The sequence below is a fragment of the Dendrobates tinctorius genome, unplaced genomic scaffold, assembly GCF_039654945.1.
Source record: "Dendrobates tinctorius isolate UK_male_01 unplaced genomic scaffold, ASM3965494v1 ptg000090l, whole genome shotgun sequence".
NCBI classification, from domain to species: domain Eukaryota; kingdom Metazoa; phylum Chordata; class Amphibia; order Anura; family Dendrobatidae; genus Dendrobates; species Dendrobates tinctorius.
Genome location: NW_027361758.1, coordinates 2,881,958 through 3,142,179, shown reverse-complemented (window position 1 = coordinate 3,142,179; position 260,222 = coordinate 2,881,958). Strand labels below are relative to the sequence as shown.

General features: G+C 45.9%; 2 protein-coding genes across 3 annotated transcripts; both read right to left on the bottom strand.

Moving 5' to 3' along the window:
- Positions 1-38,625: 38,625 nt before the first annotated feature.
- Positions 38,626-167,583, bottom strand: CFAP251 (cilia and flagella associated protein 251). Its single transcript, XM_073585997.1, has 23 exons — positions 167,458-167,583; positions 166,590-166,785; positions 158,321-158,609; positions 156,434-156,709; positions 155,348-155,488; positions 133,081-133,190; positions 130,514-130,622; positions 130,348-130,428; positions 129,759-129,836; positions 127,625-127,669; positions 125,578-125,795; positions 118,929-119,123; positions 111,690-111,940; positions 103,218-103,369; positions 96,644-96,823; positions 96,374-96,558; positions 84,102-84,213; positions 81,787-81,950; positions 76,594-76,684; positions 57,202-57,345; positions 52,331-52,559; positions 41,435-41,536; positions 38,626-39,315 (listed from the first exon to the last, which is right to left on the bottom strand). The coding sequence occupies exons 3-23, from the start codon at positions 158,579-158,581 to the stop codon at positions 39,176-39,178; spliced, it is 3,264 nt and encodes a 1,087-aa protein (XP_073442098.1). The 5' UTR covers positions 158,582-158,609; positions 166,590-166,785; positions 167,458-167,583; the 3' UTR covers positions 38,626-39,175.
- Positions 167,584-171,571: 3,988 nt separating this feature from the next.
- On the bottom strand, positions 171,572-200,793 carry PSMD9 (proteasome 26S subunit, non-ATPase 9). Of its 2 annotated transcripts, XM_073586001.1 has the most exons (6): positions 200,525-200,788; positions 190,414-190,516; positions 188,636-188,829; positions 184,377-184,478; positions 176,329-176,417; positions 171,572-173,828 (listed from the first exon to the last, which is right to left on the bottom strand). In XM_073586001.1, exons 1-6 carry the CDS (start codon positions 200,636-200,638, stop codon positions 173,801-173,803), a joined length of 630 nt encoding a protein of 209 aa, XP_073442102.1. In that variant the 5' UTR covers positions 200,639-200,788; the 3' UTR covers positions 171,572-173,800. The 2 variants fall into 2 exon arrangements, with proteins under 2 accessions (XP_073442102.1, XP_073442103.1); XM_073586002.1 differs by lacking the exons at positions 171,572-173,828; positions 176,329-176,417 and adding an exon at positions 176,782-176,880 and having other exon boundaries at positions 200,525-200,793.
- Positions 200,794-260,222: the final 59,429 nt, after the last annotated feature.

The following is a 260,222-nucleotide window of genomic DNA, read 5'->3' as shown; positions in this document are numbered from 1 at the left end:
CAATCAAATCCACAGTCCATCTGATAGACAAGAATGCCCTGATGGGTACCCTAGACCTGAAAAGTGCCTATCAGGTACCAATTCACCCAACATCACAGAGATTTCTGAGGTTTGCAGTAAGACTTCAGAATCGGACCTGCCACTTTCAATTCCAGTGTCTTCCGTTTGGCCTGGCCTCGAGTCTTTACAAAGCTAATCGCGGAAGTGGTAGCTTTCCGAAAAATTGGGGAATAATCATCATTCCATATCTGGACGACTTCCTCCTGGTGGCAAGATCAACAGAGGAACTGCAGCGGCACAAGGAGAAGACAATAGAGGTTTTAGAGTTCCTGGGCTGGATCGTAAACAAAAAAAAAAAAAAAATCAGACTTGGTGCCAGAAAAAAGAAAAAAAATTTTGGGAGTACTACTGGACTCCAGAAGCAGAACTTCCTTCTTACCACCAGAGAAACAGGAAAACACGAGACAGCATGAAGGAACTTCAAAAAGATCGCGTTTCCATCAAAGTAGCAATGTGCGGTCTGGGCCTCATGACATCCTGCATCCCTTGTGTCCGATAGGCTCACTTCCATTCAAGAACCCTTCAAAAAGAAGTACTTGCCACCTGGGATCGTCACCAGGCCTCCCTAGACAGGAAAATATCCTTGTCTCCGGCAGTAAGAAGATCCCTGGAGTGGTGGATGCAGTAGAAAAACCTGAGGAAGGGTGTCCCCTGGATCACCTCCCCATGTGTTGTCATCACAGACTCCAGCAAATGGGGCAGGGGAGCACATTTAGAAGGCAGCATTCTTCAAGGGGAATGGCCGGCAAACATGCGGTCCACTTCCTCCAACTGCAAGGAACTTTACGCCACATGGGAGGCCCTAAGAAGAAATCAAGCCCGACTGAAAAACCAACACGTCAAGATTCTATCAGACAATGTGACGGCGGTGTCCTTCCTGCGGCATCAAGGGGGAACCGGGCATTGGAGACTCCAGGACCTTTCAAAGAAGATTTTTTTCCTGGGCAGAAAAAACAGTTCTATCAGTAACAACTGTCCATCTCGAAGGATCCCAGAATACAGTGGCAGACTATTTAAACAGGCGGAAGATCTGTCCCACGGAGTGGGAGCTGAACAGAGATCTTCCAGAACCTATGTCAGCGCTGGGGGAAGACCGCACATAGATCTCTTCGCAACTAGGAAAAATACCAAGATGGACAGTTTTTTTTTATTTAGTTTTTTTTTTCCTTCTCTGAATCCATTGGACAATCCAGAAGGGGTAGACGCCCTAAGCCAGAAGTGGGGGCAAGCTCTCTCCTACGCATTTCCTCCGATAGCTCTCATTCCAGCCATCCTCAGGAAGATACAGGAGGATCAGGCAAGAGTGCTACTATTAGCACCTTATTGGCCGAAAAGGAGCTGGTTTCCGCTTCTGGGGATTATGGCAGAGGATCAACCAATCCGGCTTCCACAGAGGGAAGACATCCACCAGGGGCCGGTCTTTCACCAAGACCCAGGAAGACTTCACCTATCAGCCTGGATCCTGAACGGCAGATCTTGAAGGCTTGAGGTCTGTCAGACCAGGTCATATCCACTATCCAGGCCAGCAGAAAGCCCTTAACTTCTGCTATATACCACAAGATCTTGAAAAGATTCTGTCTGGATTGTGGCAGGTCCGACTCAGTGGAAGGAAAACCAGACATCCCTAAAATACTAGATTTCCTTCAGGCAGGCTTTAATAAAGGACTTAGGCCTAGCACGCTGAAGGTCCAGATCTCAGCAGTAAGCTCCTTTCTTGATTACCCCCTGGCTTCCCATCCCTGGGTAATAAGATTTATCAGGGCAGTTCAGAGGTTACTCCCACAATCAGGACGTCAGTCCCCCGCATAGGATCTTAGTCTTGTCCTTCAGTCTCTTTGCTCAGATCCCTTTATTTAGAACCAGGAGTTGCCCATTTCACATCGAACCATGAAGGTAGGGCGATCACTACAGCAAAACGTATAAGCGAGATACAGGCGCTTTCCATCCGAGATCCATATCTCCGAATCTGGGAGGATTGAATAATCATGAGACTAGATCCCACCTTTTTGCCCAAGATTGCGTCAGTCTAAAACTTAAACGAAGGGATAATCTTGCCCTCCTTTTGTGAGAACCCCTCAAATGATAAAGAAAGGGCCCTGCACGAATTAGATGTAGACCAGGCAGTTATTGATTACATCAAGGCCACGCAGGGTTGGAGACGGGACCATAACCTATTTGTACTCTGGAGGAAAAAAATAAAGGTAAGAAGGCCTCAAAATCCTCCATCGCGAGATGGATAACATCACTACTCAGTTTGGCCTACGTCTCTCAGGGGGTCCCCCCCCCAGAAGGGTTAAAAGCTCACGCAACACAAGCATTATCAGTTTCCTGGGCAGAAAGGGCAGGGGCTTCAGTAAACCAAATCTGTAAGGCCGCAACCTGGTCCAGGTTGGACACATTCTGTAAACATTACAAATTGGATGTGTTGTATAACCAGGAGACTGCTTTCGGGAGATTGGTTCTCCAGGCAGTCATCCCACTCTAAAGCGATACTTTGGTATTTTCCCTGGTGCTGTCAGGAGGGACGTCCTGGAAAATAGGCATTAGACCTACCGGTAATTATGTTTCCAGGAGTCCATCCTTACAGCACGGATAGTTCCCTTCCCGAATTATGTCATATGTCGTAATATGATTCTGTGAATAAAGTGTTCAGTTGCATCTGCCATGGTGTGGTACTTGGAAAAACACTGAGGGAATGTGGGTGGAGACTGTTTTTAACCTTGTGTGCTCTTCCTGTTGCTGCAAGGAGGCGAAGGACGTCCTCCCTGGTGCTCAGAGCCAGCATTTGGGACAGGCAGATGCCTTGGGGCCCCACCTACAAAGGGGGCCCCCTGCATCTGCAGCCCATTTATCAAGTGCCCAGAGGGTGTACAGCAGTGAATAATGCTGTGCATTGCTCTGAAGTCTTGGAGTGTTGCTCACAAAGCCCCTTGAGCCCCCCTGTCTCTTTCTCCCTGCAGTCAGGTTAAAAGTTGAGGGGGAGGGGCTGATTACAGCACAGTGACAGCCAGGAAGGTGCCTGAAGCTCTGTATGTCTCCTCCTGAGTCCTGATCATGGCTGCTCCTAGCACTGTCCTGAGAATGGATGTGCCTAAGTGAAGCTACAGAACCTGGTAAGAGCAGCAATAACAGGTCAGAGTGCAGTGATTTACTCACTATGGTCCCAGAGCTCTGTGCTGATTGCTGTTGGATCAAGATTCACAGCCACATACAGCAGCAATCAGCATCAGCTCTGACCACAGTCACTAATCACTGCTTGTAATGTGACATGGTGACCTCCTGTCACTACTGTCTGGATGACACAAGAGAATCAGGGGATTTATGATATAGAAATAAATGAATTCCCATGTGAAATAATAAGGGTAAATCATACATGTATATAGTACAGGTGCGCATTTGAATCAGCGGTTTTGATGCATTTTTTATTTTTTACCTGCTGCCAAAGCCTGCTCTCTTGGCAGTAAACACACTGCTTTCAAAACACCCATTTTTTAGGGTATGTGCAGACGATCCGGAAATGGCAGCACTTTGGACGCAGCGGACATATGCTCCGTCTAAAGTGCTGCCATCTTACGCAGGTGATTCTGCATGTGTTCATCCCATCAACTATGCTGTAACATCTGGCCGCTGCGGGTTGGATGCTGCGGATGTACACAGCATCCAGAGTTTACTGATTATGGACACATACCCTTAGAGCTTTTGCTGTTTTTTTTGTATAGTATTCATTTTGTCTACAGTACATGTTTAATAAAGTTCGTTTTATTCACCAAAAACACAGTGAAAAACAACATTGCGACATTTGCAGCTTTTCTAAAACTTTTTCATTGCTTTCTACGGGTGAAAAAAAAATTGCTGAAAGAAGGGACACGCTGCAGATTTAAAAACCGCTGCAGTTGTGAAATTCAGTCAGGAGAAAATAAAAGAGTGTGCAGGAGATTTCTGAAAATCTGTTTTTGCTTGTGCTGTAGAATGCTGTAAACTTCTTATTTGCAGAAGAAAAAGCTGCAAAAATTCTGAATATGAACGTGGCCAAAAGCTGCTTTTTAAAGTGCCAGCAAAACATATGAGATTTCTGAAATCTCCTGCAAGCGCTTGTTTTTTTCTGACTGAATTTCAGAACTGCAGCGCTTTTTAAAGCTGCAGCGTGTCGCTTCTTTCAGTGTGTTTTCACCTGTAGAAAGCAATGAAAGAATATAAAAAAGAAAGCTGCAGATATTGCAATGGCATTTTTCGCTGCAATTTTTTAAGTGGTTTTGGTGAATTAAACTATTAAGTCTCGTTTTACATGTTCAGTATTTGGTCAGCATTTCACATCAGTATTTGTAATGCAGAAACAGCAGTGGAACAATCGGAGGAAAAGTATAGTAGAAACACGTCATCACTTCTGGATTTCTCACCCTCCTGGTTTTGACTTGCACATACTGATGTGAAATACTTACCGAATACTCAACGTGTGAACGTGGCCTTAAACATACTGTAGACAAAGCAAACATCCTCACTTTAAAAAAGCTGAAAAAAACTGTAAAGAACACCAGAAAACAAGCTGAAAAAACAGGTGTTTTGAACGCAACATTTTTACTGCCAATAGAACAGGTTTTGGCTACTGAAAAAAATGCATGTGAACGTAGCCATGGCGTTTCAGAGTAAGACTATCTGTGGTGTTACATAGGACTGCAGGTGACATCTACTATATTATCTGTTCTCAGAGTTATCACTGCTATATCTGGTGTTACATAGGATGAGGTCAGTCATGTGACTGGTCACGTGAGCCGGCGAGGGCTTCTGTTCTGGAGTGTGCTGTGCATAGAGGAAATTGTATGGCGATCGGTACCCAGTCCCTTCTGAAATGACAGGTGGGCATGGCGGCTGATTTGCAGTGCGGGAAAACAATCCCGCAGGTGGGAGTGTCAAAATCGGGACTGTCCCGCTTGATCCAGGTCGGTTGGGAGCCCTGCTGTGTTATCTGCAGTGTTAAAAAAAAAAAAATTAAGAGGGGGTTGGGGACAACTTTGTCTATGGGGCTTGGGCCACCCAATCTTTTCTGACCCTAGCAACGCTCCTGTGTAATGCTAATGGTGGCAGACCCGTCGGCCGATATAAGGCCCTTGAATATGGGGGCCACAGTGCCAGCACTGGCTCCAGGCCCCTCTGCCAACTGTTCATGTAATGTAACCCAGGGTTCCCCAACTCCAGTCCTCAAGGCCCACCAACAGATATGTTTTCAGGATTTCCTCTGTATTGCACAGGTGATGCAATTATCACCTGAGCAATACTAAGGAAATCCTGAAAATATGATATGTTAGTGGGCCTTGAGGACTGTAGTTGGGGAACCCTGATGTAACCTAAATGTATGATTTTACAATGTTAGCATTTGGGGCCCCACTTTAATCTTTTGCCTAGGGCCCCACTTTGTCTAAAACCGGCCCTGCTGGTGCTGTCAGGATGGACTCCTGGAAATAGAATTACCGGTAGGTCTAATACCTATTTTTCGTCAAACTGACTTACAAAAAAATGAATTAAAAAGTCATATAAAAAAAGCTGTAAATGAAAACGCTAAACCATCCTGCAAAAAACACGCCCTAATATGGCTCATTTGGCAAAAAAGTTACAGCTCTCAGAATCTGACGATAAAAAAAATTCTTTTTTTGTAAAATTGCTTTTACACCATGTTCCAAATTATTATGCAACTGATTTTTCTCTGATTTTCCTAAATGGTCGGTGAAAATGACAGTCGGTCTAATAAAAGTCATCACCCGTTAGAGTATACTCTCAAATTTTATTGAAGCAACCTCCCAATGATAACAGTATAATCTCCAAAATGAATAAAAACTCAAAATGCACTGTTCCAAATTATTAGGCACAGTAGAATTTTTAAACACTTGATATGTTTTAAAGAACTGAAAATGCTCATTTGTGGAATTTGCAGCATTAGGAGGTCACATTCACTGAACAAAAAAGCTATTTAACTCCAAAACATCCTAACAGGAACCCTTCTTTGATATTGACTTCACAATTCTTGCATCCATTGAACTTGTGAGTTTTTGGAGCGTGTCAGCTTGTATTTCTTTGCATGAAGTCAGAATAGCCTCCCAGAGCTGCTGTTTTGATGTGAACTGCCTCCCACCCTCATAGATCTTTTTCTTGATGATACTCCAAAGGTTCTCTATAGGATTGAGGTCAGGGGAAGATGGTGGCCACACCATGAGTTTATCTCCTTTTATGTCCATAGCAGCCAAAGACTCAGAGGTATTCTTTGCAGCATGAGATGGTGCATTGTCATGCATGAAGATGATTTTGCTCCTGAAGGCACGTTTCTGCTTTTTATACAATGGAAGAAAGTAGTCAGTCAGAAACTCTATATACTTTGCAGAGGTCATTTTCACACCTTCAGGAACCTTAAAGGGCCCTACCAGCTGTTTCTCCATGATTCCTGCCCAAAACATGACTCCTCCACTTCCTTGCTGACGTCGCAGCCTTGTTGGGACATAAATAAATAATCTTTATTTCTCCTACGCCTCATTGGGGGACACAGGACCATGGGGTGTTATGCTGCTTGCCACTAGGAGGACACTAAGTGAACACAGAAAAGTTAACTCCTCGTCTGCAGTATACACCCTCTGGCTGGCTGATATTTCCACAGTTCTTGCATAATGTCTGTAGGAGGTGCTTGGGTCTGGCTTGAGACCCCACTGTTTTTATTTATTTATTTATTTTTTTAGTTTTTCTGTAAATTTTTTAATGGAGTGAAGGGGGCGACGGTTCCTTTCAAGGGTCTGCTCTCCCCCGAACCAACAGGCGAGAACGTGTATACCTCCCTGTACCATCTCCTGCGACGACTGGGGCAAACCTGATTTTTTTAGGGCGACTGTTCCTTCACAGTCCCTATCTCCCCGCACGGATAAGAGGGCCAGCGCACAGAGTGCAAGGAGAAGACTAAGGAGCGCGTTGGATGCCCTGAATCAGCCCCATAGCCTCTCCATCCCCCTGCCCATAGGGATGATCGATTGAGGTATACCCCTTTAAGAACTCTGGCTCTGCTGCATCACCTGGGAGAATGAGATCTGCAGCCCCGGACAGCGCGGCCTGTGTGAGCACCGGATTGGAGGTATGGGGTCGGGTCCTGGTCCCTAGGAGAAGCGCTGACCTAGAGTCAGCGGCGGTACATCGGCGCCACGTCGCGGCCCCGTTTTTTTCCTTCATCCGGCGCTTGGCGCTGGAAGGCCCAGAAATTTAGTCCCCGGCTTTTCGGCCGGACTAGGCCGCAATTTACATAGTGCCGCCCACCGTTAGCGCTGCCGCCCACGTCCTTGGCGCTTCTCGCTCTACGAGAAGCGCCCTGTCAGTCTCGGAAGGCCATGCTTTTTTCCTCAGCCTGCTCTGTGACAGCTGCGGGGGGCGCGCACTGACTGTCATCACCTGGTGACGTTGCAGGACCACCGCTATTCCTCCTGGGGACACAGCATTAGGACCGTGGGTAAGCTGCATCTGCCCTCAGAGGAAAGCTTAACCCCTTCTCTGCACATTCCCTTCAGCTGCAGCCCAGGCTCTGCCTGTAACCCTTTCAGGTGCACTATGTCTCAATCTAAGAAAGTCAAAAGGGCTACTATGAAGCACACTGTGTTCTTTACCTCTTGTGCCACTGCCTTGCCCAGTGTCCAAACTAATCCATTATGCACAGATTGTGACCTGGCTTGTGCTCAAACGCCATCCGCTGCCACCAGGCCCTCTGTATTTAGTCCCCCTGAGTGGGCTGCGTCCCTGTCATGGTCCATGGAGTCACTGACCAAGGCTATAGACTCCCTCCGGGACTCCTCTTTAAGTCAAAACGCACCTTCGCCAACCGAGGAGGGCTCTGGCGTCGGACGATAACCGTCCACCAGCAGGGGCCGTACTCGTTCAAGGGATAGTCAGGCCTCTAGAAAGCATTCCCCAGTCACGCTCGCACTTCAGCATCTGCAAACTCTGTCTCGCTCTCCCTCTCCCAATGTTCGCAGCAAACAGGAGTCTGAATAAGAGTCTGACACGTCAGTACCCCAGAATCTCCCAAATAACCAAGAATCACTTGATTCTCTTATAGTCAGTCAACAGGATTCTGAAGTTGGACGAGGATAATATTCCTGCCCCGGAACACGTATCTTTTAAAAAGACTAAATGTGTGCATAGGGTATTTGCCATCCATCCATAGTTTAACGACATTGTCCAGAGACATAGGGACCGACCACATAAACGGTTTTCAGGTCAAAAGCCTATTGAGGCTAAATACCCTTTTGCTCCAGATCTAATGAAGGATTGGTTACAGTCCCCTTCTGTGGATCCTCCTATATCGCTTTCTTTCTTCCAAAACTCTCCTTTCTCTTTCTGAAGGTTCTTCAGTCAAAAACCCTTCTGATCATCAGATTGATTGACTATCTCGCTCGCACAGTTTTTTAAGCTTCAGGAGCTGCACTCTTTCCATCTTTCGCGACGACTTGGGTGGCTAAGGCTATGGCTGCCTGGGCAGAAGTGTTAGTTACTGCCATCCAGGATAGCAATCTTCCCCTGGTGGCAGCCAGCATCACCAGTCAGTTAGCGCAGGACTTTTTAGTGGACACTTCTTTAGATGCTGCCAATTGCGCTGCACAGGCAGCCGCAATCAGTCTCCATTAGAAGGGCCCTATGGCTCCGCGACTGGCGGGTGGATTTCACTTCCAAAAGATCGTTGACTTCTCTGCCTTATCAAACCAGTCATCTATTTGGAGAGAAACTGGATCAACTCATTTCTGACACTACTGGGGGGAAGAGTAAATTCCTTCTCCAACAAAGGTCTGTGCAGCCGTTTCAGAATCCAACAGCCAACTCGTTTTCAGCCTTTTTGCAACAATTCAAGTTGGTCCTCCACAACCTTATCTTCTGGATCAGGTCGGTCCCCGCGTGGAGACAGTGGTTCCCAGGTCTTATACAGACCTAACCGCTCTTGGAAACCCAGGCCAAGGGCATCTGGATCTAGGGGAGCCAGACCCCATAGATCCTCTGCACAATCACTTGTTGCGGTATCCGGTGGACACCGACAAAGTAGGCGGTTATCTACTTTCATTCAGTCAGACCTGGATCGCGGTCATCGACACGTTTTTTTCTGGTCCTCACCTCCTAAGACAAAGACAACAGCCTTCCTTCGGGCCACTCATGCGCTGCAAAGGGACGGAGTCATCATTCCGATTCCTCAAGACGAAAGGTTCAAGGGTTTTTAGTCAAACCTTTTTGTGGTTACAAAGGAGGATGGAATGATGCGGCCCATACTGGACCTCAAGCTGTTAAATCAGTTTGTCAAGGTTACGGTGATTCCGAATGGAATCTCTCCGGTCAGTCGTCACCTCCACGGAAAGAGGAGAGTTCCTAGCATCCATCGATATCAAGGATGCTTACCTTCACATCCCCATTTGTCCGTCCCACCAGCAGTTCCTGCGCTTCGCAATTCGCGATGAACACTTCCAGTTTGTTGCTTTGCCTTTCGGACTCACCACCACCCCCAGAGTCTTTACCAAGGTCAAGGCGGCTGTCATGGCCATTCTTCACGCTCGGGGAGTGGTGGTACTTCTGTATCTGGACGACCTACTGATCAAGGGTCCGTCCCTTCCAGCCTGCGAGGAATCTGTAGATATCACAGTGAATACACTTTCTCGCCTGGGTTGGAAGATAAACTTCTTCCCCAACACCGACTCAGGAGGTTTCCTTTTTGGCAATGATCTTGGACACTTCCTGCGGGTTGGTTATTCTCCCTCCAGACAAGACACAAGCCTTTGAACAGGGAGCGTGGACTCCTTCCCGACCAGTTTCTCACTCCATACGTTTCAGCATGAGGGTTCTCGGAAAGATGGTAGCAGCTATAGAAGCAGTCCCATTCGCAGTTTCATCTCCGCGCTTTACAACATGAGTTGCTGTTGACTTGGGACGAGAACCCGTTCTCCTTGGACCATCGGTTCCTTCTGTCCCTGCGGGTCAGACAAACCCTCAGGTGGACACTGAAATCCTCCCTGTATCAAGGGAAATCCCTTCTCACAGTACGATGGTTGGTGGTGACCACCGACGCAAGTCTTTTTGGCTTGGGGGCGGTTTTTCACCACCACATGGCACAGGGTCGTTGGTCAATTTGAAAATCACCTCTCCTCATCAACATCTTGGAGATACGAGCGATCAGACTAGCCTTACTGAGTTTCAACCATCTCCTCGCAGGTCACCCCATCAGGATCCAATCCGACAATGCCACGGCTGTGGCGTATATCAACCGTCAGTGGGGCACTCGGAGCAGGATGGCCATGCCATTCACCCATCTCGGCAATCCACATCCCGGGGGTAGAAAATTGGGCGGCGGATTTTCTCAGTCGCCAGGGCCTTGTCTCAGGAGAGTGGTCTCTCCATCCGGAAGTTTTTCAGCAGATTTGCAGTCGCTGGGGGGCTCCGGATATGGATTTCATGGCCTCAAGACCAAACAAAGTTCCTCGATTCAATGCCTGATCCATGCACCATTGGAGCAGACGCCCTAGTTCTGCCGTGGCACTGGTTTCGGCTCCCATACGTTTTTACTTTTTTTTTTTTTCCCCTCTTCCCTTGTTTCCAAGGGTCAAGAAAATGAGAGCAGAGGGGGGTACCAGTGATCCTAGTCGCGCCAGATTGGCCGGGCATGGTACGCATAACTAGTAAAACTTATCACCGACATTCCCTGGTGACTTCCAGATCGAATGGATCTAATCTCACAGGGCCTGATTTACCACTAGAACTCCGGGGCCCTGTCTTTGATGGCGTGGCCGTTGAATCCTGGATTTTAGCACAACCTGGTTTCTCTAACGAGGTGATCTCCACCATGATTAGTGCTAGGAAGCCCGTGTCCATGCGTATCTATCACCACACCTGGGAGATCTTTTTCTCGTTGTGCAAGGACCATGGTCGATCCCCTCTAGTGTTCTCCATCCCTTCCATATTGGAATTTCTACAGTCCAGACTAGACTCAGGCCTCGCGCTTAGCTCGCTCAAGGGCCAAATTTCAGCTTTGTGAGTTTTATTCCAATGCAAAATTGCCACCAAATTGCAGGTGAAGACGTTCATTCAGGGAGTTTCCCATGTGGCGCCTCCCTATAGAAGGCCGTTGGAATCATGGGACCTTAACTTGGTTCTCGGAGCCTTACAGGAAGCCCCTTTCGAACCACTGCAGGAAGTGCCACTAACTGTTCTCTCTTGGAATGTGTTTTTTCTAGTGGCAATTACATCAATCAAACGAGTTTCGGAATTGGCGGCCCTGTCCTACGTTCCTGAAGTTTCATCAGGATAAGGCAGATCTAAGGACGTCCCCGTCTTTCCTGCCCAAAGTCGTGTCTTCCTTTCATCTCAATGAGGAAATTGTTTTGCCTTCCTTCTGTCCAGCACCAGTCCGTCGCATTGAGAAGGCCCTCCACACCCTGGATGTGGTTAGGGCTCTTAGATGGTACATCTCGCGGACGACTCCATTCCGCAAGTCAGATGCCCTGTTCGTACTTCCAAAGGGGCATAGGAAGGGTCTAGCTGCTTCAAAAGCCACGCTAGCCAGGTGGATTCGCTTGGCTATTCATGAATCCTACCGTGTTAGGGGCACACCTATCCCAGCAGGGATTAAGGCGCATTCTACCCGATCAGTGGGTGCCTCTTGGACCATTCGGCACCAGGTGTCGGCAGAACAGGTCTGCAAGGCTGCGACTTGGTCCAGTCTGCATACTTTTAGAAGACATTACCAAATTCACTCTCAGGCCTCTGCAGATGCAGCTCTTGGCAGACGCATTCTGCAATCGGCAGTCCCACAGCATTAAGACAGTGGTACGTGGGGTAATAGCAGTTGTACGTTCCCCACCCAGGGACTGCTTTAGGACGTCCCATGGTCCCCCAATGAAGCGTAGGAGAAATGGGGATTTTTGTGTACTCACCGTAAAATCCTTTTCTCCGAGCCAATCATTGGGGGACACAGCACCCACCCTGTTTGGCCTATTGGCTTATTGTATTGTTCTTAGGTTTTGGCATAGTTGTTATGATTGGGTCACCAAGGAGGAGAGGAAGCCCAATCTAAGCCACAGAAAACCAGAGAGGTTGGAACTAAGCGGATTGCAGACCCCTGATCCTATCCACACAACTAGCAGTAGCCGTGGAGCGTGCCAACGATGATCCTAGATGCCTCGGCACAGCCGGAGAGCTAACTAAGTCTAAAGCAAGAAAGGGGAAATCTAAACTGCCCCAGAGCAGACCCCAAAGGAATAGATAGCCCCCAAACATATATTGTCAGTGAGACAAGATGAAAACACAAACGCAGGTAGGAAAATAGACTGAGCAAACGATGGGGCCCACACTGACTAGACAGGAAAGGGAAGACGCTGTCTGCAATCATGCAAAAACCCTGCAAAAAGGTCCAACACGTTTGATGCAAAAATACTGAAGTCGCACGACTTCGCCCACTATATCAGCGCTCTGGCCTCTTTTTGCTCTGCTTTCAGAATATACCAATCTAATAAGGGACAAAAACAAACTGGCACAAGCAGTAACATATGGATGGTGATTCAGCACAGCCCCAGCCGGAGCTGGCTGACCCACACAAAACTGAAATAGACAAAACCAGATCAAATGTGAACAGAATAGCAAAAGAGCACTTGGCTGAGCATGCAGGGACTGAGCTGGAAACTAAGACCTCAGGAGGCAGGAAAAAATCACCAGCAGGGATAGAGGGAGTCGGCTGTCTTAAATCCAGTCTGAAACCCCAGATCTCCAATCGTCGTCCTCATTATCAGGTGGCAAGCCTCTGTTAATCAGATCAGCTCCATTGCCTCCAGTAACCACCAGAGGGAGCCCAGAAAGAACTCGCAACCCCTCCGTCAACCTGACCAGCTCCTCCACCTTCAGCAGTAACCAGAGGTAGGCCAGAAAGCGAATTCACAGCAGTTATTCTTTGTTTAATGCTCCTCCTGCTTTTTCACCGAACGGGAAATCTCAGCCAGCCAGAGGGTGTATACTGCAGAGGAGGAGTTAACTTTTCTATGTTCACTTAGTGTCCTCCTAGTGGCAAGCAGCATAACACCCCATGGTCCTGTGTCCCCCAATGATTGGCTCGGAGAAAAGGATTTTATGGTGAGTACACACAAAAATCCCTATTTTTATATAGCGCTAACATATTCCGCAGTGCTTTACAGTTTGCACACATTATCTTTAAGGTGGCTATCAACCAACCATCCACTACTCCATCCATCTGGACCATCCAGGGTTGCTCGACACTCATCAGTAAAAAAAGACTGTTTGAAAAGTAGTCTTCATGTATGTCTGGGCCCACTGCAACTGTTTCTGCTTGTGAGCACTGTTTAGCGGTGGCTGAATAGTAGGTTTATGCCCCACAGCAAGCCTTTGAAGGATCCTACTCCTTGAGGTTTGAGGGACTCCAGAGGCACCAGCAGCTTCAAATATCTGTTTACTGGTTTGTAATGGCTTTTTAGCAGCTGCTCTCTTAATCCGATGAACTTGCCTGGCAGAAACCTTCCTTCTGCAAAGAAATACAAGCAGAAACTCTCCAAAAACTCACAAGTTAAACGGATGCAAGAATTGTGAAGGTTATATCAGAGAAGGGTTCCTATGTTAACATGTAACTTGGCCTGTTAGGATGTTTTGGAGTTAAATAGCTTTTTTGTTCAGTGAATGTGACCTCCTAATGCTGCAAATTCCACAAACGAGCATTTTCAGTTCTTTAAAACATATCAAATGTTTAGAAATTCTACTGTGCCTAATAATTTGGAACAGTGCATTTTGAGTTTTTATTCATTTTGGAAATTATACTGTTATCATTGGGAGGTTGCTTCAATAAAATTTGATGTATACTCTAACGGGTGATGACTTTTATTAGACTGACTGTCATTTGCACCGACCATTTAGGAAAATCAGAGAAAAATATTATTTGCATAATAATTTGGAACATGGTTTAGTCTATAAAAAGAACAAAGTATAAAAACAATATAAATCTGGTATCGCTGTAATAGTACCGACCTGATGAACAAATCGGTCTTATTACTTATCACATGGTGAACAGCGAAAAAAAAATGAAACAACTGAATTGCTGGGTTTTGTTCATTCTGTTACTCACTTTATGGACAATATTTGATTAACTGGCACTTAATACAGTAATATGCAAACAAGTTTTTAGAGAACTGTCTAGAGAAGAATACTACATCTACTGTATATAAGGTGTGTATAGTAATGGAGTTGAAGTTTAAGTAAAGATGTAAAAGTGACAAGTGCATGATAAAGTGCCCTATTAAACAAATTCATATCTATTAAGCATTGAAAAAAATAAAACATAAACAAAATTGAAATAATTATGAAGTGCTATCAGCTAAAGATAAAAATTCATATGGAATACCGACTTGCTTGAAAAATTAAAGAGTCCACAGAGCAGATAATCAAAGAGAAACTTCAAGTTTACCATGCATGAAAAATGTACCATGAGTCACATTGACAGTCCAGGTGTATAAAGCCATTAGACTGGATAGTGTAATAATAACATATCCGTTCAAGGTTAGTGGGAGTCCACAATCTGGCCATGCTGTGTATAAATAAGTCCACAATAAAGAACTGACATACATCTATGGCTAAAGCAAAGATGTTGTATAAGATCCCTTATCGAAAGAGGTCCTGCTCCATGCATGATACGTTTCCGGCGCAAAACAGGAGGACTAGCACCCACCGCCGGAATGAAGATAGAAAACAAACAGTCCAATAGATGGTGAACAATATAGATGAGAAAAAAACAGTTAAAAAACGAAGAATATGATTTAAGAAAATAACTCCCGAGAGAGAATCTCACCCCTTACCCTAAACAAGATGCCTGAGTAAGATGAAAGGAGTAAAAGGATGGAGAAGTTGTAGAAATGTGTCGAATCACAGGTTCTCATTGGGATCCTGTGGAATCATGGTACCTAGGCAGTAAATCCATTTACTTTCTATGTGGGCCACGATTTTGCCCAGATCTCCACCACGTGACCCCAAGATGACCTGATTGATGTCATTGATACCTCTTAAGATGCCTTGGTAATGTTTTCAAAAGGGAATCATCCTCCACTCTTTGGGCCTTTTTGATGTCTCTAACATGCTCCCTGGTTCTAATTATTAATTATTTTGTTAGGACATCATATATCTTTCCACAGGGGCAACGGGCATAATAGATGACACCAAGAGAGGAGCAGTTCAGGTTTCTTCTAATCTCAAATGTTCTGGTGCCACTGAAGTTTGTAAAGGTGGAGGACATGACCAAATTAAGACATCCATTACAAAAAACATGGAAAGAAACCCTTGGGGCCAGCTGGTGTCCCACCTGAAGTCTTGGGTTTTCATGGATTCATAATGGCTACGCACCAGAATGTCCTTTGAGTAAGGGGGAAGCACCATCTATCCGCACGCTGTGCTCCAGCTCCACAGTTAAGTATTGTAACCTGTTATTCTTCTACTTATTAATATATTGTTCCATCAGACACTCCTCTCTGATCTTTCATGGGTACTTGTGTCACTGCCGTAGATACACTAGTAAGCTATATATGGTCTATATATTCCTATACTCTACATGTATTTTACATTTGATATATTTTGGATTTGGTTATTCATTTTGGCCTTCTAGTGATATGCATTTTTATAGACCACAAATATTTTACAGGCAGGCACCCCTTTATTGTAATTTGTATAAGCTGGATTTATATTTTGCTTGGCAAGAGCAATAATATAGCATTAATATATATGTACCATACAGGATAGCATGCCTTTCCCCCTTCTGGGCACTCTGCTTTTGATATTCTTTTTATGTGTTATTTTAAATCTGATTAATAAAATTTGGTTTTATATTTAATTTCCTGGTTATCTTTCTTGGCTATTGTTACGTTAGTCAAAACTTGTTTGCACATTTGTTCATTCTGTGTCTGAAAAATCTGAATAAAAAGCGAACAAAAATATCATGTACCTCAAAATGGTGCCAAAAACATCTGCAACTCGTCCTGCAAAAAAATAAGCCTTCATACAGCTCTGCTCACCAAAAAAATAAGTTAGAGAATATGCTTAGTATATGGTGAAATAAAACCCTACTGTTTATAAACAAGCATTTTGCTGTGTGATAGCAACAAAACCTAAAAAAAATACATAAATCTGGTATCGTTGTAATCGCACCGACTTGAAGAATAAATCCCCCTTTTTACCCTTCGCCACGACAGCACCCACTGGAGGTATCGGATCCGCCCCATTTGGAACAGGAAACCCTACAGAAAGATAAAAGGGGGCGGTCCGCCTTTCCTCCTTAGTTTTGTTTCCTGTTCCCAGGGAACCTCAGGATATCCTTCAGGAAGACATACCTGAGCCAAATGCACGCCGCCTGTGCGGTATGCATGAGAACGGCAGGGGCTGCGGTCCAGAGGCAGCGTCGGGGGGAGATTCCGTTAGACGGCTCCCCCCTCGTCTGACGGATGGGGGGTGATGAAAAATGAGGATGAATGAACTCATGGAGATCAACATCCAACACTGCGGAGACACCATCACATGTTTCTCAACGCAGTGATTCTAGAGCATTGCCCCTTATGGGAAATATGTTAAAATATGCTAAACACTAGCCGCGGAGACACCATCACATGTTTCTCAATGCAAGCAATGACTAGCCAGGTCTTTCCCCGGGAAGGAACATCCACGGGAAGGGCAGTCTCCAATGAAGGAAACCACCTATGTCAAAACATGGTATCCATCCACAGACAGCTGTTTCGGGGTATTGCCCCTCATCAGTGTGGAGTAGGAAAGTGGGGTGATGACCGGGTCTGGGAAGGGCTGCCCGGTCTCACCTAGGAGCGCGCCAAGTAGCGCCAAGCTCGCAGGGGCTGCCGCTGCAGGAGCGGTAAGTGCGCCAGTGGCGCGAAGGAAAAAAAAAAAGAGAAGAGAGAGCGGCAGCGGTGGCGGCAGCGTGGGGAGGCGCAGGCCGCACACAAAGGCACGGTAGCCGGCCGGCGCGGATGCTCCAAAGCCCCGGAAGTAATGGGTGAACTTCTGGGGCACGATGGCTGAGAAGCGCGACTGCGCATGCACGAGTGAACCCGGGGAGGAGGAGCGACTTCCGGAAGAAAAAAAAAAAGAGACAGGAAGAACTATTTAAATAAGCACCGTGGGTTAGCGGCAAAGAGCCATGTCGTCTCCAGGAGTACACGCTCCAGCAGGAGACTCTGCGGGGGCAGATCCTCCAGGGACCGCGCTACCAGGACAGACACCGCTCTCAGGAGCGAGGTGGGAGAGTCAAGACCGAGGACGGGGTCTCAGCCATCTGATCCGGTAATAAAGGCTTCACTGGATGAGTGTGCAATATATATACTCTACCTATTAAGCTGACCTCTCCTCCCCCCCTCCCTCTCTCCTTTGGCCATGTCTCCCCTCTTCCAGGCAAAGAAAAAAAAAGAGAAATCCAAACATAAAGAATGCGCTTTATGCGCTCAGCCTCTCCCTGACTCCTACCCTAAAAAAGCTCTGTAAGCAATGCACCAGAGAAACTAGACAAGGGTCGGCAGTGTCATCAAAGGACATTCGGGCCATAATTAGCGAGGAGATATAGGCTATCACCCGTGCCAGTACTCCCTCAGAGACTAGGAGCAAAAAGCAAGTGACCCTCAGAGTCAGAGGAAGAACAGGGGATAATCTCTGATTCCTCACTCACATCATCATCATCATCAGACATTGAGGGACGTTCATGTTTTCCCCTAGATAGTGTGGATAACCTAGTCAAATCCGTGAGGAACACTATGGGGTGTGAGGAGACAAAGGGCGTCCAAACCGCACAAGAAATAATGTTTGCGCGGTTGGCGGAAAAGAAAAGGAGCGTTTCCAGTAATACCGGCAGTTAAGGCCCTAATAAAGAGAGAATGGGAAAAACACGATCAAAGAAGTTTTCTCCCATCGGCCTCAAAGAGGAAATATCCATTTAGCGATGACGAGCTATTAAAATGGACCAAAGTTCCAAAGGTTGATGCCGTTGTAGCCTCTACCTCGAAGCAGTCTACTATTCCGGTAGAGGACGCAGGCTTATTGGCAGACCCGCTAGACCGTAAAGCGGAGTCATCATTAAAAAGGTCTTGGGAGTCTACCACAGGCATTTTTAAGCCAGCAGTAGCCAGCACATGCACCGCCAGGTCTATGCTCGTGTGGTTGGACCAATTAGATCAGCAAATCGAGCAGAAGGTGTCTAGGGAAAAACTACGGGCCGCTATTCCATTAATTAGAGGGGCGGCAGCCTTCATGGCCGATGCATCGGCAGACACTTTGCGGCTGGCAGCAAGATCGGCTGGTCTTAACGCCAGGAGGGCACTATGGATGAAGAGCTGGAAGGAGGATGCGCAATCAAAATATAAGATTTGCGCAACCCCGTGCGAGGGTGAGTTTCTCTTTGGGAAAGCCCTAGACATACTCGCCAAAGCGAAAGAAAGGAAGAAGGTCTTCCCTGATTCTTCTATCCCTTTCTACAGGAGAGCCTTTAAAAGGCAGCCGTTTGGGAGAAGGAGACAAGTGGACAAATCAACTAGATGACCCACAAAGGAAGAGAAGCAAAAGGGTAGCATGTTTAGAGGTGCAACATTCCGAAAGGAAAATAAATACTGAAAAATCAGTCCACCCAGTAGGGGGTAGACTAAAGTTTTTTTCTTCAAAATGGGAACGAATAACTTCAAGTCCATGGATTCTAAGTATAATTAAAGAAGGAATGAAAATAGAATTTCTTCAAATCCCTTACGATTTCTTTATCATGACCGGTCTTAACTCTATAGTACAACAAAAGGCCCTCGAAGTAGAAATTCGGAGCCTACTATACAAGGGGGTTTTAGTCGAAGTCCCAGAGGGACAAGAGGGTAGAGGTTTCTACTCTCCTTTATTTTTAATTTCCAAACCAGATGGTACATTTAGGACGATCATAAATTTGAGGAAGCTTAATACATTTATAAAAAATTATAAGTTTAAAATGGAATCAATCAGATCCACCATAAAACTTCTCTTTCCAAACTGTGTGATGGCAGGGATTGACTTAAAAGATGCTTACTATCATCTTCCTATTCATAATAGATACCAAAGGTACCTAAGGGTCGCGGTAGTATTCGAAGGCAAGAACCGTCATTTTCAATATGCAGCCATGCCTTTCGGCCTCTCTACAGCACCAAGGATCTTCACCAAAGTGATGGCAGAGGTGATGGCCTATCTTCATCAGAAAGACACTCTAGTCGTGCCTTACCTAGATGACTTCCTAATTATCGGGAACTCGATCACCCAGTGTAACAGATGTGTGGCTAACGCGGTCTCATCTTTGCAGGATCTAGGCTGGATCATCAACTTCCAGAAGTCCAGACTTGTTCTGCATTCCCTTCAGATGTTCTTAGGATTCCAGTTAGACTCCACAACCCAGAGATGTCTACTCCCTCAGGTAAAGATTACGCTCACAAAAGGAAAGGTGGAGGCAGCCATAAATAGACCACGTATGTCTCTCTGAGAGGGGCAATGTTGCTATTGGGGTCGCTCTCCTGTGCCCCGGCAGTCCAGTGGGCCCATTATCACATCTGCACACTGCAGCATCAGATCCTCCAAGAGGACAGGCGACATAGTGGTCACCTCGAGAGCAAGATAACCTTATCACAGGATGTCCTGGCTTCTCTAGAATGGTGGCTAGAGGATAACCATCTGTCCACAGGAGTCCCATGGGTTATAGTACCATCTTGTATCCTGACCACCGACGCTAGCCCCACGGCTGGGGAGCCCATATGGGGAATAGCTTTTGTCAAGGAAGGTGGATTAGAGATGAACGGGGCTACTCGTCTAATTTAAAAGAACTGACGGCGGTATATTATGCTCTACACCATTTTCTTCCACAGCTCCAACAGAGGCATGTCATGATCCTATCGGACAACACCACCACAGTGGCCTACATAAACAGACAGGGAGGTACTCGATCAGAGACTCTGATGTCTTCTGCAGGAAGAATCTTAAACTTAGCCGAAAGTTATTTGTTGTCCCTCTCGGCCCTCCATATCAGGGGAGAGAACAACCAAGAGGCAGACTTAAGCCGACACACACACTTCGGCAAGGGGAGTGGTGCCTCAATCGCCGAATCTTCAAGGACATAGTAGCTCTATTGGGGCAACCTCAGGTGGACCTCTTTGCCACGAAAGAGAACAGACAGATAAAAGCATTTGCCTCCCTGTCCCCGTCAGATCATCCAGACATACTGTATGCCCTCCAGGCCTCATGGAAATTCAACCTGGCATATGCCTTCCCTCCGATAATCCTCCTACCACAGGTCATTCGGAAGATCAGAGAGGACAAGGCGAGAGTAAATTTGATAGCACCATTCTGGCCCAAGAGACCGTGGTTCTCATGGCTACGAACCATGTCGGTGTCAGATCCTTGGGTTCTCCCTTCGATTCCCAACCTACTCTCGCAAGGCCCGTTTTTCCACCCCCAAGTGGACAATTTACACTTGACGGCATGGAATTTGAAAGGCAGCTACTAAGATCAAGAGGATTTTCTGAGACACTGATTGCCATGCTCCTACAGAGCAGGAAGAAGTGCACTACCCAGATTTATGCAAGAATATGGAAAAAATTCCTGCAGTTTCATACAGCTCCTCATGCCACAGAAATTCCGATAGTTCCTATCTTGGAATTTCTACAGAAAGGGAAGGACTTGGGCCTGGTGGTAAACACGCTAAAAGTCCAAGTGTCCACATTAGGGGCACTGTATGGCCACAATATAGTGGGAAATAAGTGGATATCATGATTTATTACAGCTTGGGAACGAATTACTCCGGTTCGCATACCTGCAATCCCTGCATGGGACTTAAATCTGGTCTTAGACGCCCTTATGGAAGAGCCCTTCGAACCAATAGACACGATATCCCTGAAATGCTTGTCACTCAAGACGGCCCTCTTAGTAGCACTAACATCTGCTAGGAGAGTGAGTGATATCCAAGCTCTATCCATAGACCCACCCTTTTTTCAGATATACCAGGATAGGTGAATATTAAAACCAGACCCCCTCATACCTGCCTAAGGTATCAACAAAATTCCATAGATCTCAAGAAATACTCCTCCCGACGTTCTTTGGAGATCCCTCCACTCCGGAGGAGCAGAAATTCCACACCTTGGATGTTAGAAGAACTGTCCTAAAATATATTGAGCGGTCCAGGAGCTGGAGGCAGTGTAGGGCTCTGTTCATATCTTTTCAGGGCTGTAAAAAGGGATACGGAGTCACGAAGAGCACCATATCCCGATGTATCAGGGATGCCATTCGCTTAGCCTACTCCGCGAAAAATGAAGATCCTCCGGAGAACATCAGAGCACATTCCACCAGAGCAGTGGGAGCCTCCTGGGCCGAGAGGGGAGACGTTCCAATCGAAGCCATATGTAAGGCGGCAATTTGATCAACCCCTTCTACCTTCTATAATCACTATAGACTTGACCTTTCATCTACTTCAGACCTAAGCTTTGGCAGGACTGTCCTTGGCACGGTGATCCCACCCAGGTGATGGTCTCTGGAATCTCTCCAGTGGGTGCTGTCGTGGCGAAGGGTAAAAAGCCGGATTACCTACCGGTAATGCTCTTTTAATGAGTCCACGACAGCACCCGCTCACTTCCCTCCCTACTAAGATATCAATAGTAAAAGTGTATCTGCTAAAGATGAATAAGTAAAATTTAGAAGTACAAAGACATTGCCTAACCCTTGGCGGTCCTCCTGGTACTCTGAAATACAACTGAGGAAAGGCGGACCGCCCCCTTTTATCTTTCTGTAGGGTCTCCTGTTCCAAATGGGGCGGATCCGATACCTCCAGTGGGTGCTGTTGTGGACTCATTAAAAGAGCATTACCGGTAAGTAATCCAGCTTATCACTTATACCGCACGGTGAACAGTGCAAAAATAAAAATAAGAACTGTTGTATTGTCTATTTGTACACTGTACCTCCAAGAAATTGGAATAAGGCTTGACCTACATTTATCCTGCACTCTCCACTGAGCACTTATGTCGGGATTTCCGTGTAAATTCCCTAAAACCTAGATTCAGACAAAACCACTCACTTGAGGCAGATGGAGTCACTTTGAACTGGTCTGTGTTCCAGCAGTGTCCCATCATTTTAGATGTGTTTTTAGTGCTCAAGTGTGGACTACCACAGATCTGGGCACGTCTAAAAAGATGGCGACCACTGGAGTAAATGCCAATCGGAGTACGAAGGGTCTCCATCTGCCTCATGATTTGTGGTTCCGTTGGGGTTTTCATCTGAATCGCAGCGTAGAACATAAGAATGGGATCCAGCCTTATAATGGAAGCGATTGAAAAATATAATATACCCCAAAATGTTACCAATAAAAACCCTAATTTATCCCATACAAAACAAGCACACACTCAGGTCTGTCATCTGTTGCTGGAACTATAGGGGGTTCCCACATTACTGGTAGAACAAAGACTCTGGAAAGCGACATGGCTTCCGCCCCCTCAAATAAAATACTGTGAATGCTGCACTCCCAAATCCAAATGCCCCCTCCTGAGCCGCACTGTGCCTAAACCACAGTAAGCGGCCACATGATTGTCATTATTGTAATGGAGTTCTAGAAGACACTTAATTTACAGGTGCGTATTGCCAGAAGCACAAGCTGGGCACAATGTATGGGGGCATTACAGAATATGGGGGCTCTAGACTGTATGGGGACACAATGCATGGGTACAAAACTGGCAGATTTGCACGTCTCCAGAAAATGTGAATGTTATAAAATAGTCACTGCAGCTGTAGATGAAATCATTGAGAGGTGCAGTTTCTGAAATTGGGTCACTTTTTGGGGTTTTCTGCTGTTCTGGCACCTTTGGAGCTCCGCAAATGTCGCCCTCAAACTATTCTAGCAAAATCTGTGCTTCAGAAGCCAAATAGCGCTCTTTCCGTCTAAGCCCTGACGTCCGGCCTAAGGCCGGGGTCAGACTTGTAAGAAACTCGGACGAGTATCGCACGTCAATACCCGGCACTCGGATTGGAGCGTTAACATCTAGATACAATCCTTAAGGGGTCTAGTTTCCAACATGGGGTCATTTGTGGGGGGGCTTAGGTACATCAGTGGCTCTACAAATGCAACATGTTGTCCTCATTATTCCAGCAAATTTTATATTCAAAAAGTCAAATGGCGCTAATTCACTTCTGAGATCTACCGTGCGCCCAAAGAGTGGATTTCCCCCACATATAGGGTATCGGCATGCTCAGGAGAAATTGCACAACAAATTTTAGGGTTCATTTTCTTATGTTTCCCTTGTGAAAATAACATTAGAATCTAAAGTGAAATTTTTGTGAAAAAAAGTTAAAGTGAAGACGCCGGGACCACGTATCTTGCCTTAGCTCCTGAATCCAACCTCAGTCTGTACCCTTCCCACACCCAGGAAAGGGCGGAGTAGTAGTGGGAATCTGATGGCTGATCGGCCGCCCTCATCATCTGCTCCCTCTCCCCTTCCCTCCGCTCCCCCACCTTCTGATCACCCTCCACATTGCCTCTGATGTCCCTCTCGCTGTCCTGGATCATGGGAGCCGCCATATTGGAAAATGGTGGGCGCATGCGCAGTGCGCCCGCCGGAATCTGCAAAGCTGCAGACTCATTCATTTATTTTGATCACTGTGATAAACTCTCACAGTGATCAAAATAAAAAAGTAAATAACCGCCCCCCTTATCACCCCCATAGGCAGGCACAAATAATAAAATAAAGAAAATATTTTTATTTCATTAGGGTTAGAATTAGGTTTAGGGTTGAAATTAGGGTTAAGGTTGGAATTAGGGTTGAGGTTAGGGTTGTAATTAGGGGTGGGTTAGGGTTAGGCTTGTGGTTAGGGTTAGAGTTGGGATTAGGGGTGTGTTGGGGTTAGGGTTGGAGTTACAATTGAGGGGTTTCCACTGTTTAGGCACATCACGGGGTTTCCAAACACGACATGGATCCACCATTTATTCCAGCCAATTTTGCGTTCAAAAAGTCAAACAGTGCTCCCTCCATTCCGAGCCCCGATGTGTGCCCAAACAGTGGTTTACCCCCACATATGGGGTATCAGCGTACTCAGGAAAAATTGGACAACAACTTTGGGGGTCTAATTTCTCCTGTTACCCTTGGGAAAATAAATGGGGGCTAAGAAAATTACTTTTGTGGAAAAATTTTTTATTTTCACGGCTCTGCCTTATAAGCTTCTGTGAGGTACTTTGGGGTTCAAAGTGCCCACCACACATCTAGATAAGTTCCTTGGGTGGTGTAGTTTCCAAAATGGGGTCACTTGTGGGGGGTTTCCACTGTTTAGGAACATCAGGGGCTCTGTAAACGTAACATGACGCCCGCAGACCATTCCATCAAGTTGGCATTTCAAAACATCACTACTTCCCTTCCGAGCCCCGATGTGTGCAGAAACAGTGGTTCTCCCACATTTGGAGTACCAGCATACTCAGGACAAACTGGAAAACAATTTTTGGGGTCCAATTTCTCCTGCTACCATTGTGAAAATAAAAAATAGCGGGCTAAAAAAATAATTGAGGGGAAAAATTTTTTTTTTTATTTTCACGGCTCTGTGTTATAAACTTCTGTGAAGCACCTGGGGGTTCAAAGTGCTCACTATGCATCTAGATAAGTTCCTTAGGGGGTCTAATTTCCAAAATGGGGTCATTTGTGGGGGAGCTCCAAAGTTTAGGCACACAGGGGCTCTCCAAACACGACATGGTGTCCGCTAACGATTGGAGCTAATTTTCCATTCAAAAAGTCAAATGGCGCTCCTTCCCTTCTGAGCCCTGCTGTGCGCCGTGTGGGGAATTTCTACTGTTTAGGCATATCAAGGACTCTGCAAACGCAACATGATGCCCACAGAACATTCCATCAAAGTCTGCATTCCAAAATGGCGCTGCTTCCCTTCTGAGCTCTCCCATGCGCCCAAACAGTGGTTCCCCCCACATATGGGGTATCGTTGTACTCAGGACAAATTGCACAACAACTTTTGTGCTCCAATTTCTCCTGTTAGCCTTGTGAAAACAAAAATAGCGGGCTGAAAAATCATTTTTTTTCACTGCTCTGCGTTATAAACTTCTGTGAAGCACTTGGGGGGTTCAAAGTGCTCACCACACATCTAGATTAGTTCCTTGGGGGGGCCTAGTTTCCAAAATGGGGTCACATGTGGGGGAGCTCCAATGTTTAGGCACACAGGGTCTCTCCAAACGTGACATGGTGTCCACTAACGATTGGAGCTAATTTTCCATTCAAAAAGTCAAATGGTGCTCCTTCCCTTCTGGGCCCTGCCGTGTGTCCAAACAGTGGTTTATGACCACATATGAGGTATTGGTGTACTTAGGAGAAATTGCCCAACAAATGTTAGGATCCATTTTATCCTGTTGCCTATGTTAAAATAAAAAAACTGAGGCTAAAAGAAAATGTTTATGACAAAAAAGTAATTTTTTTATTTACGGATCAATTTGTGACGCACCTGGGGGTTCAAAGTGCTCACTATGCATCTAGATAAGTTCCTTGGGGGGGTCTAGTTTCCAAAATGGGGTCACTTGTGGGGGAGCTCCAATGTTTAGGCACACAGGGGCTCTCCAAACGCAACATGGCAACCGCTAAATATTCCAGCATATTTTCCATTCAAAAAGTCAAATGGCGCTCCTTCTCTTCTGAGCCCTGCCGTGCGCCCAAATCGTAGTTTATGACCACATATGAGTTATCGGTGTACTCAGGAGAAATTGCCCAACAAATTTTAGAATCCATTTTATCCTGTTGCCCATGTGAAAATGAAAAAATTGATGCTAAAAGAAAAATTTTGTTGGAAAAATTAAAATGTCCATATTTTCCTTCCACGTTGCTTTAGTTCCTGTGAAGCACCTGAAGGGTTACTAAACTTCTTGAATGTGGTTTTGAGTAGCTTGAGTGGTGCAGTTTTTAGAATGGTGCCACTTTTGGGTATTTTCTGCCATATAGACCCCTCAAAGTGACTTCAAATGTGAGGTAAAAATGAGAAATCACTGGTCAACTTTTAACCTTTATAACTTCCTAACAAAAAATTTTCTTTCCAAAATTGTGTTGATGTAATGTAGACATGTGGGAAATGTTATTTATTAACTATTTTGTGTCACATAACTCTCTGGTTTAACAGAATAAAAATTTTAAAATTGCAAAATTTTCTAAATTTTTGCCAAATTTCCGGGTTTTTTTCACAAATAAACTCAAGGTATCGACCTAAATTTACCACTAACAAGAAGCCCAATATGTCCCAAAAAACAATCTCAGAATCGCTAGGATCCGTTGAAGCGTTCCTGAGTTATTATCTCATAAAGGGACACTGGTCAGAATTGCAAAAAAATGGCCAGGTCATTAACCCCTTCACGACCTATGACGCCTACGTAGGCGTCATGAAAAGCAGTGCCCAAACGACCTATGACGCCTACGTAGGCGTCATGCTATAAATAGCCCCCCTGCGGGTCGGGTGACCGGGGTCACTGAAAGGTCACCCGACCCGCACACAAAGGACCCTTCAGAGTTAACACCTGGGGGTGTGGCTTAGCCCCCACGTGCCTACGATCGTTCTGATTGGCTGTTAAAAGTGAAACTGCCAATCAGAGCGATTGTAATATTTCACCAATGAAAATTGGTGAAATATTACAATCCAGCCATGGCCGATGCTGAAATAGCATCGGACATGGCTGGACACCGAGACCCGACCCCCCCCACACCGACTGACGGCACCGATCGGCTGCCGCCACCTTCTGACGGCACAGATCGGCAGCCGCCGTCATGATCTGCCCCCCCGCCTTCCCTCCGCCCCCCCAGCCCTCCGATCATCCCCTCTCACCCTCCGATCACCCCCTCACCCTCCTTTGTGCCTCCGATCTCCCGCTATCCGTCCCGGTGTCCTGCCGTCCAGCGTCATGGGCGCCGCCATCTTGCAAGATGGCGGGCGCATGCGCAGTGCGCCGAATCGAATCTGCAACGCTGCAGATTCATTCATTTATTTTGATCACTATGATAAACTTTCATAGTGATCAAAATAAATAAAAAGTAAATCACCGCCCCCCTTATCACCCCCATAGGTAGGGACAAATAACAATTTTTATTTTTTTTTTTCCATTAGGGTTAGGTCCAGGGCTAGGTCCAGGGCTAGGGTTAGGGCTAGGGTTAGGGTTGGACTAGGGGTTAGGGTTGGACTAGGGGTTAGGGTTGGACTAGGGGTTAGGGTTGGACTAGGGGTTAGGGTTGGACTAAGGGTTAGGGTTGCACTAAGGGTTAGGGTTGAATTTAGGGTTAGGGTTGGAATTGGGATTAGGGTTGGGGTTGGGATTACGGTTAGGCTTGTGGTTAGGGTTAGAGTTGGGATTTCGTTAGGGGTGTGTTGGGATTAGGGTTGTGGTTAGGGTTATGATTAGGGTTAGGGATGTGTTGGCGTTAGGGTTGGAGATAGAATTGAGGGGTTTCCACTGTTTAGGCACATCAGGGGCTCTCCAAACGCGACATGGAGCCACCATTTATTCCAGCCAATTTTGCATTCAAAAAGTCAAACGGTGCTCCCTCCATTTCGAGCCCCGACGTGTGCACAAACAGTGGTGTACCCCCACTTATGGGGTATCAGGGTACTCAGGAAAAATTGCACAACAACTTTGGGGGTCTAATTTCTCCTGTTACCCTTGGGAAAATAAAAAAATGGGGGCTAAAATAATTATTTTTGTGGAAAAAAAAGATTTTTTATTTTCACGGTTCTGCGTTATAAACTACTGTGAAGCACTTGGGGGTTCAACGTGCTCACCACACATCTAGATAAGTTCCTTGGGGGGTCTAGTTTCCAAAATGGGGTCACTTGTGGGGGGTTTCCACTGTTTAGGTACATCAGGGGCTCTGCAAACGTAACATGACGCCCACAGACCATTCCATCAAGTCGGCATTTCAAAACGTCACTACTTCCATTCCGAGCCCCAACGTGTCCCCGAACAGTGGTCCCCCCCATATATGGGGTACCAGCGTACTCAGGACAAACTGGACAACAACTTTTGGGGTCCAATTTATCCTGTTACCCTTGTGAAAATAAAAAATAGTGGGCTAAAAATCACTTTTTGAGGAAAAAAAAATATTTTTTTATTTTCACAGCTCTGCGTTATAAACTTCTGTGAAGCACTTGGGGGTTCAACGTGCTCACCACACATCTAGATAAGTTCCTTGGGGGGTCTAGTTTCCAAAATGGGGTCACTTGTGGGGGGTTTCCACTGTTTAGGTACATCAGGGGCTCTGCAAACGTAACATGACGCCCACAGACCATTCCATCAAGTCGGCATTTCAAAGCGTCACTACTTCCCTTCCGAGCCCCAACGTGTGCCCAAACAGTGGTCCCCCCATATATGGGGTACCAGCGTACTCAGGACAAACTGGACAACAACTTTTGGGGTCCAATTTATCCTGTTACCCTTGTGAAAATAAAAAATAGTGGACTAAAAATAATTTTTTGAGGAAAAAAAAATATTTTTTTATTTTCACGGCTCTGCGTTATAAACTTCTGTGAAGCACTTGGGGGTTCAAAGTGCTCACCACACATCTATATTAGTTTCTTGGGTGATCTAGTTTCCAAAATGGGGTCATTTGTGGGGGGTTTCCACTGTTTAGGTACATCAGGGGCTCTGCAAACATAACATGACGCCCACAGACCATTCCATCAAGTCGGCATTTCAAAACGTCACTACTTCCCTTCTGAGCCCCAACGTGTGCCCAAACAGTGGTCCCCCCCACATATGTGGTACCAGCGTACTCAGGACAAGCTGGACAACAACTTTTGGGGTCCAATTTATCCTGTTACCTTTGTGAAAATAAAAAATAGCAGGCTAAAAATTTATTTTTTGAGGGAAAAAAATATTTTTATTTTAACGGCTCTGCGTTATAAACTTCTGTGTAGCACCTGGGGGTTCAAAGTGCTCACTATGCATCTAGATAAGTTCCTTAAGGGGTCTGGTTTCCAAAATGGGGTCATTTGTGGGGGAGCTCCAAAGTTTACGCACACAGGGGCTCTGCAAACACAACATGGTGTCCGCTAACGATTGGAGCTAATTTTCCATTCAAAAAGTCAAATGACGCTCCTTCCCTTCTGAGTCATGCCGTGCACTCAAACAGTGGTTTTCCCCCACATATGGGGTACCAGTGTACTCAGGACAAACTGGACAACAACTTTTGGGGTCCAATTTATCCTGTTACCCTTGGGAAAATAAAAAATAGCGGGCTAAAAAATCATTTTTGAGGAAAAAAAAATATTTTTTTATTTTCACTGTTCTGCGTTATAAACTTCTGTGAAGCACTTGGGGGTTCAAAGTGCTCACCACACATCTAGATAAGTTCCTTCGGGGGTCTAGTTTCCAAAATGGGGTCACTTGTGGGGGAGCTCCAATGTTTAGGCACACAGGGGCTCTCCAAATGCGACATGGTGTCCGCTAACGATTGGAGCTAATTTTCCAATCAAAAAGTCACATGGCGTTCCTTCCCTTCCGGGCCTTGCGGTGCGCCCAAACAGTGGTTTATGACCACATATGAGATATTGATGTACTCAGGAGAAATTGCCCAACAAATTTTAGGATCCATTTTATCCTGTTGCCCATGTGAAAATGAAAAAACTGAGGCCAAATAAAATTTTTGTGAAAAAAAAAGTACTTTTTTTTTTTTACAGATCAATTTGTGAAGCACCTGGGGGTTCAAAGTGCATACTATGCATCTAGATAAGTTCCTTGGAGGGTCTAGTTTCCAAAATGGGCTCACTTGTGGGGGAGCTCCAATGTTTAGGCACACAGGTACTCTTAAAACAAGACATGGCAACCGCTAAACATTCAAGCATATTTTACATTCAAAAAGTAAAATGGCGCTCCTTGCTTTCTGAGCCCTGCCGTGCGCCCAAACAGTGGTTTATGACCACATATGAGGTATCAGTGTACTCAGGAGACATTGCCCAACAAATTTTAGGATACATTTTATCCTGTTACCCATGTGAAAATGAAAAAACTGATGCTAAAATAAAATTTTGGTTGGAAAAATTAAAATGTCCATTTTTTCATTCCATGTTGCTTTAGTTCCTGTGAAGCACCTGAAGGGTTAATAATCTTCTTGAATGTAGTTTTGAGTAGCTTGAGGGGTGCAGTTTTTAGAATGGTGACACTTTTGGGTATTTTCTGCCATATAGACCCCTCAAAGTGACTTCAAATGTGAGGTGGTCCCTAAAAAAAATGGTTTTGTAAATTTTGTTGTAAAAATGAGAAATTGCTGGTCAACTTTTAACCCTTATAACTTCCTAAAGAAAAAAAATGTTGTTTCCAAAATTGTGCTGATGTAAAGTAGACATGTGGGAAATGTTATTTATTAACTATTTTGTGTCACATAACTCTCTGGTTTAACAGAATAAAAATTCAAAATTTGAAAATTGCAAAATTTTCAAAATTTTCGCCAAATTTCCATTTTTTTCACAAATAAACGCAAAAATTATCGACCTAAATATACCACTATCATGAAGCCCAATATGTCACGAAAAAACAATCTCGGAATCGCTAGGATGCGTTGAAGCGTTCGTGAGTTATTACCTCATAAAGGGACATTGGTCAGAATTGCAAAAAATGGCCAGGTCATTAAGGTCAAAATAGGCTGGGTCATGAAGGGGTTAAGGTCAAAATAGGCTGGGTCATGAAGGGGTTAAAGGAAATCTGTCTGCACGTTGGTGCTATGTATTCTGACAGCAGCATGAGGTAGGGACAAAGACTCTTTATTCCAGCAATGTATAACTTAGTTTACTGAGTGCAGACTTTATGATAACAGTTTCTCTGTTGCAGATGTTGAACTGTGTATAACCCTGTCCAAACCACTGAAAATCAGATTACTCTGTACAATGTATATTGACAGAATCAGTATACATTAATTAGTAATTGGGCTGGGTTGGACTAGCAGGCATGAGGCTAGTTGTCATGTACTGATAATCATAATCACCTGCTGTCAAAACACTGATTGCATTAAAACAAAACACAGCCTAGCAAGTGACACATCACTGTAATTAGGTTCTGTTCACCTACATCATGGTGCCATCAGATTACATAGCAAAAACCTGGTGACAGATACTCTTTAACTGTAGAACAGCAAATACAATTATTGATCGTCCTGAAGTACACTTGCTGGAATTTTCATCACTCATAGGCAGCACAGGAGACAGCAGCTGACAGAACACTGAGAAGTGTCAATGTCCTTGAGCACACAGGAACCAGCTGACAGGGCAGGAGAAGTGCCAATGTTACTGCGCTCCTTCTGCCCTGTCAGCCGATTGTGCTTTGTGTCTTTGTGCTATACACTGAGAAGTGCCGATGTTACTGAGCACACAGGACGTTCAGCTGACAGAAGTGCCGATGTTACTGATCACACAGGACAATCATGTGAAGGCAGAAGAAGTGGTGTGCCGACCACCAACAGCTGACAAAGCTGTAGCACTGTGCTAAAGACGGAGATAAACTGCAGCTGCACTGACAAACTGCATCAGACCCAGCCAGGAGCGCGCACGCTGTTTAGGCTCCGCCTCCACCCACAGAATGCCTTATTCCGTATTTTTGGAATTGAATACGGATTTTATTTGAGAACAATTAAACTGTCTTGTTCATAAACAGCATACGGGTACATCTTCTAGAAGGTTTTTGAAAAGTTTTCATTTGGATTTAATTTATAAAAGCATATTTGAAAGTTTACTAATCGCTTGCTCTGCATTATTAAAAAAGATTAAAAGGACAGTTACACTTTAGTGTAAAAGTTTTGATAACTGGGTGGAAAACGCGCCACAGATATTAACTCTTTCTGTCCTCCTACTGGACTGTGTGATCACTGCCCAGCTTCAACTTTTATTTTAAAGGGATTCTTCAGTTCAAAACGATAGATCTGCAGTTATTCTGTGTGACTGCAGACTTATGAATCCCCCCAGCACATGCACTGTGCGCTTTGAGGAATCGCCGTTGTCTGAGCGGCGACCGGGGGGCATGTATGCGTTGTACATACTCTCGCTTCCATACACTTGTATGGATTGAGGCAGCGCCCTCTAGCTGGCCAAGCCCACCGTACGGTCGCGTCACGGTCTTGTTCTATACAAATGTATACATTTATATAAATGTATATCATTAATGTATTAATATTTGTATTAAATGTATACAATATACATACGGCCTTGCTCTATACAAATGTGTGGAAAAAGGCCGCATCCACTGGCCGGGAATATATATAACGCCTACATACCCTCCGGTACCAACTCAGAAACTGGCGAATCCTTGCAGCGCATGTGCTAGGGGGATTTATCATCTTGGACCAGACAACCACTTTAATATTTGCAAATGACATCTTTCTGACTAGCCAGTGGCACGGTTGGTCAGCAGATTAATTGCAGGATGGGTTTAGCAGCCAATGAGAACACACACTGCCCTATATAACATTCCAGTGCCTACTTGTCATTGCCAGCTATAGGTTTTCATACTGACCCTGGTGCTTTATTACTTATAAAACAAGGAAAAAAGGGGAGAAATAGCCTGCTCACCAGTAACCAACGCAGAACCTTGGAACTCCGTATAGACAGACGTCAGGATTGCTCATGGAAAAAGAAACTTTAAGTTCCAGCTGCGTAAAAAAGTTTTGTCTTCTTTATTGAATCAAATTAAAATAGACGTGTCACATTGCTCTCCATAAAATTGCCTTAAACACAGAATAGGCTACGTGTTTCGATCTGAATGATCTTTGTCCAAGCCATGCTAGTATCTATGTTGGGAATTCTCCAATGATAATGCATTTCAAAGTCACATGACATATTGCAAAGAAAAGAAAAAAAATTCCTGAACAATTAAAAACATCAGAGATTATATATACAAGACCACACAAAGGGAAAAACATCCATATTAACAATAATGTAACATTAGGTCATTGCGCTTGTTTAAGCCACCAGGGTATCTGGTATGTAAATGATATATCCAAAAGGCTTCTCGGGTGAGAAGACGCCGCCTGGCATCTCCTCCCAGAAATGGCATGGTAACATGTTCAGTTCCTTGCACCTGAAAATGTATTGTGCTCCTGGCATGATGAACAATAAAATGTTTTGAGGCTGCGGATACATTTCTATCTGGATTATTAGTATTGGTAATGTCATACCGATGCTCTCTAATACGTGCTTTTAATTTTCTGGACGTGCATCCGACATGAGAGTTCACAAGCTTTACAATTTATTTTATATACTATGTTTGTGGAATTACAGTTTATATAACTTTTAATATTAAAATTGGTTTCATTATTTGTGCTAGAGAAATCTTTTGAGACATGCGCATATTTACAGGTTTTACAGCTATTGGAGCCGCACTTGAAAAATCCCACACAATTAAGCCAGTTTTTCTATTACTTAGAAAAGACATTCTAGGTGACAAGTTGTTCCCAAGGGTAGGCGCCCGTCTAAATGCCACATTCACACGCAAATTCAAAATTCCAGCCAGTTTTTCGTCCTCATGCAATATCGGTAAATACTTATCCACAATTTTTTTAATTTGTGTGAATTGCGGGCTATACTGGAAGCAAATACACGGATTGTTAATCAAATTCTGCTTTTGATTTTTATTATTTGTACATGGCATAATTAATTCAGTGCAGCTGTTTTTCTCCACAATTTTTTGCGCTCTGTTTAATGTCCAGTGGGGATAATTGTGGTGTTTTAATTTTTCCGAAATATGTTTGAATTCATTTCTTAAGTCTATATCCTGGCTACAGTTACGTTTTATTCTTGTGAATTCTCCCACTGGAATTGATTTGATGGTATGTTTACTATGGCTGCTGGTAGCCTGCAAAATAGTATTGCCACTAAGTGGCTTATGGTGGGTTTTAGTTTAAATAATTTGATTACCTATCCCTGTTAATTCTAAATCCAAAAAAAGATATTTTTGCAGAATCCTATTAATATGTAAATTTGATATTGTAATCATTGAAATTTAAATACTGAACAAAGTTCGGCATGGCAGATACATCTCCACCCCAGCAAATGAGCACCTTTTGTCAGTGGGTTGACTCATTGTTGCAACCGCTTGTCAAAAGAATTCCCGGATACATCAGAGATTCAAAACAAATTCTCGAAATTTTTTCGGAAAAAACTTGGTCACCTACATATACAGTGGGGCAAAAAAGTATTTAGTCAGTCAGCAATAGTGCAAGTTCCACCACTTAAAAAGATGAGAGGCGTCTGTAATTTACATCATAGGTAGACCTCAACTATGGGAGACAAACTGAGAAAAAAAAATCCAGAAAATCACATTGTCTGTTTTTTTTTCATTTTATTTGCATATTATGGTGGAAAATAAGTATTTGGTCAGAAACAAGCAATCAAGATTTCTGGCTCTCACAGACCTGTAACTTCTTCTTTAAGAGGCTCCTCTTTCCTCCACTCATTACCTGTAGTAATGGCACCTGTTTAAACTTGTTATCAGTATAAAAAGACACCTGTGCACACCCTCAAACAGTCTGACTCCAAACTCCACTATGGTGAAGACCAAAGAGCTGTCAAAGGACACCAGAAACAAACTTGTATCCCTGCACCAGGCTGGGAAGACTGAATCTGCAATAGCCAACCAGCTTGGAGTGAAGAAATCAACTGTGGGAGCAATAATTAGAAAATGGAAGACATACAAGACCACTGATAATCTCCCTCGATCTGGTGCTCCACGCAAAATCCCACCCCGTGGGGTCAGAATGATCACAAGAACGGTGAGCAAAAATCCCAGAACCACGCGGGGGGACCTAGTGAATGAACTGCAGAGAGCTGGGACCAATGTAACAAGGCCTACCATAAGTAACACACTACGCCACCATGGACTCAGATCCTGCAGTGCCAGACGTGTCCCACTGCTTAAGCCTGTACATGTCCGGGCCCGTCTGAAGTTTGCTAGAGAGCATTTGGATGATCCAGAGGAGTTTTGGGAGAATGTCCTATGGTCTGATGAAACCAAACTGGAACTGTTTGGTAAAAAACACAACTTGTCGTGTTTGGAGGAAAAAAGAATACTGAGTTGCATCCATCAAACACCATACCTACTGTAAAGCATGGTGGTGGAAACATCATGCTTTGGGGCTGTTTCTCTGCAAAGGGGCCAGGACGACTGATCCGGGTACATGAAAGAATGAATGGGGCCATGTATCGTGAGATTTTGAGTGCAAACCTCCTTCCATCAGCAAGGGCATTGATGATGAAACGTGGCTGGGTCTTTCAACATGACAATGATCCAAAGCACACCGCCAGGGCAACGAAGGAGTGGCTTCGTAAGAAGCATTTCAAGGTCCTGGAGTGGCCTAGCCAGTCTCCAGATCTCAACCCTATAGAAAACCTTTGGAGGGAGTTGAAAGTCCGTGTTGCCAAGCGAAAAGCCAAAAACATCACTGCTCTAGAGGAGATCTGCATAGAGGAATGGGCCAACATACCAACAACAGTGTGTGGCAACCTTGTGAAGACTTACAGAAAACGTTTGACCTCTGTCATTGCCAACAAAGGATATATCACAAAGTATTGAGATGAAATTTTGTTTCTGACCAAATACTTATTTTCCACCATAATATGCAAATAAAATGAAAAAAAAACAGACAATGTGATTTTCTGGATTTTTTTTTCTCAGTTTGTCTCCCATAGTTGAGGTCTACCTATGATGTAAATTACAGACGCCTCTCATCTTTTTAAGTGGTGGAACTTGCACTATTGCTGACTGACTAAATACTTTTTTGCCCCACTGTACCTGTCTATGCTGTTACGTAGTATCTTTGTATACTTGTATTCCCCACAATCTGGCAATTGTAGCATTACATTTTCATCTAGAAAGATTCAGCAATTACTCTGATAATTTGAAAATTTATATTATACAAGTGGTGCGTTTTTTGTTGTCACACAATTTTTTTGCATTTAGTGGTGAATATTTTTTACAAAAAACGGGTGTGGTGATGGGGGCCAAATTTTCACCCTCTCTCGCTAACCTAGTCATGTCTTTTTGGGAATCAAAATATGTTTTTTCAGCATCAAATCCTTTTCTAGAACAGATAGTTTGGTATGGCAGATACATTGATGATACCCTCATCATGTGGGGTGGAGATGCATCTGCCATACCGATCTTTGTTCAGTATTTAAATTTCAATGATTACAATATCAAATTTACGTATAAATAGGATTCTACAAAAATATATTTTTTGGATTTAGAATTAACAGGGATAGGTAATCAAATTATTTCAACTAAAGCCAACCATAAGCCACTTAGTGGCAATACTATTTTGCAGGCTACCAGCAGCCATAGTAAACATACCATCAAATCAATTCCGGTGGGAGAATTCACAAGAATAAAACGTAACTGTAGCCAGGATATAGACTTAAGAAATGAATTCAAACATGTTTCGGAAAAATTAAAACACCGCAATTATCCCCACTGGACATTAAACTGAGCGCAAAAAATTGTGCAGAAAAAAAGCCGCACTGAATTAATTATGCCATGTACAAATAATAAAAATCAAAAGCAGGATTTGATTAACAAATCATGTATTTGCTTTTTCAAGTGCGGCTCCAATAGATGTAAAACCTGTAAATATGCGCATGTCTCAAAAGATTTCTCTAGCACAAATAATTAAACCAATTTTAATATTAAAAGTTATATAAACTGTAATTCCACAAACAGTATATAAAATAAATTGTAAAACTTGTGAACTCTCATATGTCGGATGCACATCCAGAAAATTAAAAGCACGTATTAGATAGCATCTGTATGACATTACCAATACTAATAATCCAGATAGAAATGTATCAGTAGCCTCAAAACATTTTATTGTTCATCATGCCAAGAGCACAATACATTTTCAGGTGCAAGGAATTGAACATGTTACCATGCCATTTCAGGGAGGAGATGCCAAACGGCGTCTTCTCACCCGAGAAGCCTTTTGGATATATCATTTACATCAGGGCTGTGGAGTCGGTAAGCCAAACCTGCGACTCCGACTCCTCAATTTCCCTTACACCGACTCCGACTCCAACTCCGACTCCCACACATATTGCTTATATTTAAAAGAAAAATTTATTGTAGTACAATGTGAACCTCAGACATTTAATCATTTTTATGATCCAATAATCAAGATATTTAGATAGAACAGAATATATATTGGTGTACTACCCGGTTTTCATTCTTTTTGGTACAGATAGGATATGGACAGACAGATATGGATAAATGGATATATAGATAGAGCAGATTTCTAATCTGCTTTTGCTATTGAAAACATTATCTATGAGCTCAAAAACCTTTCAGGTGATGCAGTTTTTTAAAAAGATGATCAGCTTTTGCAGCTGAAAAACGTATCCTCAAAAAACACAGGAAAAACGCTGTGTGTGAATGTAGCCTTAGATCAGGAATATAACAGCCATTTATAGGACATTTCATAACTTTCCCAAACTCCTATGAAAAAATATTCAGCACATCCTGCATTGAATTACTGTACCCAATTTATTATATATTTTAGGAGTCGGAGTCGGTCCATTTTATACCGACTCCAACTCCGACTCCGACTCCACCAAAATGAGCACCGACTCCGACTCCACGACTCCGACTCCACAGCCCTGATTTACATACCAGATAACCTGGTGGCTTAAACAAGCGCAATGACCTAATGTTACATTATTGTTAATATGGATGTTTTTCCCTTTGTGTGGTCTTGTATATATAATGTCTGATGTTTTTAATTGTTTAGGATTTTTTTTTCTCCTTTTTTTTTTTTTCGTTTCTTTGCAATATGTCGTGACTTTGAAATGCATTATCATTGGAGAATTCCCAACATAGATACTAGCATGGCTTGGACAAAGATCATTCAGATTGAAATGCGTAGCCTATTCTGTGTTTAAGGCAATTTTCTGGAGAGCAATGTGACACGTCTATTTTAATTTGATTCAATACAAAGACGGCAAAACTTTTTTACGCAGCTGGAACATAAAAGATTCTTTTTCCATGAGCTTTATTACTTATACCTAATTCTGATACCTGAGCCAGTCTGTTGTCGCCACCTCTCCTATCTGACCTTTGAATTAATACTTGTGCAGACCCTGGAACTAATTTAATCCTCCATTTCTATGGTGTATTTGTTTGTTATTCTGCTCTCCTAGCTATAATCTCAGATATTCTCCTGACCATGTCCTCAACCACTACTTTTTCCATTTGACATGGCTTCACCGCAATTCTACTGCCAGCTCACTCTATGAACCAGCAGGAACTTCATGGACGCAACCCAAGGGCCTTCACTGTGAAGGCCAGATTCCTGTACATGTGTGAAAGAGTGAAGACTGAATCATTCCCTCCAAACTACTAAGTGAAATAGTTAGTGCCAATACTGTCTTTGAAAGTTCTACTAAGAATTGCCAGAGCACCACAAACAGTTGCCCCACAACACGACAGTATGTTTGCAGATTATTAGAGTTGCTTCATAGTTTCATTATACTACCTTAAAAAAAATAATAATAAAAAGGTGACAGATGTAATGCTTTTAACGTATATTTAATACATTTGCATCAGGTATGCCACTCATGACCTATCAGCATTTAGTTACTTGTCAATGATGCATCACAAATAACAAAGGCGCATGACCATGGTGACAAATCACTGCCACAAACCAAGATCTCTTGAATGTATGTTTATCCTCATGAGAGCTAATTTTAATACTTGGAAAGCAGAAAAGTTTAAAAAGCAACCAGTAGTTTCATTGTTTTAAACGCTGCTGAGAGTTTAAATAAGGTGTGGAGCCGTGCAAGGCTCGCTGCAGAGAGACGACCCGGTGCCACCTAGCGATAGAGGCACTTCAAAAATGATATATGAAAGAAATGACAAAATAAAAAAAAATCCGGTTTGATTTTTCGAATGAAAGAATAGTAACAAAATATTCAACAATAATAGGAACAGAAGAAACAAGAATTAGTCTGGTTTTATGTATCGCTAATCTAATTTACCGGTAAATTATTATGATACATTGTACAAATACTTTAAGTTATGGTTGTGTGCCACTGATATGACAGAGACGTCACCACATAATAGCTAACAAAATGCAATCTCTGGGTTTTGTGTTTCTTCCTTACGATCTTCAGAATCATTAACTGGAAAACCAAGAATATCTCTTGCAAACATAACTGTTGTGATTTCCTCTGGAATTTCCTGTTCGAGTCGTTCTGCTGTACCTGTAATATATGCAATATCAGATAAAGCTACGCAATATCATCTAAATAGTAATTATTAAATAATATACGGTGATATTAAAATGTACTGTTACCAAGTTGTGTACAATGTGTGTCATATATGGCACGTGAGCAACCGCAAAGGCTCACTCAGCTCCGAGCTTAGAACTCCATTAGACTTCAACTACATGGCCATATCAAGTCTGTAGGTGCCCAATTTGGAGTACTGGTGGGTCAGAGGTCACTTGTTCTCTCAATAGGGGAGAGAGTGTACCTTCACCCATCACTTGTTTTCGGCATATCCCATGGATATGCCATAAATGTCTGAGAGCAGAATACCTCTTTATTTGTGGTGGTCACCCAAAAACAAAGAGGTATTCCACTCTCGGACATTTATGGCATATCTACGGGCTATGCAGAAATTGTTTGCTGCTTGAAATTAAATTAAAACAAATGAATTGAAATATTGGTTCAACACATTCAAGTGGCATTACATTTTCTTTCCAGGTCTACGGGGTAATTTTCTCCTTGTGGAGAGTGACATTCCTGGGTCTGGCATGCCATGGTAAGGTGGCTTATTGGCCATACAATGCTACTCTGAGAAATTAAATTTGCAAATTACCTCTGCAGAGAGGAAGAGGACTAGAACTCTATAGCTCCACCTGTTGGAAGCAGTTATCCTACAAGTTTCTACTATTATTCTTTAGAACCGCCTTACAACTTGTAATAAAAGTCAAACTATTGTTTGCCTTGTTAAACTATCTGGGAAGTAGAGATGCAAATGCTTTCAGTACTTTACATATTTAGCATTGCATACAAATGCATATGGAGGGGGGGCTATTTGTAACACCCTCATAAGTTTTGCTGTAACTTTACTTTTTACCATTTTCTTTCTCTAACAAGTCGATATAAATTACCTATAGTATAGTACATAATTAATTGTATTTGGCATATTTTTGGTTATTCTGGGAAACAGCCATATTATTTACTACTCCTGTAACTATTTATTATAAAATTCCAGTGGAAATGTTTGAAGTCTACCAGATTAGTATTATATTGTTCCATTATTTTATGCTTTGTTTGTGATTTGCATTTCATTAGGTAAAGAATCTGATGTACTACTTGTTTATATAGGACATATTTATTGTATACATAATGTACAGTTATACGCAGGCTCTTAAGTCACCACAGGTCCCACAACTATAGTATGCCACTAATCAACTGATGTGGCAAGGATCAATAATGACTTTTAGGACTGCTATTCCCAAGAAGTGGCACTACAGTTCAAGTCCTCTTCCTCACTGAAGAGGCAATTGGCACATTTAAATTTCCCAGAGGAGAATTGCATGGCTTAAAAGGAATCTGTCACACCATTTTTTGGCGGTGCCAGCAGCTGATACTCCAAAAATGGGGTGACTGATTCCCTTTAAAGAGTGAGAGCCCTGTTCACAAGCTTAAAATCTATGAGGAAATAGGGGGGCACAAAAGGTAAGTATAAGGTGCTTGTTGTGCCTCCACCACCCAAGCCTATAATGGCCAGAGCGTCTATGGCTACGGTGACCACCACAGAGTCCATGCATTTTGAACTGTAAGCACATGGACTATTTTCGGTGTAAGGCTAGTTCCAGGCAGAACTCACAGAACAGCTTCAGAGACATCTATAAAGATTGCATTGAGTCATTAGACTCATGGTTTTGGCAGCAATTGAGCCTGTAATATGGATGTACACATTTCCCATCTGAAACTAGCCTAAGTCCTGTAAAACTTCTTTAAAGAAAAAAAAAACACCTATGCAATCAGCAAGTCAATATAGGTCTAGCCTATGAAATCTACAGTAATCATCTGTCATTCTTCTTGTAAACTGTGGAAAACCCATGACTATGCTACGTTTTCAATAAATGGGTGATCATGTTGTAATTGGCTGCACCAAATTCCCTAAAGCAGGAGCCACTCTTTTCTGACGCTCTGCACTCTGGCTACCGTAATATATATGTAATAGGTGTTAAAATTCAACATCCAACTTAAAAACATCATACGTATAAAAGGATAAGAATCCACTAAAATAATTATAAAATAAGCGTAAATGCAGCAGATATATTATGCAGCAGATATTTTTTCCTACCTGTTACACTTGAGGTGCCTAATTCAGAACTTCCTCCTTCTGGGTTCATCCCTAACAAGGTACTGAGATAATCTGCAAGTTCTTCTTCGGTCATATGTTCTCCTTTATGAAAAATGTGAATATTAACATATGTAAAACATACTAAAAACATAAAATACTGGCAGTGTAATCACTCATAACTATAGACAAGTGAACTCTTCTATGGCCAAAAATGGTCTGAAGGGTCGGCACATAGGGCCTCAGCGGAACAACTGACCTGGAGTCTTAGAATCAGTCCTAACAGTAAAGGCAAATCATAGACTTGACTTGTTTGCAATATATACCATATTGCTGCTCGGATAAGATGTGTATGGCCTCCATACCAGTTGTGTGTTTGACTTGGATAAAAATTTAAGGAATTTTCCACTTTATATATAAACTTGCTCATAGCCATCAATAGTGATTAAACCCCCTCCTCATCAACATGTATATTCACCAATTTAATCCACGTCATTTCAATGCCTGGTCCTTCCCAACAGTCTTCTGTTTACCTGGCTGCAGTTATGACATACAATATACCCCATGTGACCCCTGCAGATAGTCACTGGCTTGAGCGGTCACATGCCAAGTAATGCTGAAGCTCGTTATTGGCTGCTGCCATCACATGAGATATACAGCATGTCACTGCTTCCACCAGAGGATCAGAGCTGGATCAGCATGGATTATATAAGTGAGTTTACATTTTGTCATGGTTAGGACATGGTTAATGTCCTGTTCTCACAGGGTTAACTTTTGCCGGCCTCTCTTTGGATCTGGGAGGGGTATTTATACTCACTCCAAACTAGCATTCTCTGTCAGTTATACTGCTGTTCTGGTGTCTGACCCCTGGTGTGCGTGTACTCTGCGTTGTTTGCTTCCCGTGTATGACCCGGCTTGTTCCTTCACTCTGTACTCCGTCTCTTGCTTTGGTACCATTGTCTTTTCTGGTTCTGACCTCCTGGCTTGGCTATCGTTACTCTGTTACAGTTTACCCCTATTGTACCGTCTAATGCCCGTTCTGGTTTTCTGATCTATTGCTACGTCCTATCCATTCTGTCTAATCCTTTGGTACTGTATTGCTATCTCGTGCTTTGACCTCGGCTTGATCTGGTTTCTGTTTCTGTCTATGCCACTTGGCAACATTGTCCTGTAGTTACCTTTCTAGGAGTTTCCCTGCAGCTCCTAGATCCATGGAGCTTAGGCCATGCCCCCAGCAGTCATGTGATTCAGGCCCTGGAGCATGCATTGTCACCACTGCTGCCCGCTCTGCAGGTATCTTTGTGCACAGTCTTTGTACTCAGGACACGCGCTCTGGCTCAGTGAGCAAGTGCAGTGCGGTGTTCCTGACACATTTTTTGTTATATTATCCCTGTTGGTGGCAAGTGGCAATTTTTTTTTTTAATCTCCGTAGACTTGCCTATTGTAAAAATAACATAATGAACTTTACTCACCCATCACTGCTGTAGGCTCTCTCTCTATTGTTGCATGTGGTCGTAATTTACAGATTGCAGCAATGAACCATTGTAGTTGACAGACATCAGCTTGTGACCCCTGCGGCCAGTCACTGGGTTCAGTGGTCTAGATCAAGATAACCAATACACCCATTGATTGGCTGCAGTGGTAACATGCTGTAGCCATGTTGTCACTGCTGCAGTCTGTTAACAAAAACCGAGGGCAGTGGTGGGTGAGTAAATCTCATTTTGTTATTTCAACACTGGAAAAGCATATGAAGTAAAACAGTTAATACTGGAAAACCATATTAATGTAAGAGAAGGTTTTTTAATTACTTCAATTCACTTATTTCCCATTTTTTATAAAGCAAATTGCTCTACTGTGCAGCCTAATCACTCACATTAGTCCTTTTATCCACTATATAGATAAAAGTTATTAAAGGAAAATCATAAAACTAATTCTTTGTATAATGAAACTATGCATAATTATTCAAAAACACTTTATCTATTCCTAAAAAGAAAATCAACAATATTTCGACTTGCATTTATTGTTTACTTGCAGGAAATGAAAATCTGTCATGGTCATGCGAGGATGCACCTGGGTGTTACATGGCAAAGACCTGAAAGTGGCACCAATCGCTTCTAGTATAGGGGCGGAATGGCGAGCAGGAGACTGTCCTGATGAGTCAAGATTTATCCATCTTTTTAAAATTCTAGTAAAAAATGAAAAATGGACCTCATCATATGTCTAATCCATATTTATGCCTAACATACGTTGGGTGTTCATTAAAGATTTCCCCTGACCCACTTCTATTTATCACAGGACGCTGAAACTGCACGTGTAATAATATGTCTCTATAGGTTACGCGGCAATTTGCAACTCAGAACTGGTGACGGTCTTAATTTTACAGGTGCTGAAGTGGTGTGAGGTTTGATAATGGACCCAGTGGAATAGAGAGCAGTCATCAAGTTCCTTTACTTGAAAGGCTGCACACAAAAGGAGACGTTTGACGAGATGAAAAAGGTTTATGGTGATTATTCCCCATCATATGATGTAGTCAAGAACTGCGTCATCAATTCAAATGTGGTCATACTTCGGTGCAAAGCGCTCCAATCGCAGGGCAATCCCACTCTGCTATTGATGAACACATCATCCAGCAAGTGGGGGGGGGGTTCGCCAGTTTCGAAAATCTCTGTGCAACCATTCCCCGCCTAGCCCAAAATGTCAAGATTAGTGTGGGGTCCGTGGAAAAAAAATCATCCAAGACCATCTTCACATGCATAAGGTATCCGCTTGTTGCATTCCCCGGCTTCTCACACCTTTCCAGAAGCAGGAACGAGTCGAATGCTCTCAGGCTCTATTGACGATGTGTCATGGAAACCAGGAGGATTTTTTCAACGGACTGGTCACACAGGATGAAAGCTGGGTCCATTATTATGATCCTGAGACTAAAGTCCAATCGATGCAATGAAAGCATCATGACTCACTGCCTCCAAAGAAGGCATGTGCCCAACCCGCGGCAGGCAAGGTCATGCTCACAGTATTTTGCAACCAGCACAGAGTAGTATTGATGGATTTCCTAGCAAAGGGTACCATGATCACTAGGGCATACTATGCTTCACTGCTGAGGAAATTGCGGGAGGCCATCAAAACCATGAGACGTGGCATGCTCACCAAAGGTTTCCGCCCTCTGCAAGACAATGCACCAGTTTACAACTCACATGTTGCCCAAATGGAAACATGCTACTTTGGCTTTGAAATGCTACCGCAACCCCCTTATTAACCCGACTTCGCCCCATAGGACGTCCAACTCTTTCCAACAACTAAGTTATTTTTGAAGGGCAAGCATTTTCCAGATGATGACTCTGATTTCCGAAGTCTTCTACAAGTGAGGTGTTTACAGTTGCTTAAAGAGATGGGAAAAGTGTGTGCCCCTAGGTGGCACCTATGTAGACAAGGACTAATAACTGTGCCAAGTTTCACTGCTCTCAGTCCACAGGAAGTGGGTCAAGGGAAATCTTTAATGAACGCTGTTTGTATGCAGAGAGAACTTTGGGGTGCCAAGTAACGTGGTATGAAGTTATATACAAACTGGCTGTTCTTTCCTGCCTAGTAAAAAAATCTTGACTTGGTGAGCATGGGCTCATTTAGATGTCAGTTATTTATGTACAAGTTCTATCCATATTTAGCAAGTATAAAACTCATACCTATTATATTCTATGGCATGAAGAAAAATTCCAAGTGTTGGCAGATAGATGGCAGATGGGATAGAGCTCAGACGTGTTAAAGGCCTGAAACGCGTCTGAGCACTATCCCATCTGCCATCATGAATTTTAACTACATGTCTTGAAAATTTTATCTATCTGCTGACGCTTAGATTTTTATTCATGTTGTATGGTGGGTCAGCGGTTCTCCTTGGTGTGGCTACACTTTATTGTGAACGTTTGCTTTTTTTAATAGATACAAACACAGTGAGGCTTTAAACTCTTTCTATGCATCAGCTTATACAGTTGTGGCCAAAAGTATTGACACCCCTGCAATTTTGTCAGATAATACTCAGTTTCTTCCTGAAAATGATTGCAAACACAAATTCTTTGGTATTATCATCATTTAATTTGTCTTAAATGAAAAAAACACAAAAGAGAATGAAGCAAAAAGCAAAACATTGATCATTTCACACAAAACACCAAAAATGGGCCATACAAAAGTATTGGCACCCTCAGCCTAATACTTGGTGGCACAACCTTTAGCCAAAATAACTGCGACCAACCGCTTCCGGTAACCATCAATGAGTTTCTTACAATGCTCTGCTGGAATTTTAGACCATTCTTCTTTGGCAAACTGCTCCAGGTCCCTGATATTAGAAGGGGGCCTTCTCCAAACTGCCATTTTTAGATCTCTCCACAGGTGTTCTATGGGATTCAGGTCTGGACTCATTGCTTGCCACCTTAGAAGTCTCCAGTGCTTTCTCTCAAACCATTTTCTAGTGCTTTTTGAAGTGTGTTTTGGGTCATTGTCCTGCTGGAAGACCCATGACCTCTGAGGGAGACCCAGTTTTCTCACACTAGGCCCTACATTATGCTGCAAAATTTGTTGGTAGTCTTCTGACTTCATAATGCCATGCACACGGTCAAGCAGTCCAGTGCCAGAGGCAGCAAAGCAACCCCAAAACATCAGGGAACCTCCGCCATGTTTGACTGTAGGGACCGTGTTCTTTTTCTTTGAATGCCTCTTTCTTTCTCCTGTAAACTCTATGTTGATGCCTTTGCCCAAAAAGCTCTACTTTTGTCTCATCTGACCAGAGAACATCCTTCCAAAACGTTTTAGGCTTTTTCAGGTATGTTTTGGCAAACTCCAGCCTGGCTTTTTTATGTCTCGGGGTAAGAAGTGGGGTCTTCCTGGGTCTCCTCCCATACAGTCCCTTTTCATTCGGACGCCGATGGATAGTACGGGTTGACACTGTTGCACCCTCGGACTGCAGGGCAGCTTGAACTTGTTTGGATGTTAGTCGAGGTTCTTTATCCAACAACCGCACAATCTTGCGTTGAAATCTCTTGTCAATTTTTCTTTTCCGTCCACATCTAGGGAGGTTAGCCACAGTGCCATGGGCTTTAAACTTCTTGATGACACTGCGCACGGTAGACACAGGAACATTCACGTCTTTGGAGATGGACTTGTAGCCTTGAGATTGCTCATGCTTCCTCACAATTTGGTTTCTCAAGTCCTCAGACAGTTCTTTGGTCTTCTTTCTTTTCTCCATGCTCAATGTGGTACACACAAGGACACAGGACAGAGGTTGAGTCAACTTTAATCCATGTCAACTGGCTGCAAGTGTGATTTAGTTATTGCCAACACCTGTTAGGTGCCACAGGTAAGTTACAGTTGCTGTTAATTACACAAATTAGAGAAGCATCACATGATTTTTCGAACAGTGCCAATACTTTTGTCCACCCTCTTTTTCATGTTTGGTGTGGCATTATATCCAATTTGGCTTTAGGACAATTCTTTTTGTGTTTTTTCATTTAAGACAAATTAAATGAAGATAATAATACCAAAGAATTTGTGTTTGCAATCATTTTCAGGAAGAAACTGAGTATTATCTGACAAAATTGCAGGGGTGTCAATACTTTTGGCCACAACTGTAGTTTATGGCGCTGTTCACATGCCCATGTATTTTTGCGGAGCAAATGGTCCACATCAAAACATGATGAGTGTGACGAGTTAGCTTCAGCTGTGTCGACTTTTCTTTAGAGTGAACCCTCTGGGTCGTGGCACCCACCCACCGTAGGCGAGCTAACCTTGTGAGGAACCACCCCCTATACAGGGAGTGACAGGGACAAGACCAAGGGGGTGAGCCACCACGACTGCTGGGACCAGACGGCCAGCTCAAGGAAGACACAATGTGAGTGTCTGATGACCAGGGACGTGCAGGAAACAAGACAAGACATAAGTTCAAGGTATCTTCATTAAGGAACACTTCAGGGTAACATCAGGTGGAAGACGTGATAACACAGGGAAAACACAGCAAGGTGCGTGTGAGTGCACGCCAAGGTCCATGAGATGGTACGCGCTAGATGGCATGCCTGGATACAGGCAAAGGCACGATGACGTCGGACTCAGGATAGCAGGCAACGATCAACAGGGTCATCAGGTTCCGGAGCTCTGATGGCGATCAGCAGGATCCGGGCATCCGGCAAGCAAACCAGGGTTCAGGCAAGGAGGCACGACAATGTTCAAGACATGGTGCGTGTTAGGGAACACGCCAGGGTCCAAGGCTAAGTTCAAGGCAGGGAGCGTGCTAGGGGCACACCAGGGTCCAGGGCAAGGTGCAAGGTAGAGTTCAACACACTAGGCAAGGCACGTGTATAGGAGACACGCCAGGGTTCAAGTTCCTGGGCGCGCTAAGGAAGCCGCCAGGATTCAAAATTCAAGGTCCTGCGTGTGCTAGAGGCACGCCAGGGGCACGGTACAAAGAATGGTCCTGGCCGTGCTAGGAGGCACGCCAGGGTACATGGTTAGCGGCAGGTCCCACACGTGCTAGAGACACATTGGGCTTTGAAGTTCAGGACAGATGTCCTGCGCGTGCAGAGGGGCACGCCAGGGTCAGGGTTCAAGACAAAGGAGCAGAGCACAGAGCAAGGTACAAGCAAGACAAAGATTCAAGTCAGGTCATGGAACTCAGAACTCGACAGAGAGACAAGGTTCAGGACAGAGGAAGGATAGCAAAAGACTTGTGCAAGAGTAGCACAAAAACGCACAGTGCGAGAAACAGCGTGAGTGCAAGGGAGCACGGAAAATACGACTGGGGCACCGACAGGCGGTACCGGCTGGAGACACAGGCAGGCGGGCACGACTAGAGGCGGCACGGCTGAGGCACAGACAGGCGGAAACCACAATAGCACTGGACGGCGAGCACGGCTGAGGCACAAACAGGCGGGCACGGGACGACCAGGCGCGTGCAAGAGGGCACGCAGCCACAAGGCAGGGCTAGGCAAAGGTACAGGACAGAGACCCGTGCGAGACGGCATGGCAAAGCCTAGTACGAGAGGTGCAAGAGCGCACGAAAAAACGGAGACTAGACACAGAGTTCAAGGCAAGGTCCTGCGCGTGCAGAGGGCACGCCAGGGGCAGAGTTCAAGGCAAGGTCCTGCACGTGCAGAGGGCACGCCAGGGGCAGAGGTCAGGCCAGAGAGCGGAACGTAGGCAGTAGCACAGAGCCGGGTACAAGAGAAGGAAAGCAGAACGTATGCTAGAGCCCAGAGCCGGGTACAGAGACATAGAACTAGCAGCGGAGCGTAGGCCGAAGCCCAGAGCCGGGTCAAGGCAGAGCCTTGAGACTAGTCAGGGAGTGTGCTAGAGAGCACCATAGCAGAGACATAAAACAGAGTACAGAGCTAGCAGCGGAACATAGGCCGAAGCCCAGAGCCGGGTAAAGGCAGAACCTTGAGACTAGACACGGAACATAGGACGAACAACAAGGCAAAGCAAGACAGAGACAAAACATGGCACAGAGGACAACACAAGACATGGCACAGGACAATATGAAGAATACAAGCACAGAACATGTGCAGAGAGGCACAACAGGGCAGAGTGCAGGGGCACAGAATACAGGGAGCGACCGAGCAGACCAAGCAGCCATGCAAGGAAGCAACACGATATTCAGGCCCCGACCATAGGAAGGGGCGGTCTGATATAGGGCAATAGCACCTGCACTTCCGGGTCAGGACCAGGGGAGAACTACCGGTTCAGATCCTCCAGGATCATAGAGAGGATAGCTGGGCCAGACTGGCCTGGACCATAGAGAAGGTCACATGATCAGGGAGTCCAGGAACACAGACAGGATTGCTGTAGGCAGAGCAGAGACGGCTGGTCACACAGCAACGGCGTGTAGCCATGAGGTAAAACGCACCTGCGCACTGGCAATGGCAGGCAGCCATGAGATGAGGCGCGCATGCACACTGCTCCAGGCATCTTGCTGCACAACAGACACGAGGTGCGTGTACACACTCCGGTCTTGCTACATAAGACATAACGGGCATGATAGTTCAGTGCACGTGCACACTGCTCCAGGAGTCATGCGGCATACCAGACATGGCAGGCATGATAGTTCGGTGCGCGTGCACACTGCTCCGGGCATCTTGCAGCACGACAGTCACGAGATGCGTGTGCACACTGTTCCAGAGATCTTGCAGCATAACAGTCATGAGGTGCGAGGGCACACTGCGAGACCCGTGGGGCGCCTGCAGGGACCCGGACCTGGGGACAATGAGGCATGACAGGCATGACAATAGGGATCATGCATCGCAAGCAGCATGGCCAGTATGACAATGACATGTCGATTTTGATGTTAATCATTGATCAAATTTGCCAATATAAGTCTATGGGTCCTTGAAACAAAAAAAACAAAAAACAAAAAAAGTCAGACAGCACCTCTTCCCTTCCCGCTGCTTCCTGAACTTGTCTTCCCATGTGAAAAAGCAGCTCAAGTCTGTATTGCTCAGAGGAGACAACTGCAGGTGCCATGTGACACAGTCATTATCCTCTATGGAGAATAAAGAGGGGAGGAGAAATGAAGGGAACAAACAGACCGGCAGAAAAACACCATGCAGAGCTCTGTAACAAGACTTGTACCTCACATCAAAGCTTCATTCAGATCAACATAGCTGAGCTCTGCCTTAAAATGTCCTCAATGTTTCTGCAGCTTGTCTCTGAGCTAAAAAATGCCTTCATTCATTCCCCGCTCTGTACTGTGCAGCTAAGAAATCACTGCAGCTCATCTCTACCCCCATCCCCTGATACTATTAGATTGCAACTTACTGATGCAGGATGTACCGGTATTTCATATCATGGTGAGAAATGGTGTTATTCCTCATGTACACCTTATTCTAAATAGTTAATTAAATGCAGTTACCCTTTAAAAAAATATTAATATTTCTGAGGGCAATTAAAGAGAATCTGTCAGTAGGATCAACCCTCCTAAGCCGTCTATATGGGTATGTAGAAATATGCAAAACACAAGCCGCAGAGACACCATCACGTTTCTCAACGCAAGCAATGACTACCCAGGACTTTCCCCCGGGAAGGAATAACCACGGAAGGGCAGTCTCCAATGAAGGAAACCACCTTATGCCAAAACATGGTATCCATCCACAGACAGCTGTTTCGGGGTATTGCCCCTCATCAGTGTGGAGTAGGAAATTGGCCAGTAGGAGCAATGCCTAGTAAAAGACTGAAAAATGAGGATGAATGAACTCATGGAGATCAACATCCAACACTGCGGAGACACCATCACATGTAGGGCATGTAGGTCACAGGAAGCTGAATAAAACGATACCTTGATATCTGCAATCTGATGTTTTATTACAGAGGAATCCACATTTTTCTTATGTGAAAATGAGATGTTAAGAATTATGGGCCAAACATTAATCTCCTTGAGAATCTGCATCCAGAACATATTTTAGATTAAAGGAGGCATTACCACTGTGAGACGCAATTACTGACAGTGTCTTCTCACAATCACACACAGATCTGTAGTGAGATCAGAACCAACACTGTACAGCAGAAGTGAAGTTTGTCCCATTGCAAAAACTTTTTTCTGCTGCATTTGTTCTCTCATACTGCTTCAGCTTCCATCTCAAAAAGCAGCCAGTCTGGGGAAGGGCAGTACAGCAGAGCTGACACCTCTGAGAAGGCAACTGCCAATGTGCTTGTTGTGTTTTTAATGAGACAAGGTTCAACTCTGCTGTACTGAATTGGTTATAATTAGGCACAGCTCTGCAGCATAGCGGACAGCTCTATGAGAGGACAAGTCGTGCTGCAAAATGTTTGTAATGAGACAAGGTTCAGTTCTGCTGCACAGTGCAGAGCTATGTATGATTATGAGAGCAAAGTGTTACATGCCTCTTTTATTTAAAATAGTCTCTGGATGCAGATTCTCATACAGATCAGTGTCCAGCCCATAGTCCTGGACAGCTCATTTACATAAGAAAAATGTGGATTTCTCTGGAATAAGACATCGGATCACCGATATCAAGGTATCATTTTATCTAACGTTCTAGGACCTGCATGTTAAGGTAGACGCCTTAGGAAGGATCAACCTACTGACAGTTTCCTGCTCTCATGAACGCCCCCATCCTTCTTTTAACACCCCCGGCCCTCACTGGAACACCCACTTTTGAGGGGGCTTATATAAACCACGCCCCCACGTCTTGCCTGGAGCTAAAGGACCCTTGACCGTGTTTTACACACAAGTAAAAAATGAAGTCCCTAATACATGTCTGCAAGCAGAGATCTTGAATTCTGTGATGCATTCATACAGAGAGTGTGCTGGGAAATTCCAACCTTTATATATACAATGAATTATATGAATTTATTTTACTTAAATAACCAATTAAGTTTAGATTTTTTATCTTTGTTCGATATCCACTAATTATAGATAGAACACTCCTAACATTTTAATAGTATGTTGGTGACCGTGCCGTTAGGTAAGACATTTACAAAGAAAAAACATACAGGGTCCAAGTATAAAACATGGCTCCCAGGAACAATTGCTTATTGCAAGCGATCATATTTTTCATTTTGTTAGCACTGGGGAAAGCTGGAATCTGATATTATCAGCGGCGGCTCCATCTTATGTCTGCACTCACTTTTATAGAAGGTCCTCTCTATATATTGTACTTGAAAAAGTGAAAGAGAAAACTGTGTAAAGCCGGTTTCAGAGGTCCATGAAACACGGACCGGGTTCAGATTGCAACACTGGGACGAACGCTGGGTCTCCTGACCTGAGCTATACTTAAGTGAGGGAGTCAAGCTTAGATCAGGGAACCCAGTGGTCAGACCAGGTATTGCAATCTAAGCGCAGTTCCTGTCTCAAGGCCATGAAACCGGTCTAACATGCATGCGGGTAAACCATATTTAGTTACTCACCCTTTGTCTGCAGCAGCTGCAATAATTGTCCTCTGTTTATAGTCTGCTCCCCATTCTCACTACTGAAACCAAGAACCTGAAAAGCCTGTTGTAGCTCCTTCAAACATACTCCGAAGGCAGGTCTGTGATTTATGTAAAGTTTTATGAAGTCGCCCAGGTTGATGTGAGTAACTTGCTGTCCGGTGTTGACGTATTCACTAAATTTCACTTCATTCAGCATATTTTCCACCTTAAAAAAAACAAGACAGTGCAGGATCTCAGCCATTGGCTAATAGTTATTCTGCACCAATGTGTTGATACTTCTCCAGTATTATTATAAAGTATATTGGTTTATTTAGTCACTTTTTTTTCCCAATTTCTTTTCCCACCTTCAGAGCACTCCCTCCACAAAATATAGAACAGGTAACATCTACATCACCCCTGAGCTAATGACAGCACCCTGCAATGTTTGGCATGCCATACAGGTTTGTAGGCAGTATAGTGGGTTTTCTGCCTGCCTGTGTTCTGCCTGCTTCATAGGATCCTATATAAGAAAGAGAATGATGAAAAGGGATGTTAATGATTGAAGCAGAGTGGTAAGAGTGCAATTAAGCTGGAATTTCAGGATAAGGGACCGCTCACACCGCCATATACACTGGACAGATGCTATTTGACCTTTTTATTGGATAGCACTCGGACCAATATTATTCAATGGGGCCATACTAATTACCGTTTTTTTCACTGACAAAATATATCAGCATACTGTGTTCACTCTGAAATCAGAAGACACTCGCCCATTCAAGATTATGGGTGCGTGTAAAACACCAGACTGCAGTTGGATGACATCTGAGTGCATTTCGATTTCCACGGACTCATACCATGGATACAATGGAGAAATTTTGTTCTCAATCTTCTCACAGTGTGCTCCGATTCTTTCATCCGAGAGAATTAGATCACACTCAGGCCATTATCACACGTTCAGTATTTGGTCAGTATGTTACCTACGTATATGTAAGCCAGCACCAGGGGTGGGTGAAAAATGCAGAAGAGGTGACGTGTTTCTGTTATTTTCCCACTCCTGATTTTGGCTTACAAATACTGATGTAAAATACTGACCAAATACTGAACATGCCCTAAAGCCGACAATCTGATCAGAGGTTGATCGGAGTGTCATTAGCATAGCCGTCCCAATTCCCTCTGATGTGAGAATCTACGGTTGAGTGACCCTGCTCTAACTTACATTTCTGCAGACATGGAGGTTGGGAACTTTAAAGGGAATCTGTCACCTCATTTTTGCCCTATGAGGTGCAGCCACCGCCATCAGGGGCTTATCTACAGCATTCTGTAATGCTGTAGATAAGCCCCCAATGTAACCTGAATGATGAGAAAAACAAGTTAGATTATACTCACCCAGGGGTCCGGTCCGATGGGTGTCATGGTCCGGCGCCTCCTCCCATCTTCTAGCGATGATGTCCACCTTCTTATTTCTGCCGCGGCTCCTGTGCAGCCGTACTTTATCTGCCCTGTTGAGGGCAGAGTAAAGTACTGCAGTGCGCAGGCGCCGGGAAAGGTCATAGAGGCCCGGCGCCTGCGTACTGCATTACTTTACTCTTTTACTCTGCCCTCAACAGGGCAGATAAAGTAAGCCTGCGCAGGAGCTGTGACAGAAGTAAGGAGGATGTTCCGTCCTTACTAATGAACTTCGATTCATATAGCTTATATGGGCAGTTAAACCGCTATACCGTGGGTCCAATAAGAAGACTGTAGGTTGAATCTGTGCTTTATTGCATGTGACGGTATATTGGGGCATGGTGAAACTACAAGCAAAACATACAATACAATCAATCAGTATAGGTACATAAAAATACATAATATACATTATGCAGATTACCTGCGCTAATAGCTAAGCAGGGGGAAGCTAAGAAAGGTGATCTAGGACAGGGATAGATGTGGGGAGTGTGATTACTCAGTTAACATAGAAAAAATTCAAAAAAACTCAAACAAGATATGACCTTACCAGAACCTTATCTGATGACAAATGCACATATAGCAGGATGCATCAGGCCTCCACTAATAGAGGCAAGGGGCAGCTCAGGTGCAAACTACTGATAAACACAGCCACCCCACACCTTACAAACCATGGTGAGGTTGGCTGCCTTGTAGGAAAAATGCACATAGATAAGGCTGCATAGGACGTCAGTCACACATATATAAGTGTGATGCAAAGTGTCTGGCTTGCAACCTATTAATGACGCCCATAGTATTAGCAGGCGGGCTGCTACAGCACTAAAATATGCAACACACAGTGACAGACGCCCCAATAGACCAAGCCAACAAAAAGAGGCCAGACTACATCCTGCAAAAAATAATGTAAGTGCAAAAAAATTAATGCATACAATGAGTACATTAAATGAGGCATTGGTTAATATTTTGGCCAAAATAGATATAGCCTGCAAGCGACGTCAAGGCTCCTCATGATATTGCAGGTCCCTAACACTAATATCAAAACAGCTAACATAGAAAAAATTCAAAAAAACTTGTGTGAGTGTGATTACTCGCTGACGCAGGTGGAGAAGAGGGATGAGGGTGCTTCCAGTATGCAAACCTGATAGAAAATGGCAGACTGGGCAGAAAAAGGGGGCTGGAATGGACCATGATGCCTTGTAAACTTACCCAGGATACATTGCAGATTGGAGGGAAATACAGAAGCGAAAATGAAACTAAGACAGAATTACACTGCATTTATTATTTTTGGCCACTAGATGGAGCCAAAATGGAGAACATCAAAATCTATGAAAACTGAGCATTATCACTGAATTTATGTTATCAAAATAGACAGTTAAGAGTCATTAATTATGTCGGAGACAGAACAGAGGAGGACGTCATCGCTAGAAGATGGGAGGCGCCGGACCGGACCATGACACCTACCGGACCGGACCACGACACCTACCGGACCGCGCCCCTCAATCAGTATAATCTAACTCGTTTTTCTTCTCTTTCAGGTTACATCGGGGGCTTATCTACAGCATTACAGAATGCTGTAGATAAGCCCCTGATGGCGGTGGACGCATCTTATAGGCCAAAAATGAGGTGACAGATTCCCTTTAAGGGAGATTTTGAAAATCTGGCAGAAAAAAAATTGCAAATTTTGGGGCACATGTTTTGTACGAAAAATACAATTATTTTGCTTTCAAACCACTCTTGAAATGAAATAAAAATAAGCTGTACTTAGTGGGAAAGTCATTTCCACAGCTCAACAAATTTACTGTCACTTATGCCATAAATTGGTGTAAAATATACACAACTATACAACCCATACCATAACCAATCTATGTATTAGATAGCTATTTGTTGGGTATGTTCACACTGTATTATCGATCATGGAGATTGAAGTGGATCCGCTTTAAATTCATGTAGAAAGAACTCTGAGAATACATGCATCTGAGGTCTTTTTCAAGGAGATTCCTCTCCGAAAACTAAATGCTCAAAAGATGGGTCATATGTATGTCTATGGAAAAATGACTTGCTGTAGATCTGTTCCGTCTTTTGAGCGTCTTTAACAGCTACATGTTTAAAAAAAAGCCAAACGGTTAAATGAAGTGAGTGAATCATTCTTCGGGCGTTTATCGCTCTTAAGACGCTCTATACTTTATAACATAAGTCAATGGAAGGGCTCAAAAGGTTCCTGGGAGTCTTTTTGAGCATTTTGACAGCGCATTTGCTTCAAACAACGCTAGCAGCTTCTTCATTGCCCAGTGTTCAAATAACATCTGGAAAAAGCCAATAAAAAAAGATGCAGACAAAACGATATAAAAAAAAAAAAATCAAATGTCGAAAAAGCAGCAATGAAAAGACAAAAAAAAAAACTGACAAGGACGCTTCAGGAGTAAAAATGCGTTTCCTGATTAGTCTTCCTCTGGAAAAATTCAGCAAATTCGCTAGTCTGAAAAAAAAGACATCGTATGCACATACTCTAAAGCTGGACCCAAGACTGGACTGGCTGTAATATATTACTTAACATTTTGTTATTACATAAGGCCACTATCATACATCAGTATTTGTGAGCCAAAACCAGAAATGGGTTCCCAACACAGAACAGTTGTGAATCTTTCAATTACTCGTTCTTTCTTTCTTTGTGTAGGTTGTGTAGTGATCATGCTGTGGCTTTTAATTGCAGCAACCATGTGCCACTGCATTTTTTCCACTGTTTCCCTGCAGAATCACTTAAAGAGGTGGTCCACTACTCGGACAACCCCTTTTCAATCCTTATATTTCCCCCTAGTAAAATAAAACCAATACCCACCTCCTTATTAGACAATCCCTACATCTGTTGAGGCTGTTGAACAGCCGCGAGACATGCAGCCGCAGGGACTCAAACATATTTTTCGAGCACACCGAAGGCACTTGGTTAGCACACGAGCATTGCGGATAACACCTTATATGAGCATGTTCACTCATCACCAATTATGAACATTTGCCTAATACAGTATATATCATGAACACATGGAGGTCCCAGTAAGGCCATGTTCACACAGTCAGTATTTGGTCAGTATTTATTAGCCAAAACCAGGAGTTGAACAATCAGAGGAAAAGTAGAATAAAAACACGTCACCACTTCTGGATTTATCACCCACTCCTGGTTTTGGCTTACAAATACAGAGGTAAAATCCTGACCAAATACTGAACGTGTGACCGTGGCCTAATGCTCCTTTCAGTACACACTTGGGTTGCCATAATGTCATTAGATAATAAAAAAAATCTGAAAGACAGAAATCACTTCGCTAAGTTTTGCTATTACTTTCTTCAAAATAACATTTTGTCATTTCAATAAATTATTAATACTGGCAATAAAATAATCTCTACAGATCTAGAGTTTTGGTAAATGTAATGACCTCTTGCTCTGTTGGGTAATATCCCAATGCTCGCATGATGAAAGGAACTTCTTTCAAGGGAATACGAGTTGAAACTTGTCTGGTCTCCATTGTATCTATGTTCTGGTTACGCAGTTGTGCGTAGTAAAAGTAATCTTCCAGCTCCTAAAAGAGAAAGAAGCCACTAGTAAGTATCTGCAGTACAGAGGACATATGTAGCTATATATGTACTCATATAATAAGTTGTACTAATGAAACATAAGCTTTCTAATTGAACATAGTATATTACATGTGAATATCAATTACGCTTAAGCAGAAGTGCACGTTGTGATCTAGCAAAGACCCTCTGGCATGCTAACATTAAAAAGAACCCTTTCCCTGTATATATTGTAATATTTTTAAACTATTTTCTTGACAACTAAGGCTACTTTCACACATCAGGTTTTCGCCGTCAGGCGCGTTCCGGCGTCGTGCCGGAGCGCCAGATCCGGCAAATGTTTTGTAAAACCGGATGTGACGGATCTGCGCATGACAGCCAAAACCGGATCCGTCTCATCCGGTTCATCCAGTTTTCGATTCGTTTTTCGACGGATTACGCCGAATCCAGTTTTTAAAAACGCCCCTTGTGGCCTTCCAAACGGGATTGGCTACTGAAAAACTATATATACCGTGTTCCTACAGCCCTTCTTTGACAGGTTGTAGAGGAGAAAGAGCAGGTTGGAGAGAAGAGCAAGTGACTGGCGAAGATGGATGTTGTGATTGGAAATATTTTGAAGAATTTGGCGGATTTTACAGCGGAGGCGAATCGTTTGAGGGTGATTGTTCTGGAGAAGGAGAGAGCGAGACAGCAGCGCATCAGGCATCGTAGACGACATTTGTGGATCCACCCCATCACAGCCAAGAGAATGACGCGTGGGGTCTATTCTACACTCTGCATGGACCTTAGACGAAACCCGGAGAAATTTTTTGGATATGTTAGGATGAAAATGGAGAATTTTGATTACTTGGTGGAGCGCATTGCACACCTCATAAGAAAATCGGACACCTATTGCCGCTTCTCTGTTTCACCCGCAGAGCGTCTGATGGTGACTTTAAGGTAAGCCACATTTATTGGATATGCTCGCATCAGAGCACACTTTCACTGCAATCTTGTTGGTGGTAGTTTGTATCTCCAAGTGTTATAGCTGAGTTTTGGTATGTAATGCTGCTATTTTAAACTAATTGAATGTTTTTTAATTCCCCACAGATTTCTTGCAACTGGAGAATCCCTTTCGTCACTGCATTTCCAGTACAGACTCGGGATTTCCACCATATCTGGAATAGTGAAGTACACATGCCGTGCACTGTGGGACTCCTTAGCTGAAGAGTTTTTACCAGAGCCCACAACAGAGAGGTGGATTGAAATTTCTGAAAAGTTTCAACAGATATGTCAGTTTCCGAACTGCTTGGGCGCTGTGGACGGGAAACATATCCGCATTGTAAAGCCAGCCGGATCGGGATCGGAATATTTCAATTACAAGAAATATTTTTCAATTGTCCTCATTGCCATCGCTGACGCGGAATACAAATTTATTGCTGTTGATATTGGGGCCTATGGTCGCTCAAATGACTCTCAAGTTTTCAAACTGTCTGCCATGGGGCGTAAACTGTATGGAAACACCTTCCAGTTCCCATCCCCTAGACCACTGCTGCAAACATCTGGTCCACCTATGCCATTTGTCTGTGTAGGGGATGAAGCCTTCCAGCTGTCAGAACACTTTTTGAAACCGTACAGTAGCAGAGGATTGTCAAGAACAAAACGTATTTTTAATTACCGCCTCACAAGACCAAGAAGAATGGTTGAATGTACCTTTGGTATTCTGACAGCCAAATGGCGGGTCCTATTGACTGCGATCAACCTCAAGACAGAAACTGTGGACGAGGTGATCAAAGCTTGCGTGGTACTCCACAATTTTGTTATCTGCAAGGAACCCATTTCCATTGAGGACACTTCTGAAGAAACCACCTTGCAAGATTACCAGAACATTACCACTAGAAGTTCTGTGACGGTTTCAGTAATGAGGGACAATTTTGCACTATACTTTATGTCACCTCATGGCAGAGTACACTGGCAGGATGACAGAGTGTGAAAGATTTGTGCCCTTAACCAAACTTGTGTACCTTCTGTACCAACAGTATATACCTTTGCCAACCAAAGTTGGCTATCTTGTCATGGTCTTACTATTTTTACCTTTAGGCCACAGGTGTGTACCTGGTTGTGTTTTATGCAAAGTATTTCACCTTTTAACAAAAGTTGTGTACATTGTTAGGAAATCACCAACAATAAACACAACTTTTTAGGTGAAATACTTTGCTTCAAACACAACCAGGAACACAACTGTGGCAAAAAGCTAAAATTTACCCACAGTTATATACCTGGTTTTGAATACCTTTTTACCTTTTAAATACCCTGTATTTAACCTTTTTTTTTAACATATTTCGCCGCAGAAAGAAATGACAGACAACCAGTGTAAACAATAATTTAACTTTTATTTAAATTTTTTTTTTTTTGTAAACTGTTTTTAAAGTTAAAAAAACTTTTTTAATAAAGGTTTGAAACCATAAAACTGGTCATTTTTATTAAAATACACACATTATAAATTTGTGTAGTGTGGGGTGGAAATACTGCTGGAGGGGCTGCGGGACACTTCGACACTGGGTGTGTGGAGAGAGGACTGGGATCGTGGTGGGGAAGGAACAGTTAGAGGTGAAGGTGTGGAAAAAGCTAGAGAATGGGTGGACATGTGGGAGGCAGAAGAGGTGGTGGGTGGTGGAGTGGAGGGTTGGGCAGGGACTGCAGGAGCAGATGATGTTGATGGAAAGTTGTATGGGGAAGGAGTTTGGTACGGGGCAGGTTGCTGGAAGTGGGGAGATGTCTGGTACTGGGGAGGTTGCTGGTACTGGGGAGGTTGCTGGTACTGGGGAGGTGGCTGGTATGTAATAGGAGGGGGAGGATGGAAAGTGGCTGGAGGGGGTGCAGATGTAATAGGAGGGGGAGGATGGAAAGTGGCTGGAGGGGGTGCAGGTGGAGGAACTACTGGGGTGAGAGGAGGAGGAGGTTGGGAGGTAACGTGCTGGAGAGCACCGTGGCACGAATGCATTACATGCATCTGCTGGCTAGGAGAGAGCGTTTCCATGCGCTCCACAACAGACCTGAAAAAGGTGTGGTTTGGCGAAGATCTTGCTTCTGAATGCATGGTTTGCAGAAGTGTCTTCACCTCCAGAATGCTGGAGTTGATCTGCTGAAAGCCTGCGGAGATTTGCTCTGACAAGACTTTTAGACAGTTCTGGAAAGATACATTCAGATGCAATAACTCTGGCGCATAAGTCTTTTCCTGACCCCTCTGCCGCTGCCGCCCAGTACCCGCAGGTGTACTAGAGGTGGCAGGGGCAGAAGGGTGGGGTAAAGGGAAAGCGATCTCCTCACCAGCAGCTTCATGTAATGTTGTCGGCCACGATGCTCCTGCGCTGGTGGATGGGACAGATGGCTGTAATGTGTGGGAAGGTGCAGATGTACCGGGGCAGTTGAAGTGTCCCTCGGTGCCAGTCTCCTCAGGGATCGCCTCAGAAGGGTCCAATCGTGCAGGCTCCCGAGTGCTGCTCACCGTGCTGTGGAATAAAGAGAAAAAAAAACAATTAAAATAGTGACATGGCATGGCCCTGGCTGAAAAAATTTTTTTACATCTAAACATTTTTTTTTTACATGTGGTGTGTAATATTTACCTTCTGGTGACCATTGTATCCCGGAGGAACGACAGGGCTCGTGCGTACTTGTACTTGCTCCTGCGTCCTCCAGATCCACTCGGGGCCGGCATCTCTTTATTGAACTCCTTCTTGAAACGATCCCTCACAGACCGCCACCGCTTCACAATTCTGTCCCCTGAAACGAGAAAGGACAAAGTGGTTAGTATACAACATCAGTGTTTCCCAAACTCCAGTCCTCATGGTCCCTAGGGGTCATGTTTTCAGGATTTCCATAGTAAATAGAAATCCTGAACACATGATCCGTGGGGACCACGAGGACTGGAGTTCGGGAAACACTGGTTTACATCAAGCAACCGGTACTGTATATACTTACGCTCTTTAATCTGGGCCCGAGCATCGAGGTCCTCCCAGCGGTCCACAAGGAGCGAACAGATTTCCTCCCAGAGCCGTCGGGTAACTATCAGGTCAGCATGGCGGCGGTCAGCCATATTCCATAGCGGCTCCCTTTCTCTGATGAGATCGATGAGGTGGTCCACATCTATTCCTCCATCCTCACCGTCAGAGTCGGGAGCACGCTGTGAAGGCTGTTAAAGTAAAAGAGAAAAATAGCAAAATTAGTCACCACACTTTAAGACATGAAATAAAAAGTGTACCAAAATTTAACTTAAATATTATACTTACACGCTGGTGACCGCCGCGTTGCTGTCGCCGACGACCCTGGGAGGCACTGCGAGGACCTCTTGGCCGAGCACCAGATTGGGAAGACTAGAGAAGAAAAGAAAAAAATGTATGTGTTTGGATGTTGTCATATTTGTTTGCTGTGTGATGTCTGCGGTACATTGTTTTCTACACTCACTGGCCACTTTATTAGGTACACCTGTCCAACTGTGTGTTAAGACTTAATTTCTAATCAGCCAATCACATGGCGGCAACTCAGTGCATTTAGGCATGTAGACATGGTCAAGACAATCTCCTGCAGTTCAAACCGAGCATCAGTATGGGGAAGAAAGGTGATTTGAGTGCCTTTGAACGTGTCATGATTGTTGGTGCCAGAAGGGCTGGTCTGAGTATTTCAGAAACTGCTGATCTACTGGGATTTTCACGCACAACCATCTCTAGGGTTTACAGAGAATGGTCCGAAAAAGAAAAAAAATCCAGTGAGCGGCAGTTCTGTGGCCGGAAATGCCTTGTTGATGCCAGAGGTCAGAGGAGAATGGGCAGACTGGTTCGAGCTGATAGAAAGGCAACAGTGACTCAAATTGCCACCCGTTACAACCAAGGTAGGCAGAAGAGCATCTCTGAACGCACAGTGCGTCGAACTTTGAGGCAGATGGGCTACAGCAGCAGAAGACCACACTGGGTACCACTCCTCTCAGCTAAGAACAGGAAACTGAGGCTACAATTTGCACAAGCTCATCGAAATTGGACAGTAGAAGATTGGAAAAACGTTGCCTGGTCTGATGAGTCTCGATTTCTGCTGCGACATTCGGATGGTAGGGTCAGAATTTGGCGTAAACAACATGAAAGCATGGATCCATCCTGCCTTGTATCAACGGTTCAGGCTGGTGGTGGTGGTGTCATGGTGTGGGGAATTTTTTCTTGGCACTCTTTGGGCCCCTTGGTACCAATTGAGCATCGTTGCAACGCCACAGCCTACCTGAGTATTGTTGCTGACCATGTCCATCCCTTTATGACCACAATGTACCCAACATCTCATGGCTACTTTCAGCAGGATAATGCGCCATGTCATAAAGCTCGAATCATCTCAGATTGGTTTCTTGAACATGACAATGAGTTCACTGTACTCAAATAGCCTCCTCAGTCACCAGATCTCAATCCAAAAGAGCATCTTTGGGATGTGGTGGAACGGGAGATTCGCATCAGGGATGTGCAGCCGACAAATCTGCGCCAACTGTGTGATGCCATCATGTCAATATGGTCCAAAATCTCTGAGGAATGCTTCCAGCACCTTGTTGAATCTCTGCCACGAAGAATTGAGGCAGTTCTGAAGGCAAAAGGGGGTCCAACCCCTTACTAGCATGGTGTACCTAATAAAGTGGCCAGTGAGTGTATATGTTGTGTGTAGTGTGATGTTGTGTTTCTGCGTTTGATGAAAAAAACTTACCAATTGTGAGCCCACTCCAGGTGTCTGTCCACCCCTTCCTTCTTCTTCTGGGAGCTCCTCTTCAGCTTGTGATTCCTGTTTTGAAATAAAAGGCAATGAATAGACATATATTACAGAGATGATGGATTTTGGAAATAAAAACTTACCATCAAACGCTGACGATGCGAGGGAGGGCTCCTAGAAGAAGATGTGGTGTCCTCTTGCTGGCCAGACTCCATGGCTGTGGGTGGTGCTGCTGCTGCCAGTGCTGCTGCTGCATCTCTTGGGCGGCTGTTGAGTAAAGAGAAACAAAGGGCCAATGAATATCTTGATATTCCAAGGCCCTAGTTTTGAGGAATGGGGGATTTGATGATTACCGTCTCTCATCTGCTGGTGGACTCCCCTCCCGTTGTTCAGCATGTTCCCTTTGCTGCTCCATTTGGGGTGGTGGTGGTGCTGATGGTGCTGCAGTGGTCTTCTGCCTTCTCCTGCGCCTGGTTCCTGTCTTGGGTGGCATGTTGGGAGTGACTGAGGGTCCCACTGTCATGCTTTTATATATGTGTGCTGTGGGCAGAGCTACTGAGCATGCTCAGACCCAAAAACCGGATCCGGCGCATTGCGGCGCTCATAGACTTTCATTGTGTGAAAAAGCCGGAAGCGCCGGATCCGGCGGGTCAGGCTTTTTCGCCGGAGACAAAAAATGTTACAGTTGCCGTTTTTTCCAGACGCCGGATTGCGACACATTGCCGGATCCGGCACAAATGCAAATCAATGGGGGGGAACCGGATCCGGCATTGCATTTCGCCAGATCCGGTTTTTGTCAAAAGAGCCGGATCAAGCCTGACGGCGAAAACCTGATGTGTGAAAGAGGCCTAAAGGTTTTTTTCTTCCAATGGAGAAAGTTATCACCAATCCACAGGGTAAGTGATAAGTTGTTGATCGCTAGGAATCCCACCCACTGGTACCCCCTCTTTAATCACTCCATCAAATCAAGTAGCTGTTGAGCATGTATACCTTAACCCCTTCACCCCCAAGGGTGGTTTGCACGTTAACTCCCGGGCCAATTTTTACAATTCTGACCACTGTCCCTTTATGAGGTTATAACTCTGAAACGCTTCCATGGATCCCGGTGATTCTGACACTGTTTTCTCGCAACATATTGTACTTCATGTTAGTGGTAAAATTTCATTCATATAACTTACGTTTATTTGTGAAAAAAACGGAAATTTGGCAAAAAGTTTGAAAATTTCGCAATTTTCCAACTTTTAATTTTTATGCCCTTAAATCACAGAGATACAGCACATAAAAAACTTAATAAGTAACATTTCCCACATGTTTACTTTACATCAGCACAATTTTGGAACCAAAATTTTTTTTTTGTTTGGAAGTTATAAGGGTTAAAAGTTGACCAGCGATTTCTCATTTTTACAACACCATTTTATTTTTACGGACCACATCACATTTGAAGCCACTTTGAGGGGTCTATATGATAGAAAATACCCAAAAGTGACACCATTCTAAAAACTGCACCCCTCAAGGTGCTCAAAACCACATTCAAGAAGTTTATTAACCCTTCAGGTGCTTCACAGGAATTTTTTGAATATTTAAAAAAAAAAATGAAAATGTAACTTTTTTTCACAAAAAAAATAATTCAGGTTCAATTTTTTTTATTTTACCAGGGGTAAAAGGAGAAATTAGACTGGAAAAGTTATTGTGCAATTTGTCCTGAGTACGCTGATACCTGATATGTGGGTGGGAACCACTGTTTCGGTGTATGGCAGAGCTCAGAAGGGAAGGAGCGCCGTTTGACTTTTTCAATGCAAAATTGGCTGGAATTCTGATCGGACGCCATGTCACGTTTGGAGAGCCCCTGATGTACCTAAACAGTGGAAACCCCCCACAACTGACCCCATTTTGGAAACTAGACCCCCCCAAGGAACTTATCTAGATATGTGGTGAGAACTTTGAACCCACAAGGGCTTCACAGAAGTTTATAACGTACAGCGGTACAATTAAAAAGTCATATTTTTTCCACAAAAATGATCTTTTCACCCCCAATTATTATTTTCCCAAGGGTAACAGGACCCTAAAAGTTATTGTGCAATTTGTCTTGAGTACGCTGATACCCCATATGTGGGTGTAAACGACTATTTGTGCGCATGGCAGAGCTCGAAAGGGAAGCAGCGCCATTTGACTTTTTTGGCTGGAATTGAGATCGAACACTATGTTGCGTTTGGAAAGCCCCTGATGTACCAAAACAGTGGAAACCCCCCACAAATGACACCATTTTGGAAACTAGACCCCCCAAGGAACATATCTAGATGTTTGGTGAGAACTTTGAACCCCCAAGGGCTTCACAGAAGTCTATAAAGTACAGCCGTACAATTATAAAATCATATTTTTTCTACAAAAATGATGTTTTCACCCTAAATTCTTACTTTCCCAAGGGTAACAGGACCCTAAAAGTTATTGTGCAATTTGTCCTGAGTAAGCTGATACCCCATATGTGGGGGTAAACTACTATTTGGGCGCATGGCTGAGCTCGGAAGGGAAACAGCGCCATTTGACTTGTTTGGCTGGAATTGAGATCGGACACCATGTCGCGTTTGAAAAGCCCCTGATGTACCTAAACAGTGGAATCCCCCCACAAGTGACCCCATTTTGGAAACTAGACCCCCCCAAGGAACTTATCTAGATATGTGGTGAGAACTTTGAACCCACAAGGGCTTCACAGAAGTTTTTAACGTACAGCGGTACAATTAAAAAATCATATTTTTTCCACAAAAATTATCTTTTCACCCCCAATTTTTATTTTCCCAAGTGTAACAGGACCCTAAAAGTTATTGTGCAATTTGTCCTGAGTACGCTGATACCCCACATGTGGGGGTAAACCACTATTTGGGGGCATGGCAGAGCTTGGAAGAGAAACAGCGCCATTTGACTTTTTTGGCTGGAATTGAGATCGGACACCATGTCGCGTTTGGAAAGCCCCTGATGTACCTAAACAGTGGAATCCCCCCACAAGTGACCCCATTTTGGAAACTAGACCCCCTAAGGAACTTATCTAGACGTGTGGTGAGCACTTTGAACTCCCCCAGTGCTTCACAGAAGTTTATAATGCCCGGGCGTGAAAATGAAAAAATCGTATTTTTTCCACAAACATGATCATTTAGTCCCCATTTTGTTTATTTTCCCAAGGGTACCAGGAGAAAATGGACCCCAAAAGTTGTTGTCCAATTTGTCTTGAGTACCCTGATACCCCATATGTGGGAGAAAACTACTGTATGGGCCCACGTCAGGGCTCAGAAGGGAAGTAGTGACGTTTTGGAATGCAGACTTTGATGGAATGCTCTGCGGGTGTCATGTTGCCTTTGGAGAGCCCCTAATGTACCTAAACAGTGGAAACTCCCCACAAGTGACCCCATTTTGGAAACTAGACCCCCCACAGAACTTATCTAGATGTGTGGTGAGCACTTTGAACCCCCAAGGGCTTCACAGAAGTTTATAACGCCCAGGCGTGAAAATAAAAAAATCATATTTTTTTCCCACAAAAATGATTTTGCCCCCAATTTTTTATTTTCCTAAGGGCAACAGGAGAAATAGGACCCCAAAAGTTGTTTTGCAATTTGTCCTGAGTAGGCTGATACCCCATATGTGGGGGTAAAACACTGTTTGGGCGCATGGCAGAGCTTGGAAGGGAAGGAGCACCATTTGACTTTTTCAACGCAGAATTGGCTGGAATTGAGATCAGACGCCATGTTGCGTTTGGAGAGCACCTGATGTGCCCAAACAGTGGAAACCCCCCAATTCTAACTCCAACCCTAACCCACCCCTAACCCTAATCTCAATCCTAACCCTAGCCCTAACCCTAGCCCCAACCCTAGCCCTAACCCTAATGGGAAAATGGAAATAAATACATTTTTTTTATTTTATTATTTTTCCCTGACTAAGGGGGTGATAACGGGGGGTTTGATTTACTATTTATGGCGGTTTTTATTTTTGGCAGCTGTCACACGCTAAAAGACGCTTTTTATTGTAAAAATAGTTTTTGCATCACCACATATTGAGAGCCATAATTTTTCCGTATTTTGACCCACTGAGTCATGTGAGGTCTTATTTTTTGCGGGACGAGTTGCCATTTTTATTGGTGTCATGTTCGGGCACGTGACATTTTTTGATCGCTTTTTATTCCGATTTTTGGGAATGAACAAAAACCAGCGTTTCATGAATTTATTTTGGGGGGGTGCGTTTACACCGTTCCGCGTGCGGTAAAATTGATAAAGCGGTTTTATTCTTCGGGTCAGTACGGTTACAGCGATACCTCATTTATGTCATTTTTTTATGTTTTGGCGCTTTTATGCAATAAAAACAATTTTATATAAAAAATTATTATTTTTGCATCGCTTTATTCTGCGAGCTATAACTTTTTTATTTTTTCTCTGATGATGCTGTTTGGCAGCTCGTTTTTTGCGGGACAAGATGACATTTTCAGCGGTACCATGGATATTTATATGCGTCTTTTTGATCGCGTGTTATTGCACTTTTTGTTCGGCGGTATGATAATAAATCATTATTTTTTGCTTCGTTTTTTATTTTTTAAGGGGTTCGCTAAATGGGTTAACTAATGGGACAATTTTATAGGGCAGGTCGTTACGGACGTGGCGATACCAAATATGTGTACTTTTATTGTTTTTTTTATTTCCAAAAAATAATTTTTTTAGGGAATATTTTTCTTTTTTTAATTTATTTAGCGATTTTCTTAAAATTATTTTTACACTTTTTTTTTTTTTTTTTTTTAAACTTTATTAGGTAGTCCCAGGGGGGACATCACTGTCCTGTGACAGATCACTGATCTGTCACATCACAGATCACTGTGACAGATCAGCAATCTGTCACAGGCAGTGCAGAAGGCTTCCTCATGCCTGCGCTTTGCAGGCATGAGGAAGTCAGCTCCCTGCAGGCCCCCGAAGGTCCCCGTCGCCATATTGGATCTGGGGGCCTGCAGGGAAAGAGCCCCCCGCAGCAGCGCTGTACATTGCGCTGCTGTGGGGGGCTCAGGGAAGCACGGAGGGAGCCCCCTCCCTGCCGATGCTTCCCTTTAACCCCCAGTACACCGTGATCGTGTTTAGCCAGCCTCAGGCCCCTGTGTCCTCTGTGCGTTCCTTCTGTCCTGTCTGCGCTGCCTCTGGTAGCCCCCCTTCTCCGTGTCCTCCTCCTGCCTAGCCCTGTGTCTCAGCCTTGTCCTATCTGCCTCTCTGGTCCGTCACCCTCTGCTATCTGTCTGGTCGCTGTTTTTTGTCCGTACTGTGCTCATCTTTCTCTCTCGCCTGCAGCCACCAGCCTCCGTCAATCTCCAGTGCCAACGGTCCCGCTTGCCTCTATTTTTCCTTGGTTCCTGAAGTCCTCCGTACATCTGGGCTCCGTATTTCCTCGTCACTGACTCTTATTTCTAGCCCTGGTCGCCCCTTTGGCTCCGGCTGTTGTGGTTCCATCCCTCGAGGGCCTGCCCCTAACGCTCCTTGTATAGGGGGGGTGGTTCCACCTGGTCAGCTCACCCTCGGGGGCTCTTGAGCCCTGACCCAGAGGGTCCACTTCCAGGTTTCTCCGTTTTCCCACACCGTAACAACCGGTCATGCTGAAGGATGTTGCAGGCAGCAGTTAGCTCTTCACGGCGTCTCCAGACTCTGTCACGTCTGTCACGTGCTCAGTGTGAACCTGCTTTCATCTGTAAAGAGCACAGAGCGCCAGTGGCGAATTTGACAATCCTGGTGTTCTGTGGCAAATGCCAAGCATCCTGCACAGTGTTGGGCTGTGAGCACAACCCCATCTGTGGACGTCGGGCACTCAGACCATCCTTAAGGAGTCGGTTTCTAACCGTTTGTGCAGACACATGCACATTTGTGGCCTGCTGGAGGTCATTTTGGCACTGCTCCTCCTTGCACAAAGGCTGAGGTAGCGGTCCTGCTGCTGGGTTGTTGCCCTCCTACGGCCCCCTCCACATCTCCTGGTGTACTGGCCTGTCTCCTGGTAGCGTCTCCAGCCTCTGGACAATACGCTCACAGACACAGCAAACCTTCTTGCCACAGTTCGCATTGATGTGCCATCCTGGATGAGCTGCACTACCCTAGCCACTTGTGTGGGTGTCACGGGGGCTTAGTTCAACTAAGGCTGAAATACCCGGGGCCCCTGTGGTGTCCCTTTACTAGGGGAAACCCTGTCTGACCCTCAACCCAGGGTTTTTGCTGAAGGTGCAAATGCCTGAGCCTCCGACCTTTCCTTATCTCCTGCTCAGCCCTGCACTTAACCCTCCACCCTCCACCCAGTGAGAAGTCACCACCAAAGCTCCCACACAAATAATGACAGACAGGGAGAACTTAAACTGCACTGCGCCGCACACACACAGGAATAAACAGTAATGTGAACAGGGCACAACTAAACACAAATATGGGAAGGAGAAAGGATAACGACGGATCATACGACACCAGATATGAATCTCTCTCTCTTGAACACCTCCACTCCAGACCGGAACCACTTGGTATGAAACACAAGCTATAATTGGCGACGCCCATAGGCCAGCATGACTATTTAAAGACCGTGGGCGTGACTAACCATCCAACCTGGTCTCCAGCAGGATTAACCCCCGAGAGCCTGAAGATCAGGCCGGCGCCACTGAGGCTATAGTGGCTGGAGGTGGAACTACCTCTGCCTGCCGGATGCTGTGGTGTGAACAGCGTCCGACATGACAGTACCCCGTCTTCTACGAGGGACCCCAGGGCCCTCAAGACTCATAGGACCCGGCTTGTCCGGATGACGACGGTGAAAAGAACTGACCAGCCGATCCGCATGTATGTCTGAGGCTGGAACCCAAGACCTCTCCTCTGGACCATACCCCCGCCAGTGCACCAAATACTGAAGAGTACGGCGTACTACTCGAGAGTCCACTACCTTGGCGACCTCGAACTCTAACTCGCCATCCACCATGACTGGAGGTGGCATCGGCGTCGTGTCCACCAAGCCTACCACCTTTTTCAATAAAGCCCTGTGAAACACGTTGTGTATCTTGTACACCGCGGGAAGTTCCAACCGATAAGCTACTGGGTTAATGATGGCAGAAATCCTAAAAGGCCCAATAAACCTTGGACCCAGTTTTAAAGAAGGGATTTTGAGTTTTATGTTCTTCGTAGCTAACCACACCCATTCACCCACACACAGGTCCGGACCTGGCACGCGTCTACTGTCAGCCACCCGTTTGTACCTGGCACTCATGCTCAACAAACGCTGTTTCACCCGCCTCCAGACTGATGACAATTGGGCTCCTAGCTGATCCTCCTCCGGGACACCCCCGGAGTCACCCTGACGTAAGGTACAAAACTGAGGATGTTGACCGTACACACAAAAGAATGGAGACTCTCCTGATGACTCTTGGCGGTGATTATTTAATGCGAATTCGGCCAGAGGAAGGAAAGTAGACCACTCCTCCTGGTTGTCGGACACAAAGCATCGTAAATACTGTTCTAGATTTTGGTTCATGCGCTCAGTTTGTCCATTAGACTGTGGATGAAACGCCGATGAATGTGACAACTTGATCCCCAACCTTGAGCAAAAAGCTTTCCAAAACCTCGCCACAAATTGCGTACCCCTATCAGATACTATGTCAGACGGTACTCCGTGGAGTCTGACCACCTCCTTTACAAATACCTGAGCCAACGTCTTAGCATTGGGCAAAGAGGACAACGCCACAAAATGCGCCATCTTTGAAAAACGGTCAACCACCACCAGGATGACCGTGTTCCCTGCCGAGGCTGGCAAGTCAGTGATAAAATCCATGGAGATTTCTGTCCATGGCCTATTGGGTACCCCCAGAGGCTGTAGCGTGCCAGCAGGACGGGTTCGGGGTGACTTAGCCCTAGCGCACGTGATGCAAGCTGCCACGTACGAGACCACGTCCTGCCGGATTTTGGGCCACCAGAAACGACGCGATACCAGCTCTAAGGTGCCCTTCACCCCTGGGTGACCAGCCAGTACCGAATCGTGGTGTTCCTTCAACACCTTAGGCCGAAGATGCAGGGGTACAAATGATTTGTTGGCGGGAAGTCCTGGTGGTACCTCCTCTTGGGCCTCGGCAATCTCCGCCTCTACCTCAGTCGTGAGAGCCGAGACCACTACCCCTTTCTGGAGGATGGGTACCGGCTCTTCCCGAGGTTCTCCCCCCGGAAAACACCTAGACAAAGCATCCGCCTTGGTGTTTTTAGCCCCGGGACGATACGTCACAAGAAAATTGAAACGAGTAAAAAACAATGCCCAGCGAGCCTGCCTAGGAGACAGACGCTTGGCCGACTCCAGGTAGAGCAGATTCTTATGGTCGGTGATAACTGTGACCTGGTGAGCCGCCCCCTCCAAGAAGTGTCGCCATTCCTCAAAAGCCAGTTTGATGGCCAACAACTCCCTGTTGCCGATATCATAATTCCGTTCGGCCGGCGACAACTTCTTGGAGAAGTAGGCGCATGGATGCATCTCGCTCAAGGACGAGCCTTGAGACAGTACTGCCCCCACTCCCACCTCCGACGCATCAACCTCTACCACAAAAGGTTTAGACACGTCTGGTTGCACCAGAATGGGGGCTGAAGCAAAACTATTCTTCAGACGCTCAAATGCACGTATAGCCACCTCAGGCCAGTTCGCCAGATCGGCACCCTTTTTTGTCATGTCCGTGAGCGGTTTGGCGACAGTCGAAAAGTGTTTTATAAATTTCCTATAATAATTCGCAAACCCAAGGAACCGCTGGAGTGCTTTCAGACTCTCCGGCCTCTCCCATTGCAACACCGCTTGCACCTTAGCGGTGTCCATTTTAAAACCAGCTGCGGACACAATATATCCCAAAAAGGGCAACTCCTGGACAAAAAATAAACATTTTTCCAGCTTAGCATAGAGCTGGTTCTCCCGGAGCAACTGTAACACCTGCCTGACATGCTCCAAATGAGTGTCCCGATCGCTAGAATAAATGAGGATATCATCCAGGTATACAATCACAAATCTCCCCAGGACATGAGCAAAGACATCATTAATAAAATGTTGGAAAACGGCAGGCGCGGTGGTCAACCCAAACGGCATAACCAGACTCTCAAAATGACCCTCAGGAGTGTTAAACGCCGTCTTCCACTCATCCCCCTGACGGACCCTTATGAGGTTATACGCCCCCCTGAGGTCCAGCTTGGAAAACCATTTTGCCCCCGCTACCTGGTTGAACAAATCCGGGATCAACGGCATTGGGTAGGGATCACGGATAGTAATCTGGTTTAACTCTCGGAAATCCAGACACGGGCGTAACCCCCCATCTTTCTTCTTAATGAAGAAAAACCCCGCGGCTACAGGCGAGGACGAAGGCCGGATGTGACCTTTGCTCAGACTCTCCGCGATGTAGTCTTTCAGAGCTTGTCTCTCAGGACCAGAAATATTAAACATCCTGGCCTTAGGTAATTTGGCCCCGGGTTTTAGCCTAATAGCACAGTCATAGGCTCTATGTGGAGGCAGTTCTGAGCAACCCTTCTCAGAGAAAACATCCGCGAAATCCTGCAAAGCCTCCGGCAGGCTGGGCGTCACGGCGGACACACATGTGGCCAAGCAATTGTCTTGGCAGAAACCACTCCATTGTACTATGTCCTGAGTTTTCCAATCAATTACCGGGTTGTGCCTGGACAGCCATGGAAAACCCAGGACCATTTGAGCTGGGAGATTACGGAGGACCCTACATGTAACCGACTCAGAATGTAGGACCCCAATGTGGAGTTTCACCTCTGCCACAAACTCAGTAATCTCCCCTTGAGGGAGGGGAACAGCATTAATGGTCACCACCTGTATGGGGTGAGGAAGTTTTTCAATCTTAAACCCGGCGGTGTGTGCAAACTCCTCATCTATGAGATTGGTGGCGGAACCGCTATCCACAAACACTGATATAGGTAGCTCTCTGCCGGCGACAATAACCTTGGCAGGGAGCATACATTGAGATACCATCATGGAGGATATGCATACGCTCAGTTGGGTCTCCTCCATACCCTCTGAGCTTAACAGTTTTCCGCCGGTGTGACCCTCTTAGGTAGTACCGGGCAAACGTTAACATAATGACCTCCTTTACCACAGTAGAAACATGCTCCGGACTTCCGGACTCCCGGAGCGCGAGGCTGAACCTGTGCCACGCCAGCAATCTGCATAGGTTCAGGGGACTCATCTACTTCAACCACACCTGCACCTCTGTTTTCCCCCAGAGGTAGCGTCTCCTGTGCCCCCTGATGAAAACGGCGATCAATACGTATCACCAAACTCATGGCAGACTCCAATGATGCCGGAGTCTCATACATCAGGAGGGCTTGTTTCACCCTCCCTGATACCCCATGAATAAACTGGCTCCGCAGTGCTGGGACATTCCACTGTGTGTCTACAGCCCAGCGGCGAAATTCCGAACAATAGTCTTCTGCCAAGCGCTCCCCCTGGCGGAGGGCGCGGATTTTAGATTCCGCTAGAGCCAGTCGGTCAGGGTCATCGTAAATGAGCCCGAGGGCAGAAAAAACATTATTGACCGAATGAAATGTAGCAGAGTCAGGTGGTAAGGAAAATGCCCATGCTTGGGGGTCACCACTCAGTAATGACAACACCAGCCCTACTCGCTGGGCCTCATTACCTGAGGATATTGGCCGCATGCGGAAGTATAATTTGCAGGCCTCCCGAAATACGACAAATTTGCTGCGATCGCCTGAAAATCGTTCTGGCAGCGGAAACTTCGGCTCTGCACCGATACCTGCAGATGCCGTTTGCACCTTTGCTACTACCAGGCCCTGCTGCTGAACTGCCCCATTCAACTCGGAGACCTGTATGGACAGCGCCGCCAACTGGCGGGTTATGGAATCTAATGGATCCATGGACTCCTGAAAAAATGTGGGCCGATTATAATGTCACGGGGGCTTAGTTCAACTAAGGCTGAAATACCCGGGGCCCCTGTGGTGTCCCTTTACTAGGGGAAACCCTGTCTGACCCTCAACCCAGGGTTTTTGCTGAAGGTGCAAATGCCTGAGCCTCCGACCTTTCCTTATCTCCTGCTCAGCCCTGCACTTAACCCTCCACCCTCCACCCAGTGAGAAGTCACCACCAAAGCTCCCACACAAATAATGACAGACAGGGAGAACTTAAACTGCACTGCGCCGCACACACACAGGAATAAACAGTAATGTGAACAGGGCACAACTAAACACAAATATGGGAAGGAGAAAGGATAACGACGGATCATACGACACCAGATATGAATCTCTCTCTCTTGAACACCTCCACTCCAGACCGGAACCACTTGGTATGAAACACAAGCTATAATCGGCGACGCCCATAGGCCAGCATGACTATTTAAAGACCGTGGGCGTGACTAACCATCCAACCTGGTCTCCAGCAGGATTAACCCCCGAGAGCCTGAAGATCAGGCCGGCGCCACTGAGGCTATAGTGGCTGGAGGTGGAACTACCTCTGCCTGCCGGATGCTGTGGTGTGAACAGCGTCCGACATGACAGTGGGTTGTAGAGTCCGTCTCATGCAACGAGTGTGAAAGCACAACCAACATTCAAAAGTGACCAAAACATCAGCCAGAAGCATTGGTACTGAGATGTGGTCTGTGGTCTGCAGAACCACTCCTTTATTGAAGATGTCTTGATAATTGCCAATAATTTCCATCTGTTGTCTATTCCATTTGCACAACAGCATGTGAAATTGTCAAACAGTGTTGCTTCCTAAGTGGACAGTTTGATTTCACAGAAGTTTGATTTACTTGGAGTTATATTCTGTTGTTTAAGTGTTCCCTTTATTTTTTTGGGCAGTGTATATTAGACCTGACATCAGGTTTTTCCATGTGGCGACAACCCGCAGCTACAGAAGTTGGGTTCGGTGTAGTGTGAATGGATGAAACTGAAAAATACTATTAGTAGTTATAGTAATATGGTTGGGATACATTTTACTTATGAAAACAGTTGAGGAATTCTAGCAAGACTGGATATTTTGGAGAGAATTTAGAAGCATGCATCGATTGCTGCGGTCATCCAAAAAATACCTTCCAAGCCATAATAGACATGAAATGTTTTTTAACCTTCAGTCAGTCGAGCCAAAATACTTACTTTATTAGTTGGGTGGGATCCATGGGACCCCAGTTTTCATATAGAAAAATAAACAACAAAATTAAAGAAGAATTTTTACTTTATTTAGTAACTTGAGGTACAACATCTTAGCTATATGATATTATAATATAACATTTTTAGTAATCATCAAAATTGACTAGTTAAAGGTTAATATCTACAGCATGCACTGAATTCTGCATTGATTTTTCCAGATGTGTGAACAGGTTTTGAAAACACATGTAATGAAATGTAATTTGCTTTGGATGTTTGTGAGGAATACTAATATGTTATGGATGCTATGACATTTTTGTGACCAGGACAAGAGTCATTAATATAATGGGGTAGTGTTGACAGCAGAAGAGTTGGCAATGATGCCACTGCTGGGTGGTGCACTTGCTGCCCAGCTCTTTCTTAATATTTCTGTTAGGGAGGTGATCTCCCCTTCTGCTGGTGAGTCTGGACACCACCCAACCAAGCTCCCTGAATAATCTGGGGGGACGATTAGCGGAGCAATGGCAGGGCTTGGGGACCAATAGAAGCACACTATTTAAGTGCCAAGTGACAGTCATTGCTTCTGAAGCGCTACATAGTGGATTAAATGTCTGTATTCTAATCTGGATCAGGAATTCACTACTATCTACAGATCAATCCTTTGGATTTCACTCTGGGACTGCTTGATAACTCTTTTGCCTCATATCTCAGCTTGACTCCACGGACTTGACCCAGCAATTACCCTGACCACGTCTCTGGCACCTGATTCTGTCATTGTCCCTACGTCTGTGGTGTTGACCTGTACTGCTGAGCATTTTATTATCAGCTCGCTCCGCCAACAGTTAAGGGGGTTTTACACAGCGATAACGCTAGCAATATCGCTAAAACGTCACTGATTTTGTGACGTTATAGCGATATCGCTAGCGATATCGGTATGTGTGATACTTACCTCCGACCGGCTCCCCCGCTGGCTGTCGCTGATCGCGCGAGATCTCGTCGTCTGCTTCCTGCTGGGCTTCCTGCTGTGTGCGACGAGCGATGCGTGGAGGCGGGCTGTGTGTGAAAGGTAAGTATCGTCCGCTGCTGCATCGCTGTGAGATCTTCCTGTATGGAAGCTCACTAGCGATCATTTAGCGATGCACCAGCGATCCTGACCGGGTCATATCGCTGGTCGGATCACTGGTGCATCGCTAAATGTAAAAGGGCCTTTACTCAAGGGATGAAACCCAGGGACCTCTGCAGCAAAGGCCTTTTTTTGGCTAGACCTAAAAATTCACAGGGCATCTGGGACCTGTTAAGCATAATAGCTTTCAGCAAGTTTTAGAGTGGAAGTCCTTTAAAGAGTATTTGGAACTAGTAAAACAATTTTCCCAATTATACAAGGTTCAAACTCTGTGTCCAAGAACTTTCCACTGGCTGGTCACCAACCTTGAATAATGCCCCATCTCTTCCTCCTGGCAACATTCCATAGAATGGAATCAGATCTTCTCCACCAAGGGAAGCAATGGCCTCCAAACATCTGCAATACAAAAAGAAACACCAGCAACAGCCGGATATGTAAAGATTTGTATTTTCACTCAGTAAATTTAATTTAATTCTTTACTGTGATTGGATCTTTCACTCGTCCACCTAAATGCACCATAAGAGTAAATAAAATCCACTGTTACCATAGGGACTCTGTGTTCCCCAATCACCAGCCACACAATATTCACTAATATACAGCTCTGGCAAAAATTAAGAGACCACTGCACTTTTTTATATAAATCAGCTTCTCTACATGTCTGACAGCCATTCCATTCCAGTGTCAGTTGAATTCCAATCAGAATACACCTCATTCTACGTAATGTGCTTCTGATTAGGTGATCACCTGCACCAAATCTTATTTAACGAAGGAAAGTATAAAAACCGTGCTGTGGTGTTCACAATCCTCTTGCAATAGGACAAGCTGAATGGCAAAACAAGTGCTAGTAATATCGCAAAAGTAATAGGAATGAAAAAATAACTTTTATCCATGCCAAAGGAATTGAAAGGAAAAGTCTTGAGTGAGGAAAAGAAGGGCTCAATTCTGGCTTTACTAGCAGAGGGATACAGTGAGCGTCATGTTGATTCCATCCTTAAAATTTCTAAGACAGCAGTCCATTACAACAAGGTCAAGTAGCAGACATTGAGGACAACAAAGCTACAGACCGGCAGAGGGTGAAAATGAATCTCCACTGATCGGGATGACCGTCATCTTATTCGAATGTCACTCAGCAACCGCAAGATGACATCAAGTAACCTACAAAAGGAATGGCAAATGGCAGCTGGGGTGAAGTGCACAGCAAAAACAGTTCATAACAGGCTCCTAGAGGCAGGGCTCATGTCATGTAAAGCAAGAAAAAAGCCTTTCATCAATGAGAAGCAAAGGAGAGCCAGGCTGAAGTTTGCCAAAGACCATAAGGATTGGACCATAGAGGACTGGAGTAAGGTAATCTTCTCTGATGAGTCTAATTTTCATCTGTGCCCAACATCTGGTCGTCTAATGGTTAGACGAAGACCTGGAGAGGCGTACAAGCCACAGTGTCTTGCAACCACTGTGAAATTTGGAGGAGGATCGGTGATAATCTGGAGATGCTTCAGCAAGGCCGGAATTGGGCAGGTTAATCTTTGCGAAGGACGTATGAATCAAGCCGCATACAAGGTTATCCTGGAAAAACAGTTGATTCCTTCTGCACAGGCAATGTTCCCCAACTCTGAGGACTGTTTTTCCCAGCAGGACAATGCACAATGCCACACAGCTAGGTCAATCAATGTGTGGATGAAGGAACACCACATCAAATCCCTGTCAGGGCCAGCCAAATCTCCAGACCTGAATCCCATTCAAAACCTCTGGAATGTAATCAAGAGGAAGATGGATAGTCACACGCCATCAAACAATGTAGAACTGCTTAAATTGTTGTACCAGGAGTGGCATAAGGTCACCCAAAAGCAGTGTGAAAGAATGGTGGAAAGCATGCCAAGACGCATGAAAGCTGTGATTAAAAATCAGGGTTATTCCACAAAATATTGATTTCTGAACTCTTCCTGAGTTAAAAACATTAGTGTTGTTGTTTCTAAATGATTATGAACTTGTTTTCCTTGCATTAATTGAGGTCTGCAAGTACTGTATTTTTTTGTTATTTTGACCATTTCTCATTTTCTGAATATAAATACAAAATTTAGTGCTTGTAAATTCGAAGACATGTTGTCGGTGGTTTATAGAATAAAAGAGCAATTTACATTTTACTCAAAAATATACCTGAAAAATTAGACAAACTGAAAATTTTGCAGTGGTCTCTTTATTTTTTGCCAGAGCTGTATGTATACAAATACCACTAGGACAAAGAGTCAGAATGTGATCATTGATGTCATTCAATGATGTTTATGATCCTCAAAATTCCCTGTGACACTAATGCACTTGTCAAATTACTGTAATGAGGCGATTTAGAACCACAATGAAAAAAAGACAACATTTCTTTGAAGCAAATATGACAGCAGGATCAGACTACGCTGAGTTTATTTGTAGTCTGTTTCCATGAAAATGCACTGATTTGCATAACAGCTGTAGACACAACCAGTAATTATTTTTCATATTAGATAGACTGGAGCTATAAAACAATGATTGGAAACAGCCTATAACATAAAGTGATTATATTTCAGAATTATATTTCTTTTTGATTGCCCCCCTTTAAGGAATTCTACCTTAATCAAGAATATAAAAGTAATTTCTAAGAGTGAAAACTGGTAAGTGGTTATTTTTACTGAACTTATAAGTCTAATTATCAGGCCAGGACACAGTTGCAACCTTAATAAAGCAGGCCATACACATGAGATAGCATTAACTGACCGCGATCTCTCCTAAATTTCACATACACATGGCTGGAGAAAGCCATGACTTACAGTCATATGTAAAAGTTTGGGCACCCCTATTAATGTTAACCTTTTTTCTTTATAACAATTTTGGTTTTTGCAACAGCTATTTCAGTTTCATATATCTAATAACTGATGGACTCAGTTATATTTCTGGATTCAAATGAGGTTTATTGTACTAACAGAAAATGTGCAATCTGCATTTAAACAAAATTTGACCGGTGTAAAAGTATGGGCACCCTTATCATTTTCTTGATTTGAACACTCCTAACTACTTTTTACTGACTTCCTGAAGCACTAAATTGGTTTTGTAACCTCATTGAGCTTTGAACTTCATAGCCAGGTGTATCAAATCATGAGAAAAGGTATTTAAGGTGGCCACTTGCAAGTAGTTCTCCTATTTGATTCTCCTATGAAGAGTGGCATCATGGGCTCCTCAAAACAACTCTCAAATGATCTGAAAACAAAGATTATTCAACATAGCTTTTCAGGGGAAGGATACAAAAAGTTGTCTCAGAGATTTAACCAGTCAGTTTCCACTGTGAGGAACATAGTAAGGAAATGGAAGAACATAGGTACAGTTCTTGTTAAGCCCAGAAGTGGCAGGCCAAGAAAAATATCAGAAAGGCAGAGAAGAAGAATGGTGAGAACAGTCAAGGACAATTCACAGACCACCTCCAAAGACCTGCAGCATCATCTTGCTGCAGATGGTGTCACTGTGCATCGGTCAACAATACAGCGCATGCATAACGCCTTTTTGTATGACCAAACAACTCAATCTTTGTTTCATCAGTTCACAGGACCTTCTTCCAAAATGTAACTGGCTTGTTCTAATGTGCTTTTGCATACCTCAGGCGACTCTGTTTGTGGCGTGCTTGCAGAAAAGGCTTCTTTCGCATCACTCTCCCATACAGCTTCTCCTTGTGCAAAGTGCGCTGTATTGTTGACCGATGCACAGTGACACCATCTGCAGTGAGATGAGGCTGCAGGTCTTTGGAGGTGGTCTGTGGATTGTCCTTGACTGTTCTCACCATTCTTCTTCTCTGCCTTTCTGATATTTTTCTTGGCCTGCCACTTCTGGGCTTAACAAGAACTGTACCTGTGTTCTTTCATTTCCTTACTATGTTCCTCACAGTGGAAACTGACTGGTTAAATCTCTGAGACAACTTTTTGTATCCTTCCCCTGAAAAGCTATGTTGAATAATCTTTGTTTTCAGATCATTTGAGAGTTGTTTTGAGGAGCCCATGATGCCACTCTTCATAGGAGAATCAAATAGGAGAACTACTTGCAAGTGGCCACTTTAAATACCTTTTCTCATGATTTGATACACCTGGCTATGAAGTTCAAAGCTCAATGAGGTTACAAAACCAATTTAGTGCTTCAGGAAGTCAGTAAAAAGTAGTTAGGAGTGTTCAAATCAAGAAAATGATAAGGGTGCCCATACTTTTGCACCGGTCAAATTTTGTTTAAATGCAGATTGCACATTTTCTGTTAGTACAATAAACCTCATTTGAATCCAGAAATATAACTGAGTCCATCAGTTATTAGATATATGAAACTGAAATAGCTGTTGCAAAAACCAAAATTGCTATTAAGAAAAAAGGTTAACATTAATAGAGGTGCCCAAACTTTTACATATGACTGTATCTCCTAGAAAACAAAAGGTTCGGGCAATTAAATTCAAGCTTCCCAACCCTAATCTCCTCCAATATCATCTGTTCAAAGAGTGTTGGAACCTGAGGAGGTGTGTTATCACAGGGCCATAGCTTTATTTTTGTCCATGTTCTTACACTGCTTCTACATTAAAGAATACAGTGAAGCAGTGGTGAGGGCCCAGATTATCCTTTTTGCTGTTGAACCATATATTTTGGACTTTATATTTATCAGGGAGCACCACCATATGCTTAGAAGCAGAGTCCATAGGGGTAAATGTATATGAATCATGCAGTGCTTGGGAAACCAGCAGTGCCATTGTTTGCTTTTCCAGGCTGTATACATCACACACATTACACTGCCAGCCAATCCAGTAGATAATGGCAACTTTGGACAACTTTTATATAATGTGTATGATGCCTTGATCTATTTGCACTACATTTGAACATACTTGTAATATGACTTAAAGAAGCACTCCCATTAATATTTTTTTTCACTAAATATGTGTATGTAGTGTAGCGTAATTGTGCTAATATACTCAGCTTCCGCTGCTTTCTCCAGAATCCAGCACTGTTCCGCTCTACTTCTCAGTGATGCCATCGCAAGTCAAACTCTCCGGCTCACTCTACGCGCAAGCCAGAAGTCTCTAAGAAGCGGAACAGGATGGCGCTGGATCCCGGAGAGAGTGGCAGTAGGAGAGTATATTACTATACTCACACTATATTGCACTCTATGCTCTACGTGTAAGCCAGAAGTTTATTTTACAATATAGACCTTTGAAGCCTTGGTCTAACACTCCATAGACTTACATTGTAAAAGCCACTTCTGGGTCACACAAAGCGTAGCGTGACCTGGAGAGTCTGCAGTGTTGCTACCATCAGTGAGAAGCGGAGCAGGATGGAGCTGGATCCCAGAGAGAGAGGCAGTATGTGAGCATATTAATACTGTATACTCACATAAAATTGCATACATATACCATATATATATATACACACACACACACACACACACATTTACTTAAGAAAATAAAATAATGGGAGTGCTTCTTTAAGCAGGTTACCATTTAGGTCTGTACTTACTGTAAGTTTGTTTTCCACATCATTACTGTACAGTCTTTTCCTCCAGCTGTAAACACGTATTGACCGTCACCTGAGCAGACAATATTGGCTACCCCATCCGGATGACAAATGAGAGCCATTGTCTTGTGTGGATTTCCATCAACTGGTAGAATCTGAAGTCCAACCTAAGCAGAGATATTGAATAAAACTGACATTGCAGTGACATTTCTAAAATACTCTGTAAATCAGATACCTACTAAGAGTTACATTGATTGGGTATGTCATTGATTGGATCTGTCATGATATTAAGAAGGAGTGTCAGTTTGCGTTTCTAGAGGAAAAATAGCTAAACATGAGCATTCAAGTTTGCCCTTTAAATAAATGACAATTAAAGAAACCGAAATCAAAGCATTAGGGGACAGGGGTCCAATTAATCTCAACATTATTGGGTCTCAGCACATTGATTAAATGACTTACTCAAGTGTTTCAAGGTCTGGTGTGAAGCTAGTCACTACTCACAATCTATATGTGAGGCAGAATGGTCAAGAGGTCCAAGGTCAAAAGCCAGGAGGGTACATCAAACAGAAGGAACAGACAAAGGCTTAGTCAGGTAATGTTCCAATGTCAAAATACTAGCAGGATAGCGGATCAGAGCAGAAGGGGTAAAACAGACGGATGATAAGAGCATGGTCTAAGGTCAGGAAAAGAAAGATATACCAACAGAACATAAGGCACATAGAGACAAACCACACAGTAGCTGAATGTATGTCTTGGGGTAACAGCCAAGTTAAGTAGCCTGGCAGTCACCTGGGAAAATAAACACCTGGAGACAGCCAGAACCTCCCAATCTTAGATTTGACGACCGAGCTGTCAATCAACACACTGACATCTGAGTATGCCCCTGAACCAGACTTGACGACTGAGCTGTCAATCAAAGTACTGACAGCTTCAGCACGCCCTTGTGCCAGATTGGACGGCTGAGCTGTCAGTAACTGCATCCCAGGCACACTGCACACTGAGGAGTAGAACCGTGGCACTGGTAATTCCTTTATGAGATGTGACTGTTGCTGCTTTCATTGTACCCACACACAGCCCTAGCCAAGCAAGTCACTGCCCTATTTAGACTGTGAAAAATGAGGATGAATGAACTCATTAATTCAGAGACTGCCCTTCCCGAGGTTGTTCCTTCCCGGGGAAAGACCTGGCTAGTCATTGTTTGCGTTGAGAAACATGTGATGGTGTCTCCGCGGCTTGTGTTTTGCATGTTTTTACATATTTCCCATAAGGGATGGGGGGCATTGCTCTAGAATCACTGCGTTGAGAAACATGTGATGGTGTCTCCGCAGTGTTGGATGTTGATCTCCATGAGTTCATTCATCCTCATTTTTCACAGTCTTCAACTAGGCATTGCTCCTACTGGCCAGTTTCCTACTCCACACTGATGAGGGGCAATACCCCGAAACAGCTGTCTGTGGATGGATACCATGTTTTGGCATAGGTGGTTTCCTTCATTGGAGACTGCCCTTCCCGTGGTTGTTCCTTCCCGGGGAAAGACCTGGCTAGTCATTGCTTGCGTTGAGAAACATGTGATGGTGTCTCTGCGGCTTGTGTTTTGCACTGCCCTATTTAGAGACTGCTTATATTTTAATATACTTTTCTACTTGTTAGGTAAAATACATTGTTGGGCACCCATTGTTTATTTCACTTCATCACAAAAAAACAGAATGAATTAACTTTTTTATATATGTACATTTATTTGAAAAAGTGATCTGTACTGACCCAAAATGTGTAATATAAACTACCTAGAAGCTGGTCCACCAGGCGCACCATTAACCAACTCTAGGGCCCACTTTTCAACTACATGCAAATGTGGCAGCATCCTCTATCCCAAATTAATATAATAATTAACTATATAGATTGCTAAATTAATAAGATACTGCCTTTGTCTGTACATAGTGATTGAAGTATATTGTGCCAAATACTGCTCATATAAGATGGTGGTGGCCCACTCTTGCACAGGGGCCCACTGGAGGATACTCCTGCTCTCCTGTTGGCCAGTCCATGCCTGCCAGAAACACATTTCTTTGTGTGGAACCACTATTTCTACTAAGCAGTATGATCATTTAAACTTCAACTTCTTTAATACTTTTCAACTTTACATGCAGAAGAGGGAGATCGTCTATCCACAGATATGATTGCAGCAGCTTATTTTCCTTTTGTTTTTTATTCGGGTTGTGCCATACACAACCTAATCAGGTGAGCATTTTCCTCACCCCCTGCCCCCTTATATGTTATCACCCTATGTGCGCTTGTTTTTTTTTCTTCACCCAACATACCTTGTCATCTATAATATATGCCAAGTAGCCTTTTCCTGAATCCTGACTATAGGAAGGAAATACTTCCATTTTCCTTATAGGAGAGCCAAATGTTGGCCCTAAGAGGGTCTTTCTGAAGATGAGAAACAGAAAAACACATTACAGTATATTATACAATATAATGTTATTTAGAATGTCATGAATTAACAATTGAGTAGCGATAGGTTTACACAATCTATGTGCTGTATATTCTAAGGTCTTTATCAAGCTTGATATTGTACGTGGAAAATAATTTATTTCTATTTTTCTATGAATTCCAGTTATTGCTGTCACTTTTTTCTCTACTTTCAAGCACATGGACCAAGTCACATCTACAATTTGTGGACATGACTCGTCTACAGGGTTTAGCGCTGCTTTTAGCTCAGCCTAAGGCGTCATTCACACATTCAGTATTTGGTCAGTATTTTACATCAGTATTTGCAAACCAAAAACTGAAGTGGAACAGTCAGAGGAAAAGCATAATAGAAACACGTCACCACTTCTGCATTTTTCACCCACTCCTGGTTTTCGCTTACAAATACTGAGGTAAAAAACTGAATGTGTGAACATGACTTGACTCAGTTAAAAATAATTTAAATATTATATTATATACTTTATGTTCATGAGATGTTTTTGCATGTCTGAATTTTAGGCATTTCTTAGTTACATTAATTTTTTGGAAAGAAAAGTTTAGGGTGCGTAAAAAAATAAACAAAAATGGCATTAGTTTTTCAAACACTTATGCTAATTCTGCCCAGAGCTAGTTACAGGGATTTGATTATTAAGTGAATTTTTCTCTCTTTTGGAGTAATAAATAAAAGTTCTTGCTGTGCTCTTTCCCTAGAACTGATAATTGCAGGAGCAGAAGTAAGGCCGGGGTCACACTAGAGAGGAATATGGACGAGTGAGAGGCGTTAAAAACACGCATTACACAGGGACAATTGATTCTCTGTGGGGCAGCTCCCAACAGCCGTATATTTCTCATCCGTATTCTACGGTCCGTGCCAATCGCAGAATGCTGCAATTGTCAGCGCACTACGACCGTAGTACACCAATGCAAGTCTATGGGTGCGCTAAAAATACGCATTACACACGGACCACACGTGTGACTTGCGAGAAATACGCAGGACTTTGGCTGGTGATAGGAAATTTACTAAGCAATTATCAGGAAGCTTAGACATGCTAATTAGCTCAAAAAGCGCTCCAGACATCCAGGAAGTACGCCTCTACGGAGTACAGCATCATGGCACCCTACCTGAATCTGAATGTGGAGATGCTAATTGTTCTTGTGAAGGATCTCCCGGAATTATGGGACAAACGGGATGCACATTATGCCGACCGGGCAAGAAAGGAGGCTGCATGGAGGCGCATATGTCGCCAAATGTTCCCTGATTTTGGTGATCGGCCACGTGAGGAGCAGCAGCACATAAGTAAGTGCCCATAAATTATGTATGTTAAATTACCTGCCATCAAAAAATTATTTTACAAGTAGGCCCCTCACATCCTGTGCTTGTGATATTGGGCTCTTGTGGCTTGTATATTATTTTTGGACCCACTGTTTGACCCTGAGAGAATTTTACCGTCCCCAAGCTCCTCATAATGCCTAGCAAAAACAGTTTAAAGAGTTGCTACTTGCCACATGAGCTACTGTGACTCTGTGCATCTGGTGTGGTTGCGCCAATGCTAGATGCCACCCTGGGTAGAACTCACACCCTAGTAGGCCACATGACTTTGATACTACAGTAGTTCAAAAACTTGTTTTAGGTAAATTGTAATTTTTCATTGTTTTATGTCACATTGCAGTCGAAGATGTGATGAGACGCTGGCGCAGCATCCGTGACCAGTATCGCCGTGAGCGCCAGCAGCGGGCAAGAAGTGGTTTGTGGCCCCCACAAAGAGGAAATATGTTTATTTCGACCGCCTCTCATTCCTCGCTCCAATTATGGATCTCAGACCGTAAGTATACCAAAAACACCACATGACACAAATGCTTTATAGGGCCCAATCCATATTTTCCTTTTTCTCCATTTTATATTTAATTACAGAACTCAGTCTAACCTCACTGAAAGGGAGACAGGGTCTGATTCAGAGGCCATCCTCAATCCTGTAGGTGGAGGGGTTGAGGTGTCTGGCCCATCTTGTGACCTTCCAAGGAGCCAGGACCAAGTGACTTCTCCTGCTCGACCTGAGCCTGCCCTAGAACCTGGCCCGCCACCAGAAACACCACCACCAGGAACAGAGCCACTACAAGAACCGTCAGCTGCAGCACCACCCGACATCCAGGATGAACAGGGCAACAGCAGCAGCCCAACTGTTCGGCTATAGGGCTTCCCCCATCCTGCTGTGCCATCCCGGCGAGGTAGACGAAGGCGCCATATCCCTGCCACGGATACCAGGACCAATGTGGATACAGGGGACCAAAATTATCTTTCCAGAGTTGCCACTGATGATGGGGAGGAGGCGTACTCACGCAGCCTTGCCCGTTATCTTCGTTCCCTTCCCCATGAGGTGCGGCTACGTGTGCGAGGAGCCATTCAGATCTTAATTGACGCAAGCACACCCCCCAATACCCTTTATGAGGTGTTTGAGTTTCTGGAGAGGTGGCAGCTGTCACCCAGGAATCTCATGCGTCTTAACTCCCATCCCCAAGTGCTTGCTCAATCAGGGTCTGAGGATCCTCCTACATGTGGGCCTATACCTCACCCCCACCCAACATTGGCAACATCATTCCCAAATGTCAGGGTATAACCCAGCACACCAATATGGCCACTTGTTCCCAGCCAATGTTGGAGGCTGGTCCCAATCTGGTTGGGGACGACATGGCCATTTTGGTGGTTTAGACTCACGGCCCTACCAGCCCCAACAGGAGAGTCGTCTCCAATATCATAGTGCCCAGTATCCACCTCAAGCCCATGAGCCGGCCCACGACCTCCATCATGGGCAAGAGTATGCCCCCACACAGGCCGAGGGACAAGTTGGCCAAACTAGCCATCAGGCAACACAGGCTGGGCTGCCGCCTTCTCCCCCCCCACGTACTACAATTTATAAGTTAGTGTGTTTTTTTGTGGTTAATGCTGTATTGTAACATTTTTACTTTTTTTGTGTTTTAAGGCCAATTATGGCCATTTTGCTAAATACCATATGGCTCCAATATGGTTTCACAAGGCCTTGAAAAAAAGGATACATAAAAAGTTTAAAAACTTTCAATTGTTGTTGTCTTTATCAATGATGCACTTGCATCACGACATGCTGCCATATGCTTACACAGTGATTTAGAAACAGAGAAAAGACATAAGGGGTTGCAATATATATATTTTCCCAAAGGCCAAAAAGAAAAATTTACAACATAGACACAGCATGCTCTTGCCATGAAGTTTCCCCCTCAGGTGACATAAAATAATTTGTGTAAATATCACGCACTTTGATACCAGAGAGTGGACGACAGGTAGGGTTGACATGTGGTCTCGCCCTGCGCACATTGTCCATCACATGCACCACAACATCAAAGGCAGAGCAATCATGAATCCTGGTGAAATTATGTAGGACCACACATACTTTGATTACCTCATTGACATTTTTTTCACTCAGCTGAATGGCTGACTGGAGAACACGCCATTTGGCACAAAGAATGCCAAAGGCGCACTCCACCAGTCGCCGGGCACGTGATAGGCGGAAGTTAAATATCCTGCGCTGGTGGTCCAGGTTGCGCCGGGATATGGCCTCATTACATGGCGCGTTAATTGAAAGGCCTCATCGGCAACAAGGCCATAAGGGACAGATTGTTGATTTGAGCCAGGTAGCTGCCGTGGTGGGAGTAGATCCAAATGGTTGGTGCGTAGCCGCCGACCCATAATGGAAGTATTGAAGACTCTAGAGTCTCCCGTCCTTCCATAGGCCCCAATGTCTACAATAATAAACTTGTATTCAATGTCGGCCAGAGCCAACAAAACAACAGAAAAGTATTGCTTATAATTGAAGAATTGTGAGCCTGAGTTGGGCGGCTTACGCACCCGGATATGTTTCCCATCCAGGGCCCCAATACAATTTGGAAACTGGCATTGCTCCTCAAAGTCCCTTGAGATCCTCAACCAGTCTTCCATCCTAGGCTCGGGCATGACGACTTGATGGAGTCTTGACCATATTTCACCACATGCAGACCTCACTATGCCCGAAATGGTTGATCTTCCAATGAGAAACTCATGATGGAGTGCGGCATACGACAGGCCAGTGGACAGGAAGCTGGATAACCACAAAAGGTGAAAAACTGTATTAAGAAAATTGATAAATAAGAGCTATATCAATAGAACACAGTATCACTTTAAATCTGTTAAAACACACACCTTTTTCAAATAATAAGGCCTATTTGCTAGACATTTAATACTACACATATTAATCGGGTATGAAATGTCCATGATATCTGGCCAAAGATGAGGGCAACAAATGTAAAACAAAGAAGAAACGAAACATACTTTGAGCTATACATCATGAACATAGAGAATGTGGTTGAGGAATACATACCGTAATGTGAGTAGAAGTCTCTCCTTTGCAGATATAGCTTTGCGCATCCTTGTGTCCTGAAATGTTATCCCAGGACGCACTGTCTCCAACAATAGATCAAAGGTGTCCAGGCTCATGCGAGAATATTGGAAGAATTTTTCTGGATGAGTCCACAGAGAAGAACAGAGGCCGTGAAAATGACCTCTTGCGAGTCGTTGTCTCAAAAGTGGATGGACCCACATGCTTCTCCTCCTCCGCGGATCCACTATCACTGGGTATGGGTGACCAAAGCGGCGTGACAAAAGCCAGTTGAAGAGAACCTGCTCAGTTGTGTTGAAACTCAGACTGTTTGCCATGTTGCACATACAACAAACACACCTAGTCGAGACAAGGTCACAAATGGACAGAATGGAGGCAGCCACCTGTTCCAGAGCCAATAAATAGGGTGTAGGCTGCTGATTTAAATAGTTAGCAGGCATCAAAACCGTTAAATGTCCATTTTGCAAGCCTGCGAGAAAATCTCGCCATACGGATGCCATACGGATTACATACGGATGCTAAAATGAAAACCTGGCACTCAACTTAATGCTTGGTGAGGCAGTTTATTGTAGTACCAGAAAACGTTTCGGTCAATATAGACCTTCATCAGTTATGTGCTAGTATGTTTGAAAGTAGCTTGAAGGAGGGCGCTTTTTATGTTACGAGGGGCGCCCACCCATGAAATCTTTTTTGCATGGTCTTGTTTTGCAAAGCAATACATTATTTAGTTAGTTGAATGGTCTCATGAGCAATCTGGATTTATTTTGATTTTTTTTGTTTCCGTTACAGCATTTTAAAGTTGGGTCGCAAGGCTGAAATATGGAAATGGAGAAGTTGGCAAAGTTCACACATCGGCTGTTGCAATGGCTGCAATTTTACCTTCCACCAAGGTTCTTTTTCATCTGTGGGAATAGGTGATAGTCCGAGGGAGCCAAATCAGGGGAATAGGGTGGGTGCTGAAGCAGCTGGAAACCACAGGAGTGAATTGCAGCAGCCGATGTGTGAACTTTGCCAACTTCTCCATTTCCATATTTCAGCCTTGCAACCCAACTTTAAAATGCTGTAACGGAACAAAAAAAATCAAAATAAACCCAGATTGCTCATGAGACCATTCAACTAACTAAATAACATATTGCATTGCAAAACAAGACCATGCAAAAAAGATTTCATGGGTGGGCCTCGAAGTTTTCAGGCGCCCCGCGTATTCACTGATAACCCCAGTAATCAAATGGTCAGAATGCTGCTGTAACGCAGGATAATCTTAATAGTTGAAAATATCAGAGCAGCCTGGTCCTCCTGGACGTGGGTAAACACCACTTGACTGACAAGTGGTGTTTACCCATGTCCAGGAGGACCAGGCTGCGCTGATATTTTCAACTATTAAGATTATCCTGCGTTACAGCAGCATTCTGACCATTTGATTACTGGTCTTATCAGTGAATAACATAAAAAGCGTCCTCCTTCAAGCTACTTTCAAACATACTAGCATGTAACTGATGAAGGTCTATATTGACCGAAACGTTTTCTGGTACTACAATAAACTGCCTCACCAAGCATTAAGTTGAGTGCCAGGTTTTCATTTTATCATATATGGTTTGGGAACCTAACTTGGCACCACTACAGTAGTGCACACGGTGTTTTCTACTATACATACGGATGCTGACATGCGCAAAATACGCGACCACACCTTGCTTACGGATGACATACGGAGCACTATTTAGGGGTCATTCATCCGTATTACGCATGTAAAATACGGACCGTATTTTGCGTCGGTTAGTGTGACCCCAGCCTAATAATGGATTCAGGAGTCATATCACTTCAGATGTTTCCTGCAGAGAAAACAATATTACAATACAATATTTTAGGAGATGATCTTTTTAGTAAACATCAGAATATTTGGCAAATTAATTATTTCAAGCGGCTGTAGAAATCGTTGAGGTTTCCTAAATGCCCTTCCCGCATTTGTAAATGCATGCGGTAGCTGGGTGAATTCATTAGTATTCTGCTCCATCAGCATCCGTGACAATACTTCCTACTAAACATTTATCTGGAACGAAGGAAGCTGTTTTCTATAATAAGGAGGACGTCTATAATAAACATTCCACAAGCTCAGTATAAATATGAAAAGATATGGGCAGAATGTTTTGCATGCGCTGGATTACTCATCCTCCTACTCACTAACAAGTGTAACATTAAAGAGCAGCCAAAACCCAAGCGCTAGATACGTCTGCAGTTATTTACTGTGATGGACTAATGAAGCGTAATGAATCATTGCTCCCTTGAGTGGCAAAGGAAATCAATGCCCAGTCATAATAATTTAACTGATTGTGTGCTAAATGAGACACTTTTTTTTAACTTTAAAGTTTACCTAGACATTGTCTGGAACAACCTGCAGCTGGCAATAATAAAGAGCAGGGTACATGCACACTAGGGTGACCGGATCTCATAGGGGGGGAAAAAATGTCAGAATCTTGTTCGTCTGGACCCCACAAAACGATTCCCCTTTCCAGATATTGAGAGAGCCAAAATTTGAGCTCGATCAAACGACGTTAACCCGTGCCGCTCGTCGCTCAAAGTTTGAAAAAATCCAAATTGAGGTATTTTAAGATTTAGGTATTTTGCATAGTCTGTTAGACTATAAAGAATGTGACAACAACATTGCAGAAATAGCCCTGACCAAATTTTCGAACCATTTGTGGTATTTGAATGCAGAGTTGGTGGGATTATCGTTTTTTGATCCCACCATTACAGACAATGAAAAGTTGTTAATGGCTAATAAATTGCTCAGTAGCACAGATGAACCATCAGAGCACGCTAACCTACAGGAGTTGATAATTTTACATAGTTATCTAATCTATTCTAGAGCTTTTGTTAAAGTAGTTTTTGAAATGTCAGAATATAATGCTCGGCATTTGCTTACAACTTGCAGGACATATTGCTTTTGTTCTTCATCTTTTGTCAGAAGGTCGTTAAAGTCGGTTACTTCCTACCTCTTAATTTTTCTTTCCTAACTTTTGGATTTACAACCCTAGCGTGCTCTGATGGTTCATCTGTGCTACTGAGCAATTTATTAGCCATTAACAACTTTTCATTGTCTGTAATGGTGGGATCAAAAAACGATAATCCCACCAACTCTGCATTCAAATACCACAAATGGTTCGAAAATTTGGTCAGGGCTATTTCTGCAATGTTGTTGTCACATTCTTTATAGTCTAACAGACTATGCAAAATACCTAAATCTTAAAATACCTCAATTTGGATTTTTTCAAACTTTGAGCGACGAGCGGCACGGGTTAACGTCGTTTGATCGAGCTCAAATTTTGGCTATCTCAATATCTGGAAAGGGGAATCGTTTTGTGGGGTCCAGACGGACAAAATTCCGACATCGATTTTTTGCGGTCACCCTAATGCACACCAACTTGGCTTGGATAGGAACTGGTTTTCTAAAATGGACAATCCATATTACTTAAAAAAATTTGCCGGGCCATGGTACGCCGGCCATGTTGGTTGTCCATGGCTGCCAGACCAGATCCCTGCAAACCTCCTCCAACCCTTAAAAGTTTCTTCATCTCGGCATGTCAGGCTTGACATGTCGCTCTCTGCAAGGAGAAATGTTACCCCTTGGATCCTCCTCCTATCCAAAGGCTTCCCCGGCACCTCTTCTGATAAGTATGCCCAGCGTGACATCATGCTTGTGTGGTACTCGCAGGTACGCAGGATGCAGTGACGAGACGGAGCAAGCTTAAATTCAACCTTTATATATGGGTTGTATGGATAACTGGTAAGCTGACAATAGTTTTCCATGCAGGGAGTCAGAAAATAATTCACACAAATAACCCGATCTAAACTATCCGGCCAGTGCCGGCAACTATATGGCCGCGGTATGGCCAACTACGAGTCTTGGAATTATAATTAACTACCAACGGAGTGTCACTTAGCCTTCTCTGACGTCCTGCAGAGTTGTTGTCCGGGAGATGTCCGTTCGGCGTCTCAGCCGCTGGGCCCAGCCGAGGAGGCGTTGTCGCAGGCTTCGGGTGTTCCTACGCCCAGGTGTAGAAGGGGCACAACAGGCCTCAAGAGAGTTCCTCAGCGTTGGGGCCCCTCTCGGAGGCGTAGTGGTGGCAGCCGGAGGCCTTGACGTATAGGCCGCAGCCGCGAGATGGAGCGGGGCAGTGGCGGCCGCAGGGTGCAGCAACTGGGCTGCAGCCGTGGTGTGGATCAGGACAGTGGTGGCTGCGGGTGGTAGCGTATGGGCCGCGGGACGGAGCGAAGCAGTGGTGGCTGCGGGTGGCGGTGCACAGGCCGCAACTGTGGGATGGAGCGGGGCAGCGGCGGCTGCGGGTCTCAGGTCTGCGTCTCTTCTTTGCGTCGCTCCGTGCCGTCATCTGCTTGGATCAGGTGAGCCCCCGTCCTGTCTCTCTGGAAGGCGCTGACTCACTCCTGCTCTCCAGCGCCACCTAGGCTCCTGCTTCCTGCTCCTTGCCTCTCTCCCTGTCGAGTGCCCCCTGCTGGTTTCCTGTGCTTTTATAACCGCTCCACCCCCACACTTTCTAGAATCGTCTTTGGCCCATCCTGTAATTACTTCCCCCGGAAACAGATCCCCTGGGAACCTTATTGACAGTCCCCTTAGTTCCGGCCCGGTTACACTGGGGGGGGCTCTCTCTCCTACACTTGCATCACACCACAACGATGACATCATGTATGGACTACTAATCAGAAAAGGTGCCAGTGATGGTGACAGGTGGGAGGAGGGAGGAGGTTTGTAGGGCCCTGTTTCGGACTAGTGAAGTGGCAACCGACCGAACCAGGGTTCTGCAAATCTTTTTGCTCAACTCTACTACCAGGATTGTGGACACTGTCTATATGCTACAGAAATAATCTGCAAAGCAAATTGCAGTGATGGGTATTTGACATTCGTATGCAATGCAAAGAGTAAAATCTGAGATAAATCCACAGTGGATCAGCACCAAAGACATTGTGGAAACTCTATAATAGATATAGTATGACGAGCGTCAGCTTACGCTGAGTAATTTTCCTTTTTTAGAGTGGACCCTCTGGGCCGTGGCACCCACCCACCTAGGGTGAGCTGACCTAGTGAGAACCCACCCCCTATACAGGGAGTGTCAGGGGCAAGACCAAGGGGGTGAGCCTCCACAGCAGCTGGACCAGACGGCCAGCTCAGGGAGACACTATTGAGTGTCTGGCAACAGGACGGACAGGATACGAAACACAAAGCGAAGTCACAGGGTTTCTTCAGCAAACGTGGTTACACACTTTATTCAGGTGCAAGGCATAAACAGGGAATCAGGTGCAGGGCACAAACAGTGAAACACGGAAAGGTGCGTGCAAGGGCACGCCAAATGTTCCAGGCATAACACGTGCTAGAAAACATACCAGGGTCCAAGGCAGGGTACGTGTTAGGGATCACACCAGAGTTCCTGGGAGGGATGCGTGCTAGGACACGCCAGAGTCCAAGATAGGGTGCGTGCTAGGAGACACGCCAGAGTCCAAGGCAGGGTGCGTGCTTAGGAGGCACGCCAGGGTGCGAGGCACGCCAGGGTCCAAGGCAAGGTGCGTGCGTAGAAGACACGCCAGGGTCCAAGACATGGTATGTACAAGATGGTAGGCAAAGGCATGCTGGCATCGGACTCCGGACATCTGGCAACGATCGACATGATCAGGGCATCAGGCTGCGGACATCAGGCCGCAGTCATCAGGCTTACGATCTCTGGCAGCGATCGGCAGGTTCCGGGCATCCGGCAGGCAAACCAGGGTTCAATGCAAGGAGACAAGACAGGTTAGCAACACGATGCGTGTTAAGGAACACGCCAGGGTCAGACTCAAGGACGGAGGCCTGCGCGTGCAGAGGGACACACCAGGGTCAGGCAAAACAGAGTCCTGCGCGTGCAGAGAGGCACGCCAGGGTCAGGCAAGGCAGAGTCCTGTGCGTGCAGAGAGGCACGCCAGGGTCAGGCGAGGCAGAGTCCTGCGCGTGCAGAGAGGCACGTCAGGGTCACTCGAGGCAGAGTCCTGCGCATGCAGAGAGGCACGCCAGGGTCAGGCGAGGCAGAGTCCTGCACGTGCAGAGAGGCACGCCAGGGTTAGGGTTCAAGGACAGGGTTAGGGCCTGTGCGTGCAAGAGGGCACGACAGGGGACATGGCAAAGCCTGCGCGCACTTTTACAGAAGCACGGGGAGGTATGCCATGGGCAGGCGAGGCCTGCGCGTGCTATAGAGAGCACGTAGAGCACAGTGCAGAAACAGCGTGAGGTGCAAGGGAGCACGGATGGGGCACTGGCTAGCTGATCGGGCTGCGGCACTGACAGACGGGTAAGACTCCAGCGAACCCGGCTGAGGCATGGCAGGCGACAAGCTGTCACTGACCAACGAGCACGGATGAGGCACAAGCAGACGGGCATGGCTAGGGTGGGCACGGCTGAGGCACAAACAGAAGGCTAGGAAGGCCAGGCACATGCAAAGGGCACACGGAGCAGCAAAGCAAGGCAAGACGAGAAACAGGGCAGAGCATAGGAAGAATACGGAACCAGGAACGGAAACATAGGCAGAAACACGGAGTCAGGTCAGAGCAAGGAACAGAGCTAGCAACGGAGCGTAGGCCGAAGCCCAGAGCCGGGCCAAGGTAAAGCCTTGGGACTAGCCAGGGAACGTGCTAGAGAGCACCATAGAACAGAGAGCAGGAGTAACAGGCAGAGACAGAGAACAGAGCAGAAAACACAAGGCAGAGCATAGCGAAGACAAGACATGGCAGAAACAGGCAAGGCAGAGAATAACAGAAGGACTACAAGTCCAAGCAGGACAAGGACGAACATGGCACAACGGACAAACATAAGACAAGGCACGGGACAAGAGACGGAGTACGAGCACGGAGCGTGTGCAGAGACGCTCGACAGAGCAAAGTGCAAGGGCACAGAATAGCGGGAGCGACCCGGCAGACCAAGCAGCCATGCAGGGAAGCAACACAATACTCAGGCCCTGAGCATAGGAAGGGGCGGTCTGATATAGGGCATTAGCACCTCCACTTCCGGGTCAGGACCAGGGGAGAACTTCCAGTTCAGATCCTCCAGGATCACAGGGAGCAGTCACATGATCAGGATTCCAGAGATGAAATGATGATTGCAGAACCAGTGCTGAAACCTAGGCAGGTCACATGATCAGAGTTCCAGACATGCAGAGATGAATGCAGAACCAGCCTCTGCTGGAACATAGGAAGGACACATGATCAGGGGTTCTAGACATGACGAGACGATCACAGAAGGCAGAGCAGAAACGCAGGCATCCCGCAGCTCAACAGTCATGAGGTGAGTGTGCACCCTGCTCTAGGGAACATGCAGGACAGCAGACATGATATGTGCAAGCTCATCGCTCCAGGGGTTCCTGAGGCAAAATAGACATGGCGGACATGACAGACATGGCGGACATGACATATAGCCTATGTGGGAGTAACATAATGTATCACATCAAGCAAAAGGTTAAAGAGCAGCTATGAAACGCACCTTACGAAAACACATGGATAGTGAAGGATGGCTTACTTGTAGCTACTTGGTTACTCCAGGTTTACAACACTTATTTTTGGTGATTTATTTCTTGACAAAATTAGAAGTGAATCACATCAAAGTAGAGTAGGAAATTCTTTCCACGTTCTTGCATGACAAATATGATTACTTAACATTAGACAGGGAGAGAATTTTCACTACTTACCTGCACATTTTAGTCGTTGCATTGTAAAGTTTCAATTTGTACTCATCATTGGCTACAAGAATAAAGCTTTCCTTAGTGAAAGGAGGATACCATACTACACACTGGGGGATGGCACTCTGGTCTATACGGTCATTGCTCTGAATTATAATATGGTCTTTACTGCTGTTTGTAAGATCATACTCCACCTGTAGGAAAAATGTAACAGAAGCTTTAGATGGATCATTAGTTAGATGGATAATGTCTAAAGGAAGATACATCAATTCTACTAACCAACATCCGATCCATGCCAAGTGATAGGAGCCTTGGTTCATAGCTATCCAGATGTATGCCGAAAAGTAAATTCTGAATAGGCTTATAGTGGCTTCGATATCTGGCAAAGTATTCCCAGGATGCACTTCCTCCACCAGTTGGTTTCATTTGCTGTAATAGTGTCACTGTGAAGTCTTGATCCTAGAAGATTATGTATTGGAGTTTGTTTCCATACAATTCGTATGAGTTTGCCTATCCTTAGAGTCTGCACATGAGGCATGTGACAGACATATATGACCTACAGGAACACTAGTGGCATGAGACTGTAATATTGCAATGTGTGGCTTACCATCGGAGTCCGCAGTGTTTTGTCTAGATAAAGAAATGAGGACTAAAATACAATTGTAACTAACAATTTTCAACACCTGTAGTAAATTAGGACAGAATATTTTAGTTTTAGTTTATTAACAATATTTATAGACTTCCTGATGTTTGCAATAAACCAAATAACCAAGAAGAGCCTCAACACATCTAATATAACAAGCGGTTTCTCCAAATTCAACACAAATTGCCACTTTTACCTAATACTGCAGTCTCCGTACTAATCAATCCCTAAATCACAAACATTTTTTAAAAATTAGCAGAGCCTCTCAGGCTGCTATGATCTACTGAAAATGATTCCTGAGGAATCTTAGCCAATTTCTCATGATAAATGCCCTCCAAGTCACTAATTTTCTTGGGATTGTGTTGTGCAACCACCTTCAACTCTAATCAGAGATTTTCTAAGGGGGCTCAAGTCAGTCAACTATGATGACCACTCCAGCACTTCCAGAGCTTCTGATGCATGTCTTGATGAACTCTGAGATATTCTTGGAATCACTGTCTTGATGAAAGGTAAATTGACGCCCAAGCTTTCTCACAGAAGTTTTCTCCTAGAATTCCCTGATAATTGGTTGAATCCATCTTGCTCTCCCCATGCTGCAGGATTCCAGTGAGAGAGAACACTAAGCAGCCCTAGAGCATCACAGAGCCACCATCATGCTTCACTGTAGGTAAGATGTTCTTTTCAGCAACAGGAGTAATCCAAAGGCAGTCCAGACGTCATCACAACCTTCACATATTTTTATTCTGTCCCCTATGAGACAACAGGAGACAGGTCCCATCAGCCAACATATTTAGTATGCAACTGATTCTTTAGACAAGCCAATTTCTGTTTCTGTTCGACTACCTGTTGGGCTGAGATGCACCCTACACACTCAGATGAACCATGAGGATTTCAATTCAAACGGAGATATCAACATAGGGTAAGCTGTGGAACAATCTGACTTGTTTTTTTTTAGCGCATACTTCATACTTCTTCCTCCAGACATACCACTGATCCATAGTTACAAATTGAAATATTTTATCTCTACATAGAAAAGAATCCCAGAACTTCTGTGGCTAATTTATATTGTATTGAGCATATTGTAGCCAACTGATCAAACAAATGCCAGTGCCTTTTGTCACCAAATGTCATGATCCAGGTTGGATTATGACAGATAAATGCACAAGTAACCTTTTTTTTTTCCTTAAGTTTTGTGCTTAGTTAGTTTTGTCCCCGGTGGCCATTAGGGTCATTGCACTGTGGTGGTTTCAGTTCTAGTTTTGCCCCCGGTGGCCATTAGGGTCATTGCATTCTGGTTACTTTAGTTTAGTGCACGTGATTATAAAGCCGGTGTGATTGCTCTGGCTCTGACCTGTAAAAGAGTGTCAGGTGTTGCAATCACTGTTGGTGATATTGCTCATTTCCAACCAAGTCTGGTGGAGGAAGGAACTACTGAGAGGAGTTCCTGGCAGCTCAGGGGAGCTCTGGTGTTATAGCTTCAGGAGGAAAGCTGCATTCTGGTGCTGGACTCTGTTGCTGGGAGCAAGAGCGACAGAGCAAAGCTAAGTGGTGTTATCCTGTTTGTACCTTTCCTTTTGTGTGTGTTGTGTGTGTTCACTAGAAAGGGCTAGGGTTTTTAGGTATCCTGCTCGTCGCCAGGTGTGGAACCTGCAAAGGGACTGTCAGGAGTGTAGAGACACTGACTCAGGGGAGTGCAGGAGGTCTCCACATCCCCGTTCCCTATCGCAGGGCCCTCCATTGTATCGGTTTCCCTGGTGTTTCCCTTTATTATTTAAATTCGCCCTGCTGGAGGCGGTGTATCCAGATACACGTGTAATTCTGAAATTCGCCTGCTGAAGGCGGTGTATCTGGCTGCACGTTATATTAATTAAATTCGCCCTACTGGAGGCGGTGTATCCAGGGTCACATGTATCAGAGAAATTCGCCCTGCAGGAGGCAGTGTGTCCAGTCACACGTAACCATCACACCAAATCTCGCAGCAGATCTTTTTTGCAGTCTTTTGCAATCACTCATGGGCTTTTTTACAACTGCTGCCTCAGGAATATGGTGGCAGGCGGTGACAGCTTCTTCTTTTCTGCCATGCCCAGATAGTTGTGATAGTGTTTCTTTAATGCCGATTTATCCTTTTCCTTGTTTGTGTAAGGGTATGTTTCCACGTTCAGTATTTGTTGCGGATTGGACCCTGCGTATAGCCACAGCGTCCAATCCACAGCATCCACATATTACAGCATAGTGGGTGGGATTTTATGAAATCCCATCTCCACTATGCATTCTAAGATACAGGTGGCAGCCCTGCGTAACCGGACATGTGGCGCGTCTTTATAGACTGCAGCAGGTCTATTTATCTTGCGGAGACACTCAGTCTCTGCAAGATAAATAACACAGTCTAATGTATAGGATGCAGTGATTCCGCATGTGTTCAATGAACACATGCGGAATCACTGCGCGTGAAAAGCCGGCAGCGCTTCGGACGGAGCGGTAACGTGCCGCGTCCAAAGCGCTGCCGGAAAAAGCCTGTGGAAACATACCCTAAGGCAATGATCTCTTCTCTTAACTTTTTGCTCAATTTCTTGACAACCCAATAATACTTGTCAACTAGTGGTCATTACCCATAGCTAAGATTCCTCAGGAACATTACCAGAAGCTGGCGACTGGTTATGCATCACGCTTGCAGCAGTTCATAATAGCCAAAAGCACTAAATAAAGACTTGTCAGGAAGGGATAGAATAATTTTTAGTCTGCAGTGGCATTTTGTGTACACTTTGGAGAAACCACTTGTTGCATTAGTTGGGTTGAGCTTGTTCTTGTTTGATTGATTCTTTGCAAACAACCAAACATTTATATATTTTGACATGAACCTAATTTGTAGTGGGGGTTGAATTTTTAATGCGTCTGTAAGGCTGCATTTAGACAGCCCAATTGCAGCCGTTAAATGACCACCTACTGGCTACATGTAAGCCAGTCATTTAATAGCCTGTTTAAACGGACTGCCGCACTTCCATACACATAGAACATTGCTAATACGATCATTCCTTGCAGATAAAAAAAAATCATGTCCTTGGCAGTGTATGTCCTGAATACACAGGTTATCATCCACTCCTGGTATGTAGCCATGGTTAATCTCAGATTAGATAAAATCATGTTCTGGGTTTGGCTTTTACTTCTGATGTTTTTACCATTGATTATAATTGCTCATGCAGGCGTCCATCGATCTCAGTCTGATCTCGGACCGCAATGCACGGATTGGCTGCAGGTCTCCCCGACTCAAGCATGACAGCCTAATAGAAATACACGAAGCTGCCATACGCCGGTCAGGAGACAGAGGGATCGGACACAAGACCAATGGACATCTGAAAAATTCCACTAAACATATATATAGAAACCTTATAAGGTTACATTTAGAAAAATACTGGCGTTTTTAAATTTTACATTTCATGCAGCCTAAAGCATCACTCTTTTTTATTTTATCAAATGAGTGGTGTCACTTATACAAGTTCCCGGCACCTAGTAGAATATTGCATTTTTCGGATTACATGATGCACTTTCCCCCCCAAAAAAATTATAATCCAAAAATGTAGCTTACCGGCTGCAGTGGAGGAGGGTCCCAGGGGCGCTACTGCAGGAAGCTTCTGGCGGCGGCAGGAGAGGGGTGATGCTGCGGGTCCCAAGCTGGTAGGAGGTGTTTGGCATTGCGGGGGCTCCACTAACATTTTGTGAAAGCCCAGAATCCCCTGCGCTTTCATTGTCGTGGACTCTGGGAAAATGGCTGCCGAAGGCGGATCATGCGCAGATTGAAATATCGGCACCAAAATCTTGTCTCCAGAGATCTCAATGGCGCATGTGCCACCTCCGGTGGCCATTTTCCCGGAGTCCATCGCACTGAAAAGTATGGAACGTGCAGGGGCTCCAGGCTTTCACAAAATGTCAGCGGAGCCCCGCACTGCAGAACACCACCTCCTACCAGCTTGGAGACCACAGAATTGTCCCACTCCTACCTTCGCCGAACACCTCTTACCAGCCTGGGGCCCACAGTATCACCCCACTCCTACCACCACCAAACACCACCTCCAACCAGGCTCGGACCTGCAGCATCTCCTGCCTCCACCTGGGACCCAACGCCACTCCCAAAGTAAGCTATCGTAAAAACGGATTATCAGATGCACCAACATTTTATTAAAAACATTTTATTCCTATTTTCCTCCCCAAAATTTGGGGTGTGTCTTATAATCCGCAAAATATGGTACTTGCTAGCTGCGGTCTTCATCTGTTATCGCCGTTGCTCCTATTGTCTTCTGCAGGTGGTGATCTGCTGGATCGCGCCAGTGTTTGCTGGGCAATTTGGAAGTCACAACTCAATGTAAGTCTATGAGAACCAAAATGAGGCCAGAAGGAGTCTCTCATAGACTTACATTGAGAGCTGGTGACCGTCACCTCTAACTTTCAGTCAGTCAGAAGCTGTGGCTCAAGAGATGTTAGAGCGGTACTGGAGCAGAAGAAGATGGCTGGTAAGTATAATACTAGGGGAAGGGAACATGGATTAGTCCACTCCAGCACTGAAATAAACAATCGCTGGATGGGTGCTATAAACAACCAAATATAAAAACAATGAAAAAAATGAACACACCAGCGCCTAATCCATTAACAGCTTAGTTTAAAGCAGCTGGCAAACAGGCAGATGAATTGTGCTGCTCTGCCACACAAACAAACCAATAATGATTTAAGAATTGCCGCGCTGAAAACGCTGTACAGCCTGGGTTATAATAAAACTGACGCACAGTATGTGAAAAATCCACAAATCGGAGTACTCACTGATTTGTGTGCTGTGTACTCTCTGTAATCCGTCTCTCCATAGAGGCAAGTAGATGATAGCAGACTGTGCTCAATGCAGGGAGCATCCTCCCCTTTGCCTAAATTACCCCCTGAGCGGGGAGCTGCAGTACATGGCGGTCAGCCTCTGCCGATGGCGCCGCCATGCAGTAGCGTGGCGAGTGGGGGGCGTGGTATAGTGGTGACGTCACCGGTCTGCAATGGCGGACATGTGCAGGGGCCAATTCCGACGCGTTTCGGGGGAATCTTCCCCCTTTCTCAAGGTCTGGTTGCTGCACTGCCGCTACCTCCTTATAACCCCCCCGTATCACCACGCTATGCTGGCAACAGAGTGCACATGCTTGAAAGCCTATTAATATAAAAAAGATCCCTTACTGAATACCTATTGTAAAATACATAATAATGTACACCATGTGGGAAAAAAAAAATAATAATTTTTTGGTTGTGTATATAAAATAAAAATGAAAAATAAAAATGAAAAACTTTATTATGATATTTAATATTAAAACTCGCTTAAAAAACATGCTTGAAAAAAAACAACCTTTTTTTAAAAAAGATTTGCTTACTCCAATAAAATGAATTATTTATTTATTGTAAAAACAATATCAATAAATAATGTATATAAAATATTATATATAAAACCTTTTTGTACCCAATACTGTTTAATTAAGATTATGCAAACGGGAGGACGCTCCCTGCATTGAGCACAGTCTGCTATCATCTACTGGCCTCTATGGAGAGACGGATTACAGAGAGTACACAGCACACAAATCAGTGAGTACTCCGACTTGTGGATTTTTCACATACTGTGCGTCAGTTTTATTACAACCCAGGCTGTACAGCGTTTTCAGCGCAGCAATTCTTATTATCATTACAGATATAAAAACACTATGTGAAAGAGCCCTAAATTAATGTTTTTCTCGTAGTTGTATCAGTTGTGTAAAACAATAGAAATGTCTTACATGGGTTAGCTATTGTGAAACACATTACAATTGTAAAAAATGTGAATACTGGTGGCAACATACCAGGATCGGCACAAGGATATGTCTTGGGGCAGAACCTTCCATCTTTTGCTATTTTCTAGAAAAATGTGCAGTCAAGAAAGAAAGGTTTGCTAACAATGGGCTGCGGTTTCACATAGTGAGAAAAGTGCACAGAGACTCTAATATGTTGTATATATTCATGTTTTCCCACACGGTTATTAAATTCTACATAATACAGGCCCTCTCTTAACTACACTTATGAAAGGTATATAATATGGAACAGAATATAATGGTACCTTGATAAAAACAGAAACAATTCTTTGAAAAACAAAGAAAAGTTTTGGTTTGAAACATTGAGTATGTAACCTAAATATGTATATATGGCTCCTCAGATACTTACTGCTGTAGCAAGGTATTGTGAATTATGTGAGAAAGTGACATGGGTGATTGGTCCTTTTGAGTACTTGAACTGTTCTTTGGTTTCATCTTCCAATGTCACAGCATCCAAGATATGTACACTTCCATCTGTAAAGCCAGCTGCCAAAAAGAAACCTGAAATTCAAGAATGAGATCCATAAGTGTCCCACAGAGGGAATGGGAAAGACCATGAAAAGACCGAGGTAGAAAGGAAAAAAAAAGTGAGACTATGATGCATAAAGGCACAGGGTCATAAACTCTACAACCACAGAAATGATCTAATGACCATAGACACAAAGCAACACTGGCGGACTAAAATCACTCACATCATGCACAACATTTACGCCACATCACATGGTCACCAATTTCACGACAAGTCCTGTGGTCAAGGTCATTAGTGCTAAACCCGAGAATAAATCCCTGGATCCTTGGGTGGCAATCTGCGGTAGCTGCACTTCTGTCACTTACACAAGGTATCAGTCTCTTACGGACAAGGAGCCCCTGGATGTCCACCCAGACTAAGGCTAGTAGAATAGGGATCCATTTATAAAGACAGATAAACTGCCTGTAACAAGCACTTGTTGATGATATTGCAAGTCAATCGGTGATTATTCACTTGTAGAACGTGTTAATAATGATGATTTTTTCCTTAACTACCATGGTTTTCCTCCTCCCCATATAGTTTCAATAATCCCAATTACAAGTGACATGTCTCTTTGCACAAGATGTGTTGACAATAAACAATTTTTATGCCAGCATACATGATGCAATCAACAACAAAGGTGAAAATGATCACTTGTTGTTTGATCGCTGGACATGACAATGACTGTGAATGATCGTTTAGACCAGAGATGTCAAACTCAAATACACAGAGGCCCAAAATTAAAAGCTTAGACAAAGTCGGGGGCCAATCTTGATATTTATGAAGAAAATGTCTATAATCGAGGAAGTTTTTCCTTATAAACAAATATAACGATGAACCTTTTCATATGGAAACAAACTTAAAGGGGTTGTCCCTCAAACAACCCTCCACACACGGTATGTACACCTCAACACAGTATAATTCCCCAACTGTAATCCCCACACAGCCCTCCAGACAGTATAAAGACACGCAAATAGTGCCCCATAGAGTATAATGGCCCTCACATAGTTCTCCATACAGTATAATGGCCCCCACAAAGTGCTCCATACAGTATAGTGGCCCCCATATAATGATCCATATAGTATTCTGGGCACCCCATAGCGCTCCATACAGTATAATGGGCACCAGATGGTGCTCCATACAGTATAATAACCCCACAGAGTGCTCCATTCAGTATAATCGGCCCCACATAAAAAAAATAAATAAATACTCATCTCTCCTTGCTTCAGTCTCTGCAGTGCATCCTCTGACCCTTTAAACGGCTCGGTACAGTGGACGCGTTGTAATGACGTCATCTATCCCACTGCACTGAGACGTCTGATGCAGTGGGAGAATGATGGCGGAGGGAGCGGGCTAAATATACTCAGCCTGTTGGCCAGATTTGCCCAGGCCAGAGTTTACCATATGTTGTTTAGACCATTATCAGGAAGTTATCAAGAGCCCCTTGACAAGGCTGACAGAAAAAGCAACCTAGCGATAAGTGCAAAAAAAAAATAATGGTGTACATTGCCAAATAGTAGGATTAGTGTGTCCATGAAGTTTCTCCTTAAAGTGAGCATAAACATATCAGCATGATGGTGGTAAAAATGATCATAAATTGGTACACAATAAATAGGACAATAATTATCGTGAATATTTGTTTAGAAATATAATGAATGATTGGTCCATAATAATAATAATAATAAATTATATACAATACAGACCAAAAGTTTGGACACACCTTCTCATTCAAAGAGTTTTCTTTATTTTCATGACTATGAAAATTGTAGATTCACTCTGAAGGCATCAAAACTATGAATTAACACATGTGGAATTATATAATTAACAAAAAAGTGTGAAACAACTGAAAATATATCTTATATTCTAGGTTCTTCAAAGTTGCCACCTTTTGCTTTGATTACTGCTTTGCACACTCTTGGCATTCTCTTGATGAGCTTCAAGAGGTAGTCACCGGAAATGGTCTTCCAACCGTCTTGAAGGAGTTCCCAGAGATGCTTAGCACTTGTTGGCCCTTTTGCCTTCACTTTGCGGTCCAGCTCACCCAAAACCATCTCGATTGGGTTCAGGTCTGGTGACTGTGGAGGCCAGGTCATCTGGCATAGCACCCCATCATTCTCCTTCTTGGTCAAATAGCCCTTACACAGCCTGGAGGTGTGTTTGGAGTCATTGTCCTGTTGAAAAATAAATGATGGTCCAACTAAACGCAAACCGGATGGAATAGTATGCCGCTGCAAGATGCTGTGGTAGCCATGCTGGTTCAGTATGCCTTCAATTTTGAATAAGTCCCCAACAGTGTCACCAGCAAAGCACCCCCACACCATCTCACCTCCTCCTCCATGCTTCACGGTGGGAACCAGGCATGTAGAGTCCATCCGTTCACCTTTTCTCCGTCGCACAAAGACACGGTGGTTGGAACCAAAGATCTCAGATTTGGACTCATTAGACCAAAGCACAAATTTCCACTGGTCTAATGTCCATTCCTTGTGTTCTTTAGCCCAAACAAGTCTCTTCTGCTTGTTGCCTGTCCTTAGCAGTGGTTTCCTAGCAGCTATTTTACCATGAAGGCCTGCTGCACAAAGTCTCCTCTTAACAGTTGTTGTAGAGATGTGTCTGCTGCTAGAACTCTGTGTGGCATTGACCTGGTCTCTAATCTGAGCTGCTGTTAACCTGCAATTTCTGAGGCTGGTGACTCGGATGAACTTATCCTCCGCAGCAGAGGTGACTCTTGGTTTTCCTTTCCTGGGGCGGTCCTCATGTGAGCCAGTTTCTTTGTAGTGCTTGATGGTTTTTGCCAATGCACTTGGGGACACTTTCAAAGTTTTCCCAATTTTTCGGACTGACTGACCCTAATTTCTGCTTTTTTCTTGCCATAATACAAATTCTAACAGTCTATTCAGTAGGACTATCAGCTGTGTATCCACCAGACTTATTCACACAACACAACTGATGGTCGCAACCCCATTTATAAGGCAAGAAATCCCACTTATTAAACCTGACAGGGCACACCTGTGAAGTGGAAACCATTTCCGGTGACTACCTCTTGAAGCTCATCAACAGAATGCCAAGAGTGTGCAAAGCAGTAATCAAAGCAAAAGGTGGCTACTTTGAACCTAGTATATAAGACATACAGTATTTTCAGTTGTTTCACACTTGTTTGTTAATTATATAATTCCACATGTGTAAATTCATAGTTTTGATGCCTTCAAAGTGAATTTATAATTTTCATAGTCATGAAAATAAAGAAAACTCTTTGAAAAGTGTGTTTAAACTTTCGGTCTGTACTGTACACACACCTCAACATTGAAAATAAGGTTCTTAATGGTTGTTTGAAGTATGTTCTACTGCACTGAATACAACTGGGTGCACACATCATCAAAATCAACTGCTGGCAGCTCCCATTGCAATAGAAGTCCCAGACATGCTCATTGGGAGACACGTCTGGAGATGCTGCAGGAAATGGTAGCACGTTTAGTTCATGGAGCCTGCTTATACATGGCTATACACTCACTGGCCACTTTATTAGGTACACCTGTCCAACTGTGTGTTAAGACTTAATTTCTAATCAGCCAATCACATGGCGGCAACTCAGTGCATTTAGGCATGTAGACATGGTCAAGACAATCTCCTGCAGTTCAAACCGAGCATCAGTATGGGGAAGAAAGGTGATTTGAGTGCCTTTGAACGTGGCATGATTGTTGGTGCCAGAAGGGCTGGTCTGAGTATTTCAGAAACTGCTGATCTACTGGGATTTTCACGCACAACCATCTCTAGGGTTTACAGAGAATGGTCCGAAAAAGAAAAAAAATCCAGTGAGCGGCAGTTCTGTGGCCGGAAATGCCTTGTTGATGCCAGAGGTCAGAGGAGAATGGGCATACTGCTTCGAGCTGATAGAAAGGCAACAGTGACTCAAATTGCCACCCGTTACAACCAAGGTAGGCAGAAGAGCATCTCTGAACGCACAGTGCGTCGAACTTTGAGGCAGATGGGCTACAGCAGCAGAAGACCACACTGGGTACCACTCCTCTCAGCTAAGAACAGGAAACTGAGGCTACAATTTGCACAAGCTCATCGAAATTGGACAGTAGAAGATTGGAAAAACCTTGCCTGGTCTGATGAGTCTCGATTTCTGCTGCGACATTCGGATGGTAGGGTCAGAATTTGGCGTAAACAACATGAAAGCATGGATCCATCCAGCCTTGTATCAATGGTTCAGGCTGGTGGTGGTGGTGTCATGGTGTGGGGAATTTTTTCTTGGCACTCTTTGGGCCCCTTGGTACCAATTGAGCATCGTTGCAACGCCACAGCCTACCTGAGTATTGTTGCTGACCATGTCCATCCCTTTATGACCACAATGTACCCAACATCTGATGGCTACTTTCAGCAGGATAATGCGCCATGTCATAAAGCTCGAATCATCTCAGATTGGTTTCTTGAACATGACAATGAGTTCACTGTACTCAAATGGCCTCCTCAGTCACCAGATCTCAATCCAATAGAGCATCTTTGGGATGTGGTGGAACGGGAGATTCGCATCAGGGATGTGCAGCCGACAAATCTGCGCCAACTGTGTGATGCCATCATGTCAATATGGTCCAAAATCTCTGAGGAATGCTTCCAGCACCTTGTTGAATCTCTGCCACGAAGAATTGAGGCAGTTCTGAAGGCAAAAGGGGGTCCAACCCGTTACTAGCATGGTGTACCTAATAAAGTGGCCAGTGAGTGTATATCTATATATAATGTGGGGATCCACGCTCTCGGGTAGGCATTCGGTAGTGTTCACACAGGCAATGTCGTTTTGTCCAAACATATGCAGTTTGCTTTCATAAAACTGCAAGGAATTCAAAAAACAAAAACAGAGTCTTCAGGGCACAAAAGATATAACAGAAAATAAACAGTTAATTTAGCAGGGCACATATGTCAGTTTGGGCTCACCAGAGCAGATTACAGTCCTTTCTCCCACCTTCACCCTAAGCTGCAGCACATTCCAGAGGCAAACAGAAGTATTCAACTCCGTGTACAGTTCACACTAAACAGGCTCTGGCTTCCACATGGTTCTCTTCAGCTCTAACACACAGACTGCTCAGGTTTCCTAGCTGTCCCATGCAGTCTCCATTCAGAGATGGACCCTAGCACGTCATTTTGTAGCTGATCACTCACCAGCAGCAAACTCCAATCTGCTCAACATCCAGCAGACTGATACACCAAGTATACACAAGCCCTGCAGTGCTACGCGACTTTGCTACATAGCCCCCCTGCCCAAAACTGGGGGGCTGGGTACCATCTACATCTACCAATACACACAGCAAACAGGGCCTTAAATTTACCAGAGCACGAGGTAGGCCAAAGTACACATGCTCTGCTGCCTGTATATTACAATGACACTCACTGCCTATAACCTGTATTCTCTGCTACACATGCACTGATACTGATCTGTGCTTAGTACCAGGGGCGGGACTACCGCGGTCGCAGGGGTTGCAGCTGAGACGGGGCCCTGAGTGTTTAGGGGCCCGATCGCAGAGCTGCAGCCGCTCATTGGCTGTGCAGCTCCTTGCTGTGAGTGGCGCGATGGCTGCACACAGGACCTGTGATGAGGTCACAGGAGGGGAGGAGTCAGGGGGTCACGTGATCAGGAGCCTCGTGTATGCAGGACTCTGCCGACCTGGTTGTCATGGTGCACTGCTAGATGAGGGTAAGTTTATGCGTGGGGTCAGGACTCAGGAAGGGTTTACAGGGTGGATGTAGCACAGCTGTGTGTGTATGGGGTGTACTGAGCGGAGCCGTGTGTGTACGAGGTGTACGGAGCAGAGTCATGTGTATATGAGGTGAGCGGAGCCATGTGTGTACGAGGTGAGCAGAGCAGTGTGTGTATGTGGTGAGCGAAGCCGTGTGTGTACGAGGTGGGCGGAGCTGTGTGTGTACGAGGTGGGCGGAGCCGTATGTGTATGAGGTGAGCAGAGCCGTGTGTGTGTGTACAAGGTGTACTGAGCGGAGCCATGGGTGTACGTAGTGGAGCCATGTGTGTACAAGGTGTACGGAGCCGCGTGTGTATGAGGTGAGCGGAGCCGCGTGTGTATGAGGTGAGCGGAGCCGTGTGTGTACGAGGTGTGCGGAGCGGAGCCGTGTGTGTACGGAGCGGAGCCGTGTGTGTACGAGTTGTACGGAGCGGAGCCGCGTGTGTATGAAGTGAGCGGAGCTGTGTGTGTACTGAGCGGAGCCGTGTGTGTATGAGGTGAGCGGAGCCGTGTGTGTACGAGGTGGACGGAGCAGAGTCGTGTGTGTACGGAGCGGAGCCGCGTGTGTATGAGGTGAGCGGAGCTGTGTGTGTACGAGGTGTACGGAGCGGAGCCGTGTGTGTACGAGGTGTACGGAGCGGAGCCGCATGTGTACGAGGTGAGCGGAGCCGTGCGTGTACGAGGTGTACGGAGCGGAGATGTGCGTGTATTTTGGCATAGGGGGGTCCATTTCAAAGTTCGCACCGGGGCCCATAACTTTGTAGTTACGCCACTGCTTAGTACACTACATCCTCCTCTCTAGCCAGTACAATGAAAGCAAATTCACCATTTACATCATGTGTCCCCTTGTTACCACAGCCAATTCCTGGCAGCATACCGAACTACTGATTGCTACAGCTTTAGCTCGTAAGCCCCAGTACCAGGGAAAATCTCGACAAATAATAATAGCATGTAACTAGTCCTTGACCACTTCCAGTTTGTGGGGCACAAAACCACAGTCTGTACGTATGTCGACCTGGTCCATTGGATAGTTCTTGGCATTGTAAGGTGGCTGCCAGACACATAGTGGATGGGAGATATGCATCACAGAGATGGAAGACCTCTGTGATGTTGACCTGGAGTAATGCTCTAGTACACATAGTACTAAAATTGGTGAATTGGCCATGACAGGGCCAGGTTTGATGTGAGCAGCTGAGGAGTTGGGAGGCACAGCTGCTCACCATATCTTTGCCCCTGGGTGTGGTTCACATTGTAAAATGGTTTGTCTCACACATGGTCTGTATGTGGAGGTGTGGACACCTCCAGGATTGTGTGCCATTACTAATGGCCTTAGAAATTGGACTATAACCCAATCGAGCTTAGCTTTATGTTTCATATTATGCCGGACAAAGGCTGTATTTAAGTTTTCCTGTGGTGCGGTTTATGAGGCATTAGATAAACCAGTTGGTCTTTTACATAGAAACGGTTCCTGTGATACCTCATTGCGCTTCTGAGTCTGAGTAGCATTGTTACAGTGTTTACATGGCTACACCTTACCCCCAACCACTTTAGCACATGCGGAAGTGCGGCCCCTACCAGAGTCAACAAAATAACCAAGTCACGAAATTCTGTCACTTGGACACCGTTCACAGTCACCTATCATGCCTGAGGCCCCTTGCCAGATTGAGGAACAGTACTCAAGGCAGAGTAAGCAAAGAAGCAGTTTCGATGGACAATGCTGCAGTCCATTGGTTCTGGGATTTGGTCAACTCCATCTCTCCATACCGAGGTGCTATGGGAAGCTCGCTCCTGACATTGGAGAACCCGGTTCTCTTCCACACAACTCTATTACACAGACGGCTGACAGTTCTCACGGCTCCCCTCAGCCACACCAGTAACACCTGACACTGCAACAATGTCACCTTCTGGCCTGACAGCTCATCCGTGCTTTCAGACTGTGCTTGCAATGATGTGGCTGCCCTTACCCATGACATTAAATTTTTACAGTTTACAACCACCTGTGCTCTTTGGGACTTTTCGCCTGCATCCAAAACACCAATTGTAGGGATCCATGGTATTAGTTACGCATTGGGTAGCATTCACACAGGCAATGTGGTTTGGGCCAAACGTGCAGTTTATTGCTTTCATAAAAGTCCAATGAATTCAAAAAACAAAAACAGCCTCTTCCGGACACAGAGGTATAACAGCAGATAAACAGTTCATTTAGCAGGGCAGATATATTTCAGTGCGGACTCACCAAAACAGAATACAGTCCTTTCTCTACAGGCTGCAGCTTTCACACAGTTCTCTGGAGCGCCAACACGCAGAATGCTCAGGTTTCTTAGCTGACCCATGCAGTCTCCATTCAGAGACCCTAGCATTTCTTTCTTTCAGCTACAGCTCACATTTTGGCTGGTCACTCACCAGCAACACACTCCACTCTGTTTAACATCCAACAGACTGACACACCTAGTGAACACAAGCCCTGGTTCTTAGTCAAAGCCATCCAAGTGCATGTAATTAAGACCTGTGGTGCTGGAATTTAACCCAGTCATATGTGGCTTTGCAGATAGATAGATAGATAGATAGATAGATAGATCACCTGAAGGGTCATATGCAAGGCAATGTAAGGATTTATCCTTTCCAAAGATCCGGCTGATGAAGCTTTTATGATCTTTGTAATCCCAAACCTTCAAGATTCCATTATAACTTCCAAGAGCAATCTGCGTCTTGTTTGGGTGACAGGCGAGTGCGTGAACAGCATCAGTGGGTTCTTGTAACTCCTTCTTCAGCATTGTACCATCAGTAAACACATGCAGAACCATACCATCTGATGTGGATACAATGAAATTACTGAGACAAAAAGGAGAGATTAACATTATTCTGTTTACTCATTCTCATAAGAAAGGTGATATACTTCACAATTACCTATAACGGAGAGTTCTTCTTTACTTTGATAATGTTTTAATCCATACAACCATTGGTTCACAGCACTGATTGCAAGTTTCAGAGAAAAATATTGCATTGCTGTAACTTCAATGTTTCTCTTTAGGAATAAAGTGGTTGGGTGTGTATCGTTAATATTGGTGTTGCAATTCTGCAATATTTATATCACCTACACAGTAAGTGTAAGCAATGTGACATCTATTAAAAATTAAAAACCTTTGTAACTTTTTTTTATTTTACAACCATTTAAATTGCAAGCTGGTCAGTGGTGATCCGAGTGCCGAGACCCCACTAATTGCTTCAAACCCTCCTCCCACCCCCTCCTGAGAGGTGCACAGGTCAGGAGACAAGAACGAAAAGCTTCTGCGTGAAGGAAAGGAGGAGAATGGATACAATAGAATGAATTTTCTACAATGCCTACGCTTTATAATGAATCTGTGCCACACTCAGACAGGAGCTATTCTCTCCTGTCACCTGAGCTGCACACTTCTCAGGAAGCTTTAGAGCAACTGGTTGAGTCTTAAAACCAGATCACCACTGATCTGCTAGTAATTAAAATGGTATGTATATTTAAATTTTTTGGAAAAAGATTTAGTTGTTCTGTAATGATGTCACAGTGTAACCTTAGCTTATCCTATGTTATGAAATCAGCCTATATTGAACCTTACAGTTTCTTACGAAAGTCAAATATCACCAATGCAATATTGAGGCTCATGCACACAGCTGTAATATGGCTCTGTACAAGCTCTGAATAGAAGTCTAAGGGCAGAGTCACACTGGTGTATTTCTCCTGCGATAATCGCATCGCACTGAACAGACTGGCCGGCACCTCTCCTGACCTGAGCATGAGAGCATAATGGATTACTATGCAGCTGTCAAGCTCAGGTCAGGAGAGCAGACAGCCAGTGCGAGTTTTACAATCCGATTCTCGGACGAAAAATACGGCAGTGTGACTCTGCCCTAAGAGGCAATGCTGGACAACCAAATGCAGTTTTTTTCTGTTAAAAATTAAAGAAAAATCCTATAAAAAAATAATAGGTATTAGACCTACCGGTAATGATGTTTCCAGGAGTCCATCCTGACAGCATCAAGGAGGACGTCCTCCTCCTCCTTACAGGGACAGGAAAAGCACACGAGAGGTTAAAAGGTTCCGTCCCACCCAATCGCCCTCAATGATTTGACAAGTACCACAGTGTGGCTAATGCACGTAAAATTTTAATGATACAATCATATTACAGCATATGACATGACATAACAAAGCCTAGCATAACAGGGAGGGAACTACCCGTGCTGTCAGGATGGACTCCTGGAAACATCATTACCGGTAGGTCTAATACCTATTTTCCAGGACGTCCCCCAGACAGCACCATGGAGAGTACCAAAGCACCTCCCCTAGGGTGGGACTACCGCCTGGAGAACCTTTCTCCCAAATTTGGTCTGCTGGCTAGCCAGCACATCAAGCTTGTAGTGCTTGTAGAAAGTATTAAGTCTGGCCCAGGTTGCTGCTGTACAGATCTGATCAACCGAGGCGCCCGCCCGTTCGGCCCATGAGGCCGATACTGCCCTTGTAGAGTGGGCCCTTATTCTATCCGGCGGGTTCGCGCCTTCCGTCTGATAGGCGTCTGAGATTACTGATGTAATCCATCTGGCGATGGTTGCCTTAGAGGCTTTTTTCCCCCTATTTTTACCCGAAAAGAGGACGAATAGATTTGGGTCAATACGCCAACTATTTGTGGCTTCTAAATAGTTAATAACCGCGCGTCTCACGTCCAGTGAGTGAAGACGCTGCTCTTTCTCATTACGAGGCTTGTCACAGAAGGATGGCAACACTATCTCCTGGTTTATGTTTTGACAAGAGGCTACTTTTGGGATAAATGCTGGGTTTAATCTCAAGATTATACGGTCTTCTCTGATCTGGAGATATGGGTCTCTGGTGGACAAGGCCTGGATTTCCCCTATTCTCTTGGCCGCGGTAATGGCTACTAGGAAGGCTGTTCTGCGAGTGAGAGTCGAGATGGTCATTTCCTCACTTGGGATGTGGGGATCCCTACATAGGAATCTGAGCACCAGGCCAAGGTCCCAAGGCGGGGTGAGCTGCCTAATCATGGGGCGAAGACGCTGCGTGGCCTTTACGAATCTTACTACCCAGGGATGAGAAGCTAATGGGTAATCAAAGTAGGAGCTTAAGGCCGAAATCTGGACTTTTAAAGTGCTGGGCTTAAGACCTTTATTAAACACTGACTGTAGGAAGTTTAAGATACTAGGGAGGTCAGGGGTACCCACCACGAGGTCAGACCTGCCACCGTCCAGACAAAATCTCTTCCAAATCTTCCGGTATATTGCGGATGTAACCGGTTTCTTGCTGGCCTGTAGGGTAGATATGACTTGATCTGATAAGCCCTTTGCCTTTAAGATGTTCCTTTCAGGATCCAAGCCGAGAGGTGAAGCCTTGCTGGATTCGGGTGGCAGATCGGGCCCTGGTGAATGAGGTCTTTTTCCTCAGAGGTAGTTCGACCGGGCTTCCCACTGCCATATCTCCCAGTAGGGGAAACCAGCTTCGCTTTGGCCAGTATGGAACCACCACTATTACTTCTGCGCTGTCCTTGCGGATCTTCCTTAACACCGCCGGTATGAGCGTTAGTGGCGGAAAAACGTAAGAGAGGGGTTCTTCCCAGGTCTGGCTCAGGGCGTCTACGCCTTCCGGGTGGTCCGCCGGGTTCAGGTAAAAAAATCTGGGGACCTTTGAGTTCCTTCGATTTGCGAACAGGTCTATACTGGGGTCCCCCAACGTTGACACAGTTGATGAAAAATTTCTTCGTTCACCTCCCACTCTGTCGTGTAGACCTGTTGTCTGCTTAGGTAATCTGCTACCACATTCTGGGAACCCTCTAGGTGGACTGCTGTTACCGAGAGGACAGTTCTTTCTGCCCAGGAGAATATTCTTCCTGCTAGTGCCTTGAGCAGTTGGTGCCTGGGCCCTCCTTGGTGCTTCAAGAATGACACTGCTGTTATGTGGTCGGATAGTACCCGGACGTGTCGATTCTTTAGGATCGGTCGGTTCCGCCACAGGCCTTCCCAGACCGGGTAGAGCTCCCTGTAGTTGGAGGATCTGTTTCCGATTTCTGCCAGCCATCTTCCCTGGAAGATTTTCCCTTCTACGTGGGGTCCCCATCCCCACGTACTGGCGTCTGTGGTGAGTACCACGTATGGAGAGGTTGTCCATAATACGCCCACCTGGAGATTTCTGGTTCGTGTCCACCATCGTAGTGATTCCCTCACTAGTCCTGACAGCCTTATGGGTCTGTCGAGTGAAACCTGACTTCCATTCCATACTGCGAGAATCTGCTTTTGTAACAGTCTCGAGTGGGACTGGGCCCATCTGACACAGCAGGCCGTCATTAAGCCCAGAACTTCCATTGCCTCTCTTAAGGCCCTTTTACATTTAGCGATGTACCAGCGATCCGACCAGCGATCCGACCCGGTCAGGAACGCTGGTGCATCGCTAAATGATCGCTAGTGAGCTTCCACACAGGAAGATCTCACAGCGATGCAGCAGCGATGCAGCGCACGATACTCACCTTTCAGATGAGGCGATTCTGACGTCCTCCCGCCCGCCTCCACGCGTCGCTCGTCTCACACAGCAGGAAGCCCAGCAGGAAGCAGACGACGAGAAATGGAGCCGCCCGATCTCGCGCGAAGAGAGACAGACAGCGGGGTAGCCAGTCGGAGGTAAGTATCACACATAGCGATATCGCTAGCAATATCGCTATAACGTCACAAAATCGGTGACGTTTTAGCGATATTGCTAGCGATATCGCTATGTGTAAAACCCCCTTTATGGAGGAGCGATGCGATAAGAGGTCCCTGGCTCTGTCCAGAATGGACTTCTGCCTGCGCTTTGGTAGCAGGGATATCCTGTCTTGTGAGTCTAAGATAACTCCAAGGAAGATCTTCCTGCACTCTGGTATGAGGTCTGATTTTTTCACCCAGCCGAGGAACTCCATTAGAGTTGTTGCTCGGTCCCTGTCTCGGATGAGCGCTTCTTCGGATACTGCCACCAGGAGGAAGTCGTCTAGGTACGGGATGATGACGATACCCTGACTTCTCAGGAAGGCCACTACCAGCTTTGTGAAGATTCGGGGGGCCGAAGCCAGCCCGAATGGAAGGCATTGGAACTGGAAGTGGCAGGTCCCGGTTGGTAATTTGACTGCGAATCTTAGTAGATTCTGGGATGAGGGATGGATAGGGACCTGATAGTGCGCACTCTTCAGGTCGAGGGTGCACATGACAGCGTCCCTGTCTATTAACTGAATTGCGGATCAAATAGATTCCATGCGGAACCTCTTGTACCTTACCCAGGTATTTAGGGGCTTTAAATTTATAATAGTCCGGACCTCGCCGGATGGCTTTGCAATGGAGAACAGGGAGGAGTAGTGTCCCTTTCTCCTTTCTGTCAGTGGAACTGGTACTATAACCTCCGATCTGATCATGTCCTGTATGACTGCCCACATTGCTGAGTCTGCCAGGACTACGGTGGGGGTAATATATCTGTCGGGGGGAGGTGAATAGAGCTCTATACTGTAGTGCTCCGTGATGGTTCTGAGGACCCACTGATTCTGGGTAATTCGGGACCAATTTGTTGCGAAGTGGCGAAGTCTTCCCCCAATACCTATGGCGTCATTGTCTCCTAGACCTGGAGGTTGACGGAAAAAGGGGGGCTTTGCTTCTCCCACCTTGGCCCTAGGAGCTTCTGTATGAGCCTCTATTGGACCTGACCTGGGCTCTAGAGTCAGTCTGTCTCCTATAGATGGGGCCTCTCCGAAAAGGCTGGGGTCGCTTAGGTTTTTCTTCTGGGAACCCTTTATTATCTAGGGCTGGTCAGAATACTCTAAAACCTGAGAAGGGAAGGGAGCAGAGCTTCGCTTTAGAAGCGTTATCTCCTGACCAAGATTTAAGTCAGACTGCTCTTCGGGCTGCATTAGAAAGGGAGCTGTTTCTGGCAGCGAATCTTACTGATTCGGCCGACGTATCCGATAGGAACGCCGTGGCTGACTTCATGAGGGGAAGGGAAGCTAGGATCTCGGACCTAGGAGTCTTATTGGTCAGGTGTTCCTCCAACTGCCCCAACCACAAAAACATAGATCTGGCCACCGAGGTGGCTGCTATGTTAGCCCTGATAAGGGCCGCCGAGGTCTCCCAAGTTCTTTTTAATAAAACGTCCGCCTTCCTGTCCATTGGGTCCCGGAGACTTGATGAATCCTTGAACGGAATGGCGGTCTTTTTGGTGACCTTGGCTACGGGAACGTCGATCTTCGGTACTTCCTCCCATGATCGTGTTTTCTCGGGATCGAATGGCAGTCGACCTTTAAAGTCCCGGGATAGCACCAGTTGTCTCTCCGCCTCCTTCCACTCCTCGCGGACCATCGTCTTGATGCATTCACTTACGGGGAACACTATCTGTGTTGGAGACACGAGTCCTCCAAACATCAGGTCTTGTCTTGATTGTGGTTTAGGAACTTCCTCCATCTGCATGGTGTTCCTCACCGCCTGGACCAAATCGTCCGTGTCCTCTAGTCTGAACAGGTATTTCCTGCCCTGATCTTGCTTGTCCGCCGGGATCTCTCCTTCCTCCTCTGGATCCAAGTCCCGGAAGCCTGACCCCTCCTCGGAGCTTGGTTCGGATAACTCAGCCTCCCACCTTGGACGCTTTTGGCTTGGCCCTGGACTGGGGGACCGCCGCTGCGCAAGGCTGACTCTGGAGACCTGGACTTCCTCCCGTATCAGAGATCTCATCTCGGATAGGAGGGACGGCTGCTCATCTACTATCACCCTTGACATAGGTGTCTGGCAGCTTTACCCTGCATACTGGGCATCTGACCAACTTAGATGTGGCCTTGGCCGGGTGTTTGGCAGCTGACGGGGGGGCTGCTGGGGTTCCCTTATCCTATGATAGAGGATAGGGTAGTCAGGCCCTTGCCCTGGGCTGCGGAGGGTGGTATGGGGAGGGTGATTTGCGCTCAGCGCACTTACCCCTCCATTCGTCTGATCGGCATCCATGCTGTCGCGCTTCCAGAGAGACGCCGGGCTCCTGGAGCGCGTGCCAAGATTCAAACTCGGCGCGAGACGTCACCGAAAGTGACGCGCATCCTCACGCGATAGGCCGGGAATCACTCTCCGGCCACTTCCTCCTATCCAGACACATCCCCGCCTCTTCCTGATGCCGGCGCCCGCCCGACCAGCTGCCTGCGGGGGACCGGCCTTCGCCACCAGGGCGGCCACGCTTGGATCCAAGAGCCTCCCACCGGGAGGAGCGGCTCCCACCAGGAGCGACGTCCTGCTCCTGGCCTTTGGAGCAGAGGGACTCCCCACCGGAGAGTATCGGCCCTGGGCGTCTTCACAGGGGGAAGGATTGGACTAGCCGCCCGATCCCCCTGAGCCCGGTAAGCACTGCTGCACTTCCTCTCGCGTGTCCCTCCATGCAGGGACAGGAAAAACACTGAGGGAGATGGGGTGGGACGGAACCTTTTAACCTCTCGTGTGCTTTTCCTGTCCCTATAAGGAGGAGGAGGACGTCCTCCATGGTGCTGTCAGAGGGACGTCTTGGAAAATTGTGGTGCTTTTGATTGGAGATCATATTACAGAGGTATTGTATGAAGGCACATTGACAGATAAACTATGGCTCTGTAGTATGGAGATGTAGATGACTGTGTAACATTGTAAGGCTCTGTGTACACTGCTCTACATGAAGAAGAAAGCCTGCCCGGAGCTTGTGATAATACAGCATATTATAGTTATATCATGCACCTGAGTCACAGGACAGATTCTCGTCATCTGGAAGAAAAAAATATACAAATAGTCTATACACATGTAACAAAAAAAACAAACAATTATACACCTGATGGCAAACTGGTCTCCCTTGATAGAACAATCTTCAGGGTATCTGGTCTTCTCACTTGCTGCCATAGGGGGACATTTTGAGAAGGACATGGAATGTATAGGTGTCAGATTAAGGTGGCTGTACCAATTTACAAGCTGGAGTTGTTGGTCGTAGAATTTCACATGTCCTCGAGTATCACCAGTGACAAAATACCTGGAGAAAGTAGTGGAGAAACGTGGAAGGTACAACTTATGGTACTACACAAAAACAATTACAATTTTATTTTAATGCAATACCTAAAGACTGTACATTAAAATATATTTTACCCGATAACAAAAGGTGCAAAATTATCAGACATTTTGGATAATGGGACCGTAATAGAAAAGTATATAAAACACACTAAAGATAAAAAAATATAACATGGGGCTTTAAGGAGGTTTTCCTAGAATCAACAATTGGCACCTATGCACAAGATATGTCATATCACTGTGGGCTCCAGCAATCACAGGAATGGGAGATCCGTGTACCCGGTTAGGATTTACACTGAGTAATAAGAATAATAAACCTACAGATTATAAACAGAGTGGCAGTGCACATGGTGAACCAGCAGAGGCTATAAAGGCCCCGTTACACGCAGCGATATCGCAGGCGAGATAGCTGATTTTGTGACACATCAGCGATCTCTCCAGCGATATAGCTGTATGTGACATCCAGCAGCGACCGGCCCCCCCGCCGGGTATCGCTGATCGTGCTGGATCGTCCTGGGCTGTTTTTTTCCATCGCTGGTCTCCCGCTGGCTAGCGCGCATCACTGCGTGTGGCAGCGGGAGCCAGCGATCAGCAACGCTGCACGCTGGTATCCAACGTAAACATCGGGTTTCTAAGAGCCGCGCGGCTCTTAGAAACCCGATGTTTACGTTGGATACCAGCTTGCTCGCTGGTCCTGATCGCTGGAGGGGCTGTCTATGTGGCAGCTCACCAGCGTCAGCCTAACATGTCCCAGCGATCCCATCCATGTCAGATTGTTGGTGGGATCGCTGGGACATCGTTATGTGTAACAGGGCCTTAAGATAGGCTAGGCCATCAATGTATAATCAGCGGGCGTCCAACCCCCGGGTCTCCCACCGATTAGAAGAATGTGGAATACCGTAGCCTCTTTATTAATCCAGACTTCTATACATGTGTGGTAGGGTCTGGCACTGAAGCTCAGGCACTCATGTGAATGGGTTGAGTGGAGCTAAGCTGCAATGCCAGCCATAATCACATATTAACAAGATCATTACTCCCCATACTAACCAAGGATATTTTCAGGTCTTTTTTTTTTCTTTCACAGCACATGGGGCTTAATTTTTATATTCCTTTTCTCTCTCACTTCATTGGGGGACACAGGAAACCAGGGGTGTATGCTGCTGCCACTAGAAGGTTGACACTATGCAAAAAAAGAGTTTGCTCCTCCCAATTAGTATATACCCACCAACTGACAGAAAGCTAATCAGTTTTAGCTAGGTGTCAGTAGGAGGTGGACACAGGGCTGCTCTCAGCCCCATTTCTACCTTTAGGTTTTGTTGTGTTTTATTAATGATTTCTATTTTGCAGATTCAGCTTGTGATTCTGGGCGACGGAGACCGGGAGCACAGTGTGGGATTGCGTCACTACTGTACCCTCTCATGTCTACCAGGCAGGACCCCATGCCTCCTAACACATCAAGAGTGCTTGGGGCATCTGCACGGGAGAAGATGCGGACTGATCTTTCTTTGCCATAGATAGATAGATAGATAGATAGATAGATAGATAGATACTGTATATATAGATATATATATCTCTATCTTCAAGGATAGGTTTATACCAGGTTAATAATTACATGCGTTCTGGTCTTAATCACGGCTCCCTAGGCGGCCTGCGACATCTACCATCCCTCTCACCCCTGTGGCTCCCTGGCTCAAATTTATCCCCGCCTCCGACTTGGGCCTACCATAGGGCTAGGCCACACCCCCAACAGGCCACCCAATCAAGCCCCGCCCACTCCCGCCGACCTAACAGAATGGCCCTCTCTCCCGGGACTCGGGAAAGCTGTGTGCCCTTTTCTCTGGCTCAACTCCCTCCCTGCCTCACCGAGCAGGAAATCTGCACATGTCCTCAGTCTCCACCCACGGTCCGGCGCTGTCTTCACGCTAACTGAAGTCTCAACCTCGCGGCCCACGGTTTCCAGTCCAGTACCCCTGGGGCTCTGCCTGCCAATCTTCAGCCAAGAACCAGGTTCTGTAAGCTCAGTCACTGGGGGGGTCAGCTCTTATCCCCAGCAGCTCTCCCTGGCACATATTCTCTCTCTCTATTTTATCCCTATCCATGTCTAACTCTAGGGAGTCTCAATCCCATCGTTTTACACTTTACATGTTAATCCTGTAACAAGAAGCTACCCTCTAATCAGACCTCATCCCTCTGCCAAAATTGCAACCCATCCAATATGTCTTCCCAGAAGCCCCCCACTGCACGCAATGAGAGTGTGCCACCCCCCTAGTGGGTGACATCTCTATCTCAGTCCGCAGCTGACCTAACCAAAGTATCTCACACTTTGGTCTCAGTTTTGGAGTGGCTTCCTAATCCTGCCCCTGGCCAGCAGGTCCCAATTACCCCTCCGGGTGCGTCGAATGTTACCCCCTCGCATACCCAAAAGGATTCCCCTCGCAGGAAGTCCAGAAGTTCTAAAAAGCGCGCCCGTATTAGTTCACCGTTTACCTCATCCTCGAGGATTCCATCTCTATCTCCCTCCTCCGATGCTTCAGCAGCGCTAGAGTCAGACCCACGTTCTGAATCAGATTATGATCTGGACTCCGAACAAATCTCCCAACTGCGTGACACGGTGGATAGTCTAATCGTTGCCGTTAATGAGACTCTTAACATAAAGGACTCAGATCTCTACCTCTGAGCAGACTGTGTCTTTCAGGAAATCTAAGCGCCCTCCCCGTGCCTTTGCCTTTGGTATTTCCTGATGAAGGGGGCATGAGACCCCTGAAATGCGTTGAATAAAACCACTGTGAATCTACAACATTCTCCTGGAATTTATCCCAGCGGCAGCGCGGAATTTTAATTACGAATTCCCATTGAATACATGACTTGTTGAAGACCTGTGGATCTGCAGCAGCCGCTATCAATATGCTCTTATCTCATCCTAACCAGGTGAGCAAATTTTGTGGTATATTCTATCCTTTGTAAAGTGGATAAGACCCTATTGCGCTTTTTGTCTCCCCACTCTTTTGCAATAGTCTCTCAATTTAACGGCATGGCTATTGAAGCTGCAGTTCTGAAGTTGGCTGGTTTCTCTGATCAAGTCGTCCAGACGATGATTAAAGCAAGGAAGCCTTTTTCTTCTCGCATCTACCACTGTGTATGGAAAGCCTTTTTTCACTGGTGTGAAACTCATCGGATCGCTCCAATGGTTTTTCACCTGCCATCCATTTTGTCTTTTCTGCAGTCGGGTCTGGAGACCAGACTGTCCCTTAGACAAGTTTTTGCCCTTTCCATTCTTTACCAAAGGAATCTGGCCATTCGCCGACAGCTCAAAACATTAATTTAAGGAGTTGCTCACTCCATTCCTCCCAACCGGCCTCCAGTGGACCCCTGGGATCTTACCGTAATTAAGTTCTTGATGTTCTACAGGAGTCTCCGTTTGAACCACTGCGTAAGATCTCTTCCACATTTCTTTCTTGGAAGGTCGCTTTCCTGGTCGCCATTACTTCAATTAGACGATTTTTAGAGCTCACAGCGCTATCTTGTCCTTCTCCTTATTTTGTTTTTCACCAAGACAAGGTGGTCTTACGTCCTGTTCCATCCTTTCTTCCGAAGGTGGTTTCCATTTTTCATCTAAATGAAGACATCATACTTCCTTCTTTTTGTCCATCTCCCTCTCACCCCCGAGAGCGGTCACTAGCAAACTGGAACTGGTAAGAGCACTCTGGGTTTACCTGTCCAGGACTGAACCTTTCAGGTGCTCAGATTTTCTGTTCATCATCCCAGAAGGTCCATGAAAAGGTCTCCCTGCATCCAGGTCTACCATTGCTCGATGGATCCGTTCTACCGTTCTGGAAGCTTACGGTCATGATCCATGCCAGGTTTTTTGTCTTGATCTGGTCATGTCAGGGGTTAATTTCCCCTACCTCGTTCCTGTGTCCAGGCTGCTAAAGCTCTGTGCTGCAACCTGTGTGCAGTGCCAGTTATATTGCTTACCTTCGGTGTCTAGCTGGCTCTGGTGAGTTCCTGATCAGTCCTGCTGCGTTCATCTGACTCTACCCGTGTCTGTTGACCTTTGGACAGTGTTCAGACTACTTGCTTGTCTTTGCCCCTTTGCATCTGATATTCTGTTGATGACTTTTGGATTGTGTTCAGACTACCCATTTGTTATTGCCCCTTTGCTTACCCGCTGTTCTCTGGCATTCTGACTCTGGCTTGTGACCTGACTTGCGACTTTGAATTTCTCCTTGGTACTGTGCTACTATCTGGTATAGATTCGGCTCTCTGACTATTCTGCTGCCACCTAGTGGTTGCTTCTCTGCATTACTGCTGGTCATTGCTTCATTGCAGGATTTTCAGCTCATTCTCCACTCTGCTGCCATCTAGTGGAGTTTGTGTTACTCTGCGTTAACCCGCAGTACTACAGCGTGACACTTACCGACTAAAAGGTAGAGTGCGCCCACTGAGGATCACGGCACACGCCACTCTTTTGGTGGGGGCTTCCTGGGCAGTTGGTCACCAGGCATCAGCCTCACAGCTCTGCAAAGCTGCTATATGGGCTTCCATTCATACATATATAAGTTTTACAGGATTCACACTCATGCTTCATCGGATACGAACCTTGGTAGATAGGTCCTACAAGCCAAAGTGGCCTGAGCTCTGACTTTAGGACACTATACTTTTTCCCACCCTTGGGACTGCTTTTGGACGTCCCATGGTTTCCTGTGTCCCCCATTGAAGCAAGAGAGAAAGGAGGATTTTGGGTACTCACCGTAAAATACGTTTCTCGGAGCCCTCATTGGGGGACACAGCACCTGCCCTTGTTTATTGTTGTATCAGGTTCTGTTGTTATCTGTTACATCCGTTCAGTTATGTTCTCTGCTTCTCCTACTGCTTTCTCACTGACTGATTAGCTTTCTGCCAGTTGGTGTGTATATACTGCTGGGGAGGAGCTAACCCTTTTTTTTGCATAGTGTCAACCTCCTAGTGGCAGCAGCATACACCCATGGTTTCCTGTGTCCCCCAATGAAGGCTTTGAGAAAGATTTTACGGTGTAGAAATTATTTTTGTATATTGTACATATTTTTTTCAATGGGATAGCTAGAAACTATGTTTTTTTTCTACTTTATTTTTTATATTTTTATGTGTTTATTTTATACACTGTGCCCCATAGAAGACCTTTGTGTGGGAAACAAATGGGGATTTTCAATACATTTTTTTTGTGGGGTTCCCTTGTAACTAGGGCTGGTATGTAAGCCCCAGATACAAGGGAATTTCAGCCTGCAGGCTACATGGCAGAGCTGTCTGGGTCTCCTAGGACATAGAAGCTCCTGTTAAACCCTACATCCATTAATCACATGTTCACTGTGTCCGGAGGAGGAAGCAGGGTAAGTTCTTCCTAATCTGTATACGTAAGGGCTAGTTCAGTGCTGCGGATACAGAGATAGAGAAAGTAAAAATAGTAATAAACCATGTTTATCTTTTATGTAGGAACTCTAGCTGTGTCTAAGGCCCGCGCGGCGCTTAGAAACCCACTGTTTACCTTTGTTACCAGCGCACTGGTATCTAAGGTACACAGCGGGTAACTAAGTGACGCCCACGCTTAGTAACCTGCGGTTTACCTTGGATACCAGCTCCAGCTCGCTGATCGCTGGTCTCCCGCCTGCCACACGCAGCGATGCGTGATGGCCAGCGGGAGACCAACGATCAAAAAAATGTCCAGGGCTTTCAAGCACGATCAGGGATAACCGGCAGGGGGGCTGGTCGCTGATACCTGTCACACACAGCGAGATCGCTGGTGAGATCTCTGTTGCGTCACAAAACTTGTGACTCAGAAGCGATCTCGTTGTGTGTGACGGGGGCTTAATTGTTGGATTCCCTTCCCCACAACTACATGATCTTGTGAAAGCTGCTTAGATTGCAATGTTGTTTTAGAATGTCAATGCAGATATAAGAGTGGACTGCCTGTATATTTATAATCTATGGGCAGTCCTGAAGTAGTTAATGTCACTTTGCCTGGATAAACCAAAATGGCCCTTGCACTCTAAGGGTTTGCAAGTGACACGGTCCTTTCATTCTGTTCATCAGTGAAGGTCCTAAGGCCTGGGCATCAAAATCATGCACTGATGGATCAATGATCAATAGAGAAATCCAGAAATATTCCTGAATATAAACTATGCTACTATCACTATGTGGTCTTCCATTTCTAATCGTGTTAAAATGCCATATTATATTGCAGTTTTGTATTAGATACTAATGCCAGATTATCAGACAGTCTGGATTATTAGAAACTCTCTCTAGTTTTAGCTTACAGAATGCAAAATATTTTTAATTAAAATTACTCTGCAGAAGCTGAACGTAAAAAGCTGAACGTCAGGGCGTCTGTTATGGTGACTGAATGTCGGCAGTTACTAGCGTGCGTTAGTAAATTAATTCATTACCTGTCATGGGTAGTGAGCACAGTAATGGCATCTTTCTGCAGATGCATCAACTTTAAAGCTTTCTTATTATGTGGCTTTATGGGTGACTTTGTTCTGATCAATGGGGGATTGGTGGTCTCCCAGACAACCAGTTTCCCTGCAGATGTAGCTGTCAAAGATCTTACTTTGCGGAAATCAAAAACCGATTGGCTGAAAGCTCCCACGGCTTTGTTAAAAGTCTGCAAAAAAGAAAAAATGGATTTTAGTGTTGAAATAACAGTTGCCAGTGTGAGAGAACATAGCAGGTTAACTGCATGGGGAGGAAGCAGTGAATGGTGGGGAGATTCAGAAGCGGATCACGACAACGTAGAACAGGGTGGAACAGACAATAAAAAGGAATTACAGGAAAAAGCCGTCAGAAAGTGTTCACAACTCACTGTAATGCCACTCAAGCTTCAAGCACCTTCTCTAAAGCCCCATGTAAACAGATGGGTTATGGGCACTGCTAATAGCAGAGCTGCTTATTTTCACATGTTTGGAACATATTGGGAACAAGAGTTGTGGTAGTAACCCGAGTGGGCTAGCACAGACAAACACCAGGGGGGATACAAGACGGGCCATTCGTTGTCAGTCGTGATGAGGAGGGCGTTTTGGAGCAGATGCTCCGGATTCATTATTGCCTCCTAATGAATCAGGCAAGACGCCGTTGTGCCATACACCGCTGTGTGCGCCTCGCCACAAATCTTACTCTAGCCCCTGCTGAAGAAAGTTTTGTGGTGTAGTGAACGCAGCCGCTAGTCCAGAGTTTGACGAGTGGAGGTCGTTATGCCCCTGTCCCGACCCAGCTCTGATGACAGTTTGAGCTGGGGCGAGAATGACATGAACACAAACTCGTAGTTGCGCAACAAATACGACTTTTCAAAGCTTTTTTCACCAGAAATCTGGTGGAAGAGGTTTCACGATTCTAGCATTCCCAAACAGACACCTATATGTATAAAGTGTCTGTTTTTTGCTTTGTCTTTCTTTAGTAGAAACAAAATAGACAATATTTACCAGACGTGCCAAATTCAAGAAATTTTTACATGCCTGATGCAATTTTAACATATAAGGGAATGCGCCCCTATTGCTCTGGACTGAAAAGGACAGGATAACATATTCACAAAGAGCTCCATACTGTGCCCATACACTTTTAATAGATTTCACATGAATGCTTGGTAGGCAACAGTTATTCCTCCTGATATCCCCCATAACGATGCATGCTCAGTTCAGCCGGGCATCCATGTGTTCTGAATGGGGAGAGAGGAGTAGCTGCTGTCAGAGGCCAGGGCCGGATGCTTATCTTCCCTGTCGCCAAAAAAATCAGGTGTTAATCCTTCTTTATAACAGCATCATCTTTCAAGGGGTCATGAGCCCCCCTCCATACCCATATAGTCAGACAGTTCTGCCAAAATCAGCATGTTTGGCCGACTCCGTCTTTGATCTAATGTGTAAAGGTACTTTTAAAAGGAAACTGTCACCAGATTTTTGCTACCCAATCTGAGAGCAGCATGATATTGGCGCAGAGACCCTGATTCCAGCCATGTATCCCTTACTGGGCTGAATGCTGAGATAGATTTTGGTGAAATCACTGTTTTGTGTGCAGCAGATCTACCAGTTTTCTGAATGCGGAGCTCGATATAACCCACCCACATTACTGATTGGCAGCTTTCTTTGTACTCTGTGGATAGGCTGAAAGCGACCAATCAGTGGTGGGCACAGGGTTATAAAGAGTTCATGAATATGGAGGACTACATGGCAGTGTTAATCTCCTGCTGTTACAACAGTGATTTCATGAAAACTACAGCAAGCAGCTCAGTAAGTGACACATTTCTGGAATCAAGGTCTCTTCCTCTCCATCAAGCTTCTCTCAGATTAAGTGGCAAACACTTTGTGACAGATTATCTGTTTCATTAGGTACCTGTAAGTATAAGCTTTAGAAGAACTGACCCCTACATCACTTGAACAGTGACTGGGCTCCATTTCCAGGCATTTAAATTAACCATTAAACATTTAAAGAAAATCAACTCACCTTGTCATTCAGCGGAGGAGCAACATACTCCAGGTTACAATTATCCTGTTAAGAAAAGAAAACTGGACAGATCATATTAAATTGTTCCTTTTACATAGAACAAATTCATTACAGTGACCAGTAATTAATCACAATTATAACAAAGGATACAAAATCCAGCTGATTGTAGCAACCAGAACCATTACAGTTTTTAGATGCCTTTTGAAAACAGCAATCTCAATGGTTGTTACAGGCATCTCCACTTTGATGTGTCTCTCGGCCCATGTACAGTACAGAAAAAAAGTTTGGACACACCTTCTCATTCAAAGAGTTTTCTTTATTTTCATGACGATGAAAATTGTAGACTCACTCTGAAGGCATCAAAACTATGAATTAACACATGTGGAATTATATAATTAACAAACAAGTGTGAAACAACTGAAAATATGTCTTATATTCTAGGTTCTTCAAAGGAGCCACCTTTTGCTTTGATTACTGCTTTGCACACTCTTGGCATTCTCTTGATGAGCTTCAAGAGGTAGTCACCGGAAATGGTTTTCACTTCATAGGTGTGCCCTGTCAGGTTTAATAAGTGGGATTTCTTGCCTTATAAATGGGGTTGGGACCATCAGTTATGTGGTGCAGAAGTCTGATGGATACACAGGTGATAGTCCTACTGAATAGACTGTTAGAATTTGTATTATGGCAAGAAAAAAGCAGCTAAGTAAAGAAAAACGAGTGGCCATCATTACTTTAAGAAATGAAGTCCAGTCAGTCCGAAAAATTGGGAAAACTTTGAAAGTGTCCCCAAGTGCAGTGGCAAAAACCATCAAGCGCTACAAAGAATCTGGCTCACATGAGGACCGCCCCAGGAAAGGAAGACCAAGAGTCACTTCTGCTGCGGAGGATAAGTTCATCCGAGTCACCAGCCTCAGAAATCGCAGGTTAACAGCAGCTCAGATTAGAGACCAGGTCAATGCCACACAGAGTTCTAAGCAGCAGACACATCGCTACAACAACTGTTAAGAGGAGACTTTGTGCAGCAGGCCTTCATGGTAAAATAGCTGCTAGGAATCCACTGCTAAGGACAGGCAACAAGCAGAAGAGACTTGTTTGGGCTAAAGAACACAAGGAATGGACATTAGACCAGTGGAAATCAGTGCTTTGGTCTGATGAGTCCAAATTTGAGATCTTTGGTTCCAACCACCGTGTCCAGAAAAGGTGAACTGATGGACTCTACATGCCTGGTTCCCACCGTGAAGCATGGAGGAGGAGGTGAGATGGTGTGGGGGTGCTTTACTGGTGACACTGTTGGGGATTTATTCAAAATTGAAGGCATACTGAACCAGCATGGCTACCACAGCATCTTGCAGCGGCATGCTATTCCATCCAGTTTGAGTTTAGTTGGACCATCATATATTTTTCAACAGGACAATGACACCAAACACATCTCCAGGCTGTGTACGGGCTATTTGACCAAGAATGAGAGTGATGGGGTGCTATGCCAGATGACCTGGCCTCCACAGTCACCAGACCTGAACCCAATCGAGATGGTTTGGGGTGAGCTGGACCGCAGAGTGAAGGCAAAAGGGCCAACAAGTGCTAAGCATCTCTGGGAACTCCTTCAAGACTGTTGGAAGACCATTTCCGGGGACTACCTCTTGAAGCTCATCAAGAGAATGCCAAGAGTGTGCAAAGCAGTAATCAAAGCAAAAGGTGGCTACTTTGAAGAACCTAGAATATAAGACATATTTTCAGTTGTTTCACACTTTTTTGTTAATTACATAATTCCACATGTGTTAATTCATAGTTTTGATGCCTTCAGAGTGAATCTACAATTTTCATAGTCATGAAAACAAAGAAAACTCTTTGAATGAGAAGGTGTGTCCAAACTTTTGGTCTGTACTGTATGTCGACTTCAGGGTCTGTAGACCCCAAACTATATCATTGTTGAGTTGTGGTAAAATTGGGCTTTACTGTAACTCATGTCAGACAGATGTGATTTTCTATGAAGGAAAAAGTTACCAAAAGTTTTCCCCATACCAAAGCTGAGTATCCCATTGTTTTACTAGGACTCCGGGGCGACCAAATGCTACCATAAAGCCCTAGGCTAAGTGATCGTACAGACATACTGGACACATAAAATCTTACTTACCCAGGAATAAAATATGACTTGTGTGTCACTGTTGGTGATCAGCTGCGTCTCATCTTCGGGATTAAATAGAATGTATTTCTGAAAAGAGAGAAAATAGTTTTAAGATTGTAAATATCCATATTTTATATAGTTCTAATTTTCGGGGGGGAACAGACTTTTTGTTTCATTTACAAAGTGTTGACCACAGTAATAAAAGGGTTCAAGAGCCAAGATTGGAGTGTACTCTGATCCAGGTAACAGTCAGGAAGCTGCTGTAGGAACAGGGGCAATGCCTCTCCCCAGGGTCAGCGTCAGCACCCGAGCAAGTACCGGGGCCCTGGACAAAGAGGGGGCACACTCGCCGTCGCGGCCCAGGCCTCTCCCCCAGCAGCTGTGGTTTGCAGGGCTGCCGACGCTGTTTGAGCCATCACTTCAACAGATATGGCCGCGTGCAGTGCACTGTGCGGCTGTATCTGCTAGTAATGATGTGGCCGGACCGACACACAAGCAAAATAAAAGGCACTGTGCCATCTTCAGAGTCTGCACCACCCTGCCAAAAGACAATGGGCCGTCATTAAAAATAAAATGCAATATCAGGTGTATATCTTACCTGAAGGCCAAACTGTGCGGTCAGCTCGGTAGTACAAATGGGAGTTTCAGATCCTGTTGTCCAAGCCCATATACAGACTTTCTAAGAATGAAAAAGCAGAATGAGCAAAAGAATGTATGAATCGAGGATGGCTTACTGACACTACAACAAAATAATGAATAGCTACCTGAACAGTACCCCCTCCTACAGTGGCCAAGTACTTGGCGTTCTGCGACATAGCAATGGCGAATACTCCCTGATGAGGATGACTTTGAAATATGGTGTGAACAGGAATTCTGGAAATGAATACGATTAACATTTGGTATTACTAGGTGGGAAAAGTATACAATCATGAACTGATCTTGTTAATATCATTAAATGTTTATAACATTAGTACACCGATAGTATCACTATTGTCAGTATCACTAAATGTGTTATATTGTATACTAATACATAAATATTATGTATAATAACAAATATAACAAAAATTGCACTCTGTAGTGATAAGGCATGTCAATATGAAATATATGAAATATGAATTGCATTACTGCTCTAGATAATAAGAAAAATAGAGACACTTGGCACATAATTTGGCCAATTCACGCAAGCCCAGCAGCCAACGACAAAGCGATCTACAGTTTTGCTGAGAACCTATCAAGTATGAACACCTCTTATGCTAAAGCCTGAATTTTTGAGTAGGTAGGATCCTGCTGCAATTATAATCACCACAGGCTGGAGGATGAAGGACTCGGTCAGAGCACTCAAGCTGCTGGGCTTGCATGAATTGGCGAAAGGGATTTTTGCGGGATTTTCATCCAAACTTCCTTGGAAAATTCTTCCAGTTCTGTGAGATTCCTGAATCATCTTATATGCCCTGCTATTTTGAGGTCTAGCCACACATTTTAAATTATGTTCAGCTCAGGGGACTGTGAGGGCCATTGTAAAGCCTTCAGGATTTTGACGAGAGTTTAAGATCATTCTTCATTTGCAGAAGCTATCTTCTTTTCAACTTCAGCTTTTTTACAGATGGAGTTATGTTTGCATCAAGAATTTGTTGAAATTTAGTTGAATCCATTCTTACATCTACCCTTGAAAAGTTCCCAATGCCATTGGCTGCAACATATCAGCAAAGCACGATTGATCCACCCTCATGCGTAATGGTTTGCGAGATATTCTTTTCCTGAAATTCTCTGCCCTTTTATCTCCACACATACCTTCAATCATTGTAGCCAAAGATTTCTATTTTAACCTCATTGGTCCATAGGACTGGTTTCCAAAATGCATCAGGCTTGTTTAGATCTTCTTTTGCATACTTCTGACGCTGAATTTTATGGTGAGGACGCATCAGAGGCTTTCTTCTGATGACTCTTCCATGAAGGCCATATTTGTGCAGCTGTATCTGAGCAGTAGAACAATATACCACAACTCCAGAGTCTGCTAAGTCTTTCTGAAGGTCTTTTGCAGTCAAGCGGGAATCCTAATTTGCCTCTCTAGCAATCCTACGAGCAGCTCTCACTGAAATTTTGCTTGGCCTTCCAGACCTTATCTTGTCCTCCACTGTTCCTGCTAACTGTCATTTCTTAATTACATTTAGAACTGAGAGGAAAGTGCAACATGAAAACGCTTTCCAATCTTCTTATAGCCTTCTCCTGCTTTGTGGTCCTCCACCATTTCCATTTTCAGAGTGCTAGGCAGCTGCTTAGAGGAACCCATGGCTGCTATTTTTGTCACAAGGTTAGAGGAGGCTGGCTTTTTATAAAGTTGTGAAATTTGCACCACGTGGCCTTTCCTAACGATGATAGTGAACAAGCCATAACTCTAACAGGCTAATGGTCTTAAACTTTGGTTAAAGTTATCCGAGCACACAAATCTCTAAGGGTGCTCAGAAATTGCATTGGACCATTTTCCCTTTTGTAATTTTTTAAATGTAAAAAATGACGATATATATATTTTTTTTGCCTAAAATACAAAGGAAACGTGTCATCTTTAACTTTAGGCCTTTTAGAGATCTTTTCATCTTCAACTTGCTTACGGTAACTGTTCACAATAACAGTAATTTTGACCAAGAGTGCCCAAACTTATACATGCCACTGTAGAATAGTTTTTCTGATTTGCTATGTCTCTTTTCTCGTGTAGGTATTGCAGAATCCATATTTACGACCACTAGCAACTAGCTAACTGTCACTATATCAGTGGTCGTAACCATGAATACCTAGGGTCCTACAATGCCTGCATATGAGGAAAGAGACATAGCAAATCAGGAAAAATATACTACATTTCTAATTGGAGGTATTTTTAATATTACTATGAAACCGACTACATCTTGGGATAGGATTCTGGAGATGAGGATACCCATTTAACCATCATAAAAGAAAGTGTTTTAAAATTTAGAATATACTTTCTGCTCATTGTAGCTCAATATCAACTATTGTGTTTACTTGCGGGAATGAAAATCTGTTCTGGTCACACAGGTGCGTGGCTCGTTACAGTCCCAGAACTCTCGTGTAACGAGCCGTGCACCTGTGTGACCAGGAAGTAGGGTCCAAAAAAAAGATTCCCACTGCATGACAACGAGCAGCTGCCTTGAAAACTGTGAGGAATTAATACCCAAAGCATATTAACAATCATTGTACATGTAAAATAATGTCTTACAAAATCAGGGAAAAAATAAGAAATTTTACAAATGCGCTGCATGAATTGAGTTATTATAATATTTCATAACAATCAGGATGTATTCAAAACAGCTTCACTTACCCGGAAAATGAATCCCACACAATGATGAGACTTTCTGGCCCTTGATCGCCTGTAACAATCCATCGGCGGTCCTCACTAACACACAAGCAGGAAATACAGCTACAGTGACCCTAGAGGGAACAACGGATAAGAATACCATTGCCATACATCCAGTATCGTCTGTATTCTTGTATTCTATAGACTGGCTGGAAACAAACACAGACTTTATTCCATCATTCAATACTAGGAAAGCATTCCTTAAAAAAATAATATAGGAAAGATTTTTCTAATCTGACATTATGAGAAATGACCTTATTTTTGCCATATGGCTGTGTTCGCAGGGTGCAGTCTTGCATTCCTTTGCGAATGCGGAGTCAGGATTTCAGTTATGTGGCGGGTAAGTAAACAAATATGGAGCTTTTTCCACGCAAAAAACCCCTACCTGTCTGAAAATTAGTGCAGTTGTAGTTAATCAACATGGATAACAGAGAATACAGACTCTGGGAATGACCCCTTTTTTGCCATAGGCTTTTAAATCCAATACATTTTTTATAGCCTTAACCCCTTCATGACCCAGCCTAATTTGACCTTAATGACCTGGCCATTTTTAGCAATTCTGACCAGTGTCCCTTTATGAGGTAATAACTCAGGAACGCTTCAACGGATCCTAGCGATTCTGAGTTTGTTTTTTCGTGACATATTGGGCATCATGTTAGTGGTAAATTTAGGTCAACCATTTTTGCGTTTATTTGTGAAAAAAGCGGAAATTTGGTGAAAATTTTGCAATTTTCAAAATTTGAATTTTTATTCTGTTAAACCAGAGAGTTATTTGAAACAAAATAGTTACTAAATAACATTTCCCACGTCTACTTTACATCAGCACAATTTTGGAATCAAAATTTTTTTTTGTTAGGAAGTTATAAGGGTTAAAAGTTGACCAGCGATTTCTCACTTTTACAACAAAATTTACAAAACCATTTTTTTAGGGACCACCTCACATTTGAAGTCATTTTGAGGGGTCTATATGGCAGAAAATACCCAAAAGTGACACCATTCTAAAAACTGCACCCCTCAAGGTACTCAAAACCACATTCAAGAAGTTTATTAACCCTTCAGGTGCTTCACAGGAACTAAAGCAACATGGAAGAAAAAAATTGACAGTTTAATTTTTCCAACAAAAATTTTGTTTTATCATCAATATTTTCATTTTCACAAACCACTGTTTGGGTGCACAGCAGGGCTCAGAAGGGAAGGAGCGCCATTTGACTTTTTGAATGGAAAATATGCTGGAATATTTAGCGGTTGCCATGTCGCGTTTGGAGAGCCCCTGTGTGCCTACACATTGGAGCACCCCCACAAGTGACCCCATTTTGGAAACTAGACCCCCCAAGGAACTTATCTAAATGCATAGTGAGCACTTCGAACCCCCAGGTGCTTGACAAATTGCGCCGTAAATATGAAAAAGTACTTTTTTTTTCACAAAAATTTTCTTTTAGCCTCAATTTTTTCATTTTCACATAGGCAACAGGATAAAATGGATCCTAAAATTTGTTGGGAAATTTCTCCTGAGTACACCGATACCTCATATGTGGGGGGGAACCACTGTTTGGGCGCACGGCAGGGCTCAGAAGGGAAGGAGCGCCATTTGACTTTTTGAATGGAAAATTAGCTCCAATCGTTAGCGGACACCATGTCGCTTATGGAAAGTATGTAGTGTATGTCAGGTTGGTGTGTGGTGTAGTATACACCACCCACACACACAACAACAATATGATGTACACTATATTACACCACACACCAACCTGACGTACACTACGCCACACACACCAACCTGACACTACGTCAGGTTGGTGTGTGTGGTGTAGTGTACGTCTGGTTGGTGTGTGGTGTAGTGTACGTCAGGTTGGTGTGTGTGGTGTAGTGTACACCACACATACACACCAACCTGACTTACACTAGGCCACACACAACATCCTGATGTACACTACACCACACACACCAACCTGACATACTACGTCATGATGGTGTGTGTGGTGTAGTGTACATCAGGTTGGTGTGTGGTGTAGTGTACGTCAGGTTGGTGTGTGTGGTGTAGTGTACAGCACACATACTCACCAACCTGACGTACACTAGGCCACACACACCAACCTGATGTACACTACACCACACACACCAACCTGACACACTACGTCAGGTTGGTGTGTGTGGTGTAGTGTACGTCAGATTGGTGTGTGGTGTAGTGTACGTCAGGTTGGTATGTGGTGTAGTGTACACGACACATACACACCAACCTGACTTACACTACGCCACACACACCAACCTGATGTACACTACACCACACACACCAACCTGACACACTATGTCAGGTTGGTGTGTGTGGTTTAGTGTATGTCAGGTTGGCGTGTGGTGTAGTATAGTGTACGACAGGTTGGTGTGTGTGGTGTAGTATACGTCAGGTTGGTGTGTGTGGTGTAGTGTACGTCAGGTTGGTGTGTGTGGTGTTGTGTATGTCAGCCTAGTGTGGGTGAGTTCTGTCGTGGAATGTCTGGATGTGTTTAGTCCATGGACGTGTGATGAATTCTGAAGCATTCATTCAAACACAGTCCAGGTCTGTCAGGACACGTTTCACATTGGAAACGAGTCGTTTTTCTTGTCCCCCTTTTATAGCACACCCGGCACCTTTTTCTTGTTATCCCCTCACTGGGAAAATGTTGCCCTGGTAACATACGGGAAACTTGAGTTCCAGGGGTGCTGGGGCGCGCTCCGTCCTCCTCTCCAAAAATCATGGCCTTTATCACCGCCTCCTGGAACTCAAGGAAGGAGTGGTTCTGGCCTGCACATCGTGATAGCACGCATGCGTTATACAGTGCACAGCCAGTTTTTTGTACCACACCTTCGCCTTCCGCATGGCCAGCGTCGGACTGGCCCACCGGAGAACCGGTGGATTCTCCGGTGGGCCCTGGCATCTGGTGGGCCCTGGCACCTGCTGGCATACAGGGCCAGCAGTTGCCTAGGGCCCCCGCTGCTCCAGGGGCCCCCAGCCAGTGGTGTGTCGCACACTATGCAGCTGCTATGGGGGCCCCTGCCAGCGGAGTAGCAGCGGGTGTCAGGAGGCAGGAGCCCCTGTCCCCGCTGCTAAAGAGAAATGAATATTCACTGCGAAGCAGTGAATATCATTTCAGGTCTCCACACCCCCAGAGGCCCCGCCCCCCGCCCAGTAAGCCGCTCTGCATCAGGGCCGGCGCCGCCCTCAGTCCTCTCTGCTCCTGGCTCACAGCCAGTGCGCGATGACGTCACTACATCGCGCACCCGCTGTGTGTCTGGCAGAGGGGGCAGCTCCTGACACTGAAGCCGGCTGCCGGAATCAGCGTGGGAGCGAGGAGGAGAGGTGAGTATTGTGTTTTGTTTTGTTTTTTATATCTCTCTCGCTCTCTCTATCTGTTTCTCTCTATCTATCTGTAAGCATCGTTCCTATTCTGCTGTGTTCCGGACTTTGCCCTTACTGTTGCCCTTAAGCCTGGCTTCATTCGGCCATACTGGTTCCTGTGACATCACCGCCTGTTGGTCCCGCCCGCCGGGTTTAAATAGCTTTCCTGGACGTGACTACCTTGCTTGTATATCTCGTCCTGTACCTGATCTGCTAGCTGGGAGTTGCACGCTGTGCTACCTCCTTCCTTCCTTCTGAATCCACCTGGATTACCTGCTGCCTAACCGCCGCCGCCTGGACCTTCTGACGGTGTCTGCCTGAAGGCTCCTTCCAGCTCTGCCTCCACCGCTCACCGCTCCTACAGCACTCACGGTATGCACTGAAGATCTTGACTGCTGTGTGCGTTTCACCTGAGAGACTTATCCCTGCTACCTTTACACATTCAGTATCAATTACCTAGTGACTTTCTCTGCCACTGCACTGTGCTCGAAGATTCCCCTCCCGCAAGGGAGAGGGCTAAGTGACTGTCCTTGCCTGCATTCTTAAGACTGTGTCTGCTTACATCTACATAGTGCTGGTGTGCAACTTGCTATCTACTGGACTGAGTTCTGCTGCTGTTACCACTGCTGTCATTGTCTGGCTCCGCCAGCACCTGTGCTGTTCTGTGCTGCTTGTTTAATACAAACTACTTTCACGTATACCTGTGTCTGTGACTCTATCATCTAGCCACTGTCTTCATAGAAACCTACTATACATCATTACAGGATATACAAGCCCCCAATATGGAGACCGCAGGTGTAGAGTCCCTGGAGAAACGTGTAAGCAAGCAGCTTGCTTTGATACGGCAGGATGTGGCAGGCATTAGGACCCAGTTGGACACGCTGGAGCAACGTATTGAACACAACGCCGGGGCAGCAGAGGCACAGTTGCAACGACTGGCAAATCGGATTACGGCGCTGGAACAAGCAGCTCCTCTTCAGGGTGATCGTGTTCTGGCGTTGGAGCAAGCGATTCCTATGCAGCTCGATCGGATTGCTGCTCTGGAACAGGCCCCAGCCGCGCAGGTAGCAGGTGCTGCCCGGGATACTACACCGACCTTCCCGAAGCTTCCACCCTTCCGGTTCGCTGGTGAGAGGGATAAATTCCGAGGATTTTTGAACCAGTGCCGGATCTTCTTTGCTGCTCATGCCCCACAGTTCACTACTGAACGCTCCAAAGTTCTGACTATAGTCATGCTGCTCTCTGGTAAGGCGCTCGCATGGGCCAACCCTTTGATTGAGACCGACGACCCCCTGCTTAACTCTATGGACAATTTCATTGCTGCAATGACGCAGATGTTTGATGACCCGAACCGAGCTAATACTGCTGAGACGACGCTGCTGACCCTTCGGCAGGGGAAGCGTTCGGTGCTGGAGTATGCATTGGACTTCCGTAGATGGGCTTTAGACACCACCTGGAACGGGGCAGCCAAGCAGGCCATCTTCCGCAGGGGATTGTCTACGGCAGTTAAGGATGAACTGGCACGCGGGGACTCGCCCGTGCTTCTTGGGGACTTCATCAATCACTGCATCCGCATTGACAATCGACTCTCCGAGCGCAGACAGGAGCGCTGGTCTGAGCTACGGTTTAATAACACTGTTCCGTTCTCTTCTCCCTCCAGAGATGTCACCAGCAGGAGGAATCCCGAGCCCGAGCCCGAACCGATGCAGGTGGATGCCGTACGTAGAAATCCTCCTGATGCCCGCAAGGAGCATCGCTTTAAGGAAAACCTGTGCTTCTACTGCGGGGGGACCGGTCACTTCATCTCCGAGTGTCCAGTCAGGAGACGTAAGACGGCTGCAGCTATCATTGATTGTAACTCCGAGGCGGGGGAGTCCTGCGTCCTAGATCTGAACAATTCGGGGGGCAGAGACAATCAGAGAGACCTGGACTTTGCCGATATGAATTCGCTGGCATCTCTTCCATTGAACGCAGTGGTGATCTCGATGACATCCGTCGTTTCCTCCTACTCCGCTACTAAGAAGAATTCCCACTATTACCTATCCTTGAGGGTCTGCTTCCGGGGTCGGTGTGTCGAGAGCGCCGCCATGTTGGACTCCGGGGCCAGTGGGAACTTCATGGATATCGCGTTTGCAAGGAAGCATGGAATCAGGGCAGTGAAGAGGGAGTCGTCAGTCTTGATGGAGACAGTAGACGGGTCGCCACTTACATCTGGACCGGTAACCATGGAGACTGAGTCGGTGAAGGTATGCATTGGAGAGGAACATGTGGAACATTTGTCCTTTTTACTAATATCTTCTCCTCACTTCCCTATTATCCTGGGGTTACCTTGGCTCCAGGTTCAGAATCCTCGCATCAACTGGGAGACCAGGGAAGTGCAGTTCCCTCCAAGTTCTAACAGCAACCCCGCTATTCCTAAGGTCGCTGCTATCCCCAAGGTAGTAGCTACGACTGAGGGACAATTACCACCGGAGTATCAGGATCTGGCAGAGGTATGTGACAAGAAGAGGGCAGATATGTTACCTCCCCACCGGCCTTATGATTGCCCGATAGAACTGGTATCTGGGGCGGAGATCCCATTCGGGCGTATTTACCCTTTGTCTGGTCCTGAATTAAAGGCCTTGAAGGACTTCATCGACGAGAATCTCGCCAAGGGCTTCATCCGACCGTCTACTTCTCCTGCAGGTGCACCAATCTTCTTCGTGAAGAAAAAGGACGGGGGTCTGCGTCCTTGCATGGACTACCGTGATTTAAACAAGGTAACGGTCATGAATCGGCACCCGCTACCCTTAATCTCTGAACTACTGGAGAGGGTGAAGCAGGCTAAGATATTCACCAAACTGGATCTTCGGGGAGCCTACAATCTCGTGAGAATTCGGTCTGGAGATGAGTGGAAGACGGCCTTCCGCTGTCGTTATGGACACTTCGAGTCACAGGTCATGCCGTTCGGACTACGAAATGCTCCTGCAACCTTTCAGCATTTTGTTAATGACATTTTCCGAGATGTGCTTGATGTATTTATGGTTGTGTATCTCGATGACATTTTAATCTTTTCCAGTGATCTCGAGGAACATCGGCTCCACGTGAGGACAGTGCTGCAACGCCTGCTGCATAACCATCTTTACATCAAATTGGAGAAATGCGAGTTCCACAGGGCAACAGTGCAGTTCCTCGGTTATGTCATCTCTCCACAGGGTCTCCAGATGGACGATCAAAAGACCAGAGCGATCCAGGAGTGGCCAGCGCCAGGATCGGTGAAAGAAGTTCAGAGGTTTGTGGGATTCGCCAACTTCTATAGGCGCTTCATCCGTAACTTCTCTGAGATTGTGGCACCCATCACCCAACTGACTAAGAAGGGGGTACCGTTCCGGTGGACTCCGCAAGCCCAGGAGGCGTTCACACGGCTGAAGGACAAATTTGTGTCGGCTCCCATCTTAAGACATCCAGACCCAGACCTGAGCTTTACTCTTGAGGTGGACGCATCGGATGTCGCCATCGGCGCAGTGTTGTCACAGAGAGGAGGTGAGAAGGCAGTTCTTCATCCTTGTGCCTTTCTTTCTCAGAAGCTATCCCCGACGCAGAAGAACTATGACGTAGGGAACAAGGAGTTACTGGCGATTGTGACAGCATTCAAGGAGTGGAGACACTTGCTGCTGGGGTCCTCAACTCCGATTACAGTTCTTACCGACCACCGAAACTTGGAATTCATGCAGTCCGTAAGATGTTTGAACCCACGTCAGGCACGTTGGAGCTTGTTTCTAAACCAATTCAACTTCATCATCTCCTACAGGTCGGGGGCACGGAATGGTAAGGCAGATGCGCTATCTAGGATTGCTGCTCCTGAGGAAGTGATTGAGTCGTCTCCTAGTACTGTTGTGTCTCCCGCTCATTTCATCTCTGCAATCCATCATCAGGATCTTCTGTCTGAGATCAAAGCAGCATACGCAGCAGATCCGTTGCTAAGGCAACCTACCCCCGAAGTAAGCCTAAATTTCAGTGGAGGAGTGTGGTTACAGGAGAATCGGCTGTATGTACCAGAAGTGACAAGACTTGAAGTCCTCCGACTGATCCATGATTCTAAGATTGGGGGACATCGTGGAATAACGAAGACCCAAGAGTTCCTGGCTCGGTACTTCTGGTGGCCTTCGTACCGGAAGGACGTGGAGGGATACGTGTCATCCTGCGAGGTATGTGCTCGGTTCAAGACGCCTCGTGCGTCACCTTCCGGGTTGTTACAACCCTTGCCTATACCATCTCGTCCCTGGAGATCCATCTCAATGGACTTTATTGTTGAACTACCGGTCTCCAAGGGTAAGAACACCATTCTAGTGGTTGTGGACCGCCTCACTAAGGCAGCACACTTTATCCCTTGCGCTGGATTACCCACAGCAAGACAGACTGCAGACTTGTTGATTCAAGAGGTGGTCCGTCTGCACGGGGTCCCGGATGAGGTGATCTCGGATCGTGGGGTGCAGTTCACGTCTAGGTTCTGGAGGTGTTTCTGCGCGGCTCTGGATATTAGAGTAAGTCTGTCTTCGGCTTACCATCCACAGACCAATGGACAGACGGAACGTACGAATCAGACCCTGGAGCAGTACCTCCGTTGCTACTTAAGTCATCTGCAGGACGATTGGGTAGATCTGCTTCCCCTGGCAGAGTTCACATATAACAACTCGCAGCACTCCTCGACTAAGCAGTCACCGTTCTTTGCTAATCAGGGTTACCACCCAAGCATCTTGCCGCAGTTCCCCAAGGAGGCTGCAGTGCCTGCTGTGTCTGACCATCTTTCCTTCTTACAGCAGAATTTGGAAGCTCTAAAGACCACCTTGACGACAGCACAGGAGAGGTATAAGAGAGCAGCAGATCGTACCAGGAGGCCGGCTCCGGTGTATAGGGTGGGAGATACGGTCTGGTTGTCTACCAAGAATCTGAGCGTGAGGGCACCGACTGTCAAGCTTGGACAGAAGTTTGTAGGGCCATACAAGATCGTGGCTCTAGTGAATTCGGTAGCGGTGCGTCTGAAATTGCCCCCTGCCTGGAAGGTTCACCCGGTGTTCCATGTTTCCCTACTAAAGCCAGTTGTACCAAATTCCTTCCCAGGGCGTACTTCCTCTCCTCCAGCTCCAGTGCTCGTTGATGGACATGAACAATATGTCGTGGAGAAGATTCTGGATTCACGGATCTTCAGAAGGAAGCTGCAATACCTGGTCAAGTGGCAAGGATACTCTGTCGAGGAGAATTCCTGGGAACCGGTGGAGAATATCTGTGCTCCGCGGCTGCTGGAGCAGTTTCATCTAAGGTACCCGGACAAGCCTGGTCGAAGATTGTCCGGAGGACATTCTTTAAGGGGGGAATAATGTAAGCATCGTTCCTATTCTGCTGTGTTCCGGACTTTGCCCTTACTGTTGCCCTTAAGCCTGGCTTCATTCGGCCATACTGGTTCCTGTGACATCACCGCCTGTTGGTCCCGCCCGCCGGGTTTAAATAGCTTTCCTGGACGTGACTACCTTGCTTGTATATCTCGTCCTGTACCTGATCTGCTAGCTGGGAGTTGCACGCTGTGCTACCTCCTTCCTTCCTTCTGAATCCACCTGGATTACCTGCTGCCTAACCGCCGCCGCCTGGACCTTCTGACGGTGTCTGCCTGAAGGCTCCTTCCAGCTCTGCCTCCACCGCTCACCGCTCCTACAGCACTCACGGTATGCACTGAAGATCTTGACTGCTGTGTGCGTTTCACCTGAGAGACTTATCCCTGCTACCTTTACACATTCAGTATCAATTACCTAGTGACTTTCTCTGCCACTGCACTGTGCTCGAAGATTCCCCTCCCGCAAGGGAGAGGGCTAAGTGACTGTCCTTGCCTGCATTCTTAAGACTGTGTCTGCTTACATCTACATAGTGCTGGTGTGCAACTTGCTATCTACTGGACTGAGTTCTGCTGCTGTTACCACTGCTGTCATTGTCTGGCTCCGCCAGCACCTGTGCTGTTCTGTGCTGCTTGTTTAATACAAACTACTTTCACGTATACCTGTGTCTGTGACTCTATCATCTAGCCACTGTCTTCATAGAAACCTACTATACATCATTACACTATCTCTATATCTCTCTATCTCTCTTATATCTATCTATCTATCTATCTTTCTATCTCTATCTATTATCTATATCTATCTATCTCTATCTCTATATCTATCTATTTCTATATCTATCTCTATATCTATCTATCTATCTCTATATCTATCTATCTCTATATCTTTCTATATATATCTCTATATCTATTATGTCTATCTCTATATCTATTATTTCTATATTTATTATCTATCTAGCTACCATCTATATCTATCTATCTTTATCTATATATATCTCTATCTAATATCTATATCTATCTATCTCTATACCTATCTATCTATCCATCCGTTATCTATCTCTATATCTTTTCTCTGTATCTATCTATCTCTATATCTATATCTCTCGCTATCTATCGCTCTATCTCTATATCTATCTCTATATCTATCTTTATATCTATATCTATATATCTATTTCTATCTATCTCTATATCTATATATATTTCTCTCTATATCTATCTCTATCTCTCTCTATAGCTATCTATCTATATATCTCTATCTATCTCTATATCTCTCTGTATATCTATCTATCGCTCTATCTCTATATCTATCTTTCTATCTATATATCTATCTATCTTTCTCTATCTATTTATCTCTATATCTTTTCTCTGTATCTATCTCTCTCTATATCTATCTCTATATATATCTATTATCTCTATATCTATTTCTCTATATCTCTCTCTATATCTATCTATCTATCTATCTATTTATCTCTATCTCTATATCTATCTCTCTGTATATCTATCTTTCTTTCTATCTTTATATCTATCTATCTTTCTCTATCTATCTATCTATTTATCTCTATTATCTATATCTATCTCTATCTATCTATCGCTATATCTATCTTTCTATCTCTACATCTATCTTTCTATCTATCTATTATGTCTATCTATCTAGCTATCTCTATTATCTATATCTACCTATCTCTATATCTTTCTATCTTACTCTCTCTATATCTATCTGTTATCTCTATATTTATTATCTATCTCTATTATCTATATCTATATCTATCTATCTATTTATCGATCTCTGTATCTATCTCTCTCTATCTATCTCTCTCTCTATCTACCGCTCTCTCTATCTCTATCTATCTTTATATCTATATCTATCTATCTCTATATCTATCTATTATCTCTATATCTATCTACCTATCTCTATATCTATATCTGTTTCTCTCTATATCTCTCTCTCTATAGCTATCTCTATATCTATCTATCTATCTATATATTATCTCTATATCTATCTATCTATCTCTATCTATCTCTATATCTATCTGTTATCTCTATATCCATATCTATCTCTATATCTATCTATCTCTATATCTATCTTTCTATCTAACACTATATCTCTATATCTATCTCTATATCTCATTATCTATCTATCTCTATCTCTCTCTTTATCTATCTATTGATCTATCCATCTATCTCTATATCTATCTATTATATCTATCTATTATATCTATTATCTCTATTATTTATATCTATCTATCTAGCTATCTCTATCTATCTCTCTCTATATCTATCTATCTATCTATCTTTCTAACTCTATATCTATCTATCTCTATACATATCTCTATATCTAGATATTATCTCTATATCTATCTCTATATCTATCTTTCTATAGCTATCTGTCTCTATATCTATTATCTCTATATCTATTATCTCTATATCTATTATCTCTATATATCTCTATATCTATTTTTATTTATAGCCATCTATCTATATATATTTATCTCTATATCTATCTATATATGTCTATATTATTATTATTATTATTATATCTGTATATCTCTATCTATTATCTATCTCTATCTATATATCTATCTATCTCTATATCTTTCTATCTATAGCTATCTATCTCTATATCTATCTATCTATTATCTATTTTCTATCTATCTCTATATCTATCTACCTATCGATCTATCCATCTATCTATATTTCTTTCTATATCTATCTATCTCTATCTCTATGAATCTTTCTATCTATATCTATCCATTATCTACTTTCTATCCATTATCTACTATCTATTTCTACATCTATCTTTCTATCTATATCTATCTAACTCTATATCTATATATCTATATAGCATTATACCCTATGAGGGGGGCAGTATTATACCCTATGAGGGGGCAGCATTATACCCTATGAGGGGGCAGCATTATACCCTATGAGGGGGCAGCATTATACCCTATGAGGGGGCAGCATTATACCCTATGAGGAGGCAGCATTATACCCTATGAGGGGGGCAGTATTATACCCTATGAGGGGGGAAGCATTATACCCTATGAGGGGGCAGCATTATACCCTATGAGGGGGCAGCATTATACCCTATGAGGAGGCAGCATTATACCCTATGAGGAGGCAGCATTATACCCTATGAGGAGGGCAGCATTATACCCTATGAGGAGGCAGCATTATACCCTATGAGGAGGCAGCATTATATCCTAAGAGGAGGGCAGCATTATTCCCTATGAGGAGGCAGCATTATACCCTATGAGGAGGCAGCATTATACCCTATGAGGCAGCATTATACCCTATGAGGAGGGCAGCATTATACCCTATGAGGAGGCAGCATTATACCCTATGAGGAGGCAGCATTATACCCTAAGAGGAGGGCAGCATTATACCCTATGAGGAGGCAGCATTATACCCTATGAGGAGGCAGCATTATACCCTATGAGGAGGGCAGCATTATTCCCTATGAGGAGGCAGCATTATACCCTATGAGGAGGCAGCATTATACCCTATGAGGCAGCATTATACCCTATGAGGAGGGCAGCATTATACCCTATGAGGAGGGCAGCATTATACCCTATGAGGAGGCAGCATTATACCCTATGAGGAGGGCAGCATTATTCCCTATGAGGGGGTGCATTATTCCCTATGAGGGGGGCAGTATTATACCCTATGAGGGGGGCAGTATTATACCCTATGAGGGGGCAGCATTATACCCTATGAGGGGGTGCATTATTCCCTATGAGGGGGTGCATTATACCCTATGAGGGGGTGCATTATACCCTATGAGGGGGGCAGTATTATACCCTATGAGGGGGGGCAGTATTATACCCTATGAGGGGGGCAGTATTATATTCTATGAGATGGCTGCATTATATTCTATCAGATGGCTTCATTATACTATGTGAGGGGGCTGCTTTATATTATATGAGGGGGCTACCCCAACTCCTGCTACATAATTAAGACATGTACAACCTTATATTATACCCGGATATTAGCGTGTTTTACCGCATAATTGGTGGTCTGGTATTTAACTCTATGCAGCTACGTAGTGGGCCCCAAGAATGATTTTCTCTGGTGGGCCCAAGGTATTCCAGTCCGACGCTGCGCATGGCACTAAAGGGCTGGAGGACTTGATCAGAAAGATCAACTCCCCCCATGTGATGGTTGTACGCCAGGACATAGTCCGGTTTGTGGACCGGTGCTGGGGTACCTCGAACGGTGGTGGCCGTGGTGTCGGGACCATGGATTGTGGTCAAGACAAAGACGTCTCTTTTGTCTTTGAACTTGACCACAAGCATGTTGCCGCTACATTGGGCTCGACTCTCACCCTTTCGGAGAGGCTGCTCAATTAGTGGCAAAGGGAGACCCCTCTGGTTTCTGTGCACGGTACCGCAAGCGACGGTAGCTCTGGCAGAGAGGGATTGAAATAGTGTGATGCTTGTATAAAAGTTATCAACGTACAGATGGCAACCTTTATCAAGCATTGGGTGGACCAAATTCCACACTATTTTCCCACTCACTCCTAAAGCAAGTGAACATTCTGGGGGCTGGATCCTACTGTCCTTTCCTTGGTAAACTCTAAAGCTGAGAGTGTACCCTGAGGTACTCTCACACAGCTTGTAGAGTTTTATCCCGTACCTCGCCCTTTTGCTGGGCAGGTACTGACGGAACTGAAGCCTCCCTTTGAAGTGGATGAGGGATTCATACACACAAATTTCCCTTTCGGGAATGTACACTTCAGCAAACTTGTTGCTGAAGTGTTCGATGAGCGGCCGAATTTTGAACAGTCTATCAAAATTCGGGTCATCGCGGGGAAGGCTTTCAGTGTTGTCCCTGAAATGGAGAAATTTATGAATCGCCTCAAAACGTTTGCAAAACATAACCATGCCAAATACTGGAGTTTGATATAAAATATCAGTACTCCAGTATTGGCGAATTTCTGGTTTCTTCACAATCCTCATGTGAAGGACCAGTCCCCAATATTTAATCATCTCTACAGAGTCCACGGGACTCCAAGTAGAGAATGAAGAAATTGGGTGTTCGGCCAAAAATTGCTGGGTATACAAGTTTGTTTGCTTCACCATGAGACTGACGAGTGAGTCCGAGAAAAAGACTTTGAAAAAGTCTATTTCCCTGAAGTTGGCAGTCTCAAACTGGATTCCTGATTGGGGAATGAAATCAGGAATCCGTGGAGCAAAATTTTCAGGGACGGGGGTCCAGGAGGAAGCACTAGTGCTAGGTTGGGCGTGACTAGCACTAGGTTGGGGGAAACTCACACTTGACTGTGGGACTTCGTCCAAGGTACCCGACTCTTCTTCTAAGACCTCTGACTCTTCCTCCCTGGGCTCCGGACGATTTCTCGCCCTGCGACATCTTGGTGGTGGCAAGTCTGTGTCGCTAGAAGAGGAAGAGTGGGAGGAATAGAGCAAGGTGGGGTCGTCCTCCTCACTATCAGTTTCGGAGGCAATAATTTCATATGCCTCCTCAACTGAGTAGACCCTTTGTGACTGGAATGACTGGGATGAGCGGGAGAATGTGTGTGTGGTGTGTGTGCGTGTGTAAAAAAGCTTTATTATAGTGTGCGTGGGCGTGTGTATGTGCGAGTGTTTGGTGAAAAACTTTCTACTGCAGGACGGGGCTGTCACGTGTGGGCGGGGGGCTGTCAGTCGTGGGCTGTCAGGTGTTGTGGGCGGGGCAGGAAGGGGCTGAGAAGATGCAGCAGCAGATGGAGATGGAGCCGGCAGTAGCAGGTGATCAGGGGGTGATCAGCGGGGCAGGGGGTGATTGGAGTGATCACCAGGGGAAGATGGGGCTATCAGCCGCGGGGGGGGGGCAGAAGGGGAGCCGAGGACCAGCTAAGATGGAGCCGGCAGCAGCAGGTGATCAGGGGGGCACGGGGTGATCAGTGGGGCATGGGGTGATCAGGGGGGCACGGGGTGGTTGGGGTGATCACCAGGGGAGGATGGCGCTGTCAGGCGCTGGGGGGGGCAGGAGGGGAGCAGAGGACGAACTGTTTATGGAGCTGGCAGCAGCAGCAGGTGATCAGGGGGTGATCAGGGAGTGATCAGGGGGGCACGGGGTGATCAGGGGGGCACGGGGAGATTGGGGTGATCACTGGGGGGGTGATCACCAGAGGAGGATGGGGCTGTCAGGTGCGGGGGGGCAGAAGGGTAGCAGAGGACCAGCTGTAGATGAAGCCGGCAGCAGGTGATCAGGGGGGCAGGGGGTGATCAGGGGGGCAGGAGGTGGGCAGGGGGTGATTGGAGTGATCACCAGGGGAGGATGGGGCTGTCGGGTGCAGTTGGGGGCAGGAGGGGAGCAGAGGACCAGCAGAAGATGCAGATGGCAGCAGGTGATTAGGGGGGGCAGGGGGTGATTAGGGGGTGATCACTGGGGGGGGGTGATCACCCGGGGAGGAAGAGAGAAAATGGAGCTGTCAGGCGCAGGGGGGTAGAAGGGGAGCAAATGGAGGCTGCAGGAGGAGGTGAGCAAATGCAGCAGGTGATTAGGGGGGCAGAGGGTGATCACCCGTTCAGGTGGTGATTAGGGGGGGCAGGGGGGAGGAAGCAGAGGCGGGGGGAGTGGAGGACAGGAGGGGGGTGCTAGCAGCGGCAACGGCGGGCGGCGGAGGCAGCGGCGCGATCGCGGGCTCTGTGGGGCAGGTCAGCGGTCAGGCACCTCGCTCCTCGGCTTCCACAGATGGGATGAAGCTGAGGAGCGAGGCAGACATTGTTTTCCTCCGCCCCTCCACATCTGATTGGAAGGCTAGCGTCACATGGACGCTCCAATCAGATCTGAGGGGGGTGACATAAAGGTCACCAGGAGTGATTGTAGACCCGGGGGGGCTAAGCCACCCCCCCGGGGTCAAGTATAGGTCCCCCTGTACCTGCGGGCTGGGTGACCTTTCATTCACCCCCGTCACCCGGCCCGCAGGAGGGCGATCATTCTGTGACACAGGGTATGCGTCACAGGTCGGATTGGCACTGACTTTCATGACGCATACGCTGTGTCACAGGTCGAGAAGGGGTTAAAGGGAACCTATCATTTGAAAAACACTATTAACCTGCAGATATGGGTTCAATGTGCAGATTAAAGTCGTGCAGACGTTGCACTGAAAGCCCAGCTACTGGGAGGAAATGAACTTTATTCCTCCTAGCAGACTCCAGTTTTCAGTCATTGAGGCAAGGCTTCAGTCACCGCTCAGTATGTAGTGAGCAGCGGCTGTAACCACACCCCAGCAATGACAGCCAGCCAGCTCTACAGTGCATCAGTACAGAGCCAGCTGTCAGTCAGTGTCAGGGTGTGGTTACAGCCTTCTGCTCACTGTGTACTGAGTGGTGACCAAAGTCGAGCATCCATGACTGAAAGCCGGAGGCTGCTAGGAGGAATAAAGTTCAGTTCGTCCTGGTAGTGGGCCTTTAATGCGACAGCTACATGGCTTTAAAACGCTATTGACCAGCAGATTAGCCATACTTTATATTGGCAGGTTAACGTTTTTTCACATGACATTATCTTGTTGTTTTTTTTTCACACAGCCAATAGGCCCATACAGTTATCATCATCTATACACACATCCGTTTTAAAAATGGATCCATGAGTTCAGTACCTGAGACTCAGAGCATGTCCTATTCACAACTATTTTGCGAATCAGAATTGACCATCAGAGTCTATGGGAATATGTATAAAATGGATGAAATGGAGGAGGAATATAGAAGGGTGATTTCTAACTTTGCGGAGTGGTGCCAGACTAACTGTCTAGAACTAAATGTGAAGAAAGCCAAGAAAATGGTGAGTTATAGAAGGAAAAAGGTGTTAGGGACGGCGGAACGCACTAAATAAATAAATAATAAAGTGCGTTCGCCGCTCAGGGTCCACCGTGCAGAAGATGTTAACACTGCTGCTAATTAATGGTAGACGCGCTATATGGCGGTATAACGCGCACGGGTTCAACGTCACCCGATGTGTGCAGAGCGGACTCTGTTAGCTCACAGAGGCGCTGTAACATAAACATAAACGCAGAGCCTGTTAGACTCACAGGTCTCAGCGAAATTGCACGCACGATATCCGGTCACAAGACACGGGCCCAAGACTGGGGTCGATGTCCGTCTAGACCTACCGTGCGTGCGGCGTCGCTACTGCGGACGCCGGTAAGTGCTGCCGAATGCTGCGCGGCGGTAGACACAGCTGCTATGCGATAGTGCCAAGACATGACACCACCGGACGCTAGTGTAGAGGTGCGTTGTGCACAGTGGCCTATGGCTTGCCACTGACTGGCGCTGACTCTTTCCCTAGTTCCCTATCCACATGCATAATATCAGAGGGAGGGGAATCTTAATAAGTCAGTCACCAGAGTCATACATCCATCACCATTCACACATCTAGCAAGAAGAGTCTATACTAGCGCATGGCCGAGCGGCCATGCGGGCCTTTCATAGCCGCGCGCTGCCGGGACCTTCCAGATCTCTGAGATGGATCAATCAGATCTGGAGAAGGACCTGAGCACGTGACTCCCGACCTCCAGTGGGAGATTGTCTCGTGAGCATGCTCAGTAGAGCGGCAGAGGGACTTAGCCTCAGGAATGGCTTGCTGCAGAGCAGCATGTGAGGCCCTGGATTCCTGTTGTGTCGCTGCAGGAATCCGACGCCTAACATTACCCCCCCCTTCTAGGGCCCCCTCCCTCCTGAGCCTTCCAATCCAGCAAATAAAGTTTTTTACCACGTACCACCTTGTGTCCCACAGAGGCATAGACCTCAGGCTCGTCCGAAGACAAGTCTTATGCCCCGGCAGATGACTTGGAAAACCGGGACATGTGAACAGGTTTGAGAAGGGACACGTGGAAGGCGTCAGGGATGGCGAAGTCGGCAGGAGCAGAAGTTGGAGCGGGGCGTCGACGTGTGTCGGCGAGCGTCTTCATTCTCATTTTAGAGATTTGAGTGACATGCGGGGTGCGACCCAGACTGTCGCGGATCTCCATTGCCCGGTCTGCCACCGGCAAGGGATACAGTAACCCAGCCGGCCTCTGTTTAGAGGAGCTACTCCGAACACAAGAGGCGCATGCCTGAATGTATTTTTTTGTGTCCCGAGCCCTGTGCGGCCACCAGTAAGAGCTAGGCAGGAGTTTTGTGGTCCCCTTGTAACCAAAGTGACCACCCACCCTGGACGCGTATACCCACGCGAGAACCTTGGACCGCAGGTGAGGCGGGACAAAGGTCTTGCCTGGCGGCACTGGCTCAGGGACGATCGGAACCATGGACCTCAGATTCCCAGTGAGAGGCGCGGAATGATCCGTGGGCACCTCCGCATGCCCCCCATGCACCTTCCCACACAGTCCTTGCTCCAGCCCAGTATACTCCCCGAAGCACCTGGTCGATGCCCTTTGGCATAATGAGCAGGGACGTCTCGCGATGAGACGGGGAGATTGAGAACCCCAGGGGTGCTGTCTGGTGGGTAATCTGAGATGGTAAGGTAGATCCATTGACCACCCTGACGGTCACGGGGTGAGGAAGTGGCACCTGTGGAATAGCGTGCTTTTGGGCGAAGGCTGAAGACATAAAATTTCCTTCTGCCCCAGAGTCCACTGTGACAGTGGAAGCTCCACTGTCTATCGTCCCTCGGAATACCGGTTTGTTGGAGAAAGTTTTCATATTAGGTAGATCCCCACCAACTACTACTGGAGGTGAACGTTTTTTCGACCACTGCGGACACCTGTTAGCCAGGTGGCCAGACTGTCGACATAGGTAGCAGCATGTGGAGCCCTGTGCTGGACGTGGTTTAGGACCAGTACGAGACACATCCATGGGCTCAGGAGGTAAAACTTCTAGATCAGGGGGTTCAAGAAATTCAGAGAAGTCAGGTGCCAACCTAAACTTCTGTCTGGATTGAGTACGCTCCAGCCCGCGCGCCGTAAAACGGAGGTCAATACGGGTGGAGATTGCAATCAACTCCTCCAGACTTATGGGGATCTCTCTGGTAGATAAAGCATCTTTGACATGCTCAGCCAACCCTCTCCAGAACACAGGGATGAGTGCCTTATCAGGCCACTCCAGCTCGGAAGCCAGTGTCCGGAAACGGACGGCGTACTGACTGACCGACAGGGGTCCCTGCGTTATCGCAAGTAACTGGAGAGAGGTGTCGTGAGTGACCCGGGACCCCAAAAAGACCTGCTTTAGTGATTTTAGAAACTGAGCAGCGCTGAGTACCACAGGGTCATCACGCTCCCATAGTGGCGTAGCCCATTCCAACGCCCTGCCAGACAGGAGGGAGATGATAAACCCCACCTTAGCCCGCTCTGTAGGGAATCGCGTGGCCAGTAACTCGAGCTGGATAGAGCACTGGCTCACGAAACCCCTATAGGTGGCGCTGTCACCAGAAAATTTATCGGGCAACGGGAGGCGGGAAGCTGTCTGCATGGGCGAGGACATGGACGCCCGGGAGACAGCCTCTGCAATTGTCTGGGCAGCGACTGCAGCAGCATCCGCAGCCGAGGTGGAACTCTCGACGGCTGCCACCCTGCCCTCCAGCTGCCGAATGTACCACTGTAGCTGCTGCTGGTCCGCCATTATTAGCCAGACCCTGGCGCTAGTATAATGTTAGGAACGGCGGAACGCACTAAATAAATAAATAATAATGTGCGTTCGCCGCTCGGGGTCCACCGTGCAGAAGATGTTAACACTGCTGCTAATTAATGGCAGACGCGCTATATGGCGGTATAACGCGCACGGGTTCAACGTCACCCGATGTGCGCAGAGCGGACTCTGTTAGCTCACAGAGGCGCTGTAACATAAACATAAACGCCGAGCCTGTTAGACTCACAGGTCTCAGCGAAATTGCACGCACAATATCCGGTCACAGGACACGGGCCCAAGACTGGGGTCGATGTCCGTCTAGAACTACCGTGCATGCGGCGTCGCTACTGCGGACGCCGGTAAGTGCTGCCGAATGCTGCACGGTGGCAGACACAGCCGCTATGCGATAGTTCCGAGACATGACACCACCGGACGCTAGTGTAGAGGTGCGTTGTGCACAGTGGCCTATGGCTTGCCACTGACTGGCGCTGACTCTTTCCCTAGTTCCCTATCCACATGCGTAATATCAGAGGGAGGGGAATCTTAATAAGTCAGTCACCAGAGTCATACATCCATCACCATTCACACATCTAGCAAGAAGAGTCTATACTAGCTCATGGCTAAGCGGCCATGTGGGCCTTTTATAACCGTGCGCTGCCGGGACCTTCCAGATCTCTGAGATGGACCAATCAGATCTGGAGAAGGACCTGAGCACGTGACTCCCAACCTCCAATGGGAGATTGTCTCGTGAGCATGCCCAGTAGAGCGGCAGAGGGACTTGGCCTCAGGAATGGCTTGCTGCAGAGCAGCATGTGAGGCTCTGGATTCCTGTTGTGTCGCTGCAGGAATCCGACGCCTAACAAAAGGATGATTACTTACTGATCACTATTGCTGACCAGGAGGTAGAGATGGTTGAGAGCTACAAATATTTGGGGGTTCACCTTGACAGCAAACTCGATTTGAGGTGTCATATGGAGAAGGTTTACAAGAAGGGAATGAGCAGACTGTACTTTCTACAGAAGCTCAGGTCGTTCAATGTGTGCAGTAAAATGCTCAAAATTGCCAGTCCATTGTGGCAAGCGCCATCTTTTTTGCTCTCATTTGCTGGGGCAGTAGTGTGCAAGTAGCTGATGCTAATAAGCTCAACAAACTTATCAAGAAGGCAAGCGTGGCTGTTGGCCTCCATTTTGAGGAGGTAGTGGAAGATAGGTTTCAGAAGCAGTGTAGGGCTATAATGAACAATAATACACACCCACTATACGGGCTGATCTTGAATCAGAAAAGCACATTCAGCAGCCGACTAATCCTACTAAGGTGCAAGAATGAGAAATTCAGGAAATCGTTTGTGCCTACTGCTATGGGGATATATAACTATTTCCTAAGGGTGAAAGACAACAATGACCTATGGCTGGTGCACTAATAGCAATGATCAGAGATTTAAGATTTATAGTACCTGCATTTACACAAATTTGTTTGTTACGTAATGTGGTTAGTTATGTGCAAGATCTGTGTCTAGGAATTACTTTATGTAATGCTGTTTGTAATGATGTAATGTTTGGAATGCTGTTTGTAACGCTGCAGTAATACCATAAATTCCCCCGGGATCAATAAAGTGTATATTATCGTCTGGTAAACATAAAAGTCAGACTTTGTCCTTAAATGTTTCTTCCAGGTTTCATTTGTTTTCAACTGATACATTAAGACTCAATAGATAGACGGCAAGACAGTTTTTAAAAATACGGATGCAAGACACAGTGGATAAAAAACGATCCGTCTGTCATGGATTTAAAAATTGACACAGACGTGGTGAGCATGTAGTCTTAGGGTATAATCAAATGTTGTGGTTTGGCAGTGAAAAAAAAAACATACCAAAGAGGAGAAAGACCAATATAGAAAATTGGTGTGCACCAAATGATTGGATGATTGTTGTGTTTGGTTTACATACTTTTAAATGTTTTTACGGGTTTTGTATGTCTATGGTTATGAATAAAGCTTTGTGTTTTTGATTGTTTATAAGGTGTGCGCGCCAATTTTTGGTATTGGCCTTTCTCTTTCCCTTTGGTATGCAATTACAAGGTGTAGCACCCTGATTAGCGTATGCTCATTCCTCATTTTTTTTGCACTATAGGTGCACTCTAGTGCTTTATACTTAAAAAAAAAAAAATATTCGCAGTTGATTTTTCTGCTGCAAATACTGAACGTCTGCACATAATCTTAGGGTATGGTCCCACAATGCATTTCACAGTAAAATCTGCAGTGGTGTATGTCCAAAAAAATACGGACAAAAAAAAATCTGTTGCGTTCACTATTCGCCCTCAAAACAATGAAAAGAAATGGGTAAAGAAACCCTAAAACTGAGAGTATAACAAAAATAAAACAATAAACATAAAATATGATATAGGAAAGGATAGGAAAACATCAGGAATTGTCAAGCCACATTCTAAATAATTTAGTCAATTACCCGAATTTCTAACATGTAGTAAAGGGTCAGAGCGTTTGTCTGCAGCTGGTTTACAAAATAGCAATAAAATATTTATAAGCTGATGTAGCGTCCATATTTGGATGATGGGAAAATATCAGATGTTCTGGCTTCACAGCAATTCTCATTTCCATAACTGAGTTTACAAACTGCAATATTTTATTACAAATCCTCAGTCCGCACAGTAGGCACCAAGCATATGGTAGAATTGTCAGAGCATATGGTAAAAGCAAGGAGCAGGCATGAGCTGATTATTAGAGATAAATGCCCTATTAGTTGGGGAAGCAGAAGACAAACATGAAGAAAATATTATTATATTCAGAGTTGGAACGAAATGCTCAGCTTTCAGCAATATTAATATACAAATGGATCATTTAGATGACAAGACTACAGATACAGAAATTAGGTTTTTCATTCCAATCGTCCATAAAATATTGCATAAAACATCCTTCTCGTACCTGAAGGTGGCGCTGAAGGTTCAACGTGAAGTCATGGATTACAGCGGTGTGAGCGCACACGTACACTGCCACTTGGTGCTCTTCATCATGAAGATTGTAAATTGGGATCTTGCTATTCATCCCGAAACACCATGCTAAATTCTGCACAAAGCAAAGCAGCCGTTAGTGCACGTATGCCCCCAGTAAGTTGCAAGATTTGGAGACTACTCAGGTCTCTTCATCAGGCATAGACTAATACAAAATCTGAAGATTAAGTAAAGATTATTATATAAAAATAAAGATTATTATTTTTATTAATAAGAGTCACATATTTATACACAACACAGCACAGAAATAATGCAATAGATAAGACAAGTGACGTGAAGCAGAACTAGCATTATGGGAGAGGGATAAACAGTTGTGGCCAATAATACAGTTAATAGATAAGGAGTCTGAATGTTTTATTGTCCTCTGATTGGGGTCTGGTTCTGTGTTCTGATCCCCACACAAGGTCTGAGGAGCAAATTCCTTAATTGATGTAAAAAGACATAAATCCATGCGACACATTCATTCCTGCACTGAGTGTGTCAAAGGTCGTCATGAGTTTATACTCCCAGACCCTTCTGTCTCTCTGAGATTTGAAGTTACCTTTTAATACAAGTAATTTGTAATAAGCATTAAGTAATTGTACAATTAATGATAGTTCCGCTTCACGTCACTTGTCTTATCTATTGCATTATTTCTGTGTTGTGTTGTGCATAAATATGTGACTCTTCAGATTTTGTATTAGTCTATATGCCTGATAAAGAGACCTGAGAAATCTTGAAAGCTTGCAATTTGTTACCTTTTAATGGCTAACTGAAAAGATGGTATCAACCACTGAGGACTCTCAATTCTAAATATTTTTCTATCTACTGGCTAACACGGTACAAAGATATATATCTTTCCTGTATGCATCCAATAACTAAAGCGGATAGCAAATCTAAAAACATACTGTACAGCTTATGGTGCAGATGAAGGGAATCATGGATAATCCATCACCAATCTCACCCTAACAATAGCCATACAGGGGTATTAACAAGAAAATCTGTCATTATCATCACTCACAAGAGGTTTATCTGCAGAGACTGAGTTTTCATCTTCAAAGGCGGTCCTTGGCGTGGAGGTGTAGACTAGCGAGTCTTCTGCGGCTGGGACCTCTACGGCGGCTTTATCTTCTTTATCATTCATATCATCAAATACTGAGACACGATTATTTCCTTCACTTGACCATTGGCTCTCTGTGATATTAGGGTCCGATATTGCACACGATTCCTGCGCGGGACTTTTATCATCTGATGCATCTTTTTCTTTTTGAGAAGTCTCCTCATCTGTAACATCCGGCTATCAAAATTTAGCAAAGAAACAATGACAACAGTAAGAAAAAAAAAAAAAATACAGGCTGATCTCTGTTCAATGTCCCTTATGTGCCTAGTAAAATAAAGGCTCAATCACACATCTGTTTTTCAAGTAGGAGTGTTATCTGTCGGATGAAACTCAGCAATAAAAGTCCATGGGTCTGTGAAAAAAAATCAGATGGCACTCAGCTGCCATTCATATGGGGCCCATGTTTTTCACTGACTGATTTGGGAAGGTAGAGACATTTTTTTCTTTCAATGAAAAAAAACTGATGAAACTCTGTCCGTTTTTCTTGTACATAAAAAGAAAATGACATCTGAATGAGGCCTAATAAAAAAAAAAAAAAAAAAAAAAAAATCGCCGCTTATCTTATACATTATTAAAGGATAAGAAAGAAAGCGAGCAGGTTGTAATATGATCACTAACAAGATCACTTTGATTTTATCATTCAGTCATACAGGATATAACACAAATTAATTGAAATGGCCTCTGGTACTAAACCAATATTTAACTTTACAGAACCATTTCCAAAGCATCTCAGCAGTATCTCCAAGGACAGTGAGTACGGAGAGGACAGCGAGTACGGAGAGGACAGCAAGTACGGAGAGGACAGACAGAACAGCGAGTACGAAGAAGACAGCGAGTACGGAGAGTACAGACAGGACAGCAAGTACGAAGAGGACTGAGAGGACAGCGAGTACGAAGAGGACAGCAAGTACGGAGAGTACAGACAGGACAGTGAGTATGGAGAGGACAGGGAGTACGGAGAGGACAGAGAGTACGGAAAGGACAGGGAGTACGGATAGGACAGCGAGTACGGAGAGTACAGACAGGACAGCGAGTACGAAGAAGACAGCGAGTACGAAGAGGACAGCGAGTACGGAGAGTACAGACAGGACAGTGAGTACAGAGAGGACAGAGAGGACAGCGAGTACGGAGAGGACAGCGAGTACGGAGAGGACAGCGAATACAGAGAGGACAGCGAGTACAGAGAGGACAGAGAGTACAGAGAGGACAGAGAGTACAGAGAGGACAGAGAGTACGGAGAGGACAGAGAGTACGGAGAGGACAGAGAGTACGGAGAGGACAGGGAGTACGGAGAGGACAGGGAGTACGGAGAGGACAGAGAGTACGGAGAGGACAGAGAGTACAGAGAGGACAGACAGTACGGAGAGGACAGAGAGTACGGAGAGGACAGGGAGTACGGAGAGGACAGGGAGTACGGAGAGGACAGGGAGTACGGAGAGGACAGAGAGTAAGGAGAGGACAGAGAGTACGGAGAGGACAGGGAGTACGCAGAGGACAGGGAGTACGCAGAGGACAGGGAGTACGGAGAGGACAGAGAGTACGGAGAGGACAGAGAATACGGAGAGGACACAGAGTACGGAGAGGACACAGAGTACGGAGAGGACACAGAGTACGGAGAGGACAGAGAGCACGGAGAGGACAGCAAGTATGGAGAGGACAGCGAGTATTATTATTTCTTATTTTAGCACCTTTTATTCCATGGCACTATACATGTGAGTATAGCAAGTATGGAGAGTATAGCAAGTATGAAGAGTACAAAGAGTATGAAAATATTTGTGTTAATTCTACCTCAATGGCTTCCTTCTTTCCTACATCATGAAACATTTCTCCATGTGACACATTAGGAGAACCCTGTTCTTCAGTTTCTGGTTCATTTACTTGCTCCTCGAAACCTCCATCATTGGCGTCAGGGGGCTGCTCTTGAGAAGACTCAGGGGTTGGAGATATTTTTTGATCTTCACTACACACTTCCATTTCCTTCTCAGACACATCTTGGTCAACTGCATTAGAGGACATTTCTTCTTGTAGTTCAAAATCACCTTCAGACATCTTCCTCTACATATAAATATAGTGTAGCCTGTATGTACAGTAATATTAAACACGTCATATAATATTTTGATTACACAAATCCAATGAAGAACTACAAATCTTCGTTTTGGGTAGCTTTCCATTATAAACAAGATTTTCCTAGGTGAAACTGCTGCAATCTTTTTCCCTAAGCAGTTTCTCTGTTGGTTTTTGCATCGCGTTTTTGCAGCAACGCTGCCACCAGCTTCATATATCTACAGTTGAAACTAAAAGTTTACATACACTATATAAAAAGACACATATGCATGTTTTTCTCAACATATAACATGAAATCAGAATAAACCTTTCCCATTTTAGGTCAATTAGGATTACCATAAGGTATATATGATGGATAGATAGATAGATAGATAGATAGATAGATAGATAGATAGATAGATAGATAGATAGATAGATAGATGTGTGCAGCTTACTGTACATGTATTTAATAAAAGATTATTTTTCTGAAAAAAATGGCGTGGGTTCCCGCGTAATTTTCTTAACCAGCAGAGGGAAAGCTGACAGCTGGGGGCTGACGTTTATAGCCTGGGAAGGGAGTAATACTCATGGAACTTGCCAGGCTATTAATATCAGCGCACAACTGTATACTTAGCCTTTACTTCTAATAAAATGGGTGACCCTAAAAAAATGCCATAGGGTCCCCTTATAATTAATAACCAGCAAAGGCTATGCAGACAGCTGATATTAATAGCCTAGGAAGGGGCCATGGATACTGCCCCCCCCGGCTAAAAACATCAACTCTCAGCCACCCCAGAAAAGGCGCATCTCTAAGATGCACCAATTCTGGCACTTAGTCTCGCTCTTCCCACTTGCCCTGTAGTGGTGTCAAAGCTAGTAATGGAGAGGCGTTAATAAGACGCCCCCCTTACTAATCCCATAGTCACATTGTATGAAAACACAGACTAAAGTCCTTTAATTGAAAGAATGACACAGACTCCTATAACCCCTTAATGACCGGAGCATTTTATCGATTTTGCGTTTTCATTTTTCGCTCCCCTTCTTCTCAAAGCCATAACTTTTTTATTTTTCCATTAATATGGCCATGTGAGGGCTTATTTTTTTACAGGACGAGTTGTACTTTTGAATGATGTCATTAATTTTAGCATGTCGTGTACTCAAAAATGGGAAAAAAAATTCCAAGTGCTGTGAAATTGCAAAAAAAGTGCATTCCCACACTTGTTTTTTGTTTGGCGCTTTTTTGCTAGGTTCACTAAATGCTCAAACTGACCTGGCAATATGATTCTCAAGGTCATTACGAGTTCATAGACACCAAACATGTCTAGGTTCTTTTTATCTAAGTGGTGAAAAAAAAATTCCAAAGTTTGCTTTAAAAAAAAAAAAAAAATTGTGCCATTTTCCGATACTCGTAGTCTCCATTTTTCGTGATCTGGGGTGGGGTGAGGGCTTATTTTTTGCTCGCTGAGCTGATGTTTTTAAGGATACCATTTATGTGCAGATACGATCTATTGCATTTTAATACAATGTCGCGGCGACCAAAAGACCGTAATTCTGGCATTTCAATTTTTTTACCGCTACGCCGTTTTGCAATCGGGTTAATTCTTTTTGTTTACAGATAGATCGGGCGATTCTGAAGGCGGCGATACCTAATATGTGTATGTTTTTAAATTTTTTTTTCATTGTTTTATTTTGAATGGGGCGAAAGGGGGGGGATTTAACTCCTTAGTGACAGAGCCAGTTTGCAGCTTAATGACCAGGCCAATTTTTACAATTCTGACCACTGTCACTTTATGAGGTTATAACTCTCGAACGCTTTAACGGATCCCGCTGATTCTGAGATTTTTTTTTATGACATATTGTACTTCATGTTAGTGGTAAAATTTCTTCGATATGTCTTGTGTTTATTTATGAAAAAAACGGATTTATGGCGAAAATTTTGAAAATTTTGCAATTTTAAAACTTTAAATTTTTATGCCCTTAAATCAGAGAGATGTGTCACACAAATGTCTTAATAAATAACATTTCCCACATGTCTACTTTACATCAACACAATTTTGGAAACAAAATTTTTTTTTGTTAGGAAGTTATAAGGGTTAAAAGTTGACTAGTGATTTCTCATTTTCACAACAAAATTTACAAAACCATTTTTTTTTAGGGACCACATCATATTTAAAGTCATTTTGAGGGATGTACATGACAGAAAATACCCAAAAGTGACACTATTCTAAAAACTAGACCCCTCAAGGTGCTCAAAACCACATTCAAGAAGTTTATTAACACTTTACATGCTTTACAGGAACTAAAGCAATGTGGAAGGAAAGAATTAACATTTAACTTTTTTTCCAAAAAATTTACTTCAGAACCATTTTTTTTATTTTCACACGTGTTAAAAGAGAAAATGAACCACAAAATTTGTTGTGCAATTTCTCCTGAATACGCTGATACCCAAAATGTGGGGGTAAACCACTTTTTCAGCGCACGGCAGAGCTCGCAAGGGAGGGAGCACCGTTTGACTTTTTCAACGCCGGATTGGCTGGAATTGATATCGGATGCCATATGGCGTTCGGAGAGCCCCTGATGTTCCTAAACAGTGGAAACCCCCCACAAGTGACCCCATTTTGGAAACTAGACCCCCAAAGGAGCTTATCTAGATGTGTGGTGAGCACTTTGAACCCCCAAGTGCTTCACAGAAGTTTATAAACGCAGAGCCGTGAAAATAAAAAATCTTTTTTTTTCCTCAAAAATGATTTTTTTAGCCCGCTCATTTTTATTTTCCAAAAGGTAACAGGAGAAATTGGACCACAAAAGTTGTTGTGCAATTTGTCCTGAGTACGCTGATACCCTATATGTGGGGGGAACCACTGTTTGGGCGCATGGGAGAGCTCGGAAGAGAAGGAGCGCCATTTTGGAATACAGACTTTGATGGAATGGTCTGCGGGCGTCATGTTGCGTTTGCAGAACCCCTGATGTGCTTAAACAGTATAAACCCCCCACAAGTGACCCCATTTTGGAAAAGAGACCCCCCATGGAGCTTATCTAGATGTGTGGTGAGCACTTTGAACCCCCAAGTGCTTCACAGAAGTTTATGACGCAGAACCGTGAAAATAAAAAAGTCTTTTTGCTTTCCACAAAAGTGATTTTTTTTAACCCTCAATTTTTTTATTTTCCCAAGGGTAACAGGAGAAATTAGACCCTCAAAGTTGGTCAATAGTGGAAACCCCTCAATTCTTGCTCCAACCCTAATCCCAACACACCCCTAACCCTAATTCCAACCCTAATCCTAATTCTAACCCTAATTCGCCCTAACCCCAATTCTAACCCTAACCCTAATTCTAACCCTAACTCCAACCCTAACCCTAATTCCAACCCTAACCCTAGCCCTAACCCTAATGGTAAAATGAAAAAAAAATATATTTTCTATATTTCATTATGTTTGACTAACTAAGGGAGTGATAAACAGGGGGGGGGGGGGGGTTATTATTTTTTATTTTGATCACTATGATAGTTTATCATAGTGATCAAAATGGATCTGCCAGCCGGCAGATTTGCGGCGGGCGCACTGCAAAAACATAAGCACTCATACAACTCTCTATGGAAATGTTATTGCGTCATTACTGTATGAAGCCCACAACAGGTGGGGAACCTAATTAGTTTATAAGGCCATAATGAGAGACATTAGGCTGTGTGCACACGCTGCGGATTTTGCTGCGGTTCCGCAGCGGTTTTGGCCGCTGCGGACCCGCAGCAGTTTCTGCTGCGGTGTACAGTACCTTGATTCCCTATGGGAATCAAAAACCGCAGTGCAGACGGTGCGGAATTTTCCGCGCGGATTATCTGCGGTTTTCAATCCGCAGAAAGAATTGACATGTCAATTCTTTCTGCGGATTCTCCTGCGGTTTGCCATCTCCTCCATTGAGGAGATGAAAAACCGCAGGGCAAAACCGCAGAGCAATCCGCAGGTAAAACCGCAGGTCTTTTGACCTGCGGTTTCACCTGCGGATTTTACAAAATCCGCGCGGATGAATCCGCACCTAATCCGCAGCGTGTGCACACATTAGTACATGATAGCCACAATGGGGCCTTATTAATGTATGGGGTCACAGTAGAGCACATTATTAGTGCACAGTGGCTGCAGTGGGGGACATTATTAATGTGTGGGCCACAATGGGGGGACGTTATTAGTGAATGGGGCCAAAATGAGGAAAATTATTAGTGCATGGTGTCACCGTTGGAGGCAATATTAGTGTATTTGAGGAAACATTGATCGCGCTGGAAGTGCGTCTCCAATCCTGCCCATCAGCGACCGTGTCATATGACCGCGGGTCACCGATGGGTTCGGAATGACAACCCGGGGTCTGCAGGAGAACACTGTGGTTGTCATTGCAGGATTCCTATGTGCGCTGCCCAGCAGTCGGCACTTGTAGCAAGTGAGCATTTCTGCTACACACAGGCGATCTGATCATCGCAGCTTCTGGAGACTATTGAAACAAGTGAAAAGAAAAAAAAAAAGTTTTTTAAAAATATACAAACGTTCAAATCACCGCACATTCACCCCATTCAAAATAAAACAATTGAAAAAAATTTTTAAATACACATATTTGGTATTGCCGCGTCCAGAATCGCCCGATCTATCAAGGTATGAAAAGAATTAATCCGATCTGTAGCAAAAAAAAAGTCAAAATGCCAGAATTTTGGGGGTTTTTTAGTCGCAGCAACATTGCATTAAAAGGCAATAATGGGCAATCAAAAGGTAATATCCACACCAAATCATTAAAAACATCAGCTCGGCACGGAAAAAATAAGCCCTCACCTAGCCCCAGATCGTGAAAAATGGAGACGCTACGGGTCTCTGAAAATGGCGCAATAATTGTTTTTTGTTTTAACAAACTTTAGATTTTTCATCACCACTTAAATAAAAAGCAGCCTAGACATGTTTAGTATCTACGAACTCATAATGACCTGGAGAACCATAATGGCAGGTCAGTTTAGCATTTGGTGAACATGGTAAAAAAAAAAAATCCAAAAAAACCATTGTGGAATTGTACTTTTTTTTTTTTAAATTTCAGCACACTTGGAAATTTTTCCCCACCTTCAAGTACACGATATGGTAAAACAAATGGTGTCGTTCAAAAGTACAACTCGTCCTGCAAAAAACAAGCCCTCACACGGCCATATTGACGGAAAAATATAAAAAAGTTATGGCTCTGGGAAGAAGGGGCGTGAAAAAAGAAAACGCAAAAATGAAAAAAGGCCGCGGCATGAAAGTGGATAATTTTGTACGGCCCCAGAGTGATGGCATAAATATCCAAAATGTCCCCCGACAAAAAATAGGTTCCCCATCCCTGCCCTAGACCATGCTTAGTTTTTGACTTGGCTGACAGCATATGTGTACCCCTGAAGCTAGGGATGTCAGGGTGTTCATTAGGGGGCTCCCCACCCTGGCTATAGGCAATCAGTGTATAGCACCAGACAATGCACTGATGATGCAGAATAAAACTTCTAAACTCTGCATCAAAACCACTGCTGGTGTTATAGAATCAAACACTTCTCCGCACCCTCCGGCCACCACGTCCTGTATCTGTAAGGGGTGTACCAGGACTGATGTGTACCCCACCCCTCTGTATTAATGTGTAATGTATATAACTGTAGTGTTCTATACTGCATTGCCATAAGATGTACATTATGCTGTAGCTTAGGGAAAGTGCAGTTAGTAGTTAGGACACTAGATGGGGCACAATAGTGTATATAGTTAACTAATAGGAGGAGTCAACTGTGGGTAAGCCCGGAGCATTTCCTGAGTATAGTCAATAGGGCCGGGGAGCCCAAAGAGTCCTGAAGGGCAGTAGTGCCCGGGACAGCACAGTGACCCCGCAACATTCGAGTCAAGAGCCTAGTTTGTCCAGGGCCTGATAGTGGCCGAAGGTTACAGCAGGAAGAAGATGCAGGGCAGCACCAAGATGTGGCAGCTTACTACATGGGCAGATGCCCTTATATCTGGGGCGAAACGGACAGGGGAACTCCTAAAGTTAGTGAAGCTGTACAAGAGTGATGCTGCGGTACCGAACGGGTCCGTACGTCCCAGGGACTACCTGGAAGGAGTGAGGGAAGACACAGGGAAAGTGAAGGATGCATACTGTGTGGAACCTTATGACATGAATGTAATTGAAATGGATATACTGTGTACTGAAGCACGTCAATTCACTATTGTTGAGTTGGAACTGGACTCTGCCTCTTTTTGTATAACAACGCCTGCAGCAGAACGTCAGCAGACCAGATGGGACCCTGATGGTGCAGAAGGTGTAGCAGAAGGTATGCTGCAAAGGGGACATTGTATGCATGTGTTGGGAGACCAGGGCGTAATTGAGCTATCTTTGTCAGCCACGACTATGGCCCTGGCTCCCCTCACATATCAACCACAACAAGAAAAAGAATTCAAAATAAGACCATATTAATTCCCCAGATCCTACCACAGTTCTGCTATTTTGTGTATTCAATATTATAGTCCAGAAAATAGCAGAAAATATTCAGAATAATCTGCTTACTGGGAAATCATTCAATTCACAAACACAATGTCAACGTATAGAATAGAGATCATAAATGACAAATAAAGCACCGAACAGCAGACACGGCCCAAATATCCAGTGCCCAGAACAGAAGCTTCACTGCCATGGATGTGAAATGGTAAGCTCCCCCCGACTGCTACTGAGGGACAGGAGATCATGAGGACAGGAAAACTGCAGCCGCCACATAATCCGCAACCTGCAGGGGACAGGGCAGGAGGCAGGGCAGGACACAGGTAGGCAGGACACAGGTAGGCAGGACACAGGTAGGCAGGACACAGCGTAGGACACAGGCAGGCAGGACACAGGTAGGCAAGTCACAGGCAGACAGGACGCAAGTAGGCACAATACAGGCAGGCAGAACACAGTATTGGTCACAGGAAGGCAGGACACAGGCAGGCAGGACGAAGGTAGGCACAACATAGGCAGGCAGGATGCAGCGTGGGACACAGGCAGGCAGAACGCAGCGTAGGTCACAGGTAGGCAGGACACAGGTAAGCAGAATGCAGCGTAGGTCACAGGCAGACAGGACACAGGCAGGCAGAACACGGGTAGCCAGGAAGCAGCGTGGGACACAGGCAGGCAGAACGCAGCGTAGGTCACAGGCAGGCAGAATACAGGTAGGCAGGAAGCAGCGTGGGACACAGGCAGGCAGAACACAGGCAGGACGCAGCGTGGGACACAGGCAGGCAGAACGCAGCGTAGGTCACAGGCAGGCAGGACACAGGTAGGCAGAATGCAGCGTAGGTCACAGGCAGACAGGACACAGGCAGGCAGAACACGGGTAGCCAGGAAGCAGCGTGGGACACAGGCAGGCAGAACGCAGCGTAGGTCACAGGCAGGCAGAACACAGGTAGGCAGGAAGCAGCGTGGGACACAGGCAGGCAGGACGCAGCGTGGGACACAGGCAGGCAGAACGCAGCGTAGGTCACAGGCAGGCAGAACACAGGTAGGCACAACACAGGTAGGCAGGACGCAGTGTGGGACACAGGCAGGCAGAACACAGGTAGGCAGGAAGCAGCGTGGGACACAGGCAGGCAGAACACAGGCAGGACGCAGCGTGGGACACAGGCAGGCAGAACGCAGCGTAGGTCACAGGCAGGCAGGACACAGGTAGGCACAACACAGGTAGGCAGGCAGAACACAGGTAGGCAGGACACAGCGTAGGTCACAGGCAGGCAGGACGCAAGTAGGCACAACACAGGCATGACACAGGCAGGCAGAACGAAGTGTAGGTCACAGGCAGGACGCAGGTAGGCACGACACAGATAGGCAGGACACAGGCAGGCAGAACACAGTGTATGTCACAGGAAGGCAGGACACAGCTAGGCACAACACAGGCAGGCAGGACGCAACGTAGGACACAGGTAGCCTGGACACGGCACAGGCAGGACACGGCGCACACCGGCCCGGTACTGAGGGAGTATCAGCACAGACCGCCATATCCGTCCTACCTGCAGAGCAGCGCAGCCCGCACGCAGCCTGAGCCTCCAGTGCCTAGCAACCGAGAAGTAAACCACGCCGGGTTCCCATGGCGACACGGAAGTCACCAGTAGGCCATGTAGTAATTCCTGCTCTGCTTCGCACAGGATTGTGGGAGAGCTGTCGTTGCCGGTGATTTGTTATTTTCGGTATTGTGCCTGCGGGGAGCTGTAGAGAAAATGATCCGGCTCAATAAGTGCCCGCCTCTCACAGCATGAACTGTATGCCCCGCAAGAGCAGAAACCAAAGGACTGCTGGGAAGTGTAGTTCTACAACCAGCTGGAGACAGATCACTGCTGTATTGGGCTATTTTGGGTATATAAACAGTCATCTGATCTCCATTCTGATGGGTGACAGGTAGTTTGCACATATTCACTGAATGGGCCGCGTTCCTTGTGGGACAAGATGACGTTTTCAGGGATACCATTTTTTTTTTCCTTAGTCTATCTTGGGCTTTTATTTGCCTGATCACTGATCTAATGTTCTGCAATTCTTCTGTGCTGCAAGCTATCAGATCTGTCAGTTTTGCATGGACACATATCCCGTTAGACCCGGCTTACAGGCCACCACAGCGGACTAACCTGAAGGCCATGACTTGGCCTCGGATTGCCATGGCGACTACTGGAACCACACAGGGTGCCCATAGGCTTAGAGAGGGAGAGAGGGAATCCTCCTCTTACAATAACCATCTAGATATTGCAGTTACTATTGACAGCAGTATCCAAGGGGTTAAACGGCCACAAATGGTGCCAATACTGATCATGGCCATCATCATCCTGTACCCTTGTCCACTAGTCGGACATCCCTCACTTGGCCCTGATAAAACAAAAAAGCTTATACTCCCGTGACGGCGCCGCTCCAGCGGTGTCAGCACTCGCGTTCCTGGGACTCCTGTGCTGTTATGACACATGACCCTGGTGCCCAATCAGTGCTGGCGTCTCTGTCCCCGCCTTTGGACAAATCGATCATCAAGAGGAAGTGAGAGCAGCCCTGGCTTCCTCCTGATGTTAGATTTGACCGGAGGTGGAGACAATGACTCCAGTGCTGATTGGGTGTTGGTGTCACGTGTCACAACAACCGCACAAGAGTCCCAGGAACGTTAGTGCTAACACCGCTGGAACGGCACAGGAGGGGAGTATACGCTTTTTAATTTTATCGAGAGATCCAGAGATTTAGATCAAGATGGAGTTGTCCAAGTCGTAGACGACCTCTTTAAGGTGTTTTCTGAGAAGTGACCTCCCGATGTGCTGTCAATATAAGATGGATGTCAGGAAGGGGTTAAAACCTCATATTAACCTACCACCGGCTAACCATCAGCCTCCACTCTGACACACTGTGCTCCGGCCTGATGCCAAAGCGTGCCGGTGGGGCCCTTCCTCCCGCTAGCCGTCCAAAGGGTGAATGGGAAGCACTGCCCCATGCCAGTCTCAGGAGTCACATGCATCTTTGGGACCCCCCTGGTGGGAGACCACAGCTTTAGAGTCTGTGGAGGGCATTTATCTTTCCTCTTGTATTTTGCCATATTTGTGCCATTTTCTGGAGTGCCTTAGCATCTATTGTGTCCATCTTGCTTTTCTGCTTCTGCGCCACGATCACTTTGAATCCTTATCATGCAAAATCGGTATAGCTTATAAGAAGAAACTCATTTATTAAATCTGACTTTTTGAAAGCTGGCACATTTTTGGGCAATGCCAGTCTACTTCACAAGTATTACACTTTTTCTTTATGTTAAAGTAAAACAATCATGACTCAGTGAGAGAGGGGGTAGAGATTGCGTTACATCTGCCCTCCGTACTATGGGGTCATTAATAAGAACAAATGGGACATTTTATATCCTGGAGGTCTAGAGGTATACAGCCGGTATATGTAATTTAGCCGCACATAGTCACAATATGATGGATTTGTTACAAAGCCGTTAAAATGAAAGGTGATTGAGCTGCAGATTCTTGGGTGGTTTACTAACAATACATGACCCTTTACAGAATTTATAGCTTTTTACACGCTCAAACATCATTGGGCAACTGACTGAAATACGGTTTCATAGAACGGTGTAGCCGGACCCCATTATTTCATGTCAAATGAAAGCAATAGAGGTTAATAAGGGTTTAATTAGATAACTGGTCCAAAGAGGGGTCACTGCAGGTGAAGGCTTCTTTAGGTCTGATACAGATGTCCATTTTTTTTCTTGTACGTGAAAAACGGACCAATTTTTCACCAGTGTGCTGGCTCACACTTTAATCGGTGATTTTCTTGTGTACCCGACAAATAATTTCAAAGCTTTTGCTACCTAATTCATTTATAACAGGGAAAACACATGGATGGCATTCGTATCCCATTGTTTTCAGACCTATTGACTTGAATGGGTGAATTTAAAGTGACTTAGATCAAAATTGGACATGTCTCCATAACATAGTCCACAAGAAGACACAGACTCCTAAACACCCGAATAGACTATAATAGGTACTTGTACATGTTCAATCACTGAGTCAACAAAAAACAAAACCTGGCCATGTGAACAGCCCACGAGATTAGAATTAGAGATGAGCAAAGCTGAACTGTAAAGTGCGGGGTTCGCAGCAGACACCTAGGATTTGTGGATAGATTTCTCTCCCACTTCCATGTTTGGAGTTTTGCAGCCCCCCAGCCCTTACATTTTACAGCACCAAAGTTTGGATCCCCATTGACTTCAATGGGGTTCAGGTTCCTGAACCAAATTTTGGGTTAAAGTTCACTCGAACCTGAGTGAACCTGTCCGCTCAACCCTAATTATAATGGGTACATGTTCTATTTGTGAATCTACAATTTTGGTATATACTTAAAGGAAATCTGTCACCAGGTTTTTGCCACCTAATCTTAGAGCGCCATGGTGTAGAGATAGTGTCCCTGATTCCAGCAGTGTCACTTATTCGGCTGCTTAGTGTAGTTTTGATAAAATGACTTATCAACACAAGATATTCATTAGAGGACTAGTAAACTCCCTGCCAGGTAGTCAAGCATATTCATTAGCTCTGTATAATCCCACCCACACCAAAGATTGTTTTCTGTACACATTGTTCAACCAATCAGTGGTGTGGGAGGAGTTATACAGAGCTCAGGATTCAGAGAACTGCAATATTACAGCAGATAAAACAGTAATTTTATCAAAATGACAGCAAGCAGCTCAGAAAGTAATACATTCCTAGAATCAGGGTCCCTTCCTCTACACTATGCTGCGCTCAGATGGAGAAGGAAAAACCTGGTTACAGTTTCCCTTTAAAAAGGATGCCCTGGTGAGCTCAGCAGCACTAAAGGGTTCACAAGAGCATCAAAAATAAAGTGGATGATCGCAAAATTCTTTGACAAAGAGAAACCCCTTTGCCAATGTCTAATCTAGAGATGATTTTATGAAAGGAAAAACAGACAAGATAAAGCTAAAAACAGAAACGCAAACAAACATCGACTGGAAAGCTGAGTAAGAGCCTGGTAAACCATGCTAAAGGGTAAACTGCACATTTTGTGCAAACACCTTTCAAATAAAGTTAAAAGTCCACACTTCCATAACATCTCAATGGTTTGGAGTTTTTTCCCCACTGTACTGGTGCACAGGGAATAATTATGACCATTATTTTGTCCTAATACTTGTGTTCCCTCCTGTATAGCCATGGGGCAAGAGAGAAGACAAGGAAGCAATGTTCAGCACCCCGAGAGCTCTAGTGTTAGCATACATATCCAAACTCGGAGTCTTGTTGTGGCACACAGGTAGCAAGCATTCAGAATCAGCAAGCATGTCCATGTAATAGGGCATGACACATATTGCAATGTTACAATGTTTCTGGCAGCGCTCGGATTCTGTATTTTCAGCTAAACCTCCATACTGGGACATTTTATTAATATGCCCAATAGTCACTTGACTATAGCCCAGGAAAAATACATTGATTGTACTATAAGAAGCAGCCTTGATGCCAACAGGAAGGCTTTGTTTTATGGAACTCTATTTTTAAATGCATATTATGGTTGTTCTGCAGAACAATTATAGAAAATGCCTTTAAAATCCACGTGTATGTGGACACTATGAAAAGTTCTGTTACTGCAACTTATTGCATCATTCAGTGTGCGCATGCGTCCATTCTGCGCCTCTTGCTCTTCCAGATGTGCCGAGTCAGGTGACCCACCTGTGTGTCGCCGTGTACTGATCCGGAAGTCTCCCATTGCCATGAGGCATGCAGGAAGTCCATCATGCGCCGGTAACGAACTTACCTGATTCGTCCCCCTCACGCCATCACATAGACATCTCTCACTCCCGGCCTCTGCCCTGTTAACCGCACATATTGGACCGAGTATACAATATAATATTAAATCCCCCTGCCTTTAGACACACCACCAGAAAAAGCGTTATGCGAAACGTCGTAGGGGTCGGGGAAGTGTGGCTGAATTTCTTGTATATCTGGTCTCCATTGCTCTAAGCACCCAGGTGAAGTACTCCTTACTTATAGTTTACTTTGTATAATGTCTACATATTATTCAAAATATCTGTTACTTTGTACATTATAGAAACATTGCTTCACAGGCAGATCTACGATTGAGCATTTAGGTTGCTCTCATTATTTATAGTGCTTGTGATCTAATGCTGCGTTACGTCAAAGCTTCATATGCTATCCTGCAGAAATGTTTGTCGTCAGGTACCATGACTTTTTGTGAGTTCATGCCATATTAAATTGTGAACACTTTCTGTGGCGCATACAGGATTGATTTCCTTTATCATTGAAGGAGTACATATATACAGCTTATTTGCACTTCCCCTAGGAGGTTTTCCCCACCCTGTTTATTAAATGTATGAATTGATTTTATACATTTTTATACAAATTTTTATATTTGCAAGAATCTCTTTTGCTGGCAATATTTATAATTTATTAATTTGATAAATTTTACTTATTGCATCAGTATAATAGAAATGAATACTAGCAGATGCATAAGAAAAAAAGAAAACTTACAAACTTCTTTTATTTTATATTCCACTTTATACTTTTATTTTCCTGCATTACATAAGAAATAGAAGGCAATAACCAGAGCTCGCATATCACTGTTTGGCTCAATATTATGTATATACTGTAACACTAAGCGTTATTACATTTTTTTTGTAAGAATTCAAAATTAAGTGTTCCAAATGTTCCCATTATTTATTTATTTTTATAGAAAGTGGTCATAGACATTAGACAAACGTTGGTGGAGCCTAGCACCCAACATCTAAGGATGAATACATACTGCATTTGTGTGCTTTGCTAAAAGTATATACCTGAAAAATATTCCATTACACTGGTATTCAATAGATGGGAGGGTAACAGTATGTTCTTCTGGCCGGTACACCTGCATAAAGGTGACAAATGCTCTTGGTCAAGCAAGCGGTTAACAGCTAACTAAGATGTATGTTCATCGGGCAAACAAAGCCGGAAGTAGTCTAGGAGAAGGAAGTGTTGGGCAACTACAGCATGTGAATGCCTTTATTCAATGCAGACAAAGCAAGTTCACTTAAAGGGTTGTTTGGTCTTAAACTACAAGTCTGCAGTCATACTATTTAGCTACAGACTTATGAATCCTCTCAACATGCACACTGCATGCTATGAGGATTCACCAGTGTGGGGAAAGGCGGTCATGTGACGAAAAGTATGAGATCTGTGTACTCTCGGCCACATTCCAACTTGACTCTTTCCAGCCTCACTTAATACACTTGCACTGAGTGAGGCCGCGCCACGTCTAGTCGGAATGTGACCAGAAGTATGCATATCACAACTTGCAGTCACACGACTGTCACTGGCACCGGAGAATCCTTGCAGTGTGTGATGTGAAGATTCACAAGTCACAAAATGACTGCAGACTTGTAGCTTAAGATCGGACAACCCCTTCAGTCTGATATTTTATGACTATTTTTCAGCCGCCAATATGTATTTTCACTGAAGATGACATATTAAAATATAAAAAAAAGCAAATAGTTTTAATGATAGTTTTACTGAGATCATCAAAATAAGCCAAACACTTAAGTCCAAATCTGGGAATGAATAAGCAATCTGAGCAGGCAGTATCAAGATTGTGAGAACAGAATCAGTATAACTACTAAATGATTCAATTTCCTCCTTATTAGGGCTTATGTGTCCTGTGTGCAGTCTTAGGCCGCAATGCTGTACTAATGCTGCGTTTTTTTCCGTAGCGGAATCGCTTCGTGGTAAAAAACGCAGAATGCTCATTAATTTAGCGGAATCGCAGCGATTCCACCCACATAGGAATGTATTGTTCTGCTTACTTTCCGCATGTGGCTGTGCCCACCATGCGAAAAGTAAGCAGAACATTTGCGGATGGTACCCACGGTTCGGAGGAAAGGAGTCTGTCCTCCGGGCTGTGGATACCATATCCCTGTAAAAAATAGAATTAAAATACAAAAGTTTTGTTATTCTCACCTTCCAGCGTCCCGCGCAGCCTTCCCGCCTCTCTCCACGCTCCCGGCAATCCTTTGCGATAATGACCGCGATGACTTCGCGATCTCGCAGAAGCACGACGTCTCGCGATCATTTGCGCAAAGGATTACTGGGACCGGAAGATGTTGGGAGCGTGGAGGCGGGAAGGCTGCGCGGGACGCCGGAAGGTGAGAATAACAATATTTTTTATTTTTTTTATTATTTTTTACATCCTATGTTTTACTACTGATGCTGCATAGGCAGCATCAGTAGTAAAAAGTTGGTCAAACTTGTCAAAAACTTTGTTTGACGAGTGTGACCAACCTGTCAATCAGTTCTCCAAGCGATGCTCCAGATCGCTTGGAAAACGCTAGCATTCTGCAAGCTAATTACACTTGCAAATCGATAGTTTTTCCATGGGAAAATCGCGGGAATTTAAAATGCGATTTTCCCGCGGAATGGAATTCCGGAGTTCTCACGGTAATTTCCGCGAGAGTTCCGCTACGTGTGAACCCAGCCTTAGCCATTGATTGACAACAATCTTTGCATGTTCATAGAAAGCTGTCTATCAGTGGTTAAGACTATCCCAGGAAAGAAATGAGTAATTACTGATTTTTTCCCCACAAACTCTGCTTCACAATGTGATGATGGCACATCAGACGGCAGCTTCAACATGACAGCTATTCTTCTAAGATCAGTCCATATTCCAAAATGTAAACCAGGGATAGCACAACTTTAAACTTAAACACATAGAATCTTCATCTTTTTATTGGAATGATATTACACCTGAAATATAGAAGAATAGGCATAATATAAGATGTAGATTCATGTACAAGGAAATAGGCAGACACACTGACACCGTGTTTTCGTTGTGGAATAAAAATGCTATTGAGCGAGTTAATAATATTAAAGTAGTGACTAATATGATTTTTCTCTTTCTTTAAATAAATGTTCCCCTGAAGCCACCCTTTAAAAGTGTTATTCCCAGAATTGCATTATTTTTTACAAAGTACAATGAATAATAAGATAAAATATAGATTATTAATAATAATAATAATTTTTATTCATATAGCGCCAACATATTCCGCAGCACTTTACAATTAAGCGGGGACATGTACAGACAATAAATTCAATACAAGTTAAGACAATTTAAACAGTGACATTAGGAGTGAGGTCCCTGCTCGCAAGCTTACAATCTACAAGGAAATGGGGGGACACAGTAGGTGAAAGTGCTTGTTATTTCAGGTCTGGCAATTATAATAAATAGGGATTTTCATATAAAGCTGCATGATCCGGTCATCAGCCCGTGTGTTTAAGTGCAATAGTCAAGTATCAAGTGCAGTTATCGTCTGCATGGAGGGTGTGGAGACAGATGAATAGTAGGGTGCAGATTCAGAATAATATTTGGAAGGAGGGAACAGGGCAAAGTTAGTTTACTGAGTAGTTGATGTGGTAGGCTCAACTTATTGTTAACATACAGATTAAGCCTAACAATGTTTCTGGCACTTTCGTGTCTTTTTCATCTCTACTTAGCCTTCAGATTATCAAGTGTCAAATAGCAAAATAGGCAGTCCAATTCTTATCAGCTAAATCTACATTCTCAGTGGTGTAGAACTCTCCCTCCTTTCCTGTGTACTCTTAACAAACCCAAATCTGAGCTAACATCAAACTAATCTAAGTGTAGACTTCACCTATGTTTGTTGCCTGCTGCTGACAAGATTAGTGATGTGAAACTGCAAATGCTGCTCTGTTGATGCATAGGGCAGAAGATAATCCTGTCATATGCATCAATTTGCAGTATCAAATCACTGATCTCTCAGTAGCAGGCACAAACACAGCTCATCTAATCTCTATCCCATTTATACAGCTCCCAATCCTGCAGTGTAACAATTCTTTCAGCACCTCAATACAGAGCCCCATCCTGGAATATCCCTCTACTTTGGCTTCTCTATACAGAGCCCCATCCTGCAATATAGCTTATCCTCACAAGTAAAGCGACATGAAATAAATGGCGCTATAATAAATAATAATCCTTTCGAACCCTCTATACAAAGCCCCATTCTGCAGTATATCATTCCTCTGAGCACCTGTATGTGCAGTCCCTTCCTGCAGTACATCGCTCCTTATAGTCACAAGCACACCCACTACTCCCTGATAACAGCTCTCCGCAGTTCAATATGAGGTAGGCTCTGATACTTTTCGTGTCAACTGGAGGGTGAATAGAGCCTGGAGTGGGTGTTACTGCAGCACCCAGGGCTGGGACTAGTTCAGAGAACAGACGTCTAGTCAGGCTAGTGCTGACTAGCCTATCATGAGTAGCGAAACAAGCTCATAGCATTATTTTTGCGTTTTGGGACAAAGTATAGCTTTATCTCAAAACACACTTAAAAGGTGCTCTCTTTCATAGGCGGAGGTTAAAAAAACAAAACAAAATACTATTACTTACCCCATTCAAATCCAGCGTCCGCTGTCCACAGCTGTCATGGTCTCAGCTGCTTGTCCACAGTGCTAACATCACATTAACAGGACAGCAGCCAGTGAGCTTAATAGTGTAGATGGCACAAGCTCATTGATTATTATTATTATTATTTATTGTTATAGCGCCATTTATTCCATGGCGCTTTACATGTAGCGAGGGGTATACATAAAAACCAAGTACAATAATGTTGAACAATACAAGTCATAACTGGTACAGGAGGAGAGAGGACTGCAGTGCTGTCAATGTGATGTTGGGCAATGCAGACAAACAACAAACACCAGGCAGGTGGGAAAAGCCCTTTAAATGTTACCAGTAGTTAAATGGTCAGAGCCCCCCGAGGAAGCCCACGCGAAACACGCGTCGTGGCTGCTGCTGGGCACATACACTGACAGCCACTAATGGGTAAGACTCGCACCTCCTTACTTATGACTTTCCATGTTTGGTATACATGACTATTGTTTGGTGTTAACCTTTTAAAATGTGTGGAGTCCAGGTTACAATGTATTGCACTTTATATGCACTTGGCACTTTTTTTCTAGCCTTTTTTGGGTATAGATATATACTATCAGTATTCTTTGTGCAATTTTCTATTGAGGATTATGAGCTTTGCCCATGCTGTTATTGCAGTGTTTTGTGTGTCCTCACACATGAGCTTTGGGATACTCTTTGTTTTATGAGCTTGTATAATATATGTTTTATGTGACCAATAAAATTTATGTGATATTTTTTCATACATATCTAGTTGGACTTTTTTACTCCGGTGTTTTTGCTTGTAGGAACAGCAGTTACAGTATAGAGCAAACTTACCCTAAAAGCCCTTTTCCATTCCATCGCTGAGGTGTAAGTCCCAAATGAACGGACTTTCCATCTCGAATAACAGTCACGCTTAATGGTTTCTGAAATTAACAAAAAAAAAATTTCAAATGCATTAACACAACAGATGGAAAACAGACCTGGCAGCTCGAACTGCTATGAAAGAGGAGGATTTGTTACCCACATTCTAGTTTATGCTTATCCTTTTCTACTAAGGGGGCATTCAAAGAATGCTTGTGTCCCGATAATCGTGTAGTGTTAACAGCATGCGGATCACACAACAAGCAAGTAAAACACTTGCACATCGGGTGAAGCTTTTTCACTTCTTTAACAAAACCACCACTCTCAGCAGCACATCATCCAGTGTAACCAGGACATGTGCTGCCGAGAACAATGACAGATTATGTGCACTTATTACTGATGGTTCTGTGTGCATCAGAAACATGGATTTTTGTGAAAAACTCACCGTAAAATCCTTTTCTCCGAGACGCTCATTGGAGGACACAGGACTGTGGAGTGTATGCTACTGCCGCTTGGAGGCTGACACTAAGTGAATGAAAAAAAGGTTAGCTCCTCCTCCACAGTATACACCCTCACCTCGGTTGCAGGCGAAACCAGTTCAGTGCAAAAGCAGTAGGAGATCACAAAAGACAAAATCAACCTTAATGCAGGTGACAACATGTCTAGAAAAAAACCCACCTAGTATTATAAATACATATTAATAAACAAAGTAAACAAAGAGCCAACTGGTTATTAGGGTGGGTGCTGTGTCCCCCAATGAGCGTCTCGGAGAAAAGGATTTTGCGGTGAGTTTATCACAAAAATCCATGTTTCTCCTTCGCCTCATTGGGGGACACAGGACTGTGGGACATCCTAAAGCAGCCCCTGGGTGGGAATACGACGCACTGATCCAAGCTACATGCACCTCCTGTCTTAGAGGTGCTCCACCGCCGCTTGGAGAATCCTTCTACCCAGGCTCGCATCTACCGAAGTCTGAGTATGGATATTGAATCACAAAATAGGTTCCTAAAAACTAAGCAACACTAAGGGATGCTGATAAAAAAATATTTTAAAACAATGAAAACGAAATGGTACTGAATTTACAAAAAAATCAGAGACATCATGCCATAGAGTACCAACAGTGCAAAAATGAGGCTGTAAACACAGCAATATCGCAGGATAAGAAAATGATTGAACCCGCTACAGAAATGGCCCAATTCATGTGTAGTAAACAAAAGATCAATGAACCCAACACTACAGATATGGGGTTATGCAAACATATGCCCCTATCGCTAGACTAAAGTGCGAAGGTGCTCACCTAAAAAGTAAATATAGCTATGACGCTTAACATGAAGAAATGTGCTTATGAAAAGGCTAAATTAATCCCTATATAAAGTGCATGGCAGTATAATCATTCACAAAACGTATAAAAAGGCTAAAAGCCATTACCAGTGTAATGCACGTGGAGATCCTGGCGTCCCTGCTGCCCTGCTGCACGTTTCGATATCCTTCGGGAGTCGTGTGGGAGATCACAAAAGACAAAATCAACCTTAATGCAGGTGGCAACATGTCTAGAAAAAACCCCCACCTAGTATTATAAATACATATTAATAAACAAAGAGCCAACTGGTTATCAGGGTGGGTGCTGTGTCCCCCAATGAGCGTCTCGGAGAAAAGGATTTTATGGTGAGTTTATCACAAAAAATCCATGTTTCTCCTTCGCCTCATTGGGGGACACAGGGCTGTGGGACGTCCTAAAGCAGTCCCTGGGTGGGAATACGACTCACCGATCCAAGCTGCAAGCACCTCCTGTCTTAGAGGTGCTCCACCGCCGCTTGGAGAATCCTTCTACCCAGGCTCGCATCTGCCGAAGCCCGAGTATGGATATTGTAGTGCTTTGCAAATGTGGGCAAGCTGGACCAGGTTGCAGCCTTGCAAACCTGTTCCGCCGATGCCTGGTGCCGAAGAGCCCAAGAGGCGCCCACTGCCCGAGTAGAGTGCGCTCTGATCCTGTTGGAGTTGGTGTGCCTCTGATGCGGTAAGACTCCTGAATAGCCAAACAAATCCACCTGGCTATGGTCGATTTTGAGGCAGCAAGTCCCTTCCTGCTCCCCTCGGGAAGCACGAACAGCGTGTCTGTCTGACGATGGGTGCCGTCCGTGACACGTACCTCCCGAGAGCTCTCACCAGGTCCAAGGTATGAAAAGCCTCTTCTACACGATGTACCGGTGCTGGACAAAAAGAGGGAAAGACAATATCCTCATTAACGTGAAACGAGGAAACGACCTTCGGCAGAAAGGGAGGAGCTGGCCTGAGAACCACCTTATCCTTGTGGAAGACCAGAAACGGGACTCAGCAGGATAGAGCTGCCAGATCCGAGACCCGTCTGATCGATGTTATAATAATAATAATAATTTTTATTTCTATAGCGCCAACATATTCGTTATCACACAAACAAAGCACAGAATGAAAAATGTGCAAAAATACCTTGCAGTACGACATATAATAGTAGTCAGCAAGTACTGATAAAAAGATGACAACAAATACAGGGTATTTAGTCGATCCGTTTTTTTGCAAAAAAATGTATGCCAAGCTGCTCCACCACGTCAAGGTAACCTCTATTGAAGCAGTCCCTATCTAATATATTTAAAACCTGAACATGTGAACAGTGTCTAAATGAGCAGGATTAAGACAGGCGCTTACCTGTATGGGCTCGATGTTATCGCCACAAGAAACACTACCTTCCAGGAAAGGTAAGATAAAGAGACATCCTGTAACGGTTCCAACGGAGCTTCCTGCAGAACACTAAGGTCCAGGTTAAGGTCCCAGGCGTCCAGGGGCGCCTTATAGGGAGGTACCAAGTGGGAGACTCCCTGAATGAGAGTCTTTACCTGCAGATTGGCAGCAATCCTGCACTGGAACAGCACAGATAAGGCCGATATTTGTCTCCTGAGGGAACTTGGGGCCAAGCCTGAGTCTAGGCCAGACTGGAGAAAAACCAAGATGTTGGAAAACCTCAGTGGAGAACAACCATGGTCCCGGATGTGAAGAAAACCTTCCAGGTGTGGTGATAAATACCTGCCGAGGCAGGCTTCCGGGCGCTAAACATTGTAGCAAGCACATCGTGGCCGAACCCAGCCTGGGTTAGAATCCAAGATTCAACAGCCAAGCCGTCAAACACAGGGCCCCTGAGTTTGGGTGGTAGATCGGGCCCTGGGAAAGTAGGTCTGGGCGCTCAGGCAGGCGCCAAGGAACGTCAGCGAGCAGCTGGACCAGGTCTGCGTACCACAGCCGCCGAGGCCAGTCTGGGGCCAGCAGAATCACTGGAACCCCTTCTGCCTTGATCTTCGTTGACTCTCGGAAGTAGTGGCAGCGGGGGAAATAGGTATGGGACGCAAAACTGGTTCCATGGCATAACCAACGCATCCACGGCAATTGCCTGCGGGTCCTGGGACAGAGCGACAAACGCTGGCACCTTGGCGTTCACTTTGGAGGCCATCAGGTCCACATCCGGCATTCCCCATCGCTGGGGTGTATCATTCATTCCCCGGATGCGAGACCCTGCCGGCTGAGGAAGTCTGCCGCCCAGTTCTCTACGCCCGGGATGTGGACTGCTGATATCGCCGAGTGGTTTCTCTCGGCCCAGTGAAGAACATGCCCTACCTCGCGCAAGGCTGCCCTGCTGCGGGTGCCCCCCTGACGATTTATGTAATCCACAGCCATGGCGTTGTCTGATTGAATCCGAACTGGGCGGTCTGCTAGAAGGTGATGAAACTGCCGCAGAGCTAGCCGGATCGCCCGTATTTCTAACAAGTTGATCGGGAGGCGTGCCTCTTGCGGTGACCAACGCCCCTGGGTCGTGTGGTGGCGAAAAATCGCTCCCCAGACGAGGAGGCTGGCGTCGGTTGTGACCACCAGCCAATGGTCTGGGAGGGAAAAGGCCTGCCCTGGAGAAGTGAGGACCTGGTTGTCCACCACCCAAGTGCCTGTCTGACCCGTGCGGACAACTGGCACCGGCGGTCGAGAGAGAATGGGCTTTTGTCCCAGGCTGACCAGAGGGCGTGCTGCAGGGGGCGAAGATGGAGCTGGGCAAACGAAATTGCTTCCATTGCTGCCACCATTTTTCCTAGGATCCTCATGCAGAAACGGATGGTATGAGGGACTGGTTGGCGAAGTTTCCGGACTCCCTGTCGGAGAGCTAGGGCCTTGTCCCGAGGGAGAATTACCAACCCTCGGGAAGTGTCGAATATCATTCCTAAGAAGGAAATCCTCTGAGCTGGAACAGGGGAAGACTTTTTCAGATTGACCAACCATCTTAAGCGGGAAAGAGTATCTACCGTGATGCTGACACTCTCCTCGCATGCCCGCAATGAAGGGCCCTTGACCAAGAGGTCGTCTAAATAAGGAAAGACGACTATGCCTCGGGAGTGCAGGGTGGCCATGACCTTTGTAAATACTCTGGGAGCAGTGGCCAACCCGAAGGGCAGTGCTGCAAACTGGAAATGTAGGCCGTTGATAGCGAAGCACAGAAACCTTTGGTGTGGGGGAAAAACGGGGATGTGTAAGTAGGTGTCTTGGATGTCGATAGACGCCAAGTATTCTTCCCGCTACATGGCAGATATGACTGAACGGAGAGACTCCATCTGGAAATGTCTGATCCTGATAAACTTGTTCAGGAGCTTTAGGTCCAGAATGGGCATGACGGCCCCATCCTTTTTGGGTACCGTGAACAGGTTGGAGTAGAACCCCTGAAATTTTTCGTTCTCTGGTACGGGAACAATGACTCCGTTGTACTGGAGCAATTTGATGGCCTTGAGTAAAGCCCTAGCCCGGGCAATTACTTTGGGAGGACGGGAAAGAAAAAAACCATCTTGGGAAGTATTTGATGAATTCTATCTTGTACCCCGAGGACACCAGTTCTCTTACCCATGTGTCGTGTGTCACAGAGAGCCAGGCGCGGCGAAACCAAAGCAGGCGGCCGCCTACCTTGCCGGTGTCGCCTTGAAATTGCCTCGAGTCATTTGGCTGAAGATCTTTGGGACCTAGGTCTCTTGATCTGGGCTAGTGGGTACGCATTCTCCTTGGTTCTATATGAAACCTGCCGATCTCTCTCCTGGCTGGGACGACCTGAAGCGGCGAGAATGGTCGCTGCAGCCCACCCGGGGTTGCGAAAGGACCGAAACCATGTCTGAAGTTGGTGACAAAACTGCTGTTTGACCCTTTGCTGAGGAAGAAAACTGCTCTTTCCACCCGTGGAGTCAGAGATGAGCTGATCTAACTTCTCTCCGAATAGGTGACCGCTCTGGCAAGGAAGTCAGGGATTTCTTGGAGGTTGAGTCTGCTCGCCATGTCCTCAACCATAAAGCCCTCCTAATGTAGATCGCATTTGCCGCATCCAAAGATGCATTGATTAGGTAGTCTCCGGCCAAAGTGATTTGATATCTCTGATACCTCTGCTGGTACGTCCATACCCTGCAAGGCTCTGTTCAATGATTCTGACCAAGCAATCATGGCCTTTGCTACCCAAGTTGCCGCAAATGAGGGGGACAGTGCTGATCCTGATGCCTCAAATACTGAGCGAGCCAAGCTCTCTATGAGACGGTCAGTTGGATCCTTGATAGAGAATCCACTAGGTATGGATAACAGGATTTTGAAGGCCAAGCGTGACACGGGGTTATCTACCACTGGGGACTCTGCCCATTTCTTACAGAGATCAGGGGTGAACGGGTACCTCGCCTTGAGCGCCTTTTGGCCTGAGAAACGCTTGTCGGGCCCGCTCCCTGTATTGTTGCACTATGTCCTGAAACTCGGGGTGAGAGCTAAATACTCTATGCGGCCGCTTTACTCGCTTAAATGACACCTTGTGACCTGAGGCCAAAGTGGAATCATCTTCAATCCAGAGAGTCTGGTTGACGGCCTCGATGAGACCATCAACTATTTCCCGGTACTCTGGAGTACCTGAATCAAACGGCTCATCAGAGTCGTAATCTGAGTTTTGCTCGTTAACGACCACTGGTGAAGGCGAGCGAGAGGCAGAGCTTATGGATGCCGAAGCACCAGATGGCCCGGCAGACGCTGTGTGGGTTCGTTTCCCCCACGTCTGCCTAGAGTGAGAGGCCCCTGCAGGCCGGAGGCTCCTGTGAGGTGGAGGACCCCTCTAAAGGTTCCTTTACATTTAGCGATGCACCAGCGATCCTGACAACGATACGACCCGGTCAGGATCGCTGGTGCATTGCTAAATGGTCGCTAGTGAGCTGCCACACAGGCAGATCTCACAGCGATGCAGCAGCGATACAGCAGTCGTTACTTACCTTTCAGACGCGGCGATCCTGATGTCCTCCCGCCCGCGTCCATGCGTCGCTCGCCAGCAGGAAGCGCCTGACGAGAAATGGAGCTGCGCGATCAACGACAGACAGCGGTGGAGCCGGTCGGAGGTAAATATCACACATAGCGATATCACCGCTGCGTCACCAAATCGGTGATGCTTCAGCGATATTGCTAGCGATATCGCTATGTGTAAAACCCCCTTAAGACAGGCGAGCCGCTATCCCTGCCCCTATCTGGGGCTTGAAGGGACTCTATTGCCCTCTTAAGTGATGCCATGGACTGCGACAGAGATAGAGCCCATTCCGGGGGACTAGGTACACTGGGCTCCGTCGCAGGGGAGGGTTCCTGGGCACGTTCGGAATCGCAAGCTTCACAAATCTGCTTACTTTGCGCATGTGGGAAGGCGGACTGACAGAAGGTGCATGCAACGTACAGGAACGTGTGTGCCTTAGCTTTTCTGGACATAGTGGCCCTGCAAAGTGATATGCCGGGGGAAAAAAACTGCTTAGCCTCTGGTAACAGAGGGTGGCCTTCCTCCTCCAGGGGTAGCACTTACCCCAGTCCTGGATCCCCTTAGGCGTCCAGCCTGACAACCAGCTGCTCCTTTTATAAACAAGGTGCGCCTCGGCGTGTGGGCGGGCCTTCGGAAGAAGAGGTGACCGCCAGGACGTCATGCGGCGGATCCTCTGTCCGCGGCCTAGCTCCGGCAGAAGCCGATGACTAAAGTGTCGGCGTCCGCCCGAGGCCACGGGGGCGGGTCCATCGCGGGGGGGGACTTCCTCCCGCTGCCTAGCTCCGGCAGAAGCCGGGGACTAAATTTGCCGCGTGTGCCCGGACCCGGGGCGGAACCGCCGGAAGCAGGGGTCTGGGCAGGAAAAAAATGTGCCGCCTGCCACGCTGTGTGGTGCACCTGCGGAAGCCCGAGGATGTGGCCAGAAAACGAAGCCACCAGGAATGCCGACCCCGGGGATCTACAGGAGCCCTCCCAGCCCACCTCCTTCCACGCCTCACCCCTAGACGTCCAGTTGATCCTCAGGTTAGGGGGGAGGGGGGCTGCAAAAAAAAACTTAAGGACGGTGCAGGCACCCTAACTCCATCTTCCCTATAGGGGATGAGGAGAGGGACCGTCCGTCACCTTCCATCACCGTAGTCTGGCATTGAAGATGCAGTGGGGGCCGCACGGACTATTCGTAGGCCTCTGTATAGCCTAGGGTTTCACTACCTTAGGGTGGTCAGGGCTCAGTCCGGCATCATGTCCCATGTTGCGGGAGAGGATACGTGGAGGCGGCACTCGCACGTGCTCGCCCGTTGTTGGTTTGGGGAGATCGGATCCTTTCAATAGGGTCCGTCGCCCCTGTCTCATCTTCATGGAAAAAAATGACAGAGTCTGGAAAAAAAGACCAGACGTGTGCCTCCAACGGACACTAAGCAAGAACTGGTTTCGCCTGCAACTGAGGGTGTATACTGCGGAGGTGGAGCTAACCTTTTTTTCATTCACTTAGTGTCAGCATCCAGGCAGCAGTAGCATACACCCCACAGTCCTGTGTCCCCCAATGAGGCGAAGGAGAAAAGCAGTCTGCCTGCCTAAACATGCTATTAAATAACCGCTAATTCACATATATGTAGCTGATCACCGGTGGTATATTAGCCATTGGTCGTTCACTATTAACCCACCCAGAAAAGTCATATCTTATGATCTATACATGCACGCTTACCCCCTCACTGTGCTGCACTACAGTGGCAATATTCTGCAGGATCTGGAAGTTGTTTGTATTTACTGAACCAAATGCAATTATTTCATCTCCAACCTGCAATCCCTAAAAGACAAAGAAAAATATTAAGACTTGCAAGTAACTAAACTGTAGCAATACCACATACAGATCCTCAACCGTGGGACGTTGTCTCGCCAAAGCAGCAGAGCCTAAAATGCCACACATTCAGTAATGGACACAGAGAATGTGATACCAGTAGAGACTGTGATACTGGTACATAATCGATGGATGCACAATTTGGGTGGTTCTTAATTCTGCTTCTTATTTAGGACCTAGTAAGGGAAGGTATAGCATTAGTTAGCACCACTGAGCTGCATGAGGTTGCTCTGTACGTGCTACAGCCCCATTGTCTTATTGTGCTCCTTTTATCCTAAAGAGATGCAGATGCATCTGTAAAGCAGATTTCCTTTTTTGGAAAAAAAAATTGCCATCAAGTAATTTGAAAAATGTGATAATAGTAGGAGAGCAGTTATCAGCCGGCACGTAATACAGAACCATCATTCTTAGCTTCTTCATACATGGCCTCCACTTACCATTCTAAACAATGGCTGGATTTTCATTGTGTCAGATAATAGAATTAGGCCGGGATCACACATGCGAGAAACTCGTACGAGTCTCGCATCTTAATACCCGGCACTGCCTCCGGCACTCGGATCGTAGCGTGTGGCTGCATGCATTTCTATGCGGCCGTATGCTCCGCTCCCAAGTGCCGGCGCCAGTGCCGGGTATTGAGATGCGAGAATCGTCCGAGTTTCTCGCATTGTGCATTTCTCTTATTTTAAGACTAAGGCTACTTTCACACATCAGTTTTTTGCCGTCAGGCATGATCCGGCTTTTTTTTAGAAAAAACGGATCCGGCATAAATTTTGGAGAACTGTAGAAACGGATCCGTTTTTTTGCTGGATCCGTCTCTGTTCCTGGCGGCTGGCCAATTGGATCTGAGCATGCGCAGACTTAAAAAAACCGGATCCGGTTGCTGGATCCGTCTTTTTCTGGATCCGGCGCATTCCGGCGCCCATAGACTTTCATTGTAGCAAAAAGCTGGAAGCGCCGGATCCGGCGCTTCCGGCTTTTTCGCCGGAGACAAAAAACGTTACAGTAGACGTTTTTTCAAGACGCCGGAATGAGACAAGTTGCCGGATCCGGCAAAAAACAGATGAAACGCAATGCCATCCGGCACGATCCGGCGCTAATGCAAGTCAATGGGGAAAAAACGGATCCGGCATTGCATTTTGCCGGATCCGTTTTTTTCCAAAAAAAGCCGGATCGCGCCTGAAGGCAAAAAACTGATGTGTGAAAGAGGCCTAACCTGTGCCGGAGTAACCAATGACTGTCCAACAATAGAGGTCAATAAAGAAGTGATATAGAGTAGGTGGGCAGCCTGACTCAGCATTATGCTGGTCAAATCCTACAACAGACGGCATCGGGATAAGTAGTTTCAATGAAGACCAGAGGGTGAAATGTGTGCTTTACAAAAAACTGCTGCATATAGTTACTCCACAGAATCACTAACATCTCCCCAGAATATGAAAAGCAGCATGCAGATCTAATCCCTACCAATGTATCATGGACTAGAAATAGATGGTTAAATATTCACCTGCAATAACTGCAGATTAGGAAAACTAAGAAATCAGTGCATTATCTTCATGTAATATTACTCCAGTGGGTCAGTAAATACTATTAGCTTTCATACAAAGACTAGAAGTTGCACAAACCTTTGTAAAATGCGCTTATTATATGAATTGTGACTCCTATCGTATACAGTATTGTATCCTAAATATCCCTGTCATTACGAGATCTGAATCTGAGCTCGCGCGGCTCCGGCAGCCATTTTCCCGGAGGCCACCGCATCGTAGCAATGGAGCTGCCTGGGCCTCCGGGCTATGGGGAAATGCCGGAGGAGCCCCGACGCTGGACAGAGAGACGCCGCAGCCGCCCCCCAGCACAGCGCCCACACACTTGGACTAACAGGAGCTGCCGCCGCCGACCCCCAGCACAGAGCCGCCACACTGCTGAAGGAGGAGCCGCCGCACCGCTGCCACCAATGAGGTAAAAGGGGATGATAACACCACCTACACCCTCCCTTCTTCATCGGGACCACTCCCCCGCCATATGCACTCGGCGTATAAGACGACACCCGGCGTACAAGACGACCCCCGACATTTAAGCAGATTTTCAGGGGTTAAAAAGTCTTATACGCCGTAAAATACGGTAATCAAAACAATCTCTTTCAACATTGAAGCAAGTCTGGTGATCAGCAGTTTGTTGCAGCTACAGCTTTTAAAATCTCCAGGAATCGAGCAGTTAACATCTGGGTAAGTTGCACTAGTCCCCAGGGCCAGGACGAGGGGTAGTTGCACTTTGGGGGAAAATACCATCTGGCATTGCTGAAAGCCTGCGACCTCCCAGCGCTTTCCCCCAGCTGCAGGTATACAGCAGTGGCAGGCACTTAGGGGAGCAGTGTCAGTCACTGACACCACTCACTGCTTGTTCTGCCTGTGCCCCCCAGCCATCGCTCCCTGCCCACACTCAATTGTAGACGTTTGGGGTTTCCGTGTAAATCTCTGAAATACGTGATTCAGATGGAACCCTGGCACTGTAGACACCATAGGACCTGTGATCCGGCGGTGTCCGTCTTTTTAGGATTGCATAAAAGCACGGTCCGCCACAGTTTTGTGCACTCCTGAAAAGAAGAACACCGCTGGACAGAGGCCAGACAGACTTCTGTGAAGCACCTTGGCGTTCAAGGTGCTCTCCACACATCTAGATAAGTTACCCGAAGGGTCTAATTTCAAAAATGGTGATACCTATGGGGGGGGGTTTCCACTGTTTAGGCACATCAGGGACTCTCGAAACGGGACATGGTGTCCACTAATTATGCCAGCAAATTTTACATTCAAATAGTCAAATGGCGCTCCTTCCCTTCCAAGTGCCCAAACAGTCGTTTTCCATATATGGGGTATTGGCATACTCAGGAGAAATTGCACAAAAAATTTGGGGGTCCATTTTCTCCTGTTACCCTTGTGAAGTTTTTGTGAAAAAAAAAAAATACTGGAGTGGTGCTTTCAAATAAAAGATCTACTCAGTATTTAGCAGTGTTGCATTGCAGCGCTGGGTCCTGGGTTCAAATCTCACCAAGTACATCTACATGGGAGTTTGTATATTCTCCCTGTGTTTGCGTTGGTTTCCTCTGGGCGCTCCAATTTCCTCTCATGCTCCAAATACATACTGATACAGAACTTAGATTGTGAACTTCGATAGGGACAATAATGTCTGAAAAGCGCTGTAGAATAGGATGGTACTATATAAGTAAATACATTTCCCACTGCCTTACTAATCAAAATAAGCTCTTCCTTAAGTAATGGATTCATTTTAAGGGAAAATCCCTTTACAGTGAATATGTCTCCATAATTTTGCTGCCCCATCTGAGAGCAGCATGATGTAGGATCATATTTACTGATTTCAACTATGTATCACTTACTGGGCTGCATGGTATCATTTTGATAAAAATCAGTTTTATTTTCTGCAGATTCACAGATTCTCTGAATGCTGAGCCATGGATAACCCTGATACCACCTCTGAATGGCAGCTTTAGCTGTACACTGTGCAAAGGCAGAGAGCTGCTAATCACTGGTGGGGGCACAGTTATACAGAGATCATGAATATAGAGGACTACGTCAGCAGGTTTACTAGTCCCCTAATGATAATATCCTACTGATAAAACAGTGATTTTATTAAAACTACAGCAAGCAGCCCAGTAAGTGGAATCTCTATATTATGCTGCTCTTAGAATAAGTGGCCAAACCTGCTAACAGATTCCCTTTAAATCTTATATTTTAGAATAGAATGAGCAGAGACTTCAGTAATCCATGGAGTACAATTAAAGGTGCAAATATATTTATTTGCCACAAAGCAAAAGACAAACCATTACCTGCAGATGTCAGTGGTATAAACCTTTCATGTACAGTGTCTCCTGCACAGGTCAAGGGGACGGAAAACGTGTTGAAAACATTTAATAATGTTAAGTAACAAGGTTTCTGCACCCGCCTCTTTAATATATGCAGTGAATGCCCATAATGGCCAGCTTTTGCATTACTTTTCTTTACACTGCAAAGTACAGGAGCCATTAGAGCCTGCAATATCATGCCAGCAGAGACAATAATAGGGCAGGAGCGCAACCAACAAGGCATTCATTCACTTACACACATACTGGCTGGAGATCCTGGGGTGACTGCATCAACTTTGGCAAAGGCATTGGGTAAAGTTTGGTTGTGCTGTTGTGCTTCAGCCTTGGCCTCTGCCTCATCTTTCTTTCTCTTTTCTTTTTCTCGGGCATGTAAGTTGTGCAAGGCCTCTTCAATTTCTTTCATGATGGTTTGATGATCATTTTGCAAACCTAAAAATGTGATTAACAAAACTACAAACATTGCGTATAATGTCCCATGCACAAATTAGAATAAACTGTAGATAATCAAACTAATAACTAAAATGATCAGCCTGGTAAAATTAGGCTAGCTATAGATGTTACGATTATTGTGATCAAGGCAAAGGATTTTACTAAATCTTTGTACACGTTATCAAATATGACTGGTTCCAAGCAATGCATATCTGCTCCATATCTACTCTTCTCATCCATTCTTTAAATCTGGCAAAATAGTATAAAATCCAAAGCATAAGGCAATAACAGTAAAACATCAAAATAGCATGAAACTTGCAGGAACCTAGAAGACTAACAAGAAGCTACATTGCCAATTCTTTAAAAGGTCTAAACCCATGTGGCCACTGCACTGAAAGCCTGGCTACCGGAAGGCAATTAACTGTACTCCTCCCGGCAGCTTCCAACCTGCATTAATAGAGGCGTAGCTTCATCACCGCGCCCCAGTGCTGACTGACAGCTGACTCCATAGTGCATCAGTGCAGAGCTGGCTGTCAGTCAGTGCCGGGGGGGGGTTACAGCAGTGACTAAAGCCACACCGGCCACAGCTAATAATGAATAAAGTAAATTTCCTCCTGGTGGATGGTCTTTTAGTGAAGTGGCATTATGGCTTTAAAACGCCACTGACCTGCAGAGTGTTCCCGTATAGATTTTACCATGACAGGTTCACTTTAATTTTGTTTTTATCTTTTTAAACAGCATGTTAAAAGGGTTGTCCAGTACTCAGCCAAGCCCTTCTCAATCCCCATATTCCTCCACATAAAACAAAAACCTGTACTCACCTTGTATGTCTGCACCATTCCAGCGATGTCAGTGCCAGATCTCCTGGGACTTGAATGATGTTATCATCTCACATGAGCCTTAGCTTGAAAATTACATCCAGAAAAAATGTATGCTATTAGGCTATGTGCCCATGTTAGCGTTTTTAAATGCTCAGGAAACGGATCTCCTTCCCAGAAAACGCACGGAAAAGAAGCGCGTTTTTGATGCGTTTTTTCCGCATGTCTTCTGGACTATAGGAAATAGCCAAAAACGCGGACCTAAGCGGAAATTAATGAACATGCTCCGTTTACCGCTAAGCGTTTCCTTAGCGGTAAAAAATGCATCCATTGGCACAAAAAGGCCAAAATGCATTAAAATGAATGGGATGCTTCTTTTAAGCATTTTTGATGCGGTTTGACCCCGAAAAATGCATCAAAAATGCTTAAAAAACGCAAAGTGGGCACACAGCCTTACTGTTCTCTGGCCTCCTCCATAAGTCAGTTACATCTGAAGGAATCAAAGAGTGAAGAGGCCCATTAGTGGCCATTGATTGGCTGCAGGGATCGCGTGATGTTACGCAAGCCCAGACGTCAGTGCCGCTGTCACCAGAGGCGACTACAGACTGCTAATATTTTATGTGGGGGAATATGGTGTCTGAGAAGAGGTTGTAGGAAAGAAAACATCTGACTGGAAGCAGCCACTTGCGGACAATGCGGTGGCATAATTTGAAAACCCTGTTAAAACGTATACAACATGAACTTGCTGCAGAGAAGTAACACTCACAGATGATGTTGTGCCGCGCAGTCCGCACTTGATAAATATCAATGTCCGCTCTTGGGTATCCCTCTCTGTCAACCAGGGGCCCTTCCATTCCAATGTTCTTTTGCTGCAAGATTTAAAAAAAAAAAAAAAACCAATCATATAAATGTATAACAAATATAACTTTTCATTAAAAAAATAAAAGCCATACATTTTGCTTCACTTGAGTAACAAAAAAACCCTACTGTCCTAAAGAAAAAAAAGGAAACAGAACAAAACTAAAAATGCCAATATAATTATAAAGAAACATAACTGCTGCCCAGAATACTGATAGACTGACAGGTGGACACTTTTATTTTTTGATTGAAAACCATGCACAGCTCATTTACTGTGAAGAACGTATGTCATGGTCATAGTTTTTAACTGTGTACGTGAAGAGAATATGAAAGCAAGAGTGACAAAAACGACACTCTTTTGATCCCTCTCTGGTAAGTGGAAACTTCTGGAAATGCTCAAGTATGTGCCTAGTACTATTCCTGGCATATATCGTATTTTTATGGACTATAAGACGCACTGGACCATAAGACGCACCTAGGTTTTTTATAGGAGGAAAATAGGAAAAAAAATTTAAGGAAAAAATATTTAAAAACGTCTACTGAGCTGACACTTATGGGGGAGATCTGCTGTTGATGAACTATTATGGAGGAGATCTGCTGACACTTATGGTGGAGATCTGCTACTGGAGGGTCACAGGTTATGCAAAACTTGTATGGAGACTTGTACAGCTCTGCAGCTGTTGTCAAACTATAGTGCCCGTCATCCCAACTTATCCAAGCATGATGGGAGTTGCAGGTTTCCAACAGCTGCAGGGCCATTTTGACAGGTGGCCCTGCAAAGGAAATTGTTTATGTTAAAGAGAACCTGTAATCACAATTTAATCTGTTAGGCTGGGTCACACTTGCGAGTGGGATGCGAGAAACTCGTGCGAGTCTCTCGCATCAATACCTGGCGCTGCCGCCGGGACTCGGGACCGGAGTGTGCGGTTACATTTATTTCTATGCAGCTGAACACTCCAGTCCCGAGTGCCGGCGGCAGCACTGGGTATTGATGCGCGAGTTTCTCGCATCACACTTGCAAGTGTGACCCCGGCCTTAAAGTAAAAGTATGGCCATAATGGCCCTGTTATACTGATTTAATGGATACTTGTAGTGAAAAAAAATCTGTTGCCTGGCTCTTAATTCATTTTAGAACTTGTAGAGCAATATCCTATTCGTGCATCGGGGCGGGACTGTGAATAGGGTCCTCAGCCCATCCGCATTTGCATGAGCCCTTTTAATTTTCGCGGCAGAGCTGCCCTTGTCTTGGGCGGTACTTGCACACATTCATATCCCGGCACTCCTCAGCAAAATTGCATTGTGCGGTGCATGCTCAGATTGACCTCCAGCAATATGGCACGGTGGCTGTGCATGTGCAGATTGGGATCTTGGCTCAATGACAAGCCCAGATCTAGAGCTACAGTGCCTACAAGTAGTATTCAACCCCCTGCAGATTTAGCAGGTTTGATAAGATGCAAATAAGTTAGAGCCTTCAAACTTCACACAACAGCAGGATTTATTAACAGATGCATAAATCTTACAAACCAAAAAGTTATGTTGCTCAGTTAAATTTTAATAAATTTTAAACATAAAAGTGTGGGTCAATTATTATTGAACCCCTAGGTTTAATATTTTGTGGAATAACCCTTGTTTGTAATTACAGCTAATAATCGTCTTTTATAAGACCTGATCAGGCTGGCACAGGTCTCTGGAGTTATCTTGGCCCACTCCTCCATGCAGATCTTCTCCAAGTTATCTAGGTTCTTTGGGTGTCTCATGTGGACTTTAATCTTGAGCTCCTTCCACAAGTTTTCAATTGGGTTAAGGTCAGGAGACTGACTAGGCCACTCCAACACCTTGATTTTTTGCCTCTTGAACCAGGCCTTGGTTTTCTTGGCTGTGTGCTTTGGGTCGTTGTCTTGTTGGAAGATGAAATGACGACCCATCTTAAGATCCTTGATGGAGGAGCGGAGGTTCTTGGCCAAAATCTCCAGGTAGGCCGTGCTATCCATCTTCCCATGGATGCGGACCAGATGGCCAGGCCCCTTGGCTGAGAAACAGCCCCACAGCATGATGCTGCCACCACCATGCTTGACTGTAGGGATGGTATTCTTGGGGTCGTATGCAGTGCCATCCAGTCTCCAAACGTCACGTGTGTGGTTGGCACCAAAGATCTCGATCTTGGTCTCATCAGACCAGAGAACCTTGAACCAGTCTGTCTCAGAGTCCTCCAAGTGATCATGAGCAAACTGTAGACGAGCCTTGACATGACGCTTTGAAAGTAAAGGTACCTTACGGGCTCGTCTGGAACGGAGACCATTGCGGTGGAGTACGTTACTTATGGTATTGACTGAAACCAATGTCCCCACTGCCATGAGATCTTCCCGGAGCTCCTTCCTTGTTGTCCTTGGGTTAGCCTTGACTCTTCGGACAAGCCTGGCCTCGGCACGGGAGGAAACTTTCAAAGGCGGTCCAGGCCGTGGAAGGCTAACAGTAGTTCCATAAGCCTTCCACTTCCGGATGATGCTCCCAACAGTGGAGACAGGTAGGCCCAACTCCTTGGAAAGGGTTTTGTACCCCTTGCCAGCCTTGTGACCCTCCACGATCTTGTCTCTGATGGCCTTGGAATGCTCCTTTGTCTTTCCCATGTTGACCATGTATGAGTGCTGTTCACAAGTTTGGGGAGGGTCTTAAATAGTCAGAAAAGGCTGGAAAAAGAGATAATTAATCCAAACATGTGAAGCTCATTGTTCTTTGTGCCTGAAATACTTATTAATACTTTAGGGGAACCAAACAGAATTCTGGTGGTTTGAGGGGTTGAATAATAAATGACCCTCTGAATAAACTTTTCACAATTTAAAAAAAAATTAAACAAAGAAATAACATTCTTTTTTGCTGCAGTGCATTTCACACTTCCAGGCTGATCTACAGTCCAAATGTCACAATGCCAAGTTAATTCCGAATGTGTAAACCTGCTAAATCTGCAGGGGGTTGAATACTACTTGTAGGCACTGTATGTATCAGCGCCATTTTGATGGAGACTGCTGAAGCAGGAGAAGGAACTTGCTCCTGAGACCTCTCCACCACTGCTCCCCCCCACAGAGAGACTGGTAAGCTACATTCGTACTATAGAATGCACCCAGATTTCCCTCCCAAATTTTGGAGAAAAAAAAAAAAAATAGAATTAGACTTACCGGTAATTCGGTTTCTATAAACCTTCCACAACAGCATAGGAGGAGGTCGTCTCCACACCCTAATGGGGGACAGGAAGCACGAGAGGTTAAAAAGTCCCTCCCACCTCCCTCTCACCAGTGACTTATAACTGATTGCCATAGCACCGGTTCCCTTAAGATTCTCAGAATTTGTCCAAGAATACAGGGAGGGAAATAGTGGTGTCGTGGAAGGTTTCTAGAAACGGAATTACCGGTAAGTCTAATTCTATTTTCTCTAGCAACCTTCCACGACAGCATAGGAGGCATAACAACCTATACTGCACTAGGGGGGGGGGGGGGGACAATGGCCTGAAGAACTTTTCGGCCAAAGACTAGATCCCTGTTAGATACAAGGTCTAATCTGTAATGTTTGGTAAAGGTATGTAGGGAGGACCAAGTTGCTGCCCTACAAATCTGCTCTGAAGATGCGCCTGCCCTCTCAGCCCATGAAGTAGAGGTAGACCGCGTTGAATGCGCCTTGATCCCTGCAGGGGGAGTGATGTTTTGCGCCAGGTAAGCCTCAGAGATAGCTCTTCTAATCCAGTTGGCATTGGTGTTATTTGCCACCTTTTTTCCCCTTGTTTGGGCCAGAGGTATGGATAAATAGGTTGTGATCGACTCTATAGAGTTTGGTACACTCCAAGTAGTGGAGAACTATACGTCTTGCATCTAGCGTGTGAAACACCTCCTTTTTAGGGTTTGCTGGGTTCTGGCAGAATGAAGGAAGGATTATATTCTGTGACCTGTGGAAGTCAGACACAACCTTCGGTAGAAAGAATGGATCAAGAGAAAGCACTATGGAGTCATCTCTAACAGTTAGGTAGGGTTCCCTAACCGAGAGCTTGGAGCTCTCCCACTCGCCTTGCTGAAGTTATTGCTATAAGGAAGGCCACCTTACAGGTGAGGAGCTGAGAAGTACAGGATGACAAGGGCTCAAACGGAGATTGAGTGAGTCCCGTAAGTACCACATTCAAGTCCCATGTTGGGACAGCTATTAGTTTCTTTGGATGAAGTCTAGTGGCCGATGTCATGAATCTTCTTATCCACCTGTGGTTGGCCAAGTCACAGTCGAACATAGAACTTAATGCTGACACCTGTACTTTCAATGTGCTAGGTTTTACACCTAGTTCCAGCCCCCTCTGCAGGAAGTCCAGGATATGGGAAATGTTGGGCCTTTCTGGGTCAGGCCAGTCTGGTAGATGCCATGAAGAGAACTTCTTCCATATTTTATTATATATAGCGATAGTGACTGGTTTCCGATACTTCTGGAGAGTCTTTATTACCGCTTCCGATAGACCCCTGGCCCTCAGGATCTGGGCTTCAGTAGCCAGGCCGCCAACCTCATTCTCCGGAGGTTCGGGTGATGTAGAGGGCCCTGCAAGAGAAGGTCGTCTTGCGTGGGTAGGGTGAATGGCCCCTCCACCCGCAGTTCCGTTATCAGGGAGTACCAGCTTCTCTTTGGCCACAGCGGAGCTACTATGATGGTTGATCCTCCCGAATCTTCCTCTGGGTTGCGGCAAGGATTGGAACTGGCGGGAAGGCGTATGCTAGATGGAACCTCCACCTGTGGGCAAAGGCATCCACTCCCAGGGACCTGTCCCTAGGGTTTAGTGAGAAGTAGTTTTCCACGTGAGCATTCTCTCCTGAAGCTAATAAATCCACCTCGGGGAGGTCCCACCTGTCGACTAGTTTATGGAAGATTATTTTGTTCAGGGTCCATTCACTAGACTGGATGCTTTTTCTGCTTAGGAAATCTGCTTGAAGATTGGCGGTACCCTTCAGGTGAATTACCGTCAAAGAACGGAGGTGCTTTTCGGCGCAGGAAAATATTCGGTTTGAAAGGCCCTCCAGGCTGCTGGATCTCGTACACCCTTGGTGTTTGAGATGGGCTACTGTTGTTACATTGCCCGAGTAGACCCTGATATGCTGGCCCTGGACCAGGTGCTTTGCAGCCAGCAGAGCCTCCTCCACAGCCTTAAGCTCCCTGAAGTTTGAGGATCTTGCACTCACTTCCTGGCTCCACAAATCCTGGAATGGGTGTCGAGACACTACAGCTCCCCAGCCTTTTTTGCTGGCGTCTGTCGTTACTGTGACTAATGGGGTCTGAGACCAGCTGATTCCCTTGCACAATTTTTCATGGTCTAACCACCATGCCAGCGAAGCTCTCACTACCCCTGGGGTCTGGACTTTCCTGTTCAGGCAGGTGTGATCCCGGTTCCAGTTTTTTAGAATGTGGGACTGGAGCGTAATGGAGTGAGCCTGTGCCCAAGGCACCGATTGGATACAGGAGGTCATATACCCTAGTATGGACATAGCTGACCTGAGGGTCGGGGATCTCTGTTCCCTGAACTTTGAGATCCTTGATATTATGGATCTCCGGTGTTCCTCCGGGAGGAAGGACATTTGATTTTTTGAATCCAGTCGGATTCCTAAGAATTTCACCTTCTGGGAAGGTTGGATTTGCGACTTCTTTATGTTCGGGATCCATCCTAACGAGTGGAGAATGTCCAGAGTCTGAGTCACCTGTAGCTCCAGGAGCACAGTAGGAGGCTGCTATTATTAGTAGGTCGTCCAGGTAGGGTACAATACATATGCCCTGGCTTCTGATGTGGGACACAGCCTCTGTCATGATCCTGGAGAATACTCGAGGAGCAGATGATATCCCAAATGGAAGCACGTTGTACTGGAAGTGTTTTATTTCTGGATGGATCGCGAACATCAGATACTTCCTGTGGGATGGATGGATGGGGATGTGGAAATAGGCATCCTTCAGATCTATAGTAGCCATAAAGTAATCCTGCCCTATCAGAGGAATGGCAGTCCTTACCGACTCCATCTTGAATTTGTGGTATGCAATGTGTCGGTTGAGGCCCTTTAGATTTATTATTATCCTTGACTCTCCTGTGGTTTTTTTTTACTAGGAACAATCTGGAATAATGCCCTCTTCCTTGTTCCTCCACAGGGACCTGAGAGATGGCCTTTGACAGTAGAAGCTGCTGAATGCCGGAGTTTAGAGCTGGGATCTCCCAAGATGATAGGGAGGTGACTCTTATACCCCGCGGGGGATAGGATTCGGGCTCCAGCAGTAGGCACTCTCTGATCACACTGAGGACCCAGGGGCTGTTGGAAATCAACTGCTAGGCAAGAAAGAATCTCGAAAGCCTTCCCCCCACCGGGATAGTGTCATTGTTTTTCTTGGGGCTGCTGTTGTTGCTGCTGGGGGACCAGGATGTTCCTGCCTCTCCCTTTAGCGTAGCTACATCTTCCAGTCTTTCCCTTCCCTCGTGGTTGGGATGACTGATTCTGGGGAGCTCGAAAAAGACGTTTCCTTGTGGTTCTCTGCTCGGGAAGCACCTTCTTTTTGTCTGTGGCTTTTTCCAGAATTTTGTCCAAGGTAGGGCCGAAGACATGTTCACCTTTAAAGGGTAAAGCACATAGTTTAACCTTGGATGTAATGTCTCCGCTCCACGTCTTAAGCCAGAGGGCTCGTCTGACAGAGTTTGATTGCACCATGGCTCTGGCAGAAGTACGGATCATCTCCATTGATGCATCTGCCAGGAAGCCCGTAGCTCTCTGCAAGATAGGGAGTGAGTTAAGGAGGTCACCCCTTGGGGTACCATGCGAAATTTGGATCCCTAGTTCCTCAATCCATTGAAAGAGGGACCTAGAGACACAAGTGGATGCAATTCCTGATTTCAAGGTGGCCGCAGGGGTTTCCCATTTTTTCCTCAGGAGGCTTTCAGCTTTACGGTCCATCGGGTCTCTAAGCTCAGGCGCATCATCAAATGGTAGAACCGTCTTCTTTACCACCCTTGCCACCTGGACATCAACCTTCGGGATGTCCCATTTAAACCCCTATCCTTCCAGAGGAAATCTATGACGGAGCTCTGAAGGGGCTGAGTAGCGTTTCTCAGGGTATTCCCATTCCTGGGAGATCATGTCTGCTATGCTTTTATGAACTGGAAAGCCTGCTCGTTTAGGTCCTTCATATCCCCCAAACATGCGATCCTGTGCTGTTTGCGTGACAGGTTCCTCTTCTAGGCCCATAGTGGCGCGTACTGCGCTAATCAACTCCTCCACGTATTCTGTGGAAAGGAGATACCTTCTAACGTCAGGTACCCTAGAGGTCCCTGGTTGCTCCCAATTTACGGAGCTCGAGTTGAATGATCTCTCCGACTCAGATTCTGAATCCTCCACCTGAATCCTCCGCTTTTTTCAAGGTGGTGAGACCATAATTGGAGGGGGTGGAGGTAGCGGCTAAAGAGGTCTGAACCTGATGGGTGACCAAGCTGCGGATCTCGTCAATTAATGACGGGTGCTCAGCCCTGACTTTTTCCGTGCATGCCTGACATAACTTTTTCTCCCAATTAGAGGGAAGCTTCGTACTGCATATGGCACACTTTGCCAATTTGCTGGAGGTATTGGTGCTTTTATGGGCAGACTTTTCTCCCTATAAAAAGAGAGGGGGAGAAGTATTTTGAGGACCTCTATCCCGGATCGCACCACTAGGACCCACCCCAGATAACACTCACTGTGGCTGGGGCAGCGCTGGGCTCTGCAGATGCAGGGCAGGAAGAACCTCCATGACAGCAGGGGATTTGCTTACCTGTCGGCGTCTTCCGGCGGGTTAATAACGGGTTAACTCCGCCCTCAGCGCGTCAGTTTGATTCCTCCTCCTCCTCCCTGGGTCCTGGAGCTGGCACAGCAGGCGCCGGCGAGCTCTGCGCGCTGGCAGCAGGATGGGGGCCGCCATGACAGCTCCACATACCCCGGAAGTGACCCGTTCGCATGACGTCACCTCTGGGTCTCGCCAGCACGCAGGGGAGGAGGAGATACCGGAGAGCTGCGGGAGGCCTCCGGTGGGGATCACTGGCCCGCTTTACTCCCCAAAGGGGAGCGCGGGAGGGCCAGGAACGGTCCCGGATTCAATAGAAGGTGGGAGCAAAACGGAGGAGGGAAGGCTGCGCCACCGACCACCACTGCCCGGCTCTGAAACTTTTCCTCAGGTATGCTATAGCAGCCGGCCAGACAGCACACCAGACCTCTCCATGCCCCATGGGGGACAGGAAAGACACTGGTGAGAGGGAGGTGGGAGGGACCTTTTAACCTCTCATGCTTCCTGTCCCCCATTAGGGTGTGGAGACGACCTCTTCCTATGCTGTTGTGGAAGGTCGCTAGAGAAAAAAGTGCATCTTATAGTACTCATTACAGTCTATAGGCCTGCTCTCTTGTCCATATATTTGTGCAGACTGTCTGAATTAAAAAGAAAAAAAAAAAAAGACATGTCCATTATAGATCAGAGGATCAAACTTACATTCAAATAAATGGGTTAATATTATATAACAGACAGCAAATGGATGCAATCTGAGTGCAGTCTATTTTTACTGTTTAAATACCGTCAGACTTTCCATAGATGTCCGGGTTCTACACTGCAGCGACATTGTGCAGCTGCGGGAGCAGGGAGCCGACTGTCAACTCAGAAGGACATCCCATTAAAAAAAGGTAGAGATGGTTTGTTTATGGGTTTGGCTTCCGGACCGCTGTATACACATAGCTGAACAAGTGCTCTGTATACAGTAATAAAAAGCGCTAGTGGAACGTCCTCCTCTGACCCAGTGCTAATATCATCACTGGATTGAGGGACGGTACAGGAGCCGCTGGGTCCTCAGAGATCCAGTCAGCTCTGAGGCTGAAGTTTCACGTGTAACGTGGGTCACTATACCTGCCCCAGTTACAAGGGAAATAAAGTTAAAATGTCCCTCAAAAAGTCTTTTGTGACCTTATGAGGTACACCTTGGATGAAATAAAATAGCAGGAAAAAAAATGCTTTCAATCCACATTGCTGTAACTAGCCCTTCCTATGTTGAAAAAAAAATGTCTGCGTTCAAAATATAAAGATAATTATTACAAAGAGTGGGACAAATTTTAAAATGTACATCAGTGGTCTTTTGTGGTCACAAATTAAAAACATCTGGAAAACGGTAATTTTTTCCCACAAAAGCTGTTAAAAAAAAAAATGCTTATTCTGGAACTGGGAACATTGCCCGATCTTGTACTGGTAAATGGGTAAGACCCTTGAAAAAGTTGTATTTTTTTCCGGCATATTGGGACCAAAAACTAATGAAAACCTGATTTTGCACATGGATGTAGAAAAACAAAGCAGACGGTTTACTGAGGCCTAATGTTTGTAGCAGTGTGAACAGGAGCCGGGCGCAGGCTGTCCCTACACATCACAAGGCAGTTTCAGAATAATAGAACCTGAAAGTTCTGCTTTCCTTTTTTACCAGAAACAATGCCACTTCCGCATCATGACAGCGTATCCCCATTCATTTCAACGTAAAGCTACACAAAGCTTCGTCGTCACACGGACTAATGTGCTGCTCTTTCTGGAAAAAAGGAAAAAGCCTTCATGAAAACTCTGTCATGCACATAGCAGCCAATCACAGCACAGCTTTCATGTTTTAAGTGCATTATTACAATGAAAGGGTCACTGTGACTGGTCACTTTGGGAGACTAGGTCAGGTCTGCTGACTTTCCTTTTTTTTTTTTTAATATTGGAGAAATCCTTCGATTGAAAATATTACAGCAAAATAACCTCAAAAAATATTTATGTCTACTAATAAGAGCTCATATATAGTTATGCTGCTTTAATAAACTTCCAGGCAGCACATGGCCAGTTCAGGCCACAGTCTAGGCAGACCCTTTATACCTCACACATAACATACACGATATATAAAGCGCCAGATATAGTGTGGTCATGGATGTGCGCTGCGCAGCCAGGACCGAGGACGCCAGCACCAGCCACTTAATGGCGAGGTCACAACTCACATCCTCCAGGACATCGTAGTAAGCCTTTATCTGCGCCTCGATCTCGTCCTTCTTAGCGATAAGTTGTTGCACATCCCGCATGGAAACGGCTGTTGGGGTCCCAGCTTCAGACATATCGCACCGTGCACCGGAGTGACCGGACTACAACTACGGCTACAGAAGGGACTACTAATCCGGAAGCCTCGGAGGAACAAAAAGCTTCTAGCGCGCAAGAGAAAAACAAGCTGACGTCATATCACTAGTTGTCATGCGCAGTAACTGGATTACCCTGACAATGAAGCTGCTAAACCTAGCAACATATGTGCAACACAAACCACTGGCATTGGCGGGACCCTGAGATTGTACATCTGGGAGTTGGAATAACAGCAGGTTATGAGGAGAAACTGGGACAGAAAATAACGCGAGGCGTGTAACCAATCGGATTCCAGTATTTATTTACACTCCATGTTACTAAAATGAAAAAAGCTCTTTGATTGGTTGCCCTAGGGAGCTAGAGTGAGACAAAGACTTCCACACGCTTTCACACTTTCGTCAATGCTACTGGTCTGTCACCCTAAGGGTATGTTCACACTGGGCGTTTGTTGTTTTTTATTTCTGCAACAAAACCTGATGTTCTTGGCAGGAAAGAAGCTGCTGCAAAAATGCAGGTTAGGTGCGTTTTTGGTGCGTTTTTTGTGTCTGTCCATGCTAATGTCCACGACTTTTCTGCTGAAAAAGCGCTGCAAATAATGATACCTGCGTTTTTCAACACCCATTCAAGTCAATGGATGAAAAACGCTGCAAAACCGCTGAAAAATGTGACATGCTGCAAGTCCAAAAAACAGCAAAGCACAAAATCCTGATGACATAAAAACCAATGTGTGTCCATGAGATTTCAGAAATCTCATAAGCTTTGCTGGTAATGTAAAAATTAGCATAAAAACAAACGCAGCAAAAACGCCCAGTGTGAACATACCCTAAGGGAGTGCTCACAAGTGAGTCTTTTTGCTTTATTTTTTAAGTGGAAACTCCCAAGTTTTTGAGGCGTTTTGCGTTTTTAAAGTAAACCTGGCAGCATGTATGAGGCCCTGGCCGGTATGCTTGACTATACACTAATCAGTCAGGTTGATCCCTGCGGCTTCTTCCCACCCGCTGCCATGGATTGGCAGGTGTCTACCTACATGTGTCAGGGACCTGCCTGTACGACTAGTCTATAGGCTGAGTCAGGCGGTCGTATAACTTGTGTGAGAATCGCATCGCACTGCAGGGACTGGCCCGACACCTCTCCTGACCCAAGCATGACTGCGTGATATATTACTATGCAGCTGTCATGTTCAGGTCAGGAGAGACGACAGCCAGGAGACAAGGTTCACGATGTGATTCTCGCATGAGAAATACGGCAGTACGTCTCTGCCCTAAAGTGCTCAGTGGCAGCTTTTACAGTATGTTTTTCTCTGAAACACCACAGCATTTCAGAGTCACACATACCTGGCCGAGTGTATACAGCCAGAGTCTGATACATGGTGCACACGGATCGGGCAGCATGTATCAGCTGACAGCTGTACTATAAAGGCCTCGCTCACATGGGCATATAAATCGGATAAGCAGAATGAGAGAAAACACATTGCACCCTGACCAATGGTAGTAAATGAGTCAGGGCTCATCTGCCAGTTTTTCCTCAGCTCCAATCCGACTGAGAAAAAAATCACAGTATGCTGCGAGTGGATGCGAGAATGGGATCGTGCTTGTTAATGCAAGTCAATAGGTGCAAGAAAAAAATCACATGGCACATTATGATTTTTTTCACGCACATCTCAAAAGAAACACGACATTTCATCAGCCAAGTACAATAAATTCACACCACGAACCGTCAGAATAGAATAGCTAGATACAGTTGTGCTCAAAAGTTTACATACCCCGGCAGAATTTTTGCTTTCTTGGCCTTTCTTCAGAGAATATGAATGATAACACCAAAACTTTTTCTCAACTCATGGTTAGTGATTGGGTGAAGCCATTTATTGTCAAACTACTGTGTTTTAAATCATAATGACAACCCAAAACATCCAAATGACCCTGATCAAAAGTTTACATACCCTAGTGATTATGGCCTGATAACATGCACAGAAGTTGACACAAATGGGTTTGAATGGCTACTAAACGTAACATCCTCACCTGTGACCAGTTTGCTTGTAATCAGTGTGTGTGCATAAAAGCTGAGTGAGTTTCTGGGATCCACAAAGACTCTTGCATCTTTCATCCAGCCACTGACGTTTCTGGATTCTGAATCATGGGGAAAGCAAAAGAATTGTCAACGGATCTGAGGGAAAAGGTAGTTGAATTGCATAAAACAGTAAAGGGATACAAAAGGATATTCAAGGAATTGATAATGCCAGTCAGCAGCGTTCAAACTGTGATTAACAAATGGAAAATCAGGGGCTCTGTAAAAACAAAACCACAGTCAGGTAGACCAACAAAAATTTAATCCACAACTGCCAGGAAAATTGTTCGAGATGCAAAGAAAAACCCACAAATAACATCAGGTGAAATACTGGACTCTATGAAAACTATCTGTCACGCCGTCTCTGTATACTCACCTGGCCACCGCTCCCACACCGCAGCCCCCCGCCCCCCGACATCCACGGAGGTCACCTCTGACAGGCTCGCGGCCAGCGGCGTCTCTGCATGCAATGGGCATGCGCCATAGGCCGCGGCCGCGCCTCCCTCCTTCTTGTGCTCCGGCTATGCCCTGACCCGGAAGCACCCCCCTGACCAATGGCAGACCAGACAGGGGCGTATCAGGCCGCTTCCCCCTGAGATAGGCGCCTGATCGTTGTATTTCCTAGCACACTGGGCCTCGCTTCATTGTGTGCTGTCTGCAGTCCCGTTCTCGTCTGCTCCCTGCAGCAACCTCTCAGTCCTGCTATCCGTGTTCCCTGCTGTATTCCGCAGTCCTGCCTCTGGTGCTCCCTCCGTCCTACTCCAGTCCTGCCTCCTGTGTTCCTGTTCCATCCTGCTCCAGTCCCTCCGTCCTACTCTAGTCCTGCCTCTGGTGTTCCTGTTCCATCCTGCTCCAGTCCTTCCGTCCTACTCCAGTCCTGCCTGCGGTGTTCCAGTTCCATCCTGCTCCAGTCCTTCCGTCCTACTCCAGTCCTGCCTCCGGTGTTCCTGTTCCATCCTGCTCCAGTCCTTCCGTCCTACTGCAGTCCTGCCTGTGGTGTTCCTGTTCCATCCTACTCCAGTCCTTCCGTCCTACTCCAGTTCTGCCTCCGGTGTTCCTGTTACATCCTGCTCCAGTCCTTCCGTCCTACTCCAGTCCTGCCTCCGGTGTTCCTGTTCCAACCTGCTCCAGACCTTCCGTCCTACTCCTGTCCTGTCTCCTGTGTTCCAGCCATCTCCCCACATTCCAGTCTATAACCTTACTCCTCCTGTCTCCTGTGTTCCTGCTCTGTCCTGTCATCTACACTTCAGTCCTACACTTCTACTCCACTCCATCCTGAGCCGCCCCTCTCGGTTCCGGCTACCGTTGTACTTGAACCCCTGGGCCTGCTCCTAACGGTCCCTGTATAGGGGTCGGTTCCACCTGGCAGCTCGCCTGGGGCCCCTCGGTGCCACGGTCCAGAGGGTCCACTCCTGGAGATTCCGGCTCCTGACCAGCCACGCTAATGTGGCGCCCCTGAGGCTTCATTCGCCACAGAGGTACTGCACCTTCTCCTAAGGTGTAGTGCCCCACCATCCAGGTAAGGTGGGAACTCCTGACCACGCTCCACACCTGCATTCCACACACAGGATAGTTCAGTGGGGCCACCTATCAGCTTCAGGCTGGGGTTAGCAGAGCACCCCTCGTGGAACCCTGCTTCGTAACACGAGATGTGCTGGGAGGCGGGTGGAGTGAGATGATATAAAAGAGCGGGAAGAGTGAGAGTTACAGGAGAGTTAGTTAGAGAAGAGAGAAGATGGGTGTCTGAGGGACGTGCTGCAGCAGGTCCCAGTGATCTGGGCTGCTGGCACGAGAAAGACCAGAGAAAGAGACTGATAAGATTGATAACCTAACCTTCCATAAGAGAGATAGAACAGATCGGAACGAAGGAGAATAGAAGGACGGTGGGAAGCTGGTTGAAGAAAGATAGAGAACCCTTCCAGTCCAGAGAGCGCAAAGGCCGGGGCCCGGTCCCCGAGGTTGATTGGATCTTTATGTCCGGCAACAGACACCGGAGGAGTAGTGAGCCGCTAACGCCTTGCTCTCATCATATACTTGGGACACAACAGCAACTGAATAGAGAGGCGGGACGCAGTGAGGAGTCCCCGAAGCAGGCTACAGCTGTGTGACATCGGCGGTCGTGCCCGCCGATGCCCCTTTAGCGGCGGTGCCCGCCGCAGCTTCCTCTCACCTGCGCCCCCCGGTTCGCGCGTTCCTCCGCGCTGCTTGCCGCTCTGCTGCGGGTAACCGCGACGGCCTTAGGCCGCGCACGCGCGTTCCCCCGGCCTCTTCCGTTGGCAGGGGGCGTCGCTAGGGGAGGGTCTGTAGGGCGCACTTCCGGTCTCCGCATATATCAGGCGTCCGCTCTATTCTGAGGGCGCCTGATGATTGTTTGTGACTTGCAGCACCCATCGGCCCTACCTTCTTCTGTGTACCCTGCCTATCCTTACTGTTCCTTTGTCTGCCCTGTTCCTGCTCCGTGTCTGTCTGCCTGTCTCCTTCCTGTGGTCCTCGCTGTACCTTTCCTGTAGGCTTCCAGCCATTTCCTTCTGCCCTCCACCTCGCTACTCCTGCTCTGTCTGCCAGTCCTCCGAGTCGTCCCTGCTGGCTCCGGCTGTCGCGGTTCCGCCCCCTGCGGTCCTGCCCCTAACGATCCCTGTACAGGGGTCGGTCTTCACCAGGTGTGCTCGGCCCAGGGGCTCCGGATCCGCGATCCAGAGGGTCCACTCTTGGACGTATTAGCCAGAGGCGTCACAGTATCATCAGGCCATGGATCCCGCCGGTGCCGCAGCCGCCACACAAAAGGAATTGCTTTTCCTTCGTGAAAATCAGAACCGGATAATGTCCTTTATGAAGTCTATGGACACCCGGTTGTCCGCCCTGCAGACCTCTGACCCCGGGCACGCTCCTCTCTTAGTCAGCCTTCAACAGGAGCTCGCGCAGCAGCGCGACGCCCAATCCCACATCTTGGGTTACATGGCATCCGTGGATGACCGATTGCTGGCCCTGCAATCCTCTGCTGCCGCTGCAACTTCCTCCCCGGATGTAGCCTCTACTCCGGCTCCCCGTCTGGGTAAACCCCCCAGGTACAGCGGAGATCCCAAGTTATGCCGGGGTTTTTTAAATCAATGCAGGCTACATTTTGAGCTTGCCCCCCTTCAGTACCCTACTGACCGCGCCAAGGTGGCGTTCGTTGTGTCCCATCTTGAGGGTGAGGCCCTGTCCTGGGTGAACCCCTTGTGGGAGAGAGATGACCCCGTAGTGCTAAATTTACAGACCTTCTTAGAAACCTTTCGCAAGGTATTCGATGAACCGGGTCGCTTAGCATCCTCCACTGAGGCCCTTTTTAACCTCCGCCAGGGTTCCCTCACAGTGGGGCAATACGCCATCCGCTTCCGGACCCTCTCTTCTGAGTTAGGGTGGAACAATGAGGCTCTTGTGGGAGCCTTTTGGAGAGGCCTCTCCAGTAAGATCAAGGATGAGCTTGCCGGGCGAGACACCCCCACCACTCTGGAGGACCTTATTTCGCTGGCCACTCGCATAGACCTACGCTTTCAGGAGCGCGCTCGAGAGGCAGTCGGAGAGAGAAGGTCCTTTAGGCTGTATCAGGCTCCTGTCCCCCGTTTCCCTGTATCTCCTGTTAGCGCCGCTCCTGAGCCTATGCAGGTTGATCGTGTCAGACTGTCCGAGCAACGCCGCAGGGAGAGGATGACCAAGGGCCTCTGCCTGTACTGTGGAGGGGCCAACCATTTTGTGCGTTCCTGTCCTGAGAAGCCAGAGAGGTCGGGAAATGCCTCCACCTAGGTCAGGTAAGAGAGGACCCCCTAGGTGATCAAAATTCCTCTCTTCCCCTTACTCTTTCAGCTTTGCTAATTACAGGTCGGGGGCGTGGGTCTGTGGAGGCGTATGTGGACTCGGGTGCTGCCGGTAATTTCATCCGCCAGGAGGAGGTTGACAAACTCCAGATTCCGGTGTTGGTATTGAAGAACCCTCGCGCTATTTCCTCCGTTGATGGTAAACCTTTACCCGGACTCATCACCATGATTACCGTCGAAGTAGATCTTCAAATCGGAGCTCTCCACCTCGAAAAGATAGCCTTTTATGTCCTGCCACAACTAGCCCATGCTGTTCTCCTAGGACTGCCCTGGCTCAGACGGCACGAGCCTGTGATTGACTGGCGCTCTGGGGAAGTTCTCCGTTGGGGGCACTCCTGCCAGGAGCACTGCCTACGGGCCCTCACGCGTCCTCGTCCATGCTTGAAGCCTGCCGACCTCCCGGGCTTACCCGCACCCTATCACACGTTTGCCGACGTGTTCAGCAAGAAGGAGGCGGATTCCTTACCCCCTCATCGCTCCTATGACTGCCCTATCGACCTAGTTCCTGGTGCCACTCCTCCCAGAGGGAGAACTTATCCTTTGTCCCCAGCAGAGACCTCGGCTATGTCGGAATATATACAGGAAAATCTGGCCAAGGGGTTCATCCGGAAGTCCTCGTCCCCTGCGGGCGCAGGTTTCTTCTTCGTCCGGAAGAAAGATGGGTCCCTGCGACCCTGTATTGACTACCGGGGCCTGAACAACATCACGGTTAAAAACCGGTACCCGCTCCCGCTGATTCCTGAACTCTTCGACCGGCTGAGGGGGGCCAGAATCTTCACGAAGTTGGATCTGCGGGGAGCTTACAACTTAATCCGAATCCGAGCGGGGGACGAGTGGAAGACGGCCTTCAATACCCGGGACGGCCATTATGAATACTTGGTCATGCCGTTCGGTCTCTGCAATGCTCCAGCGGTGTTTCAGGAATTCGTAAATGAGGTGTTCCGAGACCTACTCTATTCCTGCGTGGTGGTGTATTTGGACGATATCCTCATTTTCTCGACCGACCTCTCCTCCCATCGGAGAAGTGTACGCATGGTCCTGCAGCGCCTTCGAGAAAATCGTCTTTACGCCAAGATCGAGAAGTGCCTCTTCGAGCAAACAGCGTTACCCTTCTTGGGGTATATCATCACGGATTCCGGTCTTAAGATGGATCTGGACAAGCTGTCCGCGGTACTCCAGTGGCCTCGTCCGGTTGGCATAAAGGCCATCCAGCGTTTCCTCGGCTTCGCTAATTATTACCGGCAGTTTATACCCCACTTCTCTACAGTCACCAAGCCCATTACGGTCCTGACCCGTAAGGGGACGAAGCCTAACGTCTGGCCCTCTGAAGCCGAGGACGCCTTTCTTGCCCTGAAACGCTCGTTTGCTTCTGCTCCGATTTTACACCGTCCAGTGGCCAGTAGGCCCTTCATTCTGGAGGTTGATGCCTCCTCCACTGGAGCTGGGGCAGTTCTCTCCCAACAGGCTCCATCTGGACGTCTTGTCCCCTGCGGGTTCTTCTCCAAATCCTTTTCTCCGGCGGAGTGCAACTACTCCATTGGGGACCGGGAATTATTGGCCATTAAAATGGCGCTGGAGGAATGGCGATATCTGCTCGAGGGGGCAGTGCACCCCTTTACTATCTTCACGGACCACAAGAACCTGGCCTACCTGCAATCTGCCCAGAGACTCAACTCCAGACAAGCCAGGTGGGCTCTGTATTTTTCCCGTTTTGAGTTTAAGCTCCACTTCCGGCCCGGCAGTAAGAACATCAAAGCCGATGCGCTTTCCAGGTCTTTGCAGCCTCCGGAGAGGGAGGAGGATCCATCATATATCATCGAGCCGGCTAAGGTTATCTCCGTGGCCCCCGTGAGTTTCTCTAACCCTCCGCCTGGCAAGACCTTCGTCCCTCCAAACAAACGCCTGGAAGTACTGCGCTGGGGACATTCTTCCAAGGTTGCTGGGCACGTTGGGATTAAGAAGACTCTTTTTCTTCTTTCCCGGTATTACTGGTGGTCCTCTCTCCACCAGGATGCAAAGGACTTTGTAGCCTCCTGCAGGTCTTGTGCTCAGAACAAGGTTCCAAGGACCCTCCCCTCCGGCCTCCTTCATCCGTTGCCTGTCCCAGAGGCTCCTTGGCAGCAAATCGCCATGGATTTCGTGACTGATCTGCCTCGCTCGGCTGGGTGTACTACCATCTTAGTCGTCGCTGACCGCTTTTCCAAGATGGCCCACTTTATTCCCTTGGTCGGACTGCCATCTGCCCCAAAGTTGGCCGAAATCTTTATCCACCACGTGTTCAGGCTACATGGTCTCCCTCTGCGAATCGTGACCGATCGAGGGGTCCAGTTTACTTCCCGATTCTGGAGGGCCCTCTGTCGGCTCCTGGGCACGTCTCTCGACTTCTCTTCAGCGTATCATCCTCAAACCAACGGCCAAGTGGAACGGATTAACCAAATTCTGACCACCTACCTACGCCACTTTTCTAACGCCCATCAGGATAATTGGGTCTCTCTTCTACCTTGGGCGGAATTCGCTCATAATAATCATTCCAGCGAATCAACGTCCAAGACACCGTTCTTTGTGGTAACTGGGCTAAATCCTGGGGTTCCATTGCCCTTTTCCGCATCGTCTGGAGTTCCTGCAGCAGACACTCTCGCCAAGGAGTTTTCGCAAATCTGGAAGGAGACCAGAGAGGCGCTCGAGCTAGCCAACGTCCGAATTAAGAAACACGCGGACAAAAGACGAAGGGATCTACCCCCGTACCAGCCCGGGGACAAAGTCTGGCTTTCTACCAAACATATCCGCCTGAAAGTCCCTGCTTACAAATTAAGTCCTCGGTACATCGGGCCTTTTGAAGTACTTGGGCGCATTAACAGGGTAGCCTACAAATTGAGGTTGCCGGCGTCACTCCGGGTCCCTAACGCCTTCCATATCTAGCTCCTTAAACCTGTGGTCTTGAATCGGTTCCAACCAACCTCCATGTCCCCTCCCTCGCCAATTTGTTCTGACAATGTCTTTGAAGTAAAGGACATCCTGGCTATGAAAAGGGTCAAAGGTAAGACTCTTTTTCTTATCGACTGGAAGGGTTTTGGCCCAGAGGAGAGGTCCTGGGAGCCCCGAGAGAATGTCGATGCCCCCCTTATCATGAAAAGATTTCTAACCAACCTCAGAAGGAGAGGGCATATGGGAGGGGGTACTGTGACATCGGCGGTCGTGCCCGCCGATGCCCCTTTAGCGGCGGTGCCCGCCGCAGCTTCCTCTCACCTGCGCCCCCCGGTTCGCGCGTTCCTCCGCGCTGCTTGCCGCTCTGCTGCGGGTAACCGCGACGGCCTTAGGCCGCGCACGCGCGTTCCCCCGGCCTCTTCCGTTGGCAGGGGGCGTCGCTAGGGGAGGGTCTGTAGGGCGCACTTCCGGTCTCCGCATATATCAGGCGTCCGCTCTATTCTGAGGGCGCCTGATGATTGTTTGTGACTTGCAGCACCCATCGGCCCTACCTTCTTCTGTGTACCCTGCCTATCCTTACTGTTCCTTTGTCTGCCCTGTTCCTGCTCCGTGTCTGTCTGCCTGTCTCCTTCCTGTGGTCCTCGCTGTACCTTTCCTGTAGGCTTCCAGCCATTTCCTTCTGCCCTCCACCTCGCTACTCCTGCTCTGTCTGCCAGTCCTCCGAGTCGTCCCTGCTGGCTCCGGCTGTCGCGGTTCCGCCCCCTGCGGTCCTGCCCCTAACGATCCCTGTACAGGGGTCGGTCTTCACCAGGTGTGCTCGGCCCAGGGGCTCCGGATCCGCGATCCAGAGGGTCCACTCTTGGACGTATTAGCCAGAGGCGTCACAAGCTGTCTGTCATACAAGTAAAGACTAGGAACATCCTGCCTGGAGGTTGGCTGGAGCCCTGACTTGGAGAACACGGTGCGGAGGCAGGCAGTTGAGTGAACTACAAACAGTGAGTAAAGCTTTGGAACCGCACACCTTGGTGTCCTCCAATTATTCCAGCACCGCTACACCTGGGTACCAGCCTCCATACCATTCTGCGCCTCTCCTCATCCATTGCACCTACACTGCCCTGGGACTACAGCTCCACCTGTGGGGAGCTACACCATCTTTGCTGCACCACACCATCAGTCCCAGCGGATCTGTATGCAGCGTTGGCTCAACATCTTATTTGCCAAACACCACGGGTGGTGTCATGAACTATTCTAATAAACTTTAACACCATTAACATCACCGCCATTGATATTGGGCGCCTAGGGCCACGGAACGGGTCACCGCTGCTGTGACACATTCCCACCTTGACTCTGGCCCGGTACCGAGTACCCCGCTGCCCTGGGTGTGCGAGGGCGACCCACTAACACTATCGGTGTGTCTGTTTCAAGATGCACAATAAGGAGGCACTTGAAGAAAAATGGGCTGCATGGTCGGGCTGCCAGAAGAAAGCCATTACTGCGCAAATGCCACAAAGTATCTCGCCTACAATACGCAAAACAGCACAGAGACAAACCTCAAAACTTCCGGAACAAGGTAATTTGGAGTGATGAGCCCAAAATTAAACTTTTTGGCCACAGTCATAAACGTTACATTTGGAGAGAGGTCAACAAGGCAAAAATTCTGCCGGGGTATGTAAACTTTTGAGCACAACTGTATTTAAAATAGATAGACAGATGTCATGTAGAAATTTATTGTCAAAAGCCCCCTACATATAATGAACTACCACCCTTTAGTGCCTTTCATGTGGCACTAAAGGGTGTTTAGCCTTATGAAACCTATTAAATAAATAATTTAAAAAAAAATGACGTGAGGTCCCCCCAATTTTTAATAACCAGCTAAAGGAAAGCAGACAGCTGCAGGCTTATTAGGCTGGGAATGAGCAGATAACCATGATCCTTCCCAGTCTATCAATATCACACAGCTGTCTTTTTTGCCTTTGCTGTTATAAAAAAAATGGGGGGCACTAAAAATAATGAGTAAATGATGTGTGCTTCCCTCATTTTTGATAACCAGCAATGTGTCACTTCTCACGGGGTCAGAGTACCATGAGGATAATGGATCAGAGCTGAAGGGGTTAAACGGGCGGATTGTCAGAACAAAGTCCAGAGTCAGGCAACAGATCAAGCATATAGAACTCAAGGCACAGGAGAGCACAAACCTCACAAAATGAATGTACGTTTGGCAGTGTTCTGGGAAACTCAGCTCCGTTAAGAAGCATGGCCATTAATTGAAATAATGAACACATGAGACAGCAGACGCCCCGCAGTCCCAGATTGGCTAGCTGAGCTGTCAATAAACACACTGACAGCTCAGCACGCCCCTGAATCAGACTGGATGGCCATGCTGTCAATCACAGTACTGACAGCTTCAGCACGCCCCTGTACTGGATTGGATGGCCGAGCTGTCAATAACTGCATCCCAGACACCCTGAGGCGTGGATCTGTGACAGTATCCCCTCTTCTAGGAGGGGCCACCGGACCCCCAGGCTTCCCAGGAGATTTTAGATGGAAAGCCCTGACTAATCGATTTGCCTTCACATCTCGAGCAGGGACCCAGGATTTCTCCTCTGGTCCATATCCCCTCCAGTAAATGAGGTACTGGTGGGAATTATGGACCCTCCTAGAATCCACAATCCTCTGAACCTCATATTCCAGACCCCCGCCTACTGAAATTGGAGGAGGCGGGGATGAGGGAGACAATGCAGAAGGGACATACTCCTTTAATAGGAATTTATGGAATACGTTAGGGGTGCAAAGGGATGGAAGAAGCTTTAACCTAAATGCCACAGGATTGACCACTTCTAGGATCTCATATGGACCAATAAACTTTGTACCAAACTTTGCTGATGGCAATTTAAGTTTAATGTTCTTACACAACAACCAAACCTTATCCCCAATCTTAAAAGCAGGACCCACTGACCGTCTTCTATCGACCTTTCGTTTTTGGTGAATCTGGGCAATCCCGATATTCTTTTGAACCTCCCTCCAGACATCTCCAAGTCTCTGCACGTCGACCTCCACCCTAGGGCATTCAGAACTAATCCTAGAAAATTTGCCAAAATGGGGATGAAAACCATAATTACAGAAGAATGGTGAGGTTCCGGTAGATTGATTTACTCGACTGTTAAAGCAAACTCAGCGAGAGGTAAAAACGAAGACCAGTCCTCCTGTTGTGCTGCCACAAAGCACCTTAACATTTGTCCCAAAGATTGAATTGTCCTCTCAGTCTGACTATTGGTTTGTGATAAGATAAATTAAGAGAAAAAAAGAAGTGGATCCAGCACTTCATATAAAATCCCAAATAACATGATTCCAGGGAAAAATTCACATTCTACAATGGATGAATATAACGTCTGAGTAGAAAGTCCCAAGAGAAATTTAAAGTCCTGGTTGATGCGTTTCGAAGTGATACTTATTCATAACCATGTTATGACCACACTGCGGCCCACTGGGCAAATGCCCGAAAGAGCAGATTAGCAGTCCAGGCCTGCGCCTCTCCATTACTAACACCTGGGCTTGATGCCATCTGACATTACCAAGCTGACATCAACCCCATAAACCATTACTCCGATTGCCATTGCACCAGGGCAATGGGGAAGAGCTCGGGCAAAGTGCCAGAATTAGAGCATTCTGTGGCACTGTGGGCTTGTGTTTTTAGGCTTGGAAGGGCCCAATAATCAGTGACCTTCCCAACCTAATAATATAAGCCCACAGTTGTCTGCTTTACCTTGGCTGGTTATCAAAAATTGTAGGGACCCCAAGTCATTCTGTTTTTAAACTATTTATTTCATAGGTTTAATAATGCTAAACACCCATTAGTGCCACATGAAAGGCAGAAAAGGGTTCAAGTTTATTATATGTAGGGGGCTTTTGAAATTATATGTCTACAGGATATCTATATATTCTATATATCTATGAATCTATCAATCTCTGTATATATGATTGCTTTATTAGTTTGAAAACAGCTTTAAATTACATAGAGAATAACAATGTGTAAAAGATGATGTTAAAAACGCATTGCATACAGATGTCATACGAATGCTATTTGAGAAAAATTGCATTGTACTCGCACGACACTTGTCTGAATCAACATCAGACCAGTTTTTTATATGCTAGCCAAATAGTGAAAAACTCTGAAAAATCCTTCTCAAACCCTTAAAGTTTCTGCTGTGAAAACTCAGCAAAAATACTCGGTATGAACATACCCTTAACTGAAGAAGTAAATTTGACTAAGGTTTTGTTCATACAGAGGATTTTTTTAAGAGATGTAGCAAAGCCATGTAGGCTAGGGTTCAATGCTAGCTCTACAAGTTCTGATTAGATCATTTGGCTAGTCCTGCATGTAACCAGGCTAGCTGTTCTCCTTAGTCAGTCAGCTCAGGGAAGCTGACCTGACTGGATGTGTCTTGGGGTTAAAGAGAGACAGGCCAGAATCCCTCTCTGAGAAAAGTCTGCACAGTTTGTTTTCTTTAGTTAATGCTTGGACAAGGCTAGAAAAATATTCAGGATTGAGAGTCCTCAGTAGTTGATACCTTTTAATGGCTAACTGAAAAGATGGTAACACATTGCAAGCTTTCGAGACTACTCAGGTCTCTTCATCAGGCTAGACTAATACAAAATCTGAAGTCACATATTTATACACAATACAACACAGAAAAAATGCAATAGATAAGACAAGTGACGTGAAGCAGAACTATCAATATGGGAGAGGGAAAAACATAAATATAAACATTGGACCAGTTCATAGATAAGGAGTCCGGATGTTTTATGGTCCTCTGATTGGGGTCTAGTTTTCTATTGCATTTTTTCTAGGCTGTATTGTGCATAAATATGTGACTTCAGATTTTGTATTAGTCTAGCCTGATGAAGAGACCTGAGTAGTCTCGAAAGCTTGCAATGTGTTACCATCTTTTCAGTTAGCAATTAAAAGGTATCAACTACTGAGGACTCTCAATCCTGAATATTTTTCTATCTACTGGCTAACACGGTACAAAGATATACATCTTTCCTGGACAAGGCTAGGGATTTAAGTTTATGTTATTTTTTTGCTGTGCAACTTAATAAAAACTGCACATATTTGGACCAAAACTGCATTGCCTGTGTGGACGCTTCCTAAAGCCTACCAATGAGAGTTAATCCCTACAGAGCTCAAAACCAACATTTTTTGTAAGAAGCACTCCTTTTTTAGGTGTATTTTCTTAAAGAGTTTTTCATTTCTGAAGCAGTTTTGGAAAAGTTTTTACCTGAACTGTTTTTTTTTTTTGCAACTTTTTGATTAGACTATGTCTATTTTAGAGCAGATTCCATCAGAATCATCTTCAAATAAGTCACATGGACAGTCATTACGTTAAAAAAAAAAGCTAATTCGAACAGCAAAGTGGATATCCCACACACAAGAATAGAAAGAGTTTTCTTAGCTCATGAATAAGAGGCGTTCTTGATGCATATTTTGAGGAGAATTTTGGAACACATCTCTTTCCAAAAAAAAATCCAAAACAAATTTTGAATATGTATTAGTTAAACATTTTCAAAGTCCAAGCGCAGGGTCGGACTGAGGCACCGGGACACTGGTGGATCCTCCGGTGGGCCCCCCCAGCTCTAGCTCCTGCCTCCTTCATTAGTCCCTGCCCTGCCCTGCATGTGAATAGTGCCTACAACTGACCGGCTGTGCTGTGTGCAGATGTCAGGCGCACCAGCGGCTGGGCACAACTCCTAGACTAGGCGCAATCTCCCCTCATCCAGCTGAGAGCCCTGTGCCAGCCATTTCCACATCATCCTATAAATCCTAGCAATGACATCGCTGGGCTGCTCTGTGTGCACAGGACCTGTGATGAGGTCACAGGGGGAGGAATTAGGGGTCACATGATCAGGGGTCTCGGTGTATGCAGGACTCTGCTGTACTGGTTGTCATGGTGCTGGATGATGGGAAGTTTCTGTGTGGGGTCAGTAAGGGTTTACAGGATGAATGTAGGAGAGCTGTGTGTGTACAAGATGTATGGAGAAGAGCTGCACGTGTCTGAGGTGTACGGAGCAGAGCCGTGTGTGTACTTGATGTACGGAGCGGAGCCGTGTGTGTACGAGGTGTACAGAGAGGAGCCGTGTGTGTACGAGGTGTATGGAGCAGAGCCGTGTGTGTACGGGATGTATGGAGCGGAGCCGTGTGTGGACGAGGTGTACAGAGCGGAGCTCTGTGTGTACGAAGTGTTCGGAGCTGAGATGTGTGTGTACGGAACGGAGCAGAGCCATGTGTGTACGAGTTTACAGAGTGAAGCCATGTGTGTATTGAGTGGAGCCGTGTGTGTTCGAGGTGTACGGAGCAGAGCCGTGTGTGTACGAGGCATACAAAGCAGAACCGTGTGTGTATGAAGTGTGCGAGCCGTGCGTGTAAAAGGTGTATGGTGGGGAGCATTCATACCACCCAACCCTCCCGGATCCAGCAGGACAGTCCTAATTTTGAGAGTCTGCCCCACTGTCCCGGCCGGGAGCTTACTTTTCCTGCGGACACGGGACTACACGGCGGAGCCCCGAAGAGCACTTTAAAACTCGCACGTGACGTTCCACCGGAATTGATGTGCTGGGAGCGTACCGGAAATGAGGTAGTTTCAGGAGGAGATTGTGACGGAACCATGGAGGCACTTCAGGGAATGCTTCATATCCATCACTGTGTCCTCCGTGGACAGCGGGATCGCCTTGGAATCGAGGATACTGGCCATATGATTGGATCATGATGTGTCCTGCAGCGGGAGGCTGAGGTGGGCATTACAATGGGAGCCGGGATGCTATAGTATCTATATAATCTTTCTTTCTCTCTCTGTTTCTTTCTCTCTCTGTTCTTTCTTTCCCTCTCTAGTCTTTATTTCTTTCTCTGTTCTTTCTTTCTCTCTCTTTCTTTCTCTCTGTTCTTTTTTTCCCTCTCTAATCTTTCTTTTTCTCTCTCTGTTCTTTCTTTCCCTCACTAATCTTTGTTTCTTTCTCTCTGTTTCTTTCTTTCCCTCTCTAATCTTTGTTTCTTTCTCTCTCTGTTCTTTCTATCCCTCTATAATCTTTCTTTTTTTCTCTCTGTTCTTTCGTTCCCTCTGTTGTTTCTTTCTTTCTCTCTCTTTTCTTCCTTTCCGTCTCTCTCTGTTCTTTCTTTCCCCTCTTTCTTTCTGTTCTCTCTTTCTCGCTCTGTTCTTTCTTTCCCCTTTTTCTTTCTCTCTCTGTTCTTCCTTTCTCTCTCTGTTCTTTCTTTCTCTCTCTAATCTTTCTCTCTGTTCTTTCTTTCTCTGTTATTTCTTTCTCTCTCTCTGTTCTTTCTTTCCCCTCTTTCTTTCTCTCTCTGCTTTCGTCTTTCTCTGTTCTTGCTTTCTTTCTTTCTATGTTCTTCTTTTCTTTCCCCTCTTTCTTCCTCTCTCTGTTCTTTCTTTTTCTCTCCCTCTGTGTTCTTTCTTTCTCTCTCCCTCTGTGTTCTTTCTTTCTCTTTCTCTCTCTATTCTTTCTTTCTCTTTTTCTCTCTGTTCTTTCTTTTTTCTTCCCCTCTTTCTTTCTCTCTCTGTCCTTTCTTTACCTCTCTGTGTTCTTTCTTTCTTTCTCTCTCTCTATTCTTTTTTTCCCCTCTTTCTTTCTCTGTTCTTTCTTTGTTTGTTTGTTTCTTTCTTTCTCCCTCTGTTCTTTCTTTCCCCTGTTTCTTTCTCTCTGTTTTCTTTCGCTCTCTGTTCTTTCTTTCTCTCCCCTTTCTTTCTCTCTGTTTTCTTTTTTCTCTCTGCTCTTTCTTTCTTTTCCTCAGTACCAGTCAGTGTGCCCACAGTACCAGCAATGTGCCCACAATGCCAGCCACTGTGCCTATAATGCCAGCCACTGTGCCCTCAGTACCAGTCAGTGTGGTCAGCAGTGCTAAATGGGTGCAGTTGGGGCATGGACATGGGTGTAACTAGTTGTGAAAAGGGTGTAGTCGGGCATGGCCTAAAATTTGCCGCAGTGCGCCGTAACCTTTGTCCCTCTTTCCCTTCTTCAAAAGTTGGGACGTATGATGATGGGCCCCAAGAATGATTTTTCTCTGGTGGGCCCAAGGTACTCAAGTCCGATGCTGTCTAAGCGACATGCTGCCCTTATTTACGGTGTCAGAGAGAAAGAGACCTCACTTGAAGGCCTGGCTGGTCTCTGCTCACGGGGTTGTCTCCTTACAATGCACACTGACAGTGCACTAATTTGGCAGCTTGTCACTTCTAATTAGACCTGGTGAGGGAGCGCACTGTCACTGTGCATTGAGAAGAATATTGCACAGTAAGAAAGGAGCTTGTACTGAGCATATGTTGGAATTCACAACAGACATATACTCAGTAGAGCAGGGATTAGCGCAGCCTCTGAAATGGATATCACTAATGATGCATCTTTTCCGGGTGAGGACAGAGCCTGTGGCAGTGACCGCTTCCTCTACCTCCTGATGACGTCCTGTTTGAGTATCTCAGGATGCACTGGGAATTCTCAAAGGAAGCGTGGTCAAAACAGAAATAGGTAAAAAAAAATTAAAATAAATCCGTTAGTGAGAGACTTTTTAATTAAACTGTCTTAGAAAAACTATTATATAAAATAAAGAGAGAGACAATTAGGATAAAAATCAATATTAGCTTTGGACTCCCCTCTTAAGCCTTTTTATTATCTGGAGGTGTAAAGGCCCTTTTACATTTAGCGATGCACCAGCGATCTGACCAGCGATACGACACGGTCAGGATCGCTGGTGCATCGCTAAATGATCGCTAGTGAGCTTTCACACAGAAAGATCTCACAGCGATGCAGCAGCGACGCAGTGCACGATACTCACCTTTCACACACAGCGATCCTGACGTCCTCCCGCCCGCCTCCACGCGTCGCTCGTCGTCACAGCAGGAAGCAGACGACGAGAAATGGAGCCGCCCAATCTCGCGCGATCCGGTCGGAGGAAGTATCACACATAGCGATATCGCTATAACGTCACTAAATCAGTGACGTTTTAGCGATATTGCTAGCGATATCGCTATGTGTAAAACGCCCTTTAAGGACAGCTGCTGCAGATCTGTAATATAAAGTTGCTCATAGACCATAGATACTTGTTGGCCAAAAGAAAGCCAACTCTAAATGTGCATCAGTTTTAAAAGGGGAGAAGGGATGTGGCTTAGCTCCAGGAGAACAAAAGGATTAGGCATTTAAATTCAACATTACCAATCCTTCAATCCCCCAAGATCATCTCTTGGGGAACTGTTGGCAAAGCGCTCCTGTGTTCTCTATGCGAAAGCTCTATGAGAAAGCTAAGTTTCTGGCATGGTAATAGACCACCAGAAATCAACACCATTAGAAGCTGACTTTGGGCTAAACTATTCATATTATTGCATACTGTTTCTGCTTTTTACAATGTTTACAATTCTAAAAGTGGATGCGCACATGTTCTGTATACAGTTGTCACCAAAGGTTTTCAGACTGACACAAATTTAGATTTTCATAGTGCTTCAGGTTTTTTTTACATTTTTTAGTCAGATGTTTCTATGTTACTGAAGTACAATTATAATGATTTTGTGAGACTGGGAATACTCCGTGGGTGAACCCTCAGGACCGCGACGACGAACCTCCCTCAGGCGAGCTGGCCAGGTGTACCACCCCCTATACAGGGAGCGTTAGGGACATGCCCAGGGGAGACTATCGCCATGGAAGCTGATACCTGGGGACAGCCGGAGGGAACCACAGGCGGGGGCCGGACTGGCAGTCAGAAGGGAGGTGGCGACGACCACAGGGGAGACTGCTGTAGCCCCGAGGACGGAGGTAGACGGCAAGGGTGGAGGCAGGAACGGGCTCTAGGAGAGACACTGACGCAGGCGGACACAGGCTGAATGGACAGGACCTGGAAGAGAACACAGGGAGGTCACAAGTAGAGAAAAGACAGAGGTCCAGGAAGGGAACAGAGCGCAGAGACAGGGGAAACGCAGGAGAGCGTGGACCCGAGATCAAGCGTGAACCACAATTGATAATCAGGCTCTGAGCATGGGGTGAGGCTGCCTGATATAGGGCACGCTGCAGGACATCCGAGTCAGGGCACACCTAGGATCATGGAAGCCAAGGGATAGGGCAGATAGGGAGAGGGTTAAATTAACCCTTCGCGGTTGATCCAGTGATTTCCAAATTAATCCACAAGGTGTTGCTAGCAACTCAAATGACCACACGGAGATGGGGGTCTCTGTACGGGAGGATCAAGACAGATCCCCAGTCCCCTTTATTTTAGTCACTTTTATAATATTTTGCTTAATTATGCAAAGTTCTCAACTACCAATAGCATCATTTCACTTAATAAGCCAATAATATGCCATATATGTCCATATCCAAATAACATAGAAAGTAGTATAATGGCATATTCTTCAGAGTAGTACACCCCCCGGGTCCCTTATCTTGCACCTGATGAGGAACAGTCTGGTTTCATGACAGCCTGAACTTTTCATCCCAATTACAAAATTTTTTTTATCTTAGGCTACTTTCACACTAGCGTTTTTTTGCGCTGCATTTGGAGCGCACATGAAACACATGTTAAAAGCGCATGCAAACGCTGGTAACCGCTGTGTTATTTTGTATCATTATTGTGCGCATTACAACAAAAAATCGCAGCGTTTTTATGCGTTTGTAAGCGTTTTTCATGCATTTGCATTTTTTATGCGCAATAAACAGTAGAAAAAATCCTTGAAAAATTCTTGCAACACACGCCACCAATGGGACATCAGTGGGCGTGTCTATGGAAATTCTTTATATAGACCCTGTTTACACTTCACATTTGCTTGCATTTGACTTGAGAAACATGGATCTGTGCTGGAAGAGCTTTTACTTTGCTTGGATCTGGACATGAGGACGGCTCAGGCTTATGCCGTTGCTTGCCATGAACAGAGGGAGAGAGAGAGGCAGCGGAGGCGGCAGCAGCGGCGTATGTGGATACATCCCATTATTGAACTCCGGGAGAGCCGTGGAGCGTACCACACCCTCTACAGTGAGCTACACGCAAACCAGGAGAAATTTACGGATTATACCCGGATGATCCAAGAAACCTTTAACTATTTGCTTGGTCAGGTCAAAGAAGTCCGGCGTGCGATTACTCCTGAGGAACGGTTCCTGGTCACATTAAGGTAGGCAGTTTTGCTAAACCAATGCCTGTTGATTTTTCTTGCTTGTGACATGTACTCTTCCAAATCTGGCATAATTACAGTTCTGCCATGTCGGTAACTACAAGCTGCGTTAATTTTTGGATGGCATGTATTGAACCAAAGGCTACAGAATTTTTTTTTTTTTAATTTAACGTGTTAAAAAAATTATGTATACACAAATATTAATTATTGTTTTCTTTGTGTCACAGATTCATGGCTACTGGAGAGACCCTCTCATCACTGCACTTCCAGTACCGGATTGGAATCTCCACGTTGTCTGGAATTGTAGCGGACACCTGCCGAGCTCTCTGGAGCGTTCTTTGTCCCGATTTCATGCCCATGCCAACCGCAGAAAAGTGGTTGGAAATCGCCGAAAGATTCTGGACTGTCTGCAATTTCCCTAACTGTTTGGGAGCGGTGGATGGGAAACACATCCGGATTATCAAGCCCAAAAGAACAGGCTCCGAGTTCTTTAACTACAAAAAGTACTTTTCTACTGTACTGATGGCCATTGCGGATGCAGACTGTATGTTTATTGCAGTGGACATTGGGGCATTTGGCCGTGGGAATGACTCCCAGGCTTTTAAGACCTCGGACATGGGCAGGAGGTTGTATGGCAACAACTTCAATTTCCCCATGCCACGGCCTCTTCCCAACACCGAAGGTCCGCCACAGCCATTTGTAATGGTTGGTGATGATGCGTTCCAGATGTGCCAAAACCTGCTGAAACCCTACTCCAGCCAGGACTTGGACCACAACAAAAGAATTTTCAATTACAGGCTCACCAGGGCCAGGAGAACAGTAGAGTGTGCATTTGGTATCCTTGTATCTAGATGGCGCATTCTTGGCACAGCTATTAATCTGAAACTGGAAACCGTGGATGAGGTGGTCAAGGCCTGTGTTGTTCTACATAACTTTGTACTTTCTCGAGAGCACCCGAACTGTGATCTTGATGATGTTGATCCTAATCCATTGCCTGAATTTACACAGCACCCTCTCAGGTCATCCGTTGAAGGTGGCCAAATGAGGGACCAATTTGCGGCATACTTCAACTCAGATGTAAGACGGGTGGAATGGCAAGAGCAAATGGTTTAAAAAATTTTTATTGCATGTTCTTTGTATGTTAATAAAAAAAACTGTTTTGATACCTGTACTGAGTGCATTCTCTGTTTTTACACTCCCAATACCATTAGCAAGTAGCCAGGTGTATCAGTGAATTTATGATGCTGTGTTTTGTGCATCATGATTTCACTAATAGTCCAGAGTAGGTGACTATATAGATTATGTGGTTATTTACAAGGTATATCTATAGTTCCTTGCCTTTTTGTCTAATAGTTAAATGAGAACAATAGATATGCCTTGCACTCAACACCATCCTCTATAGCCATGGTTTTCAAAATGTAGTCCTAAATGTCAACCAACATAACATGTTTACTTTTTTTAAAATTGTTTTTAACTCAAATTTAATTACTAAAAACATGCTATGTTGGTTTGCTTCGAATACTGTAGTTGGGAAACCCTGCTCAATTCAGTGTGTGCAATACACCAGATATCTCGTTTACTGACGTTTCTTGTGTCAGTCTTGGAGATATGTTTTGTCAACGAAACCAATCTACATGACTTGTCTTTTTCACAGCAGTGTCGACATTCTAGTAATATTGCACAGACAGACTGGATCCAGCAGGGTTCCCCAACTCCACTCCACATGGTCCACCACTAGATCATGTTGTAATGAAATCCATAGCTCCGTTGATAACTGTTTCACAAGAGCCCAAAAAAAAGAGGATTCCATACAACATGATCTTTTGGTGGACATGAGGACTGGAGTTGGGGAACCCTGCTGGATCGAGTATGTGCAATATTACTAGAATGTAGAGACTGTTGTTGAAAAAGCAAGTCATGTGGATTTGGTTTGTTGACATCACACATATCTCCAAGACTGACACAAGAAACATGTCTCACACAAGAAACAGTAATGACGATATATGTTGTTGCAAAAACGCTAAGTGTACGGCGCAGTGTGTGTACTGGCGGTACTCCGTTGCTGCGGAGTGCTGGCGGTGCTCCTTTGCTGATGAGTGCTGGCGGTGCTCTGTTGCTGCGGAGTGCTGGCGGTGCTCCTTTGGTGTTGACTGGTGGTGTCGGTGGCCCAAGCAGGTTCTGTGGTGGTTTGGCTCCAAGCTGGTGGTGCTGTGGCGGTGGTGGTTCTCCATACAGGAGCAGTGCTTGCCATAGTGGTGGTGGCGGAGGAGTGACCAGCAGCACTCAGACTTGAGGTGGTGTAGTGATATCCAGCTTCGCTGGGAATGTAGGTGGCCATGCAGTGGTATGCAGCAGAAGTCGGTAGTGTGGTAAAGCGAGTCAGCGGTGGAACTGTTGGAAATGACACCACTGACTGCTGAACATACCGATTCTGCTGCTTAGCCTGCAAGTAAGCAGTGTTGCAACCCTGTAACACACTCAGCTGTTGCTCAGGACTAAGGTGTTCCGCCATGCCCTGTTAAATTTTACTGAAAAAATGGTGCGATGGTCTGTTGAGGTCGGCCTCCAGACGGTCAAGGCGCTGGTCAACAGAGTGGAAGCGGTGTTCCATGTGGTTAAAACCACGTTCCATGTGGTTAAAGCCACGTTCCATCAGGGAAAAAACGCTTTCCGTTCTGGTGGCCAGCGCCTTGAGGCTGGCCTTAAAGGCCTCGCTCAAGTGCATGAACTCGGACATGACATTCCTGTCCAAGGCCCTCTGCCGCTGGCGGGTAGTGCCCGCTTAACCAGTGACAGAGACCTGGGACAGGGGAACACCTGATGGACCAGCTTCCTGGTCATCAGCTGTCTGTGTTGCTGACCTGCAAGATGCTTCCTGGCTGTCGGATGGCTGGGACGGGTCCGAGGTCAATCGATGAAGAACCGCTCCCGGGACAGGTTGCAGGGTGCTGCTCCAAGTGCTGTGGAAAGAAAGGGAAAACATGAGTATCATGCATTTACAAGAAGCATCACCTGTGGAATAGAAAAGCACATAGTAATAACAAACAAAAAAAAAACACTTACGCTCTGCTGGCAAGGACTGGTCTAAGGAAAGCCAACTCGCGATGGTAGCAGTACTTTCTTCTGCGCCTTGCCGCAGAACCACTGCGAACCTGTCCCTCAGCCCGAACATCAGTGTTGAAGCGGTCCTTCATCGAGCGCCAACGTGTGCAGATTTTGTTCACTGTTGGGAAAAAAGAAAAAAAAAAATTAGAAAATGCACTTAAGGCAAATTAATTATCAGCACACACCGGATAGAACTTTGCAAACAGTCAATGCTGCAGCACAAATAAAATTCTAGACACAATGCAGTCACTGTTGATACTGAGGACACTGTTATGTTTCCTGCTAGAATATATGTATCAGCGAAAACAACAGTATCATCAGGAGCAAGAGTGAAAACAGGATCAAGACAGCAGTTGAAAAAGCAATCACAGTTTTCCACAAGGCATTGTTGTTTTAAATGCAAGAATATATCTTGCCAAAAAAACACCAGCACCATCAGGACCATACATCAATGCAGCAGTTGAAGACCAAAATCAATCACAGTTTTCCACAAGGCAATGGTGCTTTTCATGCAAGAATATATCTTGGCAAAAAAAACACCAGCACCATCATGACCATAAATCAATGCAGTAGTTGAAGACACAAATCAATCACAGTTTTCCACAAGGCATTGGTGCTTTTCATGCAACAATATATTTTGCCAAAAAAACACCAGCACCATCAGGACCATAAATCAAAGCAGCAGTTGAAGACACAAATCAGGAAAACAGGATCAAGACAGCAGTTGAAAAAGCAATCACAGTTTTCCACAAGGCATTGTTGTTTTAAATGCAAGAATATATCATGCCAAAAAAACACCAGCACCATCAGGACCATAAATCAATGCAGCAGTTGAAGACCAAAATCAATCACAGTTTTCCACAAGGCATTGGTGCTTTTCATGCAAGAATATATCGTGCCAAAAAACACCAGCACCATCAGGACCATACATCAATGCAGCAGTTGAAGACCAAAATCAATCACAGTTTTCCACAAGGCATTGGTGCTTTTCATGCAAGAATATATCTTGCCAAAAAAACACCAGCACCATCAGGACCATAAATCAATGCAGCAGTTGAAGACCAAAATCAATCACAGTTTTCCACAAGGCATTGGTGCTTTTCATGCAAGAATATATCGTGCCAAAAAACACCAGCACCATCAGGACCATACATCAATGCAGCAGTTGAAGACCAAAATCAATCACAGTTTTCCACAAGGCATTGGTGCTTTTCATGCAAGAATATAGCTTGCCAAAAAAACACCAGCACCATCAGGACCATAAATCAATGCAGCAGTTGAAGACACAAATCAATCACAGTTTTCCACAAGGCATTGGTGCTTTTCATGCAAGAATATATCTTGCCAAAAAAACACCAGCACCATCAGGGCAATAAATCAATGCAGCAGTTGAAGACACAAATCAATCACAGTTTTCCACAAGGCATTGGTGCTTTTCATGCAAGAATATATCTTGCCAAAAAAACACCAGCACCATCAGGACCATAAATCAATGCAGCAGTTGAAGACACAAATCAATCACAGTTTTCCACAAGGCATTGGTGCTTTTCATGCAAGAATATATCTTGCCAAAAAAACACCAGCACCATCAGGACCATAAATCAATGCAGCAGTTGAAGACACAAATCACAGTTTTCCACAAGGCATTGGTGTTTTAAATGCGAGAATATATCTTGCCAAAAAAACACCAGCACCATCAGGACCATAAATCAATGCAGTATCACAGAGAATCTTTATACTTACTGAACGCCCTTTTTGTAGCTGCAGAGGCGCTGTCCCAGCCATCCATCATCGCTGCGGCCACCTCATTCCAGAGCTGCCGGGTCACCACTGTGTCTTTGCACTCCTGGTCACGGCTGTCTCACAACGGGATACGCTCCTCAACAAGGTGGATAAGGTGCTCGTTGTCGATGTAGACTTTGTCATCCCGTTGTGGAACCTAGAAAAAAAATATAGAATGTTTAGAATTTTGGAAAAGATACAAAAAGAAACAGAAAAGAAGCAAGATAAATAAAGACAGAAAAGAAAAAAAAAATATATATATATATATACTCTCACATTGCGTCTCCTCGCCATGACTTGACTACGCTGCTCCCACTCAGAATCCTCAGACGGCTCCCGCTCAGACGGCTCCCGCTCAGACCGCTGCCGCTCAGACCGCTCCCGCACTTCTTCTTCAGTGCCCGTGTCCGATGTCTGTAAAGAAAGAAAAAATTAAAACACATTTCTAGAGGCAGCTATACTTACCAAAAGGCAGCAAGATTCTCACCTCATGATCAGCTTAGGCCAGTTCTTGCCGTGTTGGTGAATACATTGAGCCAGAAGAAGACATGCTGAAAAGAAAAAAAAAAATACATTAGTACATTATAAAATTGTACAGGACACACAGACATTATGTTGAAGAATACTCACATTTTGGCTCCTGAAGCTTGAATCCACACTTATAGGCTCTTGTCTGCTCTCTGCAAGGCTGTCTGTAGAGTAATTGTCTGACCCTGAAGAAACCTTCTTTTATTTACACTCCTCCAAAACAATGTTGCTTGTTTAGGGGGAGTTCTAAACCAGTGTCTAGACATTCTTTACTCAAATCGCGTGCGCGCACAAGGCGCTGAAGTGCGCGGTGCCAAGCGCTTGTCAGCGACCACATAGACTGTAATGCTATATTTGTGCGCACACCGAGCGCACACGTGCGCACGTGATTTTTTTAACGGTGTCGCCGGAAAAAAATGCAACATGTAGCGTACAGCGCGTCTGGGCGCACACCTCTAAAATGCGCAGCGCACGATAAACACTGAAGAGTGCGTACATTCGCAAGACCCTGCGATCACCATGTTAAACATAGGGGAACATTGCGCGTGCGCCCGATAGCGCACGATGCGCTGCGCGATCGACCGCTAGTGTGAAACCAGCCTTAAAGCAACAAAAATGGAGAAACGAAACCTGCAGAGAATGGAGAAAATGAAACTTCAGCTCTGATTTTAGTTTTAACCATTCACAATCCCCCCTAGATACATTTTTTAACACATATGCAGCATCAGAGGTGCTATCCCAAGCTAACAGCTTGAGGTGTTGTGAGTTCATTTTTCCCTTCACCATTGAGGTCTGATGAACTCCCTCCTCTGGTGAAGGAAGGTAGTGAGGCTGATTACCAAACACCTGGGCAGCTACATGATGACTGGGTGGCTGGAATTGAGGACTGGATATAAGGCTGCTGACGCCCTTCTTCCTGGCTGGTGATTTTCCTGCTGGATTCTTGGAGACCAGTCTGATTCCTGCATCTCAAAGCTAAGTTTTTCTGCTCTGCTTTGTACTCTTCAGTTTTGTTTTTGTTTTGCCTTGTTTTTTGGGAGTTCTGCCATCCCCGGCCAGGGGTGAGCTGAATTCCATTTTTGTCTCTGATCTGTTGATCTTTTGCTCTGTCTTCAGAATATACCTGAGTGCTGATATAGTCTTTTGAAGCCTAGCGACTTCAGGGCCTGTTTTTCCTATCAGTCGGTTGGCTCATGTTGATAGGGTTTTTGCGGATGGCAGACAGCAGCTTTCCTATCCTGTCCTATGTAGTTAGCTTGGGCCCCATCATTTGCTCAACCTATCTTTCTATCTGTGTTAGTGTTTTCATCTTGCTTCACCGTCATTATATGTTGGGGGCTGCCTATTGCTTTGGGGTCTGCTCTGGGGCAGTTTAGTTTTTCCCCTTTCTGTCTTTAGGCTATGTAGTTCTCCTGCTGTGATCGAGGGGTCTAGGGCACCGTAGGAACCCCCCACGGCTACTGCTAGTTATTGTGGATAGGTCCAGGGGTCTGCAATCCGATAGCTGCCAACCTCTCTGGTTTTTCTGGACTTAGCTGGTATTTTGTTTTTTCCTCCCTCGGTGACTCATCATAACATTGAGGGGTACTGGTCTTCACATGACTGATGCCGTGTTACCAGTCATGGCTGTCACGGTGCGCCGGAAACTACATATATGTCCGTATCCAAATAGAAAGTAGTATAATGGCATATTCTTCAGAGTAATACACCCCCGGTTCCCTTATCTTGCACCTGATGGGAACAGTCTGGTTTCATGACAGTCCATCCCAATTGCAAAAATTTATCTTACAGCAACAAAAATGGAGAAACGAAACCTTCAGAGAATGGATAAAACAAAACTTCAACTCTGATTTTAGTTTTAACCCTTCACATTCCCCCTAGATAAAATTTTTTAACACATATGCAGCATCAGAGGTGTTATCCCAAGATAACAGCTTGAGGGGAACTGGTCTTCACATGACTGATGCCGTGTTACCAGTCATGGCTGTCGCGGCGCACCCGTCCCCCCTGTATACTGAAATTCACGAATAACAATTTTTGATGACGGTGGTGGAGATCTTTTGTAGGTAGCCATGTGCTTGGCTTCAACATCTTCATCGAGTAACCTTTTGAGATCGGTGCAGAGAAGAGCAGGGTCAAAGACGCCTTTGGTATCATCATTAGCTGTCTTAGTGCAGAATTTCCTAATACATACAGAAATACACCAAAGAACAAGTTTTAGTATCACATATACAACAAGGCTACAGGCAGCAATGTGTAACAAGCTTTGTAAGATCCCAGCTATCCAGCCCCCAATTCCCTTAAACCAATTGGCTGGAATGAGAAAGGAGAAGGTGTCTGACCACCAACTGTCCTTATTACGATCATTATCATTATCATATTGATCTCTAAGTCTTTGAATATCTTCTAACTTTAACTTTTAACTTCTACCAATAATAATATGGAAAATGCGAAAAACCAAAACATTATGCCCTCTTTATTTGCTATTGGCTTGTTGGGTGATGAGGAGGGCTTGATAGGGACCGTCATACAAGGGTTCTAGTCCGCGCTTTCTGACATGCCTTTTCACGACTACCAAATCACCAGACTTCAGGTTATGACAGGTGTCGGTTTCTGCTGAATCTGGTAGAGAAGAAGAAACTAGAGCATGGGTGTTAGCAAGATTTTTACTAAGCTGAATAACATATTGAACAGCACGGTCAGTTTCTTCTGATAACTGCTGAGGCTGGAAATTTGCAATTGGGGGCCTAGTACCAAACAATATCTCATATGGGGCCACGCCATGTTTTGCAATAGGGGTAGTATGAATGTGGTATAGTACAATGGGTAGGAGCTCTGGCCATGGAGCCATAGTCTCCTGCATCATTTTGGTCAATTGTCCCTTCAGTGTTTCGTTCAGTCTCTCAACTTTCCCACTGGATTGTGGGTGATACGGAGTATGGAGGGCTACAGTGGATCCAAGCATTGTCAGAACTTCTTGGTACACATGAAAAGAAAAGGCCGGACCTTGATCACTTTCAACAACTTCTGGAACCCCATATCTGCATATGACTTCCATCACCAGTTTCTTCGCTGTGGTTTTTGCAGTCATGTTGGTAACAGGGAATGCTTCCGGCCAACTGGAGAATGTGTCAACAACAACCAAACAGTATTTATACCTTCCAGACTTAGATAACGTGATATGGTCCACTTGGAGCCTTTGGAAAGGATAGTCGGGCTTAGCAAGATGCTTCTGGGGTACATGTTGAAGTTGACCGGGATTACAAGTCTGACAGATATTACAGGCATGGTTGAGCGCTGTCAAAACTGTGGAAATTCCCGGGGCCCAGTAGAATTTTTGCCCCAGTGCGAGGGCCTGATTTTTTCCTCGATGTGTAGGTCCATGTGCCCATGTGGCAGTAGCAGGGTACATCCGCTTAGGGAGACACACGAGTTGGTCCTTTTTCCAGAGACCATTATCCATTCGTGCCCCATCAGTCTTCCATTGCTTCACCTCTTCCTTTGGAGACTTTCTTTGCATTGTCATTAAGCGGTCTCACGGGGTCCGACAGAAAACTTCAGTCTGTTGTAGATCATCAGGTTGTTGTAGGGTCAATGCTTCTTGTAACTGTTTACGCTGAGAGCGTGTGGTCACCATAATTAGTATGGTTGGTTCAATGGGTAAAAGAGCAGCGGCTTTTGCTTGCATATCCACAAATGCGTTGCCAACAGTCTGTGGACTGTTCCTAGGACCGTGCGCCTTAACTTTGATAATGGCCACCTGAGTAGGTAATTTGATTGAGTCCATGAGGGTTTTAACAGCTTCAGCATTTTTCACTGGGGTTCCGGCAGTAGTAATAAAACCTCGATTGGCCCATACAGCCCCAAAATCGTGAGCAATACCAAATGCATACCGTGAATCTGTGTATATATTAGCCCGTCTGTTCTTGGCCAAAGTACATGCAGTAGACAGAGCCTGGAGTTCTGCTTCTTGTGCTGACTGTGAGGGCGGGAGTGCAGCTGCATGCACTACAGTGTCCTCTGTGGTAACAGCATATCCCGTGTGGAATCTACCAAACTCGTCAGCATATCTTGAACCATCCGTGTATAACACCAGATCGGGATTTAGAAGTGGATTCTCACTGACATTTGGTGGAGAAGCTGTTTCTTCAGTCAGAAGTTGGGAACAATCATGCTGGAGAAAATCCTCATCACTGCCATCTTTCTTGGGGACCGGCAGTAAAGTAGCAGGGTTGATTGTTGTACAGCGATGCAACTTGACAGAATCAGGCAAAAGGAGTGAACACTGCAGCTGTAAGTGTCATTGCACAGTCAAATGTCTTGGTTGCTGAAGTGTCAGTATTGCTGCAATATCATACGGAGCAAAAATGTGCGTTTCATGTCCAAGAATTATGTCTGCAGTCTTGTCAAGCAACTAGTGAGTGGCGTGAACTGCCCTCATACAACTTGGTGATGCTCGGGCCACTGGGTCGAGACGGGATGAATAATAGCCCACTGGTCGTTGCCAATTGCCATGTGATTGTGTAAGTACCCCTGCTGCGTGTCCTTCATTCTCAGACACATACAAATGGAATGTCGAGTATAGTCTGGGATGCCCAAGGCAGGGTCGTAGGCAATGAGCCGCTTTAACTCAGAGAAGGCATGATAAAGGCTTTCCATGCAAACCGGTGATCTTTCTTTGTAGCTCATTATGCCGTCTTTCAAGGCGTTGTAAAGAGGTTGCATTATGCGGGATGCATCCGGTATCCACTGACGACAATAAGTATATAATCCAAGAAAACGCTGGAGTTTAGTTTCATCTTTTGGGAAAGGAAGGGAGCTGACAGCTATTTTTTTTTCTTCTGTGAGGTGTCTGACACCCTGAAGGAGACAGTGACCCAAGAATATCACTTGACCAAGGCAGAACTGAAGTGTTGAGGCCGAAACCCGACAGTTCAGTGCTGACAGATGCTTGAGGAGGCTAACAGAGGCAGCAATGGCTTCCTGCTCCATCCGTGCACACAACAAAAGATCATCCACATACTGAAGCAGCGTAACCTGGGGGTGATCTAACTGCCAGAGCAAGAGACACTCGCTCATATTTTTTTGCAAACTGGTTGGGACTGTTTTGGGCCCCTTGTGCCATAACTGTCCATGTTAACGGTCGTCCCTGTTAAGTGAATGCAAACAAACTGGCAATCTGGGTGTAACGGAATGCTAAAGAAGGCGTTGGTAAGATCGATAACTGTAAACCAAGCAGCATCCTGGGGTATTTGGGACAAAAGAGTATGTGGATTAGGCACCACTGGAGTCTCCAGAACAGTAGCTGCATTAACTGCCCGTAGATCTTGTACCAGCCGGTACACAGGGGGCTGGCCAGGTGGGGTCTTTTCTTAACGGGAAACAAGGGCGTATTACACGGACCGTTATCAAGTAACGTTTGTATTTGTTCCCGAAGGCCCTGTCCTGATCACGTTTCAAAGGGTATTGATGGACTTTGGGAAAAGGGGCACCAGGTTTGAGAAACACTTTTACTGGTTCTACAGGCATTTTCCCTATATCATTTGGCCCTTTTGACCAAAGTTTAGATGGTATCTCTGAGAGGTATGGGGTGAGTCGTTGATCCTCAGGCAATATTGGGGGTGGATCTGGGCCTATCAGGGCCATCATAACTGTGGGAAGGGCATGCAAAATTCAGATTTCCTCAGTGTCTTCATCTGCATAGGGGTTATGTAACATAAGAACCATTTGACCATCATCTTGGAATTGTATTCTGGAGCAGAACTGTGATAATAAATCTACCCCCAGTAAATTTACTGGACATGTGGGAGAGATCACGAACTGAGCAATAACCTCGGGGAAGGGTCCCACAGGGATGGGTTTTGTAAGAGTATGTTTATTGGGTCTGCCATCTACTCCGATTAAAACAGCGGGGGTTTAACAATCTCTCTGAAAGTGTCCGAGTCAGGCACAGCGCCAGCATCGCAGACAAGAATTGGCAGGGAGGGCTGGGATTACTGGAGCAACTCCAATAATATTGCAAGAAAACCGGAAACTACATATATGTCCGTATGCAAATAACATAGAAAGTAGTATAATGGCATATTCTTCAGAGTAGTACACCCCCGGGTCCCTTATCTTGCACCTGATGAGGAACAGTCTGGTTTCATGACAGCCTGAACTTTTCATCCCAATTACAAAAAAAAATTATCTTAAAGCAACAAAAATGGAGAACCGAAACCTTCAGAGAATGGAGAAAATGAAACTTCAGCTCTGATTTTAGTTTTAACCTTTCACAGGGCGGCTCAGTCTGGGGGAGGCGTGCCGTAGTGTATGGCACGATGTGCGCCTGCGTACCTGACAGGGGACAGAGGCCGGCCGCAGGACCAGAAGTGGGTAAGTTGATTGACGTGCGCCTGCAGTGGGGGGCGGGCCGAGAGAGACGGGAGCGCCGAGGAGCCCTGGGCGGCGCGGAGACAAGAGAGACGGCAGGGACCGCTGGCGCCGTGACAGCGGGGACAGTGGGAGCCGTGGCAGAGACAGCAGGGAGAGCGGGAGTCGTGGAACAGATGGTAGGCATGACAGTACCCCCTCCTTACGCCCCCTCTTCTTAAGACCGGAAAGGAATTTTGCTAAAATACGAGGAGCCTAGATGTTCTCCCGGGTCTCCCAAGATCTTTCCTCAGATCCAAAACCCTTCCAATCAATTAGGAAGGGGTCTTACCTCTAGATCTTTTCATAGAGAGAATGTCTTTAACTTCAAAGACATCCTGTGCGGACACAGGCAGAGGCGAGCAACCAGTGGAAGGATGAATGTGGTTAAGTATGACAGGCTTTAAGAGGGAAAAATGGAAGGAATTAGGAATCCGAAGCGAGGCGGAGGAGTTTTAGCTTGTAGGCCACATCATTGATACGAACTAAGACTTCTAAAGGCCCTATGTACCGAGGACCTAGTTTATACGCGGGTTGCTTAAGGTGGACAAATCTTGAAGACAGCCATACTTTATCCCCAGGTTGGTACAGTGGGGAATCTAGGCATTTCTTGTCGGCATGTCTCTTGATCCTGCCTTGAGCTCATTCAAGTGCGGTTTTGCTGCCCTGCCAGACCCTGGAGAACTCCTCGGTCAGAAGATCGTCCGCCGGCACACCCGAGACTGGGGGTACCGGCAGAGGAACACCAGGATGTTGCCCATAGACAATAAAGAAGGGTGACTTGGAAGAAGATTCACTGGTGTGGTTGTTGTAGGTGAATTCGGCCCACGGGAGCAAGCTGGACCAGTCGTTCTGGTGGCCGTAGGAAAAATGCCGTAGATAAGTCACAAGGATCTGATTCGTACGTTCTGCTTCACCGTTGGTTTGGGGATGGTAGGCAGAGGAGAATTCCAACGTCACTTCCATCATTCTGCATAGGGCTTTCCAAAACCGCGAGGTGAACTGAGCCCCTCTGTCGGAAACAATGTGCTTGGGGAAGCTGTGAATTCGAAAAACTTGGGCGATAAAGATCCTCGCCAACTCGGGAGCAGAGGGTAAACCCGGCAGAGCAATAAAATGGGCCATCTTGGAAAATCGATCCACCACGACCAGGATGACGGTGTGGCCTGAAGACCGAGGCAGATCAGAGGCGACATGCTGCCAGGGGGCCAAAGGAACCAGAAGTGGGTGCAAGAAACGAGAGGGTAGGTGCCGAGGGACTTTGTTTTTGGCACAGAATGGACAGGAGGCGATAAAGCTTTGGACATCTTGAGGAAGAGATGGCCACCAATAGAAACGAGAGATGAGAAGGAGCGTTTTCTTGAGGCCAACATGGCCGGCTAGCTTGGAGGCATGGCCCCAGTGTAAAACTCGCTTCCTCTCGCTTTCTTGCACAAAGGTCTTACCCGGCGGCAACGAAGTCAAATTAATGGGAGCAACCACGATGACTTTACTAGGGTCTACAATGTGCGATGGCTCTACCTCGTTATTGGAGACCAGAAAGGACCTGGATAAAGCCTGAAATGAAGCTCAAAATCGAACCGGGCAAAGAATAGTGACCACCTGGCTTGCCGGGGATTAAGTCTTTGTGCTGACTGGATGTATGCCAGGTTCTTGTGGTCGGTGTAGATTTTAAATGGATGCACAGCTCCCTCCAGAAGATACCACCACTCTTCCAAGGCCAATTTGATTGCGAGCAACTCCCTGTCACCAGTGGCGTAGTTTCTCTCCGCGGTGGAGAACATTTTAGAGAAGAAACTGCAGGTGACTAGTTGACCGGAGGAGGATCGCTGAGAAAGAACTGCCCTGGCTCCGATGGCAGATGCATCCACCTCAAGGATAAAGGGATAAAGGGCTTGTTAACCTCAGGACGATGGAGTACAGGAGCTGCAGCGAAGGCTTGTCTCAAGGTTCGAAAGGCATTTTTGGCCTCTGGGGACCAGAGGTGAGGGTTAGCTCCCTTACGGGTCAAGGCAGAGATAGGAGCGGTCAAAGTAGAAAAGTGTGGGATAAACTGCCGGTAGTAATTAGCGAAACCAAGGAATCGCTGGATCACCTTAATTCCCTGGGGACACAGCCAGTTGAGCACTGCGGACACTTTTCCAGGGTCCATATGTAGGCCAGAGTCGGAAATGATATAACCCAAGAACGGCAGGGAGGACTGTTCGAAGGGGCACTTCTCGAGCTTGGCATAAAGATGATGCTCTCTCAAACGTAGTAAGACTTGGCGGACATCTTTTCTGTGGGTAGCTAGGTCCGAGGAAAATACTAGAATGCCATCCAAATACACCACTACACAGGAGTAGAGAAGATCTCGAAACACATCATTGACGAACTCCTGGAACACTGCGGGAGCATTGCACAGGCCGAAGGGCATGACCAAATATTCATATCGGCCGTCTCGGGTGTTGACAGCGGTCTTCCACTCGTCTCTGGAACAAATACGGATTAGATTATAGGCCCCTCGGAGATCCAGTTTTGTGAAGACCCGTGCTCCCCACAGACGGTCGAACAACTCCGGAAGGAGAGGAAGCGGATATTTGTTTTTGATGGTGATATCATTGAGACCCCGGTAGTCAATGCAGGGACGGAGGGATCCATCCATTTTCTTGATGAAAAAGAAACCTGCTCCTGCAGGCGAAGACGACTTGCGAATAAAGCCTCTGGCCAAGTTTTCTTGGATATAGTCGGTCATGGCCTGGGTCTCGGAGGGGGATAGTGGATAGATCCGACCTCAGGGTGAAGGTCGATTGGGCAATCATAGGGTCGATGCAGAGGCAGGACCTCCGCCTCCCTGTTGTTAAAGACATCCGAGAAAGCCCAATAGGCCGAAGGTAAATCTGTAGAGAATGAGGTAGAAGGTGAGGAGTTCTTTGGCTGGACGGAAAGCAGACATTTGTCTTGACAAGACTGTCCCCAAGGCAGGATATCACTGGAGTGCCAGTCCAGGGTAGGCTCGTGGGTTCTCAACCAGGGAAGGCTGTTGTGAGCTCTCTTGATCCGACTTTTGAGTCAAGGCTCCCTCTGGTGGATACTGCTGGTAGTGGTGCTGGTCAACATGATGTTAACCCAACAGCTTCAGAAGATAATTGGAGGAGTGGTGATAGTGACTGGGACTACATGAGCGAGCAGACTTCTCTCAGTGACTGCCGGTGATACTCCTTTCTTTGCTTCCTGAGGATTTCTGTCTGCTGCCTGATCCTGCATTTTTTTAGCTAAGTGTCATTTGCTAAACCCATTGCATCTGTTTTTGCCTTGCTGTCAGGGGTCAGCTTGCTCCTCCTGGGGCTGCTGGCTCCTGCCCTGTATTTTTGTATCTTGTGTTTGTTTGCTCAGTCCCCTGCTGTATTAGCCTGTTGCTAGCCGCCAGTTCACACCTGAGTGCTGATATAGTGGGGGCGAGGTTGTTCAATCCTCAGTATTTTTGTACGTCAGTCGTGTTGGAATTATTAGGGGTTTTGCGTGATTACAGACAGTGCCTTTTCTGTCCTGTCCTATCTAGTCAGTGTGGGCCCCATCATTTTCTCAGTCTATTTTCTGTCTGTGTTTGTGCTACATCTTGTCTCACCGACAGTATATGTTTGGGGGCTGTCTATTCCTTTGGGGATCCGCTCCGGGGCAGTTTAGATTTCACCTTTCTGTCTTTAGGCTTAGTTAATCCTCCGGCTGTGACGAGGCGTCTAGGATCATCGTAGGTATGCTCCACGGCTACTGCTAGTTGTGTTGTTAAGATCAGGGGTCTGCAATCCACTGAGCGACCAACCGGTCTGGTGGCATAGCCTATTGCGCTCTCCTCCTCGGTGACCCATTCATAACAGAAGGCCCAAGAGGATGGTATGAGATAACGAGAGTAGCACGTAGAAGACTATCTTCTCCCGGTATAAGGCTCCAATCTGAAGTTCCACCTCTTCGTTGACCAGAGTAACGGACTCCCGCAAGGATTGACCGTCGACCGAAGCAATCTGCCCAGGGGTCTCCAGGGATCTGACAGGGATACGAAGTCTCCTAACCGCCTCGAACTGAATAAAGTTGCCAGCTGCACCCGAATCTATGTAAGCCCACTCAGAAGAACGTTTGGGACCTAGGTGCAAAAGGACGGAAAGGGTCAAGGGTAGAGAGGAATCACAAATACCTAGGGAGGCCTCTCTTACCTGTCCTAGGCGGAGGCGTTTCCGGGGCGTATAGGACAGGAGCGAAGGAAGTGGGATGCACTCCCACAATAGAAGCAGAGCCTCTGTTCGACCCTCTCTCTCTCCGGCGCTCCTCCACCGGCTTCAGACGATCCACTTGCATGGGTTCTGGTGCGGCGGCCGCAGAGGCTGACACTGGTTGAGAGTGGGGCGGACTACGGGCAACCGGAAGAAGGCGAGGAGATCTTCTCTCTCTAGCTACCTCTCGGGATCGCTCCTGAAAGCGTAGGTCGATGCGGGTAGCCAAGGAGATCAGATCCTCCAGGGAAGTAGGAGTATCCTGACTTGCCAGTTCGTCCTTGATTCGACCAGAGAGTCCCCGCCAAAAGGCTCCTACCAAGGCCTCATTGTTCCAACCCAACTCTGAGGACAGGGTGCGGAACCGAATGGCATACTGACCTACCGAGAGCGTGCCCTGGTGGAGATTAAAAAGTGCCTCTGTAGTAGAGACCAGGTGGCCTGGTTCGTTGAACATCTTACGAAAGGGAGACAATGGGGTTATCCTGTTCCCTGAGAGGGTTCACCCAAGCTAAGGCCTCACCCTCTAAGTGGGACACAACAAAGGCCACCTTGGCCCGGTCAGTGGGGTACTGCTGAGGTGACGGCTTGAAGTGTAGCTGACATTGGTTTAGGAACCCCCTGCACAATTTGCGGTCGCCATTATACCGTGGGGGTTTCGCCAAACGGGGTGGTGGGTGCGGGGTCGCAGCCGGGGCAGAGGCCACGGTCTGGAGGGCCAGGAGGCGGTTATGTACTGAGGCCATGTAATTTAGAATATGGACCTGAGTGTCACGCTGCTGTGTGAGCTCCTGCTGTAGACCAGCCATCTGGGGAGCGCTTGCAGGGTCGGAGGCCTGTAAGGATGCCGGCTGGATTCCATAGATTTGAGGAAGGACATTATCCTCGTCTGATTCTCCCATAAGACCAGGAGTTCTTTTTGAGTCGGGGTCGAGGTACCAGCGGGGTCCATGGCCTGATTATGCTGTGAAACTGGGAGTACTCCGGGGTGAACCCTCAGGACCGCGACGACGAACCTCCCTTGGGCGAGCTGGCCAGGTGTACCACCCCCTATACAGGGAGCGTTAGGGGCAGGCCCAGGGGAGACTATCGCCACGGAAGCTGATACCTGGGGACAGCCGGAGGGAACCACCGGCGGGGGCCGGACTGGCAGGCAGAAGGGAGGTGGCGACGACCACAGGGGAGACTGCTGTAGCCCCGAGGACGGAGGTAGACGGCAAGGTTGGAGGCAGGAACGGGCTCTAGGAGAGACACTGACGTAGGCGGACACAGGCTGGAACGGATAGGACCTGAAAGGGAACACAGGGAGGTCACAAGTGGAGAAAAAACAGAGGACCAGGAAGGGTGCAGAGCGCAGAGACAGGTTAAACGCAAGAGAGCATGGACCCGAGATCAAGCGAGAACCACAATTGATAATCAGGCTCTGAGCATGGGGTGAGGCTGCCTGATATAGGGCACACTGCAGGACTTCCGGGTCAGGGTACACCTAGGATCATGGAGGCCAAGGGATAGGGCAGCTCAGTCTGGGGGAGGCGTGCCATAGTGTATGGCACGATGTGCGCCTGCGTACCTGACAGGGGACAGACGCCTGCCGCAGGAACGGAAGTGGGTAAGTTCATTGACGCACGCCTGCAGTGGGGGCGGGCCAAGAGACGGGAGCGCCGAGGAGCCCTGGGCGGTGCGTGTTGTGAGTTCATTCTCACCAGTTGTGAGCTCCCCTTCTGGACTCCCTCTGGTGGTGATGGGAGGTGGTGCGCCTGGTTTGATCGGTGGAGATCTGCCACCTGAGAATGAGGATGATGATTGGGTCTCGGGATTCTCAGATTGGATTTAAGACAGCTGACGCCCTATTCAGTTGCTGGTGATTCCTTCTGGCTTGTCAGCTCTTGGTTTTCAGCTCTGTTCCAGTCATCTAAAGCTAAGTTTTTCTGCTAATGTTCACACTTGATGTTGTTGGTCTATTCAGTTTTTTGTGTGGTCTGCCAGCCCCGGCTGGGGGCTGAGCTGAATTTCCACTCTTATTTATCAGTATTTTGCCAATTGGCTTTTTGTCCCTTACTAGTTCAGTCTCTTTTTGCTCTGTCTCAGAATATTCCAGAGTGCTGATATAGTGGGAGAAGTCTAGTGACTTCAGGGTTAATTTTGTTATCAGAAGTGTTGGACATTATTTTTATAGGGTTTTTTGCAGGTTGCAGACAGTTACTTGCCTTTCCTTTCCTGTCTAGTTAGTTTGGGCCCATTATTTGCTCAGCCTATTTTCCTGCCTGTGTTTGTGCCTTCATCTTGTTTCACCAACAGTACATGTGTGGGGGCTATCTATTCCTTTGGGGTCTGCTCTGGGGCAGTTAGTTTTCCCTTTTCTTGCTTTAGGCTTAGGTAGTCCTCCGGCTGTGACGAGGCGTCTAGGAACATCGTAGGCACGCTCCACGGCTACTGCTAGTTGTGTGGTAAGGTCAGGGATCTGCAATTTGCATAGTTACCAACATCTCTGGTTTTCTGTGGCTTAGCTTGTTTTGTTTTTTTTCTCCTCGGTGACCCATTTATAACAGGTGCGGTGACAAGAGAGGCGGCAGGGACCGCTGGCTCCGTGACAGCGGGGACAGCGGGAGCCGCGGCAGAGGTGGCCAGAGCAGAGCCGCAGAGACAGCAGGGAGAGCGGGAGCCGTGGAACAGACGGTAGGCGTGACAGATTTCATAATTTTTATACTTTTATTTACAAATTCAGATTGCATATTCACAGTGTTGAGTCTTATTTTTTAAGTATTCTGTAATTCACCTTGGCAGAAGGACATTTTTACGGCACAGTAGCAAGATATCCCGGGAAAGTTAGAGGCAGACTAGCTATCCCTGCTGCCTGGATTCCTTCTGATGGTAAAGATGCAGGGGCTATGCGCCTTACTGAGCACCTGAATCAGCACTTGTCTGTCCCCTCCTCTACCTAGGGAAGTGAGGAGTTTTTTTTGTTTATGAATAGACAAAACCAGACTAACAAGGTAAAAAGTACAGGGAGAAATGAAAATACTAACCATGCACTCACAGACAACAGAGTGGAAGACCGGGAAGTAAAGAAAGAAAAACCAAAAAGGATACGATGAATGTATATGCACACAGACAAATCACCACACAGTCTCCTGAAAACACTCAAAAACACCAACACCTCCAGCTCCGAAACCCGACAATATAGAACTAACTCTGGCAATGCCTACTTGCCAGAGCCGAGTATATATAGCAGAGAAGAGTGGGCAAAACTGGACAGCTGAGAGCATCAAAGTAGAAAAACCTCTGCAGAACATATTAACCCCTGCACTGTTTAATATGAAGTTAAAGTTCTTCTAATCAGTGCAGGAGTGCAAGAAATCAGACAGTGCAGTTTTCTGGCTCCTCTCTGTCACGGTAAACCCGTCACCGTACCCCTCTTTCTAAGAGGGACCTCCAGAACTTCAAGGCCGAGTCTATCAGGATATGCTCCCTGAAAAGACCAGATTAACCTGACTGTGTGGATGTCAGATGCTGGTACCCACATCCTCTCCTCAGGACCATAACGCATCCAGTGTACCAGAACCAAGTGAAAATCAACAATCATAGCAATCTGAAATTCCAAATTCTCATCAACAATGACTTAGGATGAAGGTAGTGGTGATGGTATAGAGCAGGGATGCCCGACCTGTAGCCCGGGAGCCACATGTGGCTCGCAATCTTATGAATTGTGGATCATGGCTATATGCTAGCTTGGTGCATTAGCTCCAAGTCTAGCAAAGAGCTATGAAGAGCGCATCTCAAAATGATGACTTTTGTGAGTAGTCTGGCACAGATAATTTCAGGCTGGTGTGCTGGAGACAAGGTACTACCGGTCAGAGGAGGTGCTTGAAGCTGGATACGACAGTGTGTTGGGAGTGATTGATGAAAGAATACTGAAGGGGGGGATTGTGGGAACCCTTGGATCTTGGTATACTGCTTCTGTGGAAAAGCTTTGACTGTCATTATACCCATAATAGGGGCTTTGGTTGCCACTAATGTGAGGGAGTGTGGGAGCCGGATGTGGCTCGCGACCATCTCTCAAAGCTGAACATAGCTCACGACCCTCTCTCAGAGCTGGATGTGGCTCGCAACCCTCTCTCAGAGCTGGATGTGACTCGCGACCCTCTCTCAGAGCTGGATGTGGCTCGCGACCCTCTCTGAGAGCTGGATCTGACTCACGACCCTCTCTCAGAGCTGGATGTGGCTCTTGACCCTCTCTCAGAGCTGGATGTGGCTCTCAAGGTTAGAAAGGTTGGGGACCACTGGTACAGAGGACACAATATATTAATCATGACAATGATTATTCACGGCAAATTCAGCTAGAGGTAAATAACCCAATTCTCCTGATCCTCAGATACAAAACACCTAAGATAAGTCTCAAGGTTCTGGTTAACATGTTCAGTTTGCCCATTAGACTGTGTATGAAAGGCTGAAGAAAACAACAGATGGATCCCCAAATGAGCCCAAAATGTTTTCCGAAAAGTGGAAATAAATTGCACCCCCGATCAAAAACAATATCAGTAGGAATCCCATGTAATTTTATGATCTCTCTAATGAAAATTTGCGCCAAGGTCTTGGCGTTAGGTAAAGCAAAGGTCTCGCTCACACCATGACTGGTGGGCGTGAGCCAGGGGGTTGTGGCCCCACTGTGCCACAAACCAGACTACCCTGGAAGAGGTGTGACTAAGACAGATGCCTTGGTTTTCACTGGAGCCTCTGATGGTGAGGTCAGGCTTGTGCGGCAGGCAGTTGCCAGGTGACACTCCAGGGTGGTGTCTGGCTGTGGCTGCTGATCCCACTTGGGGAGACGGTACCGTTGACAGTCACGAGTAGCAGACAGGCAGGTGAGCACGGCGGGCACGGCTGAGACACTGTCTGGCAGGTAGGCACAGCTGAGACACTGGCAGGCGGGCACGGTTGATACACAGGGACAGGGACCAACTGGAAAGGCACAGGGACATGGGCAGGAAGGAGTGGTGTATGGAATAGGTAGGGTTCTGTTCTCACAGCGGGTGCAGGTACTGGTACTGGCAGGAAGGAATGGTGTATGAAGGAACAGGTTTGGACCTGTTCACACAGGAGATGCAGGTACGGATACTGGCAGGAAGGAGTGGAGTATGAAGGAAAAGGTTTGGACCTGTTCACACTTGGAGGAGAACCGCAAGGCTGTGGAGAAGAGCTGTAGAGCAGCAAGAGGTTCTGCAGCAGCAGAACCAGAACAAAGCAGAACCGCAAGAGTATGGAGCACAGGCAGAGCCGCAAGAGTACAGAGCAGGCAGAGCCGCAAGAGTACAGAGCAGGTAGAGCTGCAAGAGTACCGAGCAGGCAGAGTCGCAAGAGTGCGGAGCACAGGCAGAACCGCCAGAGTGCGGAGCACAGGCAGAGCCGCAAGAGTGCAGAGCACAGGCAGAGCCGCAAGGTGAAGAACAAAGATCATCTCACAGATTCTAGATACAAAAGATTTTTATGATCTGTGATTGCCATGACTGGATGATCTGCCCCCCCTTCACCTAGGAAAAGGCACCACTCTTCAGAAGCCCACTTAATTACTACACCGGCGCCCCTGCTTACCCCCTCGGTGCTTGTGGGGTCCAGTGCTTCCGTGCTTTTCCCAGCAGGGACGCCGATCCCCAGAGGTCTCCGCTCCTTGTTGCGCGCTGGCTTCCTCTGTTGCTGCTTCCTGGTCGAGGCGTGTGGCCTGCAGGTCTCCAGGCATGGCTCTGAGGGCGCACGCGCACTTCCAGTCTCTTAAAGAGGCAGCTCACTAATTCCTCAAAGGGTCCCAGCCAATGTAACCAATGGCAGAGTGTCCCATACTATTTTAGACACCTCTGCCCTATGGGAGGTGCCTGAGCAACAAATGTTTGCTGTTGATAGTACTGTATTCAGGTTCGCCGTACCTGCGTATTCAAGTTCTGTCAGCATCTCGCTAACTCTGGTTTGTCTCCTCAGTGTTCCCGCCGTGCCTTTCCTCTCCTTCCAGGATCTTGCTAGTACCTTCTGTGCCAGTCCATTCCAGCTGCTGTCCGCTCCCTATATTGGCCTCCTATCTTCTGCCAAGTTCTCCGTTACCTGCGGTTCCTGCCGGTCCGCCAGTCCTGCTGGGTCAGCTTCCACGTGTCAGGGGTCTAACTGGAGGTATCACCTTGCATCTTCCGGGCATTCCAATCTGATCCCATTTGAGGGGTCTTACTAAGGGTGTCTGGGGTTCGCATAGTTACGCCCCCTTCGGAGCCCCCGGTCAGTGGTCCTATGGTTCCACAAAAATTTCATCAAACAAATATGCACTTTAACATCTGTGTCTGCACTTCCATTTTTTACAGTTTTTCTCAGCAGACAACAGTTTCTTAGAAAAATATGGGCACCATTTATCAGGAGATGCACCGTGTGACATTACAGACCCCACCACCACTTCGGAAGCATCAACTTCTACAATAAATGAGTGACGTCAAGCTGTATAAGAATTGACACAGATGCAAAACATTTTTTCAAGGTATCAAATGCATGCCTGGCCGGACTGGACCATTTGGAAAAGTCCGTTCTTTCTTGTTGATATCCATCAGGGGTTGGCAAATACTGAAAAGTTTTTGATGAATTTACTGTAGTATTTGGCAAAATCAAAAAACCTTTGCAACACCTTTAAGTCCTCAGGACGATCCCACTTCGGTACCGCCTGGACTTTCGCTGTATCCATGCTAAAACCGGTGGACAATAAGAAATAACTCAGAAAAGGGATCTCCTGAACCGAAAACATACATTTCCCTGCTTTCACAGATAATTTATTGCCTCTGAGTATCTGTAAGACATGCCTGACATGTACCTGATGTGACTCGAGGTCAGGCGAATAAAATTAATATGTCATCATGATAGATCACAACAAGTCTATCTGCCAGTTGACTAAAAATGTCACTTACAAAGTGCTGAAAGACAGCGGGAGCATTAGTAAACCCAGATTGCATCACAAGGTTTTCACAGTAACCCTCAGGTGTATTGACGACTATTCTCCTCCTTATTGAGGCTATATTGCCCCCTGAGATCCAGTTTAAAAAAAACCATAAACACAGTAATTGTGATAAATTACAAGAAATGATTAGGGAAAAATGGGTTGCCATCAGTCAGTCAGGATTTCACCCTGTAACTGATATCCAGCATATCAGGGAGAACAGCAGATATCTTGAAAAATAAAGGCCAACATTGAAAATATTGAGTATTTGTATAAGCTTGATGTATTTATCAATACAAGTATAAAATCTTATGAAATGTTTATACAGTACTTGTACTTCAGTAACCAGAGAAACATCTGACTACAAGATCTAGAAACACTGAAGCAACAAACTTTGCTAAAACCACCATTTGTGTTAGGCTAGTTTCACATTTGCGGACGGAGGAGCTGTGGACTTCCTCCGTGAAGCTCCGCCCCTGCCGCACCTCCTCCGGTCAGCTATTGGGTACGCAGGTCGTGCCGTTGTATGCAGATGCCTCTGCATGTGTCGTTTTGATGATGCAGCGAACAAAACAAATTCCAACACGCTGCGTTCAGCGCAGGTCATCGCACCGTCAAAACGACGCATGAGGAGGCATCTGCATACAGCGGCACGACTTGGGTACCCAATGCTAAAGATAGGGTACGCAGGCCGCATGCAGAAGTATGCGGCCGTAGCGGAGCTGACCGGGGAAGGTGTGACAGGGGGCGGAGCTTAATGGAGGAAGACCGCAGCCCTCTGCAGCTCCTCCGTCCGCAAATGTGAAACCAGCCTTAGTCTCAAAACTTTTCACCATAACCGTAGATGAGAGGAGTTTCTTAGAATAATTTCCACTGATAAGGGGGAACTATTTACTTCAATGTACTGTATATAGCAGCCGAATGGGATGTAGGCTTTATATTGATTTCTATGACTTTTTCATGGCTACAGGAATGTATACAAAGATATGGATGTTAATAATATGCCCGTGAAGTTCTGTGTGAATTAATTTCATTGTCTGCTGTGAACTTTTGTTTGCTTACCTATATTAAAAAAAATACTTGTAACAGCTAAAAAAATCCCTTTTGCTTGTGTCTTATATCAAGGGAAGCCTACAAAAACTATTTTCTGCTTTTCTAGGAAATTCTGCGTTTATAAAGTGTATAATAAGATCAATGATTCTTGTGTTGTCTTGTAGCGGGGGCTCACAGGGGACTTACTTGTTTTAGTACAACTACAAGTTTGTTTACACGGGAAGAAGAAAGGCATCATCCCACATAGATGGAGTAATGCCAAATGCTACAATGCAATCTCATCAATTTTCCTGATCTCCAAAGAGGCTTGCTGTTGACTAGTATATGATCATTGTTTTATTTTATTAATGTTTCTGTATTCCATCTCCAAGTGAGTAATGCAGGTGCATGAGGTTCCCACTGTGTAACATGGACAGAGAAATCAACAGCATGGCAAAAAATAGCCATGTAAGCAGAGGATGGGAGGTTGGGAGCACTTAAAAAATCTGCTTTTCTGGTGGCGACTGCTGGATGTAATAAAGTGCAGGAATGAGGGTATGTCACCACGGAGCAGACGGACCAACAGTTAAAGGGAGGCTTATTTACAGGGAATTATAAAGGCAAAATAATGGTGTAGATATGAATATAATGTGAACGGGTTTAGCAAACAGCCAAAAAGCATAAACAGTATTTGAATAGTAATAAGAGTTATTTTCCTATGGTGAAACTTATCAGTCTGGAGGGGTCTTGATTGAAGGGGTCACTCTTCTCCAACGTTGGCGCCGAATCACCAGCGGCGCTTGTAGTCCGTAGTACTCTGTCCTGGGCCTTTATCGTTGTCCAGCCGGGGTACAAGGGGTTACTGCGGGAGCCAGAGGGGTATCAGACTGAAGATCTCCCCTTTGCTCCAAGTCCTTCTCTCTTACTCTGCAGCGGTGCTTTCTCACCAGAATCAGGGGCTCTGCATTAACACATAAGTCACCGCAACCTCGTACGTGGCTAAGTCTCTCTAAGGAGGTCACAGCTAAGTCTCTCTAAGGAGGTCACAGCTCCGTTACTGAATGCAGCCTCTTTGCAGGGAAGCGTCCTGCCACATAACACAGTCTCTCTGCAGGGAGGCATCTAATCACAGCATACAGCCTCTCCCAGGGGAAACAACTCTCCGTCCCCTGTTGGATCTCTCAGCACGGATCACTGCCTCTGTACGTGCTGCTGTTTCCACTATAGCTGCAGCCTTTTTACTAACTGCTGCCTTTGCACTGGACACAGACTTCACACGGGGATCAGGACACACCTCATCTGTCACTGCAGACTCCAACTCTACGTAGTCACGGGCCACGGTCTCTGCTTCTCTGCAGGTCTCAGTATGTCCGCGGGGGTCAGGGCGCACCTCTGCTGTCTCCACAGTACACAGTCTCACGTACTCACGGTCTGCTGTCTCTGTGCGCTGTACCCCGGTCTTTACTCTGTGACTGGTGGCTCTGGCTCTTCCCCAGTCTGCGTCAGCGTCCTTCCCAGTCTCCTGCCCAGTCTGCTCTGAGCAAAGCGCGTGCTGTTTTCCTGCTCTCTGCTCTGCTGGCTTCCTGTCCTCAGCCCCTCACTCTGTCCCCCGGGGAACCCGCTGCCCTGTTCAATGGTTCCAGGCATGGAGTAGAGGAGGTAGCTCTTTCCTGGCTCTTCCTGCACTTCACCCCCTTACATTCTCCCCCTCTTTTAGCTCACCATTCCATGGGCGAGGGGTCTTCGTACTCCACCATGTTCTGCCGGGAACGGACAACTGCCCACATTCTTCGCGCCTCCTCTCTTTCTTCTGGCGTTAAATCCTTCAGGTGAGGCTGGTTGAAGATGTCCTCGTCTTTGTCCTCATCAGCCGCAGAGGAAAATACTTCGGAAGAGCTCGACTTAGTCTTCTTCTTTTTCCTCTTCTTTTTTGCCTTGTCGCTGGCAGCCGCTTGAGCAGAAGATTCAGCCTCAGGGGTTCCTTGCTTGGGTCCCTTGGTCTGGAAGCTTAGTACAAGTGACTCTTCTACACAGCTCCCCCCTCTTTGACAGGGGCACTGTTGTCCAAACTTGAACCGGATGGAACAAGACCATGCAAGGTGGGACTTTCATCATCTGCACCGGGCTCTGTGGGCGTCGCTTCCCGGGGCTTCTCAGCCACACTTCTTGTCTCACTCAGCTGTTCTATCTTCTCAATGACCAGAACCGCAGGGACTTGTATCTCAGAAACTCTTGTCTCCTCTTCTCCTTTGCTAGTAGCTTGTGGCGGGCCTGATAGTAACTCATCTCGATGGGCCACTGGGGTGATAGTCTCTTCCTCCACTTCGGGTCGAACTTCACCGTCGTGACCTCTAGACCCAGGTTGGGGTTCTACTAACCCCGCCTCCACGTGCCGGGGCAGTACAGACATTTGCTCATGGACAGTCGACATCCTCTCCACCTCTTCTCGACGTCTGACACCAGAACACTGTCTTGCTCTGAGTGGGGCTCTCATTCTCCCGCCACACCATTCCTTCCAGGGGCGACGCTCCCTCCAATTAGCAGGACCCTTAGAGGGGTGAGCGGATCTCTGCCACCGCCTTTCTCGGGTAGGGCAATTTCTGGACAAGTTTCCCACTCTTCCGCACGCTCAACACTCACATCTGCATCTATCTGCTGGGTGCTTTGGTCTGTATCGCCGACCTCGGTGGGAAGCGTCTCTCATCGGTGGTTGCTCTTCACTCCTGGACACATCGTTACTCTCTGGAGCCGTCGCTGATGTCTTCTTCATGCTCTGCACTTCTCCTCTATCTTTCTCTGTGTGCTTCCACATGTTACCTCGGGACATGCCGCTGGTCCCCAAGACAGCAGTAAGGGCTTCCCCCAGACTCTCAATCTCCTTCCAGATTCTTCTTATCTTCAGCCGGGAGTCCCGGGTCCATGCTGTCTCTTCTTCATTCGGGTTGAGTACTCCGCAGTTGTAGCATGTAGACGGTGGTCTTTGCTGCGCGGCACTAGTCTCACGTTGGGGGGCAGTCTCTACAGCAGGGGCCCTCTTACATTCCACCATTTCCTCACTGACCCGCTTAATCTCTTTCAGGTCTTCCACCCATTGAGGGGCAGCTACCTCCCTGCGCCATACCTTCCCCACCGGTGCTATCACTCCCTGCTCCTGCTCATGCGTGCGCGCCTCACTCCCAACCTGAGAGAAAGTCATGTCTGGCTTTACCCGCATGCGCTCTCGCAGGGCCTGCTTCATCAACACATCTCCCAAACCCGTCACCAGCTGGTCTCGCAGCACAACGTCAATTCGCCCTACACCTATGCCTTCCTTCCGTATGATGGCAGTATGGAGTTCCTGCAGGGCATTCATAAACTGCGTCACGGTCTCCCTCTCTCTTTTTACCCGGCAAAACAGTCGCATGCGCAGCTCCCCTACGTCAGTGGGGTCCCCATGCGTCTCCTCAAGTATCTGTAATATTTTGTCCAGGGTATCTCTCTCCTGGGGGGACCTATGCATGACATAATACCGTGCCTCCCCCTCCAGGGCCATCAATGCTATCTTTGCCTCTAGTGCTGGTGCCAAGGGGTGCATCCGCAGCAACCCCTGACTTCTCTCAGTCCAGTTCCACAACATCACATTGTTCCCCGCAAACCTCGGCAGATTATTCAACATGGCTCCCAGGGAAATGCTAGTCTTGGGGCCTTCCCTGACTGCTTGGTCCGCCCCTTCGTGAGACATCCTGCCGACTACGCCAAGTGTAATAAAGTGCAGGAATGAGAGTATGTCACCACGGAGCAGACGGACCAACAGTTAAAGGGGAGGTTTACTTACAGGGAATTATAAAGGCAAAATAACGGTGTAGATATGAATATAATGTGAACGGGTTTAGCAAACAGCCAAAAAGCATAAACAGTATTTGAACAGTAATAAGAGTTTTTTTCCTATCGTGAAACTTATCAGTCTGGAGGGGTCTTGATTGAAGGGGTCACTCTCCTCCAATGTTGGCGCCGAATCACCAGCGGCGCTTGTAGTCCGTAGTGCTCTGTGTCCTGGGCCTTTAACGTTGTCCAGCCGCAGTACGAGGGGTTACTGCGGGAGCCAGAGGGGTATGAGACTGAAGATTCCAGGCATGGAGCAGAGGAGGCAGCCCTCTCCTGGCTCTTCCTGCACTTCACCCCCTTACATGGACATCAATGGTCAACTAGAAACTTTTTTTAATAGAAAATGCCAGATATTGGTTTCCTGTTTCACAAACTTGAAATGAAATCCAACATGACAGTTATGGTGTCATTTCTCTTATCTCTTCACATTTCTCAAAGTGCAAGTCTTATGTAGGATGTTGCACTGTGTTTGCAAGGCCCATATGTGATGTAATTCAGTCCTTATTTGTGAGCACCTTAACATATGGCACCCAATTAAAAGTGGCAAATTGTCTAATAGCAATATACTGTAGTTGTCTAAATAATATAGCCAACTATAGAGAGTGTCTGCCTCCAGGAACTACAAAAAATACCCCAATCAACGATACATTTATTGACAATTATATTACAGAATTTTTAGAATCGCTGCTGCTCTGATTCAGAAAACGGCACCAATTTTGCCTGCTTGACTTTAATTTTTAAATTAATATATGCTCCTGTCTCGCCCAGAGTGGGGTACTCAGGTCGCCGGGCAGCGTTAGATTCAGGAGGTCACGGGGGTGGCAGCCGTGACCGGTGCCTGTGCTCCAGGGACAGTGAAATGGGGGATGAAAAATAAAGTAAAAATGCAGATGATCCCTGGAGGGGGGTAGATGGTGATGGCAGTGCAGATGTTTAACCCCCTCCAACCAGGACTGACCCCCAGAGATTGTGATGGAAGTAGATGGCACTGAGTAATAAGGCAGGAGACAAGGAAAGTCACTTTATTATTTACTGTAGTTCAGATGCAGTTCAGAGGAGAAATTACAACTCTCACCAGGTTTACAGTCTGCTCTGCACGATGGGAGTTATCCTTCTCTCTGCTGAGACTCGGTGTAAACTTCCTGCTGTTCTAATCTCTTCAGGGACCAAGGCTTCCCGGAGTTTGAAACTTCCAGTACAGCCACTTACTCACTGCGTTTTCTCCCCTTGGCAACTTGCAGCTTGGATCTTATGTAAAGCACAAGTTTCTTCTTGCACAATCCTTCACTGATCCTTGGTTGCTGTAGTCTTCCTGGGAGAAGACACTCTGCTGTTGGTTGTATGAACCTCACAGTCTCTCAGTTTGCCGTCCAGCTCTAAAAGCATAGATGGCCTAGGGGCTGAAGCCCTGATTCTCCTCAGCCTTGTTCCTGGGGAGAGCGCATGTCACTGCTCCCCTGAACAATCTCCATCTTGTGACACCGTCTTCTTCACAGAACAACAACTCGACTTCTTCCCCTTCCAGTTAGGGTATGTCTGCAAAGCTCTAAGCTTCAGACAAGTAAGGGAATGAGGTAAAATTGTGTGTTTGTGTGTCCCAGCAGAGAAGCATAACTCCCACTGCTTACAAAACACATACAAAACAGTACATATTTAACCATTTTGTGGTGGCAAAGACCCAGGGCGCCACACTCCTTTAAAAAAAACATAATAATAATAATAAATTTTATTTCTATAGCGCCAACATATTCCGCAGCACTTTACATTTCAGAGGGGACTTGTACAGACGATGGACATTACAGCATAACAATAATCACATAGATCATAACAGATACCAAGAGGAATGAGGGCCCTGCTCGCAAGCTTACAATCTATGAGGAAAAAGGTAGACACGAAAGGTGGGTGGTAACAATTGCCCTGATTGTATGAACCAGCCATAATGTTAAGTGTGTAACAGTACAGAGACAGAGGGCTAATAGATGCATAAAGCATGTGGGAACATGATGTGTGGAACATGGTTATGGTAAAACTTTTGACTGTGCCACACAGGGATAGATTAGGATAATGTGTTTAGGTGGTAGGCCAGTCTGAATAAATGCGTTTTCAGGGCAGGCTTAAAATTGTAGGGATTGAGGACTAATCGTATTGACCTGGGAAGTGCATTCCAAAGAATTGGTGCAGCACGTGTAAAGTCTTGGAGAGGGGAGTGGGAGGTTCTGATTATTGAGGATGCTAACCTCAGGTTATCAGCAGAACGGAGGGCGCGGGTAGGGTGGTATATTGAAACAAGGGAGGAGATGTAGGGTGGTGCTGAGCCATGGAGAGCTTTGTGGGTGAGGGTAATAAGTTTGTACTGGATTATGGAGTGGATGGGTAGCCAGTGTAATGACTGGCACAAGGTAGAGGCATCGGTGTAACGATTGGTGAGGAATATGATCCTGGCTGCAGCATTCAAGACAGATTGGAGGGGGGAGAGTTTGGTAAGAGGGAGACCGATTAGAAGAGAGTTACAATAGTCGTGACGAGAATGAATAAGAGAAACAGTAAGAGTTTTTGCGGAGTCAAAAGTAAGAAAAGGTTGAATTCTAGAAATGCTTTTGAGGTGCAGATAACAAGAGCGAGCCAGTGATTGGATGTGGGGGGCAAAAGAAAGCTCGGAGTCAAGTATGACTCCAAGACAGTGGGCATGTTGCTGGGGAATAATAGTAGAACCACAAATGGAAATGGCAATGTCGGGTATAGGTACATTAGTAGTGAGAGGAAACACAAGGAGTTCAGTCTTTGACAGGTTCAGTTTCAGATATAGTGAGGATATGATGTTAGACACAGCATTTAGACAATCGCTGGTGTTTTCTAGAAAGGCAGGAGTGATGTCAGGAGAAGAAGCGTTTAATTGGGTGTCATCAGCATAGAGATGGTACTGGAAACCAAATCTACTGATCGTTTGACCAATAGGGGCAATGTACAAAGAGAAGAGGAGGGGACCTAGGACTGATCCTTGAGGAACCCCAACAGTAGGGGGAAGATGAGAGGAGGAACCAGCAAAAGATACAGTAAGGGAGCGGTCAGAGAGAAAGGAGGAGAACCAGGAGAGAACTGTGTCCTTGAGGCCCAGGGAACGGAGCATAGTGAGGAGGAGCTGATGATCCACAGTGTCGAATGCTGCAGAGAGATCCAAGAGAATTAGCATGGAGTATTGACCATTTGATTTAGCTGTTAGTAGATCATTAGAGACTTTAGTGAGGGCAGTTTCAGTAAAGTGTAAAGAGCGGAAACCGGATTGGAGAGGGTCGAGAAGAGAGTTATCAAAGAGATAGCGAATAAGACGGGAGTGGACCAGGCGTTCCAGGAGTTTAGAGATGAAGGGAAGATTAGAGACAGGTCTATAGTTAGCGGCACAGTTTTGGTCGAGGGATGGTTTTTTAAGTAATGGATGTATGATAGCATGCTTAAATGAGGAGGGAAAGATACCAGAAGAGAGAGAGAGGTTAAATATTTTAGTTAGTTGAGTGGTGACAGCAGGGGAAAGGGACTGGAGGAGATGTAACGGAAATGGGTCACTGGTGCAAGTGGTTGGGCAAGAAGGTGCAAGGAGCCTGATTACTTCTTCTTCTGTGACTTGTTCAAAATCAGAGAGTGAGCTAGATGCAGTGGGGGAGGGAGGACAGTGCATGGTATAAGGTGATCGACAGGAAATTATCTCCCAGATCTGGTCAATTTTTTCTTTGAAGTAATTGGCCAGATCATCAGCTCGAAGCTCCGTGGTTGGGGCCTGTACTCTTGGGTTGAGTAGAGAATGAAAAGTGTCAAAGAGACACTTCAAAGGGTTATTGGACAGTGAGGTGATGAGGGTGTTGAAATAGGTTTATTTTGAGAGGTGAAGGGCAGTGTTGTATGTTCTAAGCATAAACTTATAATGGATGAAATCTTTGTGTAGATTGGATTCTCTCCACAGACGTTCGGCGCACCAGGAGCACCGCTGCAGGAAATGTGTTTGCAGGGTGTGCCAGGGTTGTCGCCGCCTGTGTTGTGGTGTTCTATATATAGGAGGTGCAAATTCATCCAGGGCACTTTGAAGGGTTTCATTGTAATGCTTCAATGCAGAATCAGGACATGAGAGGGAGGAGATAGGGGCCAATGAAGACTGCAAGTTCTTCATAAGTTTTTGGGTGTTATTGGCCTGTATGTTTCTATAAATCTGGACAGTGGGGGTGACCTGAGCAGCCTGGCAGTTCTTGATAGAGAATGAAAGAAGGTTGTGGTCAGAGAGCGGGAGAGGGGAGTTTGCAAAATCATCCACTGCACAAAGCCGAGAGAAGACCAAGTCGAGGGAGCTTCCGTCTTCATGCGTTGGAGAATTAGTAAGCTGCGAAAGGCCAAACGAGGAGGTTAGAGATAAAAGGTGAGTAGCAGATGGGGAGAGGGTAAGAGAAATGGGGATCTTGAAATCTCCCATGATGAGGGTAGGGATGTCAAAGGAGAGAAAATGTGGAAGTCAAGTGGCAAAATGATCCAGGAACTGATGGGAGGGGCCGGGAGGACGATATACCACTGCCACTCGCATGGAGAAGGGGGTATAGAGTCTGACGGCATGGACCTCAAAAGAAGGGAAGACAAGTGAGGGTACTTGAGGGATAACCTGAAAGGTACATTTGGGTGATAGGAGCAGACCAACGTCTCCACTTGCTCTATTGTCTGATCTTGGGGTATGAGAGAAGTGTAGTCCATCATATGAAAGAGTAGCAGCAGCGGTAGTGTCTGACTGCTGGATCCAAGTTTCAGTAAGAGCCAGAAGGTTAAGAGAATCAGAAAGGAAGAAGTCTTGGATGAAGGAGAGTTTGTTACACACTGAGCGAGAATTCCAAAGGGCACACTGATGGCATGCAGGGAACGTTAATAAGATTAGAGAGGTTTCTGAGTGTAGCAGTTTGGGGGTTTAACTTACTGTAACATGGGGGACCAGGGTTGGGAGCAATGTCTCCTGCGACTAGGAGAAGGAGGATAGAAAGAGTGAGAAGATGGTTAAGTGATTTATGAGAGCGTCTCTGATGTTGAACGGTGGGACTGAATGGATCTGTGCATTTTAGCAATGTGAAAAGAGCGTGAGTGCTATACTTAGGAGAGGAAAGGAGTGAGGGGCCGATATGGATGGAGTGTAGAGAGTTAATGCCAGGGAGGTGGATGTGTGGAATGCAGCGGCCAGGATATAAATTACACAAATGCATATGGTATATATTTGTTGTAATCCAAATGTACAGGGAAAAGATGTATATAAATGTCTTACCTGTCTCCTGCCATGTTATAACTGCCTCATACTTTGATCAAATGTACTTTGATTAAATGTGCATAAATGCCCCCTGCATAAATGCCTTCCCCAAGCTAGGTCTGAATATATAGGAGGCTAAGGCTTAGATCTTTTTTTTTTTACCCCCTGTCTTCTCGTTAATCAATCAAACTAAACTAAGACAGCAGGGCACAATAAATGTTGGGATCAGATAAACCAATGTCCAGGCCTACATGCATCATAAACCACTTTGAAAGTTTCTTGACCTCACAGCATAAGGGAACAAGCAGAGTTAGTTGAAATAACTATATACCAGATATAAGCTTGCATAGTTGAAAACACATATGTAGCATTCAGGATTAACTGCTTGCTGACATTGAATGGAGTAGAGACACACAGGAGTTGATTCAGAGCAGAGGTTGAAAAAGCTGGTTACCAGATATAAGCTTGCATAGTTGAAAACACATATGTAGCATTCAGGATTAACTGCTTGCTGACATTGAATGGAGTGGAGACACACAGGAGTTGATTCAAAGCAGACTGTTATGATTGAGTCACCGTAGGAGGCAAAAACAGAAATGCTAGCTAAGTCCAGAAAACCAGAGAGGTTGGCAGCTATCGGATTGCAGACCGCTGATCCTATCACAACAACTAACAGTAGCCGTGGGGGGTTCCTACGATGCCCTAGACCCCTCGATCACAGCCAGAGAATTAAATAGGCCTAAAGAAAGAAAGGGGAAATCTAAACTGCCCCAGAGCAGACCCCAAAGCAATAGGCAGCCCCCAACATATAATGACGGTGAAGCAAGATGAAAACACTAACACAGACAGAAAGATAGACTGAGCAAAGACGGGGCCCAAACTACCTAGATAGGAAAGGACAGGAAGGCTGCTGTCTGCAATCTGTGAAAAACCCTATGAAAAGAAGAGCCAACAGACTGACAGTGAAAAAGGCCCTGAAGACGCTAGGCTTCAAAAAAGCTATGTCAGTACTCAGGAATATTCTGAAGACAGAGCAACCGGCAAAAGGAGATTCAGCTCATCCCAGCAGGGAATGGCAGAATCCAGAAAAGCAAGGAAAACAAAAACAAAACATAAATGCAAACAGGCAAAGCAGAAAACTTAGCTTTAGGGAAGCAGGAATCAGACTGGTGTCCTAGAAGTCCACAGAGAAATCACCCACAGGGCAGAAGGGCGTCGGCAGCCTTATATCCAGTCAGTGACTCCACTCAGCCAGTTATCCTCATTAGGCTCAGGTGCCTGATAATCAGGCTCATTACCTTCCTTTACCAGAATAGGGAGTTCACCAGACCTCAGTGACGAAGGGGAAAATGAACTCACAACAGCAGAGGTTGATAAAGCTGGTTACCTGTATGAAGAGAATAGAGATGCGGGTCACATTCATCCATGTTATAACTGCCTCATACTTTGATCAAATGTACTTCGATTAAACATGCATAAATGCCCCCTGCATGACATAAAAAATATATTGGTCAGGTGAAGCTCACCCATGGAAATCTAGAAGAAAAGGAGATAATCCGCACCACAATAAACTTTTCAGCTCCAATGGTAGAGTGATATGTACTCATGCAATAACGTTATAGCCATCCGGATGGATAAGCAGGCAAAAGATGGACTTTCGGGTGCTCAACCAGTGTAATCATACGTGGAAATCTTGTATAGAAGAAAAAGAGGTGGCACTCACCAGTCTCAGAAGTCCATGCTTTATTAACGGTAATTAAAACATGCTGGCGGGGAGAATGGGAACAGGAGTCTGCGAGCGACGACGGCCATTTTGCGCTATTGCTTTTCTACGGGTCAGTGAGTGCCACCTATTTTTCTTCTATACAAGATCACCAATGGAAATGTCGCAAATCATACAAAATTAAAGAAATTAAATACCTAATGATGCGCTATGCAGTGTAATAGCAAAACACCAAATTTAGCTCATTACAATAATTACTATTAAAGAGGTTGTCTGGTCTTTTACAAAAGGTCTGCAATCACTATGTGACTGCAGACTTTAGAATCCTCACAGTATGTGCACTGCACACTGTCAGGATTCTCTGGTGTCTGCAATGAGAGTGGGTGGTTAAGTGACCACAAGAATGCAGTTTAAATACTCTCAGCCATATTCCGACTAGATGAGCCCGGCCATATTAATACAAGTGAATTGACCAAGGCTGTGAAAATCTAGTCAGAATGTTGCTGGAAGTATGCAAATTGCACACTTGTGGTCATGTGACCGCTCACTGTCACCACCGACACCAGAGAATCCTGACAGTGTGCGGTACACACGCTGTGAGAATTCAGAGGTCTGCAGAAGACCAGAGAAGAGAGAAGTTTGGAGAGATGACCTGTGGGCATTAAATCTTATCATGATGCCTGTAGAACATGGAGACAAAAGAGATGGGAATGATTTCAATCAGTGAAGGTGCCTCCTATAAGGTACCTGGATGTAAATGTTTATTTGTGATACTGCCTGTGTCTCATCAGTTCTATGGATACTGTATGGTTCGCAGTCTGATGATACAGCAACTCCCATCATCTCCTTACTATTGCTGAAGACATTCTAGGAGTTATATGTACATATGATACAAGTGTATAGGGAGCTGACCTGATAATGCAATGGATCAATGTACTAAGCTAGGTGCTGCATTCATGTACTGATGATGATTCTGGCATTGTATTTATGCACTGACTTTGGTTATTGTGCTGCATTCATGTACTGATAGTGGTTATGGTACTACATGCATGTACTGATGATGGATCTGACTCTGCATTCATGTATTGATGGTGGTTCTGGTGATGCATTTAGCTACTGACAGTGGTTCTGATCGTATACATATCTAGTAATCTATAACAAGCTTCATGGCTATGTTAAAGCTAAATATCCTAAAAAAAAATCAAGTTTTGAAATTATAAGGAAGATTTGGTCGTTTTCTGCTCAATTTCTGACCCCAAAATCTCAGTGTAAGTTAGGGTGTGTTTACACTAAATTTTTGGAGCACAGACTCTCTAAATCTTTCTCAAATGCTCACTAAAAACTTAACTTTGATGATGTATTCATATAGGTACCCCTTTAAATATTTTTGTGGCTCTTGGGATTGGTTCAGTGTGACGATGTCGCCCTTGGACCAAAAAATATTGTGCACCCCTGGCTTAGAGTGTCTACCTTATCAGCCAATTTTGGATTTTTAACACTAGTACCAGCCAGCTGCAAAAGTTTGAAAATTGTTGCATATCTGAAATCTATGTGTATACTCTGTAATATATGAATTTCCATTTTTTTTAAATAAAGCTGTGTAATGGCTGTTTGTTTGCATAACAAGCTGTATTTTTTTTTGGGGGTGCACTATTTTGGAATACGTGTCTTTTTAACCCCTTTCTGACATGAGACGTACTATCCCGTCCATGGTACCGGGGCCTGTATGACCGGGGACGGGATAGTATGTCTAAGCGATCAGCGGCGCTCGGGGGGGGCGCTGATCGCGGCCAGGTGTCAGCTGACACCAGGCACTATGTGTCAGGGGCGGTCACAGACCGCCCCCAGCATTCTAACCTCTGGCACACTGCGATCAAACATGATCGCAGTGTACCGGGGGCACAGGGAAGAATCGGCACGGAGGGGGCTCCCTCCGTGCTTCCCTGAGACCCCAGGAGCAGCGCGATGTGCTGCTCTGTCCAAGGGTCTCCTTCCCTGCAGGATCCAAGATGGCCGTGGGGGCCTTCGGGAAGCCTGTGCAGCAGGCACAGAGAGCAGGCACAGAGGAAGCCTGTGCAGCGCCTGTCAGATCGCTGATCTGACAGAGTACTGTTCAAACTGTCAGATCAGCAATCTGACACATTACACTGTGTTCCAAATTATTATGCAAATGATATTTTTCTCTGATTTTCCTAAATAGTCGGTACAAATGACAGTCAGTCTAATAAAAGTCATCACCCGTTAGAGTGTGCATCGAATTTTATTGAAGAAACCTCCCAATGATAACAGTATAATCTCCAAAATGAATAAGAATCAAATTGCACTGTTCCAAATTATTATGCACAGTAGAATTTCTAAACATTTGATATGTTTTAAAGAACTGAAAATGCTCATTTGTGGTATTTGGAGCATTAGGAGGTCACATTCACCGAACAAAAAAGCTATTTAACTCCAAAACATCCTAACAGGCCAAGTTACATGTTAACATACAGTGGCGGATTAAGTGGACTATGGGCCCGGGGCTGTTCATAAAACCTGGGCCCCTGTACCCCCCTTCCCACCTGGGCGCTGCGGTCCCTGTGCGGGAATTGACAGCCGTACGGACCGCAGCACTTGGTTTGCTGCGGGTCCATACAGAAAACCCGCCACCATTCCTCCACGTGTGGACATGGCCTAAAGAGACGTTGCACATAAGCTGTAGGCCTACGGCCAATACGCACAAAATCGCCCAACGTGATCCTGGCCATAGGGGATCCACTTTAATGTCCCCACTTTAATTTGAAGTCCCCTTACTTCATCCATTGCAGTCCCCTATCACCCACTCACTTCATCTGCAGTGCCGCTTCATCATTTGCAGCCCCTTATCCCCCCTTCCATTTCATCATGTGCAGTCCCCTTCGCCCCCAACTTCATGTGCAGCCCCACTCCCCCATCATCATGTGCAGTTAATTTTACCCCCACATCATGTGCAGTCCCCCTTACCCCCACTTCATGTGCAGTGCCCCTTACCCCCACTTCATGTGCAGTGCCCCTTACCCCCAATTCATCATGTGCAGTGCCCCTTACCCCCAATTCATCATGTGCAGTCCCCCTTACCCCCAATTCATCATGTGCAGTCCCCCTTACCCCCTAATTCATCATGTGCAGTCACACCTACCCCTTAATTCATCATGTGCAGTTCCCCTTACCCCCAATTCATCATGTGCAGTCACACTTACCCCTTAATTCATCATGTGCAGTCCCACTTACCCCTTAATTCATCATGTGCAGTCCCCCTTATCCCCCCTTCATCATATACAGCCCCCAGTCACCCCCCTTCATCATATACAGGCCCCAGTCACCCCCCTTCATCATATACAGGCCCCAGTCACCCCCCGTCATCATATACAGCCCCCAGTCACCCCCCCTTCATCATATACAGCCCCCAGTCACCCCCCTTCATCATATACAGGCCCCAGTCACCCCCCCTTCATCATATACAGGCCCCAGTCACCCCCCCTTCATCATATACAGGCCCCAGTCACCCCCCCTTCATCATATACAGGCCCCAGTCACCCCCCGTCATCATATACAGCCCCCAGTCACCCCCCCTTCATCATATACAGCCCCCAGTCACCCCCCCCTTCATCATATACAGCCCCCAGTCACCCCCCCTTCATCATATACAGGCCCCAGTCACCCCCCCTTCATCATATACAGGCCCCAGTCACCCCCCCTTCATCGTGTACAGCCACAGTCACCCCCCCTTCATTGTGTACAGCCCCCACTCACCCCCTCCCCCCATTTAATTCATTTTATAAATAAAAAAATAAAAAAAATTCCCCATACTTACCTCACAGCCGGCTGTCTCCCCAGCAGCGCCTCTGCCTTCAGCGTCGTCCGGGACATGTCGGCGCGTGCACGATGACGTCATTGCGCACGCCCGACACCTAACCCGGAAGTACAGCCGGAGGGAGCCGGAGCTGAGCAGCCGTCAAGGTGACGGCCGTGCACAGCTCCCGGCCCCGGCCGGCCTCATAGAATGTGATGCGGGCAGCTGTCTGCTGCCGGCGGCGTCACAGCACAGGGCCCAACCCGCCCCTGCTCCCTGGGCCCCCAAAAAACCTTGGGCCCGGGGCGACCGCCCCATCCGCCCCTATTGAGATCCGCCATTGTTAACATAGGAACCCTTCTTTGATATCACCTTCACAATTCTTGCATCCATTGAACTTGTGAATTTTTTGGAGAGTTTCTGCTTGTATTTCTTTGCATGAAGTCAGAATAGCCTCCCAGAGCTGCTGTTTTGATGTGAACTGCCTTCCACCCTCATAGATCTTTCGCTTGATGATACTCCAAAGGTTCTCTTTAGGGTTGAGGTCAGGGAAAGATGGTGGCCACACCATGAGTTTATCTCCTTTTATGCCCATAGCAGTCAATGACTCAGAGGTATTCTTTGCAGCATGACATGGTGCAGTATCATGCATGAAGAGGATTTTGCTCCTGAAGGCACATTTCTGCTTTTTATACCATGGAAGACAGCTGTCAGTCATAAACTCTATATACTTTGCAGAGGTCATTTTCACACCTTCAGGAACCTTAAAGAGCCCTACCAGCTGTTTCCCCATGATTCTGGCCCAAAACATGACTCCTCCACCTCCTTGCTGACGTCGCAGC

Bases quoted from the DNA above. Each gene is read 5' to 3' on its own strand.
- CFAP251 (XM_073585997.1), bottom strand. From the start codon at position 158,581: ATGTCTGAAGGTGATTTTGAACTACAAGAAGAAATGTCCTCTAATGCA. The intron at 111,941-118,928 runs GTGTATAATTGT...TTTTTGTCTCAG, and splicing joins GGAGACCAGTTTGCCATCAG to TAATTTCATTGTATCCACAT. The intron at 81,951-84,101 runs GTATGTTGGGTG...ATCTCTGCTTAG, and splicing joins CATATATTATAGATGACAAG to GTTGGACTTCAGATTCTACC.
- PSMD9 (XM_073586001.1), bottom strand. From the start codon at position 200,638: ATGTCTGAAGCTGGGACCCCAACAGCCGTTTCCATGCGGGATGTGCAA. The intron at 188,830-190,413 runs GTGAGTGTTACT...TCACATTTTTAG, and splicing joins TGCGCGGCACAACATCATCT to GTTTGCAAAATGATCATCAA. The intron at 173,829-176,328 runs GTAAGTTTGCTC...TCTATATTTCAG, and splicing joins AATGGAAAAGGGCTTTTAGG to GTGTAATATCATTCCAATAA.